Source organism: Ischnura elegans, chromosome 12 (genome assembly GCF_921293095.1).
Source record: "Ischnura elegans chromosome 12, ioIscEleg1.1, whole genome shotgun sequence".
Taxonomy (NCBI): domain Eukaryota; kingdom Metazoa; phylum Arthropoda; class Insecta; order Odonata; family Coenagrionidae; genus Ischnura; species Ischnura elegans.
The window spans coordinates 55,347,671-55,576,975 of NC_060257.1; the positions used below are offsets into that span (position 1 = coordinate 55,347,671).

At 37.6% G+C, this 229,305-nt stretch overlaps 8 protein-coding genes across 9 annotated transcripts; 3 read left to right on the forward strand and 5 right to left on the reverse strand.

Moving 5' to 3' along the window:
* Positions 1 to 29,621: 29,621 nt before the first annotated feature.
* Positions 29,622 to 162,941, reverse strand: LOC124168953 (dynein axonemal heavy chain 7). The gene is made up of 56 exons (XM_046547370.1): positions 162,815 to 162,941; positions 162,539 to 162,703; positions 162,208 to 162,423; positions 157,800 to 158,003; positions 156,444 to 156,733; positions 156,146 to 156,268; positions 153,627 to 153,780; positions 151,267 to 151,493; positions 149,042 to 149,240; positions 146,210 to 146,450; positions 145,077 to 145,192; positions 140,336 to 140,477; positions 140,083 to 140,219; positions 139,754 to 139,984; positions 139,179 to 139,344; positions 136,300 to 136,445; positions 134,028 to 134,276; positions 132,557 to 132,717; positions 132,076 to 132,247; positions 130,505 to 130,684; positions 122,321 to 122,452; positions 120,556 to 120,777; positions 119,741 to 119,938; positions 116,616 to 116,739; positions 113,178 to 113,353; positions 112,245 to 112,396; positions 111,778 to 111,925; positions 102,629 to 102,850; positions 101,936 to 102,108; positions 99,816 to 99,957; positions 96,937 to 97,191; positions 93,731 to 93,889; positions 90,060 to 90,289; positions 88,966 to 89,146; positions 88,347 to 88,574; positions 88,038 to 88,266; positions 79,416 to 79,757; positions 77,653 to 77,881; positions 76,335 to 76,488; positions 75,444 to 75,577; positions 74,915 to 75,106; positions 72,410 to 72,682; positions 66,317 to 66,449; positions 65,450 to 65,641; positions 65,120 to 65,303; positions 61,707 to 61,852; positions 61,223 to 61,375; positions 56,392 to 56,543; positions 52,942 to 53,161; positions 51,858 to 52,017; positions 51,348 to 51,514; positions 42,968 to 43,202; positions 39,902 to 40,053; positions 34,578 to 34,715; positions 30,932 to 31,075; positions 29,622 to 30,215 (listed from the first exon to the last, which is right to left on the reverse strand). Exons 1-56 carry the CDS (start codon positions 162,884 to 162,886, stop codon positions 30,009 to 30,011), a joined length of 10,269 nt encoding a protein of 3,422 aa, XP_046403326.1. The 5' UTR covers positions 162,887 to 162,941; the 3' UTR covers positions 29,622 to 30,008.
* Positions 104,482 to 106,548, reverse strand: LOC124168949. The gene is made up of 3 exons (XM_046547367.1): positions 105,442 to 106,548; positions 105,036 to 105,344; positions 104,482 to 104,931 (listed from the first exon to the last, which is right to left on the reverse strand). The coding sequence occupies exons 1-3, from the start codon at positions 106,082 to 106,084 to the stop codon at positions 104,498 to 104,500; spliced, it is 1,386 nt and encodes a 461-aa protein (XP_046403323.1). The 5' UTR covers positions 106,085 to 106,548; the 3' UTR covers positions 104,482 to 104,497.
* A 2,114-nt stretch (positions 162,942 to 165,055) lies between the features above and the next one.
* Positions 165,056 to 173,734, reverse strand: LOC124168951 (dynein axonemal heavy chain 7-like). The gene is made up of 6 exons (XM_046547368.1): positions 173,591 to 173,734; positions 172,371 to 172,524; positions 170,260 to 170,409; positions 167,772 to 167,966; positions 166,039 to 166,167; positions 165,056 to 165,508 (listed from the first exon to the last, which is right to left on the reverse strand). The coding sequence occupies exons 1-6, from the start codon at positions 173,704 to 173,706 to the stop codon at positions 165,263 to 165,265; spliced, it is 990 nt and encodes a 329-aa protein (XP_046403324.1). The 5' UTR covers positions 173,707 to 173,734; the 3' UTR covers positions 165,056 to 165,262.
* Positions 173,735 to 181,785: 8,051 nt separating this feature from the next.
* LOC124168952 (dynein axonemal heavy chain 7-like) lies at positions 181,786 to 190,641 on the reverse strand. Its single transcript, XM_046547369.1, has 4 exons — positions 190,157 to 190,641; positions 183,564 to 183,759; positions 182,285 to 182,410; positions 181,786 to 182,199 (listed from the first exon to the last, which is right to left on the reverse strand). The coding sequence occupies exons 2-4, from the start codon at positions 183,750 to 183,752 to the stop codon at positions 181,906 to 181,908; spliced, it is 609 nt and encodes a 202-aa protein (XP_046403325.1). The 5' UTR covers positions 183,753 to 183,759; positions 190,157 to 190,641; the 3' UTR covers positions 181,786 to 181,905.
* Positions 190,642 to 190,740: 99 nt separating this feature from the next.
* On the forward strand, positions 190,741 to 203,193 carry LOC124168948 (leucine-rich repeat-containing protein 49). 2 transcript variants are annotated; one of them, XM_046547364.1, is made up of 9 exons: positions 190,741 to 190,879; positions 190,974 to 191,137; positions 191,209 to 191,343; positions 191,430 to 191,633; positions 191,724 to 192,002; positions 193,773 to 194,962; positions 195,903 to 196,276; positions 198,057 to 198,305; positions 202,764 to 203,193. In XM_046547364.1, the coding sequence occupies exons 1-9, from the start codon at positions 190,847 to 190,849 to the stop codon at positions 202,962 to 202,964; spliced, it is 2,829 nt and encodes a 942-aa protein (XP_046403320.1). In that variant the 5' UTR covers positions 190,741 to 190,846; the 3' UTR covers positions 202,965 to 203,193. The 2 variants fall into 2 exon arrangements, with proteins under 2 accessions (XP_046403320.1, XP_046403321.1); XM_046547365.1 differs by having other exon boundaries at positions 191,224 to 191,343.
* A 7,046-nt stretch (positions 203,194 to 210,239) lies between these two features.
* On the forward strand, positions 210,240 to 211,335 carry LOC124169157 (probable 28S ribosomal protein S16, mitochondrial). The gene is made up of 3 exons (XM_046547665.1): positions 210,240 to 210,694; positions 210,794 to 210,953; positions 211,038 to 211,335. Exons 1-3 carry the CDS (start codon positions 210,614 to 210,616, stop codon positions 211,151 to 211,153), a joined length of 357 nt encoding a protein of 118 aa, XP_046403621.1. The 5' UTR covers positions 210,240 to 210,613; the 3' UTR covers positions 211,154 to 211,335.
* A 3,432-nt stretch (positions 211,336 to 214,767) lies between these two features.
* On the reverse strand, positions 214,768 to 215,884 carry LOC124169156 (cytochrome c oxidase subunit 5A, mitochondrial). Its single transcript, XM_046547664.1, has 4 exons — positions 215,728 to 215,884; positions 215,427 to 215,539; positions 215,172 to 215,342; positions 214,768 to 215,087 (listed from the first exon to the last, which is right to left on the reverse strand). The coding sequence occupies exons 1-4, from the start codon at positions 215,804 to 215,806 to the stop codon at positions 214,992 to 214,994; spliced, it is 459 nt and encodes a 152-aa protein (XP_046403620.1). The 5' UTR covers positions 215,807 to 215,884; the 3' UTR covers positions 214,768 to 214,991.
* A 358-nt stretch (positions 215,885 to 216,242) lies between these two features.
* LOC124169140 (peptidyl-prolyl cis-trans isomerase FKBP8) lies at positions 216,243 to 224,888 on the forward strand. The gene is made up of 8 exons (XM_046547644.1): positions 216,243 to 216,388; positions 216,527 to 216,690; positions 217,057 to 217,191; positions 217,271 to 217,479; positions 223,325 to 223,466; positions 223,550 to 223,717; positions 223,828 to 224,037; positions 224,148 to 224,888. Exons 1-8 carry the CDS (start codon positions 216,385 to 216,387, stop codon positions 224,232 to 224,234), a joined length of 1,119 nt encoding a protein of 372 aa, XP_046403600.1. The 5' UTR covers positions 216,243 to 216,384; the 3' UTR covers positions 224,235 to 224,888.
* Positions 224,889 to 229,305: the final 4,417 nt, after the last annotated feature.

Consider the following 229,305-nt stretch of genomic DNA (forward strand, 5'->3'; position numbering starts at 1 on the left):
TCCCACGATCGCATTGTCGAGGCTCAAAGTTCGTCCACCAGAAGGAACAGTAAAAGTTTTCAGTTCCGTGCGTTTGTAGTGATATTTAGCGTTGTTGTTTTCCAGGATTTTATTATGTGCAACTAAAATGGATGGGTTAATATCGAAATGTTGAACGTATAAAGTTGCGTCTAAAATTTTCAATAGTCCATCGTCACTCCCTCCCATAAGATAGAAAGCATGATTAGATAGCAATAGTCTTATACCGATATCTACTCGATCCATCATTAACTGCATCTGGTTGAAAACATCTACGTGCAGTTTACCATACAACTCGACCTCTGCACTGTTCTTAAACCAGCCCTTGCGCTTTGTATAACCGGAATTTGATGCATCTGTCATGTTAATATCGTCTCCCGAGTCCAACTCCCACCCCACATTTCGTAAATGTGTTTTGCTTGCGTCTGTACCATAGTTTAACACATTTTCCAAGTAGCTTCTGTAATGGTAATTATCCTCTGATGGTGTGACCAACGTCCCATTGAAATAAACGTTACACTGCTCGAAGAGAGAGTGCAGAATATTGTTTACTACCCCCGGTTGATTGGTAGTGGATTCATTGTAATCAGTCCCGTCTTTTTTACAAAGTTTCACTCTAAGTCTAAGATATATGCTATTCAAATCCTTGTACGCATCCCCAGAGTCTTTGATCAGGAATTCTATTACCGATCGATTATCTAGCGAAGATATGGGTTTGTAGGACACGAGTCTTTTTGCTAAGATGTTAGTTTGCACCGGTGGATTGGGCTGGAACAAATCCAACGAAGATAGCATATGCTCTGCCATTATCGCGAAAAAATATCTCCTCCAACGACCTTCTTTCCTCTTCGACTTCTGATTGACTGTCGGTTTTTGTTTACGCAACTTGGTTTTATTTTATTTAACCTAGGACGTTTCACGATCCTCAACCCTCCTCCAGACATGCCTTTTATCTTTTCCTCAGCCTTGCGTTTCAAGTTTTGACCCACATCGTTTATTCTACTGCGCAGTATCTCCTTAACCGGTTTTGTACCAAGGTCTCCAAGAGCTGCTGCTCCAGCGCTCGCGGCCTCCTTACCAACAGTCTTAAGCCCACTAAATAGCAAAGGTTTTGCAAATCGCCACAGACCAGCGAGAAAACTCCCGATACCCCGCCCTTTTTGTACCCTATAAGAAGCCCTATACAAGGGTCCTATCTCTCCTCCCACCTGTTTGGAATAATAACCATAATATCGATCCGACACCGGCGCCATCTCTCCGTAAAATGATGTTAAAGTCAATCAGTTCTTTTTTATAAAGTGTAGCACCACAATTGAGCTTTGCTCTCCACTATGAAAAAATATTGGTTCACCGAGTTTATCCACCAAAAGAATTTCAACACTCTCGATATTGTTTTTCTCGACGGGGTAATAGTAAATAGGGTTGAACGTTTGATATTCCCCAATTTTTGAATTCAAGATGCGGATGCAACGACTCAAGGTGTCTCCGACTAATTGAGGTTTTATTATATCTGTATAAACGTAAACATTTGTTGAGGAGGCTGCGATGCTTCTTTTTTCTCTTTTTCCTATGTCGCCTTCAGTGTTAATCTCTGCCTTGGCACCATCGATGACTTCAGCTAACTCATCCTCTGTCAACGTTGAATCTTTCAATGATAATCTAATGAGAACAGCCGATAATAATAATAGGTCATTTTTTATCTTTTCCTTGCTTTTTCCACTAAAGCCTGACATAGTTTCATTGAATAAGTTAGCAAACGAATCATACGTTCCTGGAGATAACGAGTAATTTACTCCGTTTGCTGAAATTTGTACAGACCGTGGTAATATGCGTTCATCAACTCCAACCTGATTAATCCTTACCCTCAGTCTATCAATATAGCGCATTACTTCATTTGAAATGTAAGTTTGTTTTCGTGCGCTGGAGGTAATATATGGTCTTGCAAATGCCGCCGCAATACTGTCGTAAGAGTCAATGGGAATTGTAAAGTATGAACCATCTTGAAGTTTCACATTTATAACATCTTTATCCCCTCGAACTAATCCCTCTTCAGTCCGGGTCCTATTATCCTTAGGAGGTAACTCATCTGCTCCACGAGACGCTGGGGTAAAGTTATCGATAACAGCAGGTATGTCTTCGGGAGCTTTTTTTACCTCAATGGAAGGAATCGAAATTTCAGCAAGACCGACATACCACTCGTTATTTTCTAAATCGAATCGATGACTCAACTTTGTACGATAATGAGCTATTGTATTTCTTGGGAAAAAATCCCTCGAGCTATCGCTGGGTAGTGTGAGATAAAATTCATTCATATTTTACGGACAGAAGAAGCGGAAATCCACGAGTTAAATGATGATGGGTATCCGTCCCACTTGATGAAATACTCCAAATTAGGACCACTACCCCTATGCCTCAATATTTTCTCGATCTTGTACTCCGTGTCGGGAGACACACTAACTTTGACTAACTCTTCCGCATAGAAACTACCCTTTATATCCTCCCCGTTCAAATCCTTCAGTTTATAGGTTGGTATTTGTTTCAATTTATCAATGTTTGTAACTTGAAATATTTCCTTAGTATAATTTGGTGTGTATCCTTTGGCGAATGGAATCCTCTCTTTACTAATCCTCACATAATCATCTTTATTAAATTTTGCATCCGTCTTTTTTAATCCTTTTCTCCGACTAGCAATGCTAAATGCATTTTTAACATTTACTTGAGAGGGAGCAATTCCAATGCTAGAATGCGTACTATGGTTATAAGAACTAACGAGTTTTGGAAGCACATCGATATATTTGTAAGTTGCGTATTTTGTAAAATATTTATACATTTTTGTCTTAAGAGTTCGATTAAAGCGTTCCACGAGGCTAGCCTTGATTTCTGGATTATTTGTAGTGTAAAACTTTACACCTTGATTCGAGAGAAAACTTTTAAACTTGCTATTAACAAATTCCCCTCCCTTATCGCTCTGAATTTTCAATGGTTTGCGCTCTCGAAATATGACCTTAAGTGCTTCTATAATTTCCTCTGGTCTTTTTGACTTGAGAGGACTAGCCCAAGCATAACGAGAAAATATGTCTATTATGGTTAAAATGTAACAGAACCCATTGTTGTATTTTTTCAAACTTCTCAAATCATTTAAATCACATTGCCAACACTCATCTATATAGTTTACTTCGTAACGGTTTCTAACAAACTTTTTTCTCGCCGGCTTGTGACGCGTGTACGCTTCTTGAGATTCCAGCCACTCTCGTATTGTTTTTATAGGGATCCCAGTCGCTTTATTTAATTTTTTATCTGTGGAAAAACCAGCAGGATGTGCGGGATTGTTGTACACGCTAGCTATTACGTCGTGTCCCACTCTGCCCCGAATATTTTTGGTACCCTTTTTCGCTTGCTTCGCCTTGGAATTGGTCTCGGAGATGTCCATCGCTCCTTTGGAGATGTTCTTTGCTCCCTTGGAGGTGTGCTTGGCTCTCTTGGAGTTACTATTATCCGCTTCATTTTTCTCGGTGGAGAATCGCTTTCGATTTGTTCCTTTATTCGTGCCCATGTCGAATCTAACTCTGAATTTGTCCTCTTAATTTCGGCTAACCGCCTTCTCATTGCATCGCTACCCTCCTCTAGTCGTGTTGGTGGTGAGTGTTTCACTATCGGAACGTGTACGGGAGATTTAAAGTCTGACACTGAGTCGAGATATTTATCGAGTATTCTTTTATACAAATGCCACTTGTCAATATCCTTGAGCCCTTTACTCGCTAACACAAGTTTCATTTCCTTATCCAACTTACTCAACCTAGCCTTTGCATGACTGCGATCAAAGACTTCGGGACTCACTACGAGCATTTTCTGCAAACTCATTTTCCCAGCAGGCTACCAATCACACCGCTTAATATCGAACCCAGTAGTAATGGTAAGAAGCCACCTTTTTGTACGAGAAGAGCTCGTTTTCTTTTTACACTCGTTCCTCGTTCAGCCAACGTTCTCAGTGTTTTACGATGCTTGGACAATTTTCGTTTCAATCGCTCATCAATCTTATGATTTCCGTTTAGAGTATTCAGACAACAATCGCAAATTGTTTTAATCAACTCCTCGTCCGAGCTATTCAATATAGCAGTACGTAGTTTAGGCTTTGCAGATTTTAGGACGTGGAGCAAGTGTTTATTGTTCTTCAATCTATTCATCGCGTTGGGGCATGTAAATGACAGTAGCCCCGTCTTGGGGAAAAATTTTGGTTCTGAAGCGGAATCTTTCGTCCGTGTCCTGTACGAGATCCAAAACTAAATAACCAAATGGTTCTTGTGTAACCTGTTTATATACCCTCTCCAATTCCCCCGATTTTTCCGGATAGACCTGCCTGGCCAAATGACCAAATTGTAACTTATCTCTGGGGTTTTTGAACGCAACAATATACTTTGAATTCAATGATATATTTCTCGATTGCGGGCTCTGATAGAAAATATTCTGCGTGATTAAAAACACCGAAATGTTAAAATGATGGCTACCTCTGGTGAATAATCTGCTCACATCTTTGCTGTAGGCTCCCTCGCTCATTAAATCATCTATTACATACAAAGTGGGAACACCACTAAATCCTTCGAAAGGTGGTATTTCGGAGTAAAACTGAACTGGTATTCTTATGTCAGGCTCACTTCCTGGGGCACAGCACCAAACCACTTGCTCTATAGGAGTATCTACCATATACTCCACTTTTTCCAAAAACTGCGTGACAAATGTGGTTTTTCCACAACCTGACGGGCCCGCGCAGATGCATGTAAAAGGATGTTTCCAGGCTAACGTCATGATTAACACTGGAATTATGATTACGAGGAAACTAGTTTTTATCTATTTCAATCGTTACCGAATGCCTCATTATGTGTTCGTTTTCGAGGTATTTTATAATGCCCCCAAGCAAGGGTATTGATACCATCTTCGCAGATGTATCGCTTGTCATCGAACGCATTCAGTGTTACTTTATTCATTCTCATTGTGTATAGGTCATGATTTCTGCTTCGAATTACCGTCATTTTTCGGAACTCTGTTGAGTTCTCGTGGAGACAATGCAGGTAGTTTTCAAATTTTAGGCATTTTTCTTTCACGGATTTAGTTATTCCCTTTGCTTTTTTTGTCTCTTTCCCTGTTTCCATCTTGAACGAATACAATTTACTACGTAAACCTACGAAATGTGTCATAATTTTACCATCACATTCGTCCTTAAATTTACCGATTACTTTCTTGTTTTTTTCGGAAAAGCAGGGGTGATTTTTTGGATAATTGGAAGTATCAAACACGTCCATGTTTTTTAGCATATCTTCGTAAATATCATCTGTTTTTATACAATACATAAGGCTATCCGTGTCTGTGTATGCAAGTGATAATCTTTCACCGTATTTTGGAAGCATTGTTCGGTAATGAAAATCATACATTATTGTTTTACTTAGATCCAACACACAGAAACCTATATAAATTGGCTTCGTCATTTTAATTATGGCCTTCCGCATGTGAACGGCAACTAGAGACTCGGTATATATCGTTCTATCGAGAAAAGTGGATTTATTGATCAATTTCTGCATCCTTTTTTCAGAGGTCACAAGTTCAAGGTTAATTCGCTTCCTAACATTCTCCATTGTCTTTCCAAATACGGCGTTATTCATACGTTTATAGAAATCCTTCTCAAACTCGTTTTTGGCAACTTTCCGACGGTTAGTGTTCAAGTCGATGTATGGCTTTAACCACTGAGACTGACTGAACTCGATGACTCGATGTACCTTTTGGAGTGTTAGACCTAGAGAAAGAGCCTGCTTCAAATTTACGTAATGTATTACATATTTTGTTTTATTTTCGAGTGTTGTTAGCAACTTGGCATGTTTACCGTTAGGTGGAACTTTATTTTCTGAGCAAAGAGGAAAATCTGAATGCTTATCGTGAAGGCTTCGCGGATAGTCGAGGTCAACCTCAAGAATATATCCCGTTTCACTGAAATCGGAAATATTGTTTACGTCTAGGTTTTGAATTTCATCAGGTGAAAGCCATTTGAAATTTGAACATGGGAGTGGTCTTGAGAGGGCCCAGCCATACAAATTATTTGCGTCCAAATATGTCAAGTAGTTAGTTTCTTTTTTAGTATCATGAACCTCCATGTATTTATTGTTAGCTTCACAATATCGCTTGCAGCATTGAGATATTCCTCCTCGAATACCTTTCTCTATCATCAGTAACATATCGTAGTCTGTTAAAAGCTCAAGCTCAATACGAGTATGTTTTAGCATTGCGTCAAAAGTCAATCCAGGAGCGGTATAGTACCACGCAGGATCGAGTTTGTACGCGCTAAAACACACGTCACGAAAGTTCTCAAAAACATCAACGAGAAGAGTGACGTCACTTTTTAGATAAACATCGCTGTAATCGCCCAAAGTGTTGCAGTTGAAAGCTTCCCAAACATTACATGCATGCGCATAGTCAGTGTCAGAAATTCCGTCATCTGTTAGACGATTGTAAAATTTATCCTTTCCCGGGAGCAAGGTTTCATCGAGTTTATTCAACGAATCTGTGTAATCATAGGGATAAACCCCCTTTCGTGTAACTAGTCGTGTCTTATCACCAAATATTTCTGTAGTATATTTAAATTCAGTTAGGTTCGAGACTAGTGACGCTAATGAGGTGGACATGAATCGACAAGTATCAATGAATCGTACAACAAAATTGTTGTCAACTGATTTTGCAAAAGAAATGTACTTTTCTTCCGTGTTTGCTATTACAAATATTTGTCTTTCATCGTAATCCAATTCACGAACAATGAAGTGACCATCATACGCGGACAGGTTATGAATGAAAACGGGGAGAAATTTAGGCATCTTGTACTGAACATTGCAAAAGGAATGAGCTGGGCCTCGATACTGCCCCGTCAGGTGATCGTGATCTCTAACCCTATCGGTACCCAACTCATTTTCGCAAATATGGCACGTCGATGCGTTTTGGAAAGCGCTCTCTTTTTCCTCGGTGAGTGGAGTCATCGTTATAGGGTTCTTGTAAATTTTGAAAACCTTCTGGGCCTCCTGTTTCATGCACTCAATAAAAGCCCGTGCTGCATTAGGTCCCCGATACAATACCGGTTCCTCACATCCGTCTGGTGTTTTTAGCATGTAACAAAAACTAAATGGTACGTGTTTCTGAGTAGCATTTGTAAATGATGTCCGAGAAGAAGGTTCACATGTACTGATGTTTTTTAGAAGACATTCAAAATCAGCATATATCACGTAAGGTACACGGAAAGTGCGATTAATGTTGGTAAATTTCAATAATTTATTGTCATCGTCGGGCATTACGATTTTACTGGGTTCACCTGTGCCCCTACATAGTTCTTTGTGAGCCTTGAGTTTTGATTCGTCATGATAGTGAGTAAAGCAACGTTTACAAATGAATATAGGATTATTATTTCTTGTTAATTGAGTTTTAATCAGCCTATTTAAGTTCTTAATCCAACAATAGTGAGCAGTATTCTCGTTAGTTATGTAAAGTAAGTCTCTATGATCCTCCAGCTCATCATCTACAATTTTTAAAGGATAAACGTTATTTTTGTCATCCAATCCAAACACATTGATTGAAATGTTATTGACGCGTTCGAATTTAGGGATTTCATTCAGTCGGGCGGGATAAGTGATGCAATCCCAGTCGTAGGCGTCATAAAATTCGTTCGTGTTGTACAAACTAACACGTTGAGGGTCTTTAGCGATATTTTTTGCCCAAATTGAATACTTGAAGCAAAAATGGTCGTTGTTTCTAACGTTAATCACAGAAAGGGTATTTTTAATTTTTGCTGGGAGTGGGATGAAACTAGAACCTCTTAACGGCTTATATTTGTTAATACGTAATTCCATCCCAATCACACGATTTAATGTCCAACCTGATCCTTTAGCCTGAAATTCAGATTTTTCCTTCAGTAATTTTGAAAAGGTTTCGTCGACAACTTCTCCAATTTTATCTACTAAGAATAGGCGCCGATTGTTAGTTTTAAAAGAAGCATCCATTTCCTCTCTCTCACCCTTTTGAAATTTACAAATAAGAACAAGATTAAATTTGATGGAATTGTTCTGAATCACAGAATCCAGTAATTTTGCAATTGTACGCGTCTTGATCTCATCTAAAAAGGACACTACATCAAGAGCACCGTCCTCCTCCTCTGGAGTTATCCAAAACGTCTTTAGCCGCGAACCAATTGCCGACTGAATTTCATTAAACCCTCTACCAACTTGCTCATTAATTTTCATCCGGTGCGCGTTAGTGTTCTCATGAGGCATAGCCTCATCAATATTGTAAAAGATTTCACAATAAGTGCAAAATTTTCTACCCTTTGCCTTATCTAACGATTCTGTCATTCTATTATAAGTTTCCATGTCATCTACCGTTTCGTTATAAAATATAATGCGTTCATTGATCCCCGTGAGCGCTGATTCTAGCTCCTGTGGGGTCTCATAACGTCCGGCATTAAAATTGTTTAGGATGGTGGATATGAAGGATGACATAATTTATGATTCAGTATCCTGCATGAAGAGGAGAGATAAACTTAATTAATTGGGGATATAAGTGTTCTCGCTAAAAGTTCGATATCAAATGAAATACCTGCATTAATTGGTTAAGTTATATATGAAACATGGTTAACTATAATTAAAATGTATATGATAAAGAGTTTGGAAGGTATACCGGTAACAACTAGCTCGTTTAGATGGTGGAATCAAAATTAATTGAATCATGCAAATGTAAGTCAATGCATTTTTTTCGGCACGAGGATTAAAACATTTTTTTCAGTTATTGGATTGTATTTAGCTATCAATATAGCATGTTTCCTGTAATAAATATCAATAGTCTTACACTCTAATTAGAGGTACCTAAGTATCCTGACCCTGAATCATTCAGGGTTTCATAAAGTTTTGATAATTTATAACGGTAATTAAAATTAATCTAAATTCCTGTTTGTATCGTATATATTTATGATTTTAACTAGGGAAGATATAAAAGATTAAATATGCTTCACCAGACGAGAAAATTCTAAGTCCAAATCTAATTTTTTTAGGTTAATTTTTGAAGGGATACCGGAGCGAATTTGAAAAAACAAATTATTAATTCATGTATAACGTTTAAGGAGCAACAATATTTTTAAGAAACTTTGAAAGGTTAACTCCTATAATAAGGGTGCAAGATACCCCTGACCCTGACCTCATGAGGGTCTGAAAAATTTTGATTGTTATATTTGAAGCGTAGTTAAATCTTATCACCTATACCGTTTACAGTTTGCATTTATCACTTCAAATAAAAAAGATATTAAAAGATTTATGTTCCCAAAGACGAGAGAATTTTTTTAAGTTCTCTTTTAACTTAAAACCGATTTTTGGACTCTTTGGGGCGTAATTATGAAAAAATCAATTGATGCTTCGTATATAGAGTTGAAAGTTGAACAAGTTTTCCAATAACTTTTAAAACCCCAACACGGGAAATAAGGGTACTTGGGTACCCTGAATCGGAACCCTTAAGGGTCGTAGAAATTTTGATTGTTATATTTTAAGGGAATTTAAATTTTATCACCTACACCGTTTACACTTTGCATTTATCACTTCAAATAAGAAAGATATTAACAGATTTATATTATCCACAAGACGAGAGAAATTTTCTAAGTCCCCTCTTAACTTGAAACCGATTTTTGGACACCTTGGGGGGTAATTATGAAAAATCAATCGGTTCTTCGTGTATAGAGTTGAAAGATGAACAAGTTTTCTAATAACTCTTAAAACCCTAACATGGAAAATAAGGGTATTTGAGTACCCTGAATCGAAACCCTTAAGGGTCGTAGAGAATTTGATTGTTATATTTGAAGGGTAGTTAATTCTTATCACCTACACCGTTTACTGTTTGCATTTATCACTTCAAATAAGAAAGATATTAACAGATTTATATTATCCACAAGACGAGAGAAATTTTCTAAGTTCCCTCTTAACTTGAAACCGATTTTTGGACACCTTGGGGGGGTAATTATGAAAAATCAATCGGTTCTTCGTGTATAGAGTTGAAAGATGAACAAGTTTTCTAATAACTCTTAAAACCCTAACATGGAAAATAAGGGTACTTGAGTACCCTGAATCGGAACCCTTAAGGGTCGTAGAGCATTTGATTGTTATATTTGAAGGGTAGTTAATTCTTATCACCTACACCGTTTACTGTTTGCATTTATCACTTCAAATAAGAAAGATATTAACAGATTTATATTATCCACAAGACGAGAGAAATTTTCTAGGTTCCCTCTTAACTTGAAACCGATTTTTGGACACCTTGGGGGGTAATTATGAAAAATCAATCGGTTCTTCGTGTATAGAGTTGAAAGATGAACAAGTTTTCTAATAACTCTTAAAACCCTAATACGGAAAATAAGGGTACTTGATTACCCTGAATGAGAACCCTTAAGGGTCATAGAGAATTTGATTGCTGCATCTTATGTGTATTGGAAAAACAAAGAAACTTTGCATTTGAACTATCCCCAAATTCCTTCAAACAACTGAGTTATTAAAGACTTTCTTACAAAGCTACCTGCTGCTAACCTATTTTCTCCTAATACCATCACTCGTAAATTGGCCCACCAAATCTAAACTACTTGCTTTGTCAAAATTTTTTCAACGGTATTGTTTCTATACTAACCCCCCCGAATTTTTTAGGTGAAAATGACAGTACTAGGACCAGAATTTTCCCGTACCCTAAATACCCTTAATACCCTGAAAAGGGTTTTTACGAGAAAAATATTACGGATGAATGCTAGTTGTGTGAAAGTTACTCGTAAGGAATTTTGAGGCTCTCTGATCAGTATTATCGGATTTAATGACCTTTCATTTCTATGAACTTATTATAAATATAGCCAAAATAATATGGAATCAGGCTGGCACTCACCAATTCACTGTCTGAGGTGGTCCTCCCGATTTCTGACGACTTCTTATATCGACGATAGCTATTAGGAAGGTCCTCGAAATTTTTGGCTGACTTCTTTATGTGAAGATCACTGTGCTGGCTGCTTGAAGCAAGAGAATGTGTCCGCTCCGATTTGGTGAGGCTTATATATCCATGAAAATGAGGGGTGGGGGGTTGCGAAAGCCATGTCACGTTGCAGCCGCACGTGTTGGATGATGCAATTTCGGGGGGAAATTGCGTCTCCAGAACACAAAAAAGAGGGGTGGGGTTGCGTCATATTCTTTGCGAGAGCCAGGTCACGTTGCAGCCGCACGTGTTGGGTGATGCAATGTCGGGGGGATATTGCGTCTCCAGGAAATGCGAAGGGTGGGGGAGACACGTGCGCGGGACACCAACAGGGTGATGCAATGCCGACTGGTTATTGCAATTCACGTTTTTGAAATGACGTAATGTCGCTCGAATGTTGGTGGCGGGGAGGGGAGGGGAGGGGCTTGTGTAGCGAGACGCCTCTCCTCGCAGTTGCTACGCGGAAGTGACCTTGGATTGCGCTGATTCTCTTATTTTCTCCCTACTGTACAAGCACCGCATTATATTTAGAAAACTAAATATTTGCACATCGTTTTCAAGAATGCATATACACGACATGAACAAATAAAGTAACTCTTAAGTTTCAACGATAGTCTTAACTTTACCAGCAAGTATAACACTCTTCAACACTATATTGTCGACCGCGGTGGCAGGGGGGTAAAGTCCTCACCTGCCAAACCGAGGGTCGTGGGTTCGAGTACCGCCAGGGTAGATTGCCCCTATCCAGGGCAGATCTTTGTGTTGTGCATTGTTTATGTTGAAACCCCCCTTGTAAAAGGCCGTCATGTGCTGCCACGAGGAAGTTGGAAATAAATACAAAAAATTATATCAATTACTCCCCTTAATTACAGCAGACATAATAATTCAAGCGCGAAGAATTCCCTTCAGACGAAGGGCTATTTTTTCCCCGAGCTTCCAGAGGAGTTCGATACAACAAACACACCTCCGAGAAGAAGGGTCGTGTCGAGGGTTTAGAAGAGCTATATGTAGGTGAATCAGGACAGGAGAGGAGACTGTGTGAGAGAGATTAGAGGAGTTGCCGAGAATCGGAAGCACTCACGAAATCCAAGAGTCGAGTGCTGTGTAAATACCGTTCAAAACGCGAAAAAGGAATACGATGCATTCTATCGTAAAGAACGAGATTGAGAACCCTCGACACTTATGCCCCAATAGCTGATATTTTCCAATCTCGAACGATCAATCATAGCTTCACCACTCTTTGTAACAAAAAAAAACTTGAATTGAGTTTGTTTTTCTTTCTCTGTACCATAATTTTCAACGTTGATTAGCATCTTGGACCGTAGGTCTCTAAGAATTAAATATAACAATTTTTGGCCAACGTTTCGTTACATTTTTATACCTTCATCAGGTTTTTTTTACAATGAATATGTTTTTTTTATTTCAAATAAATAATATTCATTGCAAAAAATCCCTGATGAAGGTATAAAAGTGTGACGAAACGTCGCCAAAAAAGTTTGCATTTAATTCTTAAAGACCTATACTCCAACTACACTAAAATGACACTAATCAACGTTAAAAGTAACTTAATAATCTGCATCCCTATCTACATACTACCCCGCAAGCCGCCTCATTAAGCGTGTGGTGGGGTTGTTAGGAAACCAGCCGATTACACTTACATATAAAGGAAATTCTATAAGGAAATAACGGCTAGCATTACATTGAAATCTTTCCTCGTGCGAAGAAAACCGGATTCCCATACTTATCCGTTCGGTATATATGCATGGGCCAACCCCTAGATGATAAGATCGCAAAATTCTTCAAGGGCAAACAAAACTGAATTGAAACGAAAGATTTCACCAAATTTTCTTTTAATCCATGAAAAATTATATTAGTATAAGACATGTAATTAAAATAAAACTTTTTTCAAGCAAATAATTTTATAAACAAATAAACGGCTGTCACGATTTTCTTAAAATTTTGGTTTCGTTCACTTTTTCCGTGCTGAGATGTTACAGCTGGAACGACCATGCTTGCCCCCTCCCCCTAGTTTTGATCCTGGGTACGCCCTTGCTCTCATGTATCGTTTCTGTAAGACCTGGACATGATTCACCAATCTGCTATGCTAGTTCAGCTAAGATGAAGAAAATTCGAGTCCTTCACATCACGAATGACTTTCCAAAAAAAATGGAATAGTTCCACTATCTCGACCTTCGAAAGTGCCTTCACATACAATTGCATTGAAAGAAATGTTACGGCTAATAGAGAAGGACACTGTTAGAATAGGAAAAGAGGGATAAAAACTAGGACAGGCAAAACGGTAAACCACTAAAATGCACAAAAAGACAAAAAAAGAAAGAAATAAGTTTCCGACCAAAGCGCATGCGCAAATCGGATTCCCTCCCAGTCAACAGAAAAGTAAGCATCAATTAGGTAAGATACGGTCTTAACTTGCCAATTATTCGCTATTTTCTTAGGAATGCATTAAAACAGAAGTAGTTATCTTATGAAATAAAATATTGGGAATAAACCCATGTTATATACTTAATTGGTATAATTTACTGGTGAGTAAAAAGCGAATCTCCACTTTTATAACAATTTTGAAAAATAATACATTTCCCATCACTTTTAAGATATTTTTATATTTTTTATATTAATGACATTATTTTTAATTGGAAATTTTTATTTATTCATCATTAGATATGGGAATAGATACACTACATCGACCATCAACAGTGCCTCAACATACAATAGGGTAGTTTCCCTCATTTAAGAAAACTAAATGCATTGATTGCGATTCGTTACCCACCATTAGTGTATTCATAATATACTAATTATTTTGTTTTAGAAATCCCAAACGTAATATCTCTAAATAACCACCTATTAAAATTGGCTAAGGTCGGAAAGTTTCCTTCGTTTGATAGGATATTAATAATCCTTATTTAAGCCAAGCGCTACCTGCAAGTAGTCTGCATCGTAGCGGCCCTCATAGCCTCGCACCAAGGTGGCCTCACACAGCGGCAGCCGGAACCAGAATGACGTCAAATGGGCTTTTCCCAGCATTCATACTTAGACATCGCGTTTTCGCGTGCTTGAAAATTTTCACTTGCCATTTAATCGCGAAAAATAGTTATTGTCATTTAAAAATCTGAATGCGTGAAATACGTACTCCAGGAGTAATAATCTTTTTATTTAGACAGTAAAAAAATAGGAAACCACTCTATTAAGGGGGTGAGAAGCCTATGGGTAAAAGTTATTTTTTATAAACAGAATTAGGCAAAGATATTGAAAGAAGATATACACAAAAACTTGGAGGCCAAGGGATACGAATGAGTCCCTGCTCTGTGCTGACTTTGTGCGGAAAATCGAATGCACTACTAAATATGAAGTTCATCTCGTTTGATTCCTTTGCCTAGAGGGTGGTTTCCTATTGTTTTTTTATTGCCTAAATCGAAAGATTATTACTCCTGGAGTACGTATTTCACGCTTTTAGATTTTTATATGACGATATCCATTTTTCGCGATTAAATGAAAAGTGAAAATTTTCAAGCGCGCGAAAACGCGACGCGTAAGTATGAATGCCGGGAAAACCTCCGCGTGACGTCGTTCTGGTTCCCGCTGCCGCAAGTGAGGTGACCTTGAGGCGAGGCTCTGAGCGCTGATACGACGCAGGCTGCCAGCAGGTACCTGAGTACCATGCTAGCTGGTAGCGCTTGGCTTAAATAAGGATTATTAATACCTTATGAAACGAAGAAAACTTTCCGACCTTAGCCAGTTTTAATAGGTGATTATTAAGACATGTTTCCCTGAGCTCTGTGCTTCATGCATGCATTGGTAACCTCAGACGATGTAAAACTCCTATCTTCTCCGATAGAAACTAGGTCCCTGTGACGTCACGTGGAGTGGCATCGCATGGGCGCCAAACTGGCATTTTTCAAATGAGGATAAAATTGACCCTTGCCATTCGTCTAAATCGGTATTTCTAAAACCAAATAATTTGTATACTATGAATACACTAATGGTGGGTAACGAATCGCAATCAATGCCTTTCGTTTTCTTTGATGAAGGAAAGTACCCTATTTTCTGTACCTAACTCTATTTAGAAAAAAATCACTTGTACCTCAATGGCATTGGTCGGAATATGGCCGACGGCGAGGGACACAAATGTTAAGGTTAGGTGACGAGGGATGAAAACCAGGACAACGAGGCGAAAAACGGAAAAACTGGAAAAAAACACAAAATGAAATAAGTTTCCGACCACAGCGCATGCGCAATTCGAATTTGGATTCCCTCCCAATCAACGGAAAAAATGAGCGTCAATTCCGCGCTCATTAAAAGTTTTGCCTTTTTTCTCTTCTCTCCGGAGAGGGAGAACTTTGTTGGACTACCACGTTGTAAAGCCGACTAATTGCCTTTTTCCTTCGAAAGAGGAAGAATAAGCAAGGAGATGGGGCCCACAAGCCGAGGGAGTAGGAGGAGGCTTTCCAATACGCGCCCTCTATAGCAAGGGTGACCGCTATAGGGCCCGAGGATACCGCAGACACCGAAAAGGGGCGGGGAGTGATCCTCTTTTGTCTCAAGAATACGCCGACCCGGTTGGCAATCAACAAAACGGACTGCTAATTGAAAACTTCAGTACCGAAGCCTTTCCCCATATAATCTGGAGCTCTCCCCCTCCTTCTCCAACGCCACTTCCGAGAAGACGATAACAAGCAAGGGAGAGTTTTTTTTAATTCACGGGTTTTCGCCAACGGAACAACCCTATAAATACGAGAAGTTGGACCGTGTTAGTCGGAAGAAAGCAAAAACTCTCCGAACGTTTTGAGGTTTAAGATGAAAGATCAGTCAGATTAAAATTGTTAAAATAAAATCGCGCGATGACAAAAGAAATATTTTACGCACGACGCAACCTCCCTTGTGTAAACGGGCGATAGATATATTCCGAAAATTCAGACAACTGAGACGCCAACTATCGGCCGAATTTGGAATTAGAGATCAAAGGATACCAAACAATTACCTTGGGAAAGCACGTCGACCGGGTTTTTTTCTTATTTCTCCCGTCATTTTGTTGGTATTTAGCTATCATAACGTCGAAATTTAAATATTTACGCATTCATATTTATGTATAATGCCTTTTAGCTGCCATTCCTTGCTTCAGTTCATCATTTATTGTAACGGTGGTTTGTAAGTTTTAAGGCGTTTCAGGTAACCAACGTATTACACATTTTCTTTGCCACCCCGCTAAGAAGTGTGTTTTTTATCGCAGTCGCGCATTTATGGTATTTAGGAACCCTTTAAGTAATCGCCGTAAGCTTGTTGGGGATATTTCAGTTATAGTTTATTACTTCCTGGATCTTTATCACTATTTTTCGTTTCCCCTAGGTATCGAAATACCTCCTCAAAAACCAAGAAAAATCTTCCTTGACATTTTATACTTCATTTTTCGCAGTGGCTCGACTATTAATCCCAAAACACCAATGCTATCATAAAAAAATACTAGTAATGTCGGTGAAGTAGTGATTTACAACTTCTCTGTTACCACTTTCAGAAGTATAATTGGGTTTTTGACGTTGCTTCGACACAATATGTCATTCGTGCGTAGGTTTCCGCGGCGTTGTTCACGATGACTGCTAATTTTCGGGTTCTCCAGCCGCGTCTGTCGTTTATGGTTGACAACAGTTTCAGAAGCCATCCTGCTTCCGTCTTCAGGTCGAAGGTGAGAAGTTTATATATAGTTTAAGATAGTTTATATAAGATAGTTATAGAGAGTTTAAGATAAAAACTTCTCACCTTCGACCTGAAGACGGAAGCAGGATGGCTTCCGAAACTGTTGTCAACCATAAACGACAGACGCGGCTGGAGAACCCGAAAATTAGCAGTCATCGGACACAATATGCCATTTTGCCGCCTCTCTTTCATCTTTGCTCGTTCCGTTCTTTTTAATTAGTTACTCGTCACATATTGCAACTTTATACGCAACTCATATAATTTGACAACAACAAAATGTATAACGCGGTCAACTGCCTTAATATTATTTTTTTAATGTTCTCTAGGTTACCACTGGCTACGTTTTACCCAATAATTTTATTTTTATCGTGTACCTTTATGAGCTTTCGGTAAATCGTTGAACTTCAACTTTTTAGTACAGGCCAACGTTTCAGTATATTTATTTACCATCTTCAAGGGTATTTAAGCATACACCGTGCAAGATTTTAAAAAACCAAAGTGAAAATGCAACAAACTTATAAAATTGACGATAAAATAACAGATGAATTATTCTCGTTTAACCTCAAATCGAACATGCTTTCCACTCCGGAGTCCATTAAGCCAATTGACGCTTTGGTATGTATTTTCTCAGAGTCCCCAATTCGGTATTTTTATCCTCTTACAACCTATCATCCATGTTCATTCTTCCAAAAAATTATTATGCATTAACATTCGCTGCATTTTTACAAAAACGTCCGTCCGATGAAAATATTTACCGAAAATTTGTGAAAAAGTCTTCACGGATTCTTGAATAGAATATTGAAAAACACTGTATGCCCCTAATTTCACAAATTGTTGTGTTAGACTTCATATAGTCATTCCACTCATTACCAATTCATGCAATCAATACAGCCACTCCATCAGCTATCGTATGGCTTCTTCGTAGCTGGTATATTAGCAGTACGCAGGTAATTCCCCAATCACCCTCGTTTCAATGACATGGAGCGTATATAATGGATGAACAGATAAGCCAAAAAAGTTCTGTCCATGTCCTGAATTATTCATAATTCCAAAAATGAAAAACTCAACAACGACGCACCCCTTTATCTAGTTCCATGCAATATTCGTTAGGCGTGAGCTCCACTTTATATATTCATATACGATCGATTTTAGATTTTACTCGCCCTCAAATTTTAATACTCACGAACCCGTCACTCAATGCACATTTAACACGTGATTAAATACTAATACATACATTCCACACACCTGCCTACCTAATTCAAAGCACAATATCGATGGCTAAGTTCTAACAACACTTATCTCAAATTCGGCCGGTTTGGGACAGGTATCTTAAACATAGTGTAATAATATTAAAAAAATAAAATACAAGCGAAAAACAACTCTTTGCTTGAAAATGAATGCTTCTTTTTCAGTTTTTTGAACTTCTGGTTTTTAATTTCAGGGTACAAGTAAAAAAATTAATCGTTTTTTTGTTCTCCTGAAAAGTTGCCTTTTTTGAGATACGTGTTGTTAGAACTTAGCCATCGATACACAGCATTACTTTAAAAATATTTTTCCTGCTCGATCTCAATCTCTTACGAGCTGAAATTACTTGATTCAAACTTTAGAGTGAATATGGATAAGTTTATTGAGGTAAAGCTATGAAAGCGAGGGTGTAGTCAATAAAAAATTCTAAAATACCCAGAGAGATCGTATATTGAATGCCTTCACGAGAGAAGTAGACGTGATTCGTAAATGAATCAACAAACAATTAAAATCACACAAGTAAAATCACTTACTTTTTCGAAGATACTCGAGAGCTGAAACAGCAGCATAAATGGAGACAATCTTAAATTCAAATATACTCTAGAGTTACCCTCTGCTGATTTTTTTGCATAAAAAAACACGCAAAAAATCAACTGGGTCAAATCCTGAGGCAATATGCAGCTGGGTGACTGGGGCAAGTTAACTTATTGTTCGACAAGGCTCAGAGTCACGCCATTGCTTAGCATGCATAATATATACCAACGGTGAAGTGCATTTCACCTCATATTTAAAATCGTCGAATCACCAAAATATGTTCCAGAATATATGCTTTTTAAGCATAGCACAACAAGTTTTCAAAATGACCGCTCCTTATTGGAAGCTGAGGGACAGTAATTATTCGTGAAATTGATTCATTATCCTAAGAAAATTTTCAAAACTCTTCGTTAGCGTCCAGGAAACAAATATCCAGTCATTTTCTTGCGTAAAAAGTAAAAAAAAGGTATTGTTGTCGGAGAGTTTTCTAGAATTATATAAAGAAATGACCATACGGTTTTCTCCAATCCTGAACTTTGTATGAAAGCCTGAACTTTTAATAAGGAAAAGCACTCATGATGTGCAAGGGTAGGAACACTGGCTTCCTTTTATTGACTTCTAAAACGCAACGCTACCTCACGTACGCGATTAAAACAATATTTATCTCTCCAGGCAAAGCTCATAATCCTCTTGAGCCCATACTTGAAAATGGCAACAAATAATCTGACAGCATATGAATATCAAAAGTTACTCAGGACCTCCATCAACTTTTTCCTGTTCTCTTGCCTCGTGCGAATTGCTTGGAATGTAAACTAGTAGATTAATCTCCACCTAGGCGTATTCGTTAAGTGCTAATTTCAGTTACACGCTATAAGAGTAAAAAACAAACCGAGTTATTCGCTGATTTTATCTCCTGGTATGCAACATCAATAACCCTGGATAAGGATAATATATGCGGAGGATTACACCCATTCTAAATTTTAGCGCAGCAAAAATCAGGATCCTAACCATGTTGATTTGACAAACTTGGGATCTACCGTCTCCGTAAATCGTTAAAATTTAAACTGAACTAAATTATATTGGAGCACGGAACGCAGTTTTATTGCCGTCATTCCTGCCGCTTCGAAAACGTAAACAAGCACTTTATATTCCATTTTATGGAGAACTATACGCGATCAAGCATAAATTTCGGACTAATCAATTGAAAAAAAAATCACTACTTTTTTTTCGATTTCCCTGCGATTAGGTATGGGACCCCGGCTTCACAACGGCCCCACAAAGCGGATTGGATAAGAGGGTAACATGAACCCATCCCAAAACCCACCGGGCCTTGCACCCAATTTCCTGGGCTGGAAGCCAGACCCTGGAAATTGGTCAAGCTACGGTTGTCATGGCGACCGTCTGGGTAAAGCCTGCGGGACCTCGAGATGGAGACCGTAAATGGAGGGTGAGGACATGGCGGCACGTATGACTCGAGGTGAGGACGATAAAGGAAGCGAATGACCTCCGTCGAAGATCAGAAGAGTTTGAGCAAACGATTAAGTAACTTCACACAGAAAGCCACCCTTACATTCGTCAATAAAGCCGTTCACTTTCGAGGTGCTCCTTCTCCTGGAGTCGACAGGAAAACCAACAAAACAGTCTACATTTATTTATCAATTATACCACTAGAATACCACACATTTACTACATGGATATCGCGTTGTCTTTAGAGTGAAAAAGACCTCAGCTTATGAGAGAATTCCAAATTTGAATTGAAATTTTGAATAAAACAAAACTGAATTGACGGACAAAGCCATTATAAAGCGAAAATGAAAAATACAGCGGCATTTCCATGAAAAGCTATCATCAGATACGTATCTATGTGCTCCCGTCTCCCAAGAGTGTATAGGAAGAGACGAAGTTGGGTACATCTAAATGGAGAAAAACTTTCGAAAGTCGCTCTGTTAAAATATCTTGATAACTGTATCACATCTCATGGTAGGTGCACTGCGTAAAAGAATTATACCACAAACAAAAAAAAGCTTTTATTAAGAATAAAACTCTCTTGACATCAAATAAATGTTCTTCTATCAACCCGAAAATAATTTGATGAATCGTAAGTAATCGTAATCGTAATCGTAAGTTCAATTTCATGTTTTTTTCTATTGAAACGAATCGGGGGTGAATGGAAACAGCTAAATATGGTATTTTTAATTTGTAATGGATAAATACAAATTTATTTCTCAACATAATGATTTAATTCAGTATATATACAAAAGAAGCTACATAACTGCAAGTAAACAAATTGAATAGGTAGAAAATTACCGTATTTAACTAGATTAAATTATGATAAATAAATTGTGAGATCAGACCGGTCATCTTCGAAAAACTTTTCTTGCGGGGTGAATAAAACACTAAAAATTATTTGTTTCTATTCACCCCATAAATTCTGAAAACCTAACCTAAAAAATATGAATAATTTTTGAAATAATATTGTTAAAGTTAAAGCTTAAAATAATCCTGAATCTTTTGTATGAATAATTAAACTATGTTTTTTACAGCTATTTACTTTTAAGAACACTACGTATTCTGACTTACCTGGAAAGTTCAAAGTGGATTAAAAAAAACAAGAATCACGTAGTAAAATTCAACATGACAAACAAACAGGAACCAGCGCTGCCAACCAAACAAACCATTATTTCACTTTCAGCCAAAAGTGTACCAATCTAAAAAAAATAATAGTTGCCGCTATTTACCCATAGTTATGTAGGAAATAGATTATACATTTAAAAAAGAAGTTTTGTTTCTATTCACCCCAATGTTTCTTTTCGCCCCGTTCTACGGAACTTGGGATGATGATAAAGGAGGGTACAAGGAAAAATAACATCAGTAAACTGAAGGAAATAGCTTTGGAAAGGGAAAAATGGAGGGCTATCGAATAGCAAAAATAGAATTTTGCTACATGAATTTGACTTCGCCATTGGTAATATTATAATACCCTGCGGGTAAACTTTTCTCAGGATTACCAGCGAGTTAAATACTTTGCCACACCAAAGGTTTTTGGGATCGTCTCACGAAGAAATCCATAGAGAAGTATCGGGGACAAATAATTTAATAAGTTAAAACTGGAGAAAAATAATTTCAATCGAGATTCTGGGTACTCGATCAGCAATGCTTGGAAACCCGTTCTGAATAAAATATCATAAGTGAGGGAAAGTTCGCGACGATGGACAAGCCAATTCGGAACTAATGCTATCAAGCGCCATAGAGCTGACCGATCCCGAGGCACTTTACAATTCCTCACAATTCCAGATACAGACAATTTTACAAAAGTTTATATAAGGAAAAAGATTATAATTTTTAAAAGCACAAACAGCTGCGATAATGAAACTGAAATTATGCTTTTTAGTAAATTTATAATAGTTTGATATAACCAATTGTAACCAGGTGACTTAGCAACCAAACATCAAATAAAACGAAATTCAGCAGTCCTGACGATGAGCCCCGAGTCGGAGCTCAATACCCTGCTAAATATTTTTAACACAGATAACAGAAGCCTACAATGCTTTCTGGAACATTCTATTATTTTCCCGTTCGAACAGACTCGATGCTACCAAAACCGATTTTATCCAGTTTTCCGAGGAGGAGGCATGAAAAGATGAAAACTCTCGTCAGAGACCTCCGAAGCGATTGCCTTTCGCGAGCACGGTCCCCGAAAGAGATCTGGGTCGATGCGATACGGGAACTCGGAATGAATAAAGTAAGAGCGCGCAAACAAAAGAACAACAGCGCGATGCGTAAAAGGGAGGAGAAGCGAATTGAGAGTCGAAATGGCATCCCATGAGCCACTCGGATGTTCCCATCAAGGATTCATTTTTTTTTTAACTTCGAAGAAGATACGTACACCCCTTTTTTCCGCAGGTACGAATGATATTGATGTGGTAACCCTGATTGCTCCGCAGACCTCCGCTCTCCAGGGCTTTCTTGCCTCTCCGCATTTTGGAGGAAGAGCCTACCAGATGGGGCGGGGCTGTGCGGTGCGAGGTCGAATGGCGCTCCCGCGGGAGGGGACGCGCGGAGGAGGAGTAGAATGGGGCAACGGGTAGCTCTCTATGGGAGGAGGAAAGGCAGGAGATGAAAGCAGGGCACGCAACTGGAAGAAAGGCTCACGCATTCGTCCGGAGTTGGGAGGAATTATCGCGGGGCCACGGATGTAATCTCCGAGGAACGTAACGCAGGAACGCTAACAACTTTCCTTCCTCACCTTCGCCATAATGGACTCGTTCCGAGGTCTCTTTTTTTCCTTTCAGTCTCGGATACGTATTAGTAGCATGAGGACTTTTGGGCAAAATGAAGAAAAATAATCATATTCACTTTGATAACATAATAATCATATTCACTTTAATACTGTAGATGAGAGTAATTCTAAGCGCCTGAAAGCCTCTAATAACATTCTAATTTCGAGATGACTTTGATCTTTTCTCCTTTCGGAGATAATGATCTAGATCCGAAACTTCAGGCATAAGAATATTAACCGAGCAAAAATAATATTTCACACTGGAAAATTGATTGACTAATTATTTTTTCATTTGAAATACGTGATCATAAGAAAGATTCAAACTTGTCCCAGAAAATGACAACTAGATAGTTCCTCATTCTGAATAAACTATTCGTCCACAAAAAATTAAAGGATTAAGTTACGTTTTAACGAAATCTTATTTCCAAAGAAAGCGATTCCACAGAAACAATTTTTCAAAGGAACGATTTTTATTACCTTCGTACCCTATTTTCAAACTATTGAAGGCTAATTCTCATAATGGAATCCTGTATTCCTGCTATGTATAACATCGAATATTTCCACCGGTTGAGGCAGAAAAATACTTAATATTTTCAATTTTAAATTAGGAAACGAGGTATACATTTTGACACGAAATCCCATTGCGCATTCGTGAACATCTTCAATAGTTTAGCGGGGGTTGGAGTAGTAGGATGCAAGGGAGATGGTAAGAGAGATTATAAAGATGCGGGCGGCTGCCACAGGTAGGAGACGGGGCAATTGGGATAGAGACGTGAGAGAACTGAGGGGTTATAAGGGAACACACTACCTCGGCGAAAAGTGTAGCGCTTGGAAAGTAATCGCAACGATTAGCTCCTATTTTTCTTCGAAAATTTCATGCAACACTGCATTTATATATTTAAGGGTACAAAATATAATAAAATGACACACATTTTGAATTTAGAGATAACGCAAGACAATGAAGAAATATCCGAAAATATTTTTAATAATTTGGCTTTTTAATCATAAATGGAGTAATTAATGCAGATCACGATCAAATAGCAATAAATATTCGCATTGGTCATGGGATATTTTCATTTTTCAGGTCGAAACTGCTGGGATATAAGTCGTAAAACTGGGGAAAACGTTGGCTTCCATTCTGTTATCCTAAACTTCAGCGCTTAAAGAACGCTCTGGTAACGACGACAAAAATTTACTAGCTCATGCTTTATAACATATTACTGAAAATTAAGTAACGAAATGGGAAGTCGTGATGGCATGCAGCCAAACTTTTCGCTCCCATTAAAATGTTGGCGCACGAAACGAAGAATTTCATTTTCATGTCAATTACGTAATATGTATACTATTATAACTGTACTTCATCGACTGAATACCTCAAAACGTGGGGTTTTCGCGCAGTAATTTAAATAAATTGCTATTAAAAATCCACATTTTTATACAGTAGTACCTACTCGTCTCAGAGCAGGAAAAATGTAAATTACAGTAAAAATATCCACTTAGGTCATTCTCACAAAAAGGAGACATAACGGTGGCTGTTCCATAAGAATCATGATGAAATTAAAAAGTAGTCACCTCAACACACTGCTTTTTGAGTTAGCAAATTAATTATACAATTACGAATCGAATAGGATTTGTAGCACATGTAGATTTGTGGCGCAGCGTTCGACTTGTGTAACTGGAAAAATCACGGTTCAAATATATGGCTTGATTTATCCATTACCCGTATGTACCCAATGCGATTTTCATCCTCCACGTATGTCTTCTTAAATGGCAAAACATTCAAATTATGCACGCTAAAAAGTATTCGCTCTGGGTCGCGCAGTCGCGAACCTACTTAACCCGGTAACGCCTGAATTAAAAAGTGTTTTGGATTTTTGTGCTCATCCTGCGCTTAAATGTCAATGGAAATCCGAGTCATACGGTGCAAAATTTATTATTTTACCTCTAATAGTTACGCCTAGCGGTACTATGTGGTACCACCAAAATTTTTGCGTCATAACATCCCAAATATTAGGCTCACATTAAATAATCATACTTTATATGAGACATACATGTTATAAAAATCACAGTTTCATAATAAAACCTTTGTATTAACAGTACATAAGGCGTAAGTAAAGAAAATCGAAATGCTCGGTCTAAAAATTCCTTTTTTTTGGGCTAGTTGATAATTCACAAATTTCAAACGGCTCTAAATGCGTTAATTACGGCTTTAAAATAGCAAATTTATCGGATAAATATTATTAAAAATATAATTATCAATTTAAAACTCTCAAAAACCCTAATAAATTACGATAAGTGACGAAAAAGTTACGTTTAGCACTGCACTACGAGCTGGTACTGTTCGGTACCGCTAGGCGTTAACGGGTTAATTGAGCTGGGAAAGGGTCCATCCGGAACATGGGGTGGGTCTAGGGCTCGCGTATGAGCGTGGCACATACGGATGTGGGCGGGCGAGTCTTCCACGGAATTGTCCGAGAGAGAGGGAGAGAGTTTTAGTCGGCCGAGCTTTGAATAATAGAGGCTAGGGGCTTTTGACGTGCTCTGGGTGGAGCTGGAGCTGCTTGCCTCCTCTTCTCGTTGATCCGGCTGTGGGCGGGGCCGGCTGGTGCTTGCAGACGAACTAGGGAGCGTGTTAGGGAGAGGGGAAGCGAGAGAGATAGAGAGAGAGCAGGTATCCCCAGGGACAAGACGGGAGAGGAGGAAGGCAGGGAACGGAGTGAAAAAATCAGAACCGGGACTCGCTCGTAATGTCTTACATCCACGTCCACGCGTCCATTTCAGTGGGAAGCATGCCATTCTTTCTTGAGACCCGTTCACGACAACTTAACTTAGCGTAACTTGACTGAACAACACCCATATATCTTCTATCTATCTATCTTATAAATATGCATGTATAAAAGAGTATGTCTGTTTGTCTGTCCGCTATACATTTCCATACGGCCGAACAGATTGCGACCAAAGTTAGTAGGTAGGTGCATCTCATGACCTCGAAGCCCTTAGCGCTACTTTCGGTTGAGTCCGATGCGTCCTTTGCATCGTTTTCGTATTACAGAACCCTGCAAGTGTTCTCAGCGCCACCTAGCACCCATTCCCCACCCGCCCGCCGCTTACTCTCCCACCTTCCGATAACATGCCCACTCAATGTGCCATGTTTGTGTATCTTTGTGCGCGCTGTGCGCAAGGTGAATGCCGATTTGGCGACTTCCAGATCCAATGCTGCCCTTTCTCGCAACTTCCCATTCGACGGTAAATTATTTTTTATTATTATAGTATTCTACCGATTAAGTTAGGTTTCCATGGAGTACGCAAGAAGTGATCTGGGAGCCTCCCTTTCCTTCCAGCACTGCCTTCTTTAACTCACAGTAAGGCCTACTCCCTTTCAATCTATCTAAAAATCCTATTCTTCTCCTTCCCCTCCCTCGTTTCCCTAACATTCTACCCTCTAGCACCATTTTCAACATCCCCTCACCACTAAGCACTAACTCCATCCATACCTTCTGTCTCCTCCGTATCTCATCTAAAAGCTGCCTCTCCTCGCCAACCATATCCAGCACTTCGTCGTTCCTTTTCCTCTCCGTCCATTTCACCCTCTCCATTCTTCTCCATACCCACATCTCGAATGCCTCCAATCTTCTCTCGTCTTCTTTCCTCAGTGTCCACGTTTCCGCACCGTAGAGAGCTACACTCCAGATCAAACTCTTCACTAACCTTTTCTTTAAACTCTTACATAACGATCCTCTTAGAATCTCCTTCCTGTTCATGAACGCCTCCTTCGCTAATGCAATTCTCTTCCTAATGTCCTTACTACTGTATCCATTTTCCTCTAACGTACTGCCTAAATAGTTGAATTGCTCAACATGCTCAAGTTTTTCACCACCCATCTTTATCTTAAGTCTCACATTCCTCGCTCGTGATGCTTTACAAAACCGCATTACCTTAGTTTTCTTGTGATTAATCATCATCCCATATTCCTCGCAACGCTGGTATAACGCATCCACTAGAGCCTGAAGCCCCCTTGCTGACTGGCTAATCAGCGCCTGACATACGAAAAATCTTGATGTCTGTGTATTCCGACAAATCGTTTCCCCTTCAATTCTTTCACATTTTCCCATTTTGAGGTTAATCTGATCATGAATTCCAAGTTCTTAGTTTCCCCTTTTCTGGGTACTATCCTTCCCGAACTACGCCGGATGGCCGCCTAGTCTACATCTATTAAAGAGTATGTCTGTTTGTCTGTCCGCTATGCGTTTTTATACGGCAGAACGGATTGCAACCAAAGCTTGTACATATGGGTATCACATGCTCTCAAACCCCGTTGTGCTACTATCTGATGCATCCTTCGCGTCGTTTTATCATTGACATTTGTAACCTCACATCACACAACGTCTGAGGTTGGATATCCTACCGGGTAGGCACACCTTTTCACAGGATCTAAGGGAAAGCATAAATCGAAGGACTCTACAATGAACTACTATTCGGACCACTTCTGACTACTGACTGACTGACCGATTCATACATTCAGGTTGAACAAGATGAGATAAGACAAAAATTTATTTGGTCAAAAATTTTATGGTAACGAGGAATTTGATTGAATGTTGCGGAGAAGCTTTTTAATAGCACCAAAGTCATTGTGGCAGCCATTAATCCACACCTTGTAAATCAGAAAGCCTGGAAGAAAAGAACTCTTTGGTATTCCTAGGATTAAATTTAAGTAGTTTAGATATCACCGAAAAAATGATCCTTAAGGAAAAAACGGCTGACAAAAATTGTAAGAAATGGCAAAGTGACCAGAAAAGGCCACAGGCCCACCCACCCGCTAATGAATGAAAACGGGTACAGGCCTAGAAGTAAAATAATCCACCAATAACAGCTCACTCCGTGTACAGACAGGTAGATAGGCTTCAGGAGTTTTGGTAGTATGTGGGGTGCCTTCCTGCTCTGATATTTTGTACTCAATTCGTACTAATTGGAAAACCATAAGTTTCATTAAATCAGCTATATATTTCATTTGCACAATGATGAAGGTTGAATTCCTCTTTGGTTATTGCGACACACTATGAAATGAAATTCCATAGAAAAATGGTGCCAGATCCTAGATTAGTCATCTCTTCCATTGATGTATTGTGAGTAGCCACAAGGACAAGTTTTGGGGGGGCTGAATCCCTTAAAGCCCAGGCTATGAGCCTGACCATGTATCAATAGCAAAATTGATTAAAGTAAACTTTAGATACTTCATAGGGCTATTGATAGACATTGCTTACTTTTCACGATACTGGCTATTTTTAAGAAAAAAACATTCTTTCCTCAATTGATGACAACTCATAGAGTCGAGGTATGGCTCATTAAAGCTGTAGTGAGCTGGTGCACGCTCCTCCCAAGTTATATATACCTCCATAATTATGCCAAATCAAATTGTTCTGAAAGGGGCATTACACTTCAGATATGCATTTACAAGAGCTTAACCGTTATGGTATGTCAGATTGGTTTTAATGTTTTATGCATAATTGGAGCAACATTACTTATATTCCTCAAACATTCATAATTCAATATTTTATTCAAGTACAAGAACAGATCTCCACGGGATAGCATGGGAGGAGAGAATAAACAGGATTAGGAATGTAGAAACCTCAAAACCAGGACTCCAGGGGACTCGTACACTGAGCATAAATTAATTCATGAATTTCAGAATTGAGAATTATCAGTGGGTAACAATCAAAATTCAGTAGTAAAAGCTAGGGGAGGAGGCCAAATGGGTAAAGCATTGGACCACATCACTCAAATAAAATCAAAGGGTGTTGGGCCAAAATCCCAGGAGAAGACTTCAAAACTCTTAGAGAAAAATCCTCTGTGGGCGAGGTGACACAGGAAAATAAAATGGACCCCCAACCCTGAATAAGATAAGTTCATATGCCCATGGCATGCTTTGGGCCTTGGGCGAGCTTTAACTTCATTTATCCAAATGGTTGGGTTGAATCGCTGAGTGAGTCAATTAGGGTGGTAGACATGCCCATAGGGTGGTTTCCTATATGTATTTTTAATTGCCTAAATGGAGAGATTATCCTGGAATACATATTTCACGCTTTCAGATTTTTAAATGACGATATCTATTTTTTTCGATTAAATGAAAAATGAAAACTTTCGAGCGTGCGAAAACGAGATGGCTAAGTATGAATGCTGGGAAAAGCCCGTGTGACATCATTTTGGTTCCGGCTGCCACTGAGTGAGGCCACCTTGGTGCAAGGCTATGAGCGCCTCAACAATGCAGGCTGCTAGCAAGTAATGCTTGGCTTAAATTTGGATTATGAAATACTCTACCAAACGAAGAAAAATTTCCGACCTTAGGCAATTTTAATAGGTGAATATTAAGAAATCTTTCCCTGAGCTCTAGGCCTCAGGCATGCATTGGTAATTTCAGATGATGTAAACTCCTGACTACTTGTATAGCATCTATGTCCCTGTGACGCCACTTGGAGTGGCATCGTATGGGCACCAATCTGGCCTTTTTCAAATGAAGTTAAAATTGACAATTAATATTTGTCTAAACTGGGATTTCTAAAACCAAATAATAAGTAATTCAATGCCTTTCATTTTCTTTGATGAAGGAAACTACCCTATTGATCTTCTCTGTCACTTTCATAGTAACCGGCATTATGTAATTTTTTTATGGAAAAATGGATTAAAAAATAAAAACCACGTGATACTTTTCACACCTTATGTGCCATTTTAAAGTAAATGAGCAGAAAAAAATCCACATGTTGCATAGAATACCAAGTAAAAGTACAGAACCAAAAAGTCCATCATTTAGAGAAGACCAAGTTGTACTAAATTTTCAGCACTTCATTCAGTGTTTTATCTAATAAGTAAATAATTATCATACTCATCATTAAAACAAAGCATTAATCAGTCAGCCAAGCCCAACTACGGAAAAAATACACACAAAAATTCTGGAAACCTTTTAAAGCAGGTCAATCAAGTACACAATTGAAATTTTCCACGCATCAAAAAATGCAAGCAATAACTGAAGTACAAATGATATAAATATTACAAGCAACATGATCACATCAAATGTCACTCAGTACTTGATTAGGAAAGAGCACAAATTTTCCGTAAAAAGTTCATTTTTGGCAAATACGTTTCCACCATTATGTTATAAATATTTACACATCAGCACTCTTGAGATAAGTCAATACCGCAAGTATGCATTAGATTTTGATTAATTGGAGAGTTGGCACAGGAGAGCAACTCCACGTATAATCCAATGCTCAGAAGAATGCACAGACGGTAACATCACAGGTAAAACAAAGTTGGTTGAGTGGCCAGTGGTGGACAGAACACCCCTACGCTCAGAAGTCTTGTAAACAGGACACCTGTACTCAGTTTCAAACACTAGGTCATCTCGTTTAGCAGGTTTCAGCCACATCTGGATAAAAGTAAGTCATAGGTTAGTATTATTATTTGTATCTAAGTCAAAACAGTAGACTACAATATCTAGTGTTTGTAATTTAGGAATGTTAGTTGTCAATTCATTACTACGAAAAACTTAGCAGGGTTGTGACAAGATTCCCCAGTTAAAATTCGACTATACCCACACAAAAATCTTCATATCCCCAGACTTTTTCATTGCCCTTTCAATTACCCATGGCCTACTAAAACCATATTCACCTTCATAATCTTTCTTGAGTGATAATACATTGTAAATCTAACTAATTGCTCACAGTACCTTGCATTGCAGTTTAAGTTTAAATAAAACAAAGAAACATTGTGCAGTTGTAATAAATAAATAAATGTAATGAATATATTAATACTAATCAGAACCTTAATTTTAGAAAAAACAACAGTTGACTGGTTTCATATCAAATAAATGCCCTTCCAAAGGCAAATTTACTTCATCTTTTGATGTCAAAGGCAAAATCCCTCTGCCAGCCAAGTGCTGCTTTATTTCATATGCCTGCCATGATGCAAATTTTTCCTGACACCCTGAACAAAATTCCCTGATTTCTTCCCCATTTCAAATACCCTGACTTTCCCCTGATTGACCAGATTTCCTTGGCATGTAACAACTCTGTTAAGACTGCACAAAACTGGGCATCTACCCAACAAGGATAAAATGAAAATGAACTTGATATAATTACTCACCACAGGGAGGGTATCATACAAAACCCTGGGAAATGACTCCGCCAGGACCTTGGACTCCCTATCCCAACGGGCACCATCTATGAAAAGCCCGTAAACATAGACACCATCCTCCGGACCAACTGCAGGGTGTTCGTCCTCCATTACCTGCTCAATCAAATCACCCAATCATTAAAAATGGAGTCAGAGTACAAAAAGTAGTTTGCAACATGGATACAGTCAAACAACCACTAACTCTCAGTTAACAAGTATGTATAATTTACTCATCCCTTTTTATTTTTTCAGCCAAGATTCAGTCTTATTCATGAACTACATATGTATTTGAATTTTGTTTAAGGCACATATACGTAATAGGATAAGAGCAATCTATTGGTGAATTACAACCCAGACGGCACAGGAAGTTTTCGTACCTGAATACGAGGGTGGACCATCAAGATACAAAAATCGCGCTTAGGAAGTTACTAAAAAGGTTTTGTTTCTTTATTTCCTTTAATGACGAAAAAAGATGCAAGAAGACTGGCAAATTCATATGCATCGATAAAATTGTATCTCATCGATAAAACTGTATTCGGTCTGGGACTATTTTCTTTCGCGGGTGGTGCCATCTGGTGCCATCGTGCCATATCCTCCTAGAAAGATCACATGCCTTCACAAGCCGTTGGAGATCGCATCGTTTACGTCACGTCTCACCACATTTCAGGGATTTTTGTGGTTAAGTTTGTGAAAAATAGAGTGTCTGGTAATGGTGAAGTTTCCCTTATTCTTAAATTTCATTCACTGGGCTTGAGAAACGTGTTTGTGAGATATTTTTGTTAAAAATGCCTTTCGTGTGTGTATTGTCGGGATGTAATGGAAACTCCGGGACATGGTTCAAGTTTTTAGCTTTCCAAAAGATCCTGAGTTGAAGAAGAAGTGCATTTGGGCGATAAGAAGAAAACATTTCACCCCTACGAAAAACTGTGAGGTATGTACTCTTTCTCGCTGTAATTATTTGGATGTAATTTTAAGTCAGAAGTGGCTTCGGGATGTTGATGCATCGACATCCCGAAATATTCAGTACTGAAGTACTATAGTACTATTCAGTACTAAAAATGGTGATTCAAAATATTGTAGCAGCAATTCTTTTGAAAATTCTTGCATTTTAGTTGTCTTTTTTGTATTAATTCATTCGGTAAACGTGTGGTTAAAGGAGAAACTAGGAATAAGCTGCCAAGTTTATAGGATCGAATATTGCTTCTTAGCTTGCCCTATGGTGTATTACATGTCGGCTTTCATCATTTCAAATTATCTTATGCTATAGTTTAAAACAATAAAAATATCAGGCATACAAATATTTACTATATTTACGAGCCTAGTAATTTGATTTCTCATGCAGAAATACCAAAAATTGGAAATGATTTGACCTAATAAGTTACATGGTATTTTATTATTTATTAATTTTAGGTGTGTGAGCTTCACATCGCACCTTGTGATATCAGAAAATAATCTGTGGCCTTGGACGAGAAGACGAGGAGAAAATTCTTGCTGAATTGAAGGTGCCCAGATTGGAGGAAGGGACCATTGCTTCACTGTTACCTGTCGCCAAGAAGACAGCCATTGTGGCAGAAGTGACATATTTGTGGATGTGGATTTGATTTGTGCAAGTTGATGCTGTGATAGTGGACGTTCATCGGAGAAAGTATTGAAGATAGTTTTTATGTATCGACCAGTCCTCTTTTAAATAATTTTTTATTCGAAAGAGAATAAGAGTAATTGTTTCGCTAAATTAGATGTGGGATAGAAGAGAAAATTGGAAATATTATTGTGGTTGACAATAGAAAATACATAATACATGTATTGTATTTCTGTGGGTTTTTTCTTTCCTGCTTCTTTAAAATTTCTTGTGGTGGTGACTTCATGCAAAGTAAGTATAAAATCGGAGGTGTGATCTAAGTACCATGTTTTATTTTACAAGTGTTTATGCTGGTGATTTGGCAGGACTTTCATATTTTTAATAGGTTGATACATTTACTGCAGTGACCTAGAGACTTTTACTCATCCCAAATAATTTTTCAAATACTTTAGCGCCTGATATGGGTAAGTTTTAGTAGCTGAGACTGAACTATACGTTAATTTTTGCTTGCATTTTGATGAATTCGATAGTACTAATAGCAGATGTGTCAGCAATCCTGTTTCATAGGCCATTTTTATTTAAAAATTTTATTTCGTCAGGCTTTAGGGTAAGCTTTTTAATGCTCGTGGGCTATGTGATGTCTTATTTAGTGTCAAAATTAATAAGAATTTACTCTTATTAACATCTCAAGGTTTCCAAGTAAGTACGAGCCACTTAACAATGCTGGATGCTGGGGATGCGTGAATTAGCCTTGAGAATCTCATTTTTCGCAGTTATTTAAGTGGCCGAATAAGTTTTGTAAGTTCTCAATAGGTAAATAATACTGTATCATGAATTCTAAATACCATGATATAGTATTATTTACCTGTTGAGAACTTACAATTCATAATGATTCGTATTAAGGTTCTCGTAACGGTCGGTTGCTATCGATTGTGTTGCGTTCGATACATTTTTCGATCGTGCGAGTTACGATATATATCTAATTTTCGACCTAATCGATTGAGATTAGCCTGAGTGCTGTGTTACTGCGCGCTTCGTATCCTATCGTACGTGCTTCGTAGCGGACATTCACATGCTGCGTACGCGCTTCGTCGACAGGCCGCGAATGGAAATTATCCATTGACGAAAAGCGACGGAGCGGCACAGTATCCCCGTAGTCAATGGGTACTATGTACATACGAATTAGATACGGAGGGTTCTGTGCCGTCTGGGAAGGTTAGCTGAAACAGATTATTCAAAAAGACAGCTAGTTCTTTGCTCATCATTTTCCCAGAACATTTAATCTTGGTTTTAAAACCATGCTTTCTCCTCATTTACCTTTCAATTGCATTAATATACTTGACATGTGGAACAATTTTGGAAATAAGGAATTTTACAAGTATGTAGATAAATAATTCCACATGTGAAGAACAAACACTTTTATGGGGTCATAATACAACAATTGGGTACTTCAGGTAGACCCAAAAAAAATTCATTAAAAGATTAATAATGAAAAACACTTTGTTATTTCCACAAAATTCACAGTTTCTATTTAATTACCGGTTTCGGCTATTACACCAGGTATTTGAAAATGGTGTAATAGCCGAAACCGGTAATAAAATAGAAACTGTGAATTTTGTGGAAGTAACAAAGTGTTTTTCATTATTAATATGGAGCCCTTCCACCACGTAAATGCTTCAAGTTTCGATTTAATTTCATTAAAAGATATTGGAATAAGATAAGTAAATGGAATTGAAAGATAAAACAGGACAAAAATCTTCCTCAAATAGTCATTCTCATGTAAGTTTACTTTTACTGCCAGTGGTACAATAAATACCCCGCATAGAATGAGCGAAAATCGTCACGGGCCAATGTATCAGCCCAACTTTTTAAAATAATAATAATAAGTTTATTTTTTCCTTTATAAATATAGAAGTGAGACAATGGTACAACTGAGCTGACCACATTACGAGGCATAATGGCCTGATGAAAACAATCACAGAAGAACAGGTGGACAGGAAGAAGAGCAAGAGATCGCCATGAATGAAATACTCTTACCTCAAAATCATAGGCAAGATGATCAATAGGTATTTTAAATTTCCGAGCATAATTCTGCTGTGCACCAGTAAGAAAAGCTTGTGTAAAATAGAAACCAGATATCCAAAAGCATTGCGGTGGGCCATTCTCATACCAATCCTTAAAGAAAAAGTTTTGTGTAAATACATAACCAAAATTAACTTTAGAAGACACTTCACTTCATTTAACATATACAAAAAATGAGCTTTTCTTCCTGATGAGTACTGGCATGTTCATTAGGGTGGGCCGAAAAAAGGCTTTTTTTCCTCATCAAATTTGCCCTATGCGGGAAAGTTGCGAAATGATATAAGGATCTAGCACGCAAAATTTTTTTCAAATCGGATAATATTAACCACTGCCGCCCGAGCTCTAAAGTTTAAAATTTTGCGAAAAATCAGGCGGATTTCAGAATCAAACGGCTATGAAGACGAATTTTATGAAAATATGGGATAATGAGTAATATCAAAGAGTGGATACACGTTTATAGTTTATTAGAATGAAATTTGAAGTATTTTTGACGAAATCTATGGTTAAAAAAATGTCTATGAATTAACTACAAAATTATAATATAGACCACCCGCACAACACAACTCATTTTTGCCTACATTTCTAAAACTCCACTTTGGGGGCTAAATTGCAGGTAAAATAATACTTATTTCGATTGAATTTCATTTCTTATCAAATAAGTCATCATATGGTAGCAAATAATCCCACAAAAAGTGATGATAAGGTAAATTATTTGAAATTAACATCAATCATAATGACGAATAACGTACCTGTGGAGCTATTTTCAACAAGAAATTCAGCCAAGGTTGAGAAAAAACAGAACCTGAACACCAAGCATTTCACTAAGTAGCTCTTTGCTAGTTTCGTAAAGAAACTACCCAGAACTCACCACAAAGGAAGAGGCTACCATCGAGTTCCACCCGTGTCCCCCCAATCAACCTTCCAAAGGATTACGGGAGGATTGACGCGATGGTTAGAATAGAGGGAAAGCATACCAAGTGTGGAGTGGAGTGCGTGATATTTGTTGCCCCCGAAAATTTCATGGGTAGTGATTCGCCCACTTATGAAGAGATGATGAAAATGTTTTTGTACTCTCGGTACATTTAAGAAGAAAGTTAAAATACCATTATTTCTCTGCCGGTAATCGCGGAGACAGTGGCTTATGCCATTGAAGGCATTTGGCAAATATCCTCTATCCCAGTTGTTGGATATAGGCAAATTGTTTGACGAATTATTCAATATCATGGAAATAATCGCAATATTCTTCGATCTGTCAACAAGAAGGTTTTATTGATCTGAAGCAAGACTTTCTTCGTCACGTACGTCAGCTTTTTGATGTTGCGGCAAGTAAATTGCTTTAGTGACTCATTCTGTTTGTCATATTATTTCGAAAATGCCTTGTTTAGAATGGGAATTCCCTAAGGACGGAGAAGTGGCAGGAAAATGAAGATAGGCGCCATCGATGTGCAGGAGACCAAAAATAGGAAGACGAGGCTTTGCAGGTTGGAAGGAAAAAAGGAACACCCGAATGTTCCACCCTATTTTGTCATAACACTTCTGTTCGGAATACTCAGAAGATGAAATGACATTGAACGGAGAGTTATGTAATGCAAGTGAAGGAGAGGATTTCATGGAAAAAGGTTAGTGTAAGTAATTTGAAATTGCCAAGAATTGCATCATCCTGTTAATAATTCTGCATATCAAACCATACCTCTGCAGCACTTGCATCTGCGCACCTAATAGATATCGGGTTGGTAACTGAAGGAGTCAATGTACTTTTTGTTGACAAGAACAAAGTTAGAAGGGAAAGAAAAAGATTGCTCACGTCTCTTCGGAGGAATGTGGGAAATGTTAAACTGCAAGCGCTTTACTACGACGAGAGGAAAGACTGCTTTCGTTTATAGGCAATCAAAGTGAAAAACAATAGGTGAGGATCATGTAACTCTCGTTCAAGAGCCCGGTTCACGCTACTTATGGCATGTCACCCCATGTGTCAGCAAAGCTATTGGCCTCTAAGATTCCATAACGAATTTTCTAGGGGAGGAAATGATCATTATCGATGGACTCCAAGCAATTGTGTGCGATGGAACTGAGGTTAACACCGGAAGCCATGCCGGAGTAATCAGGAGAATGGAAATGGCCCTAAGAAGACCTTTGCATTGGTTTGTTTGCCTGCTTCATTGCAATGAACTATCGTTCAGCACCGTCAATAGAATTGATGACCCTGGAAAAATTTGTCATCGAATTTCCTGCTCCAATGCGGTTTTCAATAAAATTGGGACAATATTGAACAGAAGGCCCGAAGCATATTATGAACATGATTCTTCTTATGAAATACATAGATAGAGACATCAAATTACGCCGCTACTCTATGATTCAGGGAAATGTAATTTTTCTCACCCAGAGAGTATTCTGCTTGAAATGTTGGCCGATGAACCCAGACAAATTCGTGCAATGGCCATCACCAATACATTAAAATCGAGAGAAACTTAGCAGGAGGAATTGAGGAAATTCGAATTTTCCAAAGCTAACCTTCGATGGAGTGAAGAGTTCTCGGGATCGCCAATGAACACTTCACAGCCCTGAGGTCGATGATCAAGTCGGACATCGAAACGTCGGCAGATATGGAGTTCCTGACCCGGTGGCGATCCCGAGAACTCTTCACTCAGTCCATTCGCCGGGAAAGCACAAAATCTTCTAAACTTCGATGCTCAAAATTATAATGACTTGGTTGACTGGGAACCAATTGAGGTAAATCAACAACCAATGGTAGCTGGGATGATAAACAAAATCTTGGAAGACGTTGTTACGGAAAGATCTATATTAGAGGTACCTTTTCCCTGCCATACACAAGCAGTTGAAAGGAAAGTACAGATGATAATGTTAGCATCAAAATCCGTGTGAAGAATAGAATGCAGGCATGGATGGGCATTATCGTGCAAAAGAGACGGAGAAATTCAACCAAAATTTGAAAAAAATCTCAAAATAATTTTGTCAGAGTAATTGATATCCTTTCACAATCGTGTCCTTCGGAAGGTTGGCTGGGGGGGACACGGGTGGAACTCGATGGTAGCCTCTTCCTTTGTGGTGAGTTCTGGGTAGTTTCTTTACGAAACTAGCAAAGAGCTACTTAGTGAAATGCTTGGTGTTCAGGTTCTGTTTTTTCTCAACCTTGGCTGAATTTCTTGTTGAAAATAGCTCCACAGGTACGTTATTCGTCATTATGATTGATGTTAATTTCAAATAATTTACCTTATCATCACTTTTTGTGGGATTATTTGCTACCATATGATGACTTATTTGATAAGAAATGAAATTCAATCGAAATAAGTATTATTTTACCTGCAATTTAGCCCCCAAAGTGGAGTTTTAGAAATGTAGGCAAAAATGAGTTGTGTTGTGCGGGTGGTCTATATTCTTATTTTGTAGTTAATTCATAGACATTTTTTTAACCATAGATTTCGTCAAAAATACTTCAAATTTCATTCTAATAAACTATAAACGTGTATCCACTCTTTGATATTACTCATTATCCCATATTTTCATAAAATTCGTCTTCATAGCCGTTTGATTCTGAAATCCGCCTGATTTTTCGCAAAATTTTAAACTTTAGAGCTCGGGCGGCAGTGGTTAATATTATCCGATTTGAAAAAAATTTTGCGTGCGAGATCCTTAAATCATTTCGCAACTTTCCCGCATAGGGCAAATTTGATGAGGAAAAAAAGCCTTTTTTCGGCCCACCCTAATGTTCATCCTTCAAGAATAAAGAACCCCATTCAATAACAACTTTTAGCATGTTATATAAGTAGGATATAAATATGTTCAGAGAGAAGTTGAATAAGCTATAAATAAAATAAGCTTATAATTATTAGACGGACAGGAAATAATCCATAACATGTCACCCAATAAATTAGAAAAAAATAAGTCTTTCTCACACATGCGCACAGGATTTACAAAGATTTTGTGATGTACCACTGACTTCATCCTAACACATTTAATTTAGAAAAATGAAGCCCCAACTGCAACCATGGGAGCCTGCCACTTCCTTTTTTCATTTCAACACCTTATTTATCCTCACTTTAAGAATCAATGTCTTCATATAGTTAAAAACAAAATATACTAAATGTGTTTATAACTACACGAATGACGAAAATATTTTACTAAATATATTTTCAGTACACGAAATGCAATATTTTTAAATACTCACACATTTTTCTCAAGTGATTTCTTTCACATTTTATATTTCCTCTATAAAAAATATGCAAAAAATCACCATAACATCACCAAACAGTTTGAAAAGTTTCATCCTTACCTAAGATCACTTTTTATCCTAACTTCTAAATGATACAGAGTAAAAAAAAGCCTAGCTGCCAAAGTAGTTGACAGAAGAAGTTTATCCACAAAATATGGTTCTATGCTGCAATGATGGACTTTAATCTACGTCTACAAAACCTTTGTTACATGATTGTGAAATACCATTTTTTTACTAAAAATGAGAAGAACCTTAGATACAGCATTCATTTTCATTGAGGTGGAAAACAAGCACCAATTTCTAAATTTTGAGGGCCATATGAAAAGCTAGGTCTCCAATTTTTTTCAAAGTTAATGAGATTTTTTACAAACCTATTGGTTGCAATGAGGTGCCTACTGTTAAAACAGCAGTAAGGAGAGAGACCAATAAAAAAGAAAGGGTAGCCAGATTTCCCATAATATTGCATACAGCCATGGGGGCCTCGGAGACCTTACTTCTCACATGTACCACATATAAGACATAGAGGCAAAACAAAGACTCACATGGATTTTAAACCCTACAGCAAACCAATGGCTTATGAACATCAAGAGATGGAGAAGAAGAAAAAAGGACAAGAGAGACTAAGAGTGGACTTGTAGCTCCATGAAGAGAGAAGTAGTGAGTCAAAAACTTTAATGACATTAATTTACGAACTCACTCACTCAGTGATTCAACCTAAAGGTTGGTTTGGATAGGTTAGGGTAGAAACCACCTCAAACTAACAAGCCAAAGGCATGTTAATTTCACAAATTCAGAGTAGGGTGGCCAATTCCTTTCCCTGGGTGACTTTTCACTTAGAGGATTGTTTTTGGGGGTGCCTGAAGGCTTTGAAGCTATGAACTTATAATCAGTAGGTAAGCGCTCTAAGAGAAGCATCACCAACTAACCAAAATTGTCTTTAAAGCACTTTGACAATTGTTTCCACCAATCGCATTCTAAAAATCATAATTATCTACCAAGAAATCAAATAAACAGCTGATAATGAAGGCAAATATTTACTATCAGTTACCTGTAAGATGCCCAGCCTCTCTATCAAATCAATTACGTAAGATCCAAGTGGTTTGAGAGATGGATAAGACTTGGCCTTCCACATCTGCGGCACCTTTCCTTTGAAAATACTAGCTGACACTTCCTCAAGATCAGTACTCATGACAATTTCCCCTGCAAAAAAAAACATCAAAATTAATATGCATATGTGAAATTGAAGAATAAAAACATATTCCATTTAAGAATAAAATCTATCCACTTAATTCAGTATGAAAATGAAAAATATGTATCTCCATTTTCCCTGAGTTAAAATCTTCAGCTCACTAGCACTTATTACTTATTTGTTTTTACTATGTGCATGCACTATAACAATGGATTCTTGGCATAAAAATATTAGCAAAGCCATTTTAAATGCATTGTATTATCCTCAAAACATAAGTCACTAAATTTACTTGGTGAAAGCCACATCAAACAGACAAATTGGCTCCGTGACATTAGTCTTCATGAAATTTGATGATTTCAACACCACAGTTTCGATCTCTCATTTAATGGAACGAATTTAGAACATTCATCAGGGTGTTAGTTCAAATACAATGCACTACCATAATTTCCAAAACAAATTTCCCCGCTTACATAATAATAATAATAATTTCGTTTATTTTGGTGAGCACTGAGGCCCATGAGAAAATAAATGTACAACTTTTAACATTTTCAGCATTGGTACATAAATAGAAGAAAATACATAAATAAATAAATACAATTTCAGACGAATGCATCCTGTGCAGATCACCAATAGCATTAAAACAATTCAGCAAAACAATATTTTCAACTATAGAAAAAAATCACACTTTGATATAACAGACTAATTACAAGAATCTACTGGTGATAATTCATTATGGCAACAGTGTCAAACAAACAATATTTTTTTTTCCAAAAAGAAACCAAAACATTAGGATAACACTGTGATTTAGCACAATCCTAAACTCAGTTAACAATTAATTCACATGTATATCAATAAAAATAACAATAACAATAACTATGCTAAACATGAATATAAACAGGAGGAATTCAACTTGGAGTTAAAACCCATATGTGCTATGTTTAAATTTATTGATGCTTATAATGCTTCTTATTTGGGCTGGGAGAGCATTCCATATGGGTGAAGTGGTTACTATGAACTATTTAACGAGGAAAAAGAGTGATCATGCAACTTAGAGAGTGGGATTGAGAATAGCAATAAAGGAGAGAGAGGTTAAGTTGTGGCAGCAGCTGCAGGTCAATTGTCACTCCACTTCACCACCACAGGTCCAGGAGGATGAAAGTCAGGGCACCCTCACACTTACAACTTCAATCACTTGCAGCTAAACAATAGGGTGGTTTCCTATTATTTTTTTATTGCCTAAATCGAAAGATTATTACTCCTGGAGTACGCATTTCATGTTCTTAGATTTTCGAATGACGATATCTATTTTTTGCGATTAAATGAAAAGTGAAAATTTTCAAGTGCGCGAAAATGCGACGGCTAAGTAGGAATGCTGGGAAAAAGTCCGTGTGATGTATTTCTGGTTCCAGCTGTAGGCATGTGAGGTGACCTTGGGGCGAGGCTTGAGCGCTGATACAACGCAGGCTGCTAGCAGGTAGCTGAGTACCCTGCTAGCAGGTAGTGCTTGGCTTAAATAAGGATTATTATTCCCCTTTCAAACGAAGGAAACTTTCCGTACTTAGGTAATTTTATTGGGTGATTATTAAGAGATGTTTCCCTGAGCTCTGTGCCTCATGCATGCATTGGTAATCTCAAACAATGTAAAACTCCTATCTACTCGTATAGAAACTAGGTCCCTGTGACGTCACGTGGAGTGGAATCGCATGGGTGCCAATCTGGCCTTTTTCAAATGAGGTTAAAATTGACCATTGACATTCGTTCTTTAACTGGGATTTCTAAAACCAAATAATTTGTATATTATGAATACCCTAATGGTGGGTAAGGAATCGCAATCAATGCATTTCGTTTTCTTTGATGAAGGAAACCACCCTATTTAATCACCCAAAAGTTGCCCACTATTGAACACTGTCAATTAAATACTGTATTTGACGGCAGATAAGATGCACTTTTTTTTTCCCAAAATTTGGTCTCAAAAAAGTTACCTGCATCTAATATGTGAAGGACACAGGTTAACTTTCAATACTGAATGATATTTTTAGCCCGGATAAATGTCTAAACACACGCAACTTTTCTACAACTGCCATAATTTTTTATTAAATTTTTACCAGCAAAAATATAGCTCAAAAGAGAGAACCGGGATGGTTTCCTTCCGACACCACATCGTTCCCTTCAAAAAGTATATGAAACTAGCAGCGCTCGCTCCGCCCTCGGTACAGAGAAGTGGGGAGTAGCACTTAGTACAACATTGTACTACTCGTTCAACGCATGACACCCGACACTCAGCCCACACACATGTCAGAATAGGTGGTACTCTGTATAAACGTGTCGCTATCAGTGCTTAAAATTATTTGTTTGAAAAAATACCCTTGAAAATACGACTACAGGAAACAAGAGATTAAGCTATACAATTCAGTATAAAGTAGGTGTGTTAAACTACGCCAAAGTGCATGGAAACAGAGCAGCAGCAAGGCATTTCCGTCCACCACCTACCGAAAAAATGATACGTACTTGGTGACTGCAGGAAGATCAAAAACATAACGATATTCTTGTTTTCGATTATGATGATGGGGAAAATGATTTTTATGGTTTCAGAAAGTGATTAGAGTCTAATTTCATGGGCAACGTTTATTTGGCAACGTTTTTGAAATTTATTAGGCAACGTTTTCTGTTGAATCTGTGTTTTTTGTTGTTTCTGACCACTGACTTACTCACTGTGATTATTCTCAGTAAGCTATCATTTAAAGAGAATAATTTCTGCAGCTGAAATTTGAAAGTTGATGTTATATGCAACATCAGTTTTCAACTTAAGAACAAGGTCTCGGAATTCATCTTCTTTGAATTTCGAGAACTTTTTTATAAGTGACTTTTCCATATAGGTATTTACTCCCTTACTTTCCACCATGTTGAATCTGTCCTTTACCTTACCTTTAATAGCTCTGCAGACATCTTTGAGAGAATTCCTTATACATGAAGTTAGAGTGTTGAACCTGCCCATTTCTTGAACCAAAACAGTATTCATTGACTGCTCGTACATGGTGGGATAACGCTTAAGAGCATCAATTAGGTTAAAGTTATCGGGGAGGCGCTTCAAAATATCATTGGCCACATTAGGCACAACCTCAGCTGGTCCTCCTCCTCCTTCGTCACCTCCCAATGAGTCCTTCAAATAAATTTTACAAATAATGATAAATATTCATTGAAATTACTATCCCTTGCATAACATATTTGCAAAAATAAGCACGTGATTAGATGAAAATAAAGACATCGCTCATTAGAAGTTATTGGAACTTTCCGCATGTACATGAAAAAGTTTGTTGCACAAAAATATTCATAATCCAAACTTTTAAAAAAATAATTTTAACACAGAAAAATCACAGAAAACATTAGAAAGTCAAAAATATTGCAATATGAATATGTAATGTCCATGCAAACATAGTGGGTAGGGCTGTTCACATGATACATTGGCAGGTATGAGTTAATGCCTAATTATTGTGGACCAAAAGGGAACATGTGCAAATGCATGAATGAAATTGGACCAGGCTACGAGGGTTGTACCAAAAGTAAGGTTCCCATATTTTTTACAAGTACAAAACTTTGTTTATTTATATTAATTTTCATATCGTTGAAAAGCTTACACTTTTGATTATTTTTCAACGTAGTCTGAATTTTTTTTACACACTTTTAAAGACAGTGTTCCAGCTTTTCTATCCCTAAGTTGAAGAAGTCTCCCGCCAACCCGTTGAGGAAGTGTGCGACCTCTGCTCGGACTTCATTGTCGCTCTTGAAGCGTTTGCCACCTAAGAGTTTTGTTTCGGGGACATAATGAAATACCCACGCTCCATCTCCGGTGACGATAGAGACCAACAACTCCTCCCCACCCCTTAAATTGTTGAAGAAATTTGCGAGCACACTCAAGGCTTTGCTGCATGTGTCTGTCAGTCAGCATACGGGGGACCCAGCAAGCACACATCTTGCAATAACCCAAGGTTTCTGTTAAAGTTCTTTCAATTGTGCTGTGGGAAGCTCCAGGAATGCGTTTAACAAGTTCACGGACAGTGAGCCTCCGATCTTTGAGCAGCTCACTGTTGATCTTCTGGACAATCCAAAACCGGCGCTCTTCCACTCCGTTCTTCATCTTGAACTTCGATGCGACCCTCGGCAAAAGCCGTGCAACATTTGCGGACGAGCTGAAAGGACATGCACTCTTCACCATAAAGTTCAGTCAGTTGCTGATGAATCTCCAATGGCGGTAACTTCCTTGAAAGGAAAAATCGGATTACTGCTCGATCCTCACAATTGGTGGTAACGGGGATCATCACTTTCATTGTTGACGGTTGCTAAGCCAATAATGAGCGACAAAGTGAATCGCGGACTGGCGGACTCAAGAGTAGGGGAACCACTGCGCACGGCAATGTTGTGGAATTTTGCCTATCACCTTAGCTCAACATTGTAGCTCATTGGGAACCTTACTTTTGGTACAACCCTCGTATATTTTCTGTTCATAAATTTGCACCAGTTGGGTTGTTCCACAGTGTATTTTGGCGTTCATTCTGGAATTTTGACATCTAACCCTTTTAGTGCTATCCCTCTTCCTGGGGTACAGTCGAAAAATGTGGAGGGTATTTTAATAAAATGTAGCAACTAGGAAAAATAAACATCATACAGTTAATTTTTTAGATATCTTTAAGCGGTTTTTTTTTAATTAATGAGATTAAATTGGACAATAATCACAATATTTTTATACGTTTACTGATATATAAGTTTTTTTATTTCAATGTCCTCAAATTTAACAACAAATACTTGAAAGCCGATATACCGGCGTGCCGCACTTTTCAGCCGAGCGGTATAAGCCGATATATTGGCGCGCCACACTAAAAGGGTTAAGCATTAACTTGTACCAACTAATGTATCAAATAAATAGGCCCTAAGATTCTCTATGAGAATAGTGGCACAAGTTAAGTGAAATCTGGAAATTACATACATATATTGTATCATCAACAATTTAATTTTAAGGGCACAAAATATGTATGTCAGAGATTTTAAGAAAATATCAAGAAAGGCTCTTATGATTAAAAATAAGTTGTTATTCATAAAAAAATGAGATTAAACAACGTTAGTTAAAATGAAAAATGGTACCAATATCAGGGAAAATATGTTATAGCAAGATAATCAGCAGCATGGCAGAGTGTGTAAATCATTTTAAGACAACTGGATATATTTTGCATATTAAAACTACAAGGTTATTTTTAACAATTAATACACATGTGACTCACACAAAGCCTTTGCTATAGGAGAAGAAGCCTATTAAAGTAAATCAAAAAGCAATACTTCTTAACAAGCTATTAATAATAGATAATTTGATTCATTTCCCTACCACAATACATACATGTATCATTATTGAGCTGTGCGCCATTGTCAAAAAGGGCTGAGGAAATGGATTTGAATTAGAGTAAGGCAAGATAGTTTAACATTATTCTAAGCTTTAAGTTTACGGAATATTTCAAAGGCTTCACATATGCACCTAGAAATGAGGAAAGAAGCCCATAAAAAAATTAGGCCAGTTAAATGCTTTACACCTTTGTTAAGAAAGCATCAAGGTTATATGGAAGATATTTAAACTTATGTATTTACAAAAAGGATAAGAAAAATTTTGAAACAAGGGCATAAGAAATTTCAATACATATTATCTTCAATCATAATTATGCACTTACCACAAGATCCTTTGTTGCCATAAAATGAAATAAACATTTAATTAAAATTATGCACAGGTAAAATTAGATCTGCAGTAATATTCTATACAGACTGTCCCAAGTGTCGTGTGTCATTTTTGACCTGTAATTTTAGTAACTTTCCGTAGAGCTATGTTCATGAAAATTGGCATACTTATGGGGAAAGGTCCTAAGTTTTGTTGAGTGCAAGCAAAATTTACAATTTTGACCTTTTGACCTCACAATGTGGGCCCAAACCAAAATTTTGAATTAGTCTTATGGGGTTTCAATGTTAAAAAAATGGAGATAGAAAAAAGTCTGAATTTCATTTACCAAGATGTCAATTCTTAGGTTTTCAGACACTAGGAAACCGAAAATAACACTTTTGTTCACGAAAATTCAACCGTTGACCCAGTAAGGTCACATTCAAGGTCATAAGGGTGGCAAAAATAATAGCATACCATCAAAGGTGTCGGTCCATGGGTTTTAAAGGGTGCCCAAGTCACTGGTATTGTCCAAATACTCGTCTTATCCACTATTTGACCTCCAAGGGTAATACTGAGGTCAAAGGTCATAGGGGTAAGCGTTGGGCCATCGTGACAACCAACGTGTCGAACCATAGGTTTTAAAGGGTGCTTAAGTCAGTTTTGCAGTTCATTTATCAGTGTTGTTGATTTGTTGACCTTTGGAGGTCACAATGGGGGTCACGGGTCATAGCTGTAAACGTAGGGTCATCGTGATAACCAACGTGTCGAACCATAGGTTTTAAAGGGTGATTACAGGCATCCCCCGAGTTACGTATGCCTCGACTTACGTAAATCCGTACTTACGTAAGTGATAACCGTATTTCAAGTGATTATGTTAATTTTCGAATATGAGCGCGATGAAGTAGATATTCGCTCGTATACCCAATGGCTGAAAAAATATCGAATATTTATCGAGTTTTATACGTGATAAACAAAACAAAGTGACCCATTTTTATCATTCCCCGAAGGAATTTTCATTAATTTCTGTAGAAAAATTGTTTATAAACCCCAAGTCACCAATCAACGTGAAAATTTGCAGTTCTAGGAAGTGTGTACGATACAGCTTGTTACAAAGCATACACACCCGAACTCCTACTTTCAACAATTTAAAAATTGTATCCTTAAGTTTGGACATTTCCATCTGTGGAATTAAAAGAAAATAAGATTCGAGCAGAAATATTTATTGCGGAAAGGAATTGGTTAGCACCCACGTAAAGGCATTGAAATTTTGAATGTTGGCGAAGAACGCTGCGAAAAAGTGAAGAAAAAGTTGACACACGATAATAATTGCGTACTTGTTTACATGTTTCCGGCGACTGTGTCACCGTGTTGTATTTTGCAAAGATTTTAAGCTGCATTATCTCGTTCTCTCATATTGTGTGCCAATATAAATGAATACTGCGTTATTGAAAGCTTTTCCCCACTAACTTTGTTGCAAGTTAATGACGGAGTTGGCTGAATAAAAGCTCACTTTTTATTAGCTTCGTGCATTGGAAATACTCTTCGATGTTTCCAGCGAAGTAAATATTGAAATGATGATATTTTCACGTCATTTTATTGAGATGTATGTATGGAAGTATGTTTGCCTGCGTGAAAGATTGTTTGTGCGTGTGAATGTATGTGAGAATATATGATTTACTGGTATTTTTTGTGTGTTATTTGCTCGTAATCCTCGACACCCCTCCTACGTCTATTAACTGTGACAATGAAACCACCAGATTCATCAGTCAACGTAATATATAAAAGGCAGAAGATATAATGATTAAAGGTAGGTGGACAATGCAAAGTATGCGCCCTTAGATCGCAGTATTACATTATGAATCAATTTAAGTATTCAGTTCAGTAATATAGCGTTGAGATAATGTAATTTCACGAATCCACACGATCGGTCAATTTCGGGGAATAATGTTACGCATTTTGATTGGCAGTGCTCGAGAGGAACTCTCAGACTATATTAATGTTTATCGATTTTTTTATCTAATAACGTAGCAATACGCGGAAGAGTTCATGAATATCGCAGTGAATTGAATGAAACTACTCCGAGAATTTACCGCGCATATCTCCAAAATCTTTGAAGCACTAATGCAGAATGTTCGACTTACGTAAATTTCGACTTACGCAGAGTCTGCCGGAACGCATCCCTTACGTAACTCGGGGGATGCCTGTACGTCACTTTTGCAGTTCATTTATCAGTATTGTTGATTTTTTGACCTCCGAAGGTCACAATGGGGGTCAAGGGTCATAGATGTAAACGTAGGGCCATCGTGACAACCAACGTGTCGAACCATAGGTTTTAAAGGGTGATTACGTCATTTTTGCAGTTCATTTATCAGTATTGTTGATTTTTTGACCTCCGAAGGTCACAATGGGGGTCAAGGGTCATAAAGGCATGATTTGATATATCAAGGAAACTAATGTCTCCAACCAAAGGGTTGCCAAGTGAGGTGTGTAGTGCACATATTATCCATTTTGTTTAGTCGTTAACCTCCTGAGGTCATAAGGTGCTCAACATTCACGGAGGTGTGCGCAAAAATATCCAGGAAATCAACCCGCTAACTAAGTCTATTCATATAGGCAACCAGAAAAATATTAACTTTCACCCAAAAACTTAATACATTTAATTTGAGTACCATAGATGAGACAATATTATAGCTAAGCATGTTTTTCACCAAACAATTAGAGTAATGATATGCAAAAATATATTATTCATTTACCACAAATAGTATTAATACTTTATTCAGTAAAACAATTCACACCTGAAATTTGATCAGATTTGCAGAAACATAAATTTTGCAGAGTTACGGAAAAACCTCTATACAACAGCCCCCATACAGGAAAATTTTAGGGAAGCCTCCCTAGGGAAGTCGAGGTCACAACCCAGTTCTGGACTCTTTCAATGGGCAATGCATACAAGAAAACCTTCTGCAATGAACTTCTCTTGTTGCACCTTCGGCATGTCAACATAAATGAAATGTTGTAGATTTAAAAATGGACTATATTTAGTTTTTTTTTGATTTCGTCATTACAACTGTTTTTGAATTGTTCGTATGGTGTGGAGTAGGCACCTTACACCGACTGTCGCTCTCTTGTGACTGCTGCCTGTGCAGTCATCCCTTTCATAACACTGTCTCTCCTTTCCCCTTCCGAGGCACTCCTTACAATACAACCCCCTGCCCGGGCACCCCAAACGGGGTCCATCCCCTTCTGGGGCACCACTCAGTCACTCACGTCCATTTCCAACCATTCATTGCTGTAATATCTCTAATTACAAAAACTTCATGTCACAAAGTCTGCGATAGGGCCATAACAGAAAAAGTAAGCTTCTATAACAATTTTTTGGAAAATTTTGTAATTTGCATTCACAGGTAATTACTTCCATCAATATTGACGTTATAGGCAAGGAGAAGGATCGGAGCAGAAGGCATAGCAACTTAACCCCTCTGCCCCATGCTTCATTTTCTAGGATGCCTTGATGGTACACCACTCCTCTCAACAAGCAACTTATCTGAGGTCTGGTAGGCATAGGCAAGTGGTTTTTTTATTCCACATTAATTTTTAATGAATGATTAAATGGATCGACCGGGTAAGTAATGACAAAAAGCTATGTAGAGTGGGAGAAAAGAGAGCTCCTCTAAAATCCTTAAGGAGAAGACAGTACAACTTAGTTTGCCACATTATGAGACATGATGGCCTGATAAAAACAATTGTAAAAAAACAGGTGGAAGAAAAGAGGGTCAAGACAAAGCCGTGAACTGTGGCGCCGACTTCATGGGGCCTGAGGGGTCCCGAGCCCCCTCAAAGATTCGTCTGGGGGGGCAGAGCCCCCTCAATAATTCAAGAAAATAATTAAGTTATATAATGCTTTGTGAAATCACCAAAATATATTGGCAATTTTTATTTCCCATGATTGACGATAGTTACCTTTTAAATAAATTCAACAATGTGTGTTGAAACAAATAATTATAAGGTTAAGTAGGTTAACTGAATCAAGTGGTGTGAATCATGGTTGTGTTTCGGTGCTGCGACACACTTTGAATTTAACCTCTTCCCGGGGCAAGACCTCCGATATGGGCCCCCCCCAATAATTTTTATAAGTCGGCGCCCCTGGCCGTGAATGAGTTACATTGGGCAGGTTATAAATGCAAAGTAGAAGGAATACATCACTATGAAAAGGCCAGCAGATAGGAGAGAGGAATGGAGAGCTGCGTCAAACCAATCTTAGGATTATAGACAAATAATGATGATGATGACGACAATTTTTAAACATAGTTTGTTCAGCCGGTGAAATAAAAACTTTAATTGAAGAATTACCTTTAAGATTAATGTTTGTTCAATTTTTCCAAAAGTTACGGTTAAAGGCCCCAATGTAATGATAGCCACGGTATTTTATGGTAAACACTAACGATTGTTTATCTTCACTACAGGACAGGTATTTTTTATGGTAAATCAAATATAATTTAAAGAACGATTAACATCAGGAATTCATAATCGATACCCCCTGTGAACATGCAACTCCCACACCACATCCACACCATAATGCCCGACAGTGTAGTAGTGATTTCTATGGTCTAAACAAATTCATTGCATGGAGGCTTTTCTGAACACACTTCAACTCAAAACGTTAAAATCTTCAATAAAGTAAAATATCATAACTCAAAAATGTTAATAGTTGATTAAAAAAATACTTACATAACGCCCCTGATATGCATTTGGAGGAAAAGAAATGCAAGTTAAATATACACGCGAACAACATTGAGTAAATTTCATAAAATAGTACATACAGTAGTTGTGAGAAGAACAATCAAATATGATGACTGCATTATACTTCAACATTCAACTACATATAAACAATGCATATATACATCCAATATTCACAAATAACCATCAACATACAGTGAGTCCTCGTTCTACGTCACCCCGTTTAACGTCATTTTGCGATAACGTCACGAAAATTTTGAGACCGTCATTCGTTTATCGCAACTACGCTTCGCGATAACGTCAAGTCTTTTAAATTTCGTGCGAAAAAAAGGCGAAGCGGCGGGCGTTGCAGGTTGTTCGTTTTGTGGGCGGTAGTACAGTCAGTCTAAGCAAAGTGTAAAACGGTGTGTTTATTCTTAATTGCGATTACGGTTTCAGCAAAAATTTCTGCAAAATGAATCCTTGCGTAGGTGCGCAAGGTTTTACTTGACATAATGGTTTTCAGGAACCTAAAAAGTGATTTCAAGGCATTTTTCCGTGTAGAACTCAGAGTTTTTGTCGTCACTTTTTTCGCCGAGCCGGAATTGTTAGGTCTAGGAGCCGATATTCACTTTTTACATTGTTTCTTATGGGATATTATGCGTCGATTAACGTCATTTCGTTTATCATCACATTTTTCAGGAACGGTAAGTGATGTTAAACGAGGACTCACTGTATAAGGCATCTGTTTAAACACTCTCACCATTGCCAAAGTTTTCAAGGCTGGCAAGGCCATTTATTTTTAAATTGATACCACCAACTCTTGATAATTTGGTCAAATCACTCGGATTGTAGTAAAAAATCAAAGTAAAAATTGAAGTGGAAAGTACCAACCTGAGTAAGCAGTAATCCACTGAAGAGAAGTTCTGTTTCCTGCTGATCCTTGGTTATGTCTGCATTAGAATGAAAACCAAAGACCTCTGGAGGGGTATAAAGGGGCAGCTCCCGAGCATGATCAAGAAATTGGTTATGAGTTGTGGCATCTGGAACGTTGTAAATTCCTAGATGAAAAGAAAATGAACATTTACATCACAACCAGGAACAGAATCAGAATAAAATTTTAGGGGAGAGTCAAGAATTGGGTCGTGGGACCATGCAATACCCCCCTAGGAGAGAGGGGCATTCTCCTTATAATTTTTTTCAAAGAGCTATGGTCTACAATACATGCAACTTCTCTCTACAAAAACTATTAAACAAATAAAAATTTTAAAATTTTGAAAAAATTTGGGGGGAGTCTTCATGACCCCTGTCTTCCCCCTGAAATCCGACCCTGACCTAAACTAAATAACTCCTTTCATTGCCTTACACAACGGGAGGGTAATAAATAGTAAAAATATGGCAAACCCGTAGAGTCAAAGTAGTAATTAGGACCATCTTCAACGATTTCATTGCAATAGAATTTGGATAGGATGGTGACCAAAGTTCTGCGATCCCAATCATCAGTAACTCGGCCTCCATAGTTACATTCACCGGTCAAATATCTCAAAGCAACTAATGGAGGTTCCTGTGAATGGAGTAAATTTAAAATATAAATTAATGATTGTCATTAAATCTCTTAAATTTGGGCAATTCCACATCTATGTGACCAAAAAAATAAGCAAATTTACCCTTAAGGTAATCAATTCTGAGAAAGACTGGCATAATTATCTTCATTAGGAGGCAAAATAAAAATCCAAAAGCTGTTTTGTAAAATGAGCAACCAGTTGCAAGATACATACCTATTTAAATGTTGCAAATAATAATTTTACCAAGGAGTTTCATTCTGGCTCTAAAAATGCCATTAGATTTTTCTCTTTCATCCATTTCTGTTAATAAGAAATAGTTGGAGCACCAGCCCCTGAATTTACTCTAAGTAAGCCAATAACTATTAGATGGATGATTATAGATGTGAGTTTTCATTTTCCCTGACTTTTTTCTGACTTTCCAAAAATATAAAACATTCATTTTTAATTTATGAGAGATAACTTCAGGCTTAACTGTTTGAAAAATTTCCACTGTGGAAAATAAAAGAATAAACTTTGCAAGGTTCACTAATATATTTATTTATTACAATTGATAGTTCGAAATGTTCCTCGACAAGGTAAATAACACAAAAATACCCCAGGTTGGGCAGAATCATAGGACACAAAAAAAGATAAAAAACACTCACAGTGCTAAATTTTCGGTGACACCTTACCACCTTCTTCAGAGTTAGGTAGGAGAATTTCCCCTTCCCTCAGCTATCTATCATCCTTTATCTACAGTCTCCTACCTAACTCTGAGGAAGTTGGTAATGTTCCACGGAAAATTTAGTACTGTGAGTGTTCTTTATCTTGTTTTGTGTCCTGTGATTCTGCCCAACCTGGGGTATTTTTATGTTATTTATAACAATTAATTTACTAACATTAAATTTATTTTTAAGGCTGTTTTTTAATGAAAAAATTCTTACCGTATACTGATTAAGATACATGCGCAGCTGTCTTACACTTATTCGCAGGTCAGTTTCATTGAATTCATAGGGGATATTCCAGCCCAGGGCACCAAATTTTCTTCTTTCTTGAATGAGAGCATGAAAGAAGCACAACCCATACAATAGAAGTTTAAACGCTCTGGGTTGAGAGCACCCTTCGAAAAAGTCTGGGCTTGAAATCGGGTCACTCATGAAGGACCTTGAAAGAATAAGGATACAAACAATTATTCTCTATTCATTTTATCTTTGCGGGTCAGCTGGTGTGGCTAAAGCCAGTTGGGGTTGAGGTGAGGGAAAGTTTCTCGACTCGTGACTTTCCCTTTCCCAATCAGCCGATAGTTATTGTGCGCGCCGATTCTGCAGTTCTGCGAAACTGAACTAGTATCTCGGAATACGCTGGAAAGGTTTAAGGACTAGTATTCTGTGGTTGAGATAATCGAAATATTTTCACTTAATTATAAAAGAACTTGGTATATTCGTGGTATAAAGATACAAATTGACAAAGCAATACAACAAAGAGCTTTTTCACATGTGGCCGGATCGACGCCTTCTCCTTGGAGTAGTCGAGGCCACAGGTAAGTCTCTCGCTCCGCACAACCTTATCCACGGAGCGATCGTAAGCGAGTGAGAGCTGCTCAGTCAGTCTGTCGTCGAGCAGCATGTGACGTGGCTCGAACAGTTGCACAGCGATATTCGAACAGTTATCATCGCCTCAGTCAGTCGCTCTCATAATTTGCATAAGTCGCATAATAAATTACATAAGAACACACAAAACTAACACATAACATACATACATTCATTCTTAATATTTACTGTTCAGGATATTTATCAATGCTATAAAAGGCATCGTCAAGGAGAAAAGACTTTAATTGGCTTTTAAATTTTGCTGATTCTGAGATACTTTTAAGCTTTGGAGGCAGATGATTACAAAACTCGATTGTTTCTGGCTTTACTTTGTGAAAATCCATTCTGAACAATAAAAAGTTATGGTACTTATTCACACGATTTATTCAATACGACCGGTTTCGTCGCAGAGGCGACATCATCAGGTACAGAAATCGTTATAATAACAGTTATTTTGTTGTTGTTTATCTGGTTGCTATTACGCGTTGGTAGGGGAGGGTTGTGTTGGGGTTGGAGCGTTACTCAGCTTCAGGGGAATTTCCAAGAGGGGGGAATAGTTCACAAAAATATTTTCATTTGCTAAAATTCCATTCTTGATGTGCTTCCTAATCTCCTACTCCTCCAAGCAGTCCATTCTTCTTCCCTTTTTCTCAAGGTGGAGAATTTCCGGAACAAAATCGCTCCTGTGGTCACTCTCCCATAGATATTCCCCTCTTGGAAATTCCCCTGAAGCTGAGTAACGCTCCAACCCCAACACAACCCTCCCCTACCAACGCGTAATAGCAACCAGATAAACAACAACAAAATAACTGTTATTTAACGATTTCTGTACCTGATGATGTCGCCTCTGCGACGAAACCGGTCGTATTGAATGAATCGTGAGAAAAAGTACCATAGCTTTTTATTGTTCAGATGATTACAAATTTGAGCACAGGTAAAATGTGGCCCATTTTTGCTAAAACTGGAGTTGAAACTCAATAGATGAACAGCCCTTTTGTCTCGGGTGTCATGAGAGTGGAAGGAGTGATAACCCTTTCACAGTCACCTACTTGTGCAGTTTTATCCTCTTTACCCGTCCCTAGTCTATCCCTTCTCCGACTTCAATCAGACATCAAATTCATTTATAATACCCTTAACTCCCACTTCGACAGTCCTGACATTGTTTCCTTCCTCAACATTAGAGTACCTTCCCGCCACACCCGATCTACGAGGGTTGTACCAAAAGTAAGGTTCCCAATGAGCTACAGTGTTGAGCGAAGGTGATAGGTTATATCCCACTACATTGCCGTGCACAGTGGTTCCCCTACTCTCGAGTCCGCCAGTCCGCAATTCACTTTGTCGCTCATTATTGGCTTAGCAACTGTCAACAATGAAAGCGATTATTCCCGTTCCTGCCAAGTGTGAGGATCGAGCAGTAATTCGATTTTTCCGTATGCTGACTGACGGACACATGCAGCAACGCCTTGACTGTGCTCGCAAATTTCTTCACCAATATTAGGGGGGGGGGAGTTCTTGGTCTCTATTGTCACCGGAGATGAAGCGTGGGTATTTCATTATATCCCTGAAGCAAAACTCATATGTGGCAAACGCTTCAAGAGCGACGATGAAGTCCGAGCAGAGGTCGCACACTTCCTCAACGGGTTGGCGGGAGACTTCTTCAACTTAGGGATAGAAAATCCAGATCACTGTCTTTAGAATTGCGTCGAAAAAAATGGAGACTACGTTGAAAAATAGGCAAAAGTGTAAGCTTTTCAGCGATGTGAAAATCAATATAAATAAACAAAGTTTTGTACTTGTAAAAAATATGGGAACCTTACTTTTGGTACAACCCTCGTACTTCTTTACTCCACATTCCTACACCCAGGCTATCTGTAATTAAGCGCTCACTTTTCCATAGGCTTTCCTTTTTAATAAATACTCTACCCCGTGATATTGATGCGTTTGGTCTGACACTAAAAAATTTTACTCATCGGGCATTAACATATTTATCGCATAAATGACTAGATAGCCAGATAAATGTTTGTTTTTCTTTTTTATTCTATTTAAATTTGTAACAAATAATTATTCTTTAATTATTTAATATTTGTTGTTATAAGTGCACTTTAAATTGGCAGTATTTCTGTATGTGTACCTCTTTATTAAAATAAAATAAAAATAAATAAAAAAGAGCCCATTACATTTGTCAGCTACCACACTGAGTGAGGCACCATTAGTGAAAGGTATACTTGAAGACATGCAAGGAGAACGTGAGCATTTTGGCAAAAATGCTCCATGAGTAGATTCAAGATTTTAAGTCGATGGAGGTCTGAGAGCGACTGACTGAGGCCATGACTACTATCTGCTGATTGGGAAAGGGAAAGTCACGAGTCTCTAATGAATGTATTAACTAAATATTGACGAGATCTTCTTGCAATTTTGCAGTGAACTTAAGATCTCTACCGTCAGCATAAATAGTGGCAACTTTGGTAATCTCATTGAAGTATGCAGTGGATGACAGCATACTTTGAAGCCAACTGGAGAATCCTATATGGCAATACTCCTGGTTAATTCCAATAATGTATCAACAAAATACTGACAAGTTCTTCCCACAATCTCAATTAATCAATGAAAACTCATGGATGTTAATCCAATCATTTAATGTAAAGAACTGGAGAATCCTCCATTGCAATACTCTTGGTTGATTCTATAGTAGTTCTTTGATCGACCAATCACAGTTAAATACATGTAAGGCCTCATTAAAGTTAAGTAGATACTACTGCAAAGAAATTAACATGACCTCAAGATTAGATATTTTAAATCAATAACCTTATTATATTTGCACGAAGACCTTTCGGTGGCTCATTGGTCATTTTGATCCCATTTTGAAGAACCAGGACAGGGAAATGATCAGCTGGATATGATGTCAGCCAAAGACGAAAATCAGGGTGAGTTCTTTCTGGAGAAAGTTCCTCAACAACCTAAAATGAAGTATGAAATTAGAAAAATAAATTTTGTTTTCTGATGGTTCTTTGGGAATAGTTTTAATCATGCACAGAATAATGTAACATGATAAAAATTGTAGGGAAATACAGTTTCATCACTTAAATCAAAGTTGACATTTCTAATTGGGAGATTCAATTTGGCTCATCATAAGCGAATGGAACTATGATAACAGGCTGTTGACTTTAAGTGTTCTCTTTGGCATATACTCCGATGGAATCTCACTTAGTTAAATGTCAAAAGGTTTAATTTTCTCATTTTTTTCCTCGGAAAGAATCACTAACTTAGGTAATTAACAATAATTAACAAAAAGAATCCCAAATGAAGACTGTGTTAGACCTGAATTTCTAAAGATAAAAGACCCTAAATGTGGAGGAATAGCCAAGAACCTATTCCATTATCATGACACATATTCTCTTTTTAACATCATCCAGAACTTCATTTCCCATCAAAAACATCCCAAAAGTTCATTGCAGCTGCAATAGTGAGACTCATCTTCAATCTACATGTGTACATATATGAAATATTTCCTCATCCTGCCACAATGCAACCCTCATTGCGTATATGCAAAGCCAACAACCTAGCAGGAAGACTCCAATTTCCTTGGTTCCATCATATTCGTTGCAAATACAAAAAAAAATCCATCTCAGGATCATACAGATGCCACCTGTTCAACTAGCAGGAAGTGATTACAAAAATTCACAAGAAGTGGAAATTAAACCAAATTCTTAGGGCTTTCTGGGCCAGTAAACTATTCTAGATCCTTCATTCTCACAGCAATTTATAGAGACGCATGACACATGGGTCAATCTTCGAAAAACATACATTTTCTACAGGCATAATTTAAAAAATTAATTGTTGATTATATAAGAACCAAAATTGTGTAATTACAGCTAGTTAATCATACAATCTAATGACATAAGTGGTATAGATTGTTAGTATAATTTACACTGTTTTTTTCTATTTTTTCCTCTGTGATGTCTGCTGACAATATTGTTTTAAGTACATATACCGGTACTAGCCACATTGATAACTTTTACGGGAGTCGCCTGCAATGCACAAATTGTACAAAAAATCCACAGAGAAAAAATCATTCGCCTTGACCATGATTCAAACCGGGATCTCCTGATTTCCAGTCGAGTGCTTTAGCCAGGTAAGCTACTAAGGAGTCATTCTTGCCTATGGAAATTTGAGGACTATCAAGGTGGTATGGACTGCTGAGCTTATGATGCCACGAGTAGTTCAAATCGTGGGTACAGCGCCACAGCCGGGGAGCAAAGCCCAAACTTTGACCACAAAGAGACGGTAGCTCTTGACTGATTTAAGTATACCGGGACTAGCCACGGTGATAACTTTCATGCGAGTCACCCTTGATGCACAAATTTTGCGAAAAATCCACAGAGGAAAAATCATTCGCCTTGACCAGGATTCGAACCCAGATCCCCCTATGGTTGGATTTTTCGCACAGAGGAATATTTTGTTAATTCATGAGAAAAATTTTGTTTTATTTGTCATTGGAAATTCTGTAACAAGTCATAGTGTGTCATCATGTCCGTTACCATCTGTCATGTCCATGGACTGCAGAGTTCACAAACATGATGTCCACGGAAATGACGATTTCGTCAAAATTAAGTTATAGTTGGGACTGACAATAAGTGAGGACACTATCCTCACGACATTGAACTTGTATCTTATCGCTATAAAAGATGTCTCCATTGTAATTAGTAAAATATGTTGAAAGAACAAGGCAAACGTCGAGTGGAACACACACGTCTTTATTTCTCGGACGACAGACAAGAACAGAGAACAAGGCTTGAAGTGCACAGCAGTACACGAGAGAATGATAGATGACAAAAGAAGAACAAAATGCCACTGGAGTGTAAACTCAACAAAAGATTTCACTTTTACTAATTTTTACCTGTCCACGGACATGACTGATGATCTTTACTCCTTCAAAAAACTGAACTAAATTTTTCTTCCAGCATTAAAACATTCACTAAACCAAGGATAAACTCAAACAACCCAACGTAGCTGACAATCTCCTTCTCTACACACTCGTTGTTCAGGGCTGCGAATAACTCCCCCTTTTTCCTGTGTGTCCACTGACATTGCTTTTTTGGGTAGGACAAATGTTTTTTTATAATATGTATTAAGAAATAAATGCAATCCAAAAAGACTATTTTGGAATGTTTATAAAGGTGCAACTTGTTTAATGATCGATTTTATTATATATTATTTAGTAAAGGTTGTTAATACAATGAACACCTCTTTGAAAATCTATGTGGGACTGCCCACGGACATGATGAATCATAGTCTGTGGACATTAAATTTGGGGAAAATAATTTTTTTCTTTATTAATCTGTGGCTAAAGCTAGTAAAAGGGAACATAAAATAATAAGCCAGTTTAGTTTTGATTTAACAGTTTTGGTTTTCTTATTTCAGTCAATGGACTTAATTTTGTATAATTGGGAACATGCATGGGTCGTCGATTGCTCTAAAAACTATTTTGAATAAGTAAAATCAATGCATTAGCTTGCAAAAATAACTAAAGTTTCTCCATTCATCATCTAAATAAAAAAATTGACTTTAAAATCGAGAAAAATTTCTCTGAGCCGACCACTGTGCGAAGACTGCCAATAAATAAATCATACAGTAGAATCCTGATTTAAGGTTTTTCAGGGGGGACAAAATTTAAAACACTAAATGCGGAAAAACACTAAATGAGGACCTGCCATTTTTTTCAGGTTTTAGGGTCTGTAATGATTGGAATGGCTTTTTATGAATAAAAAATATTATTTTAAGTAACTAAAAGGTGCTGAATGCAGCAAAAAAATTCTTTAATGAAATGTTCTCTGCCCTGTGAAGGTTGGATAATACTTTTCAGGAATCAGCTAAAAAAATGGGTAGTAAAAATAAGTAATGAGAGGATGACAATTTTTTTAATGAAATATTTTAAGAAAATTATAATAAACATCAACTTAAAAGCATTTCCACACAGATTATTATTATGGACATTAGTGATTCCATTTTTACGCATATTCCAGTGGTCTCGATGAAATTTAGAATTATTTCTGTAGAAGTGACATGTAGGTGACTATAGCATTTCTAATATAATAAGAAAAGGTGTAAGTAGGTACTCGAAAAATCATGAGGAATGAGTGAAATAAAGGGACAGCAGAAGATCGCTAATCCCGAATTCTCAACAAGGGATTTATGAGCCTTTAAAAAGCCTCCTATGCGCACATTTTGCATTTTGAGGTCATCCCAAAAAGTAGAATCTTATTTTAGTATGAGTAAAAGTCAATGGTGATTCAACTCGATGATAACACCAGATTCGTTGTCATATATCCGCGGCCTTATGCAGGTCGAATGGAGCCGGGAGAAGTTGCTTACGCGGCGCGCTGATCACCTTGACTCCGACTCGCCTTGTTTCTCAGCAGCTTTTAATAAAATTTGGTTGGACCTTGAATAACGATTAGCTAAACTCTGTTAAGTGAAAAGGTTTAATCTTCAACAGAACTGGATTTCATCCGAAAAATTGTCAGAACCTCTGGAGTTTGGCAATTTCCTCAGGGTTATGATGTCGAAGTCAACCACCAAGGGATACCTGCCGGATTTTCGTATTTTTCCGCGCTCATCTATTCTACCGTGAGTATGCGGTGATTTTTTTTCCAGTATGAGCGATTTATTTAGTCATGGACCGTGATAGTTCGTCAAAACTCCGATTGTCATTCTCTTTTGACATTAATTAGCACCAGATAAATATTTTTGAATCGACAGCGATATCAACCAGCCGCATGTCGATAAATTGGCTCCGAGATATCTAAATTACGATGTAAAATAATGTTGTTCCATAGGGAAAGAATGCTCTCACTCACGGTCATGACAGGGGAAACACTTCCTCTGTTCTTTCGCTGTTCCTCCGTGGAAACTGACCTTGGAATGGATTATAGAAAGAATCTTCTAGTGAACTGCGCAATTGATATTGGGCCTCCTCTTTACCCTCTAGAAAACCGTTATTGCAGCGGCCCTCGGAGGATAACTCGTGTCATCAGTCGTCACGTATCATCGAAGTCAAGTTCATGAAGTGAAGGATAAGGTAGTTCGAGGTAATTAAGGGATGACTTTGCTCCATTAGATCGGATCTGATACAAAAAAAGCCTGGTGTTTGGATCAGAAGGGGAGCGAAACGTTACGAGAAGACAAATCACCCAACTTGCGAGTTGAAGGTGGCAGCGCTGCGCTCGCGGAAGAAAGCAGTTGAAGAAGCGTTCCCCGGTTGATTCTATCGACTCTTGGTAAACTTTCATGAGACTGTTCTTGTTGATGAGCATATAAATTCGAAGATTTGGATGAACCGCCATGAAAAAACGTTAAATCGGGCAAAAAAAATCTTGAGCGGGACAAATTTTTACGACCATAAATGCGGAAAAATGCAAAATGCGGAAACACTAAATATGGATAATTTTTACATTGTCCTAATAGGGAATGAATCGGGACCCAAAAAAATAAACGCTAAATGCGGAAAAACATTAAATGCGAAGACCTTAAATCCGGATCCGACTGTACTAAGTTAATATTTTTAAAAAATCAGTGGAATGAAGTGCAATTAACCAATTTTAATAATATCCAAATAAATGAATACATATATAAATACCTTCTCAAGAGATGGCATCCAACTTTTTGCCAAATGGCAATTTTGAAGAACCACCCATGTGCCATTTTGAACTCCTTCTTTTATCATTCGTAGTGCAATAGGGCCTTGTCCTTGGCCAAGAGAGAGGGAATAAAGACGATTCTCCAAAAATCCCTATTAACATAAAAAAGAAAATACATCTTCATTTCTTTTAACTTAAATGTACATGCATCAATGCAGCTGATATTCTAAAATGAATGTGTTTATTTGAATAATGGGAGTACAAGAGACTGTGAATAAATAGAAGTAACCTTTTCAAAAAATAATACTTGACTTTGATATTAATTCCCTGAAGAGAAAGTTAAATTTTTAAGAGTCATTTGAAAGAAAGAACACCACCACACCTTCTCAAACTGTAAATAATGCATGTAACATAGAGTAAGTAACTAAAGGGAATCTTAAAGAGAGAGAAACAGTAGTCACTAAATTACATTATCTAGTATACCTGGTTCGCAGCAAATCTAAAAAGACCAGCAATAGGATCTGCTCCTGGAGTCAACACAAATATCAACGGAATGCAGGAATTGGAGTCACCGTAGGAAGAAGAGAGGTCAAATGGTGGTGGCTCAACAAACTCTTTTCCAAGTTTCTCTATTTTGAAAAAAGATATGCAATAAATAATGTCATTAGTAAACCTCATTCACCTGATCATTGAATAGTAGATGTAGTAAATTCTGCTAATATCTTACTATTCACAAAAATGAAAATGAAATACATCATTGTAGATGGTTAAAATGAATTATAAATTAGTGCCATCAGTAATCCATGAAAGAATTTAAGGGTCATTTTTAATCTGTTCATAATATGCCCGAATATCAACCTTTTTTCAAATCTAAATATAGAGATATATAATCGAAAGTAATGATTTTCATTTCAAAGTTTTTAAATTTTTCCCAAGCAACAGTTAGTGTCATGTGAGTTTTTAATACCACAAATGATCAAAACCAACTTAGGTGAAAATAGTTTTCAATAAATAGAGGTGAACTTATGCAAACTCTAACAGTTCCTGGCCCACTAGCATTAAATTTTGGACTGGGAAAACATGTACAATCTAAGCCTCGCAAATTCCTCCTACTCTATATCCAGAGGGCTAACTTGAATTTTCCATGGTAGTAAAAATACCTCTTTTAAAGAGGACAAGCTGATGGGGAGATAAGGATCTCTTCACTCAACCCATGGATATAAATGAAAAACACACTCACTTTCATTAAACCACAGCTAATTATTTCAAGAACTAACAGATTTTTCAAAATATAATAGTCCTCTTGAAACTAGTGAAAAATGAATGGATGTGATGAATTTATGAAACATTAATGGAAAAATATTGAATGGCATGGAATGGAATAAAATAAAAAATGGCAAATAAATAACATAAAAAATTTAAATAATACCTTCTTAGGGTGCCTACAATGCATATTCCCTCATGAAACAAAGGGAGGTATAGTATTTGACGGCATACAAGATGCACCTTTTTTCCAAAATAATGGCTCAAAAAAATCATCTGCATCTTACATATGAAGATTCGACCCCCATGGATTAATGTTCAGTACTGACTCAATTATATTTGCTAATATATATTTATTATTCAATTGAAGAATGCTGAAGTTGTTATTATTAACCTCATTGCTATTACTTGATTTTTTTTATTTCTCGTATACAGCATACTCCCAATTAATTGGGCTAATGATGGGGAGAGGCTGCACAAATACTGTATTTCTCCAAATATAGTCCCCCTCTGAATATAGTCCCCCCCCCCCTAATTTTGAGGCTTCAGTTTCAGGAAAAGTTAAAAAATGAATTTGAATATAGTCCCCCCTTTACTTTTAACACAGGCATTTTTGGAAAAAAAGGGGGGACTATATTCAGACATATGCGGTAATCTGAAAAGACAAATACTCCAAACTTTACTCTTATTTCTCGTATTTTTCATAATTCATGTGAATCAAACGATTTACAATTATTTATGCACATTGTCTGTTATTTTAGGTTGCTTTCTGGAATCATTCACACCTATCTTTTCCCGACCGCAACAATTTTAGCGGCGAAAATGTGATTGTACTCATATTCCTATTACCTGGTTTCTGAAAACCACACACCCGTGTCTGCGAGATCATATATCCAGGAAATTGGCTTGCAGGAATGCTTCAAAACCGCAGAGTGATGTCGGAAACTACACTATCAGGCACCACACGTACATAGTCGCATCTCGTGCAAGTTGCTCAGTATGCAATTGATGCGGGACGAGGTTCCGCAATCACTGAACGCAATCATGCACCGCAATGTTTAGATAACATGAACAAGGAGCTTCTGTGATGGTAATGGCCACAGGATCACCCCATCGCACAGCATTGGTTATAGGAAACCACAACTTTTGTCAATTTGTCCACGCAGGCGAGTGCCTGGCTATTTCCCCCGCTGTTTTCACTTCTTCTTCCCTTCCTCTCCAGTTTGACCTTGAATAGTCTCGGCATAAACATGCCCGAGTTCGACGAAATCTCCAGAGGGCCATATTTAAGTGAATACGAGGCCACGGCAATAATTATGCGATATGAAACATCTAATTATAGATCGTATAAAAAATTTCCTTTAATTTACGATTAGTTAACCATTGAAAAAACCTTAAAATATAATCAAGAGTTTTTTTTCCCGCCACTGCTCATCGTTTGCATGCTAGAGCAAACATCCAAGTTAACTTGAAACATTCCTTGTCAAAAAGTAAATAAAAGAATTCCCTTTTACAAAAAAGATTTTAATGAAAATAATAAGCCCGGTGTAGGCTCGCATTAAAATGCAAATATCCTTGTGCTTTTGCGTCCGATTAATTTTTTTATAAAGATCGCGGTAAACAAAGAAGTGTAAAACTTATGCATGGGTAAGCCACAACAGGGGTGCAGCTAAGAATCAACGCCAGGGAGGGTTTTAGGTGCAATTAATACTTAGAGGTGTGAGGGTATTGCATACCTGCCAGGGTAAGTGGAAGTTGCAGGGGCCCTCCACCAGAAAAATTTTAAGATTAATGATTCAAAATGGCGAGTTTTACGGCTTTCTGACGGATATTTGATTAATCCTAACACTGTTCTATAAGTAATAATAATATATCAAGTAAAATGGATTAAACTTAAAAATTTCCCTGAGCTCTGGGGGGGGGGGGGGGGGTTTATCCCCAAAACCCCCCCCTCACTGCACCACTGAGCCACAACACTGATAAACCAGAGCCAGATACTCGGGAGTTTGCTGTATTACAATCTACAATCGTTTCGCACGCTTCTGCAATATCGAAGGAGTTGTAAACAAGATATCGGATGAGCTTGATCGTATTTTTACAATTGCATAAGATCGAATAGGGACTAACTTAAGTTGTTGGGGTACCACACCTTCAAGTAGACTTTTTACTTGTGAATGTCATACTGAAATGAGAGGGTGTCTTATTTGCCGGTGCATCTGATATGTCAATGCATCATATATACTGATGCATCTTTTATGGCGGTGCTTCTTATATGCCGTCAAATGGTAATTATTACACCTTCCCATTCTTTTCCATACTTTACATACATTTACAACAGATTTCAATAACTTCAGGTGACTTCTCAAAAATGTTTGCTTGTATACCTTGGAGGATAAACAAATAGCAGAGAGAACGAGGGAAAGGCATCTTTCCCCCTGAGGGTATTAAAACAAAATTTTTTAGAGATGAGGTCAACTGAAAGTAATACAAAATGCATTCAAACTGGTTGAGAAGTAAAATTGAAGTACTTGCGGAAAATTGCCGGTAACTTTTAAGTCACTATTTCAATAAAATTCCACCAAATTAAACCTGAAATGACCCTCCACACTCATTTTCTGTGGCCCTTAGGTTACCTTCAACAAAATCTTGAACAGATGGTACAATTTTATCTGGTCTCAGGCATCTCAGGACAACCAACTTCTCGAGGGAACTTAATTTATCTCCCCAAACACCAGGCAATTGCTCGGTCTGAGGGTTAACTTTATCAAAGTATGCCTTCCAATCAGAAAGATTCTTTTCAAAATCTTCCCGCATTCCCTGTAAAATGAACAAATACAATGAATGATAGAATGCACTTCACCTAAGTGCATGATTTAACAAGAGGAGAGATGTTGCAATTAAACATTTTATGTCTTTATGCTGCTTGACCCCATCTTCCATTGTACATAAAAAAGATGGCATACTTTGAAGGCAGGCATTTTGTCCAAGCGGCAAAATTCATCCCAAGACTTAGTTGGCAACCATTCAGCTGGATTAGGATATGGATTCTCCAAACCAACACCACCAGTCAACAAGAACATCCACTCATCATGGTCCACTTCATCGTTTTCTGCCATCAGTGTCAAAGTCAGCAACATAGAGAAGAGCAACTTGTCCTGGAAGATGAGATTGCAAAGAATTTGCATGCATGCTAATCAATCAAATGAATTTGTTGACGGCATGTGACAAAATGCATTTTTTACAATAATGATATTTATTGACATCACTGGGATAAAACATCCATAATTTTTGTCAAAATACAATTTAAAATAAAATACAGTTTCTTTTTACAGTAATATGCATAATAAAAAAGAAACATCCAGATGTAAATAGACAAAAAAGACAGACTTTAATTTTTATATACCTTTTTGCAACGTTTATTGATGATAACTATGGTGATACAATTCATGGTTACCCATCAATTTTGGTTAATTAAATGATAACAAATATTGCTTAAATTGTCGAAGTCGATCACTTATTAAAATTGCAATATTTCTGGTCTAGGAAATGTATACTATTTCTTTAAATAATCTTTTCGATAAATTGTTTTCGGTATCTAAAATAGAATATTAACATAGAACTTATTTTATTTTTTGCTGCGAGGACCCAAGAGACTCAACGGGTGTCAATAAGTCTCGAAAGGGCGAGACTTCTTGAGTCTAGTCAAGACCAGAAAGGATCTCACCATGTCAAGAGTCCCATCCTGACAATGCCGAGAAATGAAAGTCTCGTCAAAACATTCTCATCTGGTTAACAAAAATTGAAAAATTAGAAAAGAAAGAATTTCATACCTTTTCAAAAAGACTTCGACAAACATTGGCATACAATGAGTGCATGAAACCTTTATCCAAGTCAGCAATTCTTTTCTGTACATCATCCACTCTCTCTGTGCTGTCTATTGTAAGTTTGAATAAGCTAACAAACCTAAAAAAAATAAAAAATATATATTAATCCTTTTACTGCCACCAGGCTGATTTATTGGCCCTCGCTGGTTGAGCGAAAACTGCCAGGGGCCGATTTATCGGCCCGAATTATTTCACTTTTTTTTCGTGATTGTGGCCTTTTCAATGGCTGAAATTTATGTTAACCCCCATAATCTATCTGTGGTTATAAGATGTAAATATGTCTTAAGAATTGGGAAAAAAATCTATACATCTTATATATAAAAATGAATCGCAAAATGTGTTGGTAAGCGCATAACTCAACAACGCCTGGACCAATTTGGCCAATTCTTTTTTTAAAATGTTCGTTGAAGTCCAAGGATGGTTCTTACGGCGAGAAAAAATCGAATAATTGCCGGGAAAACCCTAAAAACAGCCCTTTTCTTTTTCACATACAAACGTTTTCTAATCTAAAATAAAAGAAAGTCGAAAATCGTGTTAGTTAGAACACTTATAACTCGAGAACAGATGCACCGATGTCAATGAGATTTGGTTCTTTGGATTCGTCTCAGGCGGGGTTAACATATGGGCCATTAAAAAAAGGATAATTTCACAAAAAAAATTCATCTCTTTCATATGGACATGCTTTTAGGAGTTATAGTAACACAACAATTGATAAGTCGGTCAAAACTACAAATAAAATAATTTGTTTTGTTTTTACCACTTTAATGACTGAATTTCGTAACAAAATAACATTTTAATTACTACATATATTCAAAATATTAATTAAATTGAAATTAAATTTTAAAAAATTAATTCGAGCTAATTGTAAGCCCAGCCGTGGCCCAGCTCGAGTTGACACTTCACTACCGTGTTTGTAAACAAATCTCCAAGCAATTGTTGACAAACGGTAATGTCCGTGTTCCTGTCGACGAATCGAGTAGTTTTAACTCATTTCCTTGGAATTATTGCAAATTATTTTCAGCGAAAGGTGAGCTCATCAACAAAGCGTTCCAGAATATGATTGATCACCAAAAGAATCAAAGATGGTTTATTTAGCGAGCAAGAACGAAGATGTGGATGACTAAAACGAGGTAAATTCAAATAGTTCGTACTCTGCATTGGTTCGAATCTTTTAAATGTGTTACAAACGAAGACGAAATCACCAACTATCTATCTGAATATTTTAAGTCCTTGGACGTACCTGGCTTACCAAGGCACGATTCACAGAAAAAATGTAGTTTCTGTGTTCATGATCTTTCGAAGCATAAACCAACCATAGCTATCCAACGGAACGTGTTTGGTGATTAAAAAAATTGGTAATGAATGTGATTCACGTAACTTTACTCAAAGGAATTTCAAAGGTGAGGAAGTCCTCATTCCGAAGATTCCATGATCTCAATTCATATGCCCTTATGAGCTTAAACGTATTCAATTTCCAATTCGTGTTACATTCGTGATAACGAGTAAAAATCGCATGGTCAGTCTTTCAGTTTTTGTGTTGTTTGTGCTCATGTGCTAATGAAAACCCATGATTTTCTCATGGTCAATTTAACGTGCTATGTTCACGAGTCGATAAACCATCCTCTGTATTTCTTCCTTCACCTCAAGTGCGTAGCTAGGATAGGGGGTTTTGGGCGCAGCTAATACTACGGGTCTGTAGGGTATAGAAAACTAGCTAAGGTAAGCGGGAAGTGTGGGGGCACTTCCCCCAGACATTTTTTAAGATAAATGGTTCAAAATAGTGGGTTTTGCGACTGTGTGATTAGTTAAATATGTTTTGTTTGTTAGTCATCCGTCCCCCTAATATTAATAACAAAATCTTTCATAAAAAAACTCTCTTAAGCTCTTGGGGGGGGGGGGGGGGTTATCCCCAAAACCTCCCCTCGCTGCGTCACTGCTTTGCTTCGCTATATTTAATTAGCTTCATCCGCTTCATCTTGCGCCTGATAACAAAGCCAAAAGTGTTGTTTATCAGAAGGTGCTTGACGCAAAACATTAAACCCGAATGTGTAGGGCTCACCGTGGTGCGTTTACGCATGCAGTACGTTTACGCATTGCATTTTTTCCAAACAGAGATACTAAAACTGGCGCGCCTTAAGTCATTTAATGGGAATGCTGCTTCATAGGGGCTTTTCTTTCACGATTTTGAGCATCAGTTAAGCGTCGGTCTGGGGTTGTGTCAACCTGCCCCCTGAATGGGCCAAGTGTATGCAACAGACTTGGACCTAAAAACATTTTTTACAGCTAATAGCGCTTATAGCCAACAACTGAATGCGTATAATTTTTATTTCATGAACTGCTTCATTAAACCACAATGCCCAAAATTTCTTAAGCTAAAACGTAAGAAAATTTATTGAAAAAGATCCGCGTAAACGTGCTTCGATCCACCATGTGTAGATTCAAAAAAGAAAATATCTTTCTGACAAGCAATTTTGGTACTCATTTACGTAGTTTTATTGAATTTGTATCCTTATTTTATTATAATAAATTAAACTTGATTAAAAACGATACAGCCGCTCTTGATTTATAACTGGTGTAAGTAAACTGTAAGTTCATTGATTGTTAGGCGGTACGAAGTTCGCCGGGTCAGCTAGTATTAAATAAAATTAAGATGCTGAAAAATTTTTAAATCTGAAATGTTGCTAATTCCGGAAAATAGCCTTGGCAGTCTTCGTACATCCCACCTGAAATGGGCTGGCATTAAAAGGGTTAAAATGAATGAAAATCAACTACCAAAGTAACTATATTTTCTAAAATTCTGATAGCCAAACAATTTTTCACTTAAAACATTAGGCTCAGTTACAAAATGCCTGTTTAAACATTTCCTTTTTTATTAATACATATTATCACTACATTCCTACACCGTACCGTAGCCAAGGAGAGGGGTCATTAAGAATAAAAAAATGAAAACATGAAATGAAGAAGAAGTATTATGCATGTTTCATTTTTTGCCATTTTAACTTTATGACTAAATTATTGACTAATTGAAGATATTCAAGATTGTATGATCCACAAAAATTGTGTTGCATTTATGTTGTGTTGTGTTTTTGTAAAATTTAATGAAGTAATTTAATTCTTAATTAAATTACAAAAAATATCCTGCACGTTAAAAACCATTGTCGCCATTTTTTTGTGGATCATACAATCTTGAATATCTTCAATTAGTCAATAATTTAGTCATAAAATTAAAATGGCAAAAAATGAAATAAATTAATGTAAGGTCCAATGTATTGACTTCAAATGAAGTAATTTTTCTATGCATGCAACATTTTAATTTCAGCTGTATGATTACAATCAAAATGGGTACCTAAACCTTCTTCCCTCATCTGAGCAGTTGTGCAATGGATAGCTTGGTCAGCTACTAAATGCTAGTTTGTACATTAGATTTTTGTCAAGCTATTTTTTTCTCTCCATCACAAGAAAAAATTTACATAGTTGCCATGTCTTGCATCTTCACCGAGGCACTTGAAGTTGATGAAACTTTTTCCAATTTACATTTAACTCCCAATTATCCATACGTGAATATCACCCTCCTTCAATGCTTTCCGCAATCTTCATAAAAAAATAAAATCGGACACAAAAGCACCAGGATTTGAAAGCAAGGATACACAAGGCCAGTGGCGGCACGTGCATATATACGCATGTTAGCAAGTGCACACCCAAAGATGAATGAATTATTAAAGAAAACTATTCCTTTGCAACGAGAAGGATAGAAATCCTGTGAGCATATGCAAGAAAAATGAAGCTCCGAATGCTACAGCTATCTCCTTTTCGAATTCACCGCTCTACAAGTGTGTAATCCCGTGGCATCGCGCCGGGTGCATTTTCGGTCTATGCGATTGCTTGAGGGTGCTCTGGCGGGACGAAGTAAGCGGGGGGGTATGTGCTGTTCAAATGGGTGATGGGAGCAGACTCAAAACGATGCGAGTGCGCACGCACATATTTTTGGTGAGTGACTCGCAGGTAGTGTAGTGGTGTAGCCGTCTACCTGGGCTCAGGATCCTAGTCCGTCTGCTACAGAGTCATCTGTATGGCCGTTTTCTACACTACTTCCTCATAGGGTGTAAGGGAAGAAGAATGAATTTCACCTACCGTCACTTGTATAGGTGTGTTTAGAATAATTATTTTCATGTATGCTAATATTATTTCTGTTCATGCAATTATAAGGGTAGAATATACCAGTGATATGTTTTGCTTGCTATGTATTCTATTACGACGAAATGTGATGCTCATGGATTAGTATTAACATAATATAATTAAATCATCCTATATCTGCTCTATTAATGCACACCCTAGATAAATTACCACCAGCCACCACTGCACAAGGCTCATTATTTCCATTAATATTCCCTTCATAAAATGCAATTATATTCTTTCAGATGAGGAATGTTTCAAGTTTATTAGGACGTCTGCTCTAGAATTGAAGAAAATGATGAGAGGATGGAAAAAACTCTTGATTAATTTTAGAGGATTTCTTCAATAGATAACAACTGTAAATAAATGAAAATGTCATCTACAGTCTTTAAATGAAGTTTCCATACTGCAATTGCACAATTGCTGTGGACACATAAGCAGATAAATACAGCACAAGGGAACCGGAGATTTTGTCACACTCGAAAAAAGTTTAGGCAGCAACCAGGCAAGGCCGAACTGGAAAGGAAGGGAGTAGTGGCAGAGAAGGAAGTGGAAAGCAGACGAAGGGAGTAGAGATCGCATGAGTCAGAGACAGCGTTTGCCTGTGCAGACAGTTAGCTCGAGTTTATCAATCAGTGGCAATGCGAGTACAACGACATTATTGCCACAAAGAAAATTGCAGTTGAGTGACAAAAGCACTCAACAGAGGCGTAAATAGGAATACGCTTTGGGGGCATAAGATGGCTTGGGGTGGCGACCTCCCTCCCAGGTAATGGGTATCCAGGAAAATTTTTGAAAAATGACAAGCCTAGAAATACATTTTGCATCATTTTGACAATAAAAATTTAACTTTAAGCAGATGCAGTTATTAAATGTCAAAACTAAACGGTAGTTTTAAATATTGTTTAAATTTCTCCAAGGCTTAGGGGGGGATCTATCTCCCCCCCATAGTTATGCCATTGGCTCTCAATGAGTCCTGGAACCAATCTATAATAAAAGATCATGTGCATGAGTATAATTTTTTGTTTGTTAGGATGAGTCAATTCCACTTTTTTTTATTCAGATTCCAATTCCAGTTCTTTCAAATTGATTCCCAATCCTCAATTCTAATTCCATCGATTCTAATTCATACTAACAGGTGGGATGAGGATTTGTCAGTAGCATTGCTGTCATTAAAATTTAAGAATTGAATGTTTTAAAATAACAAAGACAATTAAGTTGCCCAAAAAGTATATTTATTAAAATTATTGAAATAGTATTATAGTAAGTAGTATATCCTCAGTTAATAAAATAATAAACACTTTCACCGTTTCAGACATAAATTGTTAACTTATTATTGTACAGTGCACAATGGCTCAGGTGTATGGCGGCCTTTATGCTCCAAACTTATTGCCTATTTTCAAAATATTTATTTTCCTGGAATCGATAGAATCGGAATCGACTTTAGGCGATCGATTTTCGATTTCCAATTCTGTGCCCAAGAATCGGTGGGATCAAGAATTGACTCATCCTTAGTTGTTTGATTTGCGTAAATTATGAACATTATCAGCAATTAACGCAAAAGTCTGTATAACCCGTGTTTTCCTAATATTCTGAGAAGCGTAAGATGGGTAGTATCCTGTTCCACCATCTTTGGTGCACACGCAACATAAGCAGCTCATATTAAAATGAGGATACAAGATAGAATTCTCAGCCAATTCCTACTCAAAATCTTATATTTGCCCTTAATAGGCACCTTACCTTAAAGAGAGATGCTTAACCATTTTTTTTCTTAAGGTACCCCTAAGAAAAAGATAAGTCTCCTTTTTTGCACTTCCTAGGTTTCATCATATGATAGAAATTAAAATAAAGATCAATTAAACTCACCACACCAGAGAATACTGGTACATGGGATCAACAGCCGATAGACTAGTCACACAAAAGAATAAGGAAGCAACTCTGAGGGCCAGAGGAGCGTAGATCAAACGTGCAGCATCAATTGAGCGTTCAGTCTCTTCAGATGTGGCCTGCTTCTCCTGTATGTCATCAGCCAATGACTTTGAACTGCTAAGGGCTGCCACAGCTGTTTCATCCTCAAGAATGTTACCAGTTGATGATGAGAGAACATGTAAAATATTATCCTCCAAAGCCTTGAGCTGCCTGAAATGTACAATGTCTTAAACTGAAATTGTGTGATGTAATTATTTTATCACACAGAAAGAATTTCACGGGATCAAAGCAAAAAATATAAATGAATGTGTGCCCATGTGTGCTTTACCACCCTGATTTTTCTTTCAGATATTTTGGAAAAGTAAAACATTCAAAGTAAATCATCTTCGACCTGAAGGCACTGGCACCAGCAAAACTGTTGTCATCACCACAGAAAGCAAAATCTGATAACCCAAAATGAAGACCTTCAAGATTCACCATATTCCACCTAGACTTACTGAAACAATCCACCTATCACCACCAGAATAAAAGGACTGATTGGCGAAGGGAAAGTATCCCAACAACAGGAAGGCACCCAAGACATACCAATTCCCATGCAAGAACAGAATAATACTGAATGTGGAATCTATCAGATTAAGATTCTTAAAAGACCCATCCAAACAAATACATCTATAAAATTTTACGAACACAGGAGAAATTTTGGCAACAATTTAAAAATTTAACAAATTCTCTCTCTATTCCCCAAATTCCACGGGTGCAAAGAAAAAATATTAAGATATGGGTACCCATATGTGCTTAACCACTTCGTTTTTTCAGATATTTTGTACATAATAGTAAATCATAGAAATAAAAATTAAAAAAACTCATACCTCATAATAAATGGCTGTTTTATTCTAGGTAAATCATCTCTTCAGTAGGCAAGTATAAAAAAGCTGACATTCTGGCCTATATTGAAGGAATAGCTTCCACATCAAACATTTTCTAAACAGATGTGATTCCGAGTGAACAATATGAAGCAGAGAATTGCAATCAACTAATGAAAGATTTGGTGATAATGCATGAAATAATACTCTCATGAGTGGACACAATAATTAATAGAGTACCTATTACGCTGGACATTGTCATCACCGATATTTTCTAACTATGGAATAGTTCATATGCAGTTATGATTGAAGAATTTCACTATGTTTTATATTTTTTCTTAGGCTTGAATTTTGGGCTCAATGTTTGGATAAAAGCCATCACAAACATTATTTGCTGACAAAAAAGATTAAAGGTAAGTGTACCAACACAACCCAAAGCCTACTAAAATAAAACTGATGTTTTCAAAGGAGCCAAAATAAAGGTAAATTTAATGATATTAAACTGAAAAACTAGCTCACGTAATACTATTAGAGTTCAATTTAGTCAGCACTCATTTGCTTCCTCTGCCTGTCTACAACATGGGGCACTGCATGAAGCCACGCAGATGAGATGGCTGGCAGGCCTCAACCCCAGTCTGTTGAAGTCTATGGTGGGAGCCATTCAGTCGAAGTGATCACTGAGAGCCATTCAGTCTCAGTCCCAGTCGGTCTGAGTCAGTCAGTAGCAGTCATCACAAAGTGGAAGGCAACAACATACAAGCCACATCACTTGCAGTTGAAGTTGAGCTCTTTGGCTTCGGTCAGAATGAATTTTCTGAAAACACCAACCTACAATCTTTTTCACGTTATATTGATTTTCTGATGCCAATATCCTAACGCAACTTTTGTGTAATATCATAACTTAGGGGGCATCCACTAATTACGTGAGGTGATTTTGGCAATTTTTGGACACCCCTCCCCCCTTAGTGAGGTACCGTGAGATTTGACTCGACCCCTTCCCTCTATTTTTCTTTAATATCACCTAGCTTTTCTTCTATAGAGGAATGTTTATCTGGTTCTAGCGGTGGTAGCAGAAGAAAGAGGGAAGCAAAAGAATGTGGATTCACCGTGAGATTGTTCTAAATTGGTATTTTCATTGTTAATACGTAAACTATGCTTTATTGCTTTGGATTCATTTAAAAAAAACTATTTTTTAAATTTTATTTATTTAAGATTAGTTAACACTAGTATTTAAGATCACTAAGATTGCAATTTTACACTGTTCCTTCGTAAAAAAAAATTATTTATAAAAAGCGATATCTGCCAGGACCCTCCCCCTCCCCACGTGAGATGGGGTGAGAAATGGCTTGACCCTCTCTCTACCTAAATGCCTCACATAATTAATGGATGCTCCCTTCAGATTAATACATCAAATCATCATGTATTTTCTGCATTGCTTGGAATATAGTGCCTTAATTTTGCACAAAATTGCAGGGCAATAAGTAGGTAATAGAAGAGATGAAAGCACATTTTTTTTTTCAAAACTGAATCCCCACAAAATAGGGGGGATTTATAACTGAGAAGTCCATTATACCCTCACCTCTTGTTTTCAGCACCTTGAACAATTAAGAGGTTCTTCTCCTCTTCAAGATCTGGTTGCTCCTTCGCCACAATTATGCCAATTAACTGATCCTGTAATCCAGCAGTGGTGATCATGAAGTTTACTAAAGTGACCTTAACAGCCACTTCAGGTAAATAATGGGGGTTAGGTCGTTTAGTGGTGATGTAAAACCTGAAGACAAGCAAGGAATCAAAAAATGGGCTCATAATTATTCGTGTTCATCCAGCATTCAAACTATATGTATGGCTTATTATCAATAATATCTACTCAATAGTTTGCAATGTAAATACATTTTCTTTTAAGAAACAGAAAATGTATTTGCATTGGCATGTATAAAAAGCACAAAATTAAAGTTCAGAAAAGTCAACAATTGTATAAGATAAAACACTTGATTGACGAGCATAAAAACTACATGCATTAAAATCTTTCACCAACATATTTCCTGCAATTAACAAGTGCTTGGCTTATAGGAAATACACCATTAGTTATCAGTAAATAATGACTTTACCTGAATTCAGATGAATATTCCACAACTGAATCGCCGATTTTGATACAAAGAGTACCTCCCTGCCTAAAAGTCTGCTTCTGAAGTAAGGGCTCCAACACAGCATCCAATTCTTCTCCAATGTTCTCCAGCAAAACCTAGCATGGAGATTGATTGTACATTAAATGCCAAAAATTTACTGCAATTAAATTGTAAAATAAAAGTAAATCCCCCATCGTAACTAACGTAGTAACTATGTAGTGCATTTGTTTACTGTTCACACAGAAAATAGAGTACAAAAAGTACTATTTTCCATCAATCATGGTTAACTGAACCATATAAATGAAAATTAATAGAAATTTTCTATTTTTCACCTGTTTTCCCTTAAGCAGTTGGTGCTGCTGATTTTATTGCAATTTTTTGGCAACATAAAATGTTCACAGGGATGCTATTTTTCTTTAAAATGTAATAATTCATTCACGTTATCATTAGAAAGACAATACATTTCGTAACTAAATGCACCCATAAAATTCAGTAAATTCTGCAATGCTCATAAACTCTATAGAAGTTCTGATGGAGTTAAAGCTTCTGTAACCATATCAAATTACCACCCTGAGCACATGAAGAGGGCAAACTTCAAATGAATACCAAATCTAAATAATTCAACAAAGACCCAAGCAAAAAATAAAATAGAAACTAATTACATTGATAAAACATTTGTTTTGTGACCACCATCACACGGCCAAATATTAATTTGGCACAGTACCTACAGAACTATTTAAATATATAGATTTTTAAAAATATATAATCACAACAAATCGTTCCATCATATTTTCCATTGGAAAAAATTATACACCATTTGAAATGAGCTTTGTGAATTCTCTTGTAAAAATATATAATCTTAATGTTACCTACCGGTCGACCAAATTGTACCCCAACCTCGAGGACTCTCACATAATCAGTATCGCTCAAGCGGATTATAGAAATATTATTGGCTTTTTCCATATTTTTAATCCATTTATTGGCTTGTATCTGTGGATCTATCATCAAAGGCCATCTTCTAGCAGTCCTTAAGTAGAAGACAGTATCATATTTTTTTAAACCGGCCACATTTAGAGATAAAGCTGCATGGATCATTGACAAAAATTTCATCAAAGCTGAGTTTTATGGGTAAATTATAACATAAAAGGATTGCATATATTTTTTGAAGATCTTCTTAAGTGGACTTACAAAGGGAACATCTGTCGGGTGGCCGATCGAGCTTAAATCTTTCAATTTGGTTTTTCCTATAAATTCAATATGCCGAAGTGAGACGATGCACCTCTCATAAACTTTCGAGAGAAAAGTAATTAAAGATCGTAAAAATTGAAGTTACGATATATCAATTCTATTGACTGCCATTCCTACCATGTTGGCACTAACCCAGTGGTTACAGCAGTTGACTACGAAACTTAGCTTAGCTTATGAGTTCGATCTTTTCCCGCAGGATTCCCACCCATAAGTTTTGCGGTCGACCGTTGTAACCACTGGGCTAATGCCGATATGGCAGAAAAGATAGTCAATAGAATTTATGTATCGTAACTTCATTTTTACAATCTATAATTGCTTTTTTCTCACAATTTTACAAGTGGTGTCGTCTCGCTTCGGTATATTGAATTTATAGCAATGATCTGCCAAATCGGAAAATTTTAGCTCAATCGGCCAGCTGATGTTCGTGTGTTCCCCTTGTTAGTGGTCAAAATAATTGTCAATAAAAGCTCAAAAGGTAGGCAAGAGATCATAAAAATGAAAATACAGTTCTCATTAATTTTCAAACTCTTTTACAAACCAAAATATTAAATAAATAATGAAAAAACCCATTGAATCTTTGTAAATACAGGGGGGAATATAATACTAACTCACAATAATATTTTTAACATAAACTGTAACATACTTCTCATCAGTTCAAAATGGAGACATAACTTATCAGATTAATTGCCATTATAAATATTTCTCTGAAGTGGGAATCAAACCATGGACCTTTGGCTTTCAAGGCCACTACATAAACCACTATGTTGTCCAGTTTACTTATTTCCCATAGTAGCTAATAGGAATTCCACCACCATAAATATGGTTATATTTAAATATATCACAAAACTTATTACATTTCTTTCAATTAAATACAAAGGTAATAAATAAAACCAATGATGTACCTGAAAATATTACACATATTAATGCAAATAAATGTACTTACTTGGCAATTATTGCATTATCAATTGAAAAACTGTCTGTTGGCAGACCAAATATGTTCCACTGCCGGATGATTACAGGATCTCCAAGAACAGTTATTAATTGAAAATCGGTTGAGCAAACAATATTTAATGACTGACAAAGTTTGACCCATTTCTCCACAATCTCAATACGAAACTGATTGGTGAATGGCCCTAAGTATGCTAAAACACCAGCTCCAATTAGAACATCACCTATAAAAAAAAAACATTTCAACATTTACTCGGTTGTTTTGTAATCTCTACCACTGCATGATATGACTGCATCTAGTGCCATTATAATTAAGATATTTAATTTAAGCACCAGTTTTCAAATTTGATCGCATACAGATAAAATTAACTAAAGCTTGTTTTATTCCAATTTTTTTTGTGAGTATCACCTTGGCTGTTTTAGGGCAGACCTTCCCCCACAGACAAACAATTTTAAAATAAAAGAGCTCTTAATAATGCTATGTATAGGACCGGATGGTATGCCAAAACCAAAACTATTTCTAAGAAAAATAAATTATGAAGACAAAGAAAAAGTAACTTGAACATTAACGCCATTAAAAACATCTAAAAGAATATTAAAAGTAGCATTAGTAACAAACAAGTTATTTTTATCATTAACTTGAATCAGTTACTTCTTAGGGAAGGTAAATCTGAACCTTAACCCTTAGAATGTGGAAATATTTTTTTACGTTTTGCACACAGAATGAGGGAAAAACATTTTTTAAATGTTTAACCATAGCACAACTATGTGCATGCATCATTTTTCCAAAGGATCACTGAAGGGCTAAACTCTCCCGGACCAGCCCCCACGACAGGGTGTGGCTCCTGAAATTTCCTATCCTAATGCTTATTTCGTATTGTTTCCTACTCGTCCAACGCTTTTAATGTGCCTACAACAAGTGCCCAAATGCAGGGCCATTCCTTGGTAAGAAAGAAGGGTCGCCCTAGACTATAAGGATTCACACACTGCAAAACATTTGGCCAGGGTTGAGGGGAAAAATATTCCCTTCTTCTCTCCCACACAGGCTACAAGCTAAATCCGCTAACTCCCCTAACACGAGGGTAAAATAGTTTCGATATAAAAAAATTAACTGTCACTTTAGTTCGTCAATACTTTTTGAAAACTTTTTCTACAATGGTATCCATAGTGAGCTTAATCATAAAGGGTGTTTCAAAAAAGACTTTACAACTTTGAAAATTCATATACATTAATTCAAAAAAGGTACAGTGTTGGTTTCAGAGTTTTTTTAAAGGGAAACACATCAAGTTTTGACTCACATCATTGGCTAGGGCGGAATCATGCCGCAACAAGCACTAGCGGCATTTATGTTGAGCATGGCTGCCTTCCCTGGACCTGAACACATTAGCTGTGTGTTTTGGTCTTTTAGGAATCAAAGTAAGGAACAACAGTTCAGCATGATTTTCGTACCAAGTACGCTAAAAATCCTACTAGTAGGCCTACAATATGAGTGGCATAAATGTTATGTAGACATGGGGTACTCAGTAAAACATAAGAAATTATAAGGTCATCCAAGAATATCTGACAAAGTCCTTGAGCCAGTGAGACGAGGTTTTGTCAACAGCCCTACAAAATTGACATGGAATGCATCTCTTGAGCTGCAAGCCCCACATACAATGGTTTGGCCTGTGTTGATAAAATTATGATTTGATTTTTTGAAGTTGTCAAGTCCTTCTTCAAACACCCCGCATGGAATTATTATAAAGATTTTTGACTCACCAGTAAGATTCTTATAGATATTTCCCAATGTTAATGCCATAGCTGACCACCTTGAACGCTCACCACCCAAACCGCCAATTAACTGGTCAGCCCTTTCCAGTTTTTTGCTACAGAGATCAACATCTGCTTCCAATTCCAAGCGCCTCTGCTTGTTTTTCTCTAGGATTTCCTCCAGATCAGCAAGTTTAGCCTGAACATCTCTGAGTGTTTGCCTCTTCAATTCCAATTCAGCTTCTGCTTCCCTACAGGTCGCCTCGGCTGCAGCTAAAGCTTCCTTTTTGGGAGCAACCACTTTGACAACTTTATCATATTTTGAAATGGCTATCACCCACTTACACAGGCCTAAGGTGAAAATGAATAGTTATCTTAAATTATAACAATGCACATAGCACTACAAAGCAACGCACAATACCATATATAACAATCAACAATTATAACAAATAAGTCAAAAATGATATGAATCATCTCATGCAAAACTTGAATATTATTGCATTTAAAATTTCTCATTTCTTCTTATCATTTTAAATTACCACAGCCCTCAACTTGGCAATAATTATATACTTGGGGATACTATCATTCACAGAGGGTAGGCTTTTTGAACAGCAAACAAGTAAGGTGTGTACCAAAAAGTAACAGTGACCATCAGATTAAAATGACTCGACCACACGCAAAATTCAAAAATTTTCACTGCGAAACTACAACAAGTAAAAAGTAAATGAAATGTAATCGTTAACAGTAACACAGCTACTTTTAATTAATTTCTTCCAAACTCTGAAAATGCATTGCTTCTACTAAGTACCTCATACCTTCAGAAAGCAGGATAAACTCATATATTAGACACTATACAAAGTCAGATTTAGGTTTGGTCCAATAACTGAGATAGCAAAATCCTTTGATGAATAAATATTGATAAAATAATAAGCAACTAAAAATTAACAACTCAACAGTAAATGGATAGCAATAAGACTCACATCAATTACATTCCCTGTAATTGTAATTATTATTAGTCCCAATAGTAATTATTTCTGAAATAAAATATACATACTATTATTATTTAGCGCCTTCAGGATTGCATTACTGGGTTAAAAAGTAAATGGTAAAAGGAGATGGATTTTCATTTAAAACTAAAATTGTGATAGTGGTTATTGAGACATTTATTTGAATGATTGACAATGAGCATCAAAATTATTTGTTACCTTTTTCATAAATTTAGTCTGCTATTCTCTCCAAAATTGTGATAAAACCAAGCCAGGATTCAACTCATCAATTCATTAACAATAAGCCACAAAAAAACAATGGATAATTTTGGACTATACATTATGTAATAACAGAAATGAATTGCTATGCTGAAAATAACACTTATGTGAGGAAACTAGTATCACATAACAAAAATTTGCATGCCAGTGATAAAATTAGTGAAGGGAAAATCCATGGTTCATGACCTGGGTTCCTGATGCATAATGAGTAGGGACATAGCTTATTTTATTTTTGAGCTTGTTTTTTACGGTAAATAGTGCAAAGCTCCTCAATAAATACAACTCAAACTTTGCTCATATTTGGGACTTGTAGCCATGCATTTAGGCCCCTTTCAGACGGGATGGCTTTTCGCCGGCTGCCGTCCACGGCACGGCACCATGACTTTAAATAACCATAGGTCGCTATGGGTGTCTTCAGACGAGTCGAATCGCGCAGTGGACGGCACGGCACCGTGGACGGCCGCCGTGGTATCCACTGCTCCCATTTCAATCCGGCCCGGCGTACGCCGTCCACAGCGTGAAATAAACACTGTGGTGTATTGGACTGTTCAGACGCGTCGACTTCTGCCGTCCGCCGTGTAGTCCTATGGAATTCAGAGTAGCGTGACCAGCGAAGAAATACGGACATGAATAATATTTCATCGTTCCCATATTTTAAATTGGCCGAAAAAATGGACAAATATGGTAAGTATATAAGTATTCCACTAATGCCGAACACGCACAGATAATTACAAAGAAAGTTAATATATCAGCAACATAGATAAACATTTTATAATAGTTTAAATTATTATTTTAAAATTCACACCTAACCATGATAATGACTTAAGAACTAGTGAATGAATGTCGCTGATGGTCGTGCCGATTGCTTGCCGTAGTGTTCTCTGTATCTGTATTTCTAGGCACGCCGTATCATGAACGGCGACCGGCGGAAAGTCGTCTCGTCTGAAAGCTGCCTAAATTTCACGGCGCGGAGCCGTGGACGGCGGCCGGCAAAAAGCCGTCCCGTCTGAAAGGGGCCTTACATATACACTCCCTTTACTCATTGAAAAGAATAAAAAACTATTGAACAAATAAAAATTAAAAATTTTTCATAAAATTTGGAAGAGAGGACCCCACCCCCCTTTTCTCTTCCACTGAAAACATCCCCTTGAAAAGATCTAATACCTTCCCCTCAAAATGAACTCCTTCCCCAATTTTCTGGCTACAGCCAACACTGAGTGCATGTGCTCATTATTTGATAATGGCTAAATTTTTTAAATATTACTCTGGATGTTACTACATATCCAAGCTCCATATTCAATGACAGCAGAAAATATTTTCCACTCATCACTATAGATACAACCATTAATGACAGGAAAGATAAATTAAATCTCCCAAGAACTTGCAGCCAGAGAAATAGCAGCCAGCAATATTTAACAATTCACGTTGTTCCCACAACTGTTGAGGTAAAAGTGCTCTGGAATTACATTTCATGCATCATTCCATTAGCATCTTGTTTTGAAAATTAGAACAGAATAAATCATAATTTCCTAGCTACACTACCAGTTCAGGATGCACTTTACATTCATTTGAATGTGAAAACATTCCAGCCATCACGCGTCATCAGCTATCCCAAAACTCCCAGATACCTATTACTCTGTTATACACATGCATAATATGGAGTCACTATCTCAGAAGGATACATTGGGTATTCAAGTAAGTATATTGCAGATAGCTGTAACTAGAGTGACCAGTTAGGGGATTGCGAAAGATTTTGAGATAAATGAGGATACAGCCAGGACCCAGCACAAAAATTAAAGGTGATACTGAAAAAGAGCTATCAATGGACTTCAACTGAACAACATGATGGTGATGTATGTGAGGCCTTTTCCACTGGCTGTCAGAACAATCTTATATAAGATACAATCATTGGCATAACAACTGCTCAACTTCTATAATCCATGAATTTACTCAAACATTTACATAATAAATAACACATATCATGAGTGCTTTCATGTCTAAATTGCATGATATTTATTTTTGAAAACGTCAACTCGATTCAGATAACAAACATAGGCCCATAGTGGAAATGCAAGCCAAATTTAAACCGCACATCTTACGCACAAAATAACTGTAGATAATTAACCAAATATTTTTCAACAACAAATAAGCATAGTGTACATATTAAAGAAATGTAAACTTTCTTATGATGAATAGACTGAAAATTACACTAGCTAAAAAAATAAATTTTGAGCACAGCATAGATTTCACCAATATCCTATGCTATCCTCAATATACTCTCACAGTACTCAAAATCCTACAACTCCAGAGCTGGATGGGACTGAATTCTCAAATTACTGTGAATGCAGAGCAAAGTGCCAACAATTACTGTGCTGATACCAAAAAGTGGTAGAGATAATTGGTATTATTTGACTATGTATTTACATCCATGAAAATAGAATGATTAAAGTAATGGAAATAACATAAAATTATGAAAAGAAATAAATGCATTCATAAGTAATGCATAAAAATAAAGACAACACATAAGCCAAAGCAAACCATTTGACCAATTGAAAGCTTACATACCATATGCTCCTTTTGACAGGAAAATGTGTAAAAAAAACATTTGTTAAATATTAGAACATACATTTAAAGTTACCATGTATATGGATATTCATATGCATAATTAACAATGGAGCCTGTACATAACAAATGCAAGGGGGCCAGAGGTTTACTTCGTAATAACCAAACTTTGTCAAATGTGAGCCCACTCCTGTAAACTCTGAATTGAACTTCAAACAATGCTTTCGGTAATATTATCGCAGGAATTATTTTATACCCTTGCCCAGGAAAAGAAATTATTAGGAAATTCTTTTTTTCATTTAAATAGCACACAAACTGCCATAAAAAATGACTCCATTCGAATTCTGACCTCAATTTCGATGGCCTCCCGAATCAGTTGTGGATGATAAAAATATGCTTTTTTTAATCATGCTTGTGTAATATGTACATAACCCTCGAGGGTAAACAGCACCTTAATTTGCCAATCATTTAAACACATGTAAGAGATTGTGCGGAAGTACATTAGAATTTTGCTGATATGGCATGAAACTTTGAATTGTACAGAATTTTTTAGAGTATCAGTAAGAAAAGATGAAGATTCACTATGATTGGTCACTAAGCAGAGGATTTCTGTTATCAGTACAGTGATTTTGCTGTAACAACATCTTTTTACGGCTGTTTACCCGGGGTCTGTGCAGAGTCCTTGCTCCCTTACCTAAGGTTAATTGTGAAATAACTGTGATTTTCCCAACAAATGAACTTCCACAAAGTTGAGCCAGAGACTATAGAGATTATGTGATTATCCTACATGGCAATAGCTGATGAGGTCTTGATCGATCTATATTCCCAAATATAAATTAAAAGATTGAAATACATATTGCCAGACAGCATTTAGCAAAGAGTAACATAGCTCCAGATTTCCATTAGCCAAAAATCTATTTAAGGGCACCGATCTAACTACCACAGTGTGGCACTTTCCACTTTCATCGCTACATCCTAACATAAGAAAAGATGGAGGGGGTCTCACCACAATGTAAGTCTCTGTGCTTAAGACATCACCCATTTGCAACAAGCTAGCGATAGGGTAGGGGGGACCTAACTCCCTCTCCTAATCTCATTTGTCTGCCCCGTCTCTTCACCTCTGCACCTCGTCTGCCCCTATGCCCATTCCCCTCCCACTGATGACTTGATGACTGGGCCTAACAAAAGAAGAATACAAAATGGGAGTGCCTATAGAGTACTCAAGGCCATTACATTGCTATGTAATGACTGCCTTAAATTGTAGTTGATACAGCATAGATCTTTTATCTTTAGTGAAAAAACAGATAATACAGAACAAAATAGTTAATGTTTGCTCAGCAGTTCATTGCCCTCAAGAGATATTTGACATAATACCGAGCTTTTACTGTGGAAGAAACTTTTTGGCATTGCTATATCCGATTTATTTTCATGTAAAACATAGGGCGCTTGGCAGTATGAAGACTATCACTCGCTACAACACCATTCTTGCAATATGCCATACTCGCTAGTTGCTGTAATGGGCTTCCAAGGTAATCAAATTTATTCCTTTGAGTTATGTTTTCCAAACCAGGGGCCTAAGTCTGTAACTTCGTTTTCTCCCGAGTTGGGAGAAAAGAGACTCGTGAAGCTCCAGTTTCATCCAACTGAAGTCTGTAACGGTAACGGAGAAAACTTTCTCCCAGTAACGGAGACTCTGACTCTCCTGGAGAGTATCTTTCTCCCGACTGAAGTCCGTAACGCGATTTGGAGACTCTGACGCGCCCTGGACGGGAGCTTGGGAGTCACCCGCCCGGGACCCGGCGATTCATTTTCTCCATAGGAGAAACGAGGAAAATACCAATGGCGGACCGTTGTGGGCGATCGTACTGCAGTTCTAATTGTATTCTAATATGGTTTTTTACGTATTTGTGACAAAATAGAACACGAAAATGCATTCTTCAAGTTAGGCAGGCAACTTATGTAGTGTAATTTGTGACAAGAATATAAATTTTTGTATGGCTGCATTTGCAAGGAAACTACGTGCAGTGAACTTTCATTGTGCCTCTAGTATAAGTGAACAAAATTTGTGTCCTTAGTGTACCCCTTAGTGAATTGATTGCACATAGACGATGAAGTAAAGAGTGAAGTGTGTTGTGAATGTAACATCTTCGACGAAATTATTTCGCACGTATATAATTTAGGCTACGAATCAACTGTATACATTACGATGAAAGGTATCTAACTATGTATTGCGAAGGGGATATGTTTCATATTTGAACTAGTCTTACTTTAGGGATACATCGAACGCCTGTTAATTTTCATTCGTTTGTTCGCTTCTAAGTTCTGTTTGATTTTATTACGTATTGCATCTATTTCCAATTCCCGTTGTGAGATGTGAGGTTTTGGCAATGTTTACATTTCACGCATTTCGTTGTGTTGTTGTTTGTTTTTGTTTTGGTCATGTTACGGTGAGAGTGATAGTGAAATTCGAAGTTTGTTGGTGTTACAATAACTGGTTTAGCAATTTGTTTCAACCTATTCATTTAATTGTCTTCGCAATGTTAATGTGAAATAACGTAATCTGATTCTAAGTCGTTAGTGATGAGTAGGAAGTGAGGTGTAAAGAATCCTTTCGAACTTCAAGGAGTGCAAATTCTTTTAGTGTGTGCAAAGTGATTGGAAAACCGATTATCATGTTTTATTAGTGTTACATAATGGTGTTTTATATTTATTGTGAGCCAAGATATTTATTGAAACAGTTGATTCCGAATATAATGATTATAAGTATTAAAAAGATAGAAATGTGTGCGTTGTAGTGCTGTATGTGATATGATGAGCAATAAATATGTACAAGTAAGGGTAATTTTGCTTTGTTTTCTCTATATATACCTCGAGTAAACCATTTTCCCCATGTTTTCGCTATTCTACGCTGTCAGTCTTTGAAATTTTTAAAAGTAGCGAGGCAGGTTGTTGTGTTTCCTAAACTATAACATTTTGGGAGATTGTAACATATGTTACTAATTGCTCGCACGTAGGTATTTGCAAGAATAAATATGTACCATTCACACATTTATCTTAACGTTATTTTCTTTACGATTCTTTTCTGCATAGTAAAGTTTTTCAATTTTCTTTTTCCACTCCCACATTGTGTATTTCAGCTTTTCGAGGATAAATGCATGTAATACTGACGTTGATAGTTATGTTTTTCCATACTCATCATGCATTCACCAATGAAAGTAAGCATCCGAAGTGCAAAAAAATATGCCATATATATCATCAATGAATACAGCGGCCGTTTGTATACAAGATTACCGACATCTAAAACATAAAAATGCTTTGGTGTTACGCATTAGTCTCTCCTTTTTCAATGGTATAATATACTCTTTTGTGTGTACTAATGAACAAATATATCTGCGATGGATTTAAATCGATTTATCCACTATCAATTATAATTTCGATGCATCAATTTCTTTTATTTGAAAGTTTAACTTTAATGATGAACGAGTAGCCCTTATTACAGGTGAGAATCGTTTGATTTCCCTCTCGTTTTTTTATTTGAAACAAAGCTTTTCTATTGGTTCTTCACGGTATCGCCGGCTTCGGATTCAATATTTTTCATACCTACCTGCCGTTACTGTCCGATACCGAGAATTAGAGTTTTCTCCGGTAGCGGCCAGGAACTGATGTTCTCTCCGCCAAGTTACGGACTACAGTCGGGAGAAAACTACGGGAGAGTACAGAGTCTCCGGAGAAAGGAGAATTCAAGTTACGGACTTAGGCCCCAGGATATCAAGAGGTCTGCCTAACAGGCAAGATGTCCAACCTCAGAAATTGTGTAATGTGACGTAACAAATGGTAATGAGAAAACTACGCAAAGGACATGTCAGATGCAACTGGAAGTAGCAAAGTAGCACTATAGAGGGCTTCAGGAGCATGAGATTCACCTATGTATGTACGAACTTAGGTCGCAATCCATGCAGCCGTATGGAAACGCATAGCAAACAAACAAACATGCATCCTCTTCATAGGGAAAAAGTTTCCTATGCATATGCAGAGATAGATATCTTCTAGTGAGACCAACTTCATTATTAGCAGGACTCATTTCACTATTCTTTCATTAAAAACAGGATTTTTTACATGAAAAAGTCTATTTTTGGAATGGCTTTCACTTCGTTAAAAGCTGGATTTTGTTGTAAGCAGGTTTGTTATATATGGACTCCATTGTAATATAGCGGAACTTCAGTTGAATGATGCTCCAAATCCAAAGAAAAAACATCAGCTTGGTTATGCTTTATGTCTTGTACACTTGGGAAAGTCATACAACTGAAGATCGTACAATTGAGAGTTACTTTTCATAGAAATGCAAGTATTTACAGCAGGCAAACCCACTTTCATCGTACAACCAAAAGAGAGCATGACTACTGAAGGTCATTCCACTGACATTCCACTATAAAATTTAATACCAACAAAAATACTACGAAAAGGACACTGCCAGCAAAATCATTTCTTGAATGATAAATATTCCCCTAATAGAATAAAATATCAGAATAGAAAATCAGACTAAAAAAAGAACATAAAATTCCAGTACAGATTTGGATTAGAATCGATATAATCCAATACTGACATTAGATACTAATAAAAACTTCATCGACATATTGTTTTAGGTATAAAAATTGAAAATATGCATTCAAAATATCTAAAGGATTGCATGGCTACAAAACTAAACAATTCCAGTTCATAGTTTCAGAGGAACTTCTCTGGGAAATAGCATTCTATTAAACAAGACTGAAACATGAAAATAGGAATTAGCTATGTAGTACATTACCTTCAGCAGCAGTTGAAGCAGATTTAATTTTATGTGGATCAAATTCTGGATCATTTAGTATTCTCTCACTCAACTGTTTCATTACTTTAGGAGGAATATTATCCTTGTCAAAATGTATTAGCCCATCGAGAAATTTGATGTCACCAAGAATTCTCTTTGAAGGGCCCCAGAAATCTTCAACCATTTTCCCACTTCCAGAGGGATCAGGTATGCGATCAGGTTTAGTTTCCTTCAATTAGAAAGCAATATTTAACCTGGTTGAATCACATTTCTGTGAATAGAAACCAGAATAAGATGTTTCTATCCTACCTTTAGAATGCAAACTGCCTCCATAACAAGTTTAATCCCTTTCGGAGGATTCTTCATTGTCTTGATGATGGTGATATCAGCTGGTGTCAAAGTATTCAACGCGGCTAGAGCAGATTCCATAATTGGCATGGCCTCTGCTAAATCTGCATCACATTCATCTTTAATACCCTGAGCCACTTGGGCCTTTTCTTTAGCAACCTCTTCATCAGCCTTTACATTCTTTTCTACCTACAGATTTGAACATGGAAAAGGGTTGATATAAGGTTATTGACGGGGTAAAGTACCTATTTTTTTTATTGACAATTAATTGCCTAAGTATCAAATGCAGAATTTTTCAGACTATGGAAACAAATTTAATGAAAAAAGCTTCAAGTTTGATCCTACATGTGATGCAACCAGTACAAAAAACTTGTATGCACATCTGGTTGCAATGAGACAACAACAACAGCTATGTTTCTCATCAAGAAAAGAATTTGAATATCATTCACAAAAACACAATGGTAATTGGTCAAAATGGGAAGGACTACTGGGACAAAAATTGAGGGAATTTCTTAACACATGTCAGCGTATTATAAAGAGCCAGGATTTTGTTCTTTCAAATGAATTATGTATTACTCACTTCAGCGACTTGTTTTGATTCTGATTCAACTTTAGTCATCATCTCTTCCACTTGATTGGAGGCAACAATCAACTGAGGTTGTAGTTCCTTCAACTCCTTTTCCATTTCTGCAACCTGACTAGCGGCACTTTCTAACTTCTCAATACCAACCTCATATCGTCTTTTAGAAGCCATTACTTCACTAGGCAATTTAAAGAATATACAATGAAAGATTAAGGTAAATAATATTGAAAATACCAACAGGTATAATTAAACATAAAGGAATGCCATACAAAGATGTTTTTAGTACCGCAAACAACAAAAATATGTAATACTAACTGCAACCAATAAGTGGTAGCCACGTTGACATCTTAAACAAAAGCACTACCAGAACAAAGGATTTGTGCGTATGAGTAGATTTATGCAGTCGCATAAACTGGTACTAATAAGCACTATGGGTTAATTGCAGTGAAAAATCATTTGACATGATCAGAATGAACCCAGACCTATATCCACTATAGGCCAGGTATTTTACTATTAAATTGTCCTGTCATCTTACTCAGCCAATTTAATAGAAGTTTGACACAGCAAGGTACCATTTAGACCTCAATTTCATGTTGCAGGGTGGGAGACGTGTTTGTAATCAAGAAATCATAATCCAAGGAGTAAACACAACATTGTTATGTTTCAGTGTTAGTGAATTTACAAGGCGTTGCATGAAAAAATGACTTTGTGACTTAATATGCAATCATGCACACAGGTGCAAAGCTGTATGCATATATGTACATAATAATATTTTTTTAGAATTAAATCATTTGACCATGAAATGAGCGTGGATCTTCCACTTACTGATAAGGTATGCTTCCAGTTACACCACCCAGTTAGCTCTGCTCCCAAGCTCTAGACTACTTACAAAGCCACATTTGCAAATTTTTACGACCAGCTTACATGCTGAGTTAACCCTTAATGAGTTTCAACAAACGGATGAGTTTGATTTTGCCATTATTGTCCACAACTTGGGACCTAAGGATGGGACTTAAGACAAAACCATGCAAAAACAGACAATTAACCTTGAAACCAGCAAATAATAAACAGAAATGCAAATAAAAACCAACCCCCTCTTTTTGAATAGAAGTTCCTTGAACGTAGAAATAAGTTCTAAGTAGCATGTTGGAGTAACATAAGATTTCCTTCGTAACTTCAAATAGAATTCATGGGTCAGCTCTTGCGTTGATGTATGGAAAGCTTGGCACATAACAATGCAACCACTCCGCTCTGCTTCTGTTAATTCTACCTCGGAAAGAAATTTTGTCGCGACAGCAACCAAAGCATCTTCCGGCCAAGCCTAAAATAAGGAAAAATGGAAAATGAACAAAGTTGGATAAAAGTGTGAAATTAAAATAATATTAGAAGATTCCTTGGCAGAGTAGCTCCCATATAATTAAATGGCTTTGAGCAATACAAAAAGCGCCTTTTAATTGCCAGCTCACAGAGGTACTGCAGACGATTAATATTGCACCCACTACCATAATTAATGACCAAAGAAGTCCATCAAAGTTATACTGGTAATTCCAAAAAAAATCAACTAACATTTGTCCATTAAGTTCTCAGATTTAGATTATAATTCTGAATGGATCCATTTTCACATGAAACTAAATACCCTAAGACCATGTTGTGAATTAAACAAAAATATTTCGTCTTTTATGTGCATGAATTTCTCCAAATTTTTGCAAAAATTAGCGACTTGAATCATGTAAACCCTTCTTTTTCTGCATAATTGTCGTAAAGCCAAGATTTATGGCTTAAATTAATAATTAATGTAAGAAATTAAATGCATAAAAAAATGATAAAATGTCACTCATTATTTTAGTTATAGGTACTTAAATTTAAGAAAAAAATTGCTGATTGACTTTTCTCAACTACTCCATTGCAGCATTAACCCAAACTCATATTCTGTAAGGCAGATATGCCTTATTGTTCCTAAAATAAAATTTAGTGGCCACTCATCATTATCTAATATAGTCATGATTATGACAAAATCATCATTAAATATCATGATGACAGGTCCCAGAATAAAAGCACTCATTTTATTTCTATAGGTGGACCAAATTTTTTTTGGAAGATTTAGCGTAAAAAATTGAGAAAATGTCATTCCCTATTAGTTTTACATTTACATGTTTAGTAAATTGTTTAATTGCTTCTATAATACATCTTTTAAAACTTATACTCATAAGGAACATTAAGAAAGTGGAACAGTCCGATTTCAATGCAACTTGGCAGTGGGAAAATTCCACAGAGAAAAAAATCATCCACCTTGACTGGGATCGAACTCTGATCTCCCGATATCCGGTCGAGTGAGAGCTTTATACAGTTAAGCTACTGAGGTATCTTGCCTCTCCGTGGACCATACTGACTGATACATATAACTTGGCAGGCTCAGAGATAGGCAACTGATGGACAATGCAATTCATAAATTTTTCTGCCCTGGAGACCCACCAGTAGAGATATTAGCAATCAACATTTTTGTTGTGTTCACCATCTCTACGAGCAATATTGAAGGACTTAAAAATTATTGTTTTGTAGAAATTTGCTGTCTTTTTCCTGTACACAGATGAGGAGAGGAGATAGGAGCTTCCCTATGATGATATCAAGGGCTGAATTGTGTACAGTGAGTCCTCGTTCTACGTCACCCCGTTTAACGTCATTTCGAGATAACGTCACGAAAATTTTGAGACCGTCATTCGTTTATCGCACCTTCGCTTCGCGATAACGTCAAGGCTTTTAAATTTCGCGTGAGAAAAAAACGCGAAGCGGCGGGCATTGCAGGTTGTTCGTTTTGTGGGCGGTAATACAGTCAGTCTAAACGAAGTGTAAAATGGTGTGTTTATTGTTAATTGCGATTACGGTTTTAGCAAATTTTCTGCAAAATGAATTCTTAGGTAGGTGCGCAAGGTTTTACTAGACATAATGGTTTTCAGGAACCTTAAAAGTGATTTCAAGGAATTTTTCCTTGTAGAACTCAGAGTTTTTGTCGTCACTTTTTTCGCCGTGTTCACAATAATTTTGGTTCCTGTAACTGCGACGATGTTTCAGCGATGATGATGCCCAGGCGACGCTTGACTGGGTGACCACCATAGCGAAGCCGAAAAGCAAATGTGGGAAGATACAAAAATGGAGAAGGATTTACGTCAGTGCTGCTATTGTCGTCGATGAAGACAGGAACTCGTATTTATGCCGTAGCTTGGCATTCCCATCGTAAAAAATGCCCCAGATATGATATGCTAAAATTTTTTCGCATAGGAATTGTGAGGTCTAGGAGCCGATATTCACTTTTTACATTGTTTCTTATGGGATATTATGTTTCGATTAACGTCATTTCGTTTATCGTCACATTATTCAGGAACGGTAAGTGACGTTAAACGAGGACTCACTGTATTATAGTCTGTGTACCGTAGGGTGGTGCACGGGCCCACCAGCTACCTGAGCCAGTCCGCGTACCGTGAGCGCCGGGGGACGAAAGGACCAACCATAAAAACTCTTTGGGACCAACTCAGGTAGCCGGCAGGCCCGTGCACCACCCTATGGTATACAGACTATGGCATTTGATGGGATTGAACTTTGCACAACTGATTCAACCATTTTTATCCGTGGAAGCTCTGCTATGAATCACAAAATTTACTCCTCATCGACTTCAATGTGTTTTAATTTTTGAAATTCAGGAGCCACATAGAACTCCCACCAAAAGGATAAGTGACCTCTGCCTTTTCACTCTCATTGTATAGGTTATTTTGGCAGCGATAGGTTGAGATAAAGTCTCTTCTTTCATTGGTTCACTCGCCAGTCCTTCATTGAACCCTGATGATAGAATTCAGATTGTTGCCCCATCCCAATGAGTGAATGATGAAACTTTTGCTCCATGGCGTCCCACAGCAACTGGAGGCTAAGAATGACTCTCCCACACAGCATTGTAGCTTGCTGAGACATTGAACTGAGTTTTGCAGGTTGCATTTTTTAAACTTTTGATCGCTAATAGCTCAACTCATGGGTTGCAAGGGCACATAAAATTTCAAAAAGTTATTGTCCCACTGTGATCTACAAGTACCGTATATGTCTGAATATAGTCCCCCCTTTTTTTCCAAAAATGCCTGTGGTAAAAGTAAAGGGGGGGACTAATTTTCAATTGCATTTTTTAAACTTTTCGCGAAACTGAAGCCTCAAAATGAGGGGGGGGACTATATTCAGAGGGGGACTATATTCGGAGAAACATGGTATGTCAAGTTTATCAAAATCTGGATGTTACACTTTGTTACCGCTCTTTTTAACACTAACTGTTACAATAAACTACGTATAAATCATGGTTCCATGAGAACATGGTGGAAAACAAGGAATTAAATGATTAAAAGTACTTTTTTATCAAAAGTGTAAAGGAATTAAAATGTGAATAAAATTTACAAAATTCCCCATTTTGCAAAACAGACACAGGGTATTTAGTTTTAGGAAAATATTTATAAATTGTCATCATAATTGGACACCCTAAGGGACAAGTGTTTGTAGATTTGAGGTGGAATGACCCATAAGGTTTCTTCACCATAATCTAATCACTAATACAAGTAATACACATAAATTAGTTAGATCTTGTCTATACAGCATTATAATTGTACATATAAAATATGTATTCAAGAATGTAAGCAGAAAAACTAATTTTTTGCTCAGGTGGAGCATTTCTACCACTCCAGATAAATAAAAGTTTAAGATCTTAGGATGGAAAGGGATATATTATGCCAACCTGAAACCAATTGATAGTGCAGCAGTTGACAAGGGCAGGAAACATTCTTAGGCGATTTCTGAATTCACTTCCAATTGGGCTCATAGCAAGGACAACATGAAGCTGCTCTTTCACAGAGTTCACAAACAAATTAAACAATGCCAAGGGGGAACCATCAGTCTGTGGAAATAAATCAACATGATAAGAAAACATTCTTAAACACAATGTGGCTACTCAAAGTAAATCCCACTTCAAATGTATCATTTTGACGACAGTGAATTTAAAAAATATGTGTTATAGGTAATTGAACATCTACGGCCGTTTAACAGTCGAAAGAAAATAAATTCCCCAAGGCCGTTCTCTTTGCTGGGCAAAAAGGTGGTGGGGTGGGAATTTGGAAGGATGACCAAAGAAAATGACAAAAATATAAAACTAGGAAAATCAGGCTCACACTCACGCACCACGAGGATTTGCTCAGAGGAACATATTTCCGTGTAGGTCTCAATCACACACTCACTCAGGTTTGCAAAGCTTTCGCTTACACCAGTGACCCACTCACACCAAAGAAATAAACAAAAATATAAAACTAGGACAACCACGCTCACACTCACCCACCACCCCGATTTGCTCAGAGGAACAAATTTTCGCGTCAATCTCAATCACACATACACACTCAGGATTGCAAAGCTACTGCTTACGCCAGTACGCAAGAAATTTGTTCCTGAGATTGGGATAAAAATTAATAACACTTAATATCAAATCAGTCTCCTTAGGTACCAAAGTCAAAAACTCTCTTCCGTAAGAGTTTAATTAATAGTAAAGATGGGTCGGTTCCACTACCCGGTTCTCGGTTCTGCTGGTTCTTGGCCATTTGAACCGATCGCGTAAAGCCGGTACTTTGGAACTGCCGCGGAACAAATCAGTCTCCTTAGGTACCAAAGTCAAAAACTCTCTTCCATAAGAGTTTAATTAATAGTAAAGATGGGTCGGTTCCGCTACCCGGTTCTCGGTACTGCTGGTTCTTAGCCATTTGAACCGGTATCCAGAACCGATTGCGTAAAGCCGGTACTTTAGAACTGCCTCGGAACAGGGGTGAGGATTTGAGTTTGGTGCCCAAATCTGAAATATTCCACAGCGTATTCAAGGCCAAAAAGTGAAAAAAAAAATTAAAAATGCATACATATATTACTTTCTGACTGCATGGCGTCCACGTTTTTTTCTTTTGAGAGTTGGTCGCTAACATGCGCACTTACGGATTCGTCAGTTTGTCGCTCTCGCCAATCTTGTAACATTTCCATAGCTGTGGCCGCTTTCAAACGAGTTGACTTCAGCCTGCTACCATCCATGGCACTGTGCCGTTCTTTCAACTTACCATAGGTATCTATGTCAAACAAGTCAATTTGCGCCGTTGACGGCATGGCGCCCATTTCAATCTGGCCCAACAATCTATGGCATGAAATACAGACAAAGCAACATTGAGGCCACTATTAGACAAAATGACTTTTCCCCAGCCGCCATTCATGTGAAATTCAGGAGGCTTTCAGATGAGACAGCTCTCTGCAACGCCGTGTGCCGTGCCCTAAACGGCGGCCGACGGAAAATCGTTACATCTTGGTGGTCTTATGATTGAATTGTACACATACTGTAATTCTTTGACGAACGAGCAAGATGCGTTCCGAGAGCTTGTTCGTAAGTTGATAAACCTATGCAAGGCATCAAAAAGTGTGGTTATCCTGCAAAATGCAACACTGCAATACAACTTTTGCATTAACTCACGGCCATCAGCCGTTTATCCATGGTGTCACTGTACTAGCGTGTTGAGCAGTTTATTGTTGAGGTTATAAAAACTATGACAGTGAAGCATCAGAATAAGTTGTCAATTAAAGCAACAATTTAAGTGCATCACAGAATACAGAATAGGTATATTTTGAACCAACACACAAGTTACAACAAATTAACGGATGATGTCACCAGAAGTTGGGGGAATTTCACTATTGATCCTGCTGCTATACTAACTATTTATGCAGTATGTAAACTGTGCTCCAAGCATATTTTACGCGACCCTTCAAAATCAACATCGACCGCTACTGTTATTAATGAATGCCTGTTCAGTACCGCAGCCGATATTTCTACCAACAAAAGAATAGATTAGCCCCTGATTGGGTGAATATGTTGAATTTTTAAAATCAAAACCTGGAGAAAGAACCAGTGGCTGCCTGATGTAGTGTGACAAATTGGTCGATAATGCAGTCTTTAACTGCGTGATATTTAAACTTTTTTACTTGGCAAATAAAATTATGGAGTCGATCTTGAGTTTTTTTACAGAGCTTTCCAGCTAATTCACATCTTTAGTGAAATTATTTTCATTCACTTCTTGCGGTTGTTCACCTAAATTTGCCATTAATTTAGATAATATAAGAGTTCATACTTGGAACTGAATATCAAGAACCGAGAACCAATGGGGGAGAACTGGACTGGTACTGAAAACCAAAAAAATTTAGGCACCGACTCATCCTTAATTAAAAGCATTCACTTATATTTCCTTTTGCAAAACACAGTTGGCGCATAACATATTTACTGGATATATTGACTCAACTTAACAAAATTAATAGTGATGTAATTGAGTGAGGCAATAACTTATAAAAAAAGATGCCTTTGTATACGTAATAATATTCACTAACCACTAGTAAGTACAAAAAAGTCTGAATCAGTAGGGCCTCAATTCTATGGGCCCAAAGTTTTGGAGGGTACATAGGGAGACTTCTTTTCCCTATCTACCTGTTGTGGACCACCACTGCTAGTACCACCCATAGGCCCCCATGTGAGTTACATGAATTGTGTGGAAAATGAATGAATAAAATTTTGAACTTTTAAATAATTTTTATTATTATTATTATTATTATTATTATTATTATAAAACAACTATCAATGAGAATGATGATGAATACATAAACCTCAAGTAAACTCAGTGAATTTTTTCCACACGCAATTTAACAAAATTTTGGAAAGCCCTCTCCCTCACTAGGTAGCTGCCAAATTCATCACAGCTGACCATCAGTGAAATCCACCAAAGTGGACACCAAATACTCTGCAAGAATTGCTGAGCTTTCCAGCCCCATTGAATATTAAACAAAAACAGCTCCCATTAGCCTGGTGATGAGAGTGATAAAAAGGAAAAATATAATCTTCACCCATTCCATTGAAAATGAAAATATATTTGTAAATACCTGTTGTGATTTATCTTTTTGCCGATCCTTCTGTCTCATCTTGTCAATGATTTCCTGTTTTTCTTCTGCATTATATAAGTTGGGAATTTCTCCTGAATTTAGTAAGTTATGAATGTCCTCCACAAATGATTCATCTTTGATTTGTGAATCAGTAAAGAGAAAAACAGTGTGCTGATCCAGTGAACTTGTTTTTTTCAGAAGGCTCTTCATATCTTCCCGCCACTCATTCACCCCATACAACTTGCTCATTTCAACCTGAAGGTAACAATTTCTAACATTAATAAATATCATTAATTTACACACTAAATACATTTTCTGGAGCACTTCCACTTAACAGAAACCAGAAACGCAGAATTTTCTTCTGGGGGGGGGAGGGTCACCAGGGTCTCAAAGGTCTTCTCATATTTGGGATTAAAAACTGCATGCAACAATAGGATGGTTTCCTATTTTTTTAATTGCCTAAATCGAAAGATTATTACTCCTGGAGTACGTATTTCATGCTTTTACATTTTTAAATGATGACATCTATTTCGCATGATTAAATGAAAAGGGAAAATTTTCAAGTGCACGACAACGCAACGGCAAAGTGTGAATGCTGGGAAAAGCCCATGTGACGTCATTCTGGTTCCAGCTGCCATCGTGTGAGGCCACCTTGGTGCGAGGTTATGAGAGCCGCTACGATGCAGGCTGCTAGCAGGTAGCAGAGTACCCTGCTAGCAGGTAGCGCTTGGCTTAAATAAGAATTATTAATACCCTATCAAACAAAGGAAACTTTCCAACCATAGGCAATTTTAATAAGTGTTTATGAAGAGATGTTTCCATGAGCTCTGTGCCACATGCATGAATTGGTAATCTTAGATGATGTAAAACTCCTGACTACTCGTATAGCATCTAGGTCCCTGTGACGACACATGGAGTGGCATCGCATGGGTGCCAATCTGGCCTTTTTCAAAAGAGGTTAAAAATGACCATTTACATTTGTCTAAACTGGGATTTCTAAAACCAAAAAACGTCATTTTTGCCATCTTTGGTTATCGGGGGAACTGACTACCACGTAAACAGTCCACCCATCCAGCCTTCAAGGTCATCAGGGAGCGGAGGCCCAGTTGCATATGAATAGTATCAACACGTAAAAGGGCCTGATAGAGAGTCTCAAACACAATGGCTTCATTCCTTCCAAGCAGCAGTAGGCCCTCTGTGTCTCAGGAATACAGTGTGGCAGTTGTTCAGCAGTATAAGGTGATGGCAAAAAATAGGAATGAGATAGAAAAGTAAAGAAGTTATCAAGGAAAAGTATAAACCAAGAAGTAAAATTGATAAGTGATAACTAGCTTTGAAAATAAAGTGTTAAAGTGATATTGCACATAAGTTTAAGCTTATGACCTCAACAGTCTGCACTATAATTCTGAATAAAGACGAGTTTAAAACGTTAGTGACATCACCCGCACCAACTTCAGCCAAGCAGTCAACACGTATGCAATGTAAGTTGCTGGATAAAATGGAAAGACTTCTAATCACCTGGATTAATAATAAATGGTTGAATGATGTTCCTCTATCACAGGCAGTTATTTGTGCAAAAGCTGTGGCTTTATTTGAATCCATAAAAGAAGATGAGGTGGTATTTTCTCCAAGACATTTAGTGGATGCTCCAGTTGGTTCCAGAATTTTACACTTCGAGCTGGTATTTTAGTGCTACGATATCAGGTGAATCTGTAAGTGCTGATAGCATAGGCGCCACAACATTTTCTGATGAACTCCAATCTGTGATTGAGAGTGGGTCCTTTCCTCCTCTACTAGTTTTTAATGTCAACGAGACGGAATTGTTATAGAAGAGAATGCAATCTTGTTCATTCATTTTCAGGAAAGAAAAACTTGAGTTAGGTTTCAAGGCAATGAAGACCATTTCACGTCGCTGCTTATGATGCTACAGCCTCGCGGGACTGCAAATTAAATTATGATTTATCATTCACAAACTCCTAAAGCAATGAATTGGTATTCAAAGTAGCATTCGTCTGTCATTTGGATGACCAACAAATGGGCCTGGGTGACACAAGAATTGTTTTTAGACTGGTTTTAAAATTTGTCGACTGCATTACGTGACAATGCATTATGTGAACCCCTGAGATAGCATGCATTTTATCCTGGATGCCAGGCCACCTGCTCAAAATGTAGGAATTTCAGAAGCCCGTACAAAAATTTATTTCAACGAGAATAAACATCTTTTAATGCGTGCCTACTATCTTTAAAGATATTTTAAATGATAAATGTTCACATAAATAAGGTCTTCTATGGTTATTAATAGGAATATATATGGTTTACAGGAAATTCGAAACCCAACACTTTTGCTACCGGGAACACATCCGTATCTTCCTAATGTTAAAATGCTCTCATGTAATGCAAATTCATATAGTGCAAAGACCCCAAGGAATGCATCCCTTGCACTAAACGAGGCATGGGCGTACTCTTAATTTCAAAGTAAAATTTATTAATATTTAAATATTCATAACTTGTACATTAAAATAAAAAAATTATAAATACTTATATTAAAAATCTCCTCCATACTTTAAGCGACTGGGGGGGCATGTGCCCCTGTGCCCTCTCCCTAAATCCGCTTAAGACTAGAAAAATACAAAACCACCATTTAGCTAGGAAACACAGACACCATTTACTATCAACCCACATCCATAGCATAATTAATTCTACAAATTATCTTGAAAGTTCATACATGTTACATACATACAAGTTCTATGTAATTATACATGTAAATAATGTAAAGTACATATATACAAGTTCTATGTAATTATGAGCAACTGAATCTTTTAAGCAGGAACTAAATATGTACCTTCAATTAGCAACTTGTATATAAAATCATTACCTACCTGGAAGAGGTCATATTCATTGATATGGGTTGCTAGGCGTGTGAGAGATTGTCTTCCTGAGCCACCGACTCCCACCAGCAATGCATTTGCTCGAGGTTGTTTCAGAATGCGACAGATTCTGGAAAGATGCTCTATCGCAAATCTGTAACAGCAAAATGTAATTTATTTAAATTATTCCTTAATTTCTCAATCAGTCATTCACAGAGTCGATATGGCCATAGCTTTCTTCTTGATAATTCAGACAAAAAGTATTTTCAAATGTCATTAAACCTTCACAGTCCTGAAAGGTGGGTCAATATTGGTGACATGCATAAAGGGAAAGCTAGGCAAGTTACACTAGCCTAAACAGCAATGAAAAACAATCAATCATAGATGGCTATGATCTGAACTTAACACTAGAATGACCGGGGGCGGTCAATTGACCGTTTGCGTTTTTCTTCCACACACCCTTTCGTTATTTTCGGATCAATAACGCAGAGATTTTTTTCTTTTAATATTTTGAAACAAATAATGTGAAAATGAAGTGATTTTGGGTAGAAATGTCAATAGAAATGTCAGCTTTTACCTACAATGACCACGAGCCGTCAATTGATCGTTTTTGTATTTTACACCGTCATTTAGCTCTCTTTGTCGATTCTTGATATCAATTTTGCCAAATATCATAGCGTGCACTTTAACCAACACACAAATACTACTCAAGTTTGACTATCATGTCTTAAGAACTGTTTCTAAGAATGATTTTACAGTTCATGTGAAGGAGAAACACATAAGCAAAACCAAGGTCTGTTGTGTCGTGAAGAGAAGAGACAACTAACACGAGACTACTAAGTATTCTATGTAAAGTGATGAACATTCATTCTTTTGCTGATTTTCATAGTTGCATTTGTGCATAGCTTCTGCCAACCAAGTCAGGCGCCGCCGCACCCCTGCTTCTCAAGCATGCCACGTAGCCTATGGGGCTGCCCGTGAGCACCTGGGTAATACCCTTTCTGCGACCAGTTAAAACTTACATGCCGGCCACTGTCTCGTCATAGATGCTTCAGTCACCCATTCCCTCAGTTCAATCCACTCTGTGATCATCCGGTTCACCCAAACTGATGATATTCTCCTAAATACTCCAATATAAACTATATGTTTGACGCAAAGATGGTGAAATTTTTTTTGCATTCAGTTCATTGGAAGAATGAAATTTATTTCAAATGCAACAAAGCATAAACATTTTTCCTAGAATATAGCAAATGAAATTTTCACTGGCTGAGGCACAAAGGTGCATGTTGGTTTTTACTTCCCCGAAATTGATGTGGCCTGTCGCTCAGAGGCATTTCTCGCGATCGTTACCAGTGCCACGTAATCCATCGTGTATGTTTCCAACCACCTCCCCGTCAACTCCTATACTTGCACGCAGTCTCGCTTTCCCTGTGATCGTCGCTTCTTTTGATGGTTTCCTTCAATATTCCTCCGTTCTGCACGTTCCTTGGATATTTTCTACAATGCGCTCATTGAACGTGTTTGAATATATTTCCGGGTTGATTAGCACTCCCTATGTCAATCTCATTGTCCCGTTGTGCTTGGTCTTTAGAAGACGTCTTACTAAGACGCTAAAGTTAAATCATAGACTCAGAGGATTGATAAAATGAAAAACATAACGACACATTCTGAAAGCATTCTTTTCTATCTCCTTGAGATTCAAATACGCATCTCATTCCACAATTTCGGTCACTTTATCTAAGCATTGCCTCCTTAGATGTTTTGTATCTACCATGACTTTCTTTATTCGTTGATCTCTCCATCTCCTGGGTTTTCGACTTGTTTTTTGTGATAGGGTGACTACAGTTTCACCTGGATTCCACCAGGCGTCTTTAGGTCGAAGTGCTGATATCAGCATTTCAAAATATAAAAATTTATTCCATAAGAGTGACAAAAGATATAATCATATTAGTGACTATTTCAGAATCATAAAATAATAAGACAGAAGGAATATGAGTTTCCTAACTATAAAAATACAATGTGGGCCACAAAAAGAAAGTGGCCTGGCATCTGGTAGATGCCACGCGACCAACAATAAACAAATAAATAAGATCATATTCAAGATAAAAGAATGAAAAGAAGAGGTTATTTACCTAAAAAGTACCAAATTCATTGGTTTCTTGGTCATGTTATTGAATTCATTCAAATACCTCTCAACCACAGCATTTAACTCCTTCATATCAGTCACTTCACAATAATTTCTGGGATCAGCATTAGGAATGATAAAATCACAATACATAAGTCTTCGAAGTTCCCCTTCACCAACCTTGAAAATGATGCAAAAATATTCCATCAATGTCGTTAATTTAAAAAAAATGCATTCAAATAAAGTGAACTCTAATTGATGAGTTCCATTAAAGCATTTTTAACTAATTAGCATGCCAACTCCCTTAAGCCTTAGTCACAGTGCTAGTGAATTATTCCAATTATGCAGTACATTTTAATCACCTCATGAGTATGCTATTTCAACATGGATGGATGAAAGGCATGAAACTAGCACATGATACAAAAGTTCCTCGCAAAACACAACTCTGAATATTTACAGGCGAAACATGACAGACGTTAAACTACACACACAAAATAATGTACTAATTATATACAAGATAACATTTGTTAAACAAAAGATTAACAAAAAGATAAGTCCTTAATGTTGGAGACATTGCCTCTCATGACTACAAGTGAACGGACTGGTGAGCAGAAAATTTAGATTACAATACTCTAATGGCAAAAGAATAGAGAGCACATTAAGACACAGTAAAAGATTTAGAACATTGCTACCAACAAACCTGGGCATCAGGAGGGGCATCCTCTGGTAATAAAGACTGGAACAATGCATCGAAATCTGTTGCAAGAGATTCAGTCACAACCTCACGGAGGACTTGGATGAGCCAGCTTCTGTCGTTATCATCAACTAAGCGGTCATAATACACTCTGATGCTTTCGTGAACCCAGAGCTTCTTCATGGAAACAACATCTTCAATTGCTTCAGGAACTGATAGAAGCACACCCTAAAAATAATTAAAAAAAGGTGTAAGAAGCTGCTGGCCATATGCAAGCATCATCCTTCCTGATGCTTTGCTCCTCCTTATCCTTCGTCAGCAGTTTCTCCTTCCCCACATCCCACCCGTTTCCAGTGGCTGCTTGTTTCTGCCTTCTGACTATGTGTGGTAAACTCCACACACACAGTGCAACAGTGCTAGGATGGTGACAGCACTTACCAGGGGCGCAGCTAGGAATTAAGGCTAGGGGGGGTTTTAGGAGCAACTAATACTTACGGGTGTGGGGGTATTGCATACCTATCAGGGTAAGCAGGCGTTGCAGGGGGCCTAGGGTGGCCCAAAAAAAACTTTTTTTTGAAAGTTTGTGGGGCGACTTCATTTTATGGTGCAATTTCATGTATAAACGACCCACAAAAAAATTCGGCTCAATTGCACAATATTTGACCCTGCCGAAACGCGTTTAAACATTTTCGGCTAGGATGTAAGGCATTTTGCCTACTTTACAGGGGCTATTTCCCGTTTTCTCCGGTATTTGCTGCAGAAATTGTTGTTAAATAGAATAAATACAATACTTGTTGATAAAAATTATTATTAAAAATCAGTTATTTTATTATTAATTCGTTAAAAATGGTTTACATAAAATTTACAACCTTTTTTTTCCGTACTTATCGAACATTCTTCTGTGCTTCTGCACCACTAATAGCAAATGCTGTCTCTCACGTTCATTACAGGTAAGGTTTTTCTGTAACAGATATTTTTTGATGAGGGACACACCCCTTTCGGCGGTGTCATTGACGACTTTAATATGTTTTATAACATTAAATCCTTTCAGGTACCTTTCATCGAAAATCCAATCTTCGGGGTCTCTTGACAAAAAGCCTTGATCAATGCCCGTAATGTCGAAGAAACGTCGAGAATTAGAGGAAACGAAATCGCTCAATTCCAAATCCTTAATGCCACAATTGGGAGGAAGTTGCGCTCGAGGGCTGCAAACATGCACTTCCTTTAAAAAAGAGTTGACCATCGCCCTCTTACAAGGCAATGAAACATTGGGATCAAACAAAGATAAGCAAACTAATGTTTCTGATAAATACCATAAATGGTTGCAAATTTTTTTTAATGCTGCTTGGTAGTGTTTCTCTTCTCTACTAGCCAACGTTTTCAGAAGTTCAAGATCACGGGCTGGCGCACTAAATGCCACTGGACATGTGTACCAGGACTTAATGTACACGGAAGCTACAAAACAACATATTTGAAACACGTTGTCACTCTCTTTGGTTGAAAGGTTCAATTGCTTTCCAAACATCCATACTTTGAATGAATAGATTGCCTTTGCCATCCACCGCGACTTGCTGATGGAGCCAGGCTTCTTAAACTGATAGGCTGTGGTTCCTGGAACTGAACCACCCAAGAAAATAATAACCAACTTCAGAAGTTCCCTGTAGTCGTCACGCGGCTGAAATACCTGGAAATAAAGAAATAATGATCAATTAAGGTGGAAATAGATGTGGGTGTATAAAATGTGAGGTAGTCTCTTACCTTAAGTTGGTTGCAGCAAAATATAATGATTTCTTTTTTGTCGTTGATCTTCCGCAAACTACCCCGTGTTGTCGCTGCAGTGCGGTACCGTGCTGTAAGCATAGTAAAAATAAAAGTTTAGTTAATGTCCCTGCATACGTGGAAATATATTAGCAAGCGTTTCAAAATACCTTTGTCGATATTTTTCCAATTATCCTTTAGACAATCAACAAATGGTAAAGTTGCCTTCTTAGAAACACTTATCAATGAATCAAATACAGCAGCGAGGACTAGTTCAAGTATATGGTGTCTGCAAGCAAGCTCCAGCAGCTCTTTTCCCAGTTTTCGCTGAATATGAACACAGGCTCCATTTACTCGTCCACTATTCACGGTTGTGGTATCGAAGACGAGGCCTATAACTCGCTCCTGAAGTTCCCAACTTGTCAAATATTCAACCACTGCAGTAGCTTCCTGAATCCCAGTGCCCCTTTTCAATTCCGGAACGCCAAGAAGCTGCTCAACTCCTTCTCCAGATACCAAAATTGGCAACCGATCAGCATTGCCTTCTGCATCTAAAGGAAGGAACGAAACCGCAATAAATGGTCTGATGTGCCTACAGACTATGCAAGATATTGAAAATAAATAATGGAAAGGACAAATAAATTACGATAAATACCTTCACTGCTGGGCATTAGCTTTCCATCCCAATGGACGACCAAAGGAACATACGGAGTGAACTCTTGTTTAATCATAATTGCCATTTCCTCTCTACATTCCGACCTTTTTCGCTGTAATTGTGAGCGGGAAGAAACTATCTGCACCTCCTTCTCAGCAAAACCCAAAGATTTCGCTGTGGCCTGAGCAACCGCTTTTATTAGCATGGATCCCCCACCGGAAGACGTCAGAGTTCGATCTAACGCAGCAGATACCATTGAGTCATTTACAATGTGAATCTTGCGCTTCTTAGGCTTGCTCGGTGTAAAGTCTGTAAAATGTGTAGTGCAACAAAAATTATATGACCTACATAAATAAAATTATTCATAAATTTTAGCTTGATAATTCATACATACAAAACTACATACCATCATCGGTGTCTTCAGCCGTGCTCGTATCGGAAGCCTCGGAAGAAACATGGTTTTTAAAGAGCTCATTCGTCTCCTTTGTACTTCGTTCTTTCGCCTTCTCCGCTGCAAGTTCCTTCTGATGATTCCTTTTACGATTGTTTTCCTGCATGGCGCACCATTCCTTATCGATGCCGCCCATATACCCAAAGCGGTCACTTTGCATGCTCACGTAAAATTGGCGGTCATCATCTATTTTAATGAGCTCCATAGCTTTCTTATGACCAATGTCGAGCAGCCTGTCCAGCTTGGATGTAAATAATTGTCTCTTCATATCACTCTTCCTGCATTTGAGGCCCTTATCTTTTCCTAACCTCCTATATTCCCTATACACGTTTAATAGTTTCTTAATAACATCACGGGCGTTTTGAGTTGGGATGTTTGCTTCTGCCCAAAATTCCAGCAATGCGCTCCCCGTGTGTCTGGCGACGTCTTTGGATTTAGCAGTGCCCGGTGTGGAGTGCAGTCTAGCAAAGAAACTCTTCAAAACTTCTCGCAATGTAGGAAGTTTCCCATTTCTCGGCAAGTTTTCATCGAAACAGTCACCAACGAGCCAAATATTGGTATTCCTCCTAGTGATACGCCTATAACTCTTCTCAGCCATTTCGAAGTAAAATCACACAAACTCCTAGAAAAATAACTCAGAGACACACGGTTTCACCTCTGAAAACATGAACTGCTTTCACGAATGCTACCGCTTGTTTTGTCACTGGAGTCTTCAGGGGCGGGAGAGTCGCGCAACAATATAGCTGTGATCATGAAGTGCCGTTGTCTTCTTGCATCGTCGTAGGACAATGATGCCGCCTTGCAACATTGTTCTAATGAAGCATTGACTGAGTTTACTTTTGCCGCCAAACGATAACCATGCTGCTTTGAACGCTTTCTTGATTACCTTTTTATCCAATTATAACGAGAATAAGCGAAATCTATCATGCCGTAGAAGGCTTTTTGTCAAGAGACCCCGAAGATTGGATTTTCGATGAAAGGTACCTGAAAGGATTTAATGTTATAAAACATATTAAAGTCGTCAATGACACCGCCGAAAGGGGTGTGTCCCTCATCAAAAAATATCTGTTATAAGTATGGAAAAAAAAAGTTGTAAATTTTATGTAAACCATTTTTAACGAATTAATAATAAAATAACTGATTTTTAATAATAATTTTTATCAACAAGTATTGTATTTATTCTATTTAACAACAATTTCTGCAGCAAATACCGGAGAAAACGGGAAATAGCCCCTGTAAAGTAGGCAAAATGCCTTACATCCTAGCCGAAAATGTTTAAACGCGTTTCGGCAGGGTCAAATATTGTGCAATCGAGCCAAATTTTTTTGTGGGTCGTTTATACATGAAATTGCACCATAAAATGAAGTCGCCCCACAAACTTTCAAAAAAAAGTTTTTTTGGGCCACCCTACAGGGGGCCCTGCTCCACAAAAATTTGAAGAATAATGGTTCAAAATGGCGAGTTTTACGGCTTTCTGAGGGATATGTGATAAGTCCTATTTTTATTCTATAAGTAATTCTCATCCAGATAAGTAAAATGGATTAAACTTAAAATTTCTCTGAGCTCTGGGGGGGTTTTATTCCCCAAAACCCCCCCTCGCTGCACCACTGGCACTTACAGCCAATGGACTGTCACGAGAGCAGCACTGGATGAGTGGCATGATGGGTACATCCCCAGTTGGCGACATGATGCAAGTGACTGATGTAAGCAAAATGGTAAGAAAATAAACATGTGTGCAACATGTCTCCCTGTGCACCAAGTTTTCCTGCGTATTCCAATTCCTCCTTCAGTGAACCGATGCAATGAGTACATTGGCAACTTACATCGGTTTATATGTCTGAAAATGGTACCATAGGGTTTTCAAGATTCATGCATTCAAAATTGCCACATAACTTTATTTGCTACTTGTAAACAAACATATTGTCAATTTTCAAATTTTTGGCAAAACTGTAAAAATGACGTTCATGAGTAAATTTCCACAGTTATTCATTTACTCAATCGCTTTCAACGTTTAAACATCATTTTCAAAAGTTTTCTGAGAAAATGGCATTTAAACATTGAAACCGGTTGAAGTATATAAGTTTGTAAAATTACTATGATTTTTTGTATCTTATGACAATGAATTTCCACAAGTAAACTCGTCAACAATCGATCGGAGATTCTGAGCGTATAACCCCTAATCATGATCATTTTTATTATGAAAATATAGTTGATGTAATCAATCCAATCTAATAAATCAAATCTGACGCAAATTCCCATGCTTAATTTAGCTGAGCTAATGTATTCCTAAACCTATGTTGAGTGTTAAAAGTCATTACAAACTGAAAGTAGGGACTAAAAAAAAAGCAGAAAACTCTAACAGTCAAATATGTATTTTTAAGACTTTGAAATAACATTAGTTCCATCACAATGATGAAATATTAAAAAAAAAGTATGCAAAAGGTAAGGTGTGTTAAGTGGGACGCTTAAATAGCATATATCAATTTTAACTAGCTCAGGAAAATTTTCTAGGCTTGCTAAAATCCTGAGATTAATGTTTGATATATATGTCAATCGCCAAAAAAAGATAATTAGATTCACATTCCTCTCTCTGTAATGTGGTAATTTTTATAAATTATTTCTTACAATCTTGTCAAGGGATCGCACTTTCCCCGTACATGGGGCAAGTGTGTCCTATGGCTGATGTGAAATATATTTCCACATTTCTTGAGAAATCAACTTTTATCTAAGGTGATGTAAGTAGTATTTTTTTGGCATATTTTGTTTAATTTTGGTCAAATGAGGAAACACTAAGGAATTTTGGTCAAATGTGTTTTTTAATGATAGTGACAGTATTAGACTTTCATACATTAATTTATAAGCATATTAAAAATAGCTAATGGGCATAAAAGCAGAATAAATAATTCTAAAACTGGTGTAAACCTTGTATGAGACAAGATCCTTTCCCTGGGCTTTAACCTTGTCGCGGTGTAAAGGCTTGCATGTTCCTATGACCCCTAGAGCTGCACTGGTGGGATTAATTCTAAATTATTCCCGGTAGGGCCACCCATGCCAGATAGGTCAAAGGGTAGGAGCCAGAAGAAAGGTAGTCCACGTGATAGTGTCACGTGAAAAACACTGTTGGAATGGAAGTGGGAAACCCTACCAACTATCTCTTCCCTGAAAACATGGAGTACAACCAAATGAGCCTCGGAATCTCATTGACCGGAACCCGTCCGCAAAGGGCAGGTGTCGGTCACGGCAGCGAGCTCGGCAAGGTCCTCGGAGTCGTCAACATGCGAAATCCTTGCACAGACTTATCATCATTATCAGCAGCAATGAAGAAAGAAGAAAAGAAGAACAAGAAGATGGACAACAAGAAGTCGGCTAAAAATGTAGGGACGTGGAATGTGAGGACAGTGATGAGGGCAGGGAAGTTAGAAAATATCAAAAGGAAAATGGATCACAGGAGGATAGATATCTTAGGGTTATGCGAGGTGAGGTAGAGGGATGGGGGGGACTATTGGAGTGATGGTTATAGGGTTATATATAGTGGTGGGGAGGAAAGCCAGCGAGGGGTAGCTTTTGTATTAAACGGGAAGATGGGTAAGCGTGTGGTAGGTATAGACCAGGCAAGCGATAGGATTCTGGTGGTAGAAATTGAGGCGCGGCCCACCAACCTTGTGGTGATCCAAGTTTGCATGCCCACTAGCAATCATAGGGAGGTGTATGAACAGCTCGAGGAAATAATTAGAGAAACTCCGGGTAAATTGTTCCAGTAAGAGTTCAATGTGAGGTATTTATTGAACGAAAACTAACTTAAGAAAGCTTTCTTTATCAAAGAAACCTTCAAAATAAAAGTTGATCTCAGGACTCTAATTAAACAACCTAGTTTTATAATGCTTGATAATTTGTAACATTTACACAAAAAAGTTTAACGCAAGGACAGCGAGACAGAAACTAAAAATTTAATCCATACTGCAACCACGTAGCCTGGGGTAAGTGCGACCTCCTGTCGCACTTACCTCAGGCAAAGGGGTGGCCCTAGCCCCAGCAGGTAGAAATCAATGGTTACGGCGGGGAAAGTGCGACCCCCCATCTAAACTAATTATAATGATCCGAGTTCCAAAATTTAAAGTAAAGGAAGGAAGCCTAATCCATGAAAAAGAGAGAACAAGATATAGTTCTTATCTAACACCTCCGATGCATTGATTCTGAGGGAACTGCAGAGTAACCTCTCCTCACAACCAACTACTACTACAAGATGTACTGAAGGGTATATTTTCTAAGCATGCAGAACAAGAATTCAGTGATAAGTATTACAAAGTAGTTTGCTCTGGTTCCATTACAATGTGTGGATTATGTTGCACGACCGCCACCTGCTTCGAGAACAGAAATACGATCTTCCTTAAGGGAGGTTGCACTTACCCCACCTTACATTAATGCACATTTGGTCAGAAAATTTAAGGGCTAGCCAAATATTTTGTTAGCTCAATCATTTGTTCAGTGTTTCTGATGTAATACATATGCACACGCCCAAAATTTCCCTTACAAAAACTACTGAGTTTGGGCGGCTCAATATTCTGCCTTCACTTGGCTCTGCAGAACTCCCGAGGAATTTTCCCCTTTAAATGAGGGAGGAAGAGTAGCCCGTGGCACATCGCGCATGCAGCTAATGTAAGGAACCTTGAAGCGGGGCTGGACGTCGGGGAATACGTGGTCAAAATGCACTCCACAGGCAACTGCCCTAATGGTTCATCTACATCGACATCCATGTACTACACCGCAAGCCGCCTGAAAGGGGTGTGGCAGGGGGTGTTAAGACACCAGCCATTTGCACATAAAAGGAAATGCTCAAATGAAATTACGACTCGCATTTATTAAAGTCCTTTATGGTTCGGGGGAAAAATGAATTTTCATATCTATCCGCACAGCAAAATATCTCTCTTAATTCATCGCTTGGACCTAACCTGGTTCCGCAAGATAGGAGCTGAATTTCAACAAACAAATAAGCATGTAAGAATTCAGCAGCCATGCAACATCCTCTGGATCTCGTAATAGGTTTTGCAAAGTTTTAAGATCAGAAAAATCCCCACAGTGTGTGTGCATCATCAAATCATCTGTCACCTGGACTTGATCCATGGAACCTCAGATTTATTTCATGATTCTTTATCCACTACGCCACCGGAACAATTGTGTTTTAAGGCAGTCTCAATGCCCTACGTGTTGTTTTTGTCTACAAATGTCCCGACGAGAAACTCTCAGGGTTCCCACTCTAACTAAATTATAAAATTCATGGTTTTTTCCAGGTTTTCATGGTCTAAATTGCGTCAAATTCATGGTCTGTTTGATAAGCCATTTTAGGAAGAAATATTGATCTCATAAAAATCACTGGCCGCACGTTAACTAAATATATAGCAAACCCGATAAACGCTGGGAATGCAAAAGGCAGCAATGAAAGTGCTCTTATGACGTCGCCTATCGTTAGCAAAATTTAGGGCCGGCTAAAGGTTGTGAGTGAGAAAATGGAGGGTGACAGGGAAGTGAAGAGGTGTCTGATTTCTCGCCAGGGTTAATGATCACTTTGATTGATTGTCGTCCAATCACAGCCTTAAGGTCTGTGTGTAGTCATGACACACGGACCAATATTTGTGCTTCAAATATATGTGTGCAGATCAATGCGTGTACAGTATCTGCGAGTGACTGACCTATTTTTCTTTTGATCCGTCAATCGTAGATCTAAAATCAAGTTTGAGAGGTTTTTAAGGTTTCATGACGAATTTCACAGCTATTTCCAGGTTTTTTCACGGTAGACAAAATTCACGGCTTATTCATGGTTTTAATGTTTTCACGGTTGAGTGGGAACCCTGACTCTATTCTAGGTGAGTTTTGAGCGAAGCATGGTAAGGAGAATATAGGGAAGAATGCGTGCCTGGATCTTCTGTGCGTTGTCATAATGCGATGGATGTGATTATTTCCCTGGTATAAGGGGCATATAGCTTTAAAAATTCCCGGTTGTATGAGAGCATAATGAGGGCAAAATTTGGGAAGGCAAGTAATTCCTGAACTGGTCACTTTCAGACACCAATGAGCTGTGCGTTAATTTTTTCCACCACTGTACATGGGTATGTTCTAGTTTACTAGTATGCACCAGCAATGTACTTAGTTAGCACAAGGTACATACTAAGATAGAACTTGGGTTGGAAATCGGCCAATACTCACTCCCATCCATAAATGATAAAAATACTAACACAGGGGTTAGGAATGATATGGATATAAGGATAAAAAATAATAATGAAAAAAGTTGAATACCTGTATAACTCTTGAAAAATCCCTCAAGTTGAATAAATAGTGAGATTTATCTGGGGTGGGCAAAAGGTTTTCCTTGGCAGCTTTGTATACATGTAATGTTGCTTGAACAATCTCAGATATGCAGGAATCAAACTCCTTTCCAAATCCTCTTCAATGCCCATTTTTTGAGCATATGCAAGAGAAAATATTTAGATGGTTCAATTTCCCATAAAATCAATATTTTTCTCAAACTATAGAATTGGAACGAACTTCTCAAACTATGAATGCATGCCACCCAGATACATACAGGGTTAAATATCAGTTACCATTATAGAAACTATTCTCCAGATTTACTTTATAATTGAAGAAATGTCTATGTCACAGCATTAAAATTCAAGTAAGATTCATTTATAAAAATTATGCCTAATTTGAATACAAAATATGGATGATATTTAAGTAAATGGGACAGGAGAGGAATACATACTTACCTGGTATCTAGATGCCAGAACATTATTTTAGTAAAGATAGCAACCATGACAGAATCTGTAAATTCATTGATACCAATGCAATTAAAATGCCGTAAGAAACGTGGAGTTACTGTATTCCTGCCACCACCAGCAGGACCCATTGCTGATATCATCTGTAAGACACAAATAAGGCAACATCTCATTAGTAGTGGTAAAATTCTAACAAACCACACTATGGAGAACTTACAGTTGTAAAAAATAGAGGTATGTAAAAGAGGATGAGGAATCTTTCTCAGCACAAAAAACTTTATGGTTAAGTAATGCTTTGCTCTTCAAGATAAATATTCCCAAAGTTGTCCATTTAGTAAGAAAAACAGCCTTTAAAATGGCATAATTTCAGATGTCACACCTGCCATTTCCAAGACCCCAAGGCCATTGATCTCAAGCAGCAGTAATTTTGAAAAACATTTCATGTATATTCTGAGCTCATATTAGCAAGTACATCATATATGTAGCAGGAATCACATTATTACGATGACGAGGCAGTGCAATGACAAAAGGTCTGCGATTAAAATTTAAAAAATTATGGATTTTGCAAAGCCAAGAAGTTCCATAGCATGCACTCAGAATTACGAGGTATCTTTTCTGAGAGGTGCATAGCCAGTTAACTTGAAATAAAATGGATGCACCTATTTTAATGGTCACCACGAAAATAATAACTCAGAAAATTTTGTTAGCCACAAAGCTAGTGACCTACTGAGACCTCTTTGAGAGTGATTCAACTTCATCGCCAAACAATGACCAAAGCAATCATTTTGGTCCTCATTGGTATCAAAAAACAAAGAGTGAATAATTTCACACAACAGAATTATATTACATTAACTTGCCCACAATTGATAGGTAATTTCCATCCTATTAACTAGGAAAGTAAATCAACCCACAAATGAAACACACCTGGATATCCACCAGCTTCATGGGAACAGCTTCCTTCAAGTGATACCATGTCTGATGGTCCAACCACTGACGGAGCAGCTCAATTGGAGGTTGAGCACCATATTGTTCAGTTTTGGGCATACTCAAATCATCCACAAATACTACACACTTCTTGCCAAGTGGAGGCCCAAAAATGCCTGCAATAAGGAAAAAAGCAATCACCATTCACAACTGCCAAGACATGACATTTCACCATGGATTTTAAAAAAAATTGTTCTGCTACAACATCCTGGTTTCTAAAGAATCACAAAATATGTTATGATTAACACATTGTCCACCTAGTGACCAGCGATGAACAACATGAATAATAATAATAATAATAAAAACTCCTACAACCCCATGCTAGTCATCGTGAATGGCCATGGAGCAGTTAAAACCCATGGGATTTCTAATGTCACAGGAGACTAGGATCAATGTTTTAGGCATGGATCTTGCCTGCAGTCGTCATCATCACTGCATTTCTTCAAAATAAAGTAAATTTCACATTAGATACATTTGCAATGATATTTCCACCTGTCAAGAACCAATGATAATCATCATTATCATCATCATTGGTCAACAATGCTAAGGTTGGTTTGACATGGCCCTCCACATTCTAAAGTCAGCTAATCTTTTCACAACTCTTTCTTTCTTTCTTCTCCTCCCTTCTTCATAAAATTTCTCCTCTTTCACATCCCTCTTTACTTGTTCCATATATTTTATTCAAGGTCTTCCTTTCCCATTCTTCTTCCCATTTCTTCAGCGTTCACTTCAACTCGTCCCTCAACGATTACCTTCATCAGGCCATCAGGTCTCAAGATATGGCTGATACGGTTGCCATCTTCTAATCCAGGTTTTCATGAAGCTTTTCTTCTCTCCTACTTTAATTAGGACTTCCTCATTATTTACTATACCAATACATTTGAACCTCATCTTTCTTCTGTGGCACCACATTTCAAAAGCCTTTACCCTTGATTTCTTTGATCCTGTCTTCGTCCATGCCTCACTTCCATAGAGAAACATACTCTAAATAATGTATGATTTTACTTCCCCGGAGAATATAATGAATAAACTTTCCTTGGGTTTCCGTGTGGATGAGAAAATCTAAGAGAAACAAAGTTTTGGGTTTTGTCTCGTCACCCATTGTCATGGCTATTTTGTAGCCTGATGACTTTAGTTGTATCTTCTTAACCTTTTCCCTCCTATACACGTATATATACGTGTAGACGTTTCCTGACCCGGGTGACGATGGCCGTATAATTACGTGTGAGAGTTTCCTAGCCAGGAGAATGAAAGCCGTATACATATATACATTTTCTAGCTCTCCCCCTTTTAGGACGGTCGCATGTTTACGTCGTCTTTGTCTCGGGATCCAACCCTGCGGGATTTACCCTCGGAATCCAGGACCAGGTACCCGGACCCCTCGTCTTTTATAACCCCTCTTAGCGGTAAGGGACAGCGGTCATACAATTGTTTATCCAGTCAGGTTTCGAAATAAATATTTTTTCATTTCTCAAGAAATATACACTAAGAATTGAATTATTTGACTTTTGAGCAGCGTTTACAAATTTTAAATGAAATTCTACAATAAATATTAACTTATATCTCGAGTTATGTATAAACATCAACATGGAAATTGTTGCTGCATTAAATGCGTCAATATTGGCCTTAGAACTTCGTTTAAAATTTGACAATGCTCAGAAAAAATGAGGAATTCAATTCAAAGTCTTCAATTTACGTGCAAGCAACAATTATCCATTTGCTAAATACATATAAACAATACATAAGTTGACCGCGAACCTATGCCGCAGGTATGGTCGTAAACCCAGAAAGGAGGGAGCACAACTACTCTCGGAGTCCGAGATAATGCGAAGTCCCAGCGTGGAGGGGTCGAAAAAGGTTCAGAGAGACCCTTTATAACGAATGCCCTCCAAAAATGCTCCGTACCATGAGAAAGAAGAGTCTCTTGGGGCTCAGGACAGCAGTCATGCTAAGACGAAAACACCGCTGTCTCGAAAGGGTTAATTCTTGCTGAATTCCTTCTGGTTCTCATTCAAATTTTCTGTGACACCATCGTTGTTTTTTTACGTTGTGTTAAACCTGACAACATACGCATCGAAGATATTGACTAAGATCATCTAATGAAGAATAGAATTAAGAGCAAAAGAGTACCCAGACAAGGATAATTTCAGATTCAGAAAAAGACAAGGCACAATGGAAGCAATTTTGGCCCTCAAAAATAGCCTAGAGAATGGGTGACAAGACGGAACCCAAAGCGTCGGCACCCTTAGATTTTCTTACCCGTGCGTAAACCCAAGAAAAGTTTATTCATACTCGAAATGTAATTTTCATAAATTGTTTCCTTACTCCTATGTTTTCATTTCCTAATGTGAGTCGATCTTACTTTGGGTGGAATGCTCTTGTCGCCTGAATTATTCTGCTGATGATCATTTAGCCCTTCCAGTTTATGTTTCCCTATTTTGCCTTGACCTCTCTTCTGCTGTAAACTAGTATTTTGGTTATCTTTGTGCTTATTTTCAGCTGATATCTGCCCATTACTCTGTCCTTAATAAACATAATCTTTTTCAGATCTTTCTTTATCTCTGCTATGGCATCAGAAAATCGTAGAATACTAATTTTTCCTCCATGATTATTAATTCTCAAAATTTTTCCTTTGATTCCATTTATGATTTCTTAACGAAAACGTTTAAATTACAGGAGAAACAGCACAGCCTTGTCTCACTCATTTCCTAATTCTTGCTTCTTCACAGCTCACAGCTGGGTTCTGATTTCTACCACCACTGCTTCATTTTTGCATACACTGGGGATGATTCTCCTGTCATCAGAAAGAACTCCAACTTCTTTCAGGATCACAAGCATTGTGTTCTAATCCTCCCAGCCAAATGGCTTCTATTTTCCATTCCCTTCTCTAAGAGCAGCCTGAGGAAGATTATTGCTTCCCTTGTGCCTTTGCTTTTTCTGAATCAAAAATGGCCCTCATCCAGTTACTCCTCTGGTCTTAACTCTAGCCGTCTTTAGATGATCTTTGTCAACATATTTAATGCGTTTGATGTCAGGCTTAACACATTTGGTAGAAAAACAATGATGGTGTCACAGAAACTTTACACAAGTACCAGAAGGAATTCAGAAAGAATTTGGAACCAGAGAAACCAAAAGAAGACCATCCACAGCCCGACTCCATGTGGTAATACAAGTCCCATACATAAGCATTTGGGCAGGAATAAGACAGTCTCTGAAATTTTTTTCCACCACTGCCGGGGTTTGAACCTGGGCTCACTACGTGGGAAGACAAACCCTCTTGCCTCCACACCAACCTTACCTCCAAAAACAGAAAAAAATATCTCAACTCAAGTCTAAATATAAGAATCTCAACCTGATGGCAGAAATAATAGGACTCACCCCTCCTCCGTTTGTCTAGCTTACTCATAATTAATTCTTGCACTTGGTTTGCTGACGTTTGAGCAGAGAAGTTGACAAAAAGTGGTTGATACAATTTACCATCAACCTTGTTCAACAGAAAGTCCTGCAACAGGGAAAAAATTCAAGTTTTAATATACATCAAACATACCAGATTAACTGAGTCAGAAATGGAAGTACAGCAGACTCCCGATTATCCGGCTGCGGTTTATCCAGGTTGTGGATTATCCGTGCATGATTTTCACTCTCGCTCAATTTTTTCCGCGATCTTTATAAAAAAATCTGATGCAAAACCATCTGAATTACAGCATTAATGCTAAGATACACCGGGCTTATTATTTCCATAAGAATCCCCTTCATAAAATGGAGGCAATCATGCGTAGCTGCATTCACAGGAGCACCGTGTTCCTGTTTTCCAAGCCTCACGCGACCATACTCCTTGATCACGGATACAAGCCGCGCAGCAGTTGCAGCCCGGGCAACTTGTGCGAGACGCGACTACGTGGGGTGTTGCCTGACAGTGTTGTTTCTGACGTCAAGCAGTGGTTTTGAAGCATTCGTGCAAACCACTTTTCTATATCCATGATCACACAGCCACGGATGAGTGGTTTCTGAAACCAGGCCTTACATGGAGCATTAATAATATGAGTACAACCATGTTATCGCCACTAAAAAGATCGCGAACTGGCAAAGAAAGCCCTCGATGAGTCTGGGAAGCACTCTTAAATAACAGAATAACTGCATAAATAATAATGTATTGCTTGTTTTATATAAATTATGAACATTACAAGACATTTAAATGAAAGTTTGCATTATCCGTGTTTTCCAATTATTTGTGCCGTCTCTCCCCATCATTAGCCCGGATAATCGGGAGTGTACTATATGTACATATGTACTTGGGAACAACTTGACTAAGACCCAGTAGAAATCACTTTTGCACACATGAAAAGTTGGGACTCCTGGTAGGGTTAATGCATCCTTTGGCAGAAATTTCTCAAATTTTTACTAATAAAGCATAACTTTAATTTTAAAGCTGGAATCATCAGTAACAATGCAACAGTTGTTTGTCCACATGAAATACAGCATGAAGCAGTTGCAACAAAAGCTAATAAATATCTGAAAATCATTAAAACCATATCAACACATGCTCCTTATTGCCAAAGTAAATCAAATGTTGCCTCTTTCATCATTTTAGATGGTGCTAAATGAGGAAAAATTAGTGATTTAACAGTTGGGTATCATATCAAAAGAAAATACATTTTGTGCAATGCACTCTAAGGTTTTCTAAAAAAATTACAAAATTTGGCAATCATTCTTTTTACAAAGTCAATAACCCACAAACACTTCAAACGTGCACATAAGTGAAGGCAGCAAGAGAGAACAAGAGAGAAGCTGAGCTAAAAAAAATCTTGTATTTACGAGAGGCAAAAGGAAGCAGAACAAGCCAGACATCTGATTCCAAGATCCTGGAGCGATGTCTCTCAATGGTATTTGGAGGAGGCGACCAATAGCTGAAGTCTTTTGCACGATGAGGGAAGGGTATAGAAGGAAGGGTGGAGAGAAACCTGGTGTCGGCATTAGTCGACTCTAATCAAAAGGTGCCAAGGGGACCAAGGCTTAATGCCCCATCAGAGCGACGGAGTGTTGGGCTTGAATTGTCTTCCACTCAACATTCAAGCAGGGATCGGGCAATCTCTGAAAATTCTCTGCAAATGCCGGGATTTGAACCAGGGTCCACCGGGAAGCCAACACTATAGCCACCACACCAACCTGATCCCCCAACGGTGGCCCTCAATTGGTCCGAGAACTGAGTCCGGGCAATTCTCCCTGCCCGAATCATCACGTACCAGTCACTGTGGCCTGAGTATCATAACGATACCTCAACGATTCGTTCCCTACTTTCACTCTTATCTGTGTCTAAGATTTCCAAGAAACGGAAATCCATTATGTTAATGGGACGGGCAGAATGTTACCTCCCAAACGTTTTAAAAGAGGATGAAGTTCCTCTGTTGAATGTGTAAAGTTATCACATTTGCTGAAATAAGTCTGCTCAACCCATCCGCAACCACAAGCATACACGGCCTGAAGCTGGCTACAACACAAGCGTACCGGCAGAATGCATATTATTATCTATCAGTTGATCCTGATGCTATCTCACCAGTTTTTTTTTGTAAGTTTTTGGCCAGATAGTGTGCCTGATAGAAGCTGCCATCTGGTGGCTATTCAGAAAAATTTTTCCATTGAAAATCGCCTTAGAATATTTATGCTTCAACCTAATGTAAGAGCAGCCATCTCTTAACAACATTCGCACGATTGTGCATTGCGGGTGACTCCCGTAAAAGTTATCACCGCGGCTAGTCCCGGTATACTTTCAACTAGTCTAGAGCGAACACCTCTTTGTGTTCTATGTCCGGGCCTGCTCTCCGGCTGTGGTGCTGCGCTCACGATTTGGACTGCTTGTGGCATCATATGCTCAGCAGTCCAGCAACACCTTGTCCGGTAGTGTCCGAAAATATCCACAGGGAAGAATGACGCCTCGGTAGCTTAACTGGCTAAAGCACTCGACTGGAAATCGGGGGATTCGGGTTCGAATCCCGGTCAAGGCGAATGATTTTTTCTCTGTGGATCTTTCGCACGATTGTGCATTGCGGGTGACTCCCATAAAAGTTATCACCGCGGCTAGTCCCGATATACTTTCCATTGACAAATTTAATCAAATAGCATCATACTCACTATCTCATCAAGCTCAACTATCGCTGCTCAACTATCGTTTCTTAAAAAAAAAATATTCTTTTGGTAAGTCATTCGTCATGGCAGTCGGTCTGGAGTGCAAATTATTGTTTATGGGTGATTCTCGCACTCTTCAGTCAGGCGACAAAGAGTGAACCATTACATAATGATATCCTTAACGTTCAGCTTGATTTGATCAAGTTTGAATCTCTTGAATGAGATCTTATGTTTTCATTGAGTCTCTCAGGCTAATACTAGTTCGACTTGTATTTTTAAATGAAGATTTATTTTCCTTATGTTTTTTTAAGGACACCAAGAGACAGGTAGGAGGAAGACCTTCAGATAGGTGACCACTGGTGAACCATTACAATACATACCATGATGTAAACAGATTTCCCTGTTCCTGTAGGTCCAACAAATAATATGGGAAATTTGTGGGGTAGTATTATGGCCATTAGAGCCATATTTCGAACCGTTTCAACCGTAGGAACAATTATTTGATTTACAGATATATCTCTGGGAATAGGAGCTGCAGGCTGTAAATCTTCTTCCCACGAACGCCATTTACCTTTCCCCTGAAAAAAAAATCAGTGAACAAGTTATCAACATGTACACCAGTGGTGAAGAAAATTTTTAAAAATATTGATTTAGATCATCTTTGGACAAATTGATAAGCGGATAAAAATTCTCTAGCCATGTATCAGATGGATCAGCATGTTTACAGGATTTTACAAGGATTCCTACATTCTAATCACATGACTTTTCTCTGACATAAGTCTTCATTTTCCCTGACTCTGTTACACTCTTCTTTCAACCATTGCATTAAATTTTTGAAGAGTTGATAGCATAAAAAATACAATGCTCTTTAAAAATATGTTTAAATTCTTTTCCAAGAGCATTTCTGTAAGATGAACACAGAAAAACAGTAGCTTGTCAACTTTATTTCTGTGAGATAAAAATCACAAAAATGCAAGCAATCAGCCAGTTGACAGCACGGAGATTCTTTTCACATGTCATGATAGTAAGGGAATCTTATCAATGATGCTTAGCAATCATTTTCTCAATCCTCAAACATACTGGCTCTAGCTCATTCTTTTAACTGTGAAATAAAGTTAGCTTAAAATTAAGGCTGACACTTTTATTTGTGATTACGTTTAAGATTCAGTTGAGATAAGTGAGTTCAATAAAGTACCTCTTTAATGAATTTATAGTCGAATACGGTGGCTTGAGCTGGCATTGGAAATATATATGGTTTCAGAGGAGGAGGAACTTCAGTGAGCAAATTGAATTGAGTGATCAAATCTTCTGGGAAATCTTTCACAAAAAATCCCCGAAAGAGAACATCAAATTTAAGGCGACTATCAAAGTCTAGAAGTGCTCCAAGTGACCAAACACACGAGAAGAAAAACACACCCTGAAATGAGAAAAATACAATATCAGTACCAGGATAACTTTTATTCGATAAAAAAAAGAATGTAGAGCTTTACTTACATTTTAATTCAGGCCAATAACTACACACTTAAAATAGAAATGTATACAAACAATACTGGTATCCCAAAGTAAAGCACATAGAGTGCTAATTACCTATTGTTGGATTATATACCTACCGTAGTTCCTTGGAAAAACTTTATTTTTACAATGTAATCTATATGTTGTACGCTCGTTTAACCCTTGGGTTGCGGGAGTTCATGATTTTAGCTGCCAGCCAGGGCAGAAGAGAACTCCTGTGCATGAGACACCCCCTGCCACGAGGGCTGGTCTGGTAGAATTTAGCCCCGTAGCGATCCTTAATGGTGAGGGAAAGTGCCCAAGTGCAAGATATCCAGGTAGTAATAAAAATTTTGGGTAAATGCTGCAATCAGCATGCAAAACGTATAAAAGCATTCCCGCACTCAAACAGGGTTAACCCATGAAAGGGGGACAATTGCTTGTATTTAATCAAGCCAATTGAAAAAAAAAACAATACTCAAGAAACAAACGGCAGATAAAAACTGAAAGAACTAGCAGAGTGACAGTAACAGACTGCAGGCCTTTTGTGGGAAGGGTCTGGGAGGGCAGCATACAAAAACAAGTAAAAAAACATAAAAATGACAGATTTGAGCAAGCCAGGCATTTGCATTCATAGAAATGCCGGCTAAACCTATAAACTCCAACTGAAACATAAAAAAAATGGCTGCAAAATGTAAAACTGGTTAACAATTTATTCATAAATTCATATTCGTATTCGTAAATATATTGAAGGATGGATCTGGATAAAGTCTGCAGTGGCGTGACCTGAATTTAAGCAAAACATTTGCTACAGTGAAAGCATGCAAAAAGACCTTCTCATGCCATCTTCAGTATCTTTACACACAGAAGGGACTCACTATAAAAAGTGTAGCTTCAATTTGGATATTGCATACATATATTTTTTCCCTTATTACCCCAGAAAACACTGTGCAGCTTACATTCAGAGAAATTAAGTACCAGTTCCTCAGCCAGTCCTCCCACTTACTACCTCTCCTTTTCCCTCTTCGCCACTTAAAAATACTTCATATTTCAATGAAATGAGTGACAGAAATGAAGAGAAAACTTAGCATGGATACCAGAGTAATAACAATGAGGAACATGACAATAATTCAAGTTTTTCAATAATCCATTTCAATATCCCTTTCACCATCATGGATAATCCGCACTCTAGTGTACTAATATATTATAGTAAGGATACATGGTGCTCTATCAATTGGGTATAAAGATAGAGGAACAATTAATCTCTCCCAGATCAAACCAAGAGGATTTAAAAAATTATATTAGACCTTTAAACAAAGCCATTTAGTTAACCTTTCAATAGGAGTTATTCATGAAAAAATTATTTCCTTACAGATGTAGTAAAAATAAATATAGTACAATTAGCATGCTTTTCAAATATCAAAAGTTTGGAATGGATTAAATTTCAAAGAAAATGAAATAGTACTCACTTCCAACTGTGCTCTAATATCCAAATCTGATAATCCTTCCATGTGCTTTTCATCGTAGTAATCATCAATCATGCTTTCAAATAATCGCATTAAGGATACAATAAGATTGGTATCAGATGTCGTTAATAGCTCCTGTAAAATATATATCGACATATAACATGAAATAGCAGTAGAGAAAAATAGATTATAATACATTTAGAGGCCTCACTCACATGACCACATACCGTATAAGTGCGTGTAAGAGCTGCACACTAGGGCGGATCGCAAAAAACGATTTTTTTCAAATCCATCTGGCCCAATGAAAAAAAGTTGTGGGACCGATCAAAAATAAGGCCTGAAAAATTTGAGACCTGTACGTGAACCCCTGACCCTCGCTCAAATGCAATTTAGGGGGGGAGGGTCAAAATTCGAAAAATATAATATTTTATGGTCATTCCCTATAGATTTTGCCGAGTTACTGCCCTTTTAGGGCAAAAATTTCATGCATTTTGACGTATCTGCCACCGTTTAGCCACAAAATGCCTAATTTGAGTCCGCGTCCGCGAAGAAAATATTCCAACGCCCACGCAGCGTCGCGGATACCAGAGCCGCAGGCCGATCCCTTCCCCTCCACGCTCGCTTCTCCCCCTCCCACGCCTCTAACACAGCAAAATTCATCCCGCGCATGCTGCTAGGAGGTCGTTTATCTTTCATAATATAAATCAGAAGATGGTAGACGGTAAAAAACGATGCGTAGTGAGACGACTTATCCCTTCTTTGGCGCCTCGTCGGCGTTAAACATATCGATGTTACCAACTTTTAGAGAAGTGATGAAATAATTTTAGACCTGCGCGCACAGGAAAGGAGACTGCGGTCTTGAAGACGCCTCTCGAGTGGCTATGAAGGTTTGGGAACTTAGGTTATGCACTTCTATTCCGGTATTGTCCGACAGCAGTGACTAAATGGATGAATAAGGGTGAAGGCCGCCGGCGTACCCTCCCCGCTCCCCTCTCGAACGACCCAGATGCAGCAAAATTCACACCAAGTGCGTCTTTCTTCGTTAGTCTTACTAATATTTGATTAACAGCATCGTCCAGTAAGGAACAATAACGAAGGAATTATTCAATTACCTGCTTTCCAGTCTGTATTTCTTATGTTATTGTCATTCCTTGTCTTTTGCTGCTGTCAACAAAGTTTTGGTAAATTCTTTCGCGAATCTCTCGTCCGTATGTATAATAAAAGGAATATTGAAATTTAAATTTGAACTTTCATCAATAGATTTTCAAATTCCACAGCGCTAAGCTCGGATATAGCCGAAGGAACCGGAGTCTCTCTCCAATATATCATCAGCGGGTAGTACTTTACGTCGATATTAAAATCCAGCAATTAAAAAATATCTCGGATTGTTCGCCAAACGCATCCTTGCGGAAACGCATATTGGGTCCCTAGATTACCCTCCCAACGTTTATGTCGCAAATCCAAGTCAACATAGTGCAATTAGCAAATAGACCACTGTAAGAGATGAAATACGATTTGATGCTTTCCCGGCGAATGATGTGGGTAAATTCTTTTTGGGGTTCAACAAAATTTATCTCTTAGGATGAGCCCCCAGTCGGAGCTTGAAATGTTGGCCATTATGGAAAAATTAACCCGGTGGGAATCCCGAGAAGAGTCTACCCACACTGCAAGGGATGTTGGAATTATGCTTATAGCAAAGGGATGATGCCTCCTTTTTGGGCGGTATTCGCTTGGTACCATCATAATCAAATCCTTTTTAATTCTGTGTATCTAATTTTCACTCGGAAAGGAATCGATAATCGCAGATTTTATAACTTTTGCTAATCCTCCGACGGGGGAGGCAAACCTCCAAAAGTGGGACCCTGTTTCTTCAACTAACACCACACATTCCCCTATAAACTTGTATTGATCCTAAGTCCTCTTCCCTTTTTTCATCAGACAAGAGTATAGTCTTTCATTCCAATAAAATGAGACCCTTTGATGACACCTCTCTTTTCTTATTCACAGTAATTAGCATCTTTTTTTGTCTACGTAAGTAATTCCGGTACACTAGCTTTGATATATCTTACGAAGTTATGACTTTTGCGTCAGCTAAAGTTGCGGAAACGATCATTGCTGTTGCTTGGTTCTTGCATATACCTCTATCACAGTTGGCAGACGCATTTTCCCCGAAGAAGTTCCAATTTGAGGTTATAGTCCTTAATGTTTATTTCATGAGGAAAGTAGAGATACAAATCGGCTAATTTCTCGCCATTTTAATTTTCTTCGGATGAATTGATGAAGAAAACTTTTGATACTATTTTCCCGTGCAAGAATTGACGATGATGACTCAACGCTCGCCTACGATTCCCTTTTTTCCTAAGTTGTCGAGTTTCTTTAGGGTTCAATCCAGCAGCCATCATCTTTCTCTTCGTCAGATTGTCTCTCAAAATACTTCTCATTGGGGGAACCTTATGCTCCTCCATGCACTTACACGAAAAAATATCGCATAATTTAAAATGTTCCTTTAAAATTGTTTGAGTCTTATACTTCAATAAAACCCTACTTTTGGCCTATTAGTAGTATTAGATTTTCCGTAAGTTTTAGTACTTCCTGTGGTACCGCTAAATCTATTTAGTCGCATTCATAATGGAAGAGAAGCGCGTCACCATAGTTCGCACACCTTCATAGCCACTCGAGAGGCGTCTTCATAGACCGTAGTCTCCTTTCCTGCGTGCGCAGGTCTAAAATTATTTCATCACTTCTCTAAAAGTTGTTAACATCGATTTGTTTAACGCCGACGAGGCGCCAAATAAGGGACAAGTCGTCTCACTACGCATCGTTTTTTACCGTCTACCATCTTCTGATTTATATTATGAAAGATAAACGACCTCCTAGCAGCATGCGCGGGATGAATTTTGCTGTGTTAGAGGCGTGGGAGGGGGAGAAGCGAGCGTGGAGGGGAAGGGATCGGCCTGCGGCTCTGGTATCCGCGACGCTGCGTGGGCGTTGGAATATTTTCTTCGCGGACGCGGACTCAAATTAGGCATTTTGTGGCTAAACGGTGGCAGATACGTCAAAATGCACGAAATTTTTGCCCTAAAAGGGCAGTAACTCGGCAAAATCTATAGGGAATGACCATAAAATATTATATTTTTCGAATTTTGACCCTCCCCCCCTAAATTGCATTTGAGCGAGGGTCAGGGGTTCACGTACAGGTCTCAAATTTTTCAGGCCTTATTTTTGATCGGTCCCACAACTTTTTTTCATTGGGCCAGATGGATTTGAAAAAAATCGATTTTTGCGATCCGCCCTACTGCACACGTGTAAGAGATGCACCCCTATTTTGAGCATGGGAGCTAAAGAAAAAAAATTTTGCTGCATTTTTTTTTTATCCTATCGTACGGTGTTGCAGACATATGCCTGGACTTTCGACAGTTATCAAAATTTCCTCTTCCAATATTAAAAATTTACGCGGCATTTTTTCAGCTAAATTTACATGATAAGTATGGGGCTTGGAGATAAGAAGGTATTGAGTAGGTAGTAGTTAAGACTTGTAGTCTTAACCTTATGCTGCTTACCGGGGAAGGTTGGATCAGATACCTCAGATCCAAATATCCACAGATAATGCCCTTCACCTTATGCTCCGGATCCAAATTCGTCGAAGAATTTGAATCTGAATCCAAAATTTTAAGTCAATGCTTTCATGAATGCAATGTCCTATTAGAGGGGGTGGAAAGAGTTCCGATCCTCTCTTTGCATACCCCATTGCTCTACAATGCTTGTCCTACTCACGAACAATTTTGTTTAAAAGCTCTCGTAGGAGTATTGCAATAGAATTGCAGCCGTGGAAAATTTAAAGGCAAAACACGGCAGGTACATAGCGTGAATCTTCCCAAGAGATTGAACAACAATCAGGGGAATCTCAACACTGTAGGATAATAACCACATCGTAGATCTCACGGAACCACACTCAGCCAATCCCTCAATTCCATCAGCCAATGCCTCTGCCATTTTTTTTTTCCTTTCCAAGACCCCACAGACCATAAATCACTTGCCTTAAAGGAAAATATCAAGTTACTCGGGAACAATGGAAACGTGTTTCATCCCTACCCCATCTCACCAACTGACCTTTTTCGGTCTACCAGGTTCAATTCTCCCAGTCTCTGGAGGCCAAATGCTGGGTGAGTCACCTACCGAGCTCGAAGATATCTCGATAGCTTTCAGCAATAGGGTAGTTTCCTTCATCAAAGAAAATGAAAGGCATTGATTGCGATTCGTTACCCACCATTAGTGTATTCATAATATACAATTTATTTGGTTTTAGAAATTCCAGTTTAGACGAATGTTAATGGTCAATTTTAACCTCATTTGAAAAAGGCCAGATTGGTGCCCATGTGTGATATGTGTCACAGGGACCTCGATGCTATATGAGTAGATAGGAGTTTTACATTGTCTGAGATTACTGTAACCGTCGCCATTTGGCCGGTGACATTACGGGTTGAATGGATGCTTTAAGAGAGGGAGAGCCTCACCTCATGGTCAAGCAGAGGTTTATTTTTTTTGTGAGTGTGTGGATTGTTCCTGTGTGCAAGTGAACGATGTGAGCATGATTCATTTTTCCCTCCCCCACCTTCAATTCCTGGTTTCCCGAGTCCCCGAGTTGTGAAACAAACTAAGACATTCCCCCAACCCTCTCCCCCCATGTTGATATGACTCAAGAGAGCATCCATTTACAGACCCTCCCTCTGCCCCCACCCCAGGTACTCCACCCCGACTTTTGAGGATAAAAACCCTACGATTTTGGCTGCCGGGAGGAGAACGAGTCGGGTCACACTGGGCGTAAGATTGTCAAGCTAAAGAAATAAGTCGGCCTGGTTTTTTTTAAATGTTGCTGGCGAATACGTAGCCGGATGAGATTTATCGGGATGTGGCGTGGGTGGACGGGCTAAATTGAAGCAAGACAGGAGAAAGGATACTGACCGGTAATTTTCCGTCGCCAAAGGAAAGCTGTCTCGTGCTACCCCATCAAGGAGACATGGGGGAAATCAACAGCCCTCACCAGGAGCAGCAAAGAAAAGTAGAAACTCAGGCCTCAGCGTTGACGCGTCCCGGATCTGATAAGTACTCCTGCCCCTGCCCCAAACCACGAACTAAGACATTTCCCCCCAAGTTAAGAAGATTCAACTGAACCCCAAAATTGTACCCCCCCCCCATTCAAAGCAGAAGAGCCATTTCCCCCCCTCCCCCCGATCTTCATTGTGTTCTGATTCCCCCTATTCCCCCCCCCCCTCCCTCGGTGTGCGAGTGTGTATTAGTTTGTAAGGACAGGGTACGTTTTTCTTTTGATTATATTGTTATTCAACTTTGTGATCAGATGGTGCAAGATGAACTGATTAAATCAATTGGGCGAGTATTAGTTGTTTCGCTTGTGTTTGCTCAGTTTCCTTTTGATGTTATGTTCAATTAATTCTCTCATATGCCCGCAAGGAAGCAGCAATCTGATGCATGAATATGTACTTACGATTATTTGCTGTTTTTGTTAAATTTGTGTTAAATGAAGGATTTGTAGAAGGCTCTCATTCTTTCAAGCACACTGATCACCAAGAGATCACCCATACCTTCCTTTCCCTTTTCGCGCACTCCGTCCCCTTTCTCTCCCGAAAAAATAATCCCTTCCCCTTTTCTTGTCCACCCCCATTCCCTCCCACTCTCCCCTTGACCTGTGACGAGAGGTCACATTACCAATGCATGCATGAGGCATAGAGCTCAGGGAAACATCTCTTAATAATCACCTATTAAAATTGCCTAAGGTCGGAAAGTTTCCTTTGCTTGATAGGGTATAAATAATCCTTATTTAGGCCAAGCACGACCTGCTAGCAGCCTACATAGTAGCGGGGATCATAGCCTTGCACCAAGGTGGCCTCGCACGGTGGCAGCCAGAACTAGAATGATGTCACGCAGGCTTTTCCCAGCATTCATACTTAGCCATCGTGTTTTCGCTTGCTTGAAAATTTTCACTTTTCATTTAATCGCTAAAAATAGATATCGCCATTTAAAAATCTAAAAACATGAAATATGTACTCCAGGAGTAATAATCTTTCGATTTAGGTGATAAAAAATGATAGGAAACCACCCTATTGTATGATACTCACGAGGTTCAAAAAAGAATGAGACCTAGAGCGAAGCATATCTGACAGCATTTAAGTTTTTTAAGCTCTAATTGATTGCCCCAAAGATTTATAGTTACAAGTCAACTAATATTCAACATAGTCCAAACAGGACAATTTCGGAAGAAACAAGCGTAGCATGAGCGCATTCAAACAAAACAAGACGGACTGGAAACTTCAGGCAATGCAAACTGCGTATATCACATTGCTGCACCTTTGCTCCATCGCTTTGAAGGTAACGACATCACATGCAAGATCGGACGTGTTCTTCCCTTGCTCCTCCGCTCGTAGCCGCGTTGATTGAAAGACGGAGGGAGCACGCTCCTTCCCCTTGACCTCTCTTTCAGTGCTCTTCACTTATAAGCATTTCTGATTTCTTCCATCCACCATTTAGTCCAACAATGTACACACTCATTCAAATTTTTTGAACTACAGGTTTTGACACCAATATAATTTTCAGTTGCAATAATCCTCATAATAGTGTCTGAGGATGTAATTTAAAAAATCTGGTCCTTAGCGTAATGGAAATTACTCGGCAAGACAGATGTTGACTATTAACCAGGTACTGTCCTTAAAAATTACGCATTTCTCTATGTTTGATATTCAATTACAATTTGCAGTATAAAAGCAGCGGGATGCCCACTCGTGGCAGTAAATTTAGTGCACTCTCCAGAGCGAAAAACCCCCCCGCAATTTTTTCCATGTTCGCCTCTGAGCTACCGATGTGACGATGCAATGCTTGCAAGTAAGAAAAGCAAACAGGAGTATTTTAAAAAGTACGTCAATAAGGGAGATTCTCTGCCTGCCGCTTGTTTTTGACCAAGGGTTTCAGATGACTGACTCATGGTGAAAATCAAGGCCACTCAGTTCTCCTTGGACTTGCGACTGGTGAAGGGGAGGGGGGAAGATAAGAAGTTTGTGTAAGAGACGCACCGCCATTTTTGGCTGCAATTTCTGGGAAAAAAGATGCGCCTCTTACACGCAATTATACGGAACTTGAGCACAACAAATAATGAAGTAATAAAAATATTTGATTTTTGAGGAAAAAGTTGAGCTCTTTCTTGCAATAGGGTGGCTTCCTATTATTATTTTATTGCCTAAATCGAAAATTATTACTCCTGGAGTACGTATTTCACGCTTTTAAATTCTTTAATGACCATATCTATTTTTCGCTATTAAATGAAAAGTGAAAATTTTCAAGCGCGCGAAAACGCGACGGCTAAGTATGAATGCTGGGAAAACTCCGTGTGATGTTGTTCTGATTCCCGCTGCCGCAAGTGAGGTGACCTTGGGGCGAGGCTCTAAGCGCTGATACGACACAGGTTGCTAGCAGGTAGCAGAGTACCCTTCTAGCAGGTAGCGCTTGGCTTAAATATGGATTATTAATACCTTATCAAAAGAAGGAACCTTTCCGACCTTAGACAATTTTAATAAGCAATTATTAAGAGATGTTTCCCTGAGCTCTGTGCCTCATGCATGCATTGGTAACCTCAGATGATGTAAAACTCCTATCCTCTCGTGTAGAAACTAGGTCCCTGTGACGTCACGGGGAGTGGCATCGCATGGGCGCCAATTCTGGCCTTTTTCAAATGTGGATAAAATTGACCCCTGCCATTCGTCTAAACCGGTATTTCTAAAATCAAATAATTTGTATATTATGAATACACTAATGGTGGGTAACGAATCGCAATCAATGCCTTTAGGTTTCTTTGATGAAGGAAACTACCCTATGCTCAACTCAGGTAAGCATTTTTCAATTGTGGCCACAATTTACCACAATACCACAGTCTAGACAGTCATTACTTCATGACCCATTACTTTTAAAGTCTTTCAGTTTTGTTTTTCTTAAGAGTACACAGAACAATCTAAACAACATAAACACACTCGCCAATAAATTTCTTTCATTATGAGCAATGGTTTACACTGTTTGGCTATAATTTAAACTTAACCATAACTTACAGAACCAGAAGAAAAGATACTCCACCAATCACCAGATATGCCATAATAAAAACAAAATATGATACTGTGCATTACTAACCTTTGCCTCTCCATTACGAATGAAGAAAAGAAGAGTAGGGCAAAATCTTAGAAATAAGTGATTGATGACAGATTTGTGAAGGTCAGACAACGAAGACGGTAGGGTATTTAGCCATGAATTCAGCAGGGGCTCCCATCCCAACGCAGTTGGTTCCATATATATCATTCCACAACGGGAAACCTAGGTGAAAAAAACATGATTCAATTTTTTTAACATTAAGGGTTTTTAAAATATCAAACATATCTCACTAACAGACTGTATGCACTTTTTCATTACAGGCTTGCTGGTGTCCTAACACTGTGAAACTGCTTCAAAAAAAAAATGTGAATTCATCCCTGATAGATACCTGAGATAGCTATGAAATACAATGTACACCTGAGACTGAATATTTACCACAACTTCAACACTTCAACAAAAACGATCAAAATTGAACACAGAAATGTAATAACACAAGAAGAGAAAAAGTAGGGCTCAAAATATGTAATACTAAAGCCATAGGAATTCAAAATTTAGTTTCCTTATGGAAACATTAACTCCTAATAATGCATTTTATGAAAACAAAGGCACATATTGTTTTCATTCACACTAAGAACTGCATTAGCTTCTTTTTCTTTTCTTACACAAAAATACTAATAATAATAGTATGAAATATTGATAGGCATACTCAATGTTCTTCTTTTAATTGTAAATTAGTTTATCAAGGATATTAGGGAAAACAAATACACAAATGTGAAAATATAATAGGTAAGACTCGAGAAGAGAGCTGCATTACACCTATCAAATTAATTTTGACCTATGAGGATGATAATAAAAAGATTCATTCTCTGGGCACAGCACTGACCAATATATTAATGAGCAGTCAAACAAAAGAACTCAAAAAGGAAACCAACAGAATTCAAACATTATAAGGCACAAAAATAACACGTGCTTTAATCACAGGCCATTGATATGTAACAGGCAAATGACAAAGGCACCCATTCACTTAAAAAGATGGCAATTTGTCATCTGCTGAGCATAAACATGGTAAGCCAATGGGTTGAGGAACTAACAACAGTTCCATCTAACTAGGGCTATGGCAATGCAAAGGAATCATAGGAGGTTGGAATACAAAAACTTGCCTCAAGAGTAATTTAAGAAAGAAAATCAGGAACAATTTTTTCTTGTGAACAGGATAAAATTGAAAATTTCACAAGACTTCACTTTTGAGGCCGTTTTACACGGTAGGTACACGGAATTGCACAATCAGACGTACGTGCGAAGGCGCAATCAAAATTGCATCGTGTAAAGCGGTGAATTGCTAGAACACATGCGAGAATACGTGGATGCGAGACGGCAAAATAGCCCCTGTTCTAATTTCGTTCATGCATTCGCGCAATTCCACGCCATTTTAGAAAGTAATGCAGCTCTAACCTGCGCAATTCCATGCCCGGTGTAAAACGGCCTTTACACATCACTTCACTACTTCCCTAACTTGCTCGAGTAAGATATTCCACTATGAGTGATATCAAACTATGCTGGAAAATAGTTAAAACAAAAATTTGAATTGCACATCACATCGTAAAATAACTTACAGTAGCTGGAGATGCAGCTTCTAAATCCATTGGTTCGAACAGGAGATTGGTGGTGGGCGCCAACTGTATAATTTCACCAGACATCAAACATAATTTCTTATTGTCATCCAGAACAGTGTTCATATTCTCTATCCAAATGGCATCAACTGGACCATCAAATATTAACCACTTCCTAGAGACAACATGAAGCAATATGAAGATGAAAAATGTTTCTAGCTTCAATTAAATATAAATATGCATTACATATATATCTTCATATTCACAAGAGGCTTCTCATTGTCAAATATAAGCAATTCTCTTGATATATCAGCTATAAAATATTTCCAACCAGGAGTGCAGCTAGAAATTAAGGCTGGGGGGTTTAGATGCAACTAATACCAGGTAAGCAGGTGGTGCGGGGGCCCTCCCACAGAAATTTTTTAAGATAAATGGTTCACAATGGTGAGCTTTACAGCTTTTGTAATACAGTAAACAACATTACCTGTCGGGTGTTTGTGATGTGGCAAACTGACGATAGCTGATAGCCAGAACACCATCTGACCACTCGTGTGAAATAGGATCAAACTGGCCATAAAGCTGACCCATAGTGATTGCTTTAGGGTTTATTACAGTTATTTGAACTTTATGCTCATCCATTTCACCCTAATTAAAATATAAAATTGTATTATGCACATATTCATTAAGTGGTGCTACCGACCATTATATTTAGTAATCATGCTACCAAGGCTTTCCAAATCACTCAAGAAAATGAGCATTTCTTCGGCCAAATTTTTTCCTTACAATTAAATTGAAACCAAACATGTGAAAAGTTTTCTTCAGTATACAAAATTCTAAAAATACAAATTGACTCACACACACTTTGATTTCCATCACAATATCTTCTTACATTTTTCAGCTTTTCCAACACCAATGAAATTCCAATTTATGCCTAAAGGCCTGTTTACACGATACATTAACACGTACGAGTTAATGTATGTTTGCGTGAATGATTTTTGTGGACCGGAACGGAACATGTACGAATGCATGAACCAAATTAGAACAGGTTCTATTTTCTGTGCATGCATTCGTACAAGTTGGGTGGTTACACGGTGCATTTTGGCGTTCATTCTCGCGTTCATACATTTAGACATTAACCCGTACGTGTTAATGTACCGTGTAAACAGGCCTTTATAAAATAATTAGCATGAGCTTAGATGGATTGAAAATATTTTTAATACTTCAAATTCTATCATTAAGGATAGACTGATTGGATTATTCTCAAAATAAATGAATCTTGCAAACTGCAAAAAATGTAACTGACCCAACATCCTCAAATTATGGCCCGAGTTCTTTTTTAAGACCAAGGTAATTCCTGGTGTGCATGCAATTTTTGTACTCTCAAGTATGATAGCTAGTATAATTTACAGGATACATAAAATTATTATTTTAAGTCCTTAATATTTTATTTTATTTTTAAATTTATGTTAGGAAATATTTTTGTCCTATAACTGTCGCCTCAGAGAGAGTGAGGAAAAAAGAGAGAGAGGGTTCTTCCACCAGAAGCTACACATTTTACTTTGCTAATTGTATTACCATAATGCAATGCTATTAGCTTAAAAATTATGTACAATAATTCCAAATCATTTTCTCTAAAATTCAACCACAGCTCCAGAGTAAAGTCCCAATGACTGACTAAAACGCAAAAAATTACATTTGTAAGGTAAGCATCAAGGAATGTTTTAGTTGCTAAACAACAATATGTAATTGGTGAGTCAATGAAAGTCCTTCCCAAAATTTTCTTAGCACACATCAGCCATGAAACTCATGTAGTTGGCAAGATCCGGTGAGATTTGGCTCTTGAGCTCTTTAATGTGTTTATGCCATCTTTAAGGTTTATTCATACTCTCATGATGTACACATAGACAATAGTAGAGCATATTAATTTCAATGATGGATTATGAATGATAACTTACTCTTTCTTCCATATCCTCAAGAGCACCAGCCAAAGTGCGGTATGCAGTTGTTTTCCCTCCAAATGGTGGGCCAACGATCATAAAACCATGTCGAACAATCATCATTTCATATATTTGCTGAATTTTAACGAGGAAAGGCTCTGTGCAGCACAAATTTTCTTTTTGGCACACTCTCTCCGCAGCTGCATTTAAATATGTGTAGTCAGGAGTTGGTAGAATGACTCCGGGGAAAAGATCTGAAGCTATTCCCTGAAAGTAATCCACATTAGTGAAGACATGTAAACTTTCAATTTTAATCCAAATACATTAAGTTTTCCCATTACCAGATGTAATCATCCATCTATTAGCTTAAATAAGTCCGTGAAAATGCATGTATTCCAATGGCATTGACCCTTAAAGAATAAATAATTGGTTTGGTGTCATACGGAATGTTTAGAGACGGGTTGGTTCCGGTACTAGGTTCTCGGTTCTTGGCCTGTGGAACTGGTATCAGAAACGATCGCATTAAGTCTGTACTTTGGAATTACCTCGGAGCGGTGGCGAGGATTTGAATTTGGCACCTAAAGCCAAATTGGTCTGCAGCATATGCAAGGCCAAAAAGCAAAAAAAAAAGACTAAAAAAATGCATACACGTATTACTTTACGATCCCAGGGCATCCACATTTTTTTCTTTTGAGAGTTGCTCTCTAACTCACACATTTAAGGGTTCGTCAATTTGTAACATTTTCCTAGCCACAGCTGCTTTCAAACGAGCTGACTTTTCGCCTGCCACCATCCATGGTATGGCATCATTCTTTCAACTTACCATAGGTCTCTATTGCCTTGTATGTGTCTTCAAAGGTGTTGAATCGTGCCGTTGCCAGCATGGCACCCATTTCAACCTGGCCCAGCAAACCTGGCACGTCTACGGCGTGAAATACAGACAGTGCTGCATTGAGGCTCTTTTAAGACAAAATAACTTTTTGCCGGCCGCCGTTCACGTGAAATTCAGGTGGCTTTCAGAAGAGATGGTTCTCTGCAATGCCGTGTGGCATGGCATGAATGGCAGCCAGGGGAAAATCATTTTGTCTGAAAGCGGTCTTACGATTAAATCATGTACATATACAGTAATTCTTCGACATAGGAACAAGATGCGTTCCGAGAGCTTGTTCGTAAGTTGATAAACCTATGCAAGGCATCGAAAAGTTTGGTTATCCAGCAGAATGCAACACTGCATTACAAATTTTGCGTTAACTCCCAGCCATCGGCCGTTAATCCATGATGTCACTGTACCTGCGTGTTGAGCAGTTTATTGTTGAGGTTATGAAAACTATGACAGTGAAACATCAGAATAAGTTGCCAATTAAAGCAACAATTTAAGCTGCATCACAGACTACAGAATACATTTTGAACTGACTCACAAATTACTGCAAATTAACGGATGATGTCGTCAGAAGTTGGGGGAGTTTCACTATTGATCCTGATGCTATGCAGTATGTAAACTGTGTTCAAAGCATATTTCACGCAGCCCTTCAAAATCAACATCGACCACTACTGTTTTCAGTGAATGCCTGGAAGGCAGGCAATATTTCAGCCAAAAAATAATAGATTAGCCCCTGATTGGGTAAATATGTTGATTTTTTTTTATCAAAACCTGGAGAAAGAACCAGTGGTTGCCTGATGCAGTGTGACAAATTGGTCGATAATGAAGTCTTTAACTGCATGTTATTTAAACTTTTTTACTTGGCAAACAAAATTATGGAGTCGATCTTAAGTTTTTTTTTACACAGAGCTTTTCTGCAAATATACATCTCCAGTGAAATTATTTTCATTCACTTCTTGTGGTTGATCGTTTAAATTTGCCATTCATTCAGATAATGAGAGTTCATCCTTGGAACTGAGAACTGATGGGGGACAACCGGACAGGTATGAAGAACCAAAAAAATTTAAGAACAGACTCAACCTTAGGAAGAATGCAACAAAAAAAAACATGAATGTATTTCCAAGATAAAAATTCATTTGGTTGTTTAACACTAAATCAGATAAATAGCAAAGCAACATTTCATCAATGTATAAGTTAGGTAACTGGCTAAATAACTTCAGGTAAACACATAAATACAACACAGTTGTTTTTCAAAGAAACTCAAAGTAACACACATCAGCAACACCTAGGGTACCCCTTCAAATCACAAGCTTTCTAATTCAGCTATGGCATTTCGTACCTCTTATAAAATACAGAACAGATCAAATTCATAACACTGACATAAATAGGCACCATGGTACATATATTTACCTCAAACAAAGGAAGATCATGAGTCAAAAACTTGGGTAGATTTACATCTATAATGGAACGCAGCATAAGTATATCCTCAGATTCTTCAGGGTACTTCAATTTCAAGTTACCAGCAGCAGTCAGAACTGATTTTACAGCTCTCATACCTATGAGTAAAAATAGAGGTCACATTATTAACTGCAATGTATAAATCTTAGAAAAAGTTCTTCACTAGAGAAATCACGGTAATTTTAAGACAGAAAAGTTTTACTCTCCAAAGCATTTATGTGAAATTAAAAATTCTTTGGGTAATACAGACACCTCTTTATTCTTCATGCTATTACAGTAAAACCTCGTTGATTCTAAGCCAGCAAATTTGAAGTGCCATCTAATTAGAAGTTGCAACCAGTCCCTCATACACTCGGCCACTCTGTTCTGTCAATCCCATTAAGTGGGAAAGGTAATTCAAAATATGTTCTGCTTATTATGTAATTGGAAGTCTAATTTCTGCCAGCAAATGTCATTTTTAATGGGTAATTCATTGTCATCCTTTGCATCAGTGTTTTCAGAGTTCAGAAGCAATTATTTCAAAGTGAATTATGTACAATGCCCCGCTCTTTGAAACCAACTTTTTATCTAGACAAAATCAAACATTCCACATGTAAATAAGGACTTCCTTTCTCAGCCACTCTGTCCTCAGATATTTTTCTTTGGGAATTAACCCCTCAATGCCGTCATGCGAACCCAGTACGCGCCCTTTAAATTTCGTTTGCCACCATCAAGCATACCCAGTACGCTTCCTGAACTTCTGTATCTAATATTTTTTCTCCGTTAGATATTGTATTTTAAATTAATACTAATTACTCCACATTTTGAAGAAATATTTTTTCTTTCCAATAAAGTATTCATAGCGACTTTATGCCTTCGGGTTTTTTTTAATGTTTCGATGAAATTCCGTTTTGAACCAGCAAGTTGACGAATTCGATCTAAAAAATCAACGCCTTCCTTCAACTGTACTATCTTAAAAACTGCTGCCTATTCTGCTTGTGAGACGTCAAGAAGGGTCAGGGCCCACCGTGCTTGAGGGGTTAAGATTAGTTTAGTTGGAGGAGGGATGAATGGAACCTGGGGAGGGCAAGATAATCATCTAGAGAAGCACTTTCTCACTGTCATGGATTGACAGGATCAGGGGTGGCGAACTTCCAGCACACATGGTCTAAGTGGCCAGCAGTGCAATTATTTTGGCCCGTGGTGATGAGAGGGCACCTCTATCTCACTCCATGAGCTACAACACTAGTTGAACAAGTTTACTCTTCTGTCAATTTGGGTGTTCAACCACCATGAGGTTTACCATCCCTGGCCTATATACTTCTCCATTTTTCACCCATTCCCTTGATCCCAAGATTCCATCCCAGCAATAAACAATGTATTAGGTCTTCAGCCCTCCCCTATCTTGACCCAGCTCAATGGATTGGTGTCTTCCCTCTCTCCCTCTCATTCTCGACGTTTTCATGACAATGATTTGAGGTGATAATCCTAGATGACGTTGGTCACCATGAATAAGAACCTGACAAATTACTGTTTTTACCCATAGAAGCCACACACCTTTTTTCCGGAAATGCCAGTGAAAAAATGGGGTTGCACGGATTACACGAATCCTCCAAATTTTAATGTAAGCCTCGTTCCATTTTCCCTTGAATTCTTATCGTTTATTTCTCCAGTGTTTAGCATTGAAACTAGGAAACCTTCGCAGGAATTAAATTTCTAACATTATTTAACCTTATTAATCATGGAAACGTAAATTTATTGATTTAGCAACGAATCACGAGTTCCTATATTAGACCGCACCCAAAAAGCATTAGGAAGTTTCCTCACGAGCTGGTCCAAAAGTGAGGGTTCACGGGATATATGAGGGAGCGGCTTACACAAGTAAATACGGTAGTTATTTTTTTGTGTAACATCACTTAATGCTGAGTTTTCCAGGATCGGCTATTGATCGGCTACACAAGGACCCATGCTTAGTGCCGAAATGATACTTCAAAATATTAGGGTTCATCATCATCACTGGTCAACAATCCTAAGATTGGTTTGATGCAGCCTTCCACTCAACGCTCCTGTCAGCTATTCTTTTCACACCTATGTTTATCTTCTCTTTCACATCCTTCTTTAACTGTTTCTTAATATTTTATACCACAGGATGAAGTGATATAATGTTCCATGTTCCTATCCTTAACATTTCATCGCATTTGACCATGTACCCTCATAAACAGTCCTCGACCAGAGATCCGAATGGGGGACTAGTTTTCCTCCCAAATATTTTACTCAAGAGAATTCCATCATGTCATAATATAAAAATGAGAGGGGTAGTTGCAACTCCTCAGGATATAAAGGGGTGGTATTTTCTTGTCTTTCAGATCGCAGTACCACAACCGTTAAAGTAAATGTTATCATGCCCATGGTGAAATGTATGCCAATATACCGACCAATACGGTCTCCACCTAAACATAGGAAACAATAAAGGAAGAAGAGCTGCTGCCCTCTCCCCTGGGTGATGAGAGGCACATTAGTTGGCAGCCTTCAGTCGCCAAGTCACGGCATCTTCACAGGTTTCGGTATCATTTAAATGGCCCATCTTACCCTTTGATAGACCAATACTCCCTCAGATTGCCATCGCCTTTTGTCCACAACTGCCAATTTGACAAGTAAACTCGCTTAACTCATAACTAACATTTATATCTAGAGGTTGATCCACCATATGCAACATAGTGAAAGCAATCACTGGCTTTAAGCTTAGCTGCGATAATATTATGGTAAAAAAGAGTAATATTATTTATTATTAATAGTTTGGTATTTAATATTATGGTTAAAAAATAATATGAGTGCCATGGAAGCATGATTACCGTAGTCATAGTGAGGTTGAGATGATAATTGCTCTGAACAGAGCCGATAGGTTGCAACAATTTTCACTGCAAGTGGTCGGGCAGTGAAAAACCCATATGAATACAAGACTATCTCTGAAATCATTGCATAATCTGGCACCATCATTGCAACTGACCTAAATAGAGCCTGGAATTAACAAATAAATGGATTAAAAATATGCACAAGCAAAACCATTTCACACATATACCAAATGAATAAAGGAATAAAACCCAAGAAAAATGATAGGTTTATACACATACGTACAAGGCTCTGCAACAGCAGCAGGATGATATTTATTCACATGACCCAACCCACACAACTAAGCACAACCCAGCAACTAATTTATAAATACGTCTCACTATGGAAGTAATGACTGATGAGTATTAGAATGACAGGGAGGACGAAAGAAGTATGAGGAATAAAGCATGCTTATTTCGAATGAAAACGTTAACTCATAAATAATTAAGCAAATAGTTCACTAAGCATTCAATTTAATTATTAATACATTATGGCTGTAATAGGCCCCTTGAAAAACATGAAAGTAATTATACTTTACCTTTAAGTTATCAGGTAGCTCTGATCGACCCGCATATCCTGGATTCATTGTGATGAACACTGCACAAGTAGGATCTAGTTTTATTTCAGTGCCTTCAAATACTATTGTGGGTAAACCACTATTAATTCCTTGCTGTATAGTAAGTATTTGTTGGGCTACCACAGAGAGTACTTCTAGGTCAATACGATTGAATTCATCAAAACATGACCATGCTCCACATGAAGCCAAACCCTATGAATGAACCAGAAAAAAGTACACATTACCTTGAATATTAGGCAATTTCTAATGAAAAACTTACTGTTCAAACATACGATTTACCCAAGAATTACCTTGAAAAATTTCCCTAGTGCAATGTAATCCAGCCCATCAGAGCAATTAAAGACCACACACTGCTTTGCAACAGCTTTCGCCAAATCCTTAGTAGTTTCTGTCTTCCCAGTTCCCGCAGGGCCTTCTGGAGCCCCTCCTTTAGTTAAAAATGCAAAATGTACAGTTGTCGTCACAAAAGATTTTCACTCCTCAGATTTAGAACAATATTGAGTCAAGAAATCTTGGAAGAGGGAAACTACAGAATGATCTTACCCAAATTCAGTTGAAGCGCACCAAAGAGAGTCCTGTAACACCGATCTGTCAATGGAGTTATGACCAGACGTGGGGAATTTCCAAGATACTCCATCCCATACAAAAGGGAAGCGGTAATCATTCTTGTGTCTAGTTTATCACCCTGAAAGAAAACTGTGATGCATCAGTGAAATCTCATTGATAAAGTTACTTTTATAGAATGTTTTTATAGCAAATGATATTAAATTTCCAATCATCCACACAAAATTTTAAAAACATAAAATACATAATATGTACCTTGGAATCTGGTTCCATTAAGAACAATAATAATTAATACAAGGGCTGTCCAGAAAGTAACAGAAGTTTTGTCATAGCACGGCAATGGGCAGGACTAGCACTGCTATCTTGGCATCGGAGTGTTTCTACTCTCCGTACCCAACCAGCCGGGGTATATAGCGCATCGTACCTATCGCACTTTGTATACAGTGGAACATTAAAATGAGAGCTGTAATTGAAAATCCTGCCAGTTGTCAAGTGATATATGATAAGTTTTTGTAGGCAAAAAATCACAAACCAATTGAAATTTATCACCATACAGTGGAACCTCGATCTGTCGTTTTTCAGGGGGATGGATGAAAAGAACGATGAATGCAGGAAAACGATAAATGCGGGAATGGTTGTCCGGGTTGCCTATGTCCCAGGATCCGCTGGATTTTTGCGAATTATGACATTCATTAATGGATTCAAACGAGATTTCAGCTGATTTCAGGAATATTATTACTTTATCGAAAAACTTAGGTCATATTGTTGATTCGACTTATCTCTCTTTCTAATATCCTAAGGGAACAAGCCGCCTTGCTAAAAAATTTTAGAACTCAACTCGGAATTTTCACTGCTATTTCACTGTAAACATTCTTATCCATCAAATGCCATTTCAAGTACACGTATTTACGCGAGAAATGTGCGTGTTATGCCTCAAACAACTGATTTCGCCGTCGCAGTGATTGGTTATGAGATGGATCAAGAAGGCCAAAAATAGTTTATTATTGGAAATGTTCCTTTCTAGCAATGAAATTTTTAATATGATTGAGGCAATGTGGCGTTAATCGTCAGCGGCACGCCCACCTGATCCTCGGCTTCATCCCACTTCTTGTTTTCACCTGGGATCTCGCTCTACCCCCACCCCTGCCGTGATGTGCTACCGGACAAACCGAGGCGTTCTGCAATATTCACGCATTCTAGCCCGGATTTTTTTCTTCATCATCAATTATTTTGAGTCCATCTTTTAAAGTTCTCACTTGTATCTTCGGAAGGGCCATGGTCCGAAGACGAATAAGAATAAAACTAATAAAAATGAAACCGGACTCCATTGAACCCACACGGAAAACACTCGCTAGTTTTAAGTCAACCCACCCCGGAAAGTACGGAACCACTCGTACGAGGTGAAGTTCGGCACTAATGCTATCGCGTACGGCGTAGGCAGAGCTTACTGCAGAGGGTGAAGCATGACCATATGACTGCGCAATTAAATTTTTTATCCTATAGAGAAGGCAACTTACCCACTCATTTCTAACAATAAGTAGCGTAGCTCTAGATGAGCAGATGAATTCAGATTGCTAGTCGAGAGAAACAAAATATCCTGAGAAGACATCGCTTCGTTAGCAACTCAGACAAGTGAAACTTGTAGCATAACTCGTAAATTGTAACCAGAGTAATTGTTTTCGAAAAAAATCGCATCAACTTCCGTGAAGCTCACTATCAGCTGCGAGGATATCGGTACATATTCGCCAGAAATCACCATCGGTTTATTCCAACTATTTCCTTGCTTAAAATGCTTAAATAACGTTAGAAATACGTCGTGTTTGGTATCAATCTTTACTAAATTACGTGCACATCACTAATATTTCAATATAATAAAAGTATAATACCAATTGCCGAAATTCATTTTTAGATACCTTTTGGGCTAATAGGTGATTCATGCAGCAGTTGACCTCCACCTTTGAAGCGAGTCGGCTAAAAAAAAGTTAGCGGTCGAGAGAGGGGGAGGCGTGAAAAAGGTTTCTTTTGTTCTCGAGTAACTTGATATTTTCTTTCGAAGCTAAGGTCGTCGTAATACGATCCCTGCTCGAGCTGGGACCTTTTTTTTTTCGGAGAAGAAGAAAGCTTCAACCGGGGAGGGGGATACCGAATCTTGGGAAATGCGCTTATGTAACTATCCCACGGCACTCTGCTTCTCCCTATCGCATTTCAATGTCCTGGGGAAGATTCAAACTATGTGTCTGTCGTAATTAGCCATAAATAACACGTAGTAAACACTTCGTCTCATTTTTATCAAACGATGAATGCGGGAAAATTATTCGACGGGACCGCGATCTTCAAACGATAAATGCGGGAAAACGATACTTCGGGGAACGATAGATGCGGGAAAAAATTACATTGTCTTTATGGAACTTAATTTGGGACCAGGAGCGGCGAACGATGAATGCGGGAAAACGATGAATGCGGGAACGATAAATCGGGGTTCCACTGTATTTGGTGTGTGTATGGTCAACGAATAATCACTCAGAAAATGGGCATGCGCGAATAAAAAACAAGCATTGGGGAAACTTCAGGAAGAAAGTTGTTTCTCCATGGCAACACTTGTCTACACATGGCATTTCGAACCTAAGAGCTCTTGGATGGTTAACACGTTGCGTATGGATGGCGAGAATTCTCGTCATTTTTTTCCCAAAAGTTCCGGACGGATGACGAAGATTCTCGTCATTTAGGCGCGTCAACCTTAAAAATTTTAAAGCGTACAATACATATTCGTTTGCACGTTTTCAGTTGTTGTTCGTTATTCATAATGAATTGATGCATCATGACGTTTGATTGGATAAAGTTATATTCTAAACATTAGCTTTTTAACCATGTTTAAACCAAAGGCATCACGCCCTAATAGGCACATATTTCCAATCTTGGCATTCCTAGGTATTTAAATACCCCGGTATGCAACATGTTAACTCTTTCGCTGCTACAAGCGGGAATACCCGCAAAAAACATTATGGTTATTGCCTGCGACATGCGGGGATATTCCACGACTTTCAAAAAGCTTTTCCTTACAACACGACATGCGGGTAAATATCTACGTTTTCGAAAAACCCTCCCTTCGGTCGTAGGTGCTGTCATCTGCTCGAAATTCTAGCGGAACTACGTCCATTCGTGCGGTGACATTCAGCGACGTCAAATGAATGATTCAATTCATTTTTTTCTGGATAATAGGCAAAATAATGGAACCGATGAAAAATCTATTGAAGCAGCAAAAGGGTTAAGGTAGGGAAGTTTTCAATAACCTGCCATACAGCCTAGATTTAATGCGAAGGGACTACCACCTGTTTCCATCGATGAAGATGTGACTCGCTACGCAACGACTTGACACTGACGATGAACTGCATGCCGTTGTACCCAAACCAGTGATTGAACTCACAAGCAGCAGATAGCAGATTTCTACAGAGATGGTACGGAAAAGCTGGCACCACATCATAATAATTGCCTAATTTTTAAATGACGATTATGGATAAAAATAGCCAAAGAGTTAAACTTCAAAGTATATCTGACAAAAATTGTTATTTTCACTTTGTTTATTTTTTACTTGAAAACGTCTGTTACTCTCTGGACAGCCCTCATACATGAAATGCTATCAACACTCTTTCAAGTGTGCTTTCTATATTTCCTGAGAGTTACAATTTCTGGAGCCTCAATTGCAGTTGAATTTAGCCTTAGAAAACTTAATATTTTTCAGAGATTTCAAATGCATCTTATGCTTTGAAATTTTGAGATTATTTTTTGCCAACATAGGTGGGTACAAACAGATTATAATTAGCCTAACACCAACTGGGTGCCATAGATTATCCACTATTTTTGTTACCTTTAATGATTCAGATGATTTCCAAAGTGGTTTGAAAGAGATGAAAGTAAAACTGGCTTCCAGTGAATGACTGTAAGGAATACATGTACCTTACACCATAATTTGTTTATGTTATGTCGAGTGAGATGCAGAAGTGGTGCAATTAAAAATGAGGGGAGTACAAAACATGTGTGTACCCATCACAGTGAGGTGGGAATGCTTGAACCACACAAAAAAGATTCAGGCATATAACCTAGGACTCACTTCATAATCAAGTAATTGAAGTTCAGAATTATTCCATGCTGGAATCATTCTCGAATGACTCTAGCATACCCAATCACCAACCAATTGCTGCAATAGTTAATGAAGCACTGGGAATGCTATTACATTTAGTGACTAACGTATCACAGCAATTAAATTCAATATAAATATCACTTGACACTGTGTTTTAATCGTAATCTTATTGTACATCCACTTCAAGATGGCTCTCTCCTTAACAATCACTTATTTATTTTTTATCACCATAGCATCAAATCAGCAAAAAAAATTAAAACAAAAACAAACATGCTCACAGACAAATAAAACAAACAACAAATGAACTCAAAAACAGAAAACAAACTAAAAACATACAAAAGTGATTCCGGTCATAAAGACACATGCATCATGACATTGACCCAAACCCAACAAACGAGATCCACAATCAGGGAAAGAATTCTCTCAAAATATGTTTTTTGTAAGTTTATCTTTAGGATTAAAAAAATATCACTTAAGGTTCCAAGTTTGAAAAAGTATTATCATAATGCTATGTATTTAATTTCAATTAAACCAATGATTAAAGCCTGTGCAGAGATATAACACAGTGTTCACATTACTCACCTCCCAATAATAACGCAGTTGGCAAAGCCACTCAAAATCATCTGCAGCCATTACATTTTTGTCGATGAGTACTTGTAACACATCCCTTGCATGAACATCAAGAACAACCAAAGCACCTAAAAAAATAAGGTAGCAAAATTTTTAAAATAATTAATATATTCCAATCAATGGTAATTAAATGATTATTTTTTTAAGATCATGTGTAATTATTTAAATATACATAGTATCATTCCTGTTAAGTTGTGCATAAATAGTCAATAAATCGTAGATACAAAGCATCTTTTTAAGTTGATAGAGTAAATACCTGGAACTGAGTTACCAGGCATGCTGCAGTAATTAGTATACACCTATTAAAGAAATGCCATCATGCAAAAATGGCCGCTAACTCTGATTAAAAAATAGGAATGAGTGAAAGGTCATCCACTGGCTAATGAAAGTTCTCATTGTATGCAGAATATAGGTATATATTAATTAATGTCCAATGAAATTTATCTCAAGAATGATATTACCGGGCTGTAACAAGATTCCTGAATTCATATTAATTGACTTTTCCCCACTTCTAACCTGACTAAATTTTTCATTTCCCTGTCTTTTTCATTCTCTCCTTTCAATAATTGCATTAATTTTTTCAATAATAGAGTCAATAATATATAAAATTCTTTTATAAATATATAAATCTTTGTGTAACATTTCAAATCCTGCCGTGTGAATGGCGGTGAAATATTCATGAATTATCATGAGAAAAAATTCCCCTGGACCAGGAATCAAACCACGGATCTTTGGCTTTCTGGGCCCATGGCAATTCATGAATGTATAGATCTTTTTTTAAGTATAAAATCTTTTTAAAACCCTGATTTCTTCAGCATGTAGCAACCCTATTTCAATTAAAAAAGTTAGGCATTACGGGGAAAATTTTCTCCTGAATTGGAAAAAATATTTTAAAAAGCAGAGAGAAGAAATATAATAGCAAGAATTTGAAAAGCATCAACCACATAATGAGAATAATCTCAGAAACCGAATGAGTCCAGAGTCCAAATGCAAACTTTCTGCTATAGAGAGAATTTTAAAGCTTGGGAAATTATTATTATTATTATGTATTATTATTATTATTATTATTATTAGAGATAACTTACCAAGAGTGACACGGTTTTGTAAACTCAGCTTTCCACGAACTAATTCAATTATTGCGTCAATTTGAGAATTACACTGCGCAAGGTACCTAGGAAAACCTTGATCTGCACCTTCTTCAAGAGCTTCATGCATTTCTGAAGTCCAGTAAGTCTGTGACACACACAAAACTGTTTGACCAGGCCAATCAAGAACCCAAGCATCACGTTCTTTGATGGGATATGCTTCTAGTGCACTTTCCACCATCTGCAAAGATATGTGTACATTCATAGGCGGATCCAGGGGGGGGGCACGGGGGCACGTGCCCCCCCCAGACCCTAAAAAATATGCAAGATTTTTAATACGGTCCCATTATCATTGCGTTCGTTTTGTATTAGGAGCTATCCTTGTGCCCCTCCCAGAACGAAATCCTGGATACGGCCTTGCTTGTGCCCCTCCCAGAAAAAAATCCTGGATCCGCCCCTGTGTACATTTTTGATATGAATTGATAGTAGAAGAATACAAAATCTTTGTGGCCAAGGGATACAACTGTGTTTTTCTCTGAAGATTTTCGCAGCTTCTTTTATCAATGTGGTAAGCTCATTTTGGGAAATTCTGCAATGGTAACGTTTTCTGCTTGACATTTCACCCCTCCTACTGGGAGCTTTTTCAAGAAAATGAGTAAAAAAAAACATTCGCCCCTGGTACGAAGGGTGAAACATAGAGCATAAAATGTTACCAACGCAGCATTTCCGAAAGGAATTTACCACTAAGATACAAGTGTGCCTCTGTTCTGCGCAGATATCAAGTGGAAAATGAAATGCACTACTAAATATATAGCTGGTTTTGTTTGTTTCACCTTATTTTTGTACCTTACTCTACACCCATGCCTCGTATAGTGCAAGGGATGCATTACTTGGGGTCTTTGCACTACACAAATTTGCGTTACATGAAGAGTGTTTTAACATTGGGAAGATAGGGATGCGTTCCTGGCAGCATAGGTGTTGGTATCAAATTTCCTCTTAACCATATATATTCCCATAAATAGCCTGAGAAAACCTTAAGTATACAAATGTTTATTGTTTAAAATATATGTAAAGATAGTAGGCACGCATTTAAAGATTTTAATTCACGTTAAAAAAAATGTGTACGTGCTTTTGAAATTCCCTCCTGTCATGCAGGTGGGCTAACATCTGCTATCTCAAGGGTTCGTAATGCATTGCTGGCAGTTGACGATTTTTCAAACCAGTCTAAAAACAATTATTGTGTCACCCAGGCCCTTTTGTCGCTCATCGAAATGACAGGCAAATGCTACTTTGAATGCCATTTCATAGCTAGGAGTTTATGAATGATAAATCATTTTAATTTTAAGTCCTCCGAAGTACTAGCAGCTACGTGAAACAGACTTTAAATGCCTTGAAACCCGACCCAGGTTTTCCTTCCCTGAAAATGAATGAATGAGATTGCATTCTTTTCCAAAACAATATCATCTTGTCAACACTAAAAACTAGTTGAGGGGGAAAGGAGCCACTTTCAATTACAGCTTGGAGTTCAACAGAAAATATTGCGGTGACTGCGCTATCAACACTTGCAGATTCACCTGAAATCACAGCACTGAAAATACCTACTTGCCATTTAAAATTCTGGAACCAACTGGAGCTTTCACTAAATGTCTCAGAGCGATTTCCACCCTCATCCTTTTGTACAGATTCACAATGAACTTTCCGTATGTCTTGACCGCTAGGTTTAAGTTGGTGCGGCTGAGGTAACTGATGTTTTAACTTCGTCTTTATTCAGAATAAGACATCGTGAGTTTAAACTTCCATGCAATATCGTTTTGACGCTCTCCATTTTCAAAGCAATTGACCTCTTTCAATTTCTCTTATAGGTTTATGGTTTTTCTTGTTGACTTCTTGATGTTTCTACCTGCATTCCTATTTTTTGCCATTGTTCCCTTGGTTTTTCCTCTGTATGGCTCTATCGAAATCACCTTCTACTGCTGCACCGTATTCCTGAGACACAGAGGACATACGACTGCTGGGAGCAAATGAAGCCATTGTGTTTGAGACTCTATAGCATACCCTTTTATGTGTTGATGCTATTCATATGCAACTCGGTCATCACTCCATTTCTCCCCCGTGAATACTGATGACTTTATGATGAAGGCTTTAGACTAGACCCTCTACCTGGAGGTCATTCGCCCAATCACCTATGGCGGCAAAAATTATGTTTCAAATCGTATTGCTTAAAAAAAAAAAACTCATTTCCACTAGCTCCACGCTTAATTAACTACTCTAAAGTAACTATTCTCATTCTGTTAAGGAGATGAGATAAATTACTTCGGTAGGCCGGCTATCTGGACCCAATGACGAGTAATGCTTTTGGCCAATGCACAGCAATGGATATCGATTAATATATAAAAAAAAAGAAGATTTAAGTCAAGCAATACTATAAATATGTCTAAAATGATAGCAATTTTGTGTGTACTTAGCGCAAGTTCATGTTTTATCATGAGAGCGTTTAAGTTTTTTGATAAGGCTACAGAAGTAGTAGTTTTTAAATTTAGGGTGTGTCGACGGCTAGGTCATTTCGCACACTAGGCTACACTGTGTTGCGATGTTCCCCCAAGGAACGCATTTGCACTATATCGAAATTGCGCCATGCGAGGCATGGGTGTATTTAGAGAACAAAATCACTTGAAACCCTTGGCTTCTCACCCCTTCACATATGATCACCAATAACCAACTTATTTTATGAATGAAAAAAATCCTATACTGCTGAAATTTTCAGATTAGTAAAATATTACTGGCATTGTACAATGATCAAAAAAAGAAGAAAAAGTAATCAGAGATGAGAACCTGGTGGACACTTTTCTTCATATCACCTTCCAGCTCAAGCAGCCACTTCTCCACCTGACCACGAGCAGCAGCAGTTGCAATAACATCCACCAATTGAATTACTTCTCCCTCACTTGAGAGCATATGAGTTACTTCCAACTCTTCCGTGAATCTCAGTTTTGCTATACCCTCAAAGCATTTCTTTAGATGAGGTTGCACCCTGAGGAGAATCATCATTTTTATTGAAACATATTAACATAAAAAATAAACTATGCAATTGCTCAGTGCAATTGTTTTCAAGTATTACATCAATCATGAGCAGTATTAAAGCTGACAAAATCACAAATCATTTTACTTAAGAGCTTAACATAAAATAAATTTAAAAATATATAAAATCAATGATTAAGCAGGCAATGATTTTCTTCATAGTTATTCGCTAAATTGATTCATAGTTAAACGCCAGCAACTTCCTCATATGGTAAAGAATGGAAAAAAATCAGTTCTCAGAATGAATCATCCAGAAGGTTGGCCAATACGTATTGTTACATATGAGGTTAATCACTTCCCCAGCTAGCACATTATAAGTCATTGAGATAAGGTGAAAGGAAGAAATAAGGAAGTCGCTTCTCAAGTAAGCTTGTTATGGGTTTCTTACGGCCAGGGCGACAAACATCCAGAGTAATGGCAAAATGGATGCCAAACTTTCAGCACTTCCGTAGATGCTGTTATTATCCCATCGTTACAGTGTGTTAATTAAGGCCTTTATGCATTAAAACAATGTTTTTATTATTGGCGCTTCTATATTATGAGGAGAAATAACATCATACCGCCATAATTTGAAAATCATTCACATTTATGAACTGATAGCTTAACGAAGGTCGTAAGAAAAACACAATTTCACAAGAATACCAACGTAGAATAATATAAAAATGCCGGAAGGAACATCTAATATACGTATTGTAGTCGTCGGGTTATCAAACCATAATTTAAAATTCATAAATGTTAAAATGTATGGACCTTGAATAAATTCAGTTTTTCATGCACATGCCAAACAAGTTTTTTTTCATAATTGGATATTTAATTAGTAACTACGCCAACTATTTTCAACAACTGCCGTGGTGCAGTGGTTAGCGAGTAATACTTCGGTTCCGAGGGTCGCACGTTCGGATCCATCCTGACCTTATTTTTTTTTCTTTCCGCCGCATGGATAGAGTACTTGTACTATGCTTTATATCTTCACTAGCCGGTTGCTTGCAGTAATTAATTTTTTTCTATTTACGGGAATATCTGTTATCAGTTGTTCAGCCCTTCTAAAAACTCGCTAAATTTCCCCAATAGCCTTTAAATTCATGTCAAGATGAGCCGCGTAGCATGTGTAGTACGCTGTTCAGCCGCCTTTGGCGCTCCAACAGAAGTGACTTACATTGCCTGAGGATATTTGACGGCATTCCTTACCTAAACGCCCCTAACGTCTTACCCTTGCCTTATATAAGTCCCTTAGCTTACGATAAGCTGCTTATCAATTTTTTCCGTAAGAAAACCATAAGAAACGGTTAACTCACTTACTTTGTGCTATCTGGGTCCCTAATCATAGGTAAGGAAATGCCAGCCACACCAGAAAGGAAAAAGAACAGAGTAAGTTGAGCTGTAAGAGGGTTCAGTTTTAGGGATAAGAAAAGGGCATACAGATTGTCTGACGACCTATTTTGTGATAGTTAACCATTAATAATTTTTTGAGTAACATGGGCTTTCAAGCTTTGGCAATGAGACAACTTAATACTATAAAGTTTTTTACATAGTTGTTCACTCTTATCCAGGAAGATGCATATTCAGATCTTCTTAAAAGGTTGAAATAGCTAGTACATTATTAGCCAGGAATATATCATGAATGGGTAGAAGTACCGAGGTTATTCAATAATACATGAGGACTGGGAGGTCAGGGAGTTGAAAACTTTATGGAGATGGTTGAACAGGCATCACTGACATATTGATAGCGGACATTTACGAATATTTATAAGGAAGCCATTGCATGTGGTAAGAGAAAGAACATGTTAAGGAAAGAAGACAATTTTGTAATAAATGATTTCAAAATTTCAAAATTATTTTGGCAATAATAGCCAATTCATTCTTTCCCAGGTACAAAAAAAATGCCCTCTCATGTATCCATTTAATTGATACAGACCTATTTACCACAAAGACTTCAAAAACCATAACAAGACTTTCAGGCTATAAAACTATGATCATACCTTGTAGGATCCTTTGTTTCTGAGAGGATCTCAAGAAGTTCATCATTTGAAAGGAAGAAGAACCGAGGAAAGAATAATCGTTTCTTTTCAAGGTATTCATTCAACCCTCTCTGTATAGCTTCCAGAAGGTCATCACATTTTTTCAATCTTTCTAACATCTTATCGATTCCCACCACAGATAAAACCCTAGGATCACTTACAACTGTTCGCATCACTTCCCGCCAAGTCTGAAATAAAAGTTAACATAATTTGATAGCAAAATGAAGGGACATCACCACACTATGTGATTCTGGCACAAGCTTTCATGGCTTTATTGATTTCAAATACATATCGATGGCTAAATTCTAACAGCACGTATCTCAAATTTGACCGGTTTGGGACAGGTATCTTAAACAAAGAGTAAAAAGATTTAAAAAATAAAATACAAGCAAAAGTCAAATCTTTGTTTTCAAATTAATGCTTCTTTTTCAGTTTTACGAACTCTAGGTTTGTAATTTCAGTGTCCAAGTAAAGCAAATTAATCGTTTTTTTCTCTCCTGAAAAGTTGCTATTTTTGAGATACGTGTTGTTAGAACTTAGCTATCGATATGACTTACAATAAATTTAAAAATGTAACTGAAAGAACCATTAAGCTCTCAAAATCAAATGGAAGGTTTGCTAGCAATATGAAAGTTAACTTATTTTGGGACCTTATTCGAACCTTTCATTCAAAATAGTAAAACTGCAAGAAAAACAAATTTCCATCGTTTTCACATTGCAAACAACAATCGACTGCTTTACTGTATCTGATGAACCTGATACCATATCAGAGTTTCAGATTCATTTATACAGGGTGCAGAAAAATTATGCTACAAAATTTTTTTATCCTGGATTGCTGATGCCAATAGGAATCAAAATTACTGATTGGCCGCGAGTTCCCGTTGTCAGATGCATTGGATACATCACAATCTCTGGCAGGCAAACCTTTCAAAGTCATGAGCTACCAAAGCATCTGGCAATAGGGAAACTTGCAACGAATGGAAACCCATGGCTCAAAGTTTCTGTAGTTTAAAAATTGTGAGTTTTCAACCCAAACATCATTGGTAATTCTGATTCCTACCGGCATCAGCTATCCAACGATTTGATCTTTGGATTTTTCTCTTCTAAGATATTAGTTTGCAGCAAAAGAGAGGAGGCTAAAACAAACATCACCCTAGGACAGCATAAGCTTGAAGAGGTGAACGAGTTCTCTTACCTGGGAAGCCGAATTACCAGCGATGGGCGGAGCAAGAAAGAAATACACAGTAGAATAGCGCAGGCGAAGAGGGCTTTCTACAAAAAGAAGAATCTTCTTACAGCTGACAATACCAGCATAGAAGTAAGGAAACAATTCATCAGATGCTACATATGGAGTATGTTTCTCTATGGAAGCGAGGCTTGGACGTTGACAGCAGCAGAGAAGTCAAGAGTGGAAGCATTCGAAATGTGGTGCTACCGAAGAATGATGAAGATAAAATGGATTGACCGTGTGAGTAACAATGAAGTGCTAAGGAGAGTAGGAGAAAAGAGAAGCCTCCTAAAAACATTAAGCAGAAGAAGGGACAACTTAGTTGGCCACATTTTGAGGCACGATGGTCTGATGAAGACAATCGTTGAAGGACAAGTGGAAGGGAAAAAGGGCAAGGGACAGCCCCGAATGAGTTATATCGGACAGGTTATAAAGGATGTAAAAGAGAATAAATATGTAGCTATGAAGAGATTAGCGGATAGGAGAGAGAAATGGAGAGCTGCGTCAAACCAATCTTAGGATTGTTGACTGATGATGATGATGATGATAGAAAAATCTTCCAAAATCATTAGCACAATAAATTATGGTTTCGTTAATAGTGGGCCCTAGCTGCTTTCATAGTGGCGAGGGTATTCCCTATCCCACCCTTCCAATTCTATACCTACCCTGAAGGCGTCGACGGGCTCCTTATAGCAGTGGCGCCTCCATCCTTTTTCTTTCCCATTCCAATCCCCTCCCCGAGTGCATGGGCATATCATTTGTATTACTGACATAAGAAAATATGTCCTATTTCTCTATTTAATGAGTAGAATATTGATTCAAGTCTTCAGAATTCGTAATTCCATCGCATCTATACCCATTTGGTATTTTGTGAGTCCCGGCCCAAGTGCATTTTAACCTTCTAAGGACCCCCCTTGGGTCCTCATTCTCTGGCATCAGCTATCCCAGGTTAAAATTTTGAGACATTATTTTTCTCCACCCTCTTTATCACCAAAAGGTGGTTGTCCCACAAACGAGATTCAGAAACCTTAATTATTAACTGAGAACAATATAGGAACATAGTGTAAAGGAGCCCATTATGAGAATAGCAAACCTTGTCTATAGCACTGAAGCGCCTTCCTTCCTCAGGCATCTGTGACTGGATGTCAGGTGATGAAAATATTGGTTCCAAATAAAGCCATGTTGATTGAACTTTTGTCCATGAATCCAGAATTTCTTGCAGCATCATAAGTTTAGCTTCCCATTCACTATAATCAACAAAAAAAGACAAATGAATAAGTAGAATCTAATTAGCATACATATACGCAATGACAAAAAGCATAGATCGATTCCATTACATTCTTGTGAATATTATTTAATCTTGAAGTCTTCAATTAAAATCATAAACATTCCATTTGAGAAATATTCTTAAAATATACCTGGTAAAAATAATAATAGTATTCCTAAATTTGGGACAGTACAGGGCAAGAAAAAATTTTCAAGGTATTTTCTCGACAAGAAATGTTGAGGTGAGTTCAATTAATAATTGTTGGATACAGCGAGAATCATGGCTCTTGAAGTACAACACATTTATTTCCAATTTTTTTTTGACTTAATTAAATTGTTTTCAATTTAACCGTCAACAAAAAAAATACTGGAAATTTTTCAACAAATGTGATAATGCACTAACTGAAAGTGTGTACGAATAAAAAAGACTTTTTAATGGATTTTTATGATTTTTTTACCATTTAAATTATTATTCATCACAAAATGAACACACATATTACAAGTTGCCTTGCATTTATTTCCTATTGTTTAGCTTTCCATTCCTATACAAATCATTTAGTATACAGTGGTTACATCTGGCAAGAAATTCAGAGGAATACTTTTTTCCTCATCAAATAGAAGCCTCTTTTGGGCCAAAATCTACCAGCAGGGGTGCCAACTTTGAAAAAATATTGGGGGGGCCCAAACCGGGGATCTTGCCCCAGGAAATTTTATAAGTATGTAGTGAGTTCTAAGTTTTTTAAGCATTTTAGAAGAGCCATATGATCAACATTAGAACCCTAATTACTCGAATCTCGATATCTGGACACTGGGGAAAATCGACAAGCCTAACACATTTTTTCCTCTCACCCATAACGAATTATTGGGGGGCTCGGGCCCCCTCAGGCCCCATGGAGTCGGCGCCACTGTCTACCAGTCATATTCTGAATTTTGTATTTAAGGATGGAAATCACTTCAGATGAAAAGTAAACATTTATATTTCGAAATACACATAAGGATGATCTAATAATGATGATTTTCCATTTCTGTAGGAAGAGTAAATCTGGTTCTGCTAATGGTAGCCCGTATCACGATAATGATGGCATGGGATTCTGCCATCCTTCCCCTCCATCCCTATCCTATCCTGGAGGCTCATCAGGCTCCTCAATCATGGCAGGACCTCCTTAATTTTTCCTTTCTTCTCCTCCCACCTCTTGAGGTTGGGGTAATAAAGTATTAGACTTTTAAACCTAGCCTCAGGAATGAGCCCCCTCTAAGACCGGCCTCTAAGGCTGAGATCCAGCTTTCATCCTCCTCAGTACTGCGTCAACTAAGTAATCAAAATTGAATATACAAAATGTTTTACTTTATGTAAATAATATATAACTATATATTTTTTATTCCAATTGCCAATCTGAATAAAATGGTTGTGAATAGCTTTAAAGCAGAGAATAATGTGTATACCATCTCAGCCTTATGGTTTCAAATTCTATCACAAATAAAAATAGAATCAAAATTTAAGGCACTCTAAAACTGCAGGCCAGCCTTAGATTTTCAGTCAACCTTTTACACCTCCACCTCCCTCTTCATATCCCCCAGATGTATTTATTTATACCTGTGATGGCATTCCTTCTTCACCCACTCCCTCCCTTTACACTTACATGTCTGTCCTCACTCTCACCAATGAAGTTAGCAACACACTTTGTACCTAGATGTACTGAGTACATAGCAAGTTTATAGGGCCTTCAGACAAAGTCGCTAGGGGCATGCTGAAATGTGGTACTGGGGGCGTACATAAGTCGCACACTAGAATGTCTATGAGCACAGTTTATAAACTCTATCGAACTATTTACCTATCCATCTTTTACTCTTGGTTCCCATACTCTCGTCAGCTAAAAAAAACATTATTGTAACACAATACAGAATTTTTTAAATGCATCCCTTTTTCATCCTAATGATCTCATTAACATATATTTTCCAGAGAAAATGAGACAGCAGACCTACCTGAAGTTGCTAGCATTACAGTCCAATACACACTCTCAAAAAAACTGAAGTAACTAATTATATTGAAAATATACAAATGATAAGTTCATGATTATGTTTTACCTGATTTCGACAAGCAATAAAAATTATTTTTGTCACCCATAAAAATTAAAGATAGCTGATTAGTAAATTAAAGTTCATGTATTCTAGTGCTCATACTTTAAATGTTACACATTTTCCTCACTACAGTTGGAAGAAAAAAAAATTTTTAAACATTACATGCTTACTTCTTACAATAAAATTAATTACTAAAATAACTTTTCCATTGTATTTAACATGCATAGCACAAAAACTGTCACTAGTCTCTCCCAAAAGGTTACTTACGCAATACTCTTTTCAAAAGGTTTGATGAATGGCGAACCTCTCATAGTCTGAGTTTTCATCAAGTGCTCATCAAGAAGAGATTGGATATCATCTACTTGAGTTATTATGTGAGTCCCACTATCCCTGAAAACAAAAAAGACACAAATGAGTAACAGTAGATTTTTATACAAAAACACTCCACTGAATTATTTTATCCAAGCATGACCATTCAAACACGGCCAGATTTGAAAACTTTCAAGAAAGCCCCAATAATTTATAGTCTCTCAGACATATTAAGATTCTAAAAGAACCTACTAACCTGTATGGTATAACAACAAATTCTAGCGATTCCCATTCACTAGTCATCTTTATGAAGGCTTTTTCTAATTGATTTTCTCTTGAGGCTGACTCGCTAATGACCTCAAAACGTGGTATGTAGTCATTAAGGCCATAGTCAATAATTTTTGCTAGTGTAAGCTCTGGGCCAGGTTTAATGGGAAACCCAACAATCTCAGATACTTGTTCCCAATGACGAGCTTTCATTCCAGGATTTCCCAGAGTCTGGACTATTGGCAGGTGCTCCTTGAAACCCTTAATTTGATCTTCAACCTGAAATAGTGATACATTCAAGACCATTAAGCCATAAATTTTACAAATGCATACCAAAAAAAAAATTCTTTTCAAAAGGGGCAGCTACAATAAGGTAAAGACATGCATTTTAAAAAGTGACAAGATTTAAAATTGAGAGACTTCCCAGGGTTGAAAATATAATATGACCATATCTATCCTAAATTAAACCATCAAAACAAATGTAAGCTATCACGATTACTGATAGCCACAGTTTTCATTTTAAGACAGCCAAAAATACTGACTAACACTCAGGTTTGAAGAGAGACAATAAGTCCCAATTAGGTCAAGAAATGGTGATTCTGGGCCTGTTTTCCTTTGCATGGGGTTAAGTTTCCTTACATGAAAAAGCCAGCAAATTATCGGTCACATAAGAGGCTAACTATATCTGCCCTTGAAATGCCAAATTAATGAAAGAAAGCTTTTATAACTTTTCAGAGGAATTTTACAAAAAAAATAATTCCATCAACCTCATGTTTCATTGACTTTTTCCCCAGCACCTAACCTTTTATACTAACCTCTCAATTACATTTTCAATCCATAGACAATTTATGCTAAAATATAATGGAATGACTACCCAAATACTCACATAAAACAATTTCGAACTATAGAGGAACTAAACACTGTGAAAGCTATCCATATTGACTTCCCCAAATGTGATTTAGCAGGACAAATTTTGGCATGTTTTTCATGCAACTTCACACTTGATTCACCATGGATAGGAATATTTCAATATCAATAAAATTTTGCATAAGCACATTTCAGAGGCACTGTAAGGTAACTCGGAGGTGAAAGCTCAATTCTTTAGCAAATACATATGTAGTGATCTCCCTATATATGACTCCTCCAGCTTATGTTTATCCTGAATTCACAAATTTTTATCAAGTCCCTTCTATTATTGAACAAAAAAATATTACTCGATATTACACTTTCCTTAAATTTACAACATTTCATGTTTTCCCTTCAGAAATGTATAATAAAGGTTACATTGTAGCCGTCTTATGCAAAACATGATGGCAAATTCAAAGATGAGGAATTATAAACATACCTTGTCAGCAAGACTCTTAACTTGGGGTAGATCAGAAAACGTTTTCTCTAATTTATGAATAGTTCGATAATAATAGCCAACATCAGCTTCAATCTCTTCAGGTTCATAAGATCCAACTTGGCTACTCATCCATTTTTCATGGTTGGAGATGAAAGACCAAGAATTGTCGTATAATTTAAGGAATGGAGCCAACTTATCAGCAACCTAAAAAGAAGAAAAAAAAGAAATGAGAGTAAGCAACTATCACAAGGCAAGCATGTCACAAAAAAGAAGAAAAATTTAATTGATTTCATTCCATTGCATCTTAAGACACATTAAATGGAGTTGCAACATACTCTCATCCTTCTAGTACAAACATTATAGACAGCACATAATACAGATATAAATCACCGAACTGACTGGTGAGCTAAAACTATAGTTTCTCTTGTTGAACATGATTATTTTATTTCTCTTCTCTCTCTCAGATTTTGACATATGTTAGTTTCTAACTTTTTTTCCCCTCTCATTTATATTTTACAGAAGACACTTATTTCAAATTATTGATTAATTTAGATGCAATGATATTATATTATGTGATATCCATTTATAATTCTATGTATTATCTGGTTATTTGCACTCTATTTTACTGGCTACTTATTTTTTTGTTATGTATTGTTTTGTTATATATTTGAACCATTGATAATGTATTATGTATCATCCATTTTTTGTTCCATGCATTACCCAGTTAAAGGGCAGCAAGCCCATCAAAAAATTATAGTATCATTATAACTAGAGATGGGTCAAATAGCAGATTTCTCGAACTCGAATATCGAATTCGAATATTATATCATTGCTCGAATATTCGAATACCTCGAATTTCGAATACCTCGAATACTAAACGATGAATGCAGGAATGTTTGACTAGGTTCCCTGTGCAGCACGAAACCCAAGATTTTGACAAGTAATTGTGACTTCCTTTAAAGGATTCAAACAGGAATTTAGCTAATTAATGGAATATTTTAATTTTATGGAAACAATTTGGGCATATAGTTGATTCAACTAACATCTCTCTCAAATATCCTAAGGGGATACACCACCTCGCGAAAAAGTTATTTCATGCCGTCTCGGCATTTACACTGCTACGATGGATTTCTGTCTGATGTATACATTCTTATCTTATTATATTATCATTACCAAATGCCATTTCAGCGGCATACCCATCTGATACTCGGCTTCATCCAACTTCTTATTTTCAACAGGTAGCTCGCTGTACCCTCACTCCTACTGTCAAGTGCTAGCGGACAATCCGAGGCGTTTTGCAAAATACACACGCTTCTCCACCGGATTTTCTTCTTCTTCAATTATTTTCAGTCCATCTTTGGAAGTTCTCACGTGATAAGGAGATGAATTCAAATTGCTAGCACGGAGAAACCAAATATCTTGAGAAAATATCCCTTTGTCTGTGACTGTGACAATAGAGATTTATAGCATAACTCATAAATTGTAACTTAATTTATGTTTTCGGAAAAAAATACCCCATCAACTTCCGAGAAGCTCAGCTGCGAGGATATCGAGTTTCGCCAAACGTCTCCGTTGTATTTCTTCGTCTTTCCGACATTTATTTCCTTGCATAAAATGCTTAAATAAACTGAATGTGACCCAGTGAATAAATTATTGTTCTCGTGTAACTTGATATTTTTTTCGAAGCTAAGGTCTTCGTAATACGATCACTGCGCGAGCTGGGTCCTTTGGTTTGATTTCGGAGAAGAGGAAATCGTCAGAGAGGTTGAGGCAAATGCTGAATGGAGGGGGATAGCGGATCGTGGGAAATGCGCCAATATTGCTATCCCACGGCACTGGATGGATGCGGGAAAATGGCCAGTGGGGGAGAAAGAGGGAAGGGTGAAGCATGGTTCGATTATTTTCCTGTAACTTGATATTTTCTTTTGAAGCTTTTGCTTTATGGTCTTCGTAATACGAACCTTGCGCGAGCTGAGGCCTTTTGTTTGATTTCGAAGAGGATAAAAGCGCCTGAGAAGGGGCCGAGGGCTGATGATTGGAGGGGGTAGAGGATTTCGGGAATTGTGCTACGTAGTTACTATCCCACGGCACCGAGGTTCTCCTGATGGGGCACACCGGGTATTTTCGGATTTTTTCACTCGATCAATTTCAGTTCCTCACGTCGAACTATTTTCACCGCTCTAACCCGCGAATTCGATGTAGTTCGTCAACTTGCCTAAAACGGCGCTGCGTGCACTAAACGGCTACAGTTCTCTACATTTTTCCGAGTCAACTACCAACGACGTGCGCGCGATTGTGTATGACGCGAAATTCAAAGTATTCGAGGTATTCGAGACGGTACCTTTAGCATAACTATTCGAGACCTCGAATATCAAATACTTTCTAGTATTCGAGGTATTCGAGTATTCGAGGTATTCGAGTATTCGCGGACACTATTCGCACATCTCTAATTATAACAAATTCATGAAATCCATTGTATTTTTTTCACTCAAATCCAAAAGCACAATTCATTAAAAGAATTCAGGGGATGGAAGGGAAGAATAATAATATTTATTTCTTCCCATTGGTCTTACACAGACATAGAGGTCATCAAGTAAGAAGAGCAGCACAAGACAGAAAATTGCAAAGTGTTAATTAAAGATAGAGGTAATACAGTGTATAATATTAGATTGAACATTTAATTAGAAGAAAGAAACAAGATAACAACATTCAAAAGAAACATTGAAGGCTGCAGTCAGCTAGCCATATACTCTTTGATGCTATAAAAGGAGTTATCCATTGGATGTTCCTTTAGTTACTTTTTAAAAGTTGGAATTGAGAGTTGTTCTTTAATTGATGATGGTACATAATTTGTTAAACACCATAGAAGCAGCAAGAAGTCCTTTTAAAGCATAAGCACAATCTATTGTCATATAAATTCACATCAATTTTCCAGCAAGTATCCCAGAGGTGAAACAAGAAATTAGAGGGAAAGTTTTAGGGTATTTTTTAACAAACAAGGCAGCGGTTAATACATACAAGGATAGTAAGGTGAGAACCCTTAATATTTTAAACAGGGGCTTTTCCTACACATAATATGTATATTAACACATAAAAATCTTTTTCAAATCTTTCATTCCTGATAAAATAAAATTTTGCGTAAGTTTCTGTCCACTTTCAATGAGTTAGTGACACTATCCCTGAACTGGTTCATTAATTTTTTTCAGGGAGGACCACTTGCTGAGGGAAGGTATCACTCATAAAAGTGTACACAGCAACAAACCAGGAAAGAACCTCATGTGGAAGGAAGGACAAGAAGAAAGGCATGACCCCCTACACAGGAGGGCATGACATCATCAACTAATCAGCAAAAGGGTTATGCCTTCGATTTTTCAATTACAAGGGGAGACCACGAAACTTGCTCCGCCTTTTTCAATGCCGTATTTTTTATGGCCTTCGGAATGGTGAACACATCCCTGAACTAGTAGTGGTTCCATTGAATGGGCCTTAGTTTGGCTGTAATTAATTAATTTTCATGCGGTACTTTTCACAAGCCGCGTATAGTTCCATGATATTGCATTACTCAGCAGGCGGGTCAGGTGGGGTAGTGGTAGCGTTTACGGCTACCACCCAGGGGACCAGGGTTCGGGGCTTCGTGATGGCTGTATATTTTGTTGTCTTCATTGTGATCATATGGCGTCAACTTTTTCATTAATTTTAATTAGGGTGGGCGATGAATGGAAAAACAAAAAAAAATATATCTTTATTTTTCTAGCTTTATCACAATCAACAAGAGTTTAAAAAAACCTGGTTAACAAGGCCATTGGTTAATTTATATTTAATGTATTGACCCAAGTATTTTGAAACAAAATGACTCCTTTGAAAAAAATATAATACTTAAGCCAGAACCTAGGAGTCATAATGCTAGCATTACATGACTTGAGGAAACGTTCAAACCACTAAGGATGTTCATCCAATACCTTAATCACTCAATGACCCCTGGTTGCACCTGATTAATACCTAATGCAGAGGACCTAATGCGATCAGATACTTGAAATGAAATAAATAAGACTATAGAATGAGTTTTGCTTTTGACCTATACTCCATGAGCAAGTTTACATTCAGTAGGACGCTAGACCTCTAATCAGACCAATCCTCATCGTTTTTCACTATACAAACACTTCGGTAATCATAATTCCCTCCAACACCAACAAGCAAAACAAAAATTATACATGTATTGATAGGTCAAACCATCACCTAAAGCAATGTACCTTACACAGGAATGACTTGAATTAAGATCTACCACAAAACGAATGTAATTTTCTTCATACTAAAATAGAAGAAACTTTATCACAGAGAGAAAAGAAAATGATTACTTCCGTGACTCTTTTCAAAACAATTAGCAAAATTTCAGAGAATAAATACATACCTTCTTACGAAGTGGATATTCAGATTCCTCCCATTTAAATGCTCGCTCATCAGCATTAAACTCATCAATTTTCTCCAAACCCAACTCGAGTTTGCTGTCCAATGTTTGGGCTTTCTTTAGATACTGAGGAAGCTCATCTATATCACCTAATTCCTTAAATTCTTCCACTTGTTTGTCATATAACTCCAGCTCTTCAGAAAATTTCTGAATTCTAACCTGGAGATAAATTATACCATTTTTAAGCAATTGACTTTTTCTATTGATTAGGTGGCAAAAATCGCATTATTGCAAGGGCTACATGGTCGAAGAATCATTGTAAATCACTTTTCACCTTAAGTAATTCCTGAAACTCAACCATCTTCTCTTCTGCCATTTTATGCTGTTCTTCAAGAATGCTTGGCATTCGGCCATGCCATTGAAATGTGGTTGAATTTTGACGGAGATGTGATGGAGAAAAGGTAGTATGGTCAGCTAAAAATAATAAATACTGACAGACCTGGAAATAAAATGTATGATTACACAGTCAATCGTTTAGCCACATATTACTTTCCTCCACAAGTTATTTTTTATAAGTATGTTAAGTATTTCCAGTTGATTAAAAAATTACCTCTTGCAATCTGGTTTCCATTTCATATAAAATTTTTGCCTCAACTAATGATGCATAATCAATGAGAGCCATTAGTTCAGCTGTATTTTCAGGAATTCTCAGTAACTTGTCAGAGATTTCCTGATATTCATCACCGAGCCTGATGGATAAGTAAACAACATTATTTTGTCTCCCCTTCTTAGAAATTAAAACCTAAGTAGAATTAAGATGTTTGCATCAACCCAGGAAACGAAATATCAACGGTTGATAGTGCATAGCAACTGTTTTGCAAGAAATTAAGTCATATTTTGCATACCATCAGGTTTGGAAATAGGATGTGCAGTATACAGAGTAAAATATATTTGGGCTACTTGATGTTATACAATATTTTCTTCGAATTTCAAGACAAATGGCATGCATCTGTTTCCACAATAATGTATTTACATTTTACTATATAAAAATAAATGTTATTCAGGGTTGATTTTACATTTTTACAGAGAAGCAACAAGGGCAAATAAGATATGATATAATGTAACTTTTAAAATTTAACACACATACATTTATGATTACATAGACACTCGAGGTGGGGAGCTTTCAAAATGTATTATTGCGGAAGAGAGATGAAAATCACATGGATAGATCATGGAAGATCATCATCATCATAGATGGAAGTCCTGACTTCCTGAATGATTACTGCACAATTTCATTAACCCTTTTACTGCCAGCCCATTTCAGGTGGGGTGTACGAAGACTGCCAAGGCTATTTTCTGGAATTAGCAACATTTAAGATTTAAAAATTTTTCAGCTACATACAGTGAGTCCTCGTTCTACGTCACCCCGTTTAACGTCAATTCGCGATAACGTCACCAAAATTTTACGACCGTGATTCGTTTATCGCCCCTTCGCCTCGCGATAACGTCACGAATTTTAATTTTCGCGCGAGAAAAAAGGCGAACTGGCAGGCGTTACAGGTTGTTTGTTTCGTGGGCGGTAATACGGTCAGTCTATTCAAAGTGTAAAACGGTGTGTTTTGTTAATTGCGATTGCGGTTTGGGAAAATTTTAGCATCAGAGACATTTCCACGACAATGTCCAAGAAAACAATGTTCACAATAATTTTGGTTCCTGTTACTGCGACGACGTTTTAGCGATGATGATGCCCAGGCGACGCCCGCCCGCCTCAATTCGCAATTAAAACCATCTCTTCGATTTCATAATCCCAGTTTGCCCGCCCTCGCTCATTTGCGCCATTTTGATTTCGCTCCTGACCGGTCCGAAAAGAAATTCTCGTTGCGAGGGTAAGGCCGTAGCCTACGTTATATACGTAGGCTACGGTATGAATAACGTAGGCTACGGTAAGGCCTATGGACCGGAGCTCCGGATCCCCGGTCTGTAGCGTCTGGTAGCATTCATTGGACCGCGAAGCCGAAAAGCAAATGCGGGAAGATACAAAAATGGAGAAGGATTTATGTCACTGCTGCTATTGTCGTCGATGAAGGCAGGAACTCGTATTTATGCCATAGTTTGGCATTCCCATCGTAAAAAATGCCCCATATATGATACGGTAAAATTTTTTCGCATAGGAATTGTGAGGTCTAGGAACCGATATTCAATTTTTACATTGTTTTTATGGGATATTATGCTTCGATTAACGTCATTTCGTTTATCGTCACATTTTTCAGGAACGGTAGGTGACGTTAAACGAGGACTCACTGTACTTAATTTTATTTAATACGTCTAGATTTTTTTCCCAATTCTTAAGATATATTTATACCTTGTAACCATAGATATATTATGGGGTTTTACATAAATTACAGCTGTTTAAAAGGCCAAAATCACGAAAAAAAAAAGTGAAATAATTCAGGCCGGTGAATCCGCCCCTGGCACTTTTCGCTCAACCAGCGAGGGCCGATAAATCGGCCCGGTGGCAGTAAAAGGGTTAATTAGTGCTGTAGCGCAAGACCTAAATGCTCCAGGCACAGGGTTCTAGATAAGGCATTACATGAAATGATATCACATAAAACACCAAACAATACTAGCAGTTTCCGCAAGGTTTCCCTGACACCAAACTTTAGCCTTCAATATTCATGGCAGTTTTTGAAATTCAAATTAATTACTTCAAAAATGTGAATTTTTAAGGGCCTCCAATTAGATCGAGCAGTTTCCAAAACACTTTTTAAAACCATCAACCTGGAACCTTTTAGGCTGTTCATAATAATAATAATAATAATAATTTGATTTGTCCAGAAGATCATAAATTACAGTGAGCCACAGAACATAGATATTGGACACGTCATGGAACTAAATAGTTATACTAATAAGTTCATACTTAAATATAACAGGAGACTGATTTTCCTATATGAAGATTCTGATACCTTTGTTGCTAGACCATTAAAAATGAGTCAGTAGAACACACTTCAACTACGCACAGAAATAGTAACTGTTACACCACTAAAATGGTCACTAATGCTTACGTTTTACATTTTTTCTGGTACTCCTTCGTCATGTAATTTAAGATGGTCTGACGGAACGATTCTGCATGAGACACTAGGGCTTGGATTAAATTCTCTCGATCCATGTCATAAGCACCAATTCGAACAACATGAGCTACATCGCATGGAATTTGTTTTCTGAGTTCATCAAAGTGAAGAACATAGTTGGCACACTCTTCAAATCCAGGGACCGTCTCCAAAAATTCATCAACCTCAGTATGAACCTAAAAATTAATTTCTTAACATTTTAGAAAACCTCAGAAAACCATGACCTACCATAATCAAACCAACTATCATATAATTTTGCACAGCATTGGCACCATAAAATATACAATATTTCACTAGATGCCTCCCTTTTTTGCCAAACAGTATTTTCTTTACAGAAATAGACATTAGATAGGCCGAAACATTAGGCATAGGGATTACATGAGGTAGCATTTTCCCTTCAATATTTTGACACAAGACTTAGTTAAAATATTAATACTTAAAAGTCTGAGAACTCATTTCTCATTTTTTTTTGGTTCATTTGACTTGATTAAAAAATTTTCATTGAGCAATCATGCCTGTAATATTGATAATTAGTATTCAATTGTACATTTACATCAATTCTTAATTACATGTCACTATTATGTTGTAGTGTTTTAATTGAAATGAAGGATAATAACATTATAATAAAGAATAAAACTAAACATCACCATAATTTTTCACAATATCCAAGGAAATAACATCAGACTAACAAATCAAATAAACTTACTTGACCATTAATTAAACCAATGTATGGATCAAAATCTTGGACTCGAAGTTCAGGACCAATTCGTATTTCCTCAGAAACTTGAACAACTTCATTATGAGAAGCTTTAATGGTCTCTGGAAGGATGATCGGCTGAAATCAAAAGACAGAATAAAATGAATTTTTTTCATTCTGGTCACTACTTAACTTAAAACTACAATAATATGATACATTTTGCATTTTTTTATAGGTAACATAATATACACAATTGAAAAGGTGCCCATACATACAGTAAGGAAATAGAACTTAGAATTTCCCAAGCAGATGAATCTTCATTAGGAAGAAAGAGGATTTGATGATAGGACAGGAACTATATGACTGAGAAGACTAAACATACTATGTACTATTAAAAGAACTAGGAACAGCTAAAAACTACAGCAACAATTTTTTCTTGCAAAATTTTCACGACAACTAAATGAATATGATTGATTTCTCTCTCACCAAGTAAATCATGTCAGTGAACTCATCTAAGATTCACCACCAGGAGAGTGATTCAAATGTAGCCAATGTTTTGAGATGTGATTCATCCCCATTATCAACATTAATCCTCCAAGCACTGATTCAACCCATATGTAATTTCAATCTCAACATTTTAGCCTCGCTAATTCATTAAAGAAGCTGCTACCCACAAAGTCGGCTTCAGTTAAATCACTTGCATAGAGGTAAGCCCAGGGAAACTTCAACAACAATGCAGGAATATTTCTCGGGTTTCCCACCGGGTGTCACATCGGGTTGTAGTTCCCAACGTTTCCATGACTAAGTCCACGAACTATGCATACGCTTGTTCCACCCACTGAAATCAGCGGTGGCAGAGCATTGCCTGGACCTCGGTCACCGAGTAGATTTTAAAAGTACCAAAGTGCTATGCCAAACAGACAACTACTGGGATCGAATTGTCAAAGAAGCCATAGAAATCAACATACACCAAAAGAACCTAAGCTGAGACAAAGGCTTCCAGTTAAGTAATACGTGGAAGTCAGTGATCAATCACTATAAATCACCCCAATTCAGAAAGGACCAATTAGGGCCCACTTGAACGACCCTCATGAGTATAAATACCGGAGAAAAAACTAGGCTCAACATTAACCCCTGATGACGATGACGGACTTAGTCATGGAAACGTTGGGAACTACAACCCGATACGACACCCGGTGGGAAACCCGAGAAATATTCCTGCAGAGCATATGCCGGGAAAAACTCAGATTCTTCAACAACAATATTTGCAAACTGAAATTTTAATTTAAATCCATTATTTACAATCAGAAAAAATTTCCCAAGATTGCAAATTGAACCAAAAACCTCTGCATTTCCCAAGCCACTGCACAGACAAATACCCCATCCAGATCCCTAAATTCCAATGGCACTTACACCAACTTATCGGCCTTCCATGATGAAAACGCAACAGAAAAAGGACTACCAAGAAGACATGACCAGTTGAGAGCCTCAAACCAGATATAATATATAGCTCTTTGTATCTATCAGCATAAAAGCTGGGCAAGGTGGTAAAATGTGTTCAATTACAGTCATGTGGCATGAATGGCAGAGAAATTCACATTAATTGCCACAGGAAAAATCCTCCTGGACTAGGAATCAAAACAGAGACCTTAGGCATACAGGGTCACCAACCAGACCACGATGCTATTCAGATTTATGAATTCTCGTGGCTACTAATATGAATGCTAGTTGAGTTTACATACCTTTAAAAGAGGCACTTCTTCATTATCATCAACTCCATAACGAAGTTTGTATTCTAGGCGAGGTATTGAACTCACTCCCTTGATAATACCATCAATCACTACTCTTAAAGCATCTTGAAAGCGACTGAATGTTGGTTCGAAAGAAATAATTTTGTTCTTGTACACAAGATTTATAAGGAATCCTGCTTTCATTGTCTGTGAAGAGAAGAACAAGCTAATGTAAGATAAAGAAATTCACCTAAAAAGCTTATTTCCCATATTTCAAGCTTAAGTTGAATAATGAAACACACATACATTAAGACCCAGTGATTATTTTTTATTTTATTTATTTTATTTTATTCCCAAACCTCCGAATACAGCTCTCATAGGCCATTTAAATCGGGGTATTCAACAAATTCAACAATGAAATGTACACGAACAACCATGCCCTGGATGAGGGGAACTTACCCAGGCGGGACTCGAACCCACGACCTCATGTTTGGCAGGCGAGGACTTTACCCCGCCGCCACCGAGGCCGGCGATAATAATGCTAATATAATGCTGTTGCACACAATTTCAAAAAGACTGTCATTGAGAATAAGTATTAAACCATATTAATTGTATATGGCTGTACACACTTAACTTCTCAAATATTGAAAATAAGTTTTTGCTGATATCCCACCACTAAAATTTTTCATGGGGCACAATTAATTTTCCAGTGAAGACAATAATCAAAAGGACTACAGAGGGAGGGAAAAAATGGCATGGGATACCTCCTCTAATTAATAATTGAGATTAACTGAAGGATGTAAAAGGGAATCAATATAGAAATATAAACACATTAGCAAATAGATGAGTTGAGAAGAGAGCTACAACAAACCATTCTTACAATTGCTGATGATTATTGAAAAAAGGTACATAGACTTGTACATGGGTACTAAGGTTTACTCATTTTTAGTGGACTACAGTTTCAGGCACATTCCAGCCGTAGACATGACATGGAATGGGCCCAAAACTGTAGTCCACCAAAAATGAATTGACACAGCATTAAACCAAAAAACAATAGGGTAGTTTCCTTCATCAAAGAAAACGAAAGGCATTGATTGCGATTCGTTACCCACCATTAGTGCATTCATAATACATAAGTTATTTGGTTTTACAAATCCCAGTTTAGAAGAATGGCAATGGTCAATTTTAACCGCATTTGAAAAAGACGAGATAGGCCCATGCGATGCCACTCCATGTGACGCCATAGGGACCTAGTTTCTGTACAAGTGGATAGGAGTTTTACATCATCTGAGATTACCAATGCATGCATGAGGCACACAGCTCAGAAAAACGTCTCTTAATAATCACCTATTAAAACTGCCTATGGTCGGAAACTTTCCTTCGTTTGATAGGGTATTAATAATCCTTATTCAAGCCAAGCGCTACCTCCTAACAGCCTGCATCGTAGCGGCGCTCATATCCTTGCACCAAAGCGGCCTCACATGACTGCAGCCGGAACCAGAATGATATCACATGGGCTTTTCCCAACATTCATACTTAGCCGTCGCGTTTTTGCGTGCTTGAAATTTTACACTTTTCATTTTAATGCGAAAAATAGATATCATCATTTAAAAATCTGAAAGTGTGAAACATGCCTTAATAATAACCTATTCAAACTGCTATTCAAAATATGGTCGGAAAGTTTCCTTCATTTGATAAGGTATTTACAATCCTCATTTAAGCCAAGCGCTACCCACTAGCAGGGTACTCTACCTGCTGGCAGCCTGCATCACAGCGAAGCAAATACCCTCGCCCCAGGTCACCTCACACAGCAACCAGAATGACGTCACATGGGGTTTTCCCAGCATTCATATTTAGCCGTCGCATTTTCGCGTGCTCGAAAATTTTCACTTTTCATTTCATAGCAAAAAATAAATATCATTTAAAAATCTAAAAGCGTGAAATACGTACGCCAGGAGAAATAATAATCTTTCAATTTAGGCAGTAAAAAAATAATAGGAAACCACCCTATTGCTTAAGGTCAGAAAGTTTCCTTCGTTTGATAGTATATTAATAATCCTTATATAAGCCAAGTGCTACCTGCTAGCAGAGTACTCTGCTACCTACGAGCAGCCTGCATCGTAGCGGCACTCATAACCTCGCACCAAGGTGGCCTCACACGATGGCAGCAGAATGACATTAAATGGGCTATTCCCAGCATTCATACTTAGCCGTCGCATTGAAAATTTTCACTTTTCATTTAATCGCGAAAATATATATCATCATTTAAAAAGTCTAAGAGCGTGAAATTCATACTCCAGGAGAAATGATCTTTCCATTAAGGCAATTTAAAAAATTGGAAACCACCCTATTATCAATTAATGAAATAGTTTAAAGGTCAAAGAATGATATCACATACATATTTCTATGCTTGTAGCAAAGCAAGGTAAGAAGAATGCTAGGCATGACACAGGTGGGGATAAAAGAAATCATTTTTTAGAGCTAAGGGCAGTATTTTTACCTCCAAATTCCTAATAAAATCCATGTAATCAGCAAGTGACTTAAGACAAAGGGTTTGTAGCAAAAAGGTCATGATAGCAGCAACACAATTGTAGAAACGTCGGAAGCTTCGAGTCTTCTTTCTAACCTTTATTAAGTTCTTATCCATACCCTGTCAGTAAGAAGAAGACACAGTCAAAATTAAAAATTTTATTCCTTTTTTAGGTATAACACTCATTTAATCAATATATATTCAAAGAAGTACATACATTACAAAAAAATCTGGGTCTTAGTTATTATAAATAAGGAGGTGTTAAACCACATGGTAATTCCTGGTTACCATTTTTACACAGGTCCATGAGGTGGCTGCCAGGACATGATCAATTAAAAGAATCCGCCTATTAGAAAAAGCTGTGATTCACCAGGGAGTCATAGGTGACCCATGCCTCAGCCATGCATGATGTATTGCATGTATAAAGGGGTAACAATTGAATCTAGTTCCTTGCATATATGTACCAGCACATACAAAGAGCATCCATTGTTACCTTTGCATTGCCTTATATCAACAATTTTCCATCCTGATCCCATATTTTCAAGCAATAAAATTCAGAAAATCAAATCCAGCTCATCCTCCTCCCCAGGTAACTTGAGTGGCTACATGTTTGACTGCGCCAACTAATTTTTTGTCCTGAACTAAAGATATTATTGAGTAGTAACCAGTGAGGTAGTCAGAAAAATTTTGTTTGGGGGGGTCCAAAACCAGGGGAAAAAATTTTTGAAAAACAGGGTACTAAGTAGAGGGTTTAAAACTAATTTGAACACTTTTCATTATCGAAAAATCTCAATTTTTCAAAGAAATATTTCGTAAATTCATGATTTTTAAAGCATTTTATTTTCTTTTATGAAGCAAAGTAATTGTGTTTTCATATTTTGGGGGGAATTTGGACCCTCTGGAACTCCCCCCCCCCTATCGCTACGGCAATGGTAGTAACTCTTATACACCAGCAAATATAATCTATGTAATGAATCAGATACTACAGCTCAAATGTAATCATTATCACCCTAAATATTTAATGGATGATAAACAACCATGTCATAACAAAATATTGTTTTTCTTCATGCAACAAGTAGAAAAAACTGAGGTTACGCACCAAATGATTGGCCATTTGTTGGATTAAAATTATGTATGCCTTGGTCTGCAGTGGCAAATTTTCCTTCTGGGGGAAAAATAATCCCTTAGTGAAGCATTGAGCAATAACCCCTGAGTAACATAATGAAAATGCAAAATAATGCCATCCATCAAAAATAGGTAGACATAATGACTTGGGTATGGACGCCAAATAAAAAATTTCAAAGTAGCACATAAAAAAAACAATCCTGACGGAGCACACTGAATTCCTATCATTTGCTAAGGAATACAAAAAAATTATACAAAACTAAAACCTATTGATAGGTACATAAATTAGGACAGGAAAAGAAACTGGATCGTCCCGCTAGATCAGCCCTAGACTTCAGCCACTCAGTGAGCTTTGCATTTCATTAAATGCTTCAAATCACACACATATTTTTCATATTATGACAGAATAAAACAATACTAATGCCCCAATATGTTATGATGAATTTCAGCATTTGGTATAAAATGCTCTAGGAAAACAGAAAGCTGGACAATACAGCTATATGGAAAAAAAATCTGGCCTAATATCAGCATATCAATAAAAAAACCAGACATGTCCAACAAAATCTGGACATGGGTTCACCTTAGATTTGGAACATGGTTACTGCGTTAAACCAGCAGTGGATACAGAAAAGACTCATGGGGGTGGGGGGGGATGCAAAAGATATCTTAAGTTGCCTTCACTTTTATTGTAATAAAAAATAATCAAGTCACAGGCAGAGTAAAAGAAAAATTTAAGTGATTATATACATATAAAAGGCAATGCCATCTTATGATATAAAAAGGTTACAACTGTGGTTCTGCAATGTTTGGCAATACGGGCAGACTAGCAAGGGAGGGGTGCACGCCCCCACACCTCCTATCTGTATCCGCCACTGCATTAAATTGCACTGTCTTTACACTGAGCAATCGTTTACTACCTAAATATCTTTTACAAATACTTATTCAAGATAATTTACCTTCAAAAATATAGCCTGGATTGTAGGAAACCAATGGCCTTTTAAGAATTGCACAGTAGCCAAAATATGAGATTCAGCCATTTCAGAGAAGAGACCTAATTCTATTGCTCCAGGATGATTTTGGAACTGCTGGACATCAACAAATCGAACATTGCTAAGTTATAGAGAGAAAATATGCATTCCATTATAAAGCACAGGTAGTAACACATCAAAAACAGCAAAAAAATAACCTGCCATCTGTGAAATTATTCTCAACAAACAGCTCAAAAACATGTGAATAATTCTGGTACTGTGATTAAAAACACAACTGGAGTAGTTATCCTAGTAGGAAGGGAATTTGGATGCTATAAACTATTGAAAACACTCAGGGGTGCCGACTTACAAAAAATATTGGGGGGGCCCAAACCGGGGACCTTGCCCCGGTAAATTTTATAAGTACATAGTGAATTTTAAGTTTTTAAGCATTTTAGAAGAGTCATATGATCAACATTAGAACCCTGATCACTCGAATCTCGATATCTGGACACTCCGGAGAAAATCGACAAGCCTGACACATTTTTTCCTCACGTCTGTAACGAATTTATGGGGGGGCTCGGGCCCCCTCAGGCCCCATGGAGTCGGCACCACTGAAAACACTGAACTATGTCACTATTAGAGCAATGCATAGATTATAAGAATTTGATTGAATGGAATATGGAAAACAAGACTAACGTAAAAACTTAAGCCAACTCATCTCATATGATCCATAACATAACCACAGCTGCTCAACCAAAGGAAATTGTAATATATGCAGCTGGAGGGTTAAATCAAGCACAACAAACAGAATCAGCTATCACATGCAGATTACACATTGCTCTTCCTTACATCATCACTCTGAATAGGAAAAATACATACAAAACACCCTCTAACTTCCACTGGTATCTTCATGACACTCAATTAGAGCCTCCATAAAAATACTCTAAAATATAATTTGATAAGTGCCAAGGTCAAGGTGATGATATTTCCTCCATAAGATTTTTACATTCCTACTGAAGATGCAAGTGACTCCATAGAGGGTTCCTACTGATTATTCTGAGGCTCTAGTTCCTAAAATTATCTTCAATTATATAGGAATCAACACGTGTCATCAACGCAGAGGCACTACTCCATTGGTACTCACTGTTACTACGTCATGTAAAAAACAAACTGAAAGGATAAAACATGGGTTCCATTAAACATACCTGAAATACTGATGCCAAAGGTTTAAAATCTGAGCTATACATGGATGAACAATGTTGAGTGACTTCAGTACTTCATCTCGTCTACAAAGAAATGTTGGCCTCCATCGCTTGAACATTTCAGTGACTTCTCTTCTATGCACGGAATCAAAAACCTGAAAGCCAAAGGTAACAGCAGAATATTTTATAAAATTTTTTTCAGTTCCATATCTACTTCGTATCGGGATACAATACCACAACCATCCCTTCCACTATTGGCTTTGTCATAACTTTCACTGATTTTTTGTCTTAATCATGAGTCTTTAAATCTTTACTTACATGTCAACCTATCGACCCACAGCCAACAATTATAATTAATTCATACATACTCAGCACTTTAGTCAGCATCATTTAAAAAAATGTCTAACTGCAAGCCATTATAGTCTATTCACTTTATGTCTGCGGGTGAGCTTCCATGAGAGTCCGAACACTCTCGGATAGCTTTGCTGATGGGGGAGGGGTAGTACCGAGAGAGAGAGGAGGAGCGAACATAATGTTGCCAAATGTACATAGCCATCCTACTTTGTCACTGAAAACGAGTGAGTCATGGGTGGCCACAGGTATTTTGGCCCAAGCTCCGAGACAATATACCTACTCATTTGGAAGGTATCGATGATAATCCTTTCACAGAAGCCCATGACATTGTCAGCTACCACGCTGAATGAAGCACTGCTGGTGGTAGGTATACTTAATCACATACAAGGAGAACGCGTGAGGTTTGGCAACACCACTCCACAAGCAGATTAACGATGTTCACTTGGCAGAGGTCTGAGAGCGACTAACTGAGGCCACACCTACTGTTTGCTGATTGGCAAAGGCAAAGTCACAGGTCAAGAAACTTTCCCTCCCCTCATCTCCACTTGCTTTAGCCACACCAACTCACCCGCAGAGATGAAATGAACAGATTATAGTAATACCTTACACCTCTGGTGATGGGAAAGGACTGACCTTTATGTATGATTTCACACATTTTAGGTTCATCATGGGGTGAAATCTACCTAAACCAATCAAATCAACCTATGAGTGAGACTACATATCAAGTGAATGCATCAAGCAAATCAGTAAAAATACTATTTTATATCAGTTGCTGCAGCTTAACTGGTTTTAATGGAATTTATGTTTATTATTAAATGATAGTAAAGGAAAAATAAATAAAGATAAGACTCCTCTACTGTGCCAATGGAATGTTAACTATGTATGTCATTTGCGTTTGCAATGTATTTCATTTGCAAGAATATTAAAATGAATTAGTGTCTTCACTCTTCCTAAGTAAACCTTTATTTCTGAGAAAATATCATTGCAGAAGTTACAATCTTCATCTAACAATTCAAGAACATATGTATAGGAAATTCTTTCTCTTGATTCTGTTCGCTAAAAATGTGAAACCTGATGAACCCCTCCAAAAATGTGCATCATACACTGCATAACAGAGGCATTTTCCAATTTTCAGAACAATAAACGATCAATAAGGACAAAATGAATTTTAAATAGAGTACACGCAACCCACACACAACTTGTGTTATGGTGGTTGTATCATTAATTTCACTTAGGGGCCTTATTTTAGGCCTCATTAAAAGCTATCAGAATTTCTTCATCAAATATACTATTGGTATTGTATTTGGAGGAGGGGATCGACAGCTGAGGTCATTTGTACCATGAGGGAAGGGTATGGCAGGATGGGTGGAGAAAAACCCAGCGTCGACATTAGCCTGCTCTTAACTAAAGTCACTAAGGGGACCATAGCTTAACATCCCATCTGATGGATGGAGTGTTGCTCTTGAAATGTCCTCCACACAACACTCAAGCAGAGATCACGCAATCTCTTAGAATTTTCAGCCACTGCCAGGATTTGAACCCGAGCCCATAAGGTGGGAAGCCAACACTCTAGCCACCACACCAACCTGATCCCCCAGATAAACTATTTATTTATAGAATTGAACAAACATGAATGATACATTTTCAGGGAATCATCATGGGGCTTAAACTCAAGGCTTTTCAGCTACCATTAAGTGATTGTAATAGGTGATACTTTCTGGAATCCCATCATTATCACTGAAAAGTAATTATACTTTTAGTCCAGGAAACGAAGCCTTTCGGCTTGCAATTTTTTCAAACTGAATCGATTTTCTTGAAATTTTCACAATAAGTAGGGAATATACCAAGAATAATAATCTATATCATGCCGACGGGCGCTTTTACCCTGGGGGTGGTTTCCACCCCATCTCGGGGGTGGAAAATTTTAATTATATTTTGACCAGAGGAATCGATAGAAAAATAGATTCTAAGAATAAAATGTTCTATCCATTTTTGGCGTAAAATTAACATTTTTTGAGTTATTTGCGATTGAAAGTAACAGTTTTTTGACGAAAAAATCAACGATTTTAATCAATTATAGGCAAATAACTTGAAAAGTATTAATTTTATTAGGAAAGTGTGAGTAACAAAACTGTAGCTTGTAAAAAATTAAATAAAAATCTTATTTTATATTTCCTTTATGACCAATTCGGACCGAGCTACAGCTTGTTGATGGTTATCTATTGTTTGTCATACGCTAAATTTGAAAGATTCAATACCAAATAGCGGGAAAAATTTAATTTTCGAGGAAAAATTATTTAATCTGTTTAAAAGTGTTTTTAAAAAACTTTCTTATAATGACAAAAAAAATTTTTATCATGAATTTGAGCGAGTTATGATTAAAAATAAGATCAGTCCCTACTTTTTTGTACGAAAAAAATCAGTGAAAACAACTCCTTATTACCACTCTAGACAAAATTGATCAATGCCCTTCAGAATTTCTCTTTATTTAAGTATTGTTAATTGATCCTAGAAGTTTTTTTTAATTTACAACTCTAAATTTTGGAAAAACTGGAGAAAAAGTGAAAAGTCATTTTCTAAAATTTCGTTAAAAATGCTCTTTTTTTTCAAAATAACTCCAAAAAACTGGAGATATGAAAAAAATGCTAGAGTAATAAATTGTAGCTTCTTTATTTTCAAATATTTTGGTGTGTTTTAATTTTCTATACAATAAATATTTGGTGAGATATTTATAATTAAAACTTCTATTTCCAAGGAAGCTCCACCTTATTTAAACCCTTAAATCCCTCCCCTTTCAAAATTAATGACTCGAAAAAATTTTAATTCACATGACCTTGTAGTCAGTAAAAAACCCTACAAAATACAATTTACATGAACATTCTATCTTAAAAAATAAAGGAGCTATGTTTGAAATACCAATCAAATTTATTTTCGAAAAATTCGAAATCTACAATTCAGAGCATTTATAATTAGCATTCCTCATAATCAGCATATACTTTGTGTACTTTACGTTAAAAGCTAACAATACACTCAAATTTGCTACAAAATAAACACACATACCCAAAAGATGTATATATGCATACACATATGTGAGTATGTGTGCTCTCGCTCACAGTGACCTGTGAGCATGCGTGTGGTGGGAAGACTGGAAGCCATACAGTCGCCGTTTGATTGTGTTTCATGTAATGTCTACATAAATGTACATTTATTTGTTTATTTTACCATGACGAAGTTTGTTCTGTTTATCCTATTGTTATATCTTTTCTGTTTACTGATTAAAATCATGAGAGAAAAAAGTGAATACATAATATAAGGAGTGAGAAAGTGAATAAGAAGATACAATGTGATAAATAATTTTTATTTTTAGGGTAAATATTTTTTTTTACATTAACCCCCAATAAGGGTTGATTATTATGGGTTGAAACGCCTTAAAATTATTTTTCAAACAAAAAAAATAATTATAAAAAAATTTAAACTAAATTTTACCCGTATTTAGCTTTAAAATATAATTTTTTAAGTTTTAGCTTTTAGGGGTATGAAAAAAATTTTTAAAGGAGGTATGATTAGTATAATCACAAATTTTTATGCAAATCGATTCAGTTTGAAAATTCTTTTTTACATTAACCCCCAATAAGGGTTGATTATTATGGGTTGAAACACCTTAAAATTATTTTCCAAACATAAAAAAAATAATTATACAAATAATTTAAACTAAATTTTACACGTATTTAGCTTTAAAAAAAATTTAAGTTTCAGCTTTTAGGGGTAGTTTTCACCCCTGAAAAATAAAAAGCGCCCTTCGGCATAATATAGATTTTGAAGTAGGGGGTATAATTAGTCTAACCCCAAATTTTGGTGCAAATCAATTCAGTTTGAAAAAATTGCAAGGTTTTTCACTTTTATGAGCTTCATTTCCTGCCAAATTCCACTTAGTATTCATCATTTATTACAGTCAACATGTTGCGCTACACTCCAATATCATCCCTAGCCAGCACATAATAAGTCTTTGAGATAAGGTGAAAGGAATAAATAAGAAGGGCGGTTATAAGCTTGCTGGTCTTTTCTTAGGGTCTCTTACAGCCAGGCTGACAAACATCCAGAGTAATGGCTCCATTAAGGCTAATATGTATGACAATAATGTTTTTACTCTTGGCACTTCTATGTTATGAGGAGAAATAACATCATACAGCCATAATTTGAGAATTATTCACATTTATGATATGACGGCATAATTAAAGTCGTAAGAAAAACACGTAATTTCACATGAATAGAACATAAAATGTAAATATCAAAGAAGGGAATCTATTATTTATTCATCAATTAATCAGACAATAAATTAAAATTCATAAATATTAGATTGTGTGGACCTTAAATAATTTCAGTTTCTTTCACGCACGCAGCAGCTAAGGTTTTCTACATACATAATTAGGTTTAAACTGGTACCTATGCCTCATATCCTTAACAGATGCCGCAGTGCAATAGTTAGTATATAAAACTACTGACCAATGGGTCGCACATTCAATTCTCCCAGATTTTATTTTTTTCTTTCTGCCACAAAGAAAAAGTATGTGTATTTAAGCTTTGCATCTTCACCAGCCAGTCGTTTGTAATTAATTTTTTTTCTACTTTTAGGAACATCTGTTATAAGTTGTTCAGCTCTTATAAAGACTCGCTGAATTACGGTTCTTGCTGAATTTCACCCGTAGGCTTTAAATTCATATCAGGCTGAGCAGTGTAGCATATGTAGTACGCTGTTCTGCCGCCTTTGGAGCTCCAGCAGAAACGACTTCTGTTAATCATAGGATATTTTACGGTATTCTTACCTAAAATCTTATCCTTGCCTTATATGAGTCCCTTAGCTTACAATAAGTCTTATCAATTTTTTTCCATAAGAAAACTATGAGAAATGGAAAACTATCTTACTTTGTACTACCTGGGTCAAGACTGAACACATAGTTACCATTGTAAGGGTTTGCTTTGGGTTAACCGTGTGGGGGCAAGAATTGGGAAATGGTAGGGACACACACAGTCATTAGTAGGGGTGTATTAGTTTTAAAAGCTGAAACAATAAATATTTGCTCTAAATTATACATCCTGGTCCTTTTCTTCTTCTTGCACACCATCTCTGGTATGAAGCCTGCCTGATATCCTTCTGCCAGGAGGTAGGCTGCAAACTACGATTTCCCTTCCTTTTTTTCATAATCCATCATCTACGTACATAGCTGCTCAGACTTTGAGGCTTCTTCCCGTCTGCTCAATATATCAAGCTTTACAGTCTTCACACGTAAGTCTGTAAATTCCACCCAGGTCCATTACTACCACTGTGTCCTTCACTTTGAGGAGTAGGTGTTTAAGATTTAAGTCGTTGCAGAAGGGTGGCTTGCACCAATTGCAAATCCCATTCGCCAGAATGTTCTCTGACTTTCCTCCTCACCGACCATAAATGCAAATGACAGAATACCATTAAAAATTTCTTATGGAATGCTTAAGTATTCAACCTTAGACTTTAAAATGGATTACAAGTGCTCAGCAAGATCCCCGGCATTATTTTGTTCCAAAGATCAAAAGGACACTCATTTTATTGAAAGTTCATACATATTTGTAAACCTGTTCATTAAACTTCGTGGGATTTTTTAATAATAGAAACTAACAGTAACAGAGGCTCCTCATTGGTAAATAGAATGAAGCAAATGTATATTTTTTTCAAATTTCTATTTCACACAATGTTTTAAATTCAAGCATAAATGCTCATCGGGTTTATTGAATTTTTGATTTTCCTTGTTTAATATTCTCATCTCATATCAAGTTTTCCAAAATGTCTTCTTGTTTCCAACTTCGCCTTCATCTCAAAACTGAGCTTGAAGTACATCTGATTTCCATTATTGTTAAATGAGATCATACTTACAATGTCTGCAATCTTCTTTGTTTTACAGTTTTTTTAATGCCAGCTTCATGTGTTTCATTCTAAAATTCTTTACTAGATTTAAACTTCAACTAAAAATATGCATACTGAAGTGATGAGAGAATTTTTATCTTGCAGCACATAAAACCTTACAATTCAGTCATCAATAATTCTCATCAGGCAGTGCTTCAAATTAGTTATCACAAGTTAAAACAAAATTGGTGAAATTTTTTATTTAACTTAGGGCATGAAATATTTGGTCAGATCAGTCCAGCATAAGACCAACCCATCATAAAGCAGGATTCTAATGTATAACGAAGAAATGCACCAAAATGTTACAAAGAAAAAAGTAAATATCCAAAAGAAGCTGAGTAAAGATGCAATTTTAGTTATTTTCAGAGGGATGAGAGAGAGAGCCACATTTTTAAATATATTAGGAGATAGAGAAAAGTGATGAATAAACTCAGGAGTGGAAATAAGATGAGAGCGGAGGTGGGGAAAATAGTGAACTTTGAGCTAGAGAAAATCAGGGACCTGATACAGGGAATACAATGTGTACAAATGAAATACAAATACATACGCCAAGAACGTACTCCAAAATTGATTTACATTAAAAGGAGAGAGGGACAGTCTAGAGAAAGTCCAGAGCTTCTTAGGGAGACAAAAAAGAAAACTTACCTCAAGGGATTACATCAAGGCGGTGGTTAATACTCTTTGAAGAAACCTTAGCTTCATTAGGAAGGAGAGGGAAACTTTTAAGATGCAAGGCAACAAATTCAAGCTCCTCAAAGTCATAATAGGGTGGTTTCCTATTATTTTTTTATTGCCTAAATCGAAAGATTATTACTCCTGGAGTACGTATTTCATGCTTTTAGATTTTTAAATGACGATATCTATTTTTCGCGATTAAATGAAAAGTGAAAATTTTCAAGCGCGCGAAAACGCGACGCGTAAGTAGGAATGATGGGAAAAAGTCCGTGCGACGCATTTCTGGTTCCCCCTCCCACCTTGTGAGGTGACCTTGATCGAGGCTCTGAGCGCTAATAGGACGCAGGATGCTAGCGGGTAGCTGAGTACCTTGCTGGATGGTAGCGCTTGGCTTAAAAAAGGTTTATTAATACCTTATCAAACGAAGAAAACTTTCCGACCTAAGCCAGTTTTAATAGGTGATTATTAAGACATGTTTCCCTGAGCTCTGTGCCTCATGCATGCATTGGTAACCTCAGACGATGTATAACTCCTATCCTCTCGTGTAGAAACTAGGTCCCTGTGACGTCACGTGGAGTGGAATCGCACGGGCGCCAATCTGGCCTTTTTCAAATGAGGATAAAATTTGACCCTTGCCATTCGTCAAAACCGGTATTTCAAAAACCAAATAATTTGTGTATTATGAATACACTAATGGTGGGTAACGAATCGCAATCAATGCCTTTCGTTTTCTTTGATGAAGGAAACTACCCTATTATCTCAATGCAAATTTAAGTGACTGAAACTCCTCAAACACTAAACAGAGACATACTCAGACATATAGCTGTCAATACATGGAATAAAAGTACTTAATACCAAAAATGGCACCTCAAATAAATTAGCAATTTCAAGATAGGAACTGCTCATGAGAAATGTACTACTTCCAGTGTAACAGGATTTTTTATGACCCACAACAGAAATTTTTTGGAAGTCCTATCACAAAGGAAGTAATTCACTTTTCAATATTTTATGCAGCCAGGCTCTTATTCTATCCAATCATGCCTCAAATGTGACAGGAAGCCACACTGGCAACAATTCAAAATCATAAATTGAAAATAATATCAGTATTACAAACACCACCAAGATGACAGTAATTTTTTTTACAACTGATTGCAGAGGATTAATACCACAAAGAGAAAAAATCAATGCACTTTCCCTTTCTTTCATATGAAAAGAAATGATGCTCAGGAAATGAATTCTTTTATACTAGGTGAGAAGGAACCCACCAGATTTTACTTACAAATAGGAGTATAGCTGATTTAACGGTAAACCATGTACAAAAATAGAAACTGTAAATTATATTGTGAAGCCTAGGCTAAATGAAACACACCTTAAGGTTTGGGACACCTTTAGCTGGGTCCTGCAATACAAAATCCACAACAGCTTTCTTCACTGCAATAAGAAAATCCTCACGAATCTCATCAGTCAACTCATCCACTAAAGTTGCCCAGCGATTCTTCAAATGCAATGGTACAAGTCCATAAATGTTCTTAAGCCAAGACACTTCTATAGGAGCTACATGTATGGTATCAATGCCATGATGAATATAATAATAGTAGCGCAGAATCATTTGCTCTTCTTTATTAGGAATTTGCTGATCAGTTCCATCCTAGAAAATTATATATATTAGCTCCGGCAACTTACGCTTTTAATAGTAAACAGAAAATCAAGAAAATTAGATAATTGATCCTTACTCCATCTTTGTATAAATCCAGCTCATCCACGTTACACTTAGAATCGCCTTGCAAAATTATTTTAACAAGTTTCTTCCTGAAATTCTCTCTTTCCTTTCTTAGCAGTGCCAATGGTGAAAGCCTCTTCTAAAATTGATGAAAAATCTTCATCAATAAGAAAGTAACCTTTCTGCCACAAAATATAACTAGGTATATAAAATATAGCCGTTATTCATAAGATTGATGAGACATTGAGGGTAGATTTTGACTCAGAATAACACTGTGTTCACAGACTGGTAAACTTGATAAGTTCACCAGTCTATTAAGAAACTATTCACTCATTATGTGAAATGACCTAATCCCCTAGACCAAGGGTCTTCAACCTTTTTTTAATGCAAGGGCCAAAAATCGATTTCACATCGCCCTGAAGGACACAATGATCCACATCACTTTACCAACACATCATTAAATAATAACAGAAAACTTCAAAATGCAACAATCTTTATAGGTTAAAAAGTTCAATCCATCAATGTGATTTTTGACATTGTTTATTTTATATATATATTTGTTTATATAATATTTATTTGTGTCAATTTTTGGTTTTAATTATGTAATTTCAAAGTGTATCTTCTAACTAGGTGCCCCTACACCCTTGGAGTGTCGTTTGTGGGCAAAGTGCGATACAGTAATTTCTATAGCCTCTGGGGGCCACAAGAAATTAGCCAGAAGCCCGGCCATGACACCATCAAATCTTTCTGAAAAATTTTTATTGTAGGAAGGGAATAGGAACACTACATTGAAATCAACTCTGCAATTCAGTTTGTTACAGAGTAAAATATAAATTCAATTTTTAATGAACTAGCACTGAACAACAGGATTCTAAACTTTATTATGGATCCTTTTGAGCACAATACTGGCAAAGCAAGGGTAAATTGTGAGGAGCACCAAAATTATGAAATCAAATGAACAGAAAGCTATAAAGCAATGGAAGGACAAACAATTAATTCTTCAAAAAAAGATAAGATGAGAATTCATTCATGATAGAATCGAAAAGAACACAGTGAAGGCATTTCTTAGCTCATTAAGGATAGAAAAACTAAAAAAAATAGGATACTGGTGTACCCTAGCATTATTACAAGCATTTTTATTTTTATGAGTTATCATTTTCTTTCATTGATACTCATGCACTAACAAAGACCAAAACAGGTCAGCATATAATATAATGTAATAAGATTTCAAGTAACAAGCATTGTACACTGCTACTCACAGTGCACCCAACATAGGCTCTACTTATTTTTACCTTTCCATCAGATTTACTATTAGGCATTGGTTCCCCAGGTCGGTACTGATGCCTTAACTTGGGTTTTTTGCACAAATTTAAGTGCTTAGGTGGCGTAAATAAGTCTGATGGAAGAGAATTCATTTCAGGAGACGACTTTTTTCCTAGAAAATCTTGTCTTTTTGGAGTCTTCCTTCGCTGCTTATCCATATTAATGCTGTGAAGAACAATTATCAGTTATACAATATTCAACGTTTTCCGACTCTACTTTTAGGAATATTGGCATGATGGGAGTAATATTAACTTTGCAATATTCCACACATTTTAAAAAATAACCTCATCACTTTCCACACAAACTGCATCATTATCAAGGCTTATTCCAGCCAAAAGGAAGTTACGATTTATAATGACATAGTTAGAGCTGTAACAAGGCAGATTAATTGTAAAAAATAAATAAAAAGTTCAGTGGAATACCACAAATATATTATTACTCTCATTATTTGCACAAGAATATCAAAGTACAGTAGATTCCGTTTAATGAGTCCACCGGTTACTTGGGGCAGCCGCTTAATTGGGGTAGATCTTGAAGAACAGAACCCAATAGAGGAATATCCCAGAGTATTCTCCGCTTAACTGGGACAGCATGCCGCTTTATTGGGCCATGAGTTGGCAACATAGACTATACTCGCAACGAAATTAAATATTTTTGTTTTCAGAATATGTACTATTTCTTTTATATTTTCCTCCTTTGATTTACTCTTATTTTTCACAGATGTTCCTATTCTTGCCCTATTTTTAAAGCTCTTATTGTAATACTATTCGCAAGAGAATAGGACTTTTCTTTAATAGGACTTCGTAATAGACATTCATTCAGCGTCGCTTGAGCCTGTGAAAAATTATTTTAACTAAATTGTTTTAATTCTTAAAAATGATAATAAATAACTAAAATCGCTGACTTATTAATCAAATTAATAGTTTAATAAACTTATGTAACTTATGTTGCATTATAAACATTCTTTAGTCTTCTTTCTATCATTTTAATGTTTGTTTATGCCCATATACAGGATAGTTTGGGGCAGCCGCTTAGTTGGGGCAAAGTGCACAAGTCCCGATAAGTCCCAATTAACCGGAATCTACTGTATTAATATCCAGAAATTTTTCTTTCATCCGCCTGTTTTTTTCATTTTATATTTGGAAGTCGTTCATCAAAAACAAAGTAGAGGTGATAAAATCAAGACCTAACTGTGAAGAAGCAAAAATTAAGGAAGGAGTGAGACAAGGCTGTGCTTTGTCATCTATAATTTTTAACATTCACACCAAGAAAGGGTTAATGAAATCAAAGAACAGGGCTCAGGAGTAAATATCCATGGAGAACAAATTAGGATGCTAAGATTTTCCAACGACATAGCCATCATTGCAGAGACAGAGATTTGAAAAAGATTTTGATAAATATGGGTAAAGTGATGGGCAAATATCAGTTGAAAACAAGTGCAACAAAAATGAAGATATTAGTATGCAGCAGAAGAGAAGAAGTCAATACTAACACTAAAATAGGGAAACAAAATCTGAAAAAGGTGGACGAATTCTATTATGTATTTGGGAAGCAGGATAACTAGCAATGGGAGAAGCAGGAAAGAAATTATTAGCAGAATATACAGTACTGCTTGTAGCAGGACACTTAAACATGGAATTAAAGATACAATTTATAAGAACCTACATTTGGAGTATACTTCTAAACAGAAGTGATGCATGGAAAATGACAGCAGCAGAGAAAGCAAGGATAGAGGCCTTCGAAATATGGTGCTCCATAAGAATAATAGGGATCAATTGGATAGACCAAGTAAGTAATGAGGAAGTCCTAAGAAGAGTAGAAGAGAAGGGAAGCCTCATGAAAACATTAATAAGAAGACGGAAGAACCGTATAGGCCTCATCTTGAGACATGATGGCCTAATGATGACAATCGTCGAGGGATAAGTACATGACAAGAACGGAAAACGAAGACCTCTCATGAAATAGATAGAACAGATAAAGACAGATGTGAAAGAGAAGAAATATGTAGGTGTGTAAAGATTGGTCGATAGGAGAATTGACTATAGAGCTGCATCAACCCAATCTTAGGAATGTTGACCAGTGATGGTAATAGCAGGGTTTTCTGTAAATATGAAATTCTTACTATGGATTTGGGGTGATCAAGAAAGTTAACTGTTTGTTGCATTCCATTTCTACTTTAGGTTATCTTGGGATGTTGAGAGTTGAAAAGATTCAAAAAGTTATCTCATTGTCAGACACATCTGGTCCATTAGCAGATGATGTCATCAACATAACAATACCAAAACAAAGCGTTATATAAGATGGAATGTGCGGAATTGGTATTCTAAATTGTCAAGATTTATTTCAGCTAATACAGGTGAAGGCAGGGATCTCATGGCAAGGCCATCTGTTTGGTGATAAAAATTCTTATTGTACAGAAAATAATTTTGGTCAGCATACAGTTCCATGAGTAGATGAAGTTCATTAGCAACCAGTGTCTACATTGAAATCTCTCAGAAAATTTTTAGTAAGTTACAAGGTATTTTGAATTGGCACAGAAGTAAATAGATTTAAAGTATACCAGGACTAGCCGCAATTATAACTTTTACGGGAGTCACCCGCAATGCACAATTGTGCGAAAGATCCATAGAGAAAAAATCATCGGCCATGACCGGGATTCGAACCCAGATTCCAGTCAAGTGCTTTAGCCAGTTAAGCTACCAAGGCATCCTTCTTCCCTGTGGACACTACCGGACAAGGTGTTGCTGGACTGCTGAGCATGTGATGCCACCAGCAGTCCAAATAGTGCATACAGCGCCACAGCTGGAGAGCAGGCCCGGACATAGAACACAAAGAGGTACAAAGAGAACACAAAGAAGAGACCAAAACTAGTCAAGAGCGATCACCTCTTTGTGTTCTATGTCTGGGCCTGCTCTCTGGCTGTGGCGCTGTGCGCACTATTTGGACTGCTTGTGGCATCATATGCTCAGCAGTCCAGCAACACCTTGTCCGGTAGTGTCCACAAATATCCACAGGGAAGAATGACGCCTCGGTAACTTAACTGGCTAAAGCACTCGACCAGAAATCGGGGGATCCAGGTTTGAATCCCGTTCAAGGCAGATGATTTTTTCTCTGTGGATCTTTTACACGTAAATAGATTTATCGCCTCAATTCACACACGATGATATTCCAAATTGAATACAATCTTTAGACAATTATCTGGTTTTCAGCAAAATATGCATAACATTAAGAACTCGATCATTTTGACACAGAACCTTCAACATTACCTCTCAACTCCATGCTAGTTTCTTTTTCTATGAAAATTCTGTCTACTTGAATAATATGATTATCAAGAAAGCAGAATAATTGGTTTAGGATACTGATTAAGTCATCAATTACCTTTGATCTCTAAAATGATCCACTTGAAATGTTGTATATATTACACTGTGGGCTTCTTGCTTATTTTATGACTAGCACCTTGCCATTTTGAAATAGCAACATTTTGATGGATTGACAAGTAGAATTTGAGTGATGTAATATCAAAGAAGAGATTCTATTTCTACCTCAGTCACTAGACAAATTACATCCCAATGAAAACTTTGTTTGTTTACATAACACATTTACCACAGAGAAATTCTTGTAATAAAATCAGATGCAAATAAAACACTACTAGTTGTCAAGGAAATTTGAATTTGTTGATAGAAAAACTTAAGAGATTTTTTTTCCTCTGCCAAAAAAAACTACACACAAAACCCCTAGTAAATAAAAAAGGAAATAAAATAAATAATAAAATAAAATTGGATTGAAAACTTGAAAGCCAAAATGAGCAACAAAAACTAAAAAGATAAAATAAATAAAAGAAAACACTTAAAAGAAATCTGAATTTATTAAACCACGTAGACTATGTACAAATCATATGCATAAAATAAAAATAGTAATTAAGAAAAAAATTAAATAAATAAACATTAATCATAGCCTCAAGATCCACAAGAAACAAAAGTTTGAGGAACATAGCGATGCTGCAAAAACTTAAGATTATTAAACCTTGCTTTTGACTTTCAAATAAAAAATAAATGTTACCTAAAAAGAAATAAAAATTTGATAAAAAATTTGGTAAAGGGCCCAAGCACAGGAGGCAAAGTGAAAAAAATATGACTCATTTCTTAACTAAATTAATTACAATTCAAACGAAACATACCAAGAAAAAAAAAAACCATAAGAAAAAGTTATTTGAGTCATTATGTTAGATTGAGAAATCAGAAGTAAAAATATTTGCTGCAATTTCAATAATATAAACAATTAGGTATTTATACTTCATTGGAAAGAAGATATCCAACAGTTTGTGTAAAATTAGAGCTTTGAGAACACCAAACCCCTGGAGTCGAGTATGACGCAATTAAGTTTTCAACACTATCATAGTATGGTTTTCTTGGCTCTACAGTACACTATTAGAGCAATTATATTTTACAAATTTTATCATCTCAAAAAGAATACCCTTGTTTTTAACTGAATACTTCAGATATTTTGAAGCCAACCAAGCCCTTATTTTGATGGTTAGGTGAAGATATGAGAGAGCAATTCGAGTGTACAATGTTTACCCCAGGACCCAGACTTTCATGGGGTTAACCTCCTTCAAGGCAGCAACACGAAAGAAACAACCAACCAAACCTTGTGACCAAATGAAATAACTCAAATTTCTCTGAAGGCAACGTAAACTAAGCTCAGGATTCCAAGAGCAATGAGTCCCGTTGCCTATACACCCACCTCGTGCTACAAGTGTCAGATGGTGCCTGTGTTATGTGACCACAGAACAGCATCATGCAGCCCTTGTCTCCTATGCAACTTGTGTGAAACTCATCTGCGTGTGGCTGAGTGCTTAACAATGTAGATCCCAAGTACCACAAAGTGATTTGACCCATCCTAGCAGTGGTGCAGCAATGGGGGGGGGGGGGTTAGGGGGATAAAACCCCCCCAGAGCTCAGAGAAATTTTTAAATTTAATCCATTTTACTTAATGGATTAGCATTAGCTATAGAATAGTGTTAGGATAAATCAAATATCCCTCAGAAAGCCATAAAACTGGCCATTTTGAAGTATAAATCTTTTTCTGGTGGAGGACCCCCACAACTCCTACTTACCCTGGCAGGTATGCAGTACCCCCACACCCCAGAGTATTAGTTGCTCCTAAAATCCCCCCTAGCCTTAATTCTTAGCTGTGCCCCTGCATCCTAGTACAACAATTTCTCAGATAAGACCTCTGCAGATTTCACGACGTGCAGCCACAGATGCAAGATAACAGGAAACCAGCACTTAGTGTGACCTTTTCAACCTCTTTCATTAGACTATAGAAACCAAAGCAAGGCTTCCCTCTGCCCCACCTTCCCTCTACTTTTATGATAGAATTTACCACAGATTTTTTAACATTCTCTGAAAAACATTTTGGATTTGGGCTAAGACACTCAAAGAGTGACAAAGCAAAATTTATTTCCCTGTGACAAGACACATATAAGTGAGGCCATCCATATATAGTCCGAAAATAGAACAGTAAATTTCCCACACAATTCTCTCTGGTCAACCGAACCAAATAGGATTGCCAGGAAAACAATGGCAGAAAGGAAAGTCAACAAGTGGCCAGGCAGGACTTGGGAATCGAGCATGGGAAACTCTGACCCAGCTAGAAACCAACGCTTGGACATTAATTTACTTCAACTAGTAACGACCACTCAACAGTGCTGCTTTGGAAATTGGGAGAATCATCTGAAGAAAGTTGGCAACAGAACAGCTCCACAATGCACACACAACCAAAACTGTCAGCAGTGAATGATGACCGTCAGAAAAAGACAGCCATTTCAGAGAGGAATAAAAAATAGGCAAACAGCGTAACAAAATAGTGAACATTTTTCATCCAATATGATTAAGCAACTGACAGGCATTTACCCGAAACTCGCAGTCGCACTGGTGCTATGAGACTATCGTTGATTGCCACTTCGAGTAATTCTAAAAGCGTCCTGACTACAGCCACTTGATAACATTACCTTAAATGGCGGCACAAAATAAACTTAAAATAACCAACAACACCTTGCCACCTTTGCAAGATGCGCAAGCTTTCACGGTTGCCATGGCATCCAGGTAAAGAAATAACTGTACCGAAAAATTTACTGCCTTCGACTTGGAAGACAATCACATGGACGACATTACTAGCGACAAAAGAATAATTTTCCTAGGCAAATTTTAAAAATTAGATACATATCTAAATATCGAAGAACAAGTATGCGATCCGCATCGGAAGCTCTAGAAGCCTGTTGAAATTTTGCGCTAGTCTAAAGAACCAATACCATTGATTTCCATGCGAAATTTTACGTATTTCTACTGTACCTTATAAACGCTCGAAAAAAAATCGTAAAGGACACTACTAAGGCAATGAATGAATTACCACATGGCCCTGACATCCCATTACATTGACGGGTATGTTGCTTAGAATTCACGATGATATAAAACGTACCCGAAAGAGACTAAAAATTTAAGAAAAAAACTACTTTACTTCTGAACTCTTGGTTTTATTCTTCGCAGTAACTCTTTCTTACCTTCAACGCAATAAAACATAAATTCGCCGTCCATGTTTCCCGCTATCCGTGGATTCTACCCAACTCCGCACATGACTGAACTCTCCAACTCTCTTGATTGATGCATTTGTAACACTAATTTCCTGAACATTTTATATACCCTCTAAAATTACAATGCCACGGTCAAATACAAGAAAGTTCTTGCTCAAATATGTGCCCGTGAATGATGCAAACAAGTAAATCTACGATGCAGGTTAAGCCAACGCAGATTTCCTAAGATTTCTATCAAAGGAGAAACCAATATAAACGATGGTCAACTGCATAATACGTAATTTTGAATAGTTAAAGCAATAAATACGGACAAAAGAGTTAATATACCACGTGAAACATTAAACCCACGAAAACATGGCGCCAAATCCTCTTTAAATTCCGGAAGGAAAGACTTTCTTCAAAAGAGTACTCATGATTCTGAAGATGAATCCTTGGTTTACAATATTGTAAGCCATCCTGACGTAAGATAAATATTATAGTGAAACTTTTTACATTTTTATTCACAGATTATCTTTTTTAAACTATTTAAGGTCATATAACTAAGTTATAAAATTGTTTCTATCTTGACGCAAGAGTTGTTTACATTTCCTGCTGGCTACCGTCTGCTTTGAAATTTTGTTTTGATATGATTATGTTTTACTAGAAATCCCAACTGAGTTGATGCGTGCTAGGAACAAAGCCAGAGGAAATTCAGTAAGATTATTTATTTATATATAGTCATTTTCATGAGATTTTTATGAAAATGTTGCATCATATTGTTTTTAATGTGTTAAAATTGAATTTGCAGGTGAGCAAACCATCTCTCTCTGTACAAGGAAAGCCAGCAGGAAGTGGGGATATAAGCAACGATTGGGGTTTTAAAGAAATAAATAATTCTGTGCCATCCTTATCTTCATTTCGTCCTCCGAGGACTCCTAGAAAGCTCAATCAGAGATCATTCAGTACCCACAGGTGAGATTTAGTGTTCTTGTCTCTTTCATATTCACAGAGGTGTTTTGGATTATCTAATTATTTTCTAACAGTACACCGACTTCCAGCAATGACAGTATGGGTCCATTGGAAACGGTCTTCCTTAATACAACCGTTGAAGGAAAAATTCATGCCACAAGGCATCAAAAAGAAAAAGAAAGGAATCCGGATAGAATCAGCCTTGACAAGTAATGTCACTCAAGTAATTTTATTCTCGTTGAAAATTTCTCTGCCTTTCATCCCTAACCCGTTTAATGTCCCGTTTTTAAAGCAGGAGAGGAATTACAAGTTTTCCAATATTCTTGGGAGAGGGTAAGATAAAACTATTATCACTGCAGCACAACCTTATCAATAAAATTGAAGACGTTGTTGGATTGAAAAGACTGGTATTTTTAGATCTGTATAATAACCAAATTGGAACCACTGAGGGCCTTGGATGTCTTCAGAATCTGCGAGTTCTGTTGCTCGGAAAAAACAGGTCATTGACCATTGCAAAAAATATTTATCAGTTAACTGATGTTAGTGTGAGTTGTCATTCTTATTTTCGATAAATTCTTTTGTATTCCAGAATTCAGCAACTAAGCGACCTAGACGATCTAAAAAAATTAGAAGTTTTGGATTTACACGGGAATCAGATTTGTGAACTGGATGGGCTAAGCAATCTTCACGTCTTGAAAGTCTTAAATTTGGCTAGCAATCAAATACGTTGCATTGAAAAGTCAAGTTTGCAAGGCTTGCATTCTCTGAAGGAGCTCAATTTGAGAAGGAATCGTATAAAGCAGCTCAGTGGCTTTGAAGAAATTGCAGACTTACAAAAGTTGTATGTCAGCAATAACGACATCAGCAGGTGGGTATTTGCTTTATGCACATTTCTGCTGCGTGACTAAATTTTATATCATTAATATCAAAGGCAATTGTGGGGACCCATCAAGAGTATGGCTACCCAGAGATATTGGGGTCTTGGAGCAATGGGTGCATTCATAGGTGAGAGTACATAAAACAGTCTGACAACAGAACCAGAATTTCCCCTGAATCCAACGGTTTAATAGACAACAGAATCTGACATTTCTTGAAATTGGTGCATTCATTGGGAGTGATTGCTCAGGAGTACTTCCATCACAGCTCTAGAATCTCCCCCTGAATGCAACCACTATACGATGGCTCAGTGTCAGTGCTCATTTATTTCTCGGGGTGGTCATTTTGGCTGCTACTTGTCAGAGCACTCATTACTGATTGGCCGGGGTTGAGCTATTTTTTCTAGGTGTCCAATGGTGTGTTTTTGGATGATTCAAAAGCTCCTACCTTGCACTCAAATTATTTTTCCCATTCACGGAGGGGCTTGTAACATGCTACGTAGTTGTTGATGTTTTCCGGGTGTGCCCCACGTACTTATTGGGTTTGTTGCCTGACGTTTCGTGGCTCGTCAAATGGCAACTCCTACACCACCACTCACTTCCCTTTCAACCTCCTTCCCTCCATGAACCCTTGTAAATATCCTCCATGAAAAAAACTGTTCTCATTCCCTCAGAAAAAGTGACTAGCAGTGGCCACAAAATGTCGCGCAACAAACCCAATAAGTATGTAGGGCACACCAGAAATACATCCCATCTAGTCCCGGTATACTTAAACTAGTCAAGAGCGAACACCTCTATGTGTTCTATGTCCGGGCCTGCTCTCCGGCTGTGGCGCTGTGTGCACGATTTGGACTGCTTGTGGCATCATATGCTCAGCAGTCTAGCAACACCTTGTCTGGTAGTGTCCAAAAATATCCACAGGGAAGAATGACGCCTCGGTAACTTAACTGCGGCTAAAGCACTCGACCGGAAATCGGGGGATCCGGGTTCGAATCCCGGTCAAGGCGGATGATTTTTTCTCTGTGGATCTTTCACACGATTTTGCATTGCGGGTGACTCCCATATAAGGTATCACCGTGGCTAGTCCCGGTATACTTAAACCTTCCAAGTTTATTTTACTTTAACTGTTGGGGTCCGGGAGTTTGTGATTTAGCTACCAGTCAGTGTGGGAGAGAAGCTAGAAATATGTATTTTTCCACTCTAGCCTAGCCAAGTATCTCCCTGGGAGTGAACCCTTATAATCCAATTGGACCCTTCCTTATTTCAAACCAAGTGATGGGCCTAGATTTGGGCACTTTTTGTAGGCACATTAACAGTGTGGAGAGGGTAGGAAACAATAAAAAATGGGCAGTACGAGGGTACATTCCAGGAGGTAACCCCTGCCATGAGGGCTGGCGTGGGGGAGAGTTAAGCCCCTTTGCAATCCTTATGGCGAGGGAAAGTGCACAAGGGCATGATATTTGGGTAGCAATAAATGTTTTGGGAAACTGCTGCAGGAAGTCAACCTATTGTCAAATGTTTAAAAATGTTTTTCCTGCATTTAGTGCACAAAACGTATAAAAATGTTCCTGTAGTCTAAGGATTAAATGTTGTGTTGCTGATATATTAGTTAAATAATTATATATTAATTTTTATAATTGGAAGGTTTAATTTTATATTGATGAGAGAATAAAACTTTGCTCTTCTATGCATGTTGGTAAATATGATTCAACAGTTTAGTTAATTCTTTTCTTCTCATGTTTAACTTTTTATCATTCTTCTAGTATAAATGACATGCATGAGCTGGCCACTGCTATTCATCTCCAAGAACTAACAGTTGATGGAAATCCTGTGTCTCTCATTGGAGACAGCGTCTACTTTCTTGTGGCTTACTTAGGGAACTTGAAGCTTCTCAATCAAATGGAAATATCTGATGATGTGAAAAAATCAGCTATGGAATGGAGGAAAAACAAAGTACCTTTTTGTAAGGAGTTTTCTATCTTAAAAATTTATGAGTCGGCCGATGCTAGGAAACAAGAGGTGATATGTAAAGCAAGAACTCATTGGAAGCTCTTGCGTTCACAGGCCAAGCTGCTTGTACAAAAGGAGAGTGAATTACTGGAAAACCTACCTTCATATTCTGGTTCATTACTGGGTGAGAGTTCAGGTGAGAATCCTGTGGCACTGAGAGAGAGGCCTTCATCTGTTCCGAGCTCTTTAGCCCGCAATGACTCTGAGGTAGAATCTGATCAGATTTCTGCATTGAAGGCTAAGGCTGGTGATTTAACAAGGATTTATGATAAGAGTTCCCATTCTGTGGCTCCTTTTCAGCTTCATAGCCTACCTAACCGAAGAATTGCTAGTGCTGCTCACAAAAAGAGACAAAATTTTTCCCAAAAATCATTCTCTCATAGTTCTGAGAATCAAACTACATGTTCATCCTCCACTCAGTCTTCTTTAGGTCCCCTCAGATTGCCACCAATATTAGCTCCGTTAATTAACTCCTCTGAGTCCTTATCCAAGACTCCTGTTGAGAAATCCTCAGTGAACCCTGTTGCAGTATCTAAAAATGCTTTGCAGTTTTCTTTAAAGACCCCAGCGGATGCTTTCTCAAGTAACTTTGTTCACCCTATTACAACCTCAGGGCTTCATAGTAAAAATGATTATCGATTGACTGCTGAACAGAATGTGGACAGTTCCCTAAGCTCTTTGCCCAGTGATAGCAGCAGTGACTCATCATCTGAAGAAGCTTGCAATGGGGGAGGAACATCTGTAAGTTGCGTGGAAGAGGATGAATGTGACTTGCCTGTTGTGAATAGTTCAAATGTGTTTGAAGATGGTAAATGTGCCATCAAGAACTCATCATTAGCTAGTGAAAGAATGAAAAAATTGTCACATCGGTCGCAGATACGAATAAATGCAGGAAAAAACAGGCAGAAAATTTCTGTGCTTCCAAGTCGAACAAAGGAGCAAGGTGAGTATAAAAAGCAGTTGATGAAACAAATGTATTTTTATTTAAAATTATGTTAGATGACTTACATTTAGCCAATGAGTATTTTATCTGTCATGTACTTAATTTTTTTTTTTGGAAGAGTTGTACAGGTATTCTTGTCCCTTCAATTTGGGTCCCAACTCAACAGGGCACCCAGCCACTGGACTAGACCCGCCAACTCTTTCTTTGCACTAGTCATAGATCAACTTATTGCATTAGCAGTGCTTATTAAAAGTTAATATTGTTTATGATTTTCAATAATTTACTGTCGTAAAATAATAACAGTTTTTGAAGGATTTTTGAGTTTTAAACAAGTTTCTAATGTTGAAAATAACAAAGTTTGTAAACACGAGGTTCTAATACTTTTACTCCAGAAGACCGTTATTTTAACATTAAAATTTCATTTTAAAATTGCTTCCGCACCAAACAAAAGAAAGCATTCATCTTAAAATAATAAAAATTGGAGTACCCAACAATTTTTTCCCTGCGAAAATCATTGATAATTCAACCAGTTCACCATGGATTCCTGCTGTGCGAAGGGTTGTTAATGAGTGAGAGGGTGAAGCCCAATTGCCGAAGATTTGGCATTTTATTGGCACTAAGGTATCGCTGAGCTGGGTGTTAGGCACAGTCTCAATTCCTCTGACCATTCTGAGCAGTCACTTCCCTTCCCCCTCATTCACTACAGCCGACATTCGGTCAATTGTGTTAAAACATTCTCGATGGCTAAGCCCGACTTTAGATCTTCTGGATATGAAACTACTCATTGGCTATAGCCGACATTTGACAAAAAAGGGTTAATTTATGACTTTTTTTCTTCTACCTCAATTTTAATTTAAGCTCGGAAGTTCTTTTCTGAAATAGGTGCATGCTTTATCTGAACTATAATGTGAACTTATGCTACAAATCAATTGATTTTCAGGTGGTGACTACCTCATCGAAATAGATGATAAGTGCCTAAGTATATACGGGCAAGGGGCTCTGCGCCACATCGACAAACCTTGGAACCCAGCCAAAGCCAGCGAAGTTACTAGTGTTAAATTTCACTACATTGGTTTCAATAGTGTTGCACTTTTGTTTGGAAGAATCAAGCAGCTCTTTCCTAATGTTGAGCATTTTAGTTTTCGGGAAACAAACATCTATTGCCTTGGTCAAATCAATGCTTTAGCTGAGGTCCAAGGTCTTACGTCTCTACAAATTGATGATGAAGGTAACCCTATCACTGGAAAAAATTGGAGATCATATGCTGTATTCCGCCTTTATCATTGGGGCTTAAGAGTCATTAATGGATGTGAGGTAAGTTGTAATGCTTGAGTTGTTAATTTAACCTTGTGGAATGATACATAGATTTCACATTGGTTAATGTCTTGATTATTACCAACAAGCAACCTAAGAATAGTTACTTCCTGGTTAGCAAAAGGGATAACAAATGAAGTTCTTCATTTCCAGTTATTACCATGTCAGTTGCTTTGGCAAAGACAACAGTTTCCCTGGCACTACTACCAGCATCTTCAGGTCAAAGAAACTGTTGTCTTTACCACAGCAACTGTCGTGATAGAAAGCGGAAATGAAGAACTTCATCGCACACCATAGAAATCTGGGTTCTCACAGTAATGACATATGCATGGAATAGACTTAGATTTGATAAATATCATCTCTTTTGGTAAGAATGTTATCAAATGCTAACATGGATTTTGCTGTGGTGTTAGACATAATATATCTGAAGAGGGGTCACGTCCATGAGTCCTAGTATGTTTTACGTAAATATGTACTATCACTTGTGCTAGCTGAGCTTCCATGATACACAGTAGATGATACCAAGTTGTACTCATTCCAATCTATTTATGTAATCTGTAGTCTACTAGTTTGTAAAATGTAAAAGTGATAATTTTCTTTCTTTTCAATTATTTTATTTCAATCATGCTATCATTAGCTCGAAATGCACACACTGGTTTATTTACAAGTTTGGGGGATCAGAAAGGCAAAATATGAAATCATTGAATATTAGTAATTCAAAGGTTATGCAATGAAAACTGAGATTGGAAAGTTCTTCGTTAGTCTTCAATATTGTTCAAAATTGTGTTATAATTTAAGCATATATGATGTGAAGAAGTGTGATTATGCGTAACATTACAGAGGAGGTGAAAGGGCTCTCATTTCATTTGTCCTGCCTCAGCCTTGTTGAAATTATGACTTCTAGATAGTGGTAACGTTATTTTAATATCAAACACAAATACAATGAGAACTTCTTGTTCACACGAAACAGAATTGACTTCAACTGAGCGCATGGTGTGAATCGCACAGCATGCTACAACCAACCATCGATATATCGATAGTGTCTAAGCAAACTATCGAATGTAGTTAATTTGCTTTTCAATAAGCCTCTAAGGGTCTAGAATTACCATTGTATACATCACCATTCCCAAGGCACATTTGCAGTTTTCAATGTATAATAAAAGTAAAGTTTTTTTGTTCCTTATGCTATTACAAATCTTATCAAGATTAAAAATTCCATAATGCTCTCTCAGCTGTGGCTGAGGGGGTATTCTTTTGAATAAACCCTCCCAAAATTCAAGTAAAACTATGTGTCCTGATAATGCTACTGGTGTAGTAACCTGATCAGAGGTTTAGGGTTGGAGTCAGGCCACATTTTTACCCTCTAATTTCTACCTTCTTCCAATTCACCATTTACTTGTCCATTTTCTGTTGAGTATTTATTTTCATTCCTTTCATCATCTGTCAGTTTATGTTGATGTATATGTGCACTTGTGGCATTGTGTGAATGGTTTGGTAGGTTAGTGTAGAGCTCACCCCAAATTGGCATAGGCATGTGATTTTCACACATTCAGGGTAGTGGGGCCAGTTACTAGGCTACCAGGCTACCAATTATCTATACAGCACGCAAAATGAAATGGGCCCCATATTCTATGATATTCACTTATGCCTTAATTTTGGGTGAGCTCCAATGTCGAGTATGAAGAAGTAAATTTTTTTGTTGCATAGAAGTGAGTGCTCCTCTTGCTATGTGTAGTTATACTTCAACTTATTGATGTAGCATTTTATTGCTCAATTACAGATCATGGATGTGGAAGTGAGTAATTCTTCGCATGAATATCAAGGTCTTACTGATATTGTACTTTGGTCCTTGCCCGATGCATTACTTCTACCATTGTTGGGAAAGTTACATGTTCAAGGCAACCGGTCTACTAATGGTTCATCATGGAGTCTTTCTCCTAAGGAATGGTTGTGGAAAGTGGCTGATCCAGCGTTGAGGGATGTGGTCGCCAAAGAAGCTCTGCAATGGCGAAGGGCCAACATAACTCAGGTACTTCAACCTTTTAAAAGTCTTGTATTTTTTTTTAAATCATTCATCCTTTTCTCCCAAAGATATGGTGAAGTAGGAGTGTGGTCTGCTGTCACAAATCCTCATAATTTTTCATCACCAATGATTGTGTCATTGCAATTTGAATCAGGTGAGACTACATAAAACTACAACTCAGGAGATGTTGGAATGGTGTCACCTGAACAATATTGCACTAAATGAAGCCAAGACTTGTTACATCTGCTTCCATATTAAGAACCCTCACCAAGCTGAATATTTACCCTTTAATCATCTGCTTACCTTTTCAACTACAATAAAATGCCTTGGAATTCACCTCTCAGATACACTTGACTGGTCATCACATGTTTCTGAACTGAATAAAAAACTTTCTGTGGGTCTTTTTATGATAAGAAAACTTGCACCTGTAGTGTCCAAAAACACACTCAAAGCTCTGTACTATGCCAAAGTACACTCTCATTTATCCTACGGCATTCTGTTTTGGGGAAATTCCTCTCTGTTGTCAAGAACCTTTTCTCTCCAGAAGAAAGCTGTTAAAGCTATCTATAGAGTCCCCATTCGCACACCAGGCAGACCACTTTTTGTAAATTCCAGCATCTTAACTCTCCCCTCAATCTATATCCTTACCTGTGCCATGTTTGTTCGAAATAATCCTCATCTTTTCCCTGTTAACGCCAACCTACACAATCACAACTCATGCTCCAAAATCAACATACACACCCTCCAATACTCCTACAAAGTCTGTTTAAAAGGTCCATACCACTCCATTGCCACTGTGTACAATAAGATTCCTATCACCATCCGTTCCATTTCCTCATCAATCCAATTCAAAGCCAAACTGAAAAATATGCTAATTGAAAAGAGCTACTACAATCTAAATGAGTTTTTAACTGGTGTTGTGTAATAACCTATGACCTCAATCCCACTGATAGCTGTGTGTTTGTATAGCTCGTCTGTATCATATTTCATTATATGTTAGCATTTTATGCTGTATTAACTTGACGAAACTCATGGATGTATTATCTCAATGAAGTTAATAAATATTATTATTATTATTACACTATTTGGAGCTATATTGTACCCATGTGAAAGCTTAACTTGAGCGTAGAATTGGTAACTTCTCAACCCTTCAGTTATCAGATGAAATTTCCAATCTTAGTTGGGAATAAAGGTTGTATTACTCACCTTTGTCTCCTATGGATTACCTTGAATGATTACAATGTTATATAATCACTTCCACAAAACAATACCTCTCTAACACAAAATAGTTCTATTGAATTGAAATATTTTAAAATAGAATTTCTATTTAGTAGAAAAACGTATTAGGTCCCATTTACAACAGCTAAAATTTTTAAATTTTATTATCAGTTACACATTTAGTTTCGTTTGGTAGATCAAGTTGGTACAAGTTTCATTGGTAAAGAGTAACTTTTATCTTTATTGTATTAGTTAATTATTATTTACTAATACATAGGGCTTGAAAAGTCTCCTTTTTCTCATTTTGAAAGATTTAGCATGTTATTCAAAGTTTATTATTGCATTTATTGTTATCTCAGCTGGTATCTTTCTCCCCCGTTTTGCATCTCTCCATTCTTGCCTTGGTGTCTTATGTTCTCATCGGAATTCCTCCTGCTTTCTGCCTCTCTGAACTTCCTCTTTGCACCTTTGCAGGAACACTGTCTTGGTAGTCCCTCCTTTTACTGTTGGGCAATCTGCCATTGCTCTATCTTCGGTTCATCTTTTGCCCTCATATTAGTAGAAAAAACTATGGCGTAAAAAAACGGCATACGAGTCAATCAACAGTCTTTTCCTTCACCCCTGATGTTACTTTTTTATGAGCGTCCCTAGTTTCCACCTATATTAATTTGTTTATTTCTTCCTGTATATACTTGGTTTGTTGTCACGGTTACTATGCATTGATTTGTTTTTATCCTAACTGCATTTTTATGATTAATTTTGTCATTGAATTAAGTCATTTTTTTAGATTTTATTTACCTTCCGTGTGTTGGGTTACATGGTCATAATGGTGAACCAAATTCAGTTTATTTTATTAGTTAAAATTTAATTGTCCCTCTCACGGTTAACCTTACAATTAGATTCACTGAGTGCATCTATCGGGTTATGGATAGTCATCAATCTCTAGGTGCAGAGGTTAAGCCTGAATCCTGCTGTGCCCTCCATAGCTTCATATTGCCATTTGTCACAAATTGCTGCAGATTTAGCAAAAATTAGCATTTTAAATAAAAGATAGCATGATTTGTCTGCAAGTGCCACCCATTTAACTTATTTGCAAGCTATTCTCCTGCCAGAAAAGCTTCCAATGTGGAGGAAATTGTTGTCTGATTCATATTTTTCGATTTTTACAAGCAAACAATGGTTGAGACTGAAGCCATTGCCAGCATAAAAGATCAAAGGGTTCTAATCCTTCCCAAAAATTTGAATAGCTTGAGAAGTGCATTGAGAAACAAAAAATAAGGGTCCGTTACTTTTCAAACTCTACTACAATCAACATTAGGACAAAATGATGAATGAGCCCATTCTGTCAATTTTTGTGCAAATCTGCTTAGATGATTAGACTCACTTGTTTTGCATCTAAAGTCTGTATCATATGGTAATTTTTTTCTTCCCTCTGAGAGATAGCCTCAGCAATATCTTTTCAGGGATCATAGAAATGATTGCTTGACCCTTAATTATCCGAATCACGCATTCATTCCTTGATCCCTGTTTCCATTGATTATTCCATCACTTTACGTATTCACAACTGTTATTCGATTAAAAGCCAAGCGTGTCATTAAAATTGCTGTTATCGGCTGTGTGTTCTGATTGGCTGAAGTGCAAGCTATGGTTACAATGATGTAAAAAGGGACATGCTGGGTGACAGAAAAAGTGGTAAAAAGGGAAAGGGATAAATTTGTGAACAATTAACTTCCCTGTACTTCTGACCTAGAGAATGATTGTACGGTAATGAAACCATGGTTGGACCAGCAGCAGATACAGAAAAAAATTCAAGGGGGGAGTGCAAAAGATATCTTGAGCTACTTCTACTTTTATCATAATAAAAAATTAATCAAGCCACATGTGAAGTATAAGACAATACCATCTTACACTATAAAAAAGTTACAATTGTGGTTCTACAATGTTCGGCAATGCGAGCAGCCCCCGCAAGGGGGGAGTGCTCCTAGAGCTGTGCGAGAGTCTCGTCTCGACGGTCGAGACGAGAAATTCATTTCTCGGCATTGTCGGGACGAGACTCTCGGCGTGGCGAGAGTCTCGCCTGGGTCGAGAATCTTGACGAGAGTCGAGAAGTCTCGCCCCTTCGAGATTTCTCGACACCCGTCGAGACTCCTGGGCAAGGCGAGAATTTCCGATGAATACCGCAATCAGTCGTAAATAGAGATTACTGGGGTATCCCTTACTACTTTTATGGATTTATTCACACTATAAAAATATTTTATTTAATTGACAATTCAAGCATATTTTATTACTTAATCAACCAAAATTGACTGGTAACCATGAAGCTTAGTTACCATAAATAAGCATTTCAAAAAGATATATAAAATTCTATTGAGTTCTATAGAAAAAATAAAATATGCTTAAATTGTCAATGTCGATCTTATGTTACAACTATTTTTAGTTTTGGAAATATTTAATATAAACTTTGAATCATGGAGTGTAGGTCTTTAAATTGAAATGTAAATTTTGCCGACGTTTCCGTTTATTTACAATCCATTATCAGGGCTTATAATGAAATTGAGCGAATAATTTTGATACACAGGAATGTTAAAGGGTTACATCAATGTTAAATATTATAGTAATATAATAGAAATGAAACATTCCCTTAATAATTAAAAAAAAAGAATAGATCATCGTTTAATTCTATAGAAATTTATATATTTTTTTGAAATTTTTATTTATGGTAACTAAGGTTCATGGTTACCAGTCAATTTTGCTTGATTAAATAATAAAATATGCTTAAATTTTCAATGTGGATCTTATATTACAACTATTTTTAGTTTTGGACATATAGGTATATGATGTCTTAAAATAATCTTTTTGCTAAATTATTTTCAATGTCTAAAATAGAAATAGTGTTATTTTTTCGGGGAGCCGGGAGTCTCGACGGGTGTCGAGAAATCTCGAAGGGGCGAGACTTCTCGACTCTTGTCAAGACTCTCGACCCAGGCGAGACTCTCGCCGCGCCGAGAGTCTTGTCCCGACAATGCCGAGAAATGAATTTCTCGTCTCGACCGTCGAGACTCTCGGGTGGCCGAGAGTCTCGCACAGCCCTAAGTGCTCCCCCTGCTCCTCCCCATCTGTATCTGCCACTGGGTTGGACAAAATAAATCACCATGTGAAATAAGCAATGTTTTTATTCCTTAAACTCCTACTTCTTAATTTGAAACTGCGGTGGTATTCACAGTTCTCAACTTTTTTCATCTGCAGGAAGATATTTCTTGGAGACAGAAAGGGTACAATCATTTTGGTCACATGTTGGATATGGCCTGTGAGTCAGTTGAGAAACTGAAACTTCTGGAGAAAGAATGGCCATCAATATTAAATGAGCTCATCAAGAATACCTTAGTCGACTACTCTCAGCTGGAAACGTACATGAAAAAACGTATGATGGAATTAAAGTTGTTTTAATACAGTTACCAAGTATGGCTACCTATAATTTTTAATTTGTGAATAATGTGAAATATGTAAATAATGTGTGTAAAGTATTTATAATGTTGCTCCTTCCTTATTGTTGTTGAGCAGAAGTATACTGCCCAATGACAGGATTAACACTCTTGTTCGTGAAGTTCTTTATTACTTTTTCATTCAATTATATTGTATATTAATGAAATTAAATATTATCTATATTTTTATTATAGCTATGGTGACTTTTAATTTGATACTTTACCCACCATTTAACATTTTCTTACTTATTTGCTGCTACGTTATTCAATTTCTCATTCAGATTTTTCAGTAAAGAGCTGAACTCCTGAACCCATTGAAAATAGACAGAGTACCAATCATCTGTTGTAATGAAGGTGAACTTATAGTAGAAAATGTGAAAACAATGGATGAAATGTTCACAAACCCTCGATGAGAATCTCTGATTTGTGGCACCAGGGGTTATTAGGAAGGTCTTTTTCAAACTCAACCCTTTTCCAGACCCTTCATCAAGCTCGGAAAGATAATTCGGGTCCTTGGGAGATGGCCTTCACAACTTGAGGTTCTACCATCAGGAATGACTGGTCATAGTACAATTTTTACTTTACTAGTTCAGATGAATTAGTAAATAAACAGTCAAATCCCTAGTGGTTGAGCGAGTAAGTGTATTTTGATTGAGGTTCAAAGATGAGAAATAAAGATTTTACGAAAAGCATTCACAATTTAGCTATCTTCAAATAATTGACAATGCCGAATCTGTGTAAGGGGAAGGGGAAAATAAGGGGCATTTTTTCTTTCCCCACTTTTTCTGTAATATCCCCCTGATAAGATTTAAGAATCCTCTTGATTTCTTCCCTCCCCTCCCATAGCTTCGGTATTGCTAATTTTCTGAAGGTAGTTTGCTAAAATCGATACACATTTGTAAAATTGTTATTTTTAACTGTGGAACCTCAATCAAAATGCATAATTATGATCGCTTTACCGTCAGGACTATGATTAGTGTATTACCTGTTTACCTCCAAATAACCAAATTAGTCAAGTAAAAAGTCTACTATGACTGGGGGGGGGGGGAAATTATATAAATAGTGTGTTTTAAAGTTTTTCTTTAACATTCTAGAAGTCATACGATCAACATTAGAGCCCTAAAAACTTGACTCTTGATAACTTGACACTCCGGGGAAAATCGACAAGCCTAACACATCTTTCCTCCCCCCCCCATATCGAATTTTTGAGGGGGCTCAGGCCCCATGGAGTCGGCGCCACTGAAACTCACGCTGTGACAGCTATAACCCGAGGACCTATCTCTCTCCCTATCGTATATTTGTCTCTCTGAGCACAAGGAATGGTTCAGAAAATGGTCCAGTTTGAGTGAGGACCCGACTAGTTACCCCTGGCTTGGGTCTTGTATACCTGGGTCCCCACCAAACTACCATTAATTGAAATTCTAGGGCATGCCCAATGAAAATATCTCACCTTGTTTGCCATGATGACTTTAAACAGAGGTAACAAGGTGAAAAAGCCTTTTCTATATTAATCCTGAGCAATCACAGGGTACAATGAGGCAAGGTAGCATTGGCAAACCTTATTTCAACATAAGGTACTTAGTAACACCTCACATATATACGTATTTGGAAGCTAGTTTTATGCCCTTGTTACCCTTTATACCAGCAACGTGTCACACACATCTGAAGCAATTGTCGGATGCATTCAGGCCTGGCCTGAGACCCAGCCTAGTGAGACATTAACGCCACTCCTCAGCAATTAAACCCGAACCTCCCACTCATTTATGATCATCGTCAATGCAGGAATCCGTTGCAAATTGGTTATATAGTCAATGGTTTTTGCAATGATGTATTTTGTGCACACTGCAATTATCATATTTTAAAATGAATTCTTTGTTTTGTTCTGTGCATAAGCTATTTTTAAATGAAATTTTTGCATAAAAAATAACAGAACTCTGGACTTATACTCTTAAAACTAAGTGTTCACCAACTTTGTTGTTATTAACGCTAGAAATCTGTTTTAAGTTCCACAATGCTTAAAAAATGTTAGTGATTCTTTTAGGCTTTGCTTCTAGGCGGAGGGGGGCAGCTGCCCCCCACCCCCTGCCCCTCGCTGGGTATGCCCATGCCTTAGGGCCACTCCTCGGCAATTAAGCCCGGCCCTCCCACTCATTTATGTATCATCATCCTCGCCGCAGGAATCTGTTGCGAATTGGTTATATAGTCAATGGTTTTTGCAATGATATATTTTGTTGCGTACTACAATTTTTTATTCTTTGAAATGAATTCTTCGTTTTGTTAGGTGCATAAGGAACTTTTAAACGCAATTTTAGCGTGAAAAATAACAGACTTCTGCACTTATAATCTTAGTGCCTTGTGTTCACTAACTTAGTTGTTATTAACGCTAGAAATCTGTTTTAAGTTCCACAATGCTTAAAAAATGTAAGTGATTCTTTTAGAAGAGTAAATTATTGAAAATCGAATAGAATATTTCGTTGAAAAAACACTGGTATTTGAAAAAACAAACAAACCGTGGATTCGTGCTAAGATAGGGGTACGGGGTCTAGTCCAGTGGCCGGGGTAAGGGCCGGGTGCCCTGCTGAGTTAGGTCCTAAATCTGAGAGACGAAAATTCCAGGGTTACTCCTCCCCAAAAAAAGGCTTTGTGCAGAGAGGTTTGAAATATTCCTATGCTACTCGTAGCTCGGAAAATGTTTTCACATTGTTTCACTGGCAGGAAAGGGTTACATTCCTGACAATATATGAACCTCACTGATTTAAACCCTCTTCCTCTCTCTAACTCTCCCACCATTTCCTCTGCTTATGTGTTGAACAGCAAAGGCAATATTGGGCAGCCCTGTCCCACACTTCATTCAGAGCTTTTCTACTTCAATTCTCCATTTGCTATCCTCACTTGAGCAGTTACAGAGATTTGAAAATTACTAATGAGTCACCTCTTCCTCCCTCCTATGTCTAATTTCTTAGGATATAGGAAGTATTAGAATAGGAATATTTGAAACCTCTCTGTGCGGAACTCTTACTTGTGGTAGAGTTACCCTGGTATTCTTAAGATTGTCCCTCCGATTTGGGACCCAACTCAACGAGGTGCCCGACTATTACCCCGGCCACTGGACTAGACCCTGTAACCCTATCGTAGCACGAATCCTCTGTCAACTAATTGTGCTACTAGTGTTTTTTCAACCAAATATTGTATTTAATTTTCAATAATTTACTCTTCTAAAAGAATCACTAACATTTTTTTAAGCATTGTGGAACTTACAACGGATTTCTAGCATTAATAACAACAAAGTTAGTGAACACAAGGTACTAATAGATTATAAGTCCAGAAGTCTGTTATTTTTCAAGCTAAAATTGCATTTAAAAGTTCCTTATGCACTGAACAAAACGAAGAATTCATTTCAAAGTATAGAAAATTGTAGTATGCAACAAAATATATCATTGCAAAAACCAATCCCATAGTAACCACTTCGCAACGGATTCCTGCATTGAGGATGAATGAGTGGGAGGGTCGGGCTTAAATTCCAAGGAGTGGTCCTAAGGCATGGGCGTACCCAGCGAGGGGTAGGGGGGGCAACCCAGCTGCTCCCCCTCCCCCTAGAAGCGAAACTCTTTAAGCAAAATCAGTACTGAATTGAAATGAAAGTACTCAACAAATTTATTTAAACCCACGAAAAATGATATATATTAGTAAGATATATAACGAAAATAAAACTATTTTTTCAAGGAAATAATCTCATAAATCCCATGGCTTGCCCCTCCCTAGACCATGACTTGCCCCCCCCCCCCCTAGTTATGATCCTGGGTACGCCCTTGTCCTAAGGTCTCGCTAAGCTGGGACTCAGGCTGAGCCTGAATGCATCCAACAATAGGGTGGTTTCCTATTATTTTTTTATTGCCTTAATCGAAAGATTATTACTCCTGGAGTACGTATTTCACGCTTTTAGATTTTAAAATGATAATATCTATTTTTCGCGATTAAATGAAAAGTGAAAATTTTCAAGCGCGCGAAAACGCGACGCGTTAGTAGGAATGATGGGAAATCTCTCCGTACGTCGTATTTCTGGTTCCCCCTCCGCCCGGTGAGGTGACCTTGAGGCGAGGCTTAGCGCTGATACGTCGCAGGCTGCCAGCGGGTAGCCTAGTGCCCTGCCGCCTGGTAGCGCTTGGCTTAAATAAGGATTATTAATACCTTATCAAATGAGGAAAACTTTCCGACCTTAGCCAGTTTTAATAAGTGATTATTAAGACATGTTTCCCTGAGCTCTGCGCCTCATACATGCATTGGTAACCTCAGACGATGTATAACTCCTATCTTCTCCTATAGAAACTAGGTCCCTGTGACGTCACGTGGAGCGGCATCGCATGGGCGCCAATCTGGCCCTTTTCAAATGAGGATAAAAATGGACCATTGCCATTCGTCTACACCAGCATTTATAAATCGAAATAATTTGTATATTATGAATACACAAATGGTGGGTAACGAATCGCAATTATTGCCTTTTGTTTTCTTTGATAAGGAAACTACCCTATTGCTACCTCAGTGATCACTTCCCTTTCCTCGCATTGGCTAGAGCCGGCATCAGGTCTTCTGCGTATGAAAATCCCCGTCGGCTCCACCCGACGTTTGGCGCAAAAGGGTTAAGAATGCCCACTCATTCCACTCTATTCAATGCTTTCTCAAAGCAAGTATTCGCGTCCTGGTTATATTCCATGTTTCTCTCCACTATACTCCTATTTACAGTAATTGCATCACAATTGACGTTCCTTTCCTGAAACCAAAGTAATTGTCTCCCAAAGAATCATTTGCCATTACTATCATTAGTCTATTTATAATCCTCAGCACCAGGGGCGCAGCTAAGAATTACGCCTAGGGGTTTTTAAGCGAATCTAATGCTGGGAGTATGGAATACCCTCCAGCTTGAGCGGGAGGCATGGGGGCCCTCCCACAGAAAATTTATAGGATAAATGGTTCAAAATGGTGAGTTTTACAGCTATCTGGTGGATTTTTATTAATCCTTACACTATTCTATAAGTAATATTAATCCAATTAAGTGAAATTGATTAACCTTAAAAATTTCTCTAATCCCTGGGAGGAGGCTTAACCCCCAACACCCCTCCTCGCTGCACCACTACTGAGTATACCCCTTTCACCATATGTGATATTAGGCTAACAGTCCTATTGTCTTCACATTCAACAGTCTTCTTCTTTTCGAGAAGAAAGAATGGAACTTTCTTCATTTAAGCCTCTGGGTAAGACCCCTCCTCACAGATCCAATGGACTAGTTCAAAAAAGCTTTTCCTCCCTGCCTTTGCTAAATTATTTAGGACCTCACACAAGTATTGTCCACACCCACTACTTTCCTAGCATCCATATCCTCTTTACCCTCTACCTAAGATCCATGGTCCGAGATCATCATCTTCTATTTCACTTTGCTTCACTATTTTCGATCTATCTGGCCTGTTCCTGCCGTCAAAGAGATCGTCTTTACTAGTGATGGGCATTGTGTGAGTGAGTCAGTTTAAATGTGCGACTCAGCAGATAGAACTGTGAGGTGAAAGAGTCTTATTTGGTGAGTCACGACTCTCTCTCCTTCGCAGACTGCGCACGACTCCCTCCCCTTCGCAGACCGCACACCATATGACATTTAACATATTATATCCAAAATTCAAACTCCTCAGACGAATGCGTTAGTCTCAACAACAGTTTAACCGTGTTTTACTGTCAGAATATGCATTTCGTAGGAAATGATCGACTATTACTCCTGGGTTATTGCTTTCACAGCATTGAAATGCCTTGTATAATACACACATGACATTTAACATACTTTACCCAAATTTCAAACCCCTCAGACGAATACATTAGTCTCAACAACAGTTTAACCGTGTTTTACTGTCAGAATATGCATTTCGTAGGAAATGATCGACTATTACTCCTGGGTTATTGCTTTCACAGCATTGAAATGCCTTGTATAATACACACATGACATTTAACATACTTTACCCAAATTTCAAACCCCTCAGACGAATACATTAGTCTCAACAACAGTTCAACCCCCTCCGCCCACACTGTGCGTGTTGGAGTTGTGAGCGGTAGAAGTCGGTTCCATGTGCACACGACTCCCTTACCGCACAATGTGCACTGAATTGTGCGAGGCGAAGTCAAGACTCCCAGCGCTCACCCCCCCTCATCCCACAATGTGCGCGTTAGAGTCGTGTGAGGTGGGGGTCAGACACCATGGGCACACGACTTCTTTCGCACACACTGTGCGTGTTGGAGTCGTGAGCGGAGGAAGTCGGACTCCAGAGGCACACGACTCCTTCCACAAACATTTTCCGTGTGAGGTTCATCGCACATTTGGTGGGTAAAAAGGGAGCACATGGGACTTTTCGAGGGTAGCCCACTGCTCACCTTTTCACGCCACTTGAAAGATTCTCCTGATTCATTGTCTGGGTATTACTCTAAAGAATCTCACGTGACCCTTATCGTAATTCTCTCTCCCCTGTATGTTCCATGCATCGTTAAAGAAAGATGATGGAAGACGCTCATGTAAAAGTTTTTGGCAACGGCAAATTTATGAAAATAATACGAGACAAAAATGAAAATTTGTTTTAACAATTAAGATTAATCGATGGAATTAATTATGGACTGTTAACATGATCATGTAGTTTCGGAGAGAATATTTTGTTACAACAGAATTTTTAAATTGCCGTCATCTATAAGCACAAGAGACGGAATACATTTTCCATCTTCCATGAAGGATATAAGGTATCGGCAGAAATATTTCCTCAGTAATATCACCTGTGAATTGAATACAATTTTTCAAATTGTGATCTAGGAAATGTTCGTTCAGAAATCCCTCCCTCACCACCTTCCCCTCTTCCCCACTACCCTCAACCCAGAAGCGCTTTGCTGAGTCGCACTGTGCGGCGGCTCTCAGGAGTGTGCTATGAGCGGTGAGGCAGATCCACAAAAAGAGTCGTTCATGCCATCACTAGTTAACCTTGTACCTTGCCGATAGCATCCTTTCTGAGGAAATACTGAACCGTTACAGCAGCTGCGAATAATTACCTAAATCGCTATAGTAAAACCTTAAATCTCTCATTAGTAACTCGAATAATATTCCTAAATATTCCCTTACATACCATATTTCCCCTGGTCGGAAAGTCCGGCCGCCACTTTGCTGCATTGGAATAAATTCTAATTTCCCGCGTTGCGGCGAGGAGGAAATAAGACACTAGCGTGCATAAAAGCGCATTAGTTGATCTCAGCGGGCATTGAATTTTAGTAGTAAATACGTAAATATTTCTAATCGTCGTGTGAACGATTCTTTGAGTATTGCTTGTGCATATTGAGGCTTTCATTGGAAATTAGCTGGCAACATCCAAAATCATTTTGATGCAGTTGAATTCCAAAAATTCTGAGCTAAAAAACAAACGTCTGGGTTTTAATTAGTGGGATTTCAAGTCCAAAGATCTCTGATGGGAAGTAAAATGTTGTAAGATGCACGGTGTTGTGGCGATAGGGCAAGTTAAGTTTGAATCGTGATTACAGTGAGTTCCATATAAGTGCAGGAATTGGGCTATTTTTCGTCATTCCCGCACGATAAGTCTAACAATGAAGCCAGGAACGATGATGATCCGGTTCGCCCGCCGTGGTTGTACAAATAGACCTGTCTTTCATATTGTGGTGATGGATGTAAGTGATTTTTCTTCTTTTTGTTACGTGCTTTCAATTCGTGAAATTATCTCCTCGCCGAATTTCGTGGACACAAGTTATCCGACTTTTCTCTGCTAGGTCAAGAAAGGCCAACGAGAAGAAGCAGTCGAGCAAGTGGGCGTTTACGACCCTTTGCCTAACAAATACAATGAAAAACTTGTGTCATTTAACTTCGATCGAATAAAATATTGGGTTGGACATGGAGCCCAGTTTTCAACTCCAGTTGCTGAACTTTTGGGTAAGAAATACATTTTCTCCACGAATTCTCCCAGGGCATTTTCCTTGTTGTTTTTCGCTAAATTGACCATTCCTTTCGTACTAGGGCTTGCTGGTTTTCTGCCATTGCATCCAAGAACAATAATGGCAGCTTGGAGAAACAGATTAAAAGAAGGCACGGAAGAGGAATCAGAATCGAAGGAGTCAAAAGAGACTACGTAGGTCGCCATCATATCCTTCAATCTTTGGACCTATTCTCAGGTCTCCAGAGATAGAAACTTTTAATCTGGGCTACCCATTTACCCTTGGGTGATCCGATGTTTTGTGTGCCTAGTGTGCCGGTGATTCACTTGTAGATAAAAGTGGGCTATATATTTATTAAATAAAATTTTTTTAAAGAACTACCTACTTCGATTTCCTATCTTAAATGGAAATGCAATAATATAAGCATTCTTTTTCTTGAGTAAATTTCACTGGAATGAACACGGCGAAGATATTTACATATTGGAAAGACTTGTGTTGCACAGGGCCTTATTGGCTCAGCTAACCTTTGTAATGTTGACTAATTGTAAGATGAGGTTGCTAATATCTGCTACAATGGTCGAGCCCTGCGACTTTTTTCCACCCCACTTGCAGCCCAAACTGAACCAGGCACCCTGAAATGTAAAAGGCTCACATTACTTAGCATTACACATTAGAAATGTGGAAGATTCGCTACCTTGAGATGTGGAAGATCCTGAGCAACTCCTACGAGGCCTACATGAAAGGATCACTATACTCCTTGGGAGTTAGTGCCAGGAATCTGCCACACCTTACAGAAAGTACATAGGGAGCCCCTTTGTCTGAGGCATGGAATATTTTATTTTTTAGTATTTTCAGGTGAGTGTGCCCATATTTTCTGCTAGTACATAATTAGATAAACATACTGTAATGAAATAAAATGAGTACATCATGTAAAATCAAAAAATATATATCAACATAAATATATATGGATACACCGAACTCAAAGATGAAGCTGACAAAATATCATCATATGAAAGTATTACAATCTGATACAAATTCAAAATTTTACAGTATAAATTCACTATTCTCGTGGACAATAGAATGAATATTCACACTGAGCATTGCTTAAGTTTATATTAGACCACCTCTGAAATGAGAATTTGTTACCTTCCTTTCGGAATTTATACATATTTGAAATTTTATATACAACGCGTATGTATTATGAAATGCAACTATAATGAAAAATGAAGTGTTAGAGGACAGTGGTCTTCTCACAGGATGTATTGCGTGCAGTTATCACAAAGGAAGTACTTTTGAGGGGAGGCTGGAGCCCCCTAAGTCTTCCCTCTGGCTACGATCTTGTAATGAAATCCTTTTCCTCTGATAGAAGGCTTTGCAGTCTCTGCCTCTTCCGACAATGGTCTAGAAGGCGGACTACCAGTACTTGAAGGGCCTACCTATAAGGGCCACAGAATCAAATCTGGGAACTCCATTCTAAAATCTTTAAGATGCTATTATAATATAAGAAAATCTTTTAAAAACTAAGATGCAGGGTAACAAACCTGTGGAATTTGCTTGCCATTGGTTTACACCAGGCTGAGCTCTTTCCTTTCTGTACAACCAAGCTTGGACCAGAAAAACAGATTCCATTTCTAATGACTCTTCGTCTCATTGAAATTCTCCTTTGTATCATGTTATGGGCATCACTTCTAGTGTGTGAGTTCGTCTTCAAGTTGATCCAATATAACCTTCATATGTTGAACATGATATTTTCAGGTCTGTTTAATGCATATAATAAAGTTAAAATGAAGCTCTGTGGTCATGTCATAGTTACTTAATCAGCAATAAAAAACTGTGATAACAGCTGATGATATGGTAAGGAACACTTGAGTAGCAAAGATTGCCCTAATTTCTTTATCAAAGAGAAAATATTTCCCCAAGGGATCAGGGAATAGTTAGTAACAGCAGGGATTTTGCACCTTCCATACTTGTTACAATCAGGGAAATTAATATTGGCAACCATTGGAAAAAGTCCAAGGAACCGTGAACTCACCTCATTATAGGCAGGATTTTGTTACATGCATGGTCTGTATAAGCAAGTTTTACTATATATATATATATATATCATTTATTTGTTGACGTACATGGGGTAGGCTGCAGGAAAACTGTGACCTTAGAATTATTTTGGCCGCGTCACTCAAGACTTACTCTCAAAAATTTTAATAAGGGTTTCTAGAGCCTCAAGATTCCCATTCCCTGCGGTCCTAAGTTGTACATTGTGTTAGAAGTTGATGATTAATAATAGGAGTTCTAAATGCCATGGTAAAGTTTCTTTGGAGTTTATCATTAATTCAGCTGCCTAGGAAACGAATTCAAAATTGCTGGGACAAGTCCAAGCACTATTTTATATCAACATGAGCTTTACAAGGACTATATTTGGAGCCCTTGGAATACTTGAGTCTGGCTGGTCTACAGATTTAGATCGAAATATTAAAATAAAATGAGTCTTTGGGAGAGATGGGAGTTGTCCCCGTCTGCACTCCATTGGCAACGCCCATGTTAACCCAAAGAGTAAGTTGTGTAAAAACATAAGAGTTGACATCATAATTATTTTTCCTTTACTAAAACAATATTTCATGGAAAAAAACACCTATTTCAAATGGATATGTTCCAGCAAAACACAAAATCCATTAGGAACACAGTTCACTAGGCAAGAATTATCCATTGAATAAGAAAAAAATACTTTGCCACCAGAAGCTTTTATCTGTGAAAGTGGTTCACCTCTGATCATGGATGTTTTCCTTTTTGTCTACATGATACCTTTCTCATAAAATGGTCTTCACTTGGTTCTTGCTGTTGATTATGCCTTATAGACTCCAGGATTCAAGTACAAATACCTAGTGAAAATAACCATTGAAAAGTGAAATGGACTAGAACACTCAAACGTATGAAGGATTCAACAGCAGGCCAGAGATCTTATTATCCAAAACCTTGCATAAGTATAGATTTCATACGAACATACAGAATCAGTGACTTGGGCAAGATTTACTGAGACCATATGTCTTCCACATTTGTAGACTTCTTTCCCACCATCCAGCAATGGCTAGGGGTCCCAACCCCCAGAAAAATTTGACGATTCAAAACATTTCAGAATAGTACAGTAACGTCATCAGACGTTCAGCTTAATCAGGTTCAAAAATGTTAGATTTTTAAGGGAAAAACACTTCCTCTATAAGTACCCCATGACCATCAACTCCTTCAAGAGGTGATGGTCCTGGGGTTTTCCCATGTCCCACTGCCCCAGCATAATGCCAATAACCCCAAACGATTGAATTCAATCTTCTTTGGTTTCATCATCATCATATACCAAGAAACATCAGCATCTGACCTTATATTTATCTGTTCCCATACCACTGAAAACAGCTCTATATAGCCTACTACAGCAAGTTTTCAACTTGTTAAAAATTTTAAGGTACACAAACAACCATGCCCTATACGGGGGCAATCTACCCAGGCGGGTATCGAACCTGCAACCTCTTTGTTTGACAGGACTTCATCCCACCACCACCGAGGCCGGCAAATAAGATACAGCCAGAATAAAAGATAATGTTGACCAATGGATTCTTGTGGTGGCATGTTTGTCACTCCCAAATAACATTCGAAAACTATTAACCAAGACTTTTCCATGATTCTTCCAGATAGGAAAGGAGGGCCAGTATGAATTTGATAAGGGTGAAGTACCAACTCATCTGATCCCCGAAGTTCACCATTGAGTACACTCAAAATTTACACAAGCCGTTCAGTAATACTCCCAGACTAAATAAACCTCACTCTGATTTACAACGATTTTAATTTATTTCTAAGAAATTCTGTACAAGTGTTTACAACAGAAAATTTCAGGCACATATTACACTGGAATGGAAACTCCGCAATAACATGTACATCATGTACTATACCTTCGAACTAACAAATTAAATTGAACAAAATATAGTACCAAAGGAATTTCGAGTAATTTTAAATTAAGCTTTTCTAAATTCTGGTCTACAGTTCACCCTCTTCAGTCAAACACACTTTTAAGGGCAAGCTCTGGCTTGTCGTAGCCCAATTGTTCTGGTGTGTCAATGCCAAGTTCCTGAAGAGTTGGAGTTATTTCCTGAAGGTAAAAAGTCGAATATCATGGATTGAACACACTACTCACAGAGGACATACTCCACGAGATGTGGTAGATGTAGCCTACCTGAATAACGTAGGGGTAAATTTCTTTGACGCGTGACCCGCACTTGTCCTTAATAGCTTCAATAAACCTCACTCCCAAGGCATAGTCGTTTACTCTGCGACAAGCACATAAGGCAGCAATTATGATTTTTGGTTCGGGTACCAAATCCATCCCACACAAGTCATTCATGGCCTGTATAGAAAAATTGGGGTCGAATTAACTCTCACTTTGAAAGGAGGTAAAAAATCTTTGAAAGCACAAGAATATGCTACAGACTTTGCGGATTTCCCAGCCATCAATATCCGGCCTGTTGAAGTACTTAACAAATCTTTCGTCGAATTCATCATCAGACTCGGGAGCTGCATGAGACATGAGCCTGCTGTTCAGCACTGAAATAAGTATATAAATAATAAATCAGCTTCAGAACGACGTGATCACAAGACCAAATGAGCTTTTTAAAGCAATTGAACAATTTATTGTAATAAATCCAGCCGGCTGCATTGAGTTATCCTAATCACAATGGTGAAAACAGATGTCATTATAGGTACATAAAATTCTCCAAAAATAGTGTCCTTACGTGCAGGAAGTCGCGAAGATGCTGGTATTAAGGCATCTTTTGCCAAATTATGAATTCTGCAAGCCACAGTCCTAAACATTGTGCTTAATGTTTCACTCGCTCCTTATACCAGTATGGCCGATTGCAGGACAAGAAGGTTAAATCAGGTTGACCAAATGTAAATAGTTTGTACGGAATTAATAGTCTCATAAGTTAAAAATGTCTTTCAAGATATGATCAAATACGGTAAAAATACTTGAAAAAATGAGTTACAAAATCAAAATTCATTTGATACTGTAAAACAAAACAAATAATAACTTTAATATGAGTTTTATAAAAGCATTCACATTTATATGTTGGTATGAAAGACGTCATTTTCAACACTCATTTTTGGTCCACACAACTACATATTCTTCATTAAATTTTAATATTTAGCTCAATAAATTTATTACAAAATAAAATTATAATAATTTGATTTATTTTCAACATGAAATAAATAGCAAATAAAAGTAAAAAATATCTTCACAAATAACGACGTTCATTTGTTTCGCTTGTGTTCGAGAGACGAGAAATTCGAGGAGTATGACAAATTTTACAATGAAAGGGTGATATAATGTTAGATGCAAAGACACTAAACAATTCTAGGATTATCTCTGAGGCTCTAACACAATAACTAAAATGGGTAAGCTCTTTGCTCTTTACTCGATAACCATAGTGTCCAGAAAATTAGTTGAACTTGCTCATTTTGTGCCGCATTATGTTTCGGCGAAATGGGGTTAATCTAAACTTTGATGCGCTATGATAATTCCTTTCCTACCAGCTGAAGAAAAGGAAATTAATGGTGAATGCACCGCGGAGGTGAAGCCTCACGAAAAAAATGATTCTTCCGATCAGAAAAGCGATGCTGACAATCCTGCCACCGAAGGTGCAGTTGAAGAAAATGAATGGTTAGACATCTTAGGATCGGGGCAACTTAAAAAAAAGGTAGGCAAACTAAAACATCGAAATACGCTAAGTCAACATACATTCACATAAATTAGGTCACTTCACTTACGACCTTGGATTGACGTTAGCTAATTTCGTGTTCTCTGACAGTACCTTCGTGAAGTCTTAAATTCTTCACCCCATCGATTCGTGGAGGTCGCAGTTTTCTATTGCCCCCCCTCGTTATAATGCACTTCATTTAATTTTTTCACTGCCAAGTCACGGACCGAGGAAGCCGGTTTTAAGGACCTTGAGAAGTAGTCTTTCAAGAAATTTCCAAAGCATGGAATGTTTCAGTTAACCAGAACTGTGAAGAATTAAATTTCTGATTTGTTCAGTATATTTTGGTTGCTTATTTTCTTTTAGGTCATTAAGGCTGGAGAAAATGATAGTCGCCCTGAGAGGTATCATGTTTGTGTTGTGAACATACAAGGCACCTTGGAGGATGGAACTGTGGTGGAGAAATATGAAAACTATAGATTCCAGTTGGGAGATGCTGAGGTTTGTGTTATCATGATTAATGATTTTAACGATATTTGGTAAGGATAGGAGTTAACTGTTTCACTCGTCAATTTCTCAGGTTATCCAAGGTCTAGATTTAGCCATTCCTTTGATGGATGTCGGAGAGGAAGCGGATATACTGGTTGGCCCCCGTTTTGGTTATGGCACTATTGGTAGGCCTCCTGATATTCCTCCAAATGCTGAAATAACATATAGAGTTCAGTTGCTATCATCAGAATCTGAAACTCCCTTGGAAAATCTGTCTGCTCTGGAAAGGAAAAGAATTGGGTAAGTAATTATTATTTATCCTAGAGTTTAAGGCCTTTAATTGGAAGCATAAAGTACACTTGTTCAGGCTGCCCGGGAGAGGATAGAAATTGATGAATAAAAAATTGGAACTGTCTAAGATGCCTAACAAAGAACTTTTTTTTACTATTAATTTCTTTGTTTTTAAACGGCTTTTTGGAAGTTAAATTTTTTATTAACTTTGAATCCTTGTACAGTATTTTTATTATTTAAACAATACCTTTCACCCCATTGCAGCATCATTAGGGAATACTGTATATGAATACAAAGTTTATACTGAAGTGATTGTTAGCCACTGATGTGAAGCTGTTTGTTAGATTTTAGTCACAATGATTTATCCACTGTGGGAAACCAAACAAGCCCACAATAGTGGTAAGGCTGTGTAAAAGATTTAACTGGGAAAGAATTAACCCTTTCACCGGGCTCCTCACGGAAAGTTGCTTTTAGCTGTATGAAGGCTTTGAGTATTTCTGTTTCGCCCTGTACGGGGTTGTTTCTCGGCAAGGAATTGCCCAGGTTGTCGCTTCCTCCACTTAATGATCTTGCCTAGTGGGGTGCCGGACCCTTTCCTCGGCAACTGGGCAAATATAATCCTTGACCCTTTTCCCGTATACCTTTCATTTTGCAATGCCTCTAGAACTTTTAAACGAAATTCTACGGTTATTTTTAGGGTTTTCAGCAAAAGAGCATTATATCATAGACCAACAAATACTTTAAAGGGAATGAAATCTTTCAATGTCCTAGTATACTTGTAAGTGTTTAAGATTTATGATATTAACATATTTTAGATCCATGATAACCAAATCCACTCTCTCCTCATTCGCGTCTGCTCTCCACGAGCATTCTGAGAACATGAGAATGAAATATTTAGAATTTTTTTCAAGAATATTTTTCCGAAAAATTCTCATAAAACTACTTGTATCTTACAAATGTGTCGTTTGAAATGGCTAAATTATATTTATAAATCAATTTCACTTAGATAAATATAAATTTTACACACGAAATAAGAAAGAGAAGAAAATCATATTTTATTACATTACGAGGGCTTTTTTTCATAGGAGTTCTATAGGATATTTCACCAAATTTAACAGCAAATGTACACTTAGAATGTGGCTGACAGAGTAACGTATATCTTTAGATGTAAATCATAACAATGTCACTCCTGTAAATTTGCTAGTAAGCTAGCTAGCTAATATTTGCTGCTTTAAAAATAACAATTAAACATCTAACCTTAGCGTCCCAAAATTTGCTGTAGGAACTCCGTTAATATGAACGCTAGAGTTCCATTTAAAATGTGGAACCGGTCAGCAGAACATCCAGAATGTAATTCTTGGCATTGATTTTCAATTAATGCAACATGTATGTTATTAGTTATTCTAACTTATAAACAAATAAGTGACCATAAGCACCTTCCTTGAGTGGGGCAGTAAGTGCCGGAATGGGCCGAGATAATCCCCACACAGAAAATAAGAAAGGGTTGGACCTCTCGTGCCTAGGGACCCTAATGGTGCATGGGACCCACTTGGCATGCTTGACTGCAAAGCCGTGAAAATACGGACTTCGGCCTTCAGCATCAAAAAATTCAAGCCGTGGAATCACAACCTTGGTAGTGAAAAGGTTAATTGCTGGAAACTTGGAGTTGGATTTTTCCAGCATTACTTTTGGACTAAATTTAAATCCTGTATCTAAATAGAAAAAGTGTTAAAAAATTACTACAAATGAGCTATTTCACAAATTTTACCTTACGGTCGACTGTGACGTAATCAGAAAAGGAAGCTGTATTTTTCCATTTTTTTCTCTGTCACCTTACTTCTCAAGGTATTTGTGATGAAAAACCAAAGGCTCAACCCTTCTGCAGATAAACTGATTATGCCACTAACTCATGATGAGCAGATTGATTGGACATATGTCACAGCCTTTTTTGAATAAAAAATATTTGGTTTTACTGGTATTCAAACCTAATCTCCCGATTGCGGGTGAGCCGTGTTAGCTTAATTTACTCTACCAAGCCATCTTTCCAAAGCATACTTAAGGATATGATTTACTGAACGAGTTGCTGTTGAAGTTTGCTCTGGAAAGATGTGCTGTAATCGGGTGGTTTCCTATTGTTTATTGTATTGCCTAAATCGAAAGATTATTAATCCTGGAGTACGTATGTCACACTTTTAGATTTTTAAATGACGATATCTATTTTTTGCGATTAAATGAAAAGTGAAAAATTACAAGCACGCGCAAACATGACGGCTAAGTATGAATGTTGGGAAAAGTCCATGTGACGTCATTCTGGTTCCGGCTGCCGTCATGTGAGGCAGCCTTGGTGAAAGACTATGAGCGCCGCTACGATGCAGGCTGCTAGCAGGTAGCGCTTGGCTTGAATAAGGATTATTTATACCTGATCAAACGAAGGAAACTTTCCGACGATTGGCAATTATAATAGGTGATTTTTAAGACATGTTTCCCTGAGCTCTGTGCCACATACATGCATTGGTAATCTCAGATGACATAAAACTCCTACTACTTGTATAGCATCTAGATCCCTGTGACGTCACGAGAAGTGGCATCGCATGGGTGCCAATCTGGCCTTTTTCAAACCAGGTTAAAATTGACTATTAACATTCGTCTAAACTGGGATTTATAAAACCAAATAAATTGTATATTATTAGTACACTAATGGTGGGTAACGAATCGCAATTAATGGCTTTCGTTTTCTTTGATGAAGGAAACTACCATATTGTCTAACACGCCTTACCGGCAATCAGGAGATCTAGGTTCAAATCTCGGTTAAGCCAAATACTTTTTAATGGCGAACTTCATCCTTGGTGTATAAAACTTTGCACCCACGTGGGTGATTGTGCACAAAGTCACTTGTTTCATGCTGTGCAATGAGGAGTTTGTTCTTTCAGACTTGAAATCAATTGGAATACATGAAAAGAATAGGGTAGTTTCCTTCATCAAAGAAAACAAAAGGCATTGATTGCGATTCGTTACCCACCATTACTGTATTCATAATATACAAATTATTTCGTTTTAGAAATGCCGGTTTAGTCAAATGGCAATGGTCCATTTTTATCCTCATTTGAAAAGGGCCAGATTGGCGCCCATGCGATGCCACTCCACGTGACGTAACAGGGACCTAGTTTCTATAAGAGAAGATAGGAGTTATACATCGTCTGAGGTTACCAATGCATGCATGAGGCACCGAGCTCAGGGAAACATGTCTTAATAATCACCCCATTAAAACTGGCTAAGGTCGGAAAGTTTTCTTCGTTTGATAAGGTATTAATAATCCTTATTTAAGCCAAGCGCTACCAGCCAGCAGGGTACTCAGCTACCCGCTAGCAGCCTGTGTCGTATCAGCGCTAAGCCTCGCTTCAAGGTCACCTCACAGGGCGGCAGCGGGAACCAAAAATACGTCACACGGGGAGATTTCCCGGCATTCATACTTACCCGTCTCGTTTTCGCGCGCTTGAAAATTTTCACTTTTCATTTAATCGTGAAAAATAGATATCGTCATTTAAAAATCTAAAAGCGTGAAATACGCACTCCAGGAGTAATAATCTTTCGATTAAAGCAATAAAAAAATAATAGGAAACTACCCTATTGGATAGATGGAAGGTAAAGATGAGGCCATTCTCTTTTTAGTATTTCAGTAAGAAAATGTGAAAGTTGCCACCCAATTTCCATGAGTCAGTGACATCATTAGAGTTCTGTTTCATTAACTCATTCAGGGAGTACCTTTCTCCATGAGGAAGGCACCACTCACACGAGAGTAAACTACAATGAATTATGCGAGGCCCATGCAGAAGCAAGCACAGAGCCATAAATTTGCTGATTGAGGAGCTAGAGTATGGGGCTTGCCTGTATGCACTGACTTTTTTGTCAATTGGCTTGCATCGAAAAATCATACATTTTATGGAATCAGGTCTACATTTGGTTCGTATAATGCTGAATGTTAAATCCGTATTTGGTTATTGGCTGATGTGAATTATAACTACAGCAGACTACCGATTATCCGGCTGCGGTTTATCTGGGTTTCGAATTATATGTGCATGATTTTCACTCTTGCTCAGTTTTTTCCACGATCTTTATAAAAAAATAGAATCGGATGCAAAATCATCGAAATTATTGCATTAATGCCAGGGTACACCGGGCTTATTATTTCCATAAGAATCCCCCTCGTAAAACGCAATCGATGACGTGCTAGCTGCATTCACGGGAGCACTGTGTTCCTGTTTTCCAAGCCTCGCAGTGCGCGACTCCTTGATCACGGATACAGTGTAATTTCCGACGTCAAGCAGTGGTTTTAAAGCATTCTGCAAACAAGTTTTCTGTATCCGTGATCACACAGCAACGGATGTGTGGTTTTCGGAACCAGGCCTTACATGGAGCATTAATAATATGGGTACAACCATGTTATCGCCACTAAAAAGATCGAAAACTGGTGAAGAGAGCTCTCAATGAGTCCGGGAAGTACTCTTAAATAACAGAATTACTGCATAAATAATAATATATTATAAGCGATTGAATGAACTACGGCCGTTAAACGGTTGAAAGAAAATTAATGCCCCAGGGCCGTACTGGGGAATTAATTTTCTTTCAATAATATATTGTTTGTTTTGCGTAAATTATTAATATTACAAGACATTTAATTGAAATGTAAGATTTCACTTCTTCCCGGCGTATGATGGCGGTGAATTCTTCTCGGGTTTCCATCTGGGTGAGCTCCATCTCCATCGCTGCCGACGTTTCGATAGAATCCTTTTCTATCGTCATCGGCCCTGATGACGATAGAAAAGGATTCTATCGAAACGTCGGCAGCGATGGAGATGGAGCTCACCCGGATGGAAACCTGAGAAGAATTCACCGCCATTTAAGTGAAAGTTTGGGTTATCCGTGTTTCCCAATTATTCGTGCCGTCTCTCCCCATCATTAGCCCGGATAATCGGGAGTGTACTGTACATTGAAAGATGGAGTGTCGAAGGATAAATGCCCCTGGGCTAGTGTTCTCCTCAGCTGTAAGCAGGTAGTTGCCGAAAGGGAAAAAGGAATGGCCTGTAGCCACCCAAGTCCCTTTCTCCTATATGCCTGTGCACTAGGCCAAGGAGTAGCTGAGAAGTGGTGACCTTTTTAACATGAGCTTGTGGCATCTTAATTTATATGCAAAAATAATAATATAATAAAGATATTTATTTTGCTGCCCAAAAGTTACCCTTATATACATCGAAGGTTTGTGAAATTAGGCACTCCAAGAAGATACAATATTGTTTAGGGGTTGCCATTAAATGTAAATAAGGCATTGCTCAGGAGTACATTTTACACAGTGTTTAAACAAAAGTAGCTCATCAATGACTCGTCATAGTTGCATGTATCCATAAATTATGGATTCAAGTATGTGAGCAAACTTGGAAGCCATTGCAAAATACATTAATAGCAAATTATCATGATACAAAATTAAAATCAAATAGCATGTACATAAAAATAGAGGAGTATTAGGAATTAACATAATCAATGGAACCCATGCCTTGAGGAAAATCAAATAATTATCTCAAATAGAAATTCAACATTCTTGTGAAGAAACAGCCTGCCTTTCAATTTATGAAAAAATGCAGCTTGGCTATCTCAACAAAGTAATTATTGCCATAGTTAATCATATAATTTTGGTGCTAAATAATTGTATAAGTGTTATTATGCTTCATTTTTTGTTTCAGAATAAAAGTGAAACGTGAAAGCCATCAATTTTTCTCTTAGAATAGCTCAAGAAGTAGTCCATTGTTGTTAAGACCATCTTGTTTTCATGATTTCATTATAAATTTTACTCTTTGGACAGGAACATGAAGAGGGAGAGAGGAAATTGGTGGTACTCTCGCGATGAACATAATTTTGCCATACAGTGTTATCGCCGTGCCCTTGATTTCCTGGATGACATAGAAGGTGGTATACTTGTGGAACCTGATCAAGATGGAAAGAAGGTAGACCTAGTGAAAAATTTCTCTGAAAAGGTGACGTATTTTTTATGGGTCAACTTCTGTAATATTCAATCATTTATCCTCAGCCAAATGAAGATGAGCTTCAGGATCTCCTTGAAGATCGGTTGAAAGTCTATAATAACTTAGCTGCTGCTCAGTTAAAAATAAAAGCATACGATTCTGCTCTATCATCTGTTCAGACTGTTCTTCGATGCCAGCCCAAAAATGTCAAAGCACTCTTTCGGAAGGGGAAGGTAAATAGATATTCATTGTATTGAATCAACTTCTTTATGATTATTTATTTATACTAACGTCATGAATCATTAATGTATGAAATTGAACTAATACCCAATACATTGTGTAGATACTTGCAGCCAGAGGTGATACGGAGGCAGCTATACCTGTTTTGAGACTCGCCAGTCAGCTGGAACCAGAATCCAAAGTCATTCACCAAGAACTATCCCAACTAGTGAAGCAGAAGAAGAAAGATTCTGAAATGGAAAAAAATTTGTATAGAAGAATGCTTGGTCAGGACAAGGTTGATGAAAACTCCAAAATAGACTCAAGGTCTAAGGTAAATGTATTGAATATCTTTTAACTTTGAAAGACCTCGTAATATTTGGTTTTCCTTTGGGTTTTTGTTACAACTGTGTTTTAATATGTCTCATTACTTTCAATTTGCAGTATAGCAAGATATCTTGGGGACTTGTTCTAGGAAGCCTCGCTACTATGTGCGTGGGTATAGCAGCATACAAATTTAAACTTGTGTGATTAGTCATGGTGTTAAACTTGAAACAGATTATGAACAGTACCCATATGGTGAGAATCATCCCATAAAATGTTTTACGTTATTTAATAAAGTGGCCTTCATGTTTCCATTTAAGAGAAAATGATCATTTAGTGATGGGCGGTGGATCATAAAATTTGCATGCACGATGGTGATAAAGTGCTTATCAATAATTTAAATTAGATGGTACTAATGCAGGAAACATCTCATATGTGTATGTTTATTATTTTTGCGGCATTTATTTTTTTGGGAATTAAAAATTCTCCTCATTTCTTATGTGACATTTATTTCTATTATAAAGGGCTTTGGTAGATCACATGTCAAGTTAATAAGTACTTTCATTATTTTTTTTTGTAATTCATCATTGATAGCTGTTTTTACACGTACTAAATGTAAAATTATTTTATTATTAAAAAACTGGGATGAGTACATATTTAGATGTGATTTTTTTATATGATTGTTAAATATTTAATACCTGATTTACAATGGACCAATGTTTTCTTCATGTCTGCACAGTGCTCTTTATTGCTTGTCTGAATGCTCCATCTTGTATGTCACATTTTATAGCTTATAGAAATCTTGTAATAACGAATAACAGCTGAAATAGAAGTATAAATAAAGGAGTATTTTCTGATGCAGAATTGCTCTTAATTGGTAGTACAGTAAGTCCTTGACATATGAAAAAGGTGTGCTCCGAAACCTTGTTTATAAGTTGAAAGCTGATGTTACACCTGTAAAAAAATGCAGCAGCAGTATGCAAAGATGTACACGATTCATTATCGGTCATCATTTTTGTGATACTCTAACGGTCATACTTAGTTACGCATTCCATGAAGTTACATTTTTGTACTAGGAAAATATACATTTTATGTAATATGGTTACATTCGTCACAGCATGGACTTTGTCACTTGCATCAGGCTCAAAGTGAGACCTCCATGCCGCACCATCAGCCGCATCGGCCAACTTCAAAGGTGCCAAATTTGAAATTTGGTCACGTTTGAATTTTTCAATCAGGCATGAATGTTTTTATCTCTGGAAGTTTGTAAGTTGAGGAATTACTGTACTTTGAATTTAATCAATCAAATGTATTTTTATGACAGCGATTGCAATAAAAGGAGAGTTTTTCTTTTTGTGTTGCTGGACATTTCAATGAAGGGATGTATGGTGACTTATGGAGTAGAATACTGGCTCCTGACCGAGGTGTCTAGAATAAAATTTGGAAAGTCTATGGACACCCATGGCAAAAATTCCCTTGAAGAAAAGTAGCCCAGGAAAAGGAAATTCCTCCCTTCTCCCCCCATATGTGTGTTAATGTTTGAATGTGTAAAATCCACATGCCTGTGACTCGGCCTGATATGATCACCCAGAGGTAGATTCAGTGTCATATGCATGACAAGAACTCCAGAAGTGGTGTTGCCAAATATAGGTCCCATGTAGTGTTAAAGAAAATGGCTGGTACAGGAGATATTACAGAGTTTATTTACAAAGAACAGGTTAAATGCTCATGTGGGCTACAAAAAACTTTTGGGGACTTTCAAATAATTTGTTTGTTAAAATAACTATTATTTTCAGTTCAAAGTTGATAAAAAGTGTGACCAATGATGTACGAAATAAAAATTTATTATGTACCTTTTTTGCACATTTTGGATGAACAAGAGTACCAATGGGATTGATGTAGTTTTTTACATCATGCATTTACACTAAAAAAATATTGATCTAATTGTTGGTGCTACGACACTGGTGGCAACACCCTTGGACATGCATTTGTTCAGAATCAAATTTGGGGGGAAGTCATGACCTAGGCCCAGGGAGCAGATGGCAATACCTGCGCGATCATTACCAAATTCATGCTACCTAAAGGGTTAGTCAGATAAATTTTAGGCACCCAAATCCATGTCCGCCAAGGACTAATGAGCTTGGATGCAGCTTATTTAATTTTTGAGCTTTTTTTTACAGTAGGGAGTGTTACATTCTAAGGTACCTATGTAAATCTCAAATTTTTCTCATGTTTGGAACTTGGCCATGCATTTGCATATAAACTCCCTTTAATCCTTTACAAGGTTACAAAAACTATCAAACTAATAAAAATTTTGTAAAATTTGGGGGGTCCTGACCCCCACTATATCCACTACCATCCTTACCAATCCCAACCAACGTTCAGAGTAAAGTATTTAGTGTTGTGAATGAAAATTAAAATAAATCCCTGGTGTATATTTTGTGTAAAAAAAACTAGCATACAGTAAGCTCATACTTTACGATATTAATTCATGCCACAGCACGGTTTGTAATGCAAATTTCATCGTATAGTCTATATGCATTACTTCCAGGCAAAGAATCAGGTCCGAGAGCATCAGTGCATGTTAATGTTGTCATTCCAAAATTATTTTTTACTAATAAAGTGTAGAATTACATAATTGATGATATATTGTGTGTGTGGAAACAAAATCACGAGAATTTGAAAGTTTAAAAAGTATGCACACAATTCAGCCCAGATCATACACCAAACCTAGCATTAGTTGAACCCATAGTCAAGTGAGGCTCTACTGTAATGGAGTTTGGGAGGCTTTGTTATCCAAGCATGGAAATATTTTTAATGTAGTGAATGGTACAAGATTAAACAGTTTATTTCTACGTTGGCTTACTTAGCTAAAAAAAAATCAATTAGTATTTCCCATTTTCTCAAGAAAATACTACCTTCTATGCTCATAAAATTCTATTGTATTCTTATTACCCATCTCTCTGTGATTTGACCTAGATGTTGGTATGGTTAAGTGTGGGAAAAGCCCAATGCAAGGCTTAAGCACAGGTATGTGAATATATGCATTCAGGGTAGCAAGCCAGTTATTTTCCCTGAGCTCCATTACACTTTGACGATTTTGTTTGGGTTTTCTGGGGGCATCACCAAGGATTTGACCTTTGGATCCTTCGATCAAATGACAAACACACTACCCATGCCTTGGGAGGTTGGTAGCAGTCAGGCTAAGTGCTATACCTACTAGACTACCACTCTCCCTGGGCTTAGGTAGAGCACTTGTCTATGTACTTATCAGAACAAGCATCAGCTGATAGGCAATGGTGACTCTTGAGAACTCAGCTGGTTTACCATTTTAAGCTGAGCTTCAGCTGTGAACATTGGAGATTTTCTTACCCCAAAGGACTGATCTTTGTACTCTAATGACCCTTTCTGTTCCTCCATAGCATGCAACATAGGTAAATGTTTTTTTTTCGAGTCACTGCACCCACCTAGATTACGGTTGTTTTGTTTGATCCATTTACTCTCTCATCTGCTCAGATGATATACCTAATATGGCCCTGACCTTGAACTCCTTCAGAGCTCAATAATAATAACCAGATAGCTATGATTCAGCCCATGTGCACGCTGTTATGCAGGAGGTGGTGGGAAAGTGACCACCGCTCAAGCCACGCAGCAAGGGGGTTTTGTGGGGTTCAATTTTATTGGAAAAAAACATGTTTTCAAATGGTTTTTCTCTGATAACCAAAAAAAATGTGTATTATCAAGGAAAGTGTAATGAATTAAATTCTAGCATAAAAAAAGATGTTTTTTAAAGAAACGGAAGAAGCACGCGACTGGCCTGAGTACTTCCCTCCTTCCTGCAGACATCAATAATGGAAGAAAGTGGTGTAAACTTCCGTTTTTTCACAAGTTATCTTATAAAATAGGGAATCTCATTCCTAAGGACAAATACAAAGTCGCCTTCTACACACCAAACTCGCTCAAAAAACTACTACGTAAAAACAAGGACACTATTGAAAAAACTAAAATGAGCGGGGTGTACGAGGTATTTTGTGATTGTGGAAAGAGCTATGTAGGGCAAACAGGTCGTGATTTCACCACGAGAATGAAGGAACACAAGAAGTGCAGGGGCGGATCCAGGATTTCTTTCTGGGAGGGGGCACAAGCAAGGCCGTGTCCAGGACATTGTTCTGGGGGGGCACAAGGATACCTCGTAATACAAAACGAATGCAATGATAATGGGACTTCATTAAAATCTTCCATATTTTTTAAGGTTCTGGGGGGGGCATGTGCCACCATCCCCCCCCTAGGTCCGCCTATGAAGAAGTGCAAAGAAAATGGGGAACCGTGGTGGCCAAACACATGTTAAATTCGGCCCATGATTGCGAATTTGATCCGGATATTCTCCACGTAGCCGACAAAGGAAGAAAACTTGATGCCCTGGAATAAATAGAAATAAATATAAGGAAGAAGAGTAATAAGCCCCTCCTCAACGAACTTCTATACTACACCAGCTCACCCCTCCTATCCATGATTGACTTCCATTAACCCTTCGTCCTCCCCCTCCCATCCCTTCTTTCCACCAGGGCACGGTATGCCTGCCCCCCCTCATCCTCCTCGATGGCTGACACTATGAGGCATCCAGGGGTAGGTGACCGGACCGAGTGACCGAAAGAGATTGGAACCCAGCGTAGTGTGGGAACCAGGGGCCTTCCCGCCAACCCCTTTGGAGCAAAAGCATTAAAGCCAATTAGTTGTGTATTCGTCATACTTCCTCACTGCCTCCATCGGTTTTTCCAAGCACCTGTGATTGTACACCCTTCCCTTCCTTTCTTCCCCTTCCTCCGCCTTACCACCCCCATCCTGCCTTTCCTATTTAAGACGTTGCAAACTTTGATATATTGTACCTGATGATGCTGTAAAGCGAAACCGGTAGTGCCAATAAATTTAATATTGTGGAAATTGCTCCTGCTTCTTCATTATTTTCCATTTCCGCTCCATCTCGCCTGAAACCTCAGATTATAATTGATAAGGGTTAAAAGATGAGCTACAATCAAACGATTTATGAATGTGAACATACTTCCTTTGGTGGGAGGGATAGCAAGACTTATATCCCACCCACCCAAGCAGGGGCGCAGCTAGGAATTAAGGCAAGGGGGGGTTTCAGGCGTAACTAACTGCTACTAGGGTGTCTGGGGGTATGGCATACCTGCCAGGGTAAGCGGGAGGTGCGAGGGCCCTCCGCCAGAAAAAAATTAAGATAAATGGTTAAAAATGGAGAGTTTTACGGTCATCTGAG

Bases quoted from the DNA above. Each gene is read 5' to 3' on its own strand.
- LOC124169156 (XM_046547664.1), bottom strand. From the start codon at position 215,806: ATGTTTAGGACTGTGGCTTGCAGAATTCATAATTTGGCAAAAGATGCC. The intron at 215,540-215,727 runs GTAAGGACACTA...TACTTATTTCAG, and splicing joins ATCTTCGCGACTTCCTGCAC to TGCTGAACAGCAGGCTCATG. The intron at 215,088-215,171 runs GTAGGCTACATC...TTTTACCTTCAG, and splicing joins TTTACCCCTACGTTATTCAG to GAAATAACTCCAACTCTTCA.
- LOC124168949 (XM_046547367.1), bottom strand. From the start codon at position 106,084: ATGGCTGAGAAGAGTTATAGGCGTATCACTAGGAGGAATACCAATATT. The intron at 105,345-105,441 runs GTATGTAGTTTT...CACATTTTACAG, and splicing joins GGCTGAAGACACCGATGATG to ACTTTACACCGAGCAAGCCT. The intron at 104,932-105,035 runs GTATTTATCGTA...TCCTTCCTTTAG, and splicing joins GCTAATGCCCAGCAGTGAAG to ATGCAGAAGGCAATGCTGAT.
- LOC124168953 (XM_046547370.1), bottom strand. From the start codon at position 162,886: ATGGCTCTCATTGATTATGCATCATTAGTTGAGGCAAAAATTTTATAT. The intron at 140,220-140,335 runs GTAAGATCATTC...TTTTAACTAAAG, and splicing joins TGCGCTTCAACTGAATTTGG to GAGGGGCTCCAGAAGGCCCT. The intron at 111,926-112,244 runs GTAAGTATGTAT...TGGGCATTGAAG, and splicing joins TTCTGGCATCTAGATACCAG to AGGATTTGGAAAGGAGTTTG.
- LOC124168952 (XM_046547369.1), bottom strand. From the start codon at position 183,752: ATGGATAAGCAGCGAAGGAAGACTCCAAAAAGACAAGATTTTCTAGGA. The intron at 182,411-183,563 runs GTAAAAATAAGT...CATCAATTTTAG, and splicing joins ATAGTAAATCTGATGGAAAG to AAGAGGCTTTCACCATTGGC. The intron at 182,200-182,284 runs GTAAGGATCAAT...ATAATTTTCTAG, and splicing joins TGGATTTATACAAAGATGGA to GATGGAACTGATCAGCAAAT.
- LOC124168948 (XM_046547364.1), top strand. From the start codon at position 190,847: ATGCGTGCTAGGAACAAAGCCAGAGGAAATTCA. The intron at 191,138-191,208 runs GTGAGATTTAGT...ATTTTCTAACAG, and splicing joins AGATCATTCAGTACCCACAG to TACACCGACTTCCAGCAATG. The intron at 194,963-195,902 runs GTGAGTATAAAA...ATTGATTTTCAG, and splicing joins AAGTCGAACAAAGGAGCAAG to GTGGTGACTACCTCATCGAA.
- LOC124169157 (XM_046547665.1), top strand. From the start codon at position 210,614: ATGAAGCCAGGAACGATGATGATCCGGTTCGCCCGCCGTGGTTGTACA. The intron at 210,695-210,793 runs GTAAGTGATTTT...TTTCTCTGCTAG, and splicing joins TTCATATTGTGGTGATGGAT to GTCAAGAAAGGCCAACGAGA. The intron at 210,954-211,037 runs GTAAGAAATACA...CTTTCGTACTAG, and splicing joins TCCAGTTGCTGAACTTTTGG to GGCTTGCTGGTTTTCTGCCA.
- LOC124168951 (XM_046547368.1), bottom strand. From the start codon at position 173,706: ATGTTCAAGCGATGGAGGCCAACATTTCTTTGTAGACGAGATGAAGTA. The intron at 167,967-170,259 runs GTAAAAATACTG...TTCTCTTCACAG, and splicing joins ATTTTATTAGGAATTTGGAG to ACAATGAAAGCAGGATTCCT. The intron at 166,168-167,771 runs GTATGTAAACTC...TTTTGATTTCAG, and splicing joins AAGAAGTGCCTCTTTTAAAG to CCGATCATCCTTCCAGAGAC.
- LOC124169140 (XM_046547644.1), top strand. The intron at 217,192-217,270 runs GTTTGTGTTATC...TCAATTTCTCAG, and splicing joins TCCAGTTGGGAGATGCTGAG to GTTATCCAAGGTCTAGATTT. The intron at 223,718-223,827 runs GTAAATAGATAT...TACATTGTGTAG, and splicing joins CACTCTTTCGGAAGGGGAAG to ATACTTGCAGCCAGAGGTGA.